Genomic DNA, 252,550 nt, shown 5'->3' on the forward strand with positions numbered 1-252,550 from the left:
GGTGTACCGGCTGTTGGGTGCCTGCGATATTGGGCCTTATGTTCACAGGTGTAGTGCGAGGCAATTTGATAAAGGTCTGAGCACCACCCGTTGTACTGGAAGGGATGATACCCAACACCTTCTGCTGCACAGCACCTGATATAGTGGGCATAAAAAAAAGACAGGATACGAAAGGTCAGAGGGTATGGAAATCAAAAGAGAGCAGAAAAGCACAGGAACTCTACAACAATACACTAAAAATACAAAACACACGTGTTTGTAAAGGTAAAGAACAATAAAGAGGATGGAAGAATTTTGCGATGCAGTGGCATTCAATTCAGCCTCAACAATTAATTATAACATAATTTTATATATATATATATATATATATATATATATATATATATATATACTGTTTCCTGTGTCCCATACAAATGTCAATTACAGGTGAGGAAGAACTACAGGTATTAGCAATAGCATTTACTAGCTCGGGCATCCATAGCCAATTACATTACTTTGCAACAATAAAACTCTTCATGTCTACATACCCTCAAGAAGTTATACTAGATGTTTGAGTAACAAAATTACCGATAGTTGCCAGTAAACCAGGCTTTGGTTGCAGTGCATAGCTAAGCATTTGTCTCATTCGCCACATCCCCCACCATATGCCCTTATGCTTGTAAACGGAATCAAACCAGGAACCTTTCAGTCCTCCGCTGCACTACTTGGGGGAAAAGGCCACACCCCATTTTCTGCTCCTCAGAACACATCCTATGACTAAGAAATGTTAAGTCTAAATAGTCTCAATACTATACAATACTGTGAAGCAGCGGCTGCATGCTACAAGTGAGCAGTTATTCAGAGGTGCATTGACATGGCTCAATACATTATTTGTGGGCTTCTCTCTTTGCAAGATGGTCAACTTTTGATCACACCAATGTTAAATATTAGTGGAGCAGGTAAACAAAATCTTCAAAGACTCGCTGAAAGCTTACTTGGGTTTCCCCCAACATGTCTGAGCCCCCTCATAAATTATTCACAACTTTTAAACTTTCGTTCGACAAAGGAAGCGTTTCATATTTTCTGTGCGAGCGCATGTGCAGCTGATGGCTCAAATATAAATCATACGAGTATCATTCCTTTTTATCCCCTCAGATCCTGCTGTTTTTTTTTTAACCACAACCAGGCAGGTAAGCCTTTACATCAAGAGTGTCCCTGTTCAAACAGGGACTTGAATCCCAGTTGTAAGACACGGGGAGTCTCTTCTCTGGTCACAAACATCAAACACAAATTTCTATGGACTGGCTGTTTAAGGAGCTCGATGAGTTGGAACTCCGAGGAGTGGAGACGTGGATTTGGAGTGGACTTTTATTCTAAAAGATGAAGGGGGAAAACAAGAAGACTGAAATCCCGCAACAGAGGGTTACCTGTCTGGGAAGTAGACCTCAGGGTAAACTTGTTTTCCTGCCTAACTTCCTTGAGACCTTCCAAAACAAACAGTGCGCCCTGCAGTCACGCTGGATAAATAGACATGTCCATTAAATGGTCACACTCACCTGAAATTGAGGTTTCTCCTTTATGGTTACCAGTACTTCAAAAACATGAGTAAAATGACCTTCATTTTCTTGTAGGAAAATTCAAACATTTTATCTACACAGGTTTCTACTATCATCATGAAGATGCATCTGTCATATACTGCCCTGCAGTTCCATTATTGGAGCCGGGATGGCGCTTTGTGTCCTCTCTCTCCCCCTTCCCCTGTCTGTTTTCAGCACCTGTCTTCAATCAGCCTCATAACCACCGGTGTGTGTATATAAGCCTGCCTGTTCCCGGAAATCCTCACGTATCCTCAAGTATTGCAGCCTCTCCTAGCGGTACAACAGCCCACCTTATGTCAAGTAAGCTATATTGTTCCTTGCTTCCCTTGTTAACTCTTGTGTCTCCACGTTCCATGTGCTCCCCTGTGTTCCTGACCCACCTAGCGGCTGTGTATCTACTGCGGTCAATCCGGTCACTTTATTTCCTCATGCCCCTCTGATCAAAAGACCAGGCTCACCGCAACCCAAGCGCGTCGTGGTGAGCCAAACCTCCATTCCCTCAAGCTCTACCTCTTGTATGACCGTTCCTGCTGGCATTATAGTTTCTGCTCAGAACACCCCCATTTCTGCCCTTATAGATTCCGGTGCCGATGACAACCTCATTCATGAAGCAATAACTCACCAGCTCCAAATCCCTCTCCAACCATTTCCGTCCCTGAAGAAAGTCACAGCCCTGGTTGGCCAAATCATCTTCCCCCCCCCATTACCCACCAAAGAGTGCCATTCACCTTGCTCATTTCGGGTAAGAACATCTCACTTTTTGTTATCCCTTCCCATTAGTCCTCGGAATTCCCTGGCTCAAAAAACACAACCCCACCATCGACTGGACAAACTTACCCATCATCGGATGGAGCCCTCACTGCCACTCACACTGCCTGCTCTCAGCTATACCACCCTCTTCCATGCCCGTTGACCTCTCCTGAGTCCCTGAAGAATACCATGATCTCTCTCCGGTGTTCAGCAAAGACCTGGCCATTTTTCTACCCCCCACCGCCCGTATGACTGCGCAATTAATCTGCTGCCGAACATCACCGTCATGTACGGCAAGTCCTCCAACGCCTGCCTGAAAACCGCCACCCCTCCCTCCAGTTCGTGGTCGAGGTTGACGCCTCGGACATGGGCGCAGGGGCTGTCCTCTCGCAGCGGGACCCCACAACCCAGAAACTTCACCCCTGTGCCTTTTTTTCCTGTCGTCTGTCCCCTGCCTAGAGGAACTACGACGTCGGCAACCGAGAGCTACTGGCCATTGTATGGGCCTTGGAAGAGTGGAGACACTGGTTGGAGGGGACTGAACTACCATTCATCATTTGGACAGACCACAAGAATCTCTCTTACCTCTGTTCCGCCAAATGCATTAACCCTCGACAAGCTCGGTGGGTTCTCTTCTTGAGCAGTTTTAATTTCAGTGTCTCCTTCCGTCCTGGCTCCAAAAACAGCAAACCAGATCCCCTGTCTCGACTTTACCCCCCCCCAGACGAACCGGAACCCATCCTTACTTCCTCGTGCTTCGTTGGAGCAGCCACTTGGCAGATCGAACAGGTGGTTCAAGAGGCCCAAAATACTCACCCGGATCCCAAGACCGGCCCTCCAAACCTGTTCATACCGGATTCCGCATGCTCTGACGTTCTTCAGTGGGCTCATAACTCCAAACTCACCAGTCATCCTGGCATCACCCACACCATTCAGTTCATCCAGCAACATTTCTGGTGGCCCAGCATTGTTCAAGAGACCCGGGAGTTCATCCAAGCCTGCTCCGTCTGTGCCCGAGGGAAGTTTCACACCTGCCCCCAGCTGGGCTGCTGCGTCCATTGCCTTTTCCTAGCCACCCTTGGTCCCATATCGCTCTGGGCTTTGTTACCGGTCTACCTCCTTCTGAAGGTAACTATCATTCTCACTATTGTTGATCGCTTTTCCAAATCCGTCCATTACGTACCCCTCCCCAAACTACCATCCACCTTTGATACTGCTAACCTCCTTGTCCAGCATGTCTTTAGACTCCACGGTATTCCCATCGATATTGTCTCTGACAGAGGTCCTTAGTTATCATCCCTGGTATGGATGGAATTCTGAAAAGCGAGCTGAACATCAACACCACCACCAGACTCTGCAGTGCGCAATTTACGATGGATAGTTTTGTAAACTTCCACCAGAGACAACATGGCTTCGTGGGTAACTTGATACTAGTGAATGGGGCAGTGCCGACTGTCTAACTACCTGGGTTTCCTCCTACCGTCCCACTGTCGTCAGGTGCTGTGTTCGGATGTGACATTATGTCACCAACAACGAGGGTAAGTTGACGTGCTTGTTTTTATGATTATAGTCCACAATAACTATTCAATTTTGAAGTTGAGCCTCCTAATGTGATTATACATCGTATAAGCTATCACCCACTCAGTATGTTTGATTCCTTTTGGCGAATCCATTCAACACGACCAGTATTCAAGATTTGAAACCTGATTTTATATACTTAGTGATTTTTTTTCTTCATTGAAATTTGGTAGGCTTGTGAACATTACTTTCGTCTGTGGTGTGTCAAATTTACACGCCATTTTTTGGGCCTGCTTACTGCCTCTTTAAGAAAAGCTAAATTCCAGTTAAAATTGAAAGGCCTAGACTAAACAAGTGTACCAAAATAGCTAACTTCCATTATATTACTATGCTGCTAGGGCCCATCCAGACATGATGATGACCCGTGCTAAAGTAAGCTGGTGACTCAAAGGGCGGGCGGAAACTAAGACAACACCACAATGGCGTTGGCGTGCACAACACAGTGAATCAGTGGCTACATTAGAAACCTTTGAATTGTGCCACCACTTACACTATATAAACATAACTTTTTACACCTTTGTCTGCCTCTTTGGTGTGAGTTAATGAAAGCCGGTGTACCTCCTTGTGAAGTTCCCATGTTGACTGTGATGAGCTTGCTGTTGGCTGGAAGAGGCAGCTTGGTGGTCACTACCTTGCCACCCACCGTGGTTCCTGTAATGTGAAATGTGTGTCCACCAGTCGTGGTCACCGTGGTCTCTGTGTAAGTAGACACAAAATTCAGCAAACATAATATTGTAATGACTACGCTCATGACTGCGATAGACTTGTAAAAAGCTACAATAATCACATTATAAACATCCATGATCATGATGACATAAATCACTGAAAATATGATTCAGTGGCCATTAACTTGCTAATAACTCGTACATTGTTGCAAATGTACTTGCATTTAGTAGCCCTCCGTCCATGATTTTAATAAACTATATATATTATGTGCAGGTTTATGGCCATATGTTTTATTTAATTTCTCAATCTAACAAGCAAAATATTTTATCACTTTCTACCAAATTCAAACATTTTCAAGACTTTCAATGCAGAACCTGGGGAGTTTTGACTTTGTTTGATCCACGTGGCAAACGACTGCTGAAAGTTCTTGGTCTGCTGATATTTGACAGGTGTGCCCATCTTTGAGGACAGCAACACCTTGGCACTCGGTGTACCCTGGCCTGACAGTGAAGCCACCATGACCTTAGGCGTCACGGCGGGTGTTCCTGTTGGAGTGACAGTGACCGAGCCTGGTTTCTGCTCCTGACGTTTCTGAAAACATAAAAATGTATATATGAGCTGAAGACAAAAACAGGCTAATAGGAATAAACTAGAAATGCATTCTCTAGTTCTTTATGATCACGTATTTGAAGCAAAAAGTTAAAAACATCTTGGTTCCTATAATAAAGTCAGCTCAAATGTTCCAACTAATCTCCTGGGTTTGTTTAGTGGGACAATAACGACAATATCAAACCTCTCACCTTGGCTTGTTCAGCTGCCTGAGCTTTCTCTTTCTCAACCCTAGGTAAGAGAAAGAACATTTTAAACAACCATTCGTGATTTTCTAATGAGTTTAACAGCATTTATTTCACCAGTGACACAATGTAATAAGTATCTTATTCTGACCTTTCAGAGAAAGCTCTGATCTCCCAGAGGTCAAGCTCCTCTTCAGCAACCCACGTCTCGATCACCACGGGGCCCGTCTGCTTGGGAGGTTCGGGTTTCTTGGGACGTAAGGCACTGGAGCGCAGCCCTTTCCTCTGTGGGGTGTGGGTTTCTGTAATGGTGAACACAAGTTGTTTAGGGTTTAACTGATGATTAATTAAGTAAAGAAATCATGTCTTTTTAAATATCGAACTACTCAATAAAGATTGTCTTGAATAAAAGAGCATATTTACCTTTGGGTGTCTCAGGATTTCCCAGTGGGCAGATAATTTTGCGGATGCAGTACTCCGAGCGTATGCCGTATGGTCCCACATCACGCCGTTTGATGATCTCTGTGGTGGTGATTTCTGTGTCTGACGTCTCTGTGGTAATGAGTGGGGATAGGGCTGGGTTGGTATGACGGTGAGGAGAGCCCGAAAAATGGAGGAAATGTTCTCCAACATAACACCTGTGTCAGCCACAGGAGACGGATGTTTGTATTTCATTCTGTGTGTTTCTTTGTTTCAACGTAGGAATGAAAGACATATCAAGAGTGCACAAGCACACACACAAACAAACCTTATTTCTGGTATCTGGAAATAGTAAAAATCTAGATGAAAATCTCAAAATATCATACAGTACCATCATCACTTAATTTTTGAGTGCTCCCAGAAAAAAAACTTATTTGGGGTGGGGGTGGAGGGTAGCTCTACCTGTTCGTGTCGTACCGACAGCCGCGGATGGCTTTACAGCCATGTCGTCCCATCTCAAACAGGCCCAGAGCAGTCTAAGCATCAGACTCACACCAGCCAAAGTGTTCACAGTCTGCAGGCGATACCTGCATACAAAATACAATTGTGCTTGTTTTTGAAAAGGGAGCAAACTCGTAGGACGAGAAGCTGGTTGTGTGGTTGTCGAAGGAGATGTATCTGGTATTCTTGTCTGTCTGGTGTCACATATTCCATCAGTGTGGCATAACAGCAGGATTGCCAGTGACTCACTCTGTGTTTGGGAATGCAAACAGCAGGATGATGTTTGGGTGATGCTTTTATACGCAACTATTTCCATTATGTAAACGGAACAACAAATATCCACTTAGTACAGTAATTAATTTCATAAGCTTGTTTAGAACTCAGGAAACGGATATTATCTTTGACCATGCAGGCTGTTGGCAGTTGGAACACACACCCGTATTAAATTACAAAACTAATCCAGTTTATAAATATTTAAACACTTGTCACCATTCGCATTCAATTTATTATTTTCTAAAATCATAGTGTGTGTATAATTTCTTTCCCACGTGTAAGCTTAGCAAGCAAAGAATACAGACTCAGCATTGTATTGGTGCGTGCAGAGAAGGGGAAGAGAGGTGAAGTAAGTCAAAATATGCAGAAATGACTCAAAAGGACCTCACTAAAATTGATGGAAGTTGTATGTTTAGCATTTTGTTATAGGTATTGTATTCTTTTAAGAAGTGCAATTGAAGTAAATTAAGAAATATGACATCCTGGTGACTATCATTCATACGAATGTGAATCAAAAATGTATGAAAATCTCACAACACTAAATACAACTTAAAGGTGTTAAAAATTAAGCATGTTACAAAACACCCAGATTGGGAACAAAAGCCAAGTTTATAGCTTCATACTGTTAAGAATATAAAACATTAACAGTGAATCCCAGCCTATATTCTTTATATATTTTATATTTTTTAATCAAGCAATTGAAAAGGCAACTTCTTGGAACTCTGTCAGTCTGTTGAAATATGCAATGTTTAAAAAATATACATCAGGGAAAATAATCTACTCTGTTTTTATTAGGGTTAGGTGGGATAATTTTTACAGAGAATGTTATACTTTTTTCCTGCTAATATGATTTTTACAATTTCTTTTGTGCTTTGTGTAAAGAGTAAAATGAAAAGTTCCCGAGTGGCTCAAAATGGAGAGACATAACTTACCTCCAGGTGATGCCAAATGTGGGCCTGGGGGAAGGATAAGGCCAAATATCCTGGGCCGGCTTGGCGTTATAGTTGAACACGGCCACCTCACGGAATCCTCCCCGCCTTGCTAGCACCTTCAAGTTGTCGTGCGGCAACACAAAAATGCTCTTGCGGCTGCTCTTGGTGACAAACTTGCGATAAGAAGGAAGTGCCGTGTCAGAGCGCACCTTCTTGGTGCGGGAGAATTTGCGGAGGCGTACTCGGCCCCTGGTTGTTGAGTCATCCTGGAATATTTCTACGCGTGATACGGACATTGTACTACTGGTGTCAGTTGTTGATCTACTGATGGAGGATGAAAGGGTGGTCTCCTGTTGTTGTGCCATTATGTCACTCTGGCTGTCTTCTGACGGACAAGAGGAAGAGATTTTGGTCACGGTCGTTCTGGTCATGGTAGTGAGGGTGGACACTGCGCTCTCTGTTGTCGACACAACTGGCATTGCAGATTCTACAGATGCGTTCAATGGCAGTGTCCTCGTCTCTGTGGAAACCACTGCAGTGGTGGTTGTGGAGGTGGTTGTTACCTCGGTGATCAACGTCTTCAATGGTGGTGTTGTTTCTCGCTCACTGTTCTCTGCAAACTCATCACTCAAACTGGACTCTTCTGCTGGAGGTATAGGCGAGGGCGCCATTCTGATGATCTTGACTGCTGGCGTGGCTTTAGTGTCTGATGAGCTGTTGTGCTGCAGAGAGCTCGGGGTATGAGCTTCAAGAACATCTATGTTGTTTTCCAGCTTTGATATCTTCAGAGGAGGTTTGTAATCCTGATCCAATGCCATTATGTTACTCTTAAATGTTTCTGTAGGGGTCGGCTCCTTTTCTGCAGCACGTATACTTTTGTTCATGAGAGCCAAATCTCCATTTACCAAAGGTTTTTGTTGTGTGCTGTTCTTTTGTAAAATGCCTTCGCCTTCTACTTGACGAATGCTGTTCACCTTGGTATTGTTAGTCAGCACGCCATTATTTGGACTTACCACAGAGTTACTCAACAGGACATCACCCCCTAAACCATCCTTACCATTTATCTGAGGAAAAGGAGAAATTGAAGCAGGAGAAGTGGGGCCCTCAGCATCTTGAATATTTTCCTGGTTTTCATCAGGCCCCGTGCCATTTATATCAGTGGCTAGATCCACTGAACTTAATGTCTCTGGACTTTGCTGCGTTGATTTAGGAAGAGATGTAATCTCGTTGTTTATTTGGTCAACAACTTTTTGTGTCCTTACTAAGTCCGTCTTTCTACCCGAGTCCACGTTAGGTACCTCAGACCCTATACATTCGATAACCCCATCATTGATAGCATCTAAATGAGCACTGGCTGTGTGTTGCTCTGAAGAGCAATCTTTTGGCCCCATAGTCCTTTCTTCTAAATCTACCTCAAATTTCTGGGACAATGTGATGGTTTGGTTTTGTGGTGAGGAAGAATCTCTTTCTGTATCTGAACTGCAACTCTCTTTGGGTGTTGAATCAGGAACAGAAGAAAGGTGAGCATCTAAGTCTTCTGTAGTTCTAGAGACTCCATCCTGACTGTCACCTTCAATTCCTTCACCCACTTTGAGCTGTGTCTGACCCAGAGCCTGGGGCCTAAGTGGTGACCGTACCCGGACTGGGGTGTCCAGTGGTGGTGTTGAGGAGGAAGGTGAACGAGGTTGAGTGGTCTTGGGTTTGGATGGCTTCGTCTTCTCTTCAATCGTGTGCTGCTTCGCTCGCCGCTCCAGCAGGCTATCAAGTTTGGAGGACTTGACCTTCTTCTTGTATGCAATGCGGGTGAGGAAGCCCTTACTGACATCCACCACATCGTAGTAAAAAGGACGAAGGGGGTCATCTGTAAGCTCCTCCTTTCCAGACTCTTCCTTAATATTGGACACTGGGGGAAAAGGACGTTGTTATCGAGGACCGACATTGAAATTTTCTCTATGACAATAGATGACCAATAAAAAAGTCTTCAAATACTTGAATTTTTATGTTCTTACTTAGCTCATCTTCTAATTTCAGGTTCGGGGAATCCAACTCCATCTTGGCTGGTGAGTTGTCAACAGGCAGTTCCTCAGATGTTTCCATTTCACACACAGCTTCTTTCTTTTCCTCTTCAATCTTTTTACTAGACTCCAAAACATCATCTCGCACCTGATTGTCTGGGGCAGGTTTGGAGGGTGTCGATGAGTCTTTATCTGCTATATAACTGTTCAAGCCAGAGACTCCCTGAGCTTCAGGCGCATGGGCAGTGGGTCGTCGACCCAAATCCAAAAGAGTGCAGTTCAGGCCAAGTTTAGCACCTTCGGAACAGAAAAAGACAAAATACATTCAAAGTAAAATAAAATTGTTGTCCACCGACATGACTATCACTGATTGCATCCCACATTTTAATACGATATGTATGCATATATTTATTTATGAACTCTCTTTAAAATAAAAGGATGAGCATAAACACAATCAGCCCCTAGCTTTGACATTTTCAAACAAGATGTTTGAGTAAGGTTTACTCTTGAAAGTGTACTATCCGAAAAGCAGAACATTTGCAAGAACCTAGAAATTTCAGTTACTGTATTAAGTGAGGCGGCACGGTAGATGACTGCTTAGCACATCTGCCTCACAGATGTGAGGATCCGAGTTTAAATCCTGTGTGGAGTTTGCATGTTCACCCCGTGCCTGCATGGGTTTTCTCCGGGTATTCCGGATTCCTCCCACATCCCAAAAAACTGCATGGTAGGTTAACTGAATACTCTAAATTGCCCATTGGTGTGAATGTGAGTGTGAATGATTGTTTGTCTATATATCCCCTGCAATTGGCTGGCGACCAGTTCAGGGTATACCCAGTTCCCGCCTCTTGCCCAGAGTCAGCTGGGATAGGCTCCAGCAAGCCCATAAACCTAGTGAGGATAAGCGGTATGGAAAATGGATGGGATGGATGGATGTATTTAGTGAGTTAACCTGGACTTAATGGCAGTGATTTGGGGGAAGAGGAGGGAGGAATTTTAGCAGGCCCTTTTGCAAAAAGAAACCCACTTTCCCACTGCACAGTACCAGCTCTATTAGCCTTTGGGACAGTTAGTTTTCCTTTTGAAATAAAACAGTGGTAAATTACAAATGGTGGAATGGGACATGTTAACAAACTTCAACAAAGGTGGGTCTCCTCTGTTTACTTCTTAGCAAGTGGCTGTGGACCAGAGTAAGGAGACATATATTATTCAAGAGGAGACCGAGTGCAGCAAAACAAACAAACAAAAACAGAGCGCTACAGGAAAGCAGAGATTGTGGAGTATAATACTGCAGTGTCCAGAGATACTGCACAGTAACTGGGTAAGGTAACGTTTGGATACGTGTTTATTTTTTCCATTTCTGCTGTGCATCCTTAAATGTTACAGTGTTACAGCACTGATGGATCAGCCTGACTTACTAGAACTACAAACTTGCAGTATTTGCTTTTGCCAGTGGAAAATCACCAATTGTGAATATAGCCTTGGTGAGCTGAGTAGGTACTGTGTAGCGGAAAAGGGGTACATGTAAGAGTGCGGCACCAAACAATCCTCAGTCCTAAAACCAAAACAATTTATCTCTACCAACCCTACCCCGACCCTCCACAAATATTTATTTATTTATTTTTCCAGACCTTCAAGATCTTGGCGGTAGTTGGCATTGGTGTTGCCAGGAAGTCTTGGGAGAAACCTCTGGACATAGGTTTTACTAATCCAACTCCAGCCGCCATAGCCGGTAACACGATACTCCTCACCTTTCTGTTTCCACACCTTCATGGAGGACAGAAAGAGAAGGAATGAGGAGGAGCATAAATTGTAGCGGAAGAGTCAACAGTGAGGTTATTTGGAAGAAAGAAAAAAAATGTGTGGCATGAAGGTGAAAAGACAGTGGGAGAGCGGGAAGAAGGATGTTTGGTTGCTGACCACCAACTGCTGAAGGCACAACCCCTATCAGAGCTCAATCATCAGTGACGGTCACACATAGATCACAAGTATGTACATACAGTGGGTACGGAAAGTATTCAGACCCACTTAAATTTTTCACTCTTTGTTATATTGCAGCCATTTGCTAAAATCATTTAAGTTAACTTTTTCCTCATTAATGGACACACATCACCTCATAGTGACAGAAAAAAACTGAATTTTTGAAATTTTTGCAGATTTATCAAAAAAGAAAAACTGAAATATCACACCGCCATAAGTATTCAGACCCTTTGCTCAGTATTTAGTAGAAGCACCCTTTTGAGCTAATATAGCCATGAGTCTTTTTGGGAATGATGCAACAAGTTTTTCCACACCTGGATTTGGGGATTCTCTGCCATTCGCAACCAGTCGTCCTGTCCCTGCAGCTGACAAACACCCCCACAGCATGATGCTGCCACCACCATGCTTCACTGTTGGGACTGTATTGGATAGGTGAGGAGGAGTGCCTGGTTTTCTCCACACATACCGCTTAGAATTAAGGCCGAAAAGTTCTATCTTGGGCTCATCAGACCAGAGAATCTTATTTCTCACCATCTTGGAGTCCTTCAGGTATTTTTTTGCCAACTCCATGCGGGCTGAAGAGAGGCTTCCGTCGGCCCACTCTCCCATAAAGCGCCGACTGGTGGAGGGCTGCAGGGATGGTTGACCTTCTAGAACTTTCTCCCAGCTCCCGACTGCACCGCTGGAGCTCAGCCACAACATCTTAGGGTTCTTCTTTACCTCTCTCACCAAGGCTCTTCTCCCCCGATTGCTCAGTTTGGCCGGACTGCCAGCTCTAGGGTTCTGGTCGTCGCAAACGTCTTCCATTTAAGGATTATGTAGGCCACTGTGCTCTTAGGAACCTTAAGTGCAGCAGAAATGTTTTTGTAACCTTGGCCAGATCTGTGCCTTGCCACAATTCTGTCTCTGAGATCTTCAGGCAGGTCCTTTGACCTCATGATTCTCCTTTTCTCTGACATGCACTGTGAGCTGTAAGGTCTTACATAGACAGGTGTGTGGCTTTCCTAATCAAGTCCAATCAGTATAATCAAACACAGATGGACTCCAATGAAGGTGCAGAACCATCTCAAGGATGATCAGAAGAAATGGATAGCACCCGAGTTAAATATATGAGTGTCACAGCAAAGGGTCTGAATACTTATGGCTGTGTGATATTTCAGTTTTTCGTTTTTAATGAATCTGCAAAAATTTCAACAATTCTGTTTTTTTTCTGTCAATATAGGGTGCTGTGTGTACATTAATGAGGGAAAACATTTACTTAAATTATTTTAGCAAATGGCTGCAATATAACAAACAGTGAAAATTTTAAGGGGGTCTGAATACTTTCCGTACCCACTGTACACCATTTAAAAGAGGGTTCAGTTGAAAAAAGTAATTATATTAGCAATAAGCATGGGAGTCAATTCCAGTGGATTATCTCAAAATATTAGCTCCACATCGGCAAATACAACACAATTGTACAAAATCCATGAAGGTTTCAGAAAATGTGACCAACCTGGTGTTTAATTGGAAAAGTGTATTTGACCCAGGTGGCCTGTTGCATCGTCTCCTCATCCTCCAGCTTCTTCTCCCTTTTCTTTACTTTCTCTTTCTCCTCACGCTCCATGGAAGTCATGCGGTTTAACCTGACAAATAATAAATTGTAAATGTAATTAATTGTTTCATAGCAAAATAAACATGCTTTGTATGATAACAAGTATATTGGTTGACAAACTCAGTTTTAACGGCGACTTGTATCTGCTTGAAACCTTTCTAATGCAGTGAAAACCTTGAGACAATTTACCGAAATTGAAAATATATATTCTGGACACACCTTAACAATGTAATGACATCCACTAAATAGGCTCTTTGCTCTGTTACTCCCTTAATCACTGCATGTGAAAAATCGTGTCTATGAACTGAGATAATTGTCACGACACATTTTTTTCTGATGGGAGAGGTAGGCATCTATTTGAGGGCGGTTTCTATTTTTCTCAAGTGGATGAGAGGCAACTATTTTTGGTTTAAATTACTCTATAAATAACGACAATACACAAAATATTTTAGTTTATTTTTTATTTTAAACTACCCGGGAAGAGCAGAATATTAGAAACACCTCTCAGTAGCTATGGTATGGCCTATCTCTCTTCTCTAATCATGGAATGCTCAGATGCTCATTTGCTGGTTCCAACTCTGAAATGTTGGCATTGTGTTGAAGCAGTGGTCACTGAGAGGCATAAGTGGGGAGTACTAGTAGTGGACCTGCAGTCTAAATATTATTCTTCGCGGCGAGGGTGGGCCTTTTGATCTGGTCAGGATCACCACTGCCTTCTGAAATGGCCCGACTGACTACACACTCCCTTTGTCCATTAACTGAATGCTTGGTTCAATATATCAGTGTTTGCAGCTACAGGAAGACATCAGTGTTTTCATTTCAAACTAAAATTGTGAAAGTGCTACAGTTTATATGAAAGGACACCATTATGTACATTTATTTTTGGTCCATTCATTACTTTCCCCTTAACATTTTGACCAAATCTGCTAATTGTGCCAACGACAGTAATTTTTTCAATTAGAATACTTATATTTTGCGCTACACATGCAAAAATAACAAACTGTTGATAGCCTAGTATGTGTACCTGGTGTGGCCAAGTGAGTCCTTCCAGACTGGCATGGTTGCCACAGGCTTGATGGCACACTCCATGATGGCCAGAGCAAGGGCAAACTCTCTGGCCTTACTGCACATCTGTACTGCTTTGATCCAGTTTGTCCTGTAAAACAAACCGTTTCTAAACACCTCTTTACTTTTGGACCAACAGTGTGTTTTTTTTGTACAACAAAGTCAGTAATCACTGAAAGACGGCACCAGCACCAAGAGAACACGCTCAAGATAGGCAACACGGGTAGGGTATAAGGTGCTACATGATCGCTACGTGATGCTCCGCTTGGATCCATACCTGTGTGAGGCCCAGTTATGGTGCATGAATGGAGATGGAACATTGTTCTCCAGCTGGATGATGGTGAGCCTTATTGTAGAGATGGTGATGAGCTTGGAACCGTGGATAGACCCATTCCACTTGAATTCCCCTGCTGGAGTCATGGAGAACTTGTGGGAGAGATGTCGCCTTTTGTCGTGATCCTGGTGAACGTGTGTTGAAATCATAAGAGAAGCTATGGGAAGGTCGAAGGTTGTGTTTTGTGAGTACAGAGTGTGACTTGCCTCTCTGTGCTGGTGCTTGTTGAGGGCCAGGGTGTTTGTGCTGTACTGGTTATGATACACACGATATTTGCCCTCCTGACCGAGCTTAAAGTATTGGCAAAGCGTCCCTTTCATCACCACCTCCTTGCTGCGTGTGCTTACACGGGTGACATCACCTTGTGCATTTACTACTAGAATCTATAGACAGTGAAAGAAATGTTTTGAGATTGATAAGTGTTTTTAATATAATAAAGTGCTTGACACAGCATGCTCAAAATCATGTACAATTGCTTCAGGCATTGTATTAATAATTAATACATTTCGAGTTTACATTGCTGTTCTAGTCTTTTTGTTACGTTGCCTTTAAAATGTTTGTGCATTTATCTGTATGATAAAATAAATGTGTTTCTTATTTGATGGAATGCAACTTTGATTGTTGGTCGCGTTTATACGCATTTTGCTTAGATTCCTCATCCATCCATCCATCCATTTTCTGAGCCGCTTCTCCTCACTAGGGTCGCGGGCGTGCTGGAGCCTATCCCAGCTATCATCGGACAGGAGGCGGGGTACACCCTGGAACTGGTTGCCAGCCAATCGCAGGGCACATATAAACAAACAACCATTCGCACTCACAGTCACACCTACGGGCAATTTAGAGTCTCCAATAAATGCATGTTTTTGGGATGTGGGAGAAAACCAGAGTGCCCGGAGAAAACCCACGCAGGCACGGGGAAAACATGCAAACTCCACACAGGCGGGGCCTGGGATTGAACCCCGGTCCTCTGAACTGTGAGGCTGACGCTCTTAACCAGTCGGTCACCGTGCCGCCTCATTCCTCTTATCGGTCCGTTTTATTTTCTTCAGTGTGTTTTTCCAGCAGAATGGCACTTTTCATTTAAATGCCACCTCATCCTTTTTAAGATAATTGGACCCATTGGTAATTTTGTGCTATTGCGGTTGAAAGACTTGAAATGTGTTTAAATTTAGTTTATGTTTTGAATTGAACTGAATTTTGGCCTATTTTGCATCACAATTCCTCTAATTTACCTAACAAATGGCTCCACACAGAGTTTCTCAGCACGACTTGGCAGCCTGACTTGGTGAAGATAAGTGATGGCTGGACACAGAATTTTGGAAGACTACCCAGTACACACCCAAGAAACAGTATAGTAAATTGAATGGAAAAGCTACTAGCTATTTGAATAAATTGGACCTGTTAGTAAATTCCTACAGTACATTTTTCCCCTCAACATATTTTGATACAAGTACTTCTGCTCCTGATTCAACACCCGAAGACAGTGTCATTTATGTTTTCTCACTTCTTTTCCCTCCTTGAAGCCCCTGTTGGCTTCATGAATGGCAGCAGCCACCTGTTGGCTCTTCATCTGGCTCAACTTGCTCTCTGGGTTCCTCAAGCGGGTCACCATACGAGTTGCAGATGACTTCTTACCACCAAGACACTCACCATTAGTGGAATCTTTACCATCTCCTGCAAACACAATGTGAGTTTTAGTTAAAGACAGAAAGAGCAAGTAATTTACATCGCGATGTCCAAACTTTTTAACCTCTCATACACAATTTAATTCTCCCGAGAGCATGTTGGTAGAGCACATTGTATTGAAATGTTATTGTTTCTTACCTGTGTCCTCGACGCTTGCCAGAGATGACTGGGAGGACTTGTCAGCCAGGTCCGGAGGTTCAGGGCCCCTGGGTGGGACCATGATGCCCATGCTGCTACTACTGTTCTCCTCAATCATCTGGTTGGGATGGCTCAGACTTGGGAGACTATCGCCAGTGACAGTAACACAGTCTGATGATGGGTGTTCTACTTTGCGGGGGGGGGGGGGGGGGGGAGACAAAAAACACTAGTTGTGATTTAATCACATTAACACTGCTAATTTTGAGTGAAGCAATATTAACATGCCAGCCTTGATTGCCATGAGTGTACTTTAAAAAGGTAAGTGGAGTCGGAGCTGCGATCAATATATGGGGACCTCTTGCTTGAGCAGCTCGACGGGACAACACTCTTTGAGTTAGGGCTATGGCCTCCTCTTGTGGCCACACTGAGTAGATGCAAGCACTGACTGACAGGTCAACCCAAAGGAACCAATCATTATCTATAAAATAACAACGAGATAGAGTGTAGGGAACAGAACCGAGATGAAATTCCAAAGTTGTGTGTAATCAGATGCTCAGCCTATATTCAAGGACAAGGAACATTTCAAAGTTCAAGCACAAATTTCAAATGGAGCATAGTATTTATGTATTGCGATTCCCCAAGCCAAATTAATACAGCATTTATTATTAATAGGGCTGGGACTTTAACATGTTAATTTTGAGAATTTCATAACAAAAATATGTTAAAGTAACACATTTATCGCACTTTTGTATTCCTGCACTCCAGGCGACACAGAACCTTTCTCAGTGTCCTAATTCCAGTTTTGTACAATGTGAAGTCCCCATTTATGAATGTTGCATGAAGACAACAAAAACATTAGTTTTATTATTATTTTATTTTACCATGGTGAAGATGGGAAGAGAAATGCAGTAGGGGTTATTTTAAAGGAAGAGTTAGCTCAGAATGCCTTGGAGGTGAAAAGAGAATCAGATTGAGAGATGAGGCTGAAACTTCCATCCATCCATCCATTCTCTACCGCTTAACCGGGTCGGATAGCTTCAGCAGGGACGCCCAGACTACCCTCTCCCCAGCCACTTCATCCAGTTCTTCCGGGGGGATCCCGAGGCGTTCCCAGGCCAGCCGAAGGATGTAGTCTCTCCAGCGCGTCCTGGGTCGTCCCCGGGGTCTCCTCCCGGTGGGACATGCCCGGAACACCTCACCAGGGAGGCGTCCGGGAGGCATCCGAATCAGATGCCCCAGCCACCTCATCTGGCTCCTCTCAATGCGGAGGAGTAGCGGCTCTACTCTGAGATCCTCCCGGATGACCGAGCTTCTCACCCTATCTCTAAGGGAGAGCCCAGACACCCTGCGGAGGAAACTCATTTCGGCCGCTTGTATCCGGGATCTTGTTCTTTCGGTCACGACCCACAGCTCATGACCATAGGTGAGGGTAGGAACGAAGATCGACCGGTAAATGGAGAGCTTCGCCTTTCGGCTTAGCTCTTTCTTTACCACAACGGACCGATACAAAGTCCGCATCACTGCAGACGCTGCACCGATCCGCCTGTCGATCTCCCGTTCCATTCTTCCCTCACTCGTGAACAAGACCCCAAGATACTTGAATTCCTCCACTTGGGGCAGGATCTCATCCCCGACCTGGAGATGGCATTCCACCCTTTCCCGAATGAGGACCATGGTCTCAGATTTGGAGGTGCTGATTCTCATCCCAGCCGCTTCACACTCGGCTGCGAACTGCTCCAATGAGAGTTGGAGGTCACGGCTTGATGAAGCCAACAGAACCACATCATCTGCAAAAAGCAGAGATGCAATACTGAGGCCACCAAACCGGACCCCCTCTACGCCTTGGCTGCGCCTAGAAATTCTGTCCATAAAAGTTATGAACAGAATCGGCGACAAAGGGCAGCCTTGGCGGAGTCCAACCCTCACCGGGAACGAGTCCGACTTACTGCCGGATATGCGGACCAAACTCTGACTCCGGTCGTACAGGGACCGAACAGCCCGTATCAGGGGGTTCGGTACCCCATACTCCCGAAGCACTCTCCACAGGACTCCCCGAGGGACACGGTCGAACGCCTTCTCCAAGTCCACAAAACACATGTAGACTGGTTGGGCGAACTCCCATGCACCCTCGAGGACCCTGCCGAGGGTGTAGAGCTGGTCCACTGTTCCACGGCCAGGACGAAAACCACACTGCTCCTCCTGAATCTGAGATTCGACTTCCTGAGTGACCCTCCTCTCCAGCACCCCTGAATAGACCTTACCAGGGAGGCTGAGCAGTGTGATCCCCCTGTAGTTGGAACACACCCTCCGGTCCCCCTTCTTAAAAAGGGGGACCTCCACCCCAGTCTGCCAATCCAGAGGCACTGTCCCCGATGTCCACGCGATGTTGCAGAGGCGTGTCAACCAGGACAGCCCCACAACATCCAGAGCCTTTAGGAACTCCGGGCGAATCTCATCCACCCCCGGGGCCCTGCCACCGAGGAGCTTTTTAACTACCTCGGTGACCTCGAACCCAGAGATAGGAGAGCCCGCCTCAGAGAACCCACACTCTGCTTCCCCATGGGAAGGCGTGTCGGTGGAATTGAGGAGGTCTTCGAAGTATTCTCCCCACCGACTCACAACGTCCCGAGTCGAGGTCAGCAGCGCCCCATCCCCACTATACACTGTGTTGGTGGTGCACTGCTTTCCTCTCCTGAGACGTCGGATGGTGGACCAGAATTTCCTCGAAGCCGTCCGGAAGTCTTTCTCCATGGCCTCACCGAACTCCTCCCATGCCCGGGTTTTTGCTTCAGCGACCACCAGAGCTGCATTCCGCTTGGCCAGCCGGTACCCATCAGCTGCCTCAGGAGTCCCACAGGCCAAAAAGGCCCGATAGGACTCCTTCTTCAGCTTGACGGCATCCCTCACCGTTGGTGTCCACCAACGTGTTCGGGGATTGCCGCCACGACAGGCACCGACCACCTTACGGCCACAGCTCCGGGCGGCCGCCTCAGCAATGGAGGCGCGGAACATGGTCCACTCGGACTCGATGTCCCCCGCCTCCCCCGGAACATGAGCAAAGTTCTGTCGGAGGTGGGAGTTGAAACTCCTTCTGACAGGGGATTCTGCCAGACGTTCCCAGCAGACCCTCACAATACGTTTGGGCCTGCCACGTCGGACCGGCATCTTCCCCCACCATCGGAGCCAACTCACCACCAGGTGGTGATCAGTTGACAGCTCCGCCCCTCTCTTCACCCGAGTGTCCAAGACATGCGGCCGCAAGTCCGATGACACGACCACAAAGTCGATCATCGAACTGCGACCTAGGGTGTCCTGGTGCCAAGTGCACGTGTGGACACCCTTATGCTTGAACATGGTGTTCGTTATGGACAATCCGTGACGAGCACAGAAGTCCAATAACAGAACACCGCTTGGGTTCTGATCGGGGGGGCCGTTCCTCCCAATCGCGCCCTTCCAGGTCTCACTGTCATTGCCCACGTGAGCATTGAAGTCCCCCAACAGAACAATGGAGTCCCCAGCGGGAGCGCTCTCCAGCACCCCCTCCAAGGGCTCCAAAAAGGGTGGGTACTCTGACCTGCTGTTTGGTGCATAGGCACAAACAACAGTCAGGACCCGTCCCCCCACCCGAAGGCGGAGGGAGGCTACCCTCTCGTCCAACGTACCGGCGCCGAGCCGGGGGGCAATAAGTATACCCACACCTGCTCGGCGCCTCTCACCATGGGCAACTCCAGAGTGGAAGAGAGTCCAACCCCTCTCGAGAGGACTGGTACCAGAGCCCCAGGTGTGTGTGGAGGAGAGTCCGACTATATCGAGTCGGAACTTCTCGACCTCACACACCAGCTCGGGCTCCTTCCCTGCCAGAGAGGTGACATTCCACGTCCCTAGAGCCAGCTTCTGTAGCCGGGGATCGGATCGCCAAGGTCCCCGCCTTCGGCCACCGCCCAGCTCACACTGCACCCGACCCCTATGGCCCCTCCCACAGGTGGTGAGCCCATGGGAAGGGGGACCCACGTTACCCTTTCGGGCTGTGCCCGGCCGGGCCCCATGGGTGCAGGCCTTCGAGCCCCACCACCAGGTTAAGTCAACGTGATTATTGTCATGCTTTTTTTCCAAAGCTCAGAAGAGAAAGAAGGCTGGCTCAGAACCAGTTTTATAGGTTATAAAATTATGCTTTAATGTTACTTTTATTTCACATGAAGCAATGTTTTTCACAGAACCCTGAGAAACACTCCATCAGGAATAATTACCTCCAGTTTTGACAACACCACTTTTCTCTTCCTCTACATCTTCACTTGTCTCCTTGTTCTCCTCCTTGGTGGTCTCGTCATTGCCGCTGACAACCTGTTGTCCTTCACCTTCAATCAGTTTTGCGTCTTCATTACCATCCTTCTCCACATCCACATCGTCCTTCTCCTGCTCCAGACGAGCTTTATGGGCCTCCTCAGCCACCTGCCTTTTCACCTCCTTTAGTTCTTCCTCCTTCTTGGCTCGGATACGCTCCAGGATCTCCTCTGGATGAACGTGTGGGAAGATAACAGTATTTGTATATCAGCTGAAAGCATCAATTCAATCAATTAGATTTTTTTTTATCACAATCGTCCTCAGGGATGTGGTTAATGACACCTGCAGGAAATTAGTTTTCCATGTCTAATAATCTTTAAATCAGCGGCACGACTGGTTAGCGCTACACCGATCTGATCAGCTTGATCTGTATCGGCCGACAAGTAGCATTTTATGCTGATCGGCTTTAACGTCATAATTTGCTGATGCGATCAATGACGTCGTTGATTGGCTCCGCAAAAGACATTTACTCTGCGTCCATAATGTACAGTATATTTGAATAGAAAAGCTAGTTTATTTTTAGCCTTGTCGCATGTCTTTTGATGTAGTACTGTAAATATCTGACGGCCAATAAAGTTATTTAAATAAACGTCTGCGGCGTGGGACAGACAACGCATAATGCCTGGTTCAGACTACAAGACAAATTTGGTCTTTCACGATTGCACTATTTCAGACTACTACAATAAAATCTTGTATTCCGGATACCACCGCATCCGTCTTTTACGATCACTGGGCTTTATCTTGATACATTCATTACCATGGCGACAACAACAACAATGGATCGCGCCGAGTGTATGATAAGAACAAAATGGGGAAAAACGTGTGGTGATGGTCCGGTGCTCGGGAGAGGACTTTCATTCAAGGATTGCTGGAGGTATGTTCACGTACTTTTAATATGATACGGCTCGCAAGCAGGCAAACAAAACGCTATGTAGCCTAGCAAACTAGTGCCAGCACTAACGGTTGTACGTAAACATGCTGGCGTTCTGTCGAATCATGCTCTAATGTTTCGGTGTGTGTGAAGTCATTTTATTACAATAAAGTAATTTAATTACAGTAAGTTAGCACCCATTACACTGGAAAACACCATTTTTGTTGAGTTACGTCTGACAGCTGTTTTTAACAAATCTTTGGATTTTTCTATCACGTCAAGTTTTTGAACAAAGTGAGAACAAAGGAAATATACACCTCTGGAAATAAAACACTAATATGGAATAGTTACAAGCTTTGAAAACTAAAAAAACCCCAGCATAAAACGAAATAGAATTTACAACGCTATGCCCATGGTTGAGAAAAGCATGCACAAATCCTCTTAATTCCTACTATGCTAGCTTTCTGTTTGCAGATATTGATAGTACTGACCTATTGGAAGCTGCACACACCTCTCACCCCACTGTCTCAATTGTGACTGTACAAACAAGTTGCCACGTAGCTGTCGATGAGTCCAATCGTAATGAGCGGGCAAGTCTTACTACAGCTAATCAGTGGAATTTTGCTAATCTGGCGGGTAAGATGTGGAGAAAGAAACGAAGTGCTCGTAAAAAACTGACTGCAATTTTGGAATCAGCATACCAATTTTAGTTTTAATCAGCATAAAAATCTAACTCAACAGATTTTTTTTTCAAATTGTTCCCGTTTTATTTCTGCCATGTTGTAATGTTGGTTTGACTGTTTAGAATACATGACCTGACTGGAGAATACTTTTGAAGATACTCAGTATGCAGTACACAAGTAGTTACAGTAAATGAACAAGTCATTTAAATAGACACATTGCTACGGATCGGTTATCGTTTTTTTTAAACTCGCTAATCGGTGATCGGCCTAAAAAAATCCTTATTGTGTAAAGCCTAGTTAGCACATCTGCCTCACAATTCTGAGGAACCGGGTTCAAATCCGGCCTCGCCTGTGTCGAGTTTGCATGTTCTCCCCATGCCTGCGTGGGTTTTCTTACATGGGAGTGCTGTCAAAGACAAAAGGTAAGCAGCGCTGCAATGTTAGCACAGCTTTTGAAGTGTTGAAGTGCTCCCTCCGCGAGTGAAAATGTTCTGTTTTCTTATATCTTTTTCTGCTCGCCTTTGTCTTCAGACTAGTCTATCCTGTTTGAGACCGAGTCATTGTCCTGTTTGAGACCAAGTCATCGGCCAAACCCTGGTCATAATGGTAGGGAAAGCCCATTAGCCTCCGTAGAAGAGAAGGTGGGTGAACAGCGGCTCATTTACATGAGACAGAATCAATCTCGATGTTAAGTGAACTTTAATTCTTAATCTTTTGTGTATTTTGACCAAAGAATGTCAGAGACCCTTTATTAAGACACACATGTGAATTGTTTCAAATTCTGAAAAAAATAAATTTCATATTATGTCTCCTTTAAAGAGAGAATAAAGACTGAGCTCATTACCATTTGCAACATTGAGGAAACACCTGTTGTTCCCACGAGCCTTGTTGGTTAGGTCCTCTGTGATATCCATGTGTGTGTGAACCTCATCCCGAATTTCTTCAAGGGCAGCATAGAGGTCTGCTTCCCAGTAATCCTTATCCAAGTGCTCTATGAGCTCAGCTAGCTGGACCTGGAACAAACAGAGGGAGAGACTCCATGTCAAAGCCAAGATACATCACTAAAGATTTTAAAAGCAGTAAGGCAGTAATTATACTGTAATAATATACAATAACTGAATAGCAGACATCTGCCGTGCGTAATGGATGACTTACCTTGGTGCTGTAGTACCAGATTGTTTTATCCTCCTGCTCCCCATCTTCTTCTCTGTAGGGGAGAAGGGGGAGGACACACAGCAGATTATTTTGACATGGGACGACATGGGACGATATGGCACAAATCATATCAATAATCAAATCAAATCAGGTCAAATCAATAATAAACTTGTGGTTGAGCCTACTTTTTGATGCCTGCGCATACTGAATCTTTACCCAGTATTGTAATAACCAAATCAAACTGTCATGAACCCCAATGGTTTACATATATAAAACAAAACAAATTTCCCCAAACACGCTCAATGTTTAAGTTTTAAATTCCTTTAAAAAGCAATACAGGCAATCATACTTATGACGGGATTCCTGATCCAACTTGATTTAACTTCATGACATCTACAACCCCAATTCCAATGAAGTCGGGACGTTGTATTAAACATAAATAAAAACAGAATACAATGATTTCCAAATCATGTTCAACCTATATTTAATTGAATACACTACAAAGACAAGATATTTAATGTTCAAACTGATAAACGTACTTGTTTTTAGCAAATAGTCATTAACTTAGAATTTTATGGCTGCAACACATTCCAAAAAAGGTGGGACAGGTGGCAAAAAAGACTGAAAAAGTTGAGAGTGCTCATCAAAGACCTGTTTGGAACATCCCACAGTTGAACAGGCTAATTGGGAACAGGTGATTGCCATGATTGGGTAGAAAAGGAGCTTCCCTGAATTGTTCAGTCATTCACAAGCAAAGATGGGGCGAGGTTCACCTCTTTGTGAACAAGTGCGTGAGAAAATAGTCGAACAGTTTAAGGACAATGTTCCTCAATGTACAATTGCAAGGAATTCAGGGATTTCATCATCTACGGTCCATAATATCATCAAAAGGTTCAGATAATCTGGAGAAATCACTGCATGTAAGCGGCAAGGCCGAAAACCAACATTGAATGCCCGTGATCTTTGATCCCTCAGGCGGCGCTGCATCAAAAAACGACATCAATATGTAAATGATGTCACCATATGGGCTCAGGAACACTTCAGAAAACCAATGTCAGTAAATACAGTTCAGCGCTACAGCCGTAAGTGTAACTTGAAACTCTACTATGCAAAGCAAAAGCCATTTATCAACAACACCCAGATACGCCGCCGGCTTCTCTGGGCCCGAGCTCAGCTAAGATGGACTGATGAAAAGTGGAAAAGTGTTCTGTGGTCCGACGAGTCGACATTTCAAATTGTTTTGGGAAATTGTGGACATCGTGTCCTCCGGGCCAAAGAGGAAAAGAACCATCCGGACTGTTATGGACGCAAAGTTCAAAAGGCAGCATCTGTGATGGTATGGGGCTGTGTTAGTGCCAATGGCATGGGTAACTTACACATTTGTGAAGGCACCATTAATGGTGAAAGGTACATACAGATTTTGGAGAAACATATGCTGCCATCTAAGCATCGTATTTTTCATGGATGCCCCTGCTTATTTCAGCAAGACAATGCCAAACCACATTCTGCACGTGTTACAACAGCGTGCCTTCGTCGTAAAAGAGTGCGGGTACTAGACTGGCCTGCCCGCAGTCCAGACCTGTCTCCCATTGAAAATGTGTGGCGCATTATGAAGCGTAAAATATGATAACGGAGACCCCGGACTGTTGAACAGCTAAAGCTGTACATCAAGCAAGAATGGGAAATAATTCCACCTAAAAAACTTCAACAATTAGTGTCATCAGTTCCCAGACATTTATTGACTGTTGTTAAAAGAAAAGGTGATGTAACACAGTAGTAAACATCAGAATCAGAATCAGACCTGTCCCTGTCCCCTGTAAACATGACCCTGTCCCAGCTTTTTTGGGACGTGTTGCAGCCATAAAATTCTAAGTTAATGACTATTTGCTAAAAACAAGTACGTTTATCAGTTTGAACATTAAATATATTGTCTTTGTAGTGTATTCAATTAAATATAGGTTGAACATGATGTGCAAATCATTGTATTCTGTTTTTATTTATGTTTCACTCAATGTCCCAACTTTAATGGAATTGGGGTTGTACTTGATTGATTTTGAAATGAGCAGCAGCATAACAGCTCCCCTTAAAATAGGTGTACTTGTGGGTCTCTAGATTTCCTAACTAGAGCTGAGATAAAGATTCTGCAATACCCATCTATATTTCAGAAATATAGATAACAGCAACCTTTTCCTTAGTATGGTCCATTCTCTTTAGTCGTATGTCCAACCATAATCTCTATTCTATACTCACACGCCTGCGCCAAAATTAACCAAACTTTCTTCTGTGCGTCTTATCTGCATTCGCACACAGCCCACAAGGGATGAAGAATAGTAACACGGCACCTGCTGGAGGATACTTTGCTGAGCAGCTCCAAGCACAGGAAGAGCATGAGGGAAGGGAAAGAAACAATGCTAAAATGTTGAGCCACTGGGCCTCTTAAATTTTGTATAGCTCAGGTGATCCATACCCAATGATTTATGAAGCGGGCCCTTGGCTGCTGCAGCACCAGCACACACTCACCATCTGTGTCTGTTTAATGTCAAGATGATAACCCGCTGGCTAAGTGGACAGATCAGATTGGGATCTACCTTTAAATCAGAACCATAGTGAATTGTATCAATGATAGGAACTTTATACTGTAAATACAGTATGTAGTCTGCAGTCAATTTGCATTGTATATCAACAAACAACTATGCAAGCCTCCTCCAGAAAAGCACACAAAAAGGAAACTAGAAATGGGTGATTGTAGAAAATAATGTATTTCAATGGACATGGCCATTCTATAATTGTTTATATTAGTGCATTGTGTTTTTATTAAGTTGCTCAACAACAATCTGGTTATGATAATAAGCTCAGCTCAAATGTTACTAACGTCATCGTTTGAATGACAATAATCTACAAGGGGGAAAAGACTAACAATTAAAATTTAAGAAAGCAATATCTGTCTATGTTGAAATCTCAAGTACTACACACACAAATTCAATGTGATACAAATAACACTTGACCTGTTTTCTGCACACAAAAAGATCTGAGGTTAATGAATCAATGTATCCTGCAGTGGGATACAACAATGTCATGCAATTGCAGCGCAAATAACGCAAACAGTCCCACAAAATTGGAAGATGTTCCACTGAAGATTTACAATCCACTAATTAGTACAACTAACCAAATTATTTACAACTAATGCAACTAATTGTCTTGACACACGAATAAACTCCAATAGCACTGTAAAGGAAAAATACATCAGCATCAAAATGTATCCATCACACCCATCTCCTTCATATGCACACATATTGTTATACAGAATCCATCCATCTTTTATCTTAAGCGCATGTCTTCATTAGGGTCAAGTTTGCGTCAATTTTGAACGTGTTGGGGGGGTGAGAAAAAAAAAAAAGGAACAAACAATAAGGATCCGGGTTTGCTTCGATTCAACTTTTGCCAATTACCATGTCTACACAGACAAAGAAAAAAATGATTTTTTTAGCAAGAACATTTGGTATTTTTTCATTGCGTTAGTGATAGTAAGATAAAATGACTTTGGGCGATTATGCTATTATACTGGCAATATAAAAAAGTCTACACACCCCAATTCAAATGCCTGACTTTCATGATATAAAAAAAAACCCAACTAAGATTAATCATTTCATAACTTTTCCCTCCATTAATGTGATCTATAACCTGTACAACTCAGTTAAAAAAAAAATTTGAGAGGGGAAATAAAAATAACCAACTGCGACAATGTGGTTGCAAAGTGTGCACACCACACCATCTTATAAATGGGGATGTGGCTGTGTTCAGAATTAATTCACTTTCAAGCTCATGTGGGTCTTGTCATGTGGGTGTCAGCTAGGCTTTACACGATCAGGAATTTTGGGGCCGATCAGCGAGTTTAAAAAACCGATAACCGATCACAAGATGGAGGAATGTGTCTATTTAAATTACCTGTTCATCTACTTTATAAACTTGTGTACTTAATTGCTCAAAAAATTATATTTACAATAAATAATGTATCTTTGTGCCTCTATCTATGCCAGTGAGGCATAGTGACAGACAGAACAAATGAATGGTCTTCTATTAGATGGCAGGAAGTAAATACAGTAATTAATGTATCCACTTTTTGTGACATTTTTGTTTGTTGGTGTGCCGTGAGATTTTTCAATTGTAAAATATGTTCCTTGGCTCCATAAAGGTTGAAAATCACTGGTCTTGTCAGATCGTGTATTCTAATCAGTCAGGTCAAACCAACATTACAACATGACAGAAATAATGGGTGCTAACTTACTGTAATTAAATTACTTTATTTTTAATTAAATGACTTCACCCACACCGAAACTTTAGAGCATGATTCGACAGAAAGGCGGCATGTTTACGTACAATCGTTAGTGCTAACAATAGCTTGCTAGGCTACATCACGTTTTTGTTGCCTGCTTGCGAGCTGTATCGTATTAAAAGTACGTGAACATACCTCAAGCAAGCCTTAAATGAACGTCCTCTCCTGTCCTGAGCACCGGTGACCACCAACACTCGTTTTTCCCCATTTTGTTTGTCTTGTCAGGTTGACAAGATGAAGCCCAATTATCGTAAAAAAGGTGATGCGGTGGTATCGGAATACAAGATTTTATGGCAGTAGTCTGATAGTGCAATCTTGAAAGAGCAAATTTCTCTTGTAGTCTGATCCGCCCAGGCATTACGTGTTGTCTGTCTCAGATGTGTTGTCTGTTCCACACCACCGACATGTTTTTTTGGGCTATTTTTTTAAATTAACCTTATTGGCCGTCCGATATTTACAGGACTACGCCAAAAGACACGCGACAAGGCTAAAAATAAACTAGCTTTTGGATTCAAATATACTGTGAACGATGGCGAAGCGGGGTAAATGTCTTTTGCGGAGCCGATCGATGAAGTCATTGATCGGATTGGCGAATTATGACATTATAGCCGATCAGCATAAAATTCTAATTATCGGCCGATACCTATAAGCCCGATAAAATCGGCGTAAGGTCATAGTCAGCACACACCTGTCACCATTTAAAGTACTTCTGATTAAACCCAAATAAAGTTCAGATGTTCTAGTATGCTTTTCCTATCATTTTTGTTGTCACATCATGCAGCACAAGCCATAGTATCGCTTTAAGAAAGTCATATGACCGCTGTATTGCTCGTACCTGTCACCACATGACGCCGCGCCAAACTGTTTATAAGGAACGCATCTGTCAACGCGATATGTCTCCGCCAAAAGAATCATGGATTTTTTTTCAGCATATTTCTTCCCTTCAATCCATTGTGATAGAGACCAAAAGGAAATTTTCTGCCGTGAGGGACCATTTTTGTCTCATAACCCCCAACAGTATTGGCAAATAAGGTATGTTTTGTCTTGTTTGTTTGTTTCATCCTGTTCCTCTCGTTTTCCGCTTGATCCATCAGAATTAAAATCCCTTTCAAAGTAACTATAGTTTAAATGATTCATTTTATTTTCTGAAGGTTAGATGACGCATTTGTGCGACTGAACTATCCAATAAGTAAATAAAAGCGCCTCCTCGCACAAAGTAATCGTGGCATGGAAGTCACAAAATAAAACTGCCAACCTATATAAATTCACTTCCAGAACAAATCATGTGAATTTCCATATTTTTTAAATTATGTCAAGAACATTACCATGGGACAGTTATTGAAGTATACTATGTAAAGGGATAAAATGATTCTATGATTATTACTTATTCTGGACACTGTTCAATTGCACAACATAATCATTACTCTATATATTGTTGTTTGAATGTATTTATTGCATCAACCTTGTAATGGCGGACCCAGTTGTGTCACAAATCCAAAAGTCATTCTTATCGTTGTGCACGTCTGATCTGCAACTACAGGAAATGTTTGGTTGAGGTTATTGCTGCCAAAGAAGGGTCAACAAGTTGTCAAATCCAAGGGTGGACTTAGTGTTTGCTCCCTGATCTGTGAATATTTACATTATGCACTATAAAAATGTGAAAATATATAATTGTTTGTGTGGTATTAGTTCAGGGAGACTCTGTTTGTTCATTCTTGTGATTTAGATGGTCAAACTATAATTTTCCAAAGGATTCATACTTTTTCTCCCACTGTATTGTGTTTTTAAAAAAACATTTTTTACATGTAACTGTGGCTAAAAAGCAAACTGTGGAGAGTCTTTCTGCTGCTGAAATGCTTGAGTGCTATCAATAAAGGGAATTATCATTGCCAACAGCCTCTCAAATATACTCAGTCTATCCTATGTTCTCGCCCGTGTGCCCTCTCTGTATTTTTTGCTGACAGTGAACTATTGTTACAGCAGCCATGACAATTGAGTTCTTCCTTGAAAATCATGTCGTGTTGTTTGTAGTGCAATTAAATAATACAGTGGCTCTCAAAAAGTTGTTTCCTGAAAAAATAAAACACCAAGGGTCATAGTTTTTTGTTGCACAGAGTAGGTACTGTGCAAGGTTCAGCAAGGCTCGAAATATTTTGTTTTACTTTGAGGAGCAGTTTTGCTAATTATTTTTATCATTTGAGGAGCAACTTTCTAATTTTGAGGAGCAATTTTTTGCAGGTTAAATGCAAAGGGACCTGCAGCAAGGGTTTTATTAATAAAAGTATGACAATATACGGGGGACCTTAAAGTAGGGCTCCAGCTCTCGAATATTTTAGCAATCAAGTGTATTTTTGCTTGGTAAAGAGGAATTATGAGGAGCAGTTTTGCTAATTATTTTTTTCCTTTGAGGAGCAACTTTCTAATTTTGAGGAGCAATTTTTTGCAGATTAAATACAAAGGGACCTGCAGCAAGGGTTTTATTAATAAAAGTATAACCAATATAACGGGGGACCTGAAAGTACATCGGTGACGTAAGCGCGTTGTGTCACATATGCCCCTGCGTGTGTCCATCTCCGTGGAGACTGTGATTCGTAGTTTTGCTTTTCAATGTGTTTTTTTGAGTCGAAAAATGCAAATTTTAACTCACAAACGGCGATGCGAGACCGCTTAATTCGAGCCTTGCTCAGTGACGACAATAATTTGTTCGCAATTGTCCAGTTCTTTCTAGTTCAGCCGCATTGCTCAGTGTGGTGGTTAGCAGGTGGACTTTGTAATGTGGGACGAAGCCAGATTCCCAGACAAAACCCACTCAAGCACAGGGAGAACATGCTAACGCCACATAAAAAGGCAAGACTCAAGATTCGAACCCCAAACCTTAGAACTGTGAGGCAGCCGTGCTCACCACAATCCACCGTGCAGTCTGTCATTACAATGAATAATCAAGAAAATATCAAAATAAATGTTAAAAAAATACCCTCTCTCTCTATGGTTAAATATTAAGAGTGTAAAATGAAATTCTGGAGTCTTCACAAAACTTTCCCAGATCGTCTAGACAGACTGAAATTGGTTTGTTGTGTGTGATCCTGCGAAGAAACAAATTTCGACGGTCAAGGTAAATATTGTGGACTTACACGACAATGCGGCGGGTCAGAAACCAGTATTTGCGACTGTGCCGGTCATATCCGACTGGCAGCTGGCGAAGGAAGGGTCTGGTCTTCTGTATTTCGGGGATGCAATCGGCCACACCGGGCACCTTGTGCGCCACACACACCTCGCACTGCCACTCGTCCTCCGGCACTTCCTGCAGTGGAGGCTTCACACACTCCAGATGGTAAACGGCTGCACATGTCTCGCAGCACAACAAGTCGCCGAGGCGGTGGCACACCCGGCAGTGGTCGTCGTAGGCTACTACGCCTTCTGACATGAGCTCTTCCCTGGCAATGTTGGTCGCCAGGAATTGGTCCACTAGAAACTGAAGAACTTTGATTTTACTCTCCAAGGGTTCAAACGGGTAATCCTCTCCTTCCTGGAACGGGAGAATGTGTCGGTATTCCGGGTCACTCTCACAGTATGCCCGCAAAACCTCTGGCCAGGTCATACCATCCACAAAATAAAGTGTGGAATTGACAGAATCCTTCACATCGGCAGGCCCAAAGGTGGTGTTGGAAGTGTCCTCCTCTCGGAGTATAGCCTTGAGCAGGGAGATGTGGGTCTCTGCCAGGAGCATACACTGCTCCTGGCTGGCAACCGCCGCGCAAAAATCCTCAAAACGGAAAGGGGAGAGCCGCAGCACCGTGCCGAAGTTGCGGAGAACCTCGTACACAGCAGACACGTTGAGGAGCTGTGAGCTAGGAACCAGGAGGTCCTCGGAGGACTTGGGAAGCTCCAAGAGGGGAATGTCTTGTGCCTCAAAGACAGGAGACTGTGGTTGCACCACCCGACTCCTTCGTCGACCTATCGGCGACAACAAAACACAGCCAGGAATGAGAGGAAGAAAGACATGGTTGCAGATGACCACAATGTATGAAATTAACAGTATTTCTCTAGATTGGGTTAGGGTCTCTCCTGTGATTTTTACATGTTCCTTGGTAACATGGTGATATTGAAAGGGCTTTGTGTGGAAGGATCAAATGTGGTCATCACACATGTTCCTGACAAGCCTTCAATGCACTCATGACCAAATGTTAAGCGTTTTTTTTTTGTTCTACATCTTCAAGGTCAGCATTTGTTTTTTTTTTTTGTCACTTTAAGTTATGTTTCAAATAAACACACTTTCTTTTCAAATTAGTTTTCATTTTGCATTGCAGCACTGAGTCTTCCACAAATAATGTGGAGAGGGATCAGCTTGCTATGAAACGGGTCAAACAGGGTTGACTTTGAGTTCATTATTCTGCACCACGACAGCGAATTTGTGCGCGATACGTGTGGTGTGAAAAGTGCCAAACTATACGGTATGCGGCATGCGCTATGAAGCCGTGACAGTGAATACTTATTCTGTGTCAATTCGTCTGTGACAATTCTTCATGTCTTCAGACAAAGTGGCATGGCCAATTTCAGATTCATTCCTCCAAAGGTGACATAACCCAAATTTGTAGGCTAAGTGGGAGTGCACCGTAGTCTATCACTGACCTACACTAATGCAGTAGTAAAGTCATAATTTCAGTAAATATAGTGTTACCTTGACTTTAATTTGTTCTGTGACTGAATTCGTAACTAAATTTACTCATATCTCAAATTGGGGGCGAGATGTGGGTTAACTGGGCGGATCTTGTGGCGTTTGCTGCTGCAATCTAGCGGCAGCCTATCTGAAACTTGCTCGTACCTCAAATTTTGGTGCAATTGAAAGTCAAGGTACCACTGTATATGTATGAAATCACTTGCAGGCCATAAGTATAAAACAGTCAAATAAAAAACAGGAAATACTGCGATAACTGAGGGTGTCTTCTTCTGCCGCATGAAATATTTTTGCATTGCTGCGCAAACAAGTTGACTACAGGCCATTTGTAACCTCAAAATTTGTGGACCGTGGTACAGTATCCCCCTTTTCCTTGTATAGGCTCACATTTATCCTAATATTTAGGTCATCTGCTAGTGTGACTGGGCTGTAGTTAAAAAGCACGACTGTGTGATAGCGTCACTTGCAAAAGGAAATAACAACAAGAGAAATAATTAGTTTTATAAAACAAACGTGGTCAGTTTTAAAATTGTAAAACCTTATTTGGGAATTTGAAGGTTCTGGTAAGAAGTTCAATCCATCTCTCAACTTTCTATATTGCTTATCTTAATTAGCCTGTCCCAACTGACACCTTAGCTGAGAAACGGCCGAAGAAGTTCAGTGAAGAACAAAATTTTTTTTGTTTTGAGTGATGGATATGTTTTGGTATGTTGTCGTAAATTGTCCCAAAATATTACAAACATGATCTAACACTGTGATGCACTAACAAATGAGTATTCCCCCCCCCCCCCCCCCCCCAGCAAAAACCTCCATAGATAGAAGTGGATCTGATATGTCTACCTGATTAATGCACGGGTGGTTGCTGTGGTAACGACATGTAACGAGTTGACGTTTGCAACAAGTGGCGAAAAAAAGGGCGCCTCGCTTCAAAACAAAGACTTGTCAAACTAATTCGGGAGCCTGCTGCAGGACACGCTGCTGAACCGTTTGCCCGCTTAAGAGTTCATAACTTTGAAACCGTTGTTATTATCATACATCTTTTGTAATGACGAGTAATACACGAGACAGCAATAGCTTAATAATAAGACAGCGCCGTTCTTATGTGTTTTTTACAAGTTGTATGAGAACTATAACTGGGTGAGGACTCTAAGTGCAGAAACGCAGTGACTAAAAAGTAACATTTCTAACTTCAATCCAGTTTGTTGTTGTTGTTTTTTTGCGCGTAAAACGCGCTGCGAAGTTAGGGTGGGGGGAAAAAAATCTGTTTAACGGAAGAAAATGTACGTCTTTTCTATACACTGACCGGTACAACGAGCGGATCGGACAAAAGTGTATTAACCACGCAAGTCGGCTGAAGCGTGGAGCATTACTTTGCAAAGCGGCGGCCAGCGGAGCGAGTGCACGGTAAACAAAGGCCCGTTTCTCCGTGGAAGCTCCATTTTGAATAATGCGCCTTGCTTTGGCTTTTGCTCTAAAAATAAAATGCACTCTTGAAGAGATGCAATTCCCACGCGGTGCATTTGCAAAGGGACGCACGCGTACCTGGGGGGCTCCCGAGCGTGCTGTGGCTCCTTGTACTACTCTCCGTGCAGTAGCTGGCATTATCCTCATCTTCATCTGCTCGTTCCTCCAGATAGTCCAAGTCGTTTGGCAGGGCCTCCTGCTCCTCCTCCTCCTCCTCCTCTTCTTCTTCTTCTTCTTCTTCTTCTTCAAGATCGGACGAAGGGTTGTCGTTCAGGAGTTCGTCTTCCTCCGATCGGTAGCTTAAATTGTCGTCCTCCTCGTCGCTGTTGTCGTCGTACACCACCTTGGTCGGAGGCCGCCTCCCTCCGCCTCTACTGCCGCGGCCGCCTCTCGATCCCCTGCCTCTCCCTCTGCCTCCTCTCCCCCGCGATGCCGCGCTCCCCTCAGAGTCGGCGGCGGCGGCTCCAACTTTCTTGCGGCCCCGGGACAAATGAAAGTTCTCTCGGCCCGAAATGTCCGTCTCCACCTCGGCGGCGGAGCCGGTGACACAACTGCCGTCGGTTAAGCCCCGACCACGACCCCGTCCCCTGGCACGTCCCCGTCCCCGCATCCCTCTGCCCCTTCCACTCCGGGAGCCGCGGGTTGGCCCGGGTGAGCCATCCCGCATCCCGGCCACCAGTTTGGGCGGCCTTCCTCTTCTGCCCCTCATTATTGGAGAGCGCCTCTTCTGTTCCGCTTCAATCTCGGAGCCGCGAGACGCCACGCGCAACGAAGAAAAACGAGGAAAGGAGACACAAACGGCTCATGCGAAAGTTCCCCAGAAGTTCCCACCAGCCCACGGTCTCAATTTTGGGGCGGAAAGCTTAAAGTGAATGGCCGGTGTCCCACTCTGGGTCGCCAACCGACGCCATTTTTCTTCTCGGCTCTCTCTCTGTTGAAAACACAGAAGGCCTCAAACCTGCGTCAAGCTAACTGTCGTTCACAGGGATTTCGCCGGAAGCACAGCTTCATGACCATCAAAGTAAAATAAAGACCGCATCGCGACGCGAATTACACACACTCACAGAACGTTACATGGACGCCATAAAATTCCAGAAGACATAACAATTTACTTAAATTCCACACAAACTGCACTCTTTACTCAATTATTATGCAGTCAAATCGACGAGTGCCTTTTAGGAAGCACTGTCTTTTTGAATCCTCACTAACTTGACACCACGAAACGCCAATGGTGTTTAATCACGTGACTCACTATTCGACAACAAACGCAATTTGCATGCTAGTTCACAAAACGAGATACACACGCAAACACTCTGTGCTGACAGTTCTTTATTGGAATTGTCTCATTGTGGTCTGGTGGACCTGATTTGCTCGGAAGCACAGTGAATGCAGTCGCTGCTCATTTGCTGATATGGCGCCATTGTGGTGAAGGCGAGCGAGGCAAGGAGATATCCGTTGTGCACAGCCACCTGAGCAAGTCGTCATAAAGTCAAAGCGACTTGGGAGCAAGGAAATTGTATGAACGTGTTCACGTTTTATCTAACCTGGATTTCGCCTTTCCTTGAGTAATACGGTAGTTTCAGTTAAAACATTTTTTTACTTAGGTATGACTATTATGATCTGTGGTCCTCGAAAGACGCAAGTTGTCGTGGCCGAGTGGTTAAGGCGATGGACTAGAAATCCATTGGGGTCTCCCCGCGCAGGTTCGAATCCTGCCGACAACGTCCTACTTTTGGCTTTCAACGTGACACTCAATCAGTCAACAAATCTGGGTTCGTTTGCACGTATCAAGAAAACTTGAAATCTGACGTTGTTTTCGTTTCAGTTCCAGTAGTTCAGAGAGCTCAGCCAATCTTAATTTATTTAAAAGGCTACTCAATGTTGTGCAAAAAAAAACTTAATTTAGGCCTATGCCAAAATATTGTTAATTTTATTCAACTATTTTATAATGCTCAAAATCTATAAACAGACTGTTGAAAAATATTGAAGTTTAAAATTTTGAAGTTGAATTTTGAATTGTTTCCAAGTTTAGGCCAAATTAAAAAGGTTTTATTGTCTTGCAAATGAAGTCAGCCCATGTGCCCTCCCTCTGAACAACTGTCGGTTGCTTTACTGTAAAAGCCTTCCTTTTCTTCAAAATCTTTAAAAGTCTCTCCATCCATTTTAAATAGATTATTGCCAGTAAAGAAATGCTTCCTTGTTCAGTCCTACTCCAAATGAATCTTTTGAGTCTTTTTAATGGCGATAATGATCTTTCCACATACAGTGTTGTAGCCGGCACAGTTAGCACAAGCTGGAATAACTGTCACCTCCGGTACAGTTTGGATCAAATGCTTTTCGGTAAAAAAAAGATGAGAAGCTGTCTGGGAGTTTTGCATTCATTGCCCACCATTTGTTAGCTTTGAAGTGCTGTTTATGCTTTTTGTTCTTTTGTGAAGGATTGTGCAAGTTGCAGTGAGTTTGCATGATTAAATCATGGACATTTATTACTTTTTTTTTGCTTTCTTTTTTACTCTTCACATGCAGGGTAGGCAATGCCTATAAGTAAATGAGGCATTAAACCCATAAAAACAGAATGGTCAAGGTTTCAACATCATAACATTAAAATTTAAATGCATTATACCTCTTTTTAATGCATTGAAACTTAATATATCTTGAGTTCTGGTGGCTAGCTTTTGGACATAGGATTAAATCCACTCCAGGTGAAAATGTAGAAGGAGATATGATGTTCAAAGTTTTATTTAAAAGCATTCCACAGAAACTTAAAAAAGTTCTATAACCTCAATAGAATACTGTCCCATATCTTGTTTTATCTTCATGTGTTGGAGCTCTTGAAGACTTCCCTCAACTTTTCCAAGTTCAGAAAATAGTCTCACCTGTGGATACACGAGGTCATAGTGTTATACACAATCCCATTTAAATTGTCACTTTGATACTCTTAATAAAGAGGAAAGTTGTTTTTTAAAAATAGTTTTTATGTTTGCAATCTCATGTTTTTTTTAATTAAAATATTTGATTCACACTTCTAAAACCATAATGCTTCAACTGATGGGGATAAGCAGGACGTACCTGAGACTTAATATAGGTGTGGAGGTTTAGCAGCAGGCCTTTGGCCTCTGGAGTCATGACTAGAACTGTAAAATGAGCATCCAACAACAAGCAAACCCAATCCATAATCTAAAAGGGAAGGGGTAAAAAAACATCCAATTGAATAATTTCATAACTAGAATGTCATAACCTACATTTGTTTACAGCTATTGTGGTATAAAAACAGTATTTGCACTCTTAAGATGCAACCGGTAACACTAGCAATGAATAAAACAAGTCAAATTAATGACTTTTTCATTTGCATGTGAAACAACACAATATATATTGCTCGTGTGTTGTCAGTTTATCACCATGACATTTGGTCGTTACATTTCAGCAACTGTTTTACATCATATTTCAATTAATTCACACAATTCATTCTAATTATTGTTACAGACCTGCGTCAGACTGGGTGATCGATAGCCATGGCTCTGAGGAAAAGTTTCTTGATTATATTTTAAGTAGAGGAAGTGCAGATACTGGAGGAAAAGCTTGATAGGATGAGAAGAAGATTCATTATTAACTGAAAAATACACCTGATGCAGCAATGCTCGATTTGCATATAATTACACAACACTATAATGTAAAACTGGCAGAATAGAATACAAAACCAGAGGACTAGGTTGGACCAACAGTGTGTGCACAATATAAAAATACATTCCTACAGTCCCAGAATGAGAAAATATAGCGCAACTAACAAACTTACAATAACGTGTTGGGATGAAAGGTCTTTCAAATGTGGGAGAAGAAGGTCATCGCTGTACGCCGTCTGCAGGATCTCATTCCTTCACAGTACCGGTCAAGATTCAAAACCATTTTTACACCATGTATAATTTCTTAAGACTATACACTGATATAATGTACTTTCATTGACATCACCACCTGAATAGTTCATGCGTGTACGTGCGCGCCAGGTAAAGGATACAGTAAAACAGCCTTTTGTAAGCCCACTGGACAGCTTTGTTCCGGTGGCGTTTTATTCTCTTCGTCTGCTTTTGTCATTGTAACGTCTGAGTGGTCCTCCGAAGAGGTGGAGTTAAAACCATTCTGCAAGCCAACCTGACCATGTTCCCTGGAGGTCAGAGTTTCCATAAAGGAGACGCTGTCAGGCTCCAGGTTCACTTTCTCTGCATCGTTGTCTGGCATACTGTGAGAGAATGTTTAATACATACATTTTATGTTACAGTATTTTAAAAGCAAAACATTTTTGCAAATGATAATTTTTTTTTCATTTTTAAATTTGCTTTCTGTGTCGGAATTCTACCTAATGAAGGCCTTCAGGCAGGTGCATGTGACAGCTTCAGGGATGTCAGGGAAGAACTGTAAGCACATCTGACACAGGAAGTAATCCTTCTTTTCCAGGGCCAGTTGCACAAGGTCAGGGCACACGCTGAAAAGGGATTCCAATCAATGTTGTTTGTTTGTCATGATTACACAAAAATTTTCTGTGGCGATGACAACAAAAGTAGATTTAGATTTTAATTAAATTAATGACTTAACGATGCCTGTAACAATGCTGAGTCAAAGAAATTGAACATATGTACGAAATCTAAATAATCCCGAACATTTAGTCCCAGATCAGATTACGTCAAAACTTTATTGAAGTGCAAATTTGATGTGCAAGAACAATAAAGAATACATCCAAAGTCCTTCCAAGAGAAAAACACCAACAAAAATCACAACCAGCTTCTACTAACCTGTGACAGAGAGACTGGGTATGTACTAGCTGTGCCAGCGTGGTTGGCGAATAGAAGGCGGTATCAGCCAAGCTGCGGGAAACCAGCGACGATGCCAGCTGTCCTACTGACTGATTCAGGTCCTCGGTATCTGCTCTGGAAAAGAGGCCTTCCACTTCTTTCTGTACTTCCTCTACTGATGCTGTCTAAAATACAAAAAATAAATGAGGTATTATTTCATCTCAGAATTGTACCATACAGCATGGTGGTAGGCAACCATAACATATGCCATTACCAAAGTATGAAATAAAAGTGTAGCTGATCTATTAAGTGGGGAAGTTGTAAACTATCCATCCATGCATTTTCTGTACTGCTTATCCTCACGAGCGTGTTGGAGTCTATCCCAGCTATATTCGGGCGAGAGGCGGGGTACATCCTGAACTGGTCGCCAGCCAATCGCAGGGCACATAGAAACAAACAACCATCCACACTCACATTCATACCTACAGGCAATTTAGAGTCTTCAATTAACCTACAGTTGTGGACTACATTACACTATAACATTTATCAACCTTTCAACCCTTTGCCAAAAACAGTACAGTTAGAAACCTGTTCCAAAAACAACTAAAACAAACAACTAAATATCCAAATCTATCTCAGTGGATTATAATAAAAACTATTACCTTAATGAGCTCCAGAACTTGCTCAACTGTTAAACTGGGGGACATCTGGCTCTTACGTGCACTTCTCTGGGAAGATAGAAGACTAATTCAGGATCACCTATGCATAATGAAGCCACAAAACTCTACAGGTGGCATACAAGACTAACGCGACAAAATTGTACACTCAGCCCGGTTCACAATATACCAGTCTGTCAGCCAATCTGTACCATCATTTTTTAAGGATTTGGGATTTCTAGCAAACTAACAGCCTGTCAATTGGAATTATCTTTAGAAAGTAATCATAATTTACAAACCAACTTCCTGGTCTCCATTGTTCTTGAGGGCTGAGTTTTCTCTTCATGTAAGATGTTGTTCCAAGAAGGCACTGACACTAGCGGTCTGGATTCTGTCAAATTTAAATGAAAACACATTTAACTGAGTGACCAATCAGTTCAGGGATTCCAGTCACCGGGGTGTCAAACTCATTTTTGGGGCAGGCCACATCGTAGTTATGGTTTCCCTCAGAGACCCTTCAAGACTGTGAACCCATATAAATGTATAATCGCCTCATATCATCACAAATACACAACAAATTGATGAATAACTAGTTTTGAAATCAGAAGCTAATGAAAACTATTCAACTATTTATTTTAAAAGGAGGACTGGTGACAAAAAAAAATACAAAATCTCAAACAATTTTGGTATTTTAGCAAGAAACAAAGTTGACACACAAGATTTGCTTTCGTGGACCACATTAAATGATGTGGCAACCCGGATCTGCCCCCGAGCCTCGAGTTTGACATGTATGTCATCCACTATTTTAATGCAATACTCAAAGAATACACACATTTAATCGGGTTAAGTTTACCCATGTCCCTTGAAAAGGCGCTATAAAAAATATATAATATAAAAGTTATGACACTGTGGATGTTTTTTTTTTCTTTTCTTTTGCTGCCACTGGAGCTTTATCCAAAGCAGAGGGAACTATACACAGTTCCAAATAACAGTCACATCGCACATGTAAGTTTTCCTCATTAAAAGTGAACAAAATCGTCTGTGGAGTATGTACATGTTTCATAAACAAAATGTGGAATCTACACACTTGGACATCAAGGTTGTTGTCATTTATCTTGTGCAGTTTAATGTTTTAGCTCACCTTCAGTCTTGGACTGCTTCAGCTTGCCCAAAGCGGAGGCGAGTGAAGATTTGGTGCATCCGTATGGAATAACAGACAGGGTTTTGCCATGTGGAATGAATAACTTGTTGGAATAACACCATAGCTAAAAGTACAAGAGAAAGGTAACTTAATGACAATAACAAGAATAATAAGCGGTATAATAACCACTTATAATAAGAATAATAAGCTTGCAAACTGCTACAAAGTTGTGAGGAGGGACTGCGATCCCTGTCACAGTGGAGAGCAGACGTGATGCTCTACCAAAGTCATACAGTCCTCCATCAGCACTCCGCAGCTGGAAGGACAGGGAACATTGGCCTATGGTCCAAATGCTGACTAACGAGGTCATTGCTGGCCAACTTCAAACTTTAACTAGCGCATCGACACCTCGGCCATGCAGCATGGTGCATGCTGCTACCTTTGCTAAACTTGGAAAGCCAAAGTCACCGCCCACCTTTTAATAAATAAATTAAACATTCAGCTCACCAAATAAAAAAATGCATGCGTTGTGTACCTACCTGTCCGAAGATTTTACCCGCAATTTCTTTCCCTGCCTGAAGTGTCTGGAAATTGATATTCCAGATGCAGAGAAAGTCTGAAAAAGCAAAGATAACATTGAACCCAACACAAGACACTTTACTCACAAATTCCTTAGTATGTTCAGAAGTAAAAATGATGCTAAATCAGGTTAGATCTGTCCAGTTCTCAATATACTATGGACAAAAGGGATTAAAATGGAAGAAAATATGCCTAATTTTACAGTTAGAAGAGCTTCCAAGGAAAACCTCTATTTGTTTTTGGTGCGTACTCTCCTATGTAAATTAAAATGAATGTATACTTTTTCTTCACCAAATTCATCCGACGTACAGTACTCAACAAAGCCGGAAAAAAAGTTGTCCAGAACGTTTGGTAAGAGTAATAATACCGGGCCCACTAAGGATTGCAGTATGGCCAGGGGCGGAGCCAGAGGGGAGGCCGGGGTAGCACTGAATCCCCCTGTAATCTGATTGTACCCCGCAGGTGCCCCCCCCCCAGATGATTGACATATCATGGCACCACACGTCTCGTCGAAAGGAGCTGTTTGCATTTTGAAATCAGAGACGCCTTTTGACTGCTAAGTCCATCCTGTACAGTAGTTGGCGCTATGTACCACAGAGAGTTGTAATCCACATTTATTAGGAAAAGAAGAAGAATCGCCACAGAAGAAGAGGATTTGCCCCAGAACCAGTCTACGTCACGACCTTATCCTAAAGTAAGTTTTACGGTGGTGTCCTAATGAGTCACTGTTTAAAATCACCTTTGTGTTCAGATAGGAGATCGTTTTGCTAGCAGCCACGGGTATCGAGCTAAAGTTAACATTAAGTTACATCTCATGGCGGTAAAAACGAAAACTTATCACCCAGCGCATGCAGTGTTTCAATAAGCAGTCAGTGGAGTGTGCCAGTCTCTCTCGCCCGCTGGCACACACAAACACGGGCACATGGACAAGTTATATCTCATGGCGTCTACACATGACCAGTGTCAGCTTCCAACAACCACCCCACATGAACGCGTTTAATTCGGGTTGTTGCATATATTTACGCGTTTCTCCAATGATTTTAGAGGAATGAAACTAGCAGACAATCGGCCAGCAAGCAGTTTCATGCTCTGTTGACTTAAATGAAATATAACGTGAAGGACGCTGGGGGATTATCCTTCAAGTTTTGCCCTTTGTTATCTCGAAACTGTTGGCATACTGATGTTTGTTTAAAACCTTTAAAACTGACACCGCTAGTGTCAAAAGTATTGCTGTTGCATTTTATCTCTTCTATGCAGCATCTTATTTCATGGATAATGTAATGCACAACAGGCTAGCTTAAAAAACTAGCTTAAGACAAACCAGTGGAGTGCTTTCAACAAAAACCACAGGAGTTGAGGGCATCACAAAAGTGCTGTTAATGAGCTTCACAAATGTAACTTGTTTAAAAAGCATAAATACTGTAATTCAAGTTAATTATGCCTTTGTATTTTGATTTCTGAAATTTTGCCACTAACACCAATCTATCTTGTTTAAAAAAGGTGTAGACTACCTGTAAATTCTGCCTTTTTATTTATTTTGTCTGTCTTATTTTATTATTTGATTCAAGAAGTCTGCCTTTTTCCAACTACAAAAAAGAAGTCTGCCTTTATATTTACTTCATAAGAAGTGTGCCTTTTTATTTCATATATATATATATATATATATATATATATATATAACTGTTTTCATGTTTGCAACACTGCATAAAGGCGTTTGTATTACTGAAGAAGTTGTGTCTGTGTGTACACTGTGTTGTAAACGTTAATAAACTTGAATTTATGCACACAAACCTCATCTTCTGTGTGTTTAGTATGTACATTTAAACATTTAGAGACTCGGATTGAAATTCATTGGTCGAGAAACAAACTAATTGTCATAGTCTGTGACCCCCTGAAATAGCCTTGGCCACCCCCTGGCCACCCCAAGGATAAAAGTCTAGCTCCGCCACTGAGTATGTCTAAGTAAATTTGTAACTTAGAACTTATTGCACAAGCGAACACCTTAACCAGCCACATGGCAGACATGCAAACCTGTCTGGCCTATATTGAGTACAAAACGGCACATTTCGCCAAAAGGCGACTGATTTCCATGTATGACATGGTCAGACTTGACTAAAGGCAAAAAATGGAGGAGACATTTTAATTATCTTCAGGGAGATAATGTTATGTACCTTTACCAGCTCCAGCTGAGGGGTGCGGAACGCCAACAACAGCAATATGGGCTTCATCTAGGAGGAGGGCAGAAGCTGCTTCCAGCTGGCCCTCGTCAACAGAAAGAGCCAATAGCAGGTTACGGGGCAGTAAAAGGGTTTGAGACCCCTCATCGGCACCCTGGCCCCACACAGAGATCACACTCTGGTACACATGTCCATTAGGGTCTGCATGACAGAGAAATGACAAGGTGTAGAGGAATTTAATCCACTGTCTTCTTCATACCTGGGCAATGTTTACCAACAACACACTAAGGCCTGGTACACAAGTTTTTTGGGGGAATTTTATTGCGATTTTTAAAATTTTCTCTGCGACAGACCCTATACATACAGATTAAATATATATTGCATGTGTTTTTCTCCGATAAATTCAACACTTAACACCAATCAAAAATATTGAATATTAAACTGTTCTGGAAACAAGTCATCCGAGGCATAAATCATGTGTGATCATACGTGATCTAATAAAGCCAAAGAAGAAGAAACACTTCCAGATATAAACCGATGTTTCCTGAGTGTTTCCAAAGGTCGTGGGAGGCATGACCTTTGTAAAATGGCAATGTCGTCAAACAAGGACTTGCTTTGGAAAATACTTCTTGTCATCTGGGGAACCCACTTTCATACACCAAAACCGGCACTTCTGAGTTTCTTCATCAGTCTAGGGTGCTTCTTTAATTGGCCACAATGCGTTCCACGTCACAGATCACAGATTCATGACTCAACAGTAGTCGGCTTTGCCCACACACGAAGAGTTTTGGTCGGAAATATCGAACGTTTAATTTTTAAGATAGTCGGCGCCGACCCATTTCGGGTCCTATTAGTTGGACAAATCCACTCCTAACACACCTCAGACCTAAGGATAATCTTATAAAACATAAAATGGTCTGATATTAGACATCCTTGGTCGGGAGGGGGCAAAATCGGGACAAAAACAGTCCCGATTGTTAGGCATGTACCGGGCTTTAGCAGTCTCTGCATTAATCCTCCTTTGTCTTGACTTACTGTTTTTTGTTTTTTTTATTATAAAGAGGATAAGCGATACAGAAAATGGAAGGATAATGTGAACTTAACATTAAAATCCATGAAACTAGATACTAAGAGAGAGATACTAAACAGAAAAATGGAGGCTTACAGAGGTGAAGCAGATGGATAAGTTTATCCCTGTAGGACGCAGACAAGCTGAGAGGGGAGAGTCCAGAATCTTCTCGCTCCAGCCGGTACCTCTGCAGTGTGTTTGGCTTCAGTTTCTGCAGGTAGAGGAAATGTTCCCCCTTCTAGAGAAAGGCACTAAACTTTAGTACAGCCTAATAAGGAAGTAAGGAATACCAGCAGCAATTACAAAATAAAAAGAAAGGTAACTACAGCAAAACCAATATACTTATTCAAAAATATGTGCTGGACTAGTACAGGTGCATCTTAATAAATTAGAACTAGAAAAGATAAAGACACCGTAAAATAAATCTGATACCTTCTCTGTTGTGAAGACGACAAACTGCTGGGTTTCTGCCACTATGTTGGTGCTCCACCTGAAAACAAAAATAATTAACTACAACAAAAGTCAATTGGATCTTAAAATATACTGTATATTTGAAGCAATATTTACTGTGTGGATCTGTTGTTAATTGTAGTATCATGATTAATAAAACTATAATTACATTTACCAGCTACAATATTTTATATACATGCACCCGATCTAATGAGCTGTATCAAAAATTGTCATATGAATTACATTAACATTCAGTTTTGACTAAATTTGTCAGAATTTACAATATGTTTAATATTGTGGTTGTAGTTTGCAGTTGTGCAGAACTCATTTTTGTTGAGGGCCATATTGTAGTTACGGTATCCCTCAGAGGGCCGTTATGACAGAGAAACCATAAAAATGTTTAATCGTCTCATCATATTATTACATATTTATATACAGCAAATTGATGGATAACTAGTTTTGATATCAAAAGTCAAGGATAATACAAACCCCATTTCCAATGAAGTTGGGACAATGCGTAAAATGTAAATAAAAACAGAATACCATAATTTCACGTGTATAATGCGCACCCATGTATAATACCCCCCCCCCCAAAGTTGACCTAAAAATTCTGGAAAACCCTTCTACCTTTGTAAAATACCTTTTTACAATACATGATTTTGCTTCTACTGCGAATGGCTGGCGACCAGTTCAGGGTGTACCCCGCTGCTCGCCTGAAGATAGCTGCGATAGGCTCCAGCACGCCCATGACGCTAGTAAGGATAAGTGGTACAGAAAATGGACGGATGGATTTTGCTTCTACCCATATGCTCAAAAGAAGAGGTATTACCTGTATTTTGTTCGTTTTTTCAAATAATTATTCTAAAGTTAAGCACTTTATTTGTACACGTAATACTTTTTTTATTTACTTGCTCTTCTTGTCAAATTCACAGCACTACTTTTATTTAGTAAATGAGAAAACAAACAGTTATGCTCATATGTTTGACTACCCAGGCAGAATTTGTAAGATGAGTACAATTCTTTAAAGAAAACATGAAGGATCAGGCAAAACACATTTAATTTGAATGAGATTCAAATTAAACTGTCAAGCATTTCAGAAAAGCATTCTCATTAAACAAAACATAACCATAAAGAAATTAATGATGGTTGTTGTTCAGTCATTCGTATTTAAAAAAAATATTTCACAAATTCTGCCAGGGTATGTAAACTTAGGAGCACAAGTGTACATGTATGCAGTCATACATACGCCTGTCATATTGGAATGAAAGTGTAGGCTACACCTTTTTCATAACCTCTAGGTGGCAGTGGCATATTAGAATGAAAGTGTACACCTTTCTCATAACCTCCCGTGTTTGCCTTTATACTCGACCGCAACCCACGAGCGCAATTTTGAAAATGTACTGCAGTTTACCTCCAAGTCGGGGGTGTCGCTACAGCTGGTATTGGCTAGGACACCACAGAGTGGAGTTTCCTCTGCATTTTATGGGCCATTTCCGGTAGCCGTTTTTAACTTTCCTTTCAGTAACAAGGACAAAGCAACAACAATGGCGACCGTGGAACAGTGTCTGCTCGAACAAATGGACCTAGATGACCAGATAATACGTTTAATTATGCTGCAAAATCGATTAAGAATGCGGCAGCGTAGATGGTATGTAAAACCAAGGGGCACGCTGAGTACGTCATCACAGCATGTGACTAAAACGGAGCAATCACGAGAAATGGTCTCCACGGCGTTCTACACGCAGCAAGAATTTTTGCCGTGTGCGGATCAAGCTACGCAGAGGGGCCTCGCTTGCCAATTCGTCGGTCATGTGATGCAATGCAGGTGTTGTTGGCCGCGCGGGAGTATAAAGAGGCCTTAAAAGTGTATCACGATCTTTGCAAAGGCAGATTATTTGATATGCAATGCCAAATTGGCATGGCACGTTACCTAATGGTCTCATCTGGAGCCAGGACTTCCTCGACAGTTTGCTGGGGAGCTGAGAGAAGAGAATCAAGAAGTCTCACAGCTCCTCTCTGAAACAAGACCACAGGATCTCCTCCAGCAACACAGTGGACCCTCGAAATGTCCGATGACACCTGCACAGTCAGAATACATTTAATGACTTAAAAACTGTAAATAAGTCAAGATATTTATATATCTATAAAAACTGACATTTTTTAGGAAAGCAAAGAGGCTAATATCACACTTACAGTCGCTTTGAATGTCTTATCTAAGAGAACATCATCTTCCTTCCAGATTCTGATCACCTGAAAAACATACGATGTTAAATATAATATTATGGTCTACCCTGTTTCTACATGCCCTCAAATACATTAAGTGTTGTGTGTATGTGTGAGAGCAACAATAAATGTGTTTACCTTGTTGTCTGTTACTGTCACATATTCTTTAGTGTGTATGTTGTAGACTGCTGGACAGGTCAAACAGTTGCCTTGTTTCATAGTCCAGCTTCCCAGTGGCTTCTGGTCTGACACCTGACACAAACACAAAAATATTCACACAAATGTCAGTGACAATGCCCTTTACAGATACAGTATGTACAACAGTACTGACTCTCTAAAAAAAATAATAAACTGCTGCTTTGTAAAAAATTTGTAAACTATTCTTTTAAAACCAGAAGTGCGTAGTAAAGCGCGACATTTACACTGTTACATTTACTCAAGTACCATTTTGGATAAATTGTACTTGTCAGGGTAGTTTTAATGAAGCATACGTTTTACTTATACTCGAATATTTATATTAGGAAGAAATTGTACTTTTATTCCGTCACAATAACCTACATGCCACTCAGTGCTACTTTCATTTATCAATAATTGCGTGCACGATCTATTTTTAGACTTTTATTTTCGACTTCAGCATTGGGCACCATTGCTCCAATCCACTCTAATTACCACAGTGATGTTTGACTCAAGTTCACCAAACAAACAAAACAAGACAGTCACATGTCCGGATACAAAGTCTTCTATTGGGCTTCTTGGGTCAATCAAAGTGAGTTGTGACAGCCCGCGCGACTCGTGTTTACCGTACAGATTACGAAAAACAACAGCTTTAACATGCAGCGTAGTCTTGTCACTGCCCAAATGTGGATATTTCAGCCCACTTGAGAAAACACCTTGCGGTAATTTGCAGATGTTTTTGCTGTTGTTTTGGCTGTGCATATGGCAACATTAACCCATATTTATGGTCAACATCCATTTACTGTACAACATGCATTTTCTGGGGTATGTGTTTTCTCTCTCACATACACACACACACACTTTATCAATAAGTCTGGACAGCAAACAGCTTCTTCATACAGTCATTTTAGTGGATAAAGCAAATAATATTTCTATAAGGCCCAATGCATGTGGTGGTGTTGTTTTTTTCACTTAAAAACTGAAATGGTGGCAGGTGTGTGTGGACTCCCACTGAACATGAGTTTGAATGTGATCTGTTACTTCTGAACACAGCCACATGCCAGTTGTAAGAGGGAGTGCATCCTTGTGTAACAAGATTTGTTTTTTATTCATTTTATTTAAACTTTATTTAACAAGGTAAAAGACCAGTTAAAACAGAACATCTCTCTTGCAATGGTGACCTGGCCAAGAAGGCAGCAAGTTAAACGTCAAGTCCAACTCAATCACATTCAAGTTTATTTCAGTTGTTTATTCTCACCTCCCCTCTCCAAAAGATACACAAATAAATAATTTGAGTTGTACAAATTCTACATCACATTAAAGGTGGAAAAGGTTTTTAAATATCCATAAATTTTTCTGTACCGCTTATCCTCACAAGGATGGCGGGGGTGCTGGAGCCTTTTCCAGCTATCTTCGGGCAAGATGCGGGGTACACCCTGAACTGGTCGCCAGTCCATCGCAGGGCACATATAAACAAACAACCATTCGCACTCACATTCACGCCTAGGGTCAATTTAGAGTCTTCAGTCAACCTATCGCGCAAGTTTTTGAGATGTGGGAGTAAACCGGAGTGCCCAGAGAAAACTCATGCAGGCATGGGGAGAGCATGCAAACGCCACACAGGCAGATTTTAACCCCGGTCCTGAGAACTGTGAGACTGATCGTCGTCCACTGTGACGTTTTAAAATAATTTATCTTAATCAAAATTCTTTTTCAACACAAACCCCGGCATTTGATTGATATCCACTGCAGCCTTGTTCCTGTACTGCCTACAGTATTGTGCAATTTAACAAGTAGAAATAAAATAGTATAAGATCATTTGTTGGATCTGAATTTGTCTTCATTTGTTATTTTACAAAGATTTTATATTATAAATATTTAGTTTATTGTTTTAGATTAACTGCTATTGTTCAGCAATATCTGAATTTGCACATTCATGTTTTATTTGACGTTCATGCTCTGATTTAAAAAATAAATCACGAGTTTATCAGTACTTTTTTTTCCACGGAGTATTTTCTTACGCTTAAGTAATTATTTGGAGGACTACTTTTTACTTGAGCCATATTATTGTAAAGTAACAATCCTCTTAATTTAGTACAATATTTGGCTAGTCTACTGTGCTGTTGTCTTGGAAAATGTTTTTAAATTTGAATGATGTTTTTTTTTAAGCAGGTTAAATAAAGGATATCAATGGTTCCACACTACAAGACCATCTGCTGTCGCACATAAAATAATTAACGCGGAATCTACTTGATGCATTTCGTTTACTGTAGTTGCTTGTCAATCGTGCAGAAAAGAACCACGGATGCCAACACGAGTAGTTTTAAGTCTCACTATCCGGCTAACTAGCTAGCACGACTTGCTAGATCCTCCACGAACAAGTTAAAAGTTACCTTGTAAAGAGTAACAGATCTGAATGAGTCTGTGACGATGACATGGTCGTTATCCCTCTCCACTTCGACGCCCTGAATGCTGGAATTTGTCAGATTCTGGGATGGAATGAGTCCACACAACGTGTATCCTTCATACAGCGCGGCCATGCTGAACCAAAGAGAGACGAGACTTTGGTCGATCTCGCGAGACGACGCGAAGACGCGCAATGGGGTTATTAGGATGGATACGACAACGCGCTGTAGCAGCCATGCTAACGCACTGTCTTGGTAGATATACGACAAGAGGTTTACTTTTTATCAATGCTCAAGCGTGCGCTATCAATACATAACATTTGTGAAAAAAACCACACACACAGAAAAATATCTATCCATCCATCCATATTTTTGTACCGCTTTATCCTCACAAGGGTTGCGGGCGTGCTGGATCCTATCCCAGCTATCTTCGGGCGAGAGGCGGGGTAAACCCTGAACTGGTCGCCAGCCCATCGCAGGGCACATATAAACAAACAACCATTTGCGGACACCTTCACACCTAAGGGCAAGTTAGAGTCTCCAATCAACCTACATGCATGTTTTGGGGACGTGGGAGGAAACCGAAGCGCCCGGAGAAAACCCACGCAAGCACTGGGAGAACATGCAAACTCGGCACAGGCGGAGCCGGGATTTGAACCCTGGTCCTCAGAACTGTGAGGCATATGTGCTAATCAGTCGTCCACCGTTCCACATATATATCCATCCATCCATTTTCTGAGCCGCTTCTCCTCACTAGGGTCGCGGGCGTGCTGGAGCCCATCCCAGCCTCCATCGGGCAGGAGGCGGGGCACACCCTGAACTGGTTGCCAGCCAATCGCAGGGCACATACAAACAAACATATATATATATATATATATATTTATATATTTATATATGTGGCATATATATGGCACGGTGACCGACTGGTTAGAGCGTCAGCCTCACAGTTATGAGGCCCGCGGTTCAATCCCTGCCCCGCCTGTGTGGAGTTTGCATGTTCTCCCCGTGCCTGCGTGGGTTTTCTCCGGGCACTCCGGTTTCCTCCCACATCCCAAAAACATGCATTAATTATATATATATATATATATATATATATATATATATATATATATATAAATATATATATATATATGTACTTACATTTGTATTGTTTTAATTTAAAATAGAGTTGAATATTAAAATCTTCTACAGAAGACATCACACACAGGTGGAACAAAACTTTATTGTTTTCGACCAGAACAATGCTGTGATATTGCTCTGGGTATTACAGTGATGTAATCATCATCTGAGAACGGATCTGCTCTCATCTCAGCACTCTTCTATTTCTGATGGAAGTGAACCAGAATGAAAGGTATACTCAAATCCGCTTGGCTCTAAAAGGAAGCACAAAGAATTGGTTGCAATATAGACTTGTTTGGAATTTAATTGAAAAAAGACACCAAGAAGGTTTTGGGAGCTGCTAAAGTTTTGTCGATTATTGTTTCTGAATTAAGTTTTTGTAGCATTTGAACAACTGTTAGTCTGGCCAATAAATATGTATATACATCATGCATCCAACATATGCACTACTACCTTCATAGCATTCAGGGATTTTTAGTTTTCCATCGATGCACTGAGTTGACACAGCATAGCCGCACTTCCTGACCTTGTCCAAGCAGTAGACTGATACAATGTCATTATGGAAGACTTTGTTTGGCTCGAGGTCTGCAATCCAGAGTTTTTTTTCTTTGTACAGTATTCTTCCTCTTTTTATGTCAACGCTACAAGGAGCTGCATGTCACAGAAACGGCACAACATGAAACATGATGATGAGGTAAACATAAATTAAGTTAAATAGCTTGGATTGTTATGCGTAAAAAATGCAAAAATGAAACTGTCAAAAGACCCTCATAAAACATACACTTGATAGACTATAACCTACTCTGTCCATTTTTGACTACTCATCCTCTTCAGGATCCCTTGTGGGCTGGAGCCTATCCCAGCTCTCTTCCAGCAAGAGAAAATAAATCACAGCACGTATAGACAACCATTTACACTTACATTCACGACTATAAGCTATTTAGTCTTCAGTTGACCTATTATGCATATTATTATTATTGTTGCCAAAGTACCCATAAAACCCATGCAAATATTGGAAGAACACACAACTACCACATAGAAAGGCTTGAGGCGTGCCACCCCTTAATGTATTGCATCAATATAAAATGATGGTTACACTGACCTACCTTTACAGGCTGGTTTTTCAGACCAATCTCCATTCTTCTGGCAAACAATTTGGAAGGTCCCTTCCAGCACATAGTCACCATTGCATCCATACTGCACTGTCTCCATGAATTCGTAATTTCGCTGGTCGTTGCTGGACATGTAACCATGGAAAATGTTCTCTGGTGGAGGGCACGTGACCACTGGAAAGATTTTGTATCACATAGATTAATATTGATGATGAAAGCATTCTTTTGAATCAGTGATCAAATTTAATAAATATACTCAAATTTCTTGCAAGAATTAACAGTCAGAAAACCCCAAAATGGTCAAATCCAACTATACAGTCAGCCCTCACCAGCACACTGAACCATATCAGAGTCTGCAATCTACATGTCATTTGGTTGTTTTTGACTTGGTTTTGGAATTACATAGGTCGCTCTCAATGCAAGGGATGGATGATATTGTGTATTATGTTTTTTATTTGGCATGTTTTCTTTTTACTCACTTTATGGAGAGCAGGAGACACATACTATTCCTAAAGAACATGAAAAAAGCCTGAAGGGAATAAAAAGCAGTCACTGATTGTGTAGTGGTACATTCCCCTAACTTTGGTGCAGGCAGCGTGGTTTCAGTTTCCCACTCAGCGACTGTGCGAATGTGAGTGTGAATGGTTGTCCGTGTATATATGTGCACTGCGACTGACTGGCGACCAGTTCAGGGTGTAGTCCGCCTTTCGCCCGACGTCTGCTGGGACAGGCTCCAGTCCCCCGTGACCCTGAACAGGATAAGTGGTATTGAGACTGGTTGGATGGATTGAAAAACAGCTTATCTTGGGAGACCTCACTTCCAAGCATTAAGGGACTTGCTCGACATCTGTGTTTTGCTTTTCTTTGGTTTGTTTTCAACATTTATTCCAAAAGTTGGACAATAATCGGCCCTTATCATTTGCCATTGGGTAAATGACGGATGTTGGTAGGCATATTTTAGAGTGGCTGAAGCCCTCCTAAAAACTTCTCAAGCCCCCCCTCCCAAAAAAAATTGTTATTGTATTAACGCTGTAGTTTTCTTGTCTGAGCCCATCTAAAACCGATTTTCAGCCCCCGTACTTTTTTTTTTTTCCCAAACCCCCCGTTGACGAAAAGTAAGAGTCACTGTATGAGTTGTTGTAGTTTCCTTGGGGAGTGTCAGTGGGTGGAGGCACCTGCGTCACACCTGCACCCCATCATAATCAGCAGGGCATTTTGATGCAGGACACACGGGAGGAAGATACTTAGTGATTGTTGCCAATGCCATAGTATTTTTGTATACTCTTGTGCTTGTTACCTAGTACCCCTTCTTCCTGCCTGTAGTACTTCTCGTCTTCCGTTCGCACCTTTAAGTAGAACCACTGTGGCTTTGTGTTAGTTTTGCTGTACGTTGTGTAGATAATTTTGGTTGGTTTGTTTCTTCCTCCCATGGCTCTTCAGCCACCTACTTTAGTCAGTTCGTGTTTTCCATTTTCTTGTCACTTTTTTTTTTTTTTATAAATTCACACTGGCATGCTCTTTATAGTCAATGAAGGCTATTTTTTATTTATTAAAAAAAAAATCGAATTTATCTGCTAATTGGCACTTACTATACCTTGACATTCGGGTGTCTTGGTCCAGTTGCCGCTGGCAGTGCACTCTGCATGAGCGTTTCCAAAGAGGACGTATGGAGGCAGGCACTTATATGTCCCATGGGTGCCAAAATAAGTGTTTTCGCTGACCTTCTTGTTGAAACTGATAAGACCAAACTTTGGGATTGGAGCAAGACCACAGGACACCGCTGCAAGACGAAAACATGGACAGTTCTGTACGACTATATTTGCCAATTAATTCTATGTACAAATACTGAAATGGTTTTGAATGTGGCACAGTGGACAACTGGTTAGCACATCTGGCTCACAGTTCTGAGGACCCGTTCAAATCCAGCCTCCTCTGTGTGGAGTTTGCATGTTCTCCCAGTGCCTGCGTGGGTTTTCTCCAGGCACTGCGGTTTCATCCCACATTCCAAAAACATGCACGGTAGGTTAATTGAAGACTATAAATTGTCCGTAAGTGTAAATGTGAGTGCTAATGGTTGTTTGCTTATATGTGCCCTGCGATTGGTTGGCATCCAGTTCAGGGTGTACCCCGCCTCTTGCCCAAAGATAGTTGGTATAGGCTCCAGCATGCCCGCAACTCTAGTGAGGATAAGCGGTACAGAAGATGAATGAATTGATGGAAGGAAATGGTGGACTACATACGTTTGCACTCTGGTACTGATGTGCTCCATCTTCCATTTGCTTGGCATTTAACAGTGTTGGGTCCAGACAGGGTGTACCTATAGAGAGCAAAGACATCATTTGTTGATAATTTTTTAGACAGCCAGATTTGTTTAATTGGATTTCAAGTATAGATAAACCAGGAGAATGATTAACTACCAGTCAAACTCAACAGGCTAGATACAATGTAATCTCCGAAGTTGAATGTCTCAAAAGGGAAAGGTGCAATGTATTGAGAAATGTAATCTCTACCGAAGGGTACCAGTGATGGCAGAGAACCCAAAATGACACAGAAAAGCGATTAACCTGTCATGACTGCTCAGAGCATTACAGTCACACATCTGCCATGCACACCAAAGTGAAGGCTACTTATTGAATGATTATAATCCTGTTTTGATGTACAGCAGTTAACCTATATTTACACTTGAGTCAACTCACCTCATGCATGATCAATTGGTTAGACATTTTAATTTATTTTCTATTTCGTTTTATTGTACAGTATCTGTTACAAGAGAATGTGGTCAACTTTGAAGGTTCCTCTGAATTCAATTGAGTAAAGTTTACTGAGGTTGCTTAGTACAGACCCTTTCCAAAAAAATTTAATATCATGGAAAAGTTTATTTCCATAATGCATTCAAAATGTTAAACCTTTTTAGATTCGGGGCCAACAATTTAAACAATTTTGAGTGTTTATTTTTACATAAATTGGGTTTACAGCTCGTAAAACCCACGAAATCAGGAATTCAAAAAATTTGAATACTGTGAAGAAATCTGCCCAAATTTTGCAGGTCATTAATGTTTTAAACTGAGTGTAAGACACTAATCATCTACTAAACTCAAAGCACCTGCACAGGTTTCCCCAGGTGTCATTAAATTGCTTCAGTTTGGTTCCATTGTCTCAGTTGGGTTCAATATGGGGAAGACTGCAGACTTGACAACTGGCCAGAAGACTACCATTGATACCCTCCATAGGATGGGTAAGCAAAAAAGGTCATGGCTAAGGAGGCTGGCTGTTCACAGAGTGCTGTGTCCAAGCATATCAATGAAAAGTCTAGTGGAAGGACAAAATGCGTCAGGAGAAGATGCACCAACAAAAGATGACCGTGGGCGTCAATGAATTATCAAACAGAGGAGATCCAGAAAGAGTGGAATGAGGCAGGAGTCACAGCTTCAAAAAACCCCACATTCAGACTCATCCGGGAGATGGGCTACAACAGTCTGGTTCCTCAGGTCAAGCCACGTCTGAGCCTGAGCCTACGTAGGAAGTGTCTCAACTCGGCCAAGGAGAAGGACTGGACTGTGCTCCAAGGTCCTCTTTTCCAATGAAAGTAAAGTGTCGTTTCATTTGGGAATCAAAGTCCAAGGGTTTGGAGGAAGACTAGTGAAGAACAGAACCAAAGCTGCTTGAAGTCCAATGTGAAATATCCACAGTCAGTCATGATTTGGGGTGCAATGTCCAGTGCAGTTGTTGGTAAACTCTGCTTTCTTAAATCCAAAGTCACCGCAACAGTCTACCAGAATGTTTTACAGGACTTCATGATTCCTTCTGCTGAGGATCTGTATGGAGATGCAGATTTCATCTTCCGGCAGGACCTGGCCCCTGCCCATACCGCCAGGAGCACCAAAACCTGGTTTGATGCCCATACCGTCACAGTGCTTGACTGGCCAACCAACTCACCGGACTGTTGAGAATCTATGGGGTATTATCAAGAGGAAAATGAGGGCCACCAGACTCAAAAACAACAAACTGGCAGCAAGTATCAAGGAAATCTGGGCTTCCATAACTCCCAGGCAATGCCACAGGCTGATTGCCTCAATGCCACGGCGCATCGAGGGAGTTATTAAAGCAAAGGGATTCCCAACCAAGTATTGAAGATTAACATATATTGATTGATTTTTAATGTGACCTTAATTTTTTTTTTACTTTCTCTAAAAAAACCTGAGGAGTAAATGATTTCTTCACAGTAATCAAATTTTTCAAGTTTTATGAGCTGGAAGTAAAATGGATGTAAAAATAAACAAATACTTGAAATTGGTTAGATTGTGGGCCCTGAATCTATCTATAATCTATGAAAGTTTCACTTTTTGAATGGAATTATGGAAATAAACTTTTTCATGATATTCCAATTTTTGGGAAAGGGTCTGTATAGTTAACAACTTTGTAAACAGGGTTGGGGCGGTAATTGTCTTCAACCTACCCTTTTAATGACTTGGCGTGCATAGCAACATTACCATTTACTAGCTTCCTTTCTTACATGTCCTTCAGTGGAATTCAACAAGAAGTTCTCACTTTACCCCTCATGACACGTATAGTTGATTATACTCTGGTACACCGTATCCTCATAGTGCAGTTCTCCATTGGACAGTGGGTCAGGATAAGGACAACGTTTTGCTACAAGATAGAATACAGTATTACTGTGTAATAGAGAGTCTGTATACTGATTTACTACATTTTCAATGACTAAAGAACAGTGGATCAGAATTAACCATCAAACTAAAATCAACATTGAACTTGATTTTAAACAATTTATTTTGGAAGTGTAGAACTAATTAGTCAGCTCAGAATAATTATGGCAAAAAGTGACAGTGATACATATTGTTGAATCTGTATGTACATGAATTGTGAAAAACAATATACAGTAATAATGGAAGTCAAAATTATATTAAACATAATTTATCTGACTGTGTCAATAAATATGAGCATTATTCTTTGCAAAGGCAGTTTTATTTTTATAGTGGACCTCATTTGTGTGCAAGGGTACTTAATAAAAAGTGTCTGATTCTCAACAAGTCTTTTCTTTCAGCTTGTCCCGTTAGGGGTCACCAAAGCGCTTAATCCTTTTCCATGTAAGCCCTTCTTCTGTATCCTCCTCTCTAACACCTACTGACCTCATGTCTTCTGTCACTACATTAATCAACCTTCTCTTAGGTCAACCCTGGAGGTCTCTTGCCTGGCAGTTCCATCCTCATATATTCTCACTATCTCTCCTCTGGATGTGTCCAAACCATTGAAGTTTGCGCTCTCTGTTTCCAAAACATCTAACCTTGGCTGTTATTAAGTTATTAATGTAAATGACAGGTCCAAGCAGGTCCAACCTGCTTGGACCTGTTTCTTCACCTCCTTACCACACTCACCATTGTGCTGGACTGTTGCCCCTAAGTATTTAAAGTCCTACTTTGTCACCATCTCTTCTCCATGTATACCCACTCTTCCTTCTCCACCCCTCTCATTCATGCACTTACAGTATATTGTCTTACTTTGACTAATCTTCATTCGTCTCCTTTCCAGCCCATGCCTCCACCTTTCTAAATGTTCCTCCACCTGCTCTGTGTTTTGACTGCAGATCAGTCATCTGATCCTTGATGCAGTCCCACCTCCACCTTAAATTCCTCTGTCACGCCTACAGCACACCTCACCACCGTTCTGCTGCCCTCATACATGTCCTGTACTATTCTAACATAATTCTCTGCTACTCCAGACTCATTCATGCACTACCACAGTTCCTTCTCTGTTCCCTGTCATAACCTTTCTCAAGATATCCAAAGACACAATGCAGCTCCCTCTGACATTCTCTGTACTTCTCCATCAGCACCCTCAAGGCCAATAATGCATCAGTGGTACTCTTTCTAGGCATGAAACCATACTGTTGCTCACAAATACTCACTTCTGTCCTGAGTCTAGCCTCCACTACTCTTTCCCGTAACTTCATTGTGTGGCTCATCAGCTTTATTAATCTATAGTTCCCACAGCTCTGCACATCACCCTTGTTCTTAAAAATGAGCATCAGCACACCTTTCCTCCATTCCTGTGCCAACTCCTCACCTGCTAGAATTCTGTTGAAGAACCTGCTTCAATAGCTCCACAGCTATGTCATCAGAACCAACTGCCTTTTTCTTCCTTTCTGACCCCCTGCCCCCACACCCTTACTCATCACTGCTACTTTCTGGTCTTCCACACTTGCCTCTACTCTTCCTTCTTTCATTTATCTCATTCATCAACTTCTCAAAGTATTCTTTCCATCTATTCAGCATACTACTGGCACCAATCAACACATTTTCATCTCTAGCCATCACTCTAACATGCTGCATATCCTTCCCATCTCGATACCTCTGTCTGGCCAACCTGTATATATTGTTTTCTCCTTATTTAGTGTTCAACATGTCATCATATGCCTCTTGTTTGACCTTTTCCACCTCTACCTTCGCCCTGTCGCATCTGTGTATTCTCCTCTCCTTGGTCCTCTGTGTCACTCTTCTTCCTAGCTAACCTTGTATGCTTTCCTGCACTTTGTTCCACCTCCAAGTCTCCTTCTCCCCTTTTGTACCAGATGATACACCAAGTACTCTCCTGGCTGTCTCTTTAATCTCCTTGGCTGTATTGGTCCAGTCTTCTGGAAGCTCCTCTTGTCCACCAAGAGCCTTTTTCGTCTCTTCTCGAAAAGCCGCGCAACACTATTCCTCTCAGCTTCCACTACATGGTTCTCTGCTCTGCCTTTTTCTTAATCTTCCTCCCCACCACCAGAGTCATCTTACAGACCACCATCCTATGCTGTGTAGCCACAATCTCCCCTACCACTACTTAACAGTCAGTAACCTTCTTCAGATTAGATCGTCTGCACAAGATGTAATCCACCTGTGTGCTTCTACCGCCGCTCTTGTAGGTCACCCTATGTTCCTGTCTCTTCTGGGGGGAAAAAAGTGTTCACTACAGCCATTTGCATCCTTTTTGCAAAGTCTACCACCATCTGTCCCTCCAAGTTCCTTTCTAATTGCATTAAACATAACACCCTCAATTTAAAATTTCAGTTGATATGACACTTTTTACCTCCAGGACATTCTTAACCAACACTTCCTTTAAAACAATTCCTACTACATTTCTCTTCCCATCTACAATAAGGTCAAATACTTTGAACCCTGCTTCTAACCTTACTGCTTTTCCACCTGCTCTCCTGGTCACACAATATGTCTACCTTTCTCCTAATAATCTTGCCAAACAACTTCCTCGCTTTTCCTGATATATTTCTAACATTCTAGGCTTTTGTTTATTTCTACCCAAGAACTGTCTTTTTGCCTCTCTTTCGTCAGTAGCTGAATTTCCACCGGTGCCCTGTAGGTTAACGACGCTGGTGGCAGACGTTGTTAATTCTATCCGGTACGGAATTCTTTGACTAACTAACTTTATGCAGTTTAAAAAATAACCACATTAATTACTTTCTTAAAAACACTACGAGCATATCAACTACAAACACTATCATTACTTATTAGTATCACTATTAATAAAAATAGTGCTGAAAGCCCTGTGTGGAGTGATCTAATTAAGACACCAACTATTCCCTGCCTAGAATTGTTTTGTTGGGGGGGGGGGGGGGGTGGAAATCAAGGAAATGTGTACATTTGCGGTCACATTAAATAACAATTAACTGAGACTCACCAATGCACATGAATTTGGTTCCAGTCCAATCTCCATTCTCAGTACATACAATTTTCCGAGGGCCCAACATGGACGTGTATCCCAGTTTACAAGTCAGTGCTAACTCTGCACCGGGGCCAAAGTACCTCTGCTGATTCACTGTTTCAATGTTGGCATCCAACTCAGGCATTAAACATACTGCAACGACAAACACACAATTAGTGATTGACTGACGAAAAACATACAGCAAGTGTTGATAACCATTTGGGTTATTACTCCAGTAATCCTGTTTGGCTTAGTGCTTGTCCTCATTTAGGGTCTCGGGGGAGCTGGAGCCTATTCCAGCTGACTTTGAGTGAGAGTCACAGTACACCCTGGACTGGTCACCCCTCGCCAGTCAATCGCAGGGAAAAACATTGACAAACGAGCAGTCATTCACATCCACACCAATAATTCAGTCTTCAGTTAACCAAACACGCATGTTTTGGAATCTTGGATTAAGGAGAAAACCAACACAATCACACGGAGAACATGCAAACTCCACACAGACAGCCTAAGCTGAGACTCAAGCCCAGAATCTTTCGACTATGAGGCAGCCATAATAACCACATTTACCACTATGTATAGCCATGCTATTGCTCAATGTTATATAGTAAATTGGTTGCTTAGTTAGTATTAGCGTTCATCTACAATCAGTCATTAGGTTAGCAAAAACAAAACGGGCATCATTAGTGACATGAAAATGTAAATACCGTTGCCTTCTTGTGCTGTCACAAGCGTAAAAAATGTGCCGAGAAGCAGCACATTGAAAATGTGTTCCATCCTGAGGAAGAAAGTGCAGGAATTCGTGGTGTCTTTCCTGTGGTGACCAGTACACTTTCTGGAATGCCTGTTGACTTTGTTACTGATGTTTGTGCTTCTCCAAAAGTAAACAGATAAGAGAAGTGCACGAGTTCCTAACGGAGGATCCTCTGGTTTTGAGGCCCCTGTCAGCAAGTCACTCACAAACATCTGTAATTCTTCATATTCACAAGACTGGTGATGTTTCCAACCTCGTAAGAACAGTTTGAGGAAAGCTTGGTCCATAAAGGGATGCTTAGGTGAGGTTTGGTGTAGAAGAACTTGACCCCCCCCCCAAATACATTTGGGATGAACTCAAACAGTGATTGTGAGTCACCTGATCCAGAAAAAATGCAGTGAAATTTGTGTTACTGGAAGCTCTGTGGACTTGCCCCTTTTTTGCAACACTGTTATGCAATGGGTACGGAAAGTATTCAGACCCCCTTAATTTTTTTACTCTTATATTGCAGCCACTTGCAAAAATCATTTTATTTCCCCTCAATGAACACACGGCACCCCTTATTGACATAAAAAAACAGAATTGTTAAAATCTTGTTAAATCGTGTTGCAGCCATAAAATTCTAAGTTAATGATTATTTGCTAAAAACAAAGTTCATCAGTTTGAACATTAGATGTCTTTGTCGTGTATTCAGTTAAATATAGGTTGAACATGGTTTGCAAATCTTTGTATTCTGTTTTTATTTGTTTAACACAACGTCCCAACTTCATTGAAATTTGGGTTGTACATTTAATGAGGGAAAAAAATTAACTTACCGGTAAATGATTTTAGCAAATGGCTGCAATATAACAAAGTGAAAAATTTAAGGGGGTCTGAGTACTTTCCGTACCCACTGTAAATACGTATGTTTGGATTGTTGATATCATTATAATGATTGAAGTATATGTTGTTGTTTTTGGTCCACAGTCCCACAAGATTCCAGGAGGGAAGGTGGTGAATGGTCACAATAACTGTTGCTGAAAAAACTAACTAATGATAACAAGAAAAAAACAATACAGTACGTTAATAACTTAATGACCCATCACCACACATTTTTCTTACAACACATATGCTGCTGTCAAATAACACTTGTGGAAATAAAATTGGACAATTGATACTGTTACACGATGGATGACTGCTTAGCACATCTGCCTCGCCGTTCTGAGGACCAGGGTTCAAATCCGGCCTCGCCCTTGTGGAGTTTGCATGTTCTCCCTGTGCCTGTGTGGGTTTTCTCCGGGTACTCTGGTTTCCTCCCACATGCCAAAAAAGGCATGGTAGGTTGATTGAAGACTCTAAATTGCCCGTAGTTGTGAATGTGAGTGTGAATGGTGGTTTGTTTATATGTGCCCTGCGATTGGCTGGCGACCAGTTAAGGGTGTACCCTGTCTCGCCCAAAGTTAGCTGGGATAGGCTCCAGCATACCTGCGAGCCTAGTGAGGATAAGCGGTGTAGAAAATGGATGGATGGATGGATGATACTGTTAATCCATCCATCCATTCATCCATCCGTTTCCGTTCGTGCTTACTGGTCAATAGCCAATCAGAGAGCACACACAATATAGACCAACAACCATTCAAACTCCCATTCATACCTAGAGTAAGGACAATTTAGTGTCTTAAGTCAACTTAACCTACATGTTTATGGAATGTGCGGGGGAGTCGACGTAGCCGTAAAAACGATGGAAGCTCAGGAAGAATATGCAAACTCCGCACAGAAATACCGGAGACAGGACACATACCTACATCTGTGAGTCTGATGCGCTAACCATTTGGCTACCATGCAGCCCTTTCTAAAATACTGTCAGGTATTTCCAGCCATCCATTCATGTTTTTTTTAATAGTGCTTATCCTTAATAGGGAGCCTGCCCCAGCTGACTTTGGGCGAGAGGCGGTGTACACCCTCGACTGGTCAATCTTAGGGCACTCCTATACTTTATGTCTCTACTGTAGATACAAACAACCATTTGCACTCACATTGACACCCATGAAAATGTTTGTATATTGTGCCACTAACAATGTAATTCTCAAATTTTCCACACGATGGCGACCTCATGCAACACTCCCAGGACAGGACCGTGGTCCGCGTCCCCACCCCAAGACTTGACAATAGGAAACTTGAGTAGGAACATAGCAGAATCAAGTGTTTATACCATTGACAAACATGTTTGTCTTCAAAATAAAAGTCTTGCACCATTCGACTCAATGTAACGAACGAAAGACTTTAGTACTCAAAACAATTTTTCAGGTATCTGTACTTGAGTATTTATTTTCTGATGACTTCTTACCTCAGTGGAGCTCTAAGCAAAATGTTATTTTCCATCCATCTTCTGTACTGCTTATCCTCACCAGGGTCACGGGCTGCTGGAGCCTATCCCAGCTATCTTCGGGCGAGAGGCGGGGTACACCCTGAACTGGTCGCCAGCCACTCGCAGGGTACATTGAAACAAACAACCATTCGCACTCACATTCACACCTACGGGCAATTTAGAGTCTTCAATTAACCTACCTTGCATGTTTTTGGAATGTGGGAGGAAACTGGAGTACCCAGAGAAAACGCACTCAGGCACAGGGAGAACATGCAAACTGCACACAGGCGAGGCCCGATTCGAACCTGGGTCCTCAGAATTGTGAGGCAGATGTGATAACCAGTCATTTACCGTGCCTTTAACCTTTAAAAAAAATAAATAAATACTGGTACCGAAATCCAAATATTATTTTTTTATGTTACTCTGTTCTTCCTCAGTACTCGGCCAGTCCAGAGTAAGAGGACAATTTATTTCATCCTTTTTAAAAAAAAACATTTTATACCTCTAAATTGAGTTGCAAGAAACCACTGCACCTGAGGAAAACAAACAATCAGAAACAGAAGGCATGACTTATGCGGTGTAAATCATTTGTCGTCCACTATTGCCTCACCCTGACCTGTTTCCTTGTTATCCCAGAAAAACCATTCCCATTATTCGTAATGGAATGTTACTATAACACTCAATGTTATTGGTTTTAAGTTGTATTTTTTTAGGTGTGCCTGCTCTGAGTGTGCCTGTGAGAACACAACAAATGATTGACACTTTGTAAGTCACTCCTTCTTTCTCTGATTGATTGTTTTTACTCTCGTACGGTGGTTTATTGCAAATCAAATTAGAGTCACAACCAGAGACGGTGATTTCATTTATTAAGGCAAAAAAAATAATTTCAATTACCTAGCTCTATGTGAGAAAGTAATTACCCCCTTGTTAAGTCATGAATAATTGTGGCTAATCAAAATGTTTTGGTTATTTTTAACTGATCACACCTAAGCCTGATTACCTCCAGACCTGTTCAATCAATAAATCACTGAAACAGCATCTGTCCCGACAAAATCAAGTCGGACAAAAGATCTAAAAAAGCTGCAACAAAATTTCACGATCCAAAAAAATTCCAGGACAGTCGAGAAATAAAGTAATTGACATCTATGAGTTTGGAAAGTGGCGGCACGGTGGACGACTGGTTAGAGCGTCAGCCTCACAGTTCTGAGGTGCGGGGTTCAATCCCCGTCCCCGCCTGTGTGGAGTTTGCATGTTCTCCCCGTGCCTGCGTGGGTTTTCTCCGGGCACTCCGGTTTCCTCCCACATCCCGAAAACATGCATTAATTGGAGACTCTAAATTGCCCGTAGGCATGACTGTGAGTGCGAATGGTTGTTTGTTTCTATGTGTCCTGCGATTGGCTGGCAACCAGTTCAGGGTGTACCCCGCCTCCTGCCTGATGACAGCTGGGCCATTTCTAAAGCTTCAGGATTCCAGCCAACCATAGGGAGAGCCATTATTCTAACATAAAGAAAACATTGAACAGTGGCGAACCTTCCCAGGAGTGACTGGCCTACAAAGATTACGCCAAGAGAACAGCAATGACTCCTCCAGGAGGCCACAAAGGAACTCAGGACAACTTCTAAAGAACTGCAGGCCTCCTTTGCCTCAGTTAAAGTCAGTGTTCACTTGGGTTCTGCAGCAGGATAACGATCTAAAACACACCAGCAAGTCAACTTCGGAATGACTTAAAAAAGCAAAATGAAGGTTTTGGAGTGGCCAAGTCAAAGTCAGTCACACAGGGCCAGGTAACTTTGAATAGTCCCCCCCCCCTTAATAAATAAAACCACCATTTAAAAACAGTATTTTAAGATCAGTTGGGTTATATTTGTCTGATATTTACATTTGTTTGGTGGTCTTAAATATTAAAGTTGGGAAACTATGCAAAAATCTAAGAATTTGAGAAGGGGGCCAATACTTTATCACGGCACTGTACCTTAGATTTACCTTTAGTCATCGCTTGATGGTGTCATTTCTGCTGAGTCTTGTCGCTCACTTATTTTCCTCCATCCTCTCAATGGCTAGTAGAGAGATTTTAGCAAGAAGTTCGCGAAAAGCCATCCTGCACCTTTGTGTTCTATACCCCCGCCCTGAGGATAGTGTCCCGTGCTATTGAAGTTGCAATGCGTGTGGTAGCTTCGTTATTGAGTTCGGGGGAGGCTGGGTATGGGCAGGCCAATGATCTTTGCAGCAGTGTTGGTTATGTGTATGAGTTAAATTAAGTTTTTAACAGACAATATGGTATAGAAACAGGTGGAGCATTACAGTAAAATAGGTTTGGTGATGCTGACAGTCTCTGGTGACACCGTTTTTAAATGTCCATAATGTGCTGGTCAAAGCCTTGTAGGCTGTGCTCCTCGGGCGCTGTGAGAGAAACTGAGATAGCTTTACTTTGAAGGTCACACCGGATATACTGTTTGTATTCCGCCATGGCTAACTTGACGGCGCTTGAACCTGACAGCGGAGCGACCACAGGCGGGGGAAAGCCTTCCCTCACTCACACTCACCGAGTGAAAGGCGTCTTGCTCTCTGCTGGCTCCCGACTGAGCCTCGCGCAAGACAAACAGACGCTCGGAACACCAGCGACACGGCGCTTGCTTGCGTTAAACATGGCTGATACAAGTTTGAACGAGTCGTCCACCGAGGACGTTGCTAATAGGTTTGCTCGCAAAGGCGCCCTGAGGCAGAAAAACGTCCACGAAGTGAAGAACCACAAGTTTACAGCCAGGTTCTTCAAGCAGCCGACTTTCTGCAGCCACTGCACGGACTTCATCTGGTAAGGCACCCCTCTCCGCCTCCGCGCATGCATGCATGCAGCCTGTTGCATATTACGTTGCAACTTTGCGCCCGGGTGCCTCCTCCATGATGTTACGCAACTACACTTCGCAACTTTTCCCCACCCGATCCTGCAAATCTCACCACCTTGTCGATTGAGCTGTCGAAAAGGAGACTTCCTCAGAGATATGGGAATATGGGCCGTGTTGTTTATTTTCCTCCTCAAAACACTATGTGTAAACGTTGCTTGAATGTGCAGTTTCCCTTGTAATTCAAAGTACTCATTTAGGATTAGACGACATTTGCTGCAATGTTTCCTGCTACTGATGAGTCACTTTTCTTTGCTGAGACATAATTGACGCATCCTTAAGTCAGTTTATTTTATTTTTTTTGGATTACGTGCACATTTGAGAGGAATTCTGAAGAAGACTCTTACATTGAACAGGGCCATGTAGAGTAGTTTGTGGGGACAAAATGAATGTGGAAAGTATGCGCTCTGTAAAAGTACAGAGACTGTCTTTGTCCACCCGACTAGATCAAACAAAGGTGACTATTTTCAATCATTTTAAAATGTTTTAGTGTGAGTTTCGTTTTGCCAAAGAGGAAAAGCGTGATGATATGATAACCACAGAACTGAAAGTTCAACTAATTGCATTTTAGGAAGTGTTGCAGTATGTGGGTTTCCGTTCCGCAGCTACTCAGTAGAATATGGCGAAAGTAGACGACAACAAGCGAATTATGGAATGTACAGAGGAAAGTTAGCTCTGTTATGCCAAGATCAGACCACAGGATTTTAGCCCCGATATTCGCCCAATTACCCATCGTGACCGATTTCCCAGATCGGGCCCGATCAATTATCAAAAATCAATTAAAGAAAAGAAAAAAAACTTCTAGGGCTAACCTACACCTCCAATGTGCATTTTAATACTAAAGAAATTCTGTATAAAAACTCAAATTGTATTCACCAACTATAACATATGCATGCTGCACTTTCTAACATAATTGTCATGAACATGGTTAGGGCGACGGCGAGGAACGCAAGGCAAGAACATGGTGGACCCAATTGCAGGGAAGCAAGGCAGGAGTGCAGGAATCTCAAAATAATAATATTTAATCACAATGATAAAACAACAGGCGACTGACAAAAACAACTGGCGACTATGACATGGCAAGACATGTGACAACGACAATGAACCGACAAGGACTGAAAGAACCCAGGGAACTAAATACAAACAAATTGACGAGACAACGAGGAACACCTGGACAAGACACGAGTGGCTGGAGAGAGCTGATTGGGCGACACAAAATAGACGAGAACAGGTGGACACAACAACCTAATGAGCACACGACAAACATGGAACACAGGAAAACATGGAACAAAACTAAACACAACCCAAACCCAAAACACAGACCATGACAGTACCCCCCCTCTAAAGGAACGGATCCCAGACGTTCCCCAAACAACAACCAAAAAGTCATCAACCCAGGGTGGGCGGAAGGGGGCCTGGAGGAGGGTACAGAGTCCACCCCTCAGGTCAGTCTGGTGGCCATCCAGGCCACCCGAGGTGAGGTGCTTGGCTGAGCGGTTCAGGAGGTCGTCCAGGACGCCAAGCACCAGGGTCTTTACAGGGCCATTCAGGCGGACGGCCACGGTGCCGAACCCAATGGTAATGCAGGGGCCAGGCAATAGGGTTGGGTGGCGGCCGCTGGACGAGCGCCGCCGGAGCGTGGTCGGGTGGCGGCCGCTGGACGAGCGCCGCCGGAGCGTGGTCGGGTGGCGGCCGCTGGACGAGCGCCGCCGGAGCGTGGTCGGGTGGCGGCCGAGCGCCGCCGGAGCGTGGTCGGGTGGCGGCCGCTGGACGAGCGCCGCCGGAGCAGGGTCGGGTGGCGGCCGCTGGACGAGCGCCGCCGGAGCAGGGTCGGGTGGCGGCCGCTGGACGAGCGCCGCCGGAGCAAGGACGGGTGGCGGCCGCTGGACGAGCGCCGTTGGAGCAGGGTCAGGTGGCGGCCGCTGGATGAGCGCCGCCGGAGCAAGGACGGGTGGCGGCCGCTGGACGAGCGCCGCCGGAGCAAGGACGGGTGGCGGCCGCTGGACGAGCGCCGCCGGAGCAAGGACGGGTGGCGGCCGCTGGATGAGCGCCGCCGGAGCAAGGATGGGTGGCGGCCGCTGGATGAGCGCCGCCGGTGCGGGAGCCTGGCGCAGCTGCCGAGGAGCCGGAACGGGAGCCTGGCGCAGCTGCCGATTAGCCGGAACGGGAGCTGCAGTCGCTTCCTCAGCCTGCCGCCATTGAGGTGTGGGAGTAGAGGGTACGGGAGTGGAAGAGTGCACAAGGTCTCGGGAAGGTGAACTAGGAAAAATGGCTGGTACTGAACATGGCTTGGGGGCAGGTTTGACTAGACGTGACTTAATTGGAGCCGTGGAACAACGTGTGGGAACAGGTGAAAAATCAAGTGATTTGTGAACAGGGGGGAAAAAAACAAGGGGGCAAAATTTGACCTTTACTTGGGCGCCTCCGTTGGCCACCACGCGGCGGTCCCGGGTAGATGGCCAAACGGGTGCCCAAGAAAAGGTCAGAGGGAAAGGATTTGGACTCACTGGGGTTGGAAACGTGACAAAAACTGACGAGGACGGGATAAACTAGGGAAGGAACCAGAAAAATCTAAATCTGTGTCAGAGTCAGAATCCGACAGGAGGTTAACTAAATCAGGGCCATCTTCACAATCAGAAAAATCTGAATCTAAAGAAACATGTGGATGTACAATAGTAGGGCATGGTGAATAACTAGGACAAGTGGGGGGACCCGAGGAAAAGGACAGAAAAGACTGAATGATAGGGCTTACTGGAGGAGGGTAGGTATGGATAGCAGGCTGAGGAGGGTGGGAGGCAGTCTGGTGGCGTCCAGGGTGACGCCATGTTCTTCCCGCTGGGTCCTGTTCTGGTCGGTTCATTCTGTCAAGAACATGGTTAGGGCGACGGCGAGGAACGCAAGGCAAGAACATGGTGGACCCAATTGCAGGGAAGCAGGGAGGCAAGGCAGGAGTGCGGGAATCTCAAAATAATAATATTTAATCACAATGATAAAACAACAGGCGACTATGACAAAAACAACTGGCGACTATGACAAAAACAACAGGCGACTATGACAAAAACAACTGGCGACTATGACAAAAACAACTGGCGACTATGACATTGCAAGACATGTGACAATGACAATGAACCGACAAGGACTGAAAGAACCCAGGGAACTAAATACAAACAAATTGACGAGACAACGAGGAACACCTGGACAAGACACGAGTGGCTGGAGAGAGCTGATTTGGCGACACAAAATAGACGAGAACAGGTGGACACAACAACCTAATGAGCACACGACAAACATGGAACACAGGAAAACATGGAACAAAACTAAACACAACCCAAACCCAAAACACAGACCATGACAATAATATGCTGACAAACAGCACCACAGCGCAAATGTGTAAATGGTTGTCCCTATATATGACTCTGTGGTATAGAAAATGGATGGATGGTGATTCAATTTTGACACGCATGACATTAGAATTGGGCCCTGTGATTGTCTGGCGACCACTCCATTGTGTCGTCTGCCTTTCGACCACCGGTCAGTAATAAGCTCCAGGTCCCCGAGTCACTGAACGCGAATGAGGGCTATCGAAAATGGATGGCGAGACGGATGTTTTAAGTAAGTGTTAATAAACAAACAAAGCACAGGTTTGTTCTGAAAAAGTGTCCCTTTTATTTTCTTAGCATAGGTTGATAAAATACTTTTATTCATTCTTTTTTTTAAATACTTTATTTAACTGGTTTTCAGACACACAGAACATCAATTAACGTAATCCCATACACCTCCCCATAAACCCTCCCTTGGTACCAAGAGCACAAAAAAAAAAAAAAATAAATAAAAATCATTCATTCTCATATGTTTGACTGCATTTCAATTTTTCATGTATTTTATTTAGTTTGTATTTAATTCAGTGATTCTTTCTTCTTAATTCAGTGCATACCACTCATGGTACCTGAAGCACCCATTTAGAATCACTGATTCACACAATAAATGTCAGCTAGACGAACACACATCGAAATGTTTGACTAAGTTGTGGCTGTGGGGGGCTATTTTTGTTTGGCGATATAATCGATATGGGCGCTTGCTTTTTAGGCGAGTGTGTTTATGGTTAAATTAGTTAGTGGTGGTGCCATTGATCCGCAGCCTTGATGCGGTGGGGTAAACTGCTCTGAAGGCAGTCTGAAAGTCTCTTGAAGTCGCCAATGACAGCACAAAAAAAAAATTGATAGATTTATTGCTTATCACTTAAAAAAAAAAAAAAAGTCACTAGAGACGTCTGAAAAGTCGCTCGGCATAGTGACAAAGTCAGTAACTTGGCAACACTGAGTAGCCGCTCACCTCAGCGCATGCCCAAGCTGAGTCCCCAGTCATCAGAATGAGTAGAGCTGTACTCATCATTTGCATTAGATGGAAGCGTCCCCCAAAACAGAGTAATTTAAACCGGATTTTGACAAGTGGATGTCAGGTGTACAGTCATTCTGTATCCTTTGTTTATTTTGAAAGAAGAATGTCAGAGCGCTTTTATTAAGACACGAGAACTCTTGCAACGTTACACGTGGCCGCCAACTTCATAGAATTTTCTAAGAAAACATGGAATGAGCACTTCAAACGCATCTAAAATCCTCCATAACAAATACATTCAGGAAAAAACAATTGGTTACTAAAGTACATGATCTAATCTACTGCCTACACTGATCACAGAAATAATGCTCCATTTGCGCTCTTGAAGTTGAGTTATTAGGGCAAGTGACGCCGTTTGATACGTCACGGTAACTTTGATGCGTCGACTTGGATAACGACCTTGGTTCGAGCGTATAGGTGGATATTTCTACTTGAAACTTGTCAGCCACTCAAAGAACGGGTTCCCCGAGTAGCAGATGAAATGAAGGGATTCAGCAGAGACGGATAATGAAGTTGTACTGTTTTACTCTAATTTGAAGGTATTTTCATTTATTTTTTTACCAGCATTTGTACAGACGATATCATACAAAAACGTTGCCCAAAAGGCCATTTTTTTTCTGATGTGTTTCTGAAGACATTTGCAAACATCGTATTCTTTGGAAAACAATTTTTTCAACACTTTGGCCTGTTTTGTGACGCGTTACGGACCAAACCGGTAACTGAATCATAATCAAATTATGTTTGTGCATTTTCTACACTGTCAATTTGAAATAATGTCCTGCTTTTGAATAAAGGGATGGCTATTTTAAAAAGTACCCAAAAAAAATGTGATTCATTAATTAATTGAAAAAAATAATCGACAGTTCAAAATAATTGTTCGTTGCAGCCCTCTTTGATTTAATGAGGATTTCGCAGTTTCACTGTACAGTTCAGTGTGCTTATTAGGGGTTGAACCGATTAGTCGATTATTCGGCATGTCGACTTTACCACCCCGCAATGACGGTTATAGCGTGACATTGATTAATAGCCAATCACGTCGTTTTGCAATTTGCATTAACAGCGTGGACGCCTGCAGGGCAGCAGGTAAGGAGGGGGAAGGGTCCTCGCAGCAAACGAGTAGCAGTGCCTCCATTTTGTGTTAGTATTTTACAAAAAATTAGACTGGTAGACACAGTCACTTGCAAGTCGACTCTCAAATATTACAATAGCACAGGCTTTATGTCTGGGGGTCGGGCCTCAGCAACTGGGGAGAGAAGGCAAACATTTGCACGGCCGCGAAGCCACCGACAACAAGTTGACAACTGAAACAATATCAATAAAAAGAATGACGTCATCAATAGAATCAATGTCGGCTCTACTATCACCACATTTGCGTTGACCATAAAAAAAACAAGGTTGTTCAAACCCTAGTGTAAAGTATGAAGTATCTCCACACGGCTGACATGACTCCTACCTGGAGGGTACATGTCAGGCTGGTTAAGTGGTATTGGTTTTGAAGTTGGGGAGAATTTATTTTTCAGTCACAGTTCAAATACAGATCAAATCCCTATTTATTTTTTTTTGGTAGCTTTATTATACTCATTGGTGTAGATCAAGGGGAAATTCAACTCACACGCTGATGTATATTTTTTGTTTTACACTACACAGGACCAGATCACACACGTGCAGGCATGCAAGGAGTGAAAGAGGTGTGCAAAGAGTGCTGCACCACTTGAGCTGGGGTGGTGGAGACGATGCCTTGCTCAAGGGCACCGTGTCAGTAGCCAGCAAGCAGACTAGTCTAGAATATTTCCAACAACTAGTTGGCATTAAGGCGGCACGGTGGCCGACTGGTTAGAGCGTCAGCCTCACAGTTCTGAGGACCCGGGTTCAATCCCCGGGCCCGCCTGTGTGGAGTTTGCATGTTCTCCCCGTGCCTGCGTGGGTTTTCTCCGGGCACTCCGGTTTCCTCCAACATCCCAAAAAGATGCATTAATTGGATACTCTAAATTGCCCATAGGTGTGAATGTGAGTGCGGATGGTTCTTTGTTTGTATGTGCCCTGCGATTGGCTGGCAACCAGTTCAGGGTGTACCCCGCCTCCTGCCCGATGACAGCTGGGATAGGCTCCAAGCACGCCCGCGACCCTAGTGAGGAGAAGCGGCTCAGAAAATGGATGGATGGATAGTTGGCATTATTTATTTTATTTTTTTTACATTTTAGTCAGTAGCGGCACTCAAACCTGTCCTCCGAATCCAAAGCTCGAGTTGTTTCTGACTTAATTTCTGGTGCCCCAATTATTTCCTGTTGGAAATAAAGTTTTTTTAAATTCTAAATTTAAAGAAATTGACCAGTGCTCCATAAGAGGTTGCGTTCAACGTCATAGGTTATAGATTACTACCCATGTTCACGGTCCTCCACTGTTGCAGGTGATAGTATGATCTCATGGCCTTTACTGCTAGCAGTTTATGACCTTGACAGTTTTACAGCATGGCATGTGTCGTGGCTAACGGCACTCCTTAGTCCGAAGTCGGTAAAAGTAAACATGTCCTGCGGTCACAGGCTACAACTTGTTACAATGCCCATTGAGAAACAGGGAGAGTCAATTTTGTATTATTTTTTTTCCGGGAGGGACTCACTATCACAACATCGTGCAGCTAAGCGGCCTTATTTGCGAGTCTGGCAGGAGTCACACTGCACCAGTTCTTTCCATGAAAACCATTCCAGCCTCACAGAATGCAGAACATGTGCACAGTGGAATGGTCTGTACTTTGTAGTCTAGTGGTGAGTGCTTGCTATATTATGTAAGCTTAGAGTAGCTTTAGTTTTAAAAGACTACTAGCAAATATTTGTTTTTGTGGTTCACATCATGCAAAGTTCTGCCCCTCAAATGATGACTATTGTTATAATTAAATAGCTTTCTGATTGTGTGAGTGGAAGTGGTCAGCTCATGTAATCCTGCTTTGTTTGCTTCCACAGGGGCTTTGGAAAGCAAGGATTCCAGTGCCAAGGTAAACTGAATTGACTTCGTGTCTGGCTTATTCAAAGATGATGCGTTTCTTTGTGTGGGTGTGCGTGCGTGCGTGCGTGTGTGCGCGTATGTGCAGCAAATGTGATGTGGCTCATGCCCTCTGTGGTCTTTGTGGTTAAACATGTGGTCATGTACAAAGTAGAAAGTAACCGAACAAACAGCCAATTTGCCATTACATTCAGAAAAAGTGTCGACAATATTTACACCCACCTCATATTTAGCTTGCTGTTCTGCAGGCATGGAACTATTGTCTGTCCACAACCTGGATAGTATTTATTGTTCCTGCAACCACAAAACATGTGGTCAGAAGGAGGTGAGCCTCAATCAACATTGTTTCCACCATGTTGTTTTATGGCAAGTGCTGAATTTGGCAGGAGGTGAAGCAGAAAACACACACGTGATTTAAGAAATAATGAGACAGACTCTCGTCTCAGACTCTCAAACAGCAGAATGGCGTTGTTTTCTACTTCTACATGTGTTGTCACCTCAAATAAGTCTTCCTCAGATGTAGAACATTTCTCAAAGTGATTGTAATTGGAGCTTGATGACGGCAGTTTTATTTAATTAATTAATTAATTTATTTATTTGAAGTGCTCTCAAGAACCAGTATTGCTTTCACTGGTGTTTCCATTTGGGGTAGGGATAAGCATTTGGCCACATGAAAAAAAATCATGGTCAGTTAATTTTTTTTAAACTGAAAAAAGTTCTTATGAATGTGATTTTCCACATATACACAAATATCTTTATTTCAGCAATTTTATACAAAATATTTTATAATATCAATCCATCTGTTTTCTTTACAACTTGTCCTCATTAAGGTCGTGGGTGAGCTGCAGCCTATCCCAGTGGACTTTGCGAGAGGCTGGGTACGCCCCGGACTGATCACCAGTCAGTCGCAGGGCACATACAGTGGAACCTCGATAGAATGGACAAATAGGAGCGGGGGCACATTTGGCATATGTTCCCATAGGCGAAACGCTTGCCCAAAAATTTTTTACTGTACCAAAAATAGCATGTTCCAGTCTCCAAAGACTTTTGCCATGCTTCTCTCTCTCTCTCTCTCTCTCTCTGCTTTATGTACAGTCGACAATAGATGTAACCATCATCACATGGCCGTCACATCAATGCGCAGCATTCAACATGGCTGCCCCGTTGGCACGTCTTTTGGAATTGGATCTCGTAATAATGTATACGTGTGACCCGGAAATACATCTGTCCCATTCTCTGTCTGCATTGTGCCATCAGTAAACAACAGCGGCCAATTCTGGAAATGACAGGCTTTGTCACCGGCGTTTTAAGTGATAAATGAAAACTATTTTTGGACACATTGTTCAGTCCCGACGGTATGTTTTATCTAAAATCCGTGATATCAGGGTCCAATTTATTAAGGTTCCACTGTATAGAAAAACAACCAGTCACATTCACACCTATATACAATTTAAAGTCTTCCATAAATCTAACATACATGTACTGTATTTGGAATGTGGGAGGAAGCTGGAGTCCCGGCAGAAAACCGAGACAAGTACATGTAGACCATGCAAATCCCACAACTTCAGAACTGTGAGGCAGATGTGCTAACCACTAGATCACTGTGCTGCCATGTTCTGTAATATGAATTTTATAAAGTGTAAAAGCCACAACAAAATAACATATGAAGCTACAACCCCAGTCTGCCAATCCAGAGGCACTGTCCCCGATGTCCACATGATTTTGCAGAGGCGTGTCAACTAGAACAGCCCCACAATATCCAGAGCCTTTAGGAACTCCGGGGAGCCTTTAGGAACTCATGGGAAGGCGTTTGCTTCAGCGACCACCAAAGCTGCATTCCGCTTGGCCAGCCGGTACCCATCAGCTGTCTCGGGAGTCCCACAGGCCAAAAAGGCCCGATAGGACTCCTTCTTCAGCTTGACGGCATCCCTCACCGTTTGTGTCCACCAACGGGTTCGGGGATTGCTGCCACAACAGGCACCAACCACCTCCATGTTGTTTGTTTTAAAAACAAACGAATAAAAAAAAAAAAAAAAAAAGAATCATGATGTCATTATGGCCTGTTGGTGTAGAGTTTTGAGGGGAAAAAATGAATTTAATTCATGGAATAAGGCTTTAACACAAAAAAATGAGGAAAATGTGAAGAGGTTTGAATACTTATGTGCATATGTGCTGTATGTCGCCTTTTAATGTAATCAGTACAGGGCAAAAAACAAAACAAAAAAACAATTGACCTATTCATTTATCGTTTTTCTGTTAGTTAATCAAGGAAATGTCAAATTTAACAATTATTGAATTTTTTTTGGGGGGGGATGTTTTGATTTCACGCAAAGTAGATCTTGTTCAATTGATTGGCTATTCATCCATCCATCCGTTTTCTAAAATGAATTTAATCCATTTTGGAATAAGGCTGTAAACATAAAATGTGGAAACAATGAAATGCTGTTAATACTTTCTGGAGGCTCTGTATGTTAAGCCCTTGTTACACCAAACATTACAGTTTACTGCTAAACTATTTTTTTTTTCATTTTCAAGTGCAGGAATTTTTACATACCACCTGTTACTGTGTTTACCTAAAGGGCGGTGCTAAATACACTGCATTGAGTTGATTAATCACAAATGGAATGCACACAAAAAAGTGGAACATTTTGTGAAGGTATACTAGTTTCAAGGCCATCCATGCATCATTTCTCAAATATGTAGTGTTGTAACTTAAAGTAACAGTCGGGCAAATCATCAGTAAAACTAGCTGTTTAAATGAAAAAAATATCAGTTGTATTGATATTTGACCACCCTTGTACCACACATACCTCACAATAGTTTGTTCTTGAAACCATGTACCAAGTAAATGGACTGATGCATAAGACACACATTTGCGTACACAAATCTCTCATTTACACGCTGCTAACACTGCATTCCAATCAGAGCTCCCACTCACCCCAGCATTGTCAACACCAGTGTTTGTTGTATTTTTGCACAGACTGTATCTTCCTCGATGCACGACAAGAGTGCCTGCTGTCGCAGTCCACATTTAGCAGGAGTGACCAGGTGCAAAGCACACAGGATTATTGGTGAACCGTTCCGACATGACCTCCATCTCTGTTGTAGACATAAAGATAAACACCCCGCCAGACATTTGACCTTAGTAATTGGGAGCTTTTCTTATGAGAGTGTCAGCGAGAGTGACACATTCAAAGGTCTTAGTTTAACACATCAGTGCAATAAACATACTGTAGAAGGAAGCTTCATGGACTCTTGCGTGTCTGTAGGAAGAAAGGGTTTTCTCTCAAAAGACTGCGTCAGTGTTCAAGGAGCCGTGAGTGCTTGCAACCCACTTGGTGATGGTCCTGGCACCACACGTTTTTGCATGTTGTAACATCAGCTAGTTTACTTTCATAGAAACATGTTATTTTCCTCCTACCTATTGGTAATGTCTCACCTCTTCATGTAAGAGATGACATGGATTGGGGCAGGGGTGCAAGATACGAAGCCAGAACCTCTTGACTGTGAGGCACACGTGCTAACCACTACTTCACTGTGCAGCCTTGACCGCTCGCGTTATAGGATGAAACTCAACTGTCCATGTCTTTTTACCTTTTCATAAATTCCCTTTCCAGACATGTTGAATAAATAATGACCCTCCCCCATCAAGAGGCGATCATTTCCACTGCAACTTTTAAACATAGGAAAGGTCCTCACTTTGTAAGGTCTGTTTAGCCATAAATTATTAAGGCTAAGGTGCTCTTATAAAATGGAGGTCAGGTCCTCCAGCAGAGCCAGGCGGTCTGTCAGTCACTGCTCGAAAATGACAAGGTGATAAACGGGAGGATGACATTTCTGTAACAGGGTTGACATTTCATTTTCATCCCCGTAAATGTCGTTTTGCTAAAAATAGGGATTACAGTGTCGTAAGCAGGACATTTTGATGAGTTGCCTTTTTTTTTTTTTTTTCACTAAATAAATCTCGGTTTTGAATAAGTTTTGTCTCAATAGTTTATCAGAGCTTCAGTTTATTCCTGGGCAAAGTCAAAATAAGGGATGAGAATTTGACTACATTTATTTTAGTTAAAAAAAAATAAAAAAATTTCAACAGTTGTTTTAACTATATGATGACACTCAACATCTCAAGAAAATAATTTTCTGTTTTTCATACAATAAACAGCTTTCGTTCATATCTAGAGTCAGTGTTTCAAGTGACCACTGGTCGAATAATGGTCATATTGAGTAAACTATGTATGTTTTTATCCCATGAACCCCTAAATGTAACTGGTATATCCATCCATCCATCCATTTTTTGAGCCGCTTATCCTCACAAGGGTCGCGGGAGTGCTGGAGCCTATCCCAGCTATCATCGGGCAGGAGGCGGGGTACATCCTGAACTGGTTGCCAGCGAATCGCAGGTAACTGGTATACTTCAAAGACATTTTACTAACATATTTTCAACAAAATGATTCAAGTTCTTAAATTTTTCTTACATGTCACAAATTGTGTACCACCTCAGTGGAATGACCCATTTGTTATCTATCAATTAATTATTTATTATAATGCAAATCCCTGAACCTCGGAATGTAAATTTTAATCTGAAAATGCCGATTTTAACTTTTGCTGTTCTTCTGGAACAGCTAGTCAATCACTTGCTCCATATATAACAATCATTATTATAAAAAGGACAGTGGTGATTTTGTGGTTAGCAACTTTGCCTCACAGTCAAGAGATTCTTGGCGTAAATCATGGCTCAAATGCTCCTGTGTGGACTTTGCATGTTCCTCTGTTTTAGGGGACAGTTTTATCACATCAAATGGCTTATACGTACAAGTTTTAACTTGACTTTCTGTTTTAAGCATGTAGCCCTTTATTTTGAAGGGTATGCAATGGAACTCAGCATTTTGGCACAAAAGGTAACTTCACACAACATGGGTGAAAACGAAAGCACAACGATCCGACATGAAAAAGAGTAATGAATGGAACCAAATGCTGTGTAAAACTTTGATTCCTTTACCTACCCACCAATGAGGCACAAGGTTAGTGTTTGTGGTACTGTGAGACGTTTATGTAAATTTTGTCCCAATTCATTGTGATGTAACGTTTCTAGTTTGACCTTTGGTGACGTTTTAGCTCAATGTTAAGCTTGTAATGCGACTGTTGCTACTTTATTTCCAGTATGGTAAAATAGTTTTATTTTTGTGTCTGTCATCAGCTCTGACGTTGGTGTGAAGACTAAAATAAACGCTTAAAACCGTCAGTGCAAGAATGCAACCACCATTTAACTTGTTAGCTGCCTCAATGTTGTATTGTTGTATGTTGACGAAGTTTGTTTCACACTCACCCAATTGACTTCACTGAAGTTCCGCGCAGTGTAGGCTGAGGCTTGGAGCAGGAAGGGGCAGGTCAGACTTGTACACATCGTAAAAGCCTCCTTTGCACAATATAATCTTATTCCAAGTGTTGCGCTGAGGCCACAGATAATTTATTTTAACCAAGTTAAAAAACACTTTTGTTTTGGCACAAGCATGTCTTTGTGCGCATTCTTCTTTGTTGGTTTTTGCCACTTCTTCGGGGTCGGCATAATGTAGTCATCGAAACTGGGAACTGAATTTTTTAAAGTGGAACGATTCCGGGAGAACCGGAATGTTAGTACCGGGTCCAATCGATTCTCAATGCCGAACCCTATCCATGGCTCTGAGCTGCTGAGTGTTTGAACAGTGGTCAGAATTTTTTCAACTATGGGCTGTTTGACAGTTGAAAGGTAAACTTCATGTGTGTTCATGTGCTTGGAACACACATTCGCTCTTTACCTGATACTGTTGCATTGGTAATTTGCTCAAACAGTAAATTGGTCTATGTCCTCTGCTTCATCCTGAAGCTACAATACAGCTTGTCAACAGAGGAAACAATTTAACCTGATAGTCTTTCTCACAAGCACATATTTACTTCAAAACACAAGTACAGGTACATGGACATCCCACCTCTGTTACATGAGTCTCACAACACACGAATGTGCTGTGGCGCAGTGGTTGGGAATCACTCATTAAACCTCTGAAGACACTGTTTTTCCAAAATTTCAAAGTGTTTAAGGCATATAAATGTAATAAATATAACTGCTTTAAATGAAACTATCAATTACGTTTTTATCATACAGAATAAGGTTTTTGTCAAGAAAATCGTGAGTTGTGGCACTAATTTCTTCTATCATAAGAAATGCAAAGATGTGCACGTTGAAATACTTTTCATATTAATAGTTTAATTATATTCCATTCAAGTGTCTGAATTTATAAACAGTACATTTCCATCCATCCATTTTCTGAGCCGCTTCTCCTCACTCGGGTCGCGGGCATGCTGGAGCCTATCCCAGCTGTCATTGGGCAGGAGACGGGGTATGCCCTGAACTGGTTGCCAGCCAATCGCAGGGCACATACAAACAAACAAACAACTATTCGCACTCACAGTCACACCTACGGGCAATTTAGAGTCTCCAATTAATGCATGTTTTTGGGATGTGGGAGGAAACCGGAGTGCCCGGAGAAAACCCACTCATGCACGGGGAGAACATGCAAACTCCACACAGGCGGGGCCGGGGATTGAACCCTGGTCCTCAGAACTGTGAGGCTGACGCTCTAACGAGTCGTCCACCGTGCCGCCACAGTACATTTCATATAGTAAAATATAGGTATTGCCTCTATTCAGCAGGTATTTGTAGCGTCTTAATGAATTTAATGATGCATCCATCCATCCATTTTCTGAGCTGCTTCTTCTCGCACTCGCATTCACATATTAAATAAAGAAATTACACCCTCACAAATGCGCAGCTTGAACACCCCACCACAGGTGCTGCCAACAAAATGTGAATAATTATTTGGCCTTTGGAATCCATGCTGCTTGTATTAACTGTGACATCCACAGTGAAAACTCTGTTGACAGTTCTAAACCCTGAGCATCACTTTGTGCATTTTCACTGACTGCCTATGGAGCTTTACTCACCCTCTTACATGTTAGTTGTCTTCATCACTTGCTCTTTCCACAGCGGAAATTAGCACTCATGGTCAATTCGGCACTCATAGCTTTGCTTTTTGGCAGTAACATTATATGACAGGGTTGCTGGAGTTCAAATCTTCCAACTTCTTGCTTGGCTCCGGCATAAAGATGCAACATTCACAAAGCAAAGCAGTGCAATGCAAATGTGTATTTCAGCATTGTGTGTGTTTCAAAGGGCGAGAGAGAAGGAGGCAGCGATCAACAGAGGCTATAATTAAAGTAGCTCCTCTGTCCCTCAATGAGGGACGCTGCTGTGCATAGTAGCGGCTCTGTTTACAGGGACACAGTTATTATTATTTTTTTTAGGTGACCATTGTGTTATTGTGTCGGAGCTTTGTCTTGCAACAAACATATTACTTAAACCCCACAACTTGGCTTTCAGGTTTGTTCCGTCCTTCAGTAACAGCTTCCTCAAAAGACCTAATATTCAATGTTGATACTTGGAAATTAAACTCATTTTACATGTTTTAACTGTGAAAGATGTTCCAAGCTGTGTCAGTGCTTCAAAACTCCCATGAGGTCACATTCTGATTCAGATTTTGCTAAAATTTAAAGTACAACAATTGGAAGTGAAAGGGTCAAAGGCCAAGGTGATTTTGTGAGGTGCCACTTTTGATATAAATACGTGGAGTACCAGTACTAAAAGTAATGTGCGCAATGTGAGTGTGAATGGTCGTATGTCCTGTGATTGGTTGGCAAACAGTCAATTATCTTCAATTAACCTTATACGCACATAAGTGGTCCGCACTGAAAATATTGCATGCACACTCAATTCCATTGTCACTCCGCAGTTGCGCACCAAGCATTTAAAAAAAAAAAAAAAATCAATATTTTTTTTAAACACTGCGGTGCACGAGGTTAAGTGAAGTGAGAGAAGAGGTGCGCTAGTTTATTTTCCAGCTGCTCCCGTTCCAAACAGTACAGTATCACAACACTGTGTCTCCCTCACCCCGCCCTCATAGAGCTGCACTGTAAAACACAGCTAGCGCTCCTGTGAGCGAGAACAAATTAACCAATGACAAGACATTATTTTGCCGAGGTGTGCTGGTGCTGTTTGCTGGGGAGCTTCCCGTGTGGCACAATCTCGCAGCTGAGCTAAACTGAACGGAGAAAGGACAAATGTTTATCAAGTGATTCCATTCTCTATGTTCTCGGCACGCAAACTGTTCGTTTGAACGAGTCGTTGTCAAACGACAAAACAGTCACACTCTGAGATTGGAAGGCAAATTCAAACATGCAGTCGGTTTAACACAAAAGAGTTACTGATGTTTTATCTAGTGCAGGGTTATCAAACTAATTTTAGTTCACTGGCCACATTCACCCCAATTTGATCTCAAGTGGGTCGGACCATTAAATCTGTGGCCTAATAAGCTATAAATAACGGTAGCTAAATTTTTTACTATTTTTATTTTTATTATTATTATTATTTTTTTTAGGTGCATATAATTACAACTACATTTGGGGAATATTCACATTTCTTGATTGATGTAAATCTTGGTTCAAAGCATATGAGAAATCTCAAATGTCATAAAAATGTGTGGAATTTCAACATTATGAATTCATTCATATGAATTTCATTTATAGTTGCAACCTCCACATCACCTTTTACTAATAATTTTAAATTCACATAAATTTCCACATCCATCTGGAAATGTTGAAAGGCTCAACTGACTCATCACACCAGACATACTAAAGTGGGAACTCTTCAGAACAAAAGTGCAATTATCCCCCTGCCTTGTAAATGTATACAGGAAGATTGAGAGTAATGCCTGGATCATACTACAAGACAAATTAGTTTTTTCACGATTGCACTGTCAGACTACTGCCATAAAATCTTGCCGTATCTTAGGCAGACAGTGGCAACACTACACGACATGTATTCCACTACCACTGCATCCCGTCTTTTATGATCACTGCCCTTTATCTTGTGTGCCAATGTAGTGTGTGTGTGTGTGTGTGTGTGTGTGTTGGGGGGAACAAAATGAGGAAAAACGTGTGGTAGTCGTCACTGGTGCTTTATTCAAGGATTGCTTGAGGTATGTTCACATACTTTTAATACGATATTGCTCACAAGCAGGAAACAAAATGTTATATAGCCTAGCAAGCCAGTGCTAGAACTAACGGTTGTACATAAACATGCCGGCGTTCTATTGAATCATGCTGTAAAGCGTCGGTAAACATTGGTTTGTGCGCATGAATAAATGTTGACAACGGCGTGCAAGTACGTTGACAACGGCAAGCACGGAAGGCGAAGAAGTGCCGGTCACAATACGCAATCCTATTGGTCGACGTCAAGGTGTGCTGTCGGAGAGTTGTCGTTGATGTCAAACTACACTGAAGATATCCCAAAAAATCAGACATGCTAGACTTTTCATTTTGGCGTCGTAATTGTTGGTCGTGGATTATGTCACACTCCAAGAAGTTTTGTCATTCCCGACAAAATATGATTTCCCGATCTGGGAAATCGGCCGCGATAGCTAATCGCCAATATCGGCGATTATATACATTATTATTATATACATGCAAATCTTTTGGTCGAAATTTGCCGTTTCAAATTCAAAACAGGCCGCTTACGTGAATCGTATACAGTAGATCTGATGATTTTTTTCCGTGGGGGGCGGGGGGGTTGGCGGGATTTCGCCATCGCTGTCGTCATAGGCTGTTTCGAACCCCTTGAACACTGGGAGCTCGATCCATTCCACACATTCACCATCCACACATGTAATTGTGAATATTAATCCATGGCGGACTAAGGTACTGAGGTGTACTGCCTGTGCACTCGGGACCTGCTTTGGATGAGTCACAATAGTTGACGAGACCAGAAAAATCACCTAGGCCGCTTCTGCTGTTAAGAAGTCACGGTACTTTACTTTTAATGAAATGATATAAATGTCGGTCGCTACTTTTATTTATCTATTATTGCTTATTTATCAAGTATTTCGTGTGAGAGACTACAACTTCGACTTCCGCATTGGGCGCTGTTTAGTCTAGTTCACCAATCAAACGACACAAGAAAGTCACGTGAACAAGTGCGTGAGAAATTAGTCCAACAGTTTAAGGGCAATGTTCCTCAACGTACAATTGCAAGGAATTTAGGGATTTCATCATCTACGGTCCATAAGATCATCAAAAGGTTCAGAGAATCTGGATAAATCACTGCATGTAAGCGGCAAGGCCGAAAACCAACATTGAATGACCGTGACCTTAGATCCTTCGACATCAATGTGTAAATGATATCACCACATGGGCTCAGGAACACTTCAGAAAACCAATGTCAGTAAATACATTGCCGCTATATCCGTGCAACTTAAAAGTCTACTATGCAAAGCAAAAGCCATTTATCAACAACACCCAGAAATGCCACCGGCTTCTCTGGGCCCAAGCTCATCTAAAATGGACCGATGCAATGTGGAAAAGTGTTCTGTGGTCCGAAGAGGCCACATTTCAAATTGTTTTTGGAAATTGTGGACGTCGTGTCCTCCGGGCCAAAGAGGAAAAGAACCATCCGGACTGTTATGGACGCAAAGTTCAAAAGCCAGCATCTGTGATGCTATGGCGCTGTGTTAGTGCCAATGGCATGGGTAACTTACACATCTGTGAAGGCACCATTAATGCCGAAAGGTACATACAGGGTTTGGAGAAACATATGCTGCCATCCAAGCAACGTCTTTTTCATGGACGCCCCTGCTTATTTCAGCAAGACAATGCCAAACCACATTCTGCACGTGTTACAACAGCGTAGCTACGTAGTGAAAGAGTGCGTGTACTTGTTTGGCCTGCCTGCAGTCCAGACCGGTCTCCCATTGAAAATGTGTGGTGCATTATTAAGCGTAAAATACGACAACGGAGACCCCGGACTGTTGAACGGCTGAAGCTGTACATCAAGCAAGAATGGGAAAGAATTCCACCTACAAAGCTTCAACAATTAGTGTCCTCAATTCCCAAATGTTTATTGAATGTTGTTAAAAGAAAAGGTGATGTAACACAATGGTAAACCTGACCCTGTCCCAGCTTTTTTGGAACGTGTTGTAGCCATAAAATTCTAAGTTAATGATTATTTGCTAAAAACAATGAAGTTTATTAGTTTGAACATTAAATATCTTGTCTTTGTCGTGTATTGAATTAAATATAGGTTGAACATGATTTGCAAATCATTGTATTTTGTTTTTATTTATGTTTAACACAACATCCCAACTTCATTGGAATTGGGGTTGTAATTGAAGCCCATACAGTACATTGTCTTCAAACTACATACACCATGATAATTTAATGTAAGACAATTAAGAGCGCTTTCAACTATTTCAACCAGTAGTGACCTTATCAAAATGGACGATCAGTTTGGATTTTCCCGAAAGCCTCTCACATCTCTTCCTGTTCCTCACTAATCAATTCAGACCACCCACATTAAGATGGGATTTATCCATCATGGCAGCTGCATTATTTATCATATCAATTCTCATTGTGCATTTGAGAGAAATACATATTGTTTGTACTATGAAAGAGTTGGCTGCCTATTGGGACTACTGTATGTGCTCACAGAGTGAGTATCTGGTGTGTCTAACTACACTTTTAAATGGCACAATGGTATTTGCTAGTGTGTAACTCTTCCTGATCGTGTATTTGATCACCTCCTGAGTTTTTTCGAAAACCTGGGCCACACATTGATAAACACCTGCTTGTCTTCAGGCTCAGACTGGTACGACTCTGTCATGTTGTCCGTTTCACGGTTTGATGAAAGGCTTTCAATGTAGGACACACCGCTGAATAAAAAGTCAAGTGAGGTTACGCTCATGTTCCTGCTGTCAAATGGATGCCCCATGGTCTGTTCGACAGTAAATTTTCAGAGACATGGCAGCCTGTCCACTGAAACTACCAAATGGTTCCACAAAAAAATGGCTAAATTTCACAATGTTACGCTAGATCCGGGCGTTTTCTTATCGCCATGAAACCAATTTATTCCCAAGATATGTAAGTTTTCTACTAATTATTAAACATTTTTTTTTGTATCCCAAAAATGTATAAAATATTACATACAAATGCCTAAAACCAATCTGAAGACCCTGACAACATACTGTATATCCCCACAGAGTCCTTTCAGGTGGCATAAGGTCAAGTCCAGTTACTTGATCTATCATGCTCTCTAATCTCTTTTTTCTTGTGAAAGCTTTTATGTGGTTTATGCAAAGACTTGTAAAAACCAATATTTTTCATCATGCAGCATACAAGTGTTATTGTGTATTAGAGTGATTGAGCCTTTTTCGAAGCGCCCCAAAAAAAAAAACAACCCCCAAAAAGTTAAAACCACCCCTTCATCCATTTTCTACACCGCTTATCCTCACTAGGGTCGCAGGTATGCTGGAGCCTATCCCAGCTATATTCAGGCGAGAGGCGGGGTACACCCTGAACTGGTCGCCTGCCAATCGCAGGACACATATAAACAAACAACCATTCACGCTCACATTCATACCTACGGCCAATTTAGAGTTTTCAATTAACCTACCATGCATGTTTTTGGGATGTGGGAGGAAACTGGAGCACCTGGAGAAAACCCACGCAGGCACGGGGAGAACATGCAAACTCCACACAGACGAGGCTGGATTTGAACCCGGGTCCTCAGAACTGTGAGGCAGATGTGCTAACCAGTCGTCCAGCGTGCCGCCATAAATAAAACAAGATGAACAAAAAAAATTAAATAGAGCACTTCTAATTCTTTATTAGATTTATTATCTCATTCAAAAAAGGCGTGATACACCATATGTAAAGAAAATCAAGACAAAGACGGGCAGAAACATAAAGGCAAGAATTTGAACAGAAAACTAATTTGTATTTCCGGTATATGCATCCCCTGGGTCAGGGGTGTCAAACTCATTTTTGTCACGGGCCACATCGTAGTTATGACTAGCCTCGGAGGGCCGCTACAACTGTGAACCCATAAAAATGAAAGATTACCTCATATAATGTAATTGCATACAGTATACACAACACATTGATGAATAACCAGTTTTGAAATCAGAAGCCTATAAAAACATGTTTTTCAACTATTACATGTCTTTTCAAAGTGGGATTGGTAACTAAAAAATGCTTGCAAATATGTCAATGGTATGGTCCACAATGAGCAATTTTGGTCGGCTTTCGCGGGCCACATAAAATGATGTGGCGGGCCGGATCTGGCCCCTGGGCTACCAGTTTGACACGTGCCCTAGGTCTTAACAACTGGGGGTCTGCATATCCCTACATAAAGTAGTTGTAGCCGCAAACACTTAGGGAGCACCAATTCTGGGTGCTACCAGTACTAAAGATTGGGTCGCAGTGGTAGCTGATTTATTTGGCTAAAATCATGCTGCCAACTCGGGCTGCACAATATTGGGAAAAAATTAGATTGAGATTTTTATTTTTATTTAGACTTGACCTTTTTTTTATTTTTTAAACCTGCGTTATATTTGTAATGTGAAATAATACAGCGTAGCACACTTGTGATGTAAAAAAAACGGCACACATTTTTCTTTTTCCCTCTCTGTTGTTTGTGCAGTTTATAGTACGTTTTAGTTTCAGTAGAAAAGAAATTATGCAAAAAAAAGTATACTGAGTCATTTATGTGACTAGCAGTATTTAAATGCAATGTGTATTGAGTAGGTAACACTGAAGGAAGACATAAAGTTGAAATAGTTTCTTTTCATGCAGAGTTATACCGCATTCCTAACACTATAATTTTTTTAAATAAATCTATTTTAAACACACGTTTTATTTTTGAGTGCATTAGTTTAAATGACACACGTACACCTGAAGTTTGTCTCTTCAGAGTAGCCATAGTGATTCATCCCTCCCTGTCCCCGCCCAAATGTAATCTGTTGCGATGAGCATTAGTTTCATTCTGAAGTGTGATAAGGAAACGCAACTGGTGTACTTTGTTTTCCGTGTCATTCAAGGAGATAAGTATATAACAGTCTGGGCTGCTCTGTGTGTTGCTTGAAGGGTTATTATCCACATTCTGGTCACCACCTATTCCAGTAGACATTATCGAACAATGCCAACTAAAACCAGCAGACATTCCAACAGCTTCTTACCTCTTGGCATTAAGCTCTTAAACAGTTGACTTCTTCTTCTTCTTAAAATTTCATTGTAACATGCTGCCAGTTTTGCACATCTCTCTGGGGACACTTCAACATGATTCCTGCACTCACTATTTTATCACGAGACACTAGAAGAATCTTTTATTGTCATGAACATGCATGCATGCACACGAAATTTGTTCTCTGCATTACCAATCACAGTGAACACACACACGTGTTGGTGGAATACACTGGAGCAGGGGGCAACTTAAGTGCCCGGGGAGCAGTTCGGGGTATCGGTGTCTTGCTCAAAGACACCACAGCCGTGAGTCCGGGAGATGTTGGTGGATGGTCTGGTCGGGGTCTTGAACCGAGGTCCCCACGATCGCAGGCAATGATCTTAACCATTGGGTGACTGCTGCCCAAAGACCACAACCCTTGTTTCCACATATTTGCATACTGTTGGTAGTTACCACTGGCCACTTATGTGTTTGAAAACCCGTGACTATACCAGATCATCGCACTATTAGTCATTTTAAATTGCTCTAAATTGCTTGGGGACTGCATCATTTGCACAATGCCATTATATCAGCATCATCACACTAGTAATACCTAAATGTATACTTTGTCATAGTGGCTGTTTGTTGTCATACTAGAGAGCCTCCAACTACCAGAGACAAATTCCTTGTGTGTCTTGTAACATACTTGGCCAATAAAGCTGATTCTGATATTTTACCGTAACGTCGGCACTAATCTTATTTGCATGTTCAAACAGGTCCGTCTGGTGGTCTTTTTTAATATTACAGTGCACTCTGCACTCTGCATATTACAAAGTACACCAACATTGCAGCAGACCCTGCGATGTGACTGTTGTGCACACGTACACCGCGATGACGATGCTCAAACAATATATCGTACAGTCCTACTGCCATCCTCTCGCCAGTGGAGCAAGGTGCTCGACCCATCCCACTCCCAAGCTGGACAAACTCCCAGGACACAGAAGTCAAGGAGATACTGAGACCGCCAACACTGAGAAACTGCCGGTAGCCCAGCAATCCCACCATCTCAGGCAGCCAAAGTGCTCAGGCATACAGAAAGGGCTCAAGCGCAAGTAGGCCCCAAGAAATCGCCACAATCCCAAACCTACCCCACTACGCCCCCAACTACACCACACATCCTGTTGGCCAGGTAGGGCCCTTGAGCCCAGCGGACCCAGGAGGCAACGAGAGGCTTGCGGTGCAGCCACGTCACCCAGGTGACAGGTGGGAGGGCCTCGTATGGGGGTGCAGAGATGGGACCACCAGGCATCCACCACAGACCCAGAGGATCACCTGGGCAACACCCAGTGCTACTTAACTCCTGAAGGACCCAAGGGCCATGAGACGGGAGCATCCCCAGGGCACAGCATCCGTGCCACCATTCCCAAGGAGGGCGAGGCCCCACAGGCACGCCAACCCTAGACCTGTCTGCTGCTCTTTAATCTTTCATGATAGTCAAACTGCTAAAAATACATTTAAATGAACACTGGTCTGTACTTTGGGTTTATTCACCCTTCAGTAGGTTGATGGTTTTGTTTTGAGGGTCAGAATGGCCACATTGGTACTTAATGGGGGCTTAACGGTAGCTTTTACCTGAATGAAGGACTCAGTGAGTCTGTTTTTCATGAGTGGGGCCATCTGTTTTGTCATTTGCCTGTCGCAACCGTGCCCGTTTACGGAGATTAACTTTTGAGCTGGATGCGGGCAGAAGAGAACAATCCTTGCCTGCACTCGTGAATGGATGCTGATACATCAACAGTTTGCAAATCCTTACAAAGTCGACCTCTGCCGGGGCTGCTCGGTCCCTCAACTGGATTGTCTGCATTGACATACAAGTATTACACTGACCTCGTGTTGCCCTATCAAATTAAACCCTAGGTTTTAACTGACTGCGTGGCGGTCTTTGGAAATCCCATAAGGTTACTGCTCTTCAGACCAGGTGTTGTCAGGATTTATTGATCAGCATCGGCCTTTCAAAGTTTAAGTCTACTGAATAGTATTCATCCTATCAGCTCGACAGCAGCAGCGAGAAAAAAGGAATCATCATAGTTAATGCCCTCTTTCTTCTGAAAAGTTCCTGCTACCTGAACCCGGGACAAATGTGGTAATGCCACTTGGTGAAGTTAAAGGTTTAAGCATTGCTGACTCTTCTAATACACTAATATCCTGTGCATATATTATATTGGTTTATTGACTAAATTAGACACAAAGGTTATTTGAGAATTGACTGACCTTTATTAACACCCACGTCATTATTGAATATTGACGCTTTGCTTTTCTGTTTTGTTTTCTTTATTGATTCTGAATTAAATCTCATTTTGACCATATCAAATACAAGGTGTCGTGGAGGTAATATTTTTTTAAGATATTATTTAGTGACCCCCTATAGGAAATTCAATTACCATTCTCATAAATTTTCTTTTAACATTTATTATTATTGTGTAATCCAATTTTGACACTCGTGCATAAACAAACTCACTGCACAGATAAATCAAATGAGAGATTAAAGTGAAGGAATGGGGGTTGCCCAAGCGTATTTTGGTAGTCCTCCCAAAAACTGTCTCAAATATACTGTATTTTGTTGCGAATGGACAGGCTGATTCTTACATTATGCGAATATGTGACCCCCCCCCCGCCGTCCATCCCCACCCAGAGATGTTTATATTATTACATAGCTACATTAAAAAGTAGAGAGATGTTTAGATTACGTATGTATTATGTGTCAAACCTATTTTGGTCTCGTCTTCTTTGAGTACTGGTAAAGGGCTTTGGGTTGTCTTGTCTTCCCCGCCATGACTCCATCTTGCTGCCAGTGTCAGATGTGTAGGTTTGATACCATGATTTTGCAAAAGCCCTACGGAACCAATTCTCCGTTTCCATCCCTGCTGAGGTTTGGCTGAATGAACAACATCTCATATTTTCCTCTAATGATGATGAGATTAAAAAAAGGAGGTTCATTCTCATCTTCCCATGCCTTTCGTGGCTCTGATATCTCATCCATCATGCTGGGGAGAAATGGAGTAAATTGGTTTTCCACAATCAGCACAATTTTGGAGTCAGTTTTTATGAGATGGGTTTTGTCGGCTTGCATGCTTGTATGTGTATTGTGGTTACTACATATTAAAAATGGTATAACGGTGTCTGTGCTGTCTGAAACGGCTGGAATTTTGATTATTCTATTCAAACATGTTAGTAGCCGGCCATGTGTCTGGAGTTGACTGGCAACCAGTCAAGGGTGTGCACCGCCTCTCGCCCTAAAGTCAGCTGAGATTCAGTAGGTACAAGCTCCCCCGTGACTTTAATGACAGACAAGTGCTATAGAAAATAGTTGGAGGTTTACATTATACTGTATGTGTCTGCAATGTTTCTGTGATTTGTGTCAGTGAATTGACCAGTGGATCTTTATTTTAAGTAACGGATATATACAGTGGCTCTAGAAAGTTTACACACCCCTGTTCAAATGGCAGGTCTTTGTGATATAAAACAACGAGACCAAGCTAATTCATTTCAAAACTTTTTCCACCATTAATGTGACCTATAACATGAACAACTCGGGGGGGGGGGGGGGGTTAATTGTCAAGAGAGAGGAAGTTTTTTGTCAAGAGAGGAAATAGAAATAAACAACTGAGATGTGTTTATTTGCCTCTTAAAACTGGCAATTTAGCTGTGTTCAGAATTACAATCACATTCAAACTCTTGTTAAATGGGTGTTTAGCATAAACCTTCCACCATTGAAAGTTTTTGTGCTACCACTGACTGGTATTTGGAACTGTTTATAACTCCATCCACTTTGACTAAGGCCCCAGTTTCAGGTGAAGAAAACCAACACCAAAGCATGATGCTGCCAACCTATGACATCAGTATTTCTGAATAAACAAACCACTGGGTGTTTGACTTACAGTACATTAAACTCTGATTGATGGGTGATAAGCGCCCTAAATCAGGTGGAATAGGCTGTAGCTTCCCCATGACCCAGCAGTAGTTAAGAAAATGCATGCATAAATGGACAGTACGGCATACTAAAGAAAAAGTACCATATTGCCGCCATCAGTTGTCCCCAGTCACCCTTGGATTACTATAACTATTAATGCTTAATATTCCAGATGATGCAAAGTTTCATCGGGCTCCATCGTCGTCAGCTAAGTCGATAAGCCTGTGTGCACAGTTTGTTGGCCATTCTGCTGTTACACATAAACAAATACACACATGCATTATACACATGCTTTCAGTGATGTCATTTCTGGAGAATGTCAAACATGTTGCCTTGTATGCAGTGGTGTACCGATAGAATTCTGCAGACAATGCAAAGTCAATTATCCCCGTTGTAATTAAACTGACAGCAGCATACAAAAGCACTCCTTCCATATCTTGGATAACGATACCCAAAAAAGTAATCAAAGATCTTAAAATGAGCCTTAATTGGATCATGAAGGGACCAGGATACACAATGTCTAATACCTTTGCAGTGGGGGAGAAAAAAAAATCATACTCTTTGTATTAATTTTAATATACAACATCTGCGTAGACAATTTATAGAAAGATTATTAGCAACATGTGCTGTGTTCATGTGCATTTATTAGTATGGATTTTCCCTGTTGTTTTGAAGGCTAAGGGGACCTAATGCAAAGGTGGTTTGTCAGAGGTCAGTGTTTGCAGGAGATGTTAGCAACCATAACAAACCTCTGTGGAAAAGATTTGACTTGGATTTGCATGTTTCTGTGAGGCTAAAGCACAAGGCAGAAAAATGCTACTTTGAACTCATGCACTAAACTGCACCTTGGAAAATTGTACCTTTTAGAGGGGCACCCCGCTTTTGGTTGGGATCAGATTGCTTAATCCCTGGGGAGGTCCAGCACCGAACATTACCAGGGATTAGTGCGGCATATTACTATCTGAATGCATTAGACGTGTATTAGATAGCTCCATGATGGAGCAAAGACTAATGTACCAGACTATGAATTACAGTGTAATCTACATTTAATTGCCCAGAGTTTAGATGTGATAATGGTATTATCTAATGCATGGGCTCTATGAAAAACAACAGACACGGGAAATGGAACCAGGCACTGTCAGACCTGTAGAGACAATTTAGACCTTCATTGCAACTGAAAGGTTGGCAACAGTAAAATGTCAAGCATGATGTAACAGAGCTTTCACAATTAAATTGTTTTGTTCCGCGTGAAGACTTTACTAACTCTATTAATAATACTGTATAGATATCACACATATCTGTATCAAGTTTACTTAATGGTTGCCTTCTTTTTACATCTGTGTGGCATCTGTGAGGCTACTCTCACATCTTACCTCTGAGATGCCTTTTTCTTTCAACCTTGGTAGTAGGGAGGAGATAAGTGCACTGCATGATTGCTTGATTGGAATAATGGCTGGATGACAAACGCAGGAGCCTATCCCAGCTGACTTCGGGCGAAAGGCGGACTACACCCTGAACTGGTCGCCAGTCTGTCGCAGGGCACATATAGACACAGACAACCATCCGCACTCACATTCACACCGTCACTGAGTGGGAACTGAACCCACGCTGCCTGCACCAAAGTCAGGCGAGTGTACCACTACACCATCAGTGACTAACTCTAGTATATACAGTATAAAAAGTATTAATTGAATGTGCAAATATCAAAGGTCAGGTGACGTGCAACATAGTCAAGGTCAGAGAACCAAAGCAAATAAGACATTTATAAATTAGATGACAAAACCCCCATGCTGCTAAAGTGGCTGGTCTAACCCTGAGTCTGGTGTGAGTGTGTGTGTGTGTGTGTGTGTGTGTGAGTGCATGCGTACGCGTGCGTGTTTGTGTGTGTGGATCTACATGTTTGCGGGGCGTCAGACTTCAGAGTTCAGGTGGGCAGATGACAGAAGAGGTAGAGGGGGCAGAGAGTTCATATTCCTGAAAGCCTGATGAATAAAACCTTTATTTATGGATGGATACAGTATACAGTACACAAGTATATACAATAAATGAACAAGTCATGTAAATGGACACATTGCTCCATCTTGTGATCCGATCGGTGATCCGTTTATCGTTTTTTTAAACTTGCTGATCGGTGATCGGCCCCAAAAATCCTGATCGTGTAAAGCCTACTAATTAGAATAACTACATTCTGCGTAATGTTGAGTTGTATATTTTATCATTGATTTTTTTATTTTTTATATTTGTTTCTATGCTGGTCCGTCAAAATATGTCTTTACGTGAAACCGGCCCGTGGTGCAAAAACGTTTAGGGATTGTTGATGTAAAGCATTAATATTCATCCATCCATTTTCCATACCGCTTCTCCTCACCAGGGTTGCGGGCGAGCTGGAGCCTATCCCAGCTATCTTCGGGTGAGAGGCGGGGTACACCCTGAACTGGTCGCCAGTCAATCGCAGGGCACATATAAACAAACAACCATTCACACTCACATTAACACCTACTGGCAATTTAGAGTCTTCAATCAACCTACTGTGCATGTTTTTGGGATGTCGGAGGAAACCGAAGTGCCTGGAGAAAACCCACGCAGGCACGGGGAGAACATGCAAACTCCACACAGCCGAGGCCAGATTTTAACCCGGGTCCTCAGAACTGTGAGGCATATGTGCTAACCAGTCGTCCACGGTGCCGCAGCATTAATATTACAGCGGTTAACTTATTTCTTTACACTTGTATGTTTGTTAAGATTGTTAAAGTCCCCACAAACATATGTCCTTGTTTTCTTTCTAAATACAATGAATATGTTTTAAGATAAGTACTGAAAACATGTGCAAAGACTGAGGACAATATAGTACTGAATTGATATTTGGGTAAAAACTCTTTTTCACCTTTTAAATTTTGGATCGTGATGCCCCTACTTAAAACTTTGCTTTTACAGTTAATAAAAGTTTTATGATGGTGACAATTGGACCCTGGAATTGATTAATTAAATTTCAAACAGACTGACCTTTAAAGGTTTGCGCTGTATTAGTATTGTACTGAAATGAACAGCAATTCATTTCTGGACGAATTCCCATTGTATCTGTGAAGTTTCGATAATCCTGTACTCCTAAATTTGAGGATGTGATCCTTTTAGAAGAAAGGTATGTATGTACTCCAGCTTGGTCTGTAAAGGTTGTTGTCACAGTTTGTCATTGATTTTGTTTTTGTCTCGCCTCGTTGTTAGAGATAAGACTGTAAATCTCATCATTTGCAGCCCTGATTGCCTTTTTGGCATTCGGAGTGCCTTGTACCCATCGACCCCTTTCTCATTTAATTGAATGCACCATGATCCAAGTTTTAATAGTTAAAGCTATCTGAATAAACCAGTAACATGAAATAGTCTTGACTAATCTTTTGTAATTGTAATCTTCTGTCATTTACGCCGAAGTATGTTGGCCAGAGAATGTCTGTCTGTCTGTGTCTCATTCCTTCGTTCTTTCAAGTAACCCTAGTCCCAACCCTGTTTATAGCATGCACATATAAAGATATGTACAAAGTTAAAAAGCCCAGACTCCATTAAAGAGGATTGCATACTAAAAAAACTGTCATTAAAATAAAGTGCAATAATGTCAGTTGTAATGATTTATCCATGTTCTGTTTGCGACTATGGTTTTTAATAGGTAAATTGGTAGGCATAAGAAGCACATCATTCAGTGTATGAAAATCATTCCTGTAAATGCACCCACGGTTGTGTAACGTTATCCTGGTTTTTACCACCACGGAGTTTACCATTGCAATCATGTTGGTCATCACCTGTTGCTGGAGATGTGTGAGCAGTAGAGTCAGCAGCAGGATCTTCCATCTTGTCAGTACCCCATGACTACCATATTTTTCGGACTATAAATCGTAGTTTTCTTCACAGTTTAGCCGGGGGTGTGACTCATATGTGAAATTATTGACACATTATTATATAATTTCACGTTATTTTCACACTGAGAACCGCAAGAGGGCGCTCTAGCACTGTGTATCTGTACTTGCAACTGACGATGAGTCTGAGGAAAGCAACGTAGAAGAGGAAAGCGGCGCATCATCTACCTCCGGAGTTGGCGGAGTTGTTTAGAAGTGACACCGAGGATGAAGATTTCATTTGATTTAGTGATTTGGAGTGACACTGATGGTTTGGTAAACTTGTTAGCATGTTCTTTATGCTATAGTTATCTGAATAACTGTTAATCTGTTGCGTTAACATACCAGGCACATTCTCAGTTCGTTGTTTATGCGTCATGTAATGTTAGCTGAATGTGTTACGTTAGCATACCGTACACCTATTCAGCCTGTTGTTCTCTATTCTATTTTTATTTTAAATTGCCTTTCAAGATGAAATGTCTGTTCTTGGTGTTGGATTTTATCAAATACATTTCCCTCCAAAAAATGTGACTTATACTCCAGTGTGACTTATATATGTTTTTTCCTTCTTTATAATGCATTTTTTGGCTGGTGCGACTTATACTCCGGAGCAACTTATAGTCCGGAAAATATGGTACTCTAAAAGTTCTGACGGGTAACGGTTCAGGCATTTCATCAACAAACTATTCCTTGTGATTTTATTTTGTAGTAAAACGTAACGAAGATAGTTAGGGCAAATCTTTCTGCGCAAAAGTAGACCGATTTAGGAACTGTAGTGGTTTTAAAGTGTGAGTTGACAGAAATATAATAATGAATTGAAGCACAGATACGTGAAAATTCAACTTAAGTACAGTAATGAAGTATTTTGCTCTGTTTCATTACATGAAACAAAACTGCGTATAATCACATTGGCAATACTAATTTAAAACAACAAAATACTTAACAACGATGTAAGTCAATTTATAATTAACTTGAAACGTGCCGTAGTCTATCACTAACTAAGTAATAACACTAATAACGATCAAAACGAAACTTTGAGGCCACAAGTTTTCATACTTAGTTGAGCTAAAAAATTCCAGTCATTTACTGCATAGTGTATTGGCTCAATGTAAGTGATGGTATGTGTCGTTGTACTTTGTTAGATGACATCTTGACTTGAGACTCCACTGTGCTTACTTTGGCTCACAAAGCTATATTATATTAATACTAACAAAACAAACAAACAAAAAAACTCCTAAAGCAATATCCGAGCACACTGTGACTCAGGACCAAAATGAAAGCTGTGTGGTATATTTGACAGTCGGCCTTTTTGGGGATGAGTCAGACAGTGTGAGGGGGAGAATAAAGGTGTTTATCCTCCAGTGAGCGATGTCGCAGCTCTCATTAGAGACTGTCTGTCTTGCGTGTGTGGGTTCATGACTGCATGCGTGTATGCTGCCCCGCACAAAGATAACAGTGCGTAACATCTCTTTTGTTTAAACACTGTATGACTGTGTAATCCCTGTATTTAATCCCCATTTGTGAGGATTAAAACAAAATGAGTGCGTTGTTGTGACCAGAAAAAAAAAAAGTTATTTAGATGGTGTACCAAATGCCAATATGCTAGTACACTAGTCTGTAGTGTAAATGACATTTAAAGAGTAAGTGTTGAAAACATGTACAAAGACTGAGTACACTCTAGTACTGAATTGTTGAGCTATAGCTGAAAACTGTTTTTCATCATCTTAGTCGTCCGGAATTTTTGGCTGGGGCTAAAACGGGGCGTGCTGACGCAAGCAGGGAACAGCATGAGTCGCCTCTCCCACTAACACCAAGCACCGTTATTCTAAAGTGCCTCTGCTGTCCGGCCCCACGTGCATTATGTGGACTGGATCCGCCGCCCTGGCAACCCCTTGCCAGCTCGCCAGTGGTTAGAGTAGCCGCTGGAGGTCCAGCGCAACGGCGTTAGGGTCGTCGGTCTCAGTTGCCGACTGGGATTTTGCGGGGGGAGGAGGAGGAGGAGGGTAAAAATCATCCAGGGGGACTGTGGTGCACACACTGCTGTGGCTGCTTATGGTGCACCCTTCAGCGGCCACAGCAGTGCGATACCTGCTGAATTTTTGCAGAGGCAAAGGAGGGGAAATTGTCCCAGCGGCGCGGCTGCCAGTCTTTACGCTGAGGCTCGGAGGCTACCTCTCTGCAGCCTGTGAGAGTTTGTGCAATGTGCGTTGCTGGGAATTCTCCTCTCCCCGCACAGGAGCCGGGAGAGAATCTGTGAAATATTACGTGTGCGCGAATGGTTGTTTGTTTCTATGTGCCCTGCGATTGGCTGGCGACCAGTTCAGGGTGTACCCCGCCTCTCGCCCGAAGATTGCTGGGATAGGCTCCAGCACGCCCGCGACCCTAGTGAGGATAAGCGGAACGGAAGATGAATGAATGAATGAATTAATATTATTATTATTTTTTTAAAAAATAAGACTGACAACCCTCATTAATATCTTTATGGTTATGTTTTGTTTAATGATAATGCTTTTCTGAAATGCTTGACAGTTTAATTTGAATCCCATTAAAATAAAAATAAATGCGTTGCGCCTGGTCCTTCATGCTTTCTTTAAAGAATTGTACACATCTTACAAATTCTGCCTGGGTAATCAAACAAATGACCACAACTATGTGTTTTCTCATTGACTAAATAAACGTTAGGGCTAAGAATTTAAAAATAAGAGCAAGTAAATTAAAAAAAGGATTACATGTTCAAATAAAGTGCTTAACTTCAGAATAATTATTTGAAAAAAAAAAAAAATTACAGATAATACTTCGTTTTAATCATATGGGTAGTCCTCATTCATCAAATCAGCGGGCATGATTCTATCACATGACTCTGTGGCAAGCAAAAAAAACTTCTCTCAAACTAGTGGGCCAAGAAACCATTTCAAGAGTTTAGCAGCTTAACAAGTGGGTGAATTGAAACAATGGACCTCAATGGAAAGCATGTATCGTTTTTTGTTGGCCAACAAGAAAATGACACAGGCGCCACCTACATGCTGGCTTCCCAAATGCAGCCAGTTTAAAAGCGAAACGAAGAGAATGGACGGCGCTGTTTTGATCGGATATTCACTGGAGGATTTATTCATTTTGGATAACATTTACAAAGAAAACTGCACTCTCATAGTCATTCCAACTGCTGGTGAGGCAAATGGAGGAGCTCGCGAGCATAGCCCTCCTCCTGCCGCAGCTGTTTGTAAGTAAATACTGTACTTCACTATCCCGTCACTGATCACCCACTGCTTTACTTATTTGAACCCTGTACTGTACCAATATCAGCAGCTAAATTTGTCACCGGGAATTAAAAAAAAAAAAAAAAAAAAAAGATAACACATCACTTTCAAAATTGTGTGCCTGTGTGCGTGTGCAAAGCTTGATTATTATTTTTTTTTTCCCACTTTAGTTTTCATAAGAAACAGAAACATGTAGTCATGTGGAAAGGTTTTAAAACTGTTATGAAGCTACTAAATCTAATTTCCCTCTTTGGATGAATTAAGTCTCCATCCATCCAGCCATCCATACATACATGACGTCCGCTAAAGAAAACATGAGAAAATCTGCAAAACGCACTCAGAAAACCCTCGCTGAGTCATTTAGCAAATATGTACTACTGTATATGACCAAAACAAGTACCGTAATTTATTGTGTATAATGCGCATAATGTATAATATGCACCCCCAGAGTTGACCTCAAAATTCTGGAAAACCCTTCTACCTATGTATAATGCATTTTTACAATGCATGTTGCTGGAAAATTCTGGAAAACCCTTCTACCTATGTATAATGCATTTTCACAATGCATGTTGCTTCTACCCATATGATCAAAAACTATGTATTATCTGTATTTTGTTAGTTTTTTTTTTCAAATAATTATTCTGAAGTTAAGCACTTTATTTAGACAAGTAATACTTTCTTTTTTTTCTTTTTTATTGACTTGACTCTTATTTTTAAATTCACAGCCCTACTTTTATTTAGAAAATTAGAAAACACACAGTTGTGCTCATATGTTTGATAACCCAGGCAGAATTTGTAAGACGGGTACAATTCTTTATAGAATACATGAAGGGCCAGGCGAAACATATTTAATTTTATTTTAATGGGATTCAAATTAAACAGTCAAGCATTCCAGAAAAGCAATATCATTAAACATAACATAACCAGAAAGAAATTATTGATGGTTGTTGTTCAATCATTAGTCGTATTTATATTAAAAAAAAAAAAAAAAAACTTTCACAAATTCTGCCAGGGTATGTAAATTTATGAGCACAACTGTACATATATGCAGTCATATGTAGCCCCTGTCATATTGGAATAAAAGTGTAGGCACACCTTTTTTATACCCACTAGGTGGCGGTGGCATTTTGGAATGAAAGTGTACAGCTTTTTCATAACCACTAGATGGCGACATACATTTATAAAATGTGAACGGTTTTTCCATTTGCCCCTATACCTATGTATAATGCGCACTATTGACTTTTTACAATTTTGGGGGGTAATAAATGCGCATTATACATGAGAAATTACGGTAAAGGATGGCAAAACATAAAGAACGCCATCAACTACATTTCTTTCTCCAGTGTTATAGGCAAATTTGTATGCCAGTGTGTGCTGTAGTGACAAATGCATCTATTTAATGAGGGTTTCATTTTGATGTCCTCCTAGTTTTTGGACATCTTTAAAAAAAAAAAGCTGAACTAAAATACTATTGTGCAAACCTGATTTGGGATATTCTCCTGTATCCAGCCTGGACGTATCTTGAACTTATTAATTGTTAAATATTACCAAACATTATTCTTGTGCAATGTCCTGGATAAATGTCCTGGGAAGCAAGTAGAGATTAAATCCGCTTTTTAAAAAATAGCATATCGTCAAATAATCGTTATCATGAAATAAAAATCCAGATATTTTTATTTGCCTATACCGTCCACCCCTAAACGCACGTATTTGATTGACAGCTGAAAGTTCTGGGGAGGTGCAGTTTTTAGAGTATTCAGCGACACGCCCACAGCGTCTCAATTCTTGACCATTTTGAAGCCTGATTTCACTTATTTGGTAATTTTTGTATTGCACTCTTCTCTGTGGTGTGTCAAATTTACAAGTAATTTTTGGTGACTTTTGGGGGACTAAGGTATGTCCTACTCACAAAAAGTGAGATATAACAATTTGCTGTTCTCTAACAAGGAGCTGAATGGCAAAATTCAAAACAGGTTTTGATCAATGAATTGGCCAATACTTTTCCAAGGACGTCCACTTCTGTGCCTTTCTGTGACTCTACCAGTCTCTTTTTTTTTTTTTTTTTTTTTTATAAATCTCTGTTACAATATGGTGATAATACTCCAAACTGTGACTATGTGGGGTTTCACTGGACTGTTCTGCATTTTCCCAGAAAATTTAGGTCAAACACAACAACACAACATTTTTGGCAAGATGTATTCCATTATGATGGTTCCACTTTATTTTTGAGGATAAGCAATATAGAAAATGGATGGAAGTGGATGGCTGTATTAATATAAGGCCTGGGTTATAAAAATAAAAAGCCCTTAATGATTTCTATCCCTTGATTTGGATCTGGCCCAAAATGTAATGGATACTTCCTTGATCCGTGGCCCACTTTTGAACTCTTGCGCTCTAAACTTTGCAGACACAAATCACTGACATCATAACCTCTTTTGGCAGCAGTAACAAACTGTTCAGTAAAATTTTACACTTCCTTAACTACATTGTAGCACGGAACAGATGCATACTGTAGGTGTTCTGTTATTTGCCATTGAGTCTTGTCAATGAGAAGTCTGACCCTTTACCAAAGCAAGCCAACAACTACCATAAAAAAGTAAATTTTTGTTTTTGTATTAGTGCATGTTCCATATTCTTGACAATTTCAGCCAATCATGATCCCAGCTAAACACACGCAATTATAGTATAAAGCAAGGGTGTCAAGCTAATTTTAGAGACAGAGTGAAACTAAAAAATGAAGACGTTATAACTGTATTAGCTGTCACAGTATTCACAGTAAGTGCAAAATAGAAACATAAATTAGCTGCTGAAATTATAGTCAACCAGAAGCTTGCCATAAAAAGTTGGCATATTTCAGCTAAAACACAAAAAAATGAATCTATATGAGGTAATCGTTAGTCTGCATAAACAATTAGCAGCCGTCTCCAAAGATTAGCATGCATCTTTGAAACTCGTCTTAAAACCCATTTTTATTCTTTGGATTTCAACTCGGCATGTTTTAGTGTTTTGTTGTTTTTAACGTTACTTTTAATCTATTGTTTTCATTTTCCTTATGTTTAATTGTTCTTACGTTTTTTGTATAGCATACAGCATTTTATGTGCAGCTGTGGTTGTTTTAAAGTCCTCTATGAATAAAGTTGAGTTGAGCATCAAATTACATTGTACTTCTCACTGAAGAAGTGACTTTCAACTTTTTCCTGTCAGTGGTTGCCACAGCGATTGAGTCGAATGATTTGTTTGGCAGTTTTTACAACGGATGCCTTCCTGACACAACCCCACAACATGGAAAATATAAATTTTGGAGGCTCATATACTCAAAAGACAAAAGTATTGGGCCACACCTCACGAGGAACTGTGAATGTTTGTAACCTTTTCAGACAGCAGATATAGCACAATTGCACCCAAGTTATCCTCCCGTTGCATCATCTGGCATGGCAATATGTGCACGTTTCTGGCACAAGTTTATTCGATATTTGCACATTCTAAAGGTCTTAACAGTGTTGCACATACTGAGCTGCACAATATCTTCCAACAGCACTCAGCTCTTAAGACTATTTTCATAAGTGTGACAGTAAACGATGCAATTTTATATTCTTTGTTGTCGAGGTTGTTGTTGTTTTATCCATCCATCCATCCATCCATTTTCTGAGCCGCTTCTCCTCACTAGGGTCGCGGGCGTGCTGGAGCCCATCCCAGCTATCATCGGGCAGGAGTCTGGGTACACCCTGAACTGGTTTCCAGCCAATTGCAGGGCACATACAAACCATTCACATTCACATGCGCACCTACGGGCAATTTAGCGTTGTCAATTAACCTACCATGCATGTTTTTGGGATGTGGGAGGAAAGGGGAGTGCCCGGAGAAAACCCACGCAGACACGGGGAGAACATGCAAACTCCACACAGGCGGGGCCGGGGATTGAACCCGGGTCCTCAGAACTGTAAGGCAGACGCTCTAACCAGTCGGCCACCTGCGGGAGCCATGCCTCTTAATCACTCACATAGCACACACTCACACCATCCACTGTATATATTTCTCAGGAATCACATCTGGGCACATACACATATCAAAGGGCTCCTGGGCTGGTATGGGATTGGGAGGGTGTGGGTGTCGGATTGGGTTTCAGTACGTCTGTGCTGTTTCCCGGTCTGTGCACCCTGCCCGTCCGCCCTGCTTCCCCCCCTGGATTTTAAATGCATCACACACACACACACTCCCCATGTATTAATGTACCACATACACCTATCTCTGGGGGGTGGTGGGTCGTGGGTGGGTGGGGTTTGGATGCTGCTAGTCGGGGACCTGGCAGTCATCGTAACGGGGGGGGGGAAGGTGGGTCTCACTTACTTGCATGGGGGTGCTTCCGAGGCCGGGCCCCCCGGGCTGGATGACTGCTTGGGGTTGGGGCTGACCTCTCATGGCCCGGGGCTGCTCCTTGGGTCCCCCCCCCCCCCTTGTCAGGTACCCCTATCTGCCCTCCCTTTCAACAAACAAGGGACACTCTTCCGCCCTCGGGCTGGGCGGGGACTGGCTGCATCGTGGGCCCTGCTGGTTGGAGGGGGTGGCGTCTGGCTCTCCTGGGGGTGGGGTGGTTGGCTGGGGGGGGTGGCATTGGGTCCCTGCGGCCCCCGCTGGGTGGCCGGTTGTCGGGGCGCCTCGGTGGGGTCGGCGGACCGCCCTGGGTCCCTCGGTGGGGGACGTGTCCAGTCCGCCGTGCTGCTCTCGGGGGGACCCCTGTGCCTAATCCCGCCCCTCGATTGATTGGGTGGTGTCCTTAGCCGCCGCGGTGCGGCCACAGCAATTACAGGACACTGTTGTCAGTCTTTATGGATGTAAAACGATATCAATTCACTTGCATGTACTGCAGGCACACACCCCTTACTGCAGCAAATAACAGGGTGTAGCACTATAGCTCCATGCAACACTCATATTTAACGTTTCATTGTTGCAGATAATGTAATGATTTACTTCACTCATCCCGTTTACAATTAGTGCTTTGTCTTTTGTCTTTGTTTCTCTCTCCCTTCTAGAAACTTTGTTCTGTTCGAATGATCAAGTCTGATTCTCAATAAACCTCAATTACAATACCACAGCGGAAGCTTAAAAACTCCACTGTGACACAGTAAAACTGTTTCGGCATAAAAGGGATACATATTTTCCATTCTGCTTGCCCTAACAGTGGAACAGGACAGAAAAATAAATAAATTAAAAATATATATTAATTTTGGTGGCTCATATACTCAAAAGACAAAAGTATTGGGCCACACCTCACGATGAACTGTGAATGTTTGTAACCTTTTCAGACAGCAGATATATCCGCACAATTGCACCCGAGTTATCCTCCCGTTGCCTCATCTGGCATGGCAATATGTGCACGTTTCTGGCACAAGTTTATTTGATATTTGCACATTCTAAAGGTCTTAACAGTGTTGCACATACTTGAGCTGCGCCATATCTTCCAACAGCACTCAGCTCTTAAGTACGTACGAGTTTGCTCTGATTCATTGTATTTCCTTTTTTAAATTCTGAGTTGTGGGATACTAGCAAGCAAAGTTGTGCTTGTGCAAAGTGCTGTAAAGGCATGCTTGGATGAATTTGGTGTTGAATATCCTTTGGAATGAACTAGAACATAGTGAGCCACCAGGTCCTCTCTGATATCCATCAATGATTTTGTTCAGAACGAAGACAAAAACATTCCAGCAGACACACTCTAAAATCTTATTTAAAAAAAGTCTTCCTGGAGGTGTGGAAGTTATCATACTTGATATGTGCTTGCATCTTCCATCTCCTGTAGTTATAATATAATTGTCTGCTGTTAATCCATGACAAGAAATGCCAAACAATATCAAAGTGTGGAGCAGTGTATAATTATTCAGTTGGTCAATACATTACATTCTTTTTTAATGTAATGGCCATAGGAAAACTTCCACAGAGCTTATTTGTCAAAACAAATATATCCTCTGCTGCTGAGCCTGCAGGCAACATCTTGGGCAGGAGCGCTTGTGAATGTTAACTTTGTTTTTGTCAACATGCAGATAAATTCAGATGATGCAGACATGTTCTTTCTCTTTATGTGCAGGTTCAACAAGTAACAAAGATGTGTGATTGGCTTCTATTTGAGTGTTGGAAACCAGTGCATGAATGAGAAAACAATAGAATGCACGGTGTAGATTTCGTGAGTGGCCAGAAAATATCTATTCAGGTTTCCGATATTAGACATGATGAAACTATATTGTGATGAATTCCTTCCCTCTAATCACCCTTTGGCTTTTCTCATCCATTCATTTCCATGCAGGGCTCGCTCTGTGTCTCAATGAGCTGCAGCGTCACATAAACCCGCGTTCACATGCCGATGCACCAAACAGCAGTTTAGAGTACCCACCCTTTTTGTAGTCCTCAGAGAGGGTGCTGGAGAGCGCTCCCGCTGGGGACTCCATCGTTCTGCTGGGGGACTTCACAGCTCACGTGGGCAATGACAGTGAGACCTGGAAGGGCGTGATTGGGAGGAACGCCCCCCCCCGATCAGAACCCGAGTGGTGTTCTGTTATTGGACTTCTGTGCTCATCACGGATTACCCATAACAAACACCATGTTCAAGCATAAGGGTGTCTACACGTGCACCTGGCACCAGGACACCCTGGGTCGCAGTTCGATGATCGACTTTGTGGTCGTTCATCGGACTTGCAGCCACATGTCTTGGGCCCTCGGGGGAAGAGAGGGGCGGCGCTGTCAACTGATCACCACCTGGTCGTGAGTTGGCGCCGATGTTGGGAGAAGATGCTGGTCCGAACGTATTGTGAGGGTCTGCTGGGAACGTCTGGCAGAATCCCCTGTCAGAAGGAGTTTCAACTCCCATTTCCAGCAGAACTTCACTCACGTCCCGGGGGTGGTGGGGGACATTGAGTACGAGTGGACCATGTTCCGCGCCTCCATTGCTGAGACGGCCAACCAGGCCTGTGGCCGTAAGGTGGTCGGTGCCTGTCGTGGCGGCAATCCCCTAACCCGTTGGTGGACACCTGTGGGGAGGGATGTCAAGCTGAAAGTACAAGATCCCGGATACTAGCCACCGAAATGAGTTTCCACCACAGGGTGTCCCGGCTCTCCCTTCGAGATAGGGTGAGAATCTCTGTCATCCTGGAGGGGCTCAGAGTAGAGCCACTGCTCCTCCACATTGAGAGGAGTCAGATGAGGTGGCTCGGGCATCTGATTAGGATGTCTCTTGGACGCCTCCCTGGTGAGATGTTCCGGGCACGTCCCACCGGGAGGAGACCCCGGGGACGACCCAGGACACATTGGAGAGACTATGTCTCCGGGTTGGCCCGGGAACGCCTCGGGATCCCCCCCGGAAGAGCTGGATGAAGTGGCTAGGGAGAGGGAAGTCTGGGCTTCCCTGCTAAAGATACTGGCCCCGCAACCCGACCTCGGATAAGCGGATGGATGGTTAACATGAGATTTGGTCTTTTTTTATATATCTACCTTTCGGGTGCGTGTGTGATTGGCAGTTAATAAAGGAAATAGCAGATAACTGGTAATTGCCTCTTTTCACCTGCGGGACTCTAAATAACCTTCTGGATTGTGTGTGTTGTAATCTCATTTAAGAGATGAACTTTGCTTAGGGTGGTGGTTAGATGACAGTGACGTGTAGTTTCTGTGTACTGTACTCCAATGTGGCTGCCAGTGATGTACTTATCCTATGATTACAAAGGAAAGATTATGATTTGTGAGAAACACAAAAAATATAATGACTCGCAACACATTAAATGGGTTCTTCCTTTAATTTCTGGTCCAAAATTTCACATTTTATTTTTCATTTCATGGCTTGTGGTTTGTACTATCCTGCCAAATAACTAAGGGCATATCCATATCTAAAAAAAAAATTACACCATTCAAGCTCAGTGGTAAAAAGATTTACGTTCTTACCCAAATGGGTTTAAAAATGGGTAAATAATCTTTTGGCTCTCAGTCGTTTTTATCGGCAATCAGAAACCTTAAAAAAACATCAGTAGAAATTGTGCACTGTTATTCCTCAATATAGTGAGGATGTCACAATCTGCCAAAATTCAGAACGGCTTGCTCAGAGACACAATTTGGGAAAATGCAGCTCACAAAAGATTTATTTGGTTGTTCCATCAATCCATTTTCTATTCAGATTGTCCCCATTACAGGCACAGGTGAGTCCCAAGTTGACCGTGGTTGAGAAGTGGGGTACGCACTGGACAGATCACCAGCTAATCGCAGGCCAGATATAGACAAACAACCAGTCACACTCACATTCACACCTTTGGACAAGTTAAGAGTCTTTATTGAACCTAACATGCATGTTTTTGCAATCTGGGAGACCACAGTACCCGAAGAAAACCAACACAAGCATAGGGAAAATATACAAATTCCACGCAGGGAGGACAGAGCCATTTGTAATATGGCTGCAGTATGTTTTGTTTCACCATCGTCATCGCAATGTATGTGTGCTCAATAGCCACATCGCTGAGTCTGCTGCGATGTTGGTGTTCTGTAATATACAGTGAATCAACTGTAATTTTGACCAGGTGACCAGGAGAGGGACATGTTTGGACATGCTAATAGAAAGAATGTACACGCTGCAATTCCTATTTCGCTCTTCAGAATGAAACTACTGTAGGCAGGCACTCGGCAGCTGTGTGAGTGTGCGAGTTGCGTTCAGGGACACTGTGTAAATGGGAGTGAATATGTTCTTTTGTAATACAGTACATAATTTTAAAAATTGATTACTAGGAAAAATATTATTTGTATCAGAATGCTTTAGTTAAAACACTGCATATCACACTGTGATAATATGGAATGTACTTATTTTTTTTAATATAAGAGTATTCATTCATTCATCTTCCGTTCCGCTCATCCTCACTAGGGTCGCGGCCGTGTTGTAGTCTATCCCAGCTCACTTCGGGCGAGAGGCGGGTTATACCCTGAACTGGTCGCCAGCCAATCGCAGGGCACATATAAACAAACAACCATTCGCACTCACATACACACCTATGGGCAATTTAGAGTCCCCAATCAACCTACTCTGCATGATTTTGGGATGTGGGAGGAAATTGGAGTGCCCGGAGAATACCCACCCAGGCACGGGGAGAACATGCAAACTCCACACAGGCGGGGCTGCTAACCAGTCGTCCACCGTGCCGCCATGTCAGAGTAGATACATTATTTTGATAGTGTAGTCTGCCAGAGCTGCGAGGAATGCAAAATATCAATGTCCTTTCCCAATTGTTGCTGTCATACTGTGTTGCGTGTTTTTGTTTGCACTTTAAGGACAAAAGTCCTGTTTTTTGTTTTTTTATTCCTCATTTTAAAAAACAGAATTTAAGCAAATTTCATGTTTTTGAGATTGCAGGGTGAAAGCTGCAGCTGGCTATTATTTAATTTTATATTTTATTTAAACTTTATAGAACCAGGTTTGTCTCATTGAGATTAAAAACCTCTTTTTACGAAGAGAGCAGGCCAAGAGAGGCAGCAGTAAAAAAACACAAAGAAGTTAGACAGACAAGGAAAGGCACAGTACAAATTAAGCAAACATTTTGGATTTAACTATCTATGAGTAATACCTATGAATCCATTGTTCAAGCAGTTGCGCTAAAACATTCCATAGAAACCGCTTCAATTTCATTCATCATGGATTTAAAAGCTTTTAAGGACACCAGTTCCTTGATCTTTCAGTCATTCTGCAACAAATTCCAAGCTGTAGGTGCAGAGTACGCAAAAGCCCTTCTCCCAATTTCAGTTCTAACTTTTGGAATAGAGAGGGCAAAGAGGTCCTGAGACTGCAACAAATACTGTCCAGTATTTTTCTGCCTGATAAAAACTGCAGATAGGGCGGAAATTGACCAAGAATTGCCTTATAAATAAAGGTGTACTAGTGAGTGAGCCTGCGAATCCCCAATCCAGGCCATACAAACCAGAGAGTACAACTTCACAACGGTGACCTTTACAATTTGTAATGAACCACAAAGATGAATGCTAGACAGTATCAACCAGATGGAGACACTGTGTAGAGGCATACATGTACAGCAAATCACCATAATCTAAAACGGGTAAAAATGTTGCGGCGACAAGCCGGTTTTTTACATTAAAAGAGAAAAAGTGTTTCTCAAATAAAAACCCAGTTTTAGCCTCAGTTTTTTCACAAGACACAATGCATGTGATTTAAAATTTATGGGGTCGTCAATCAGTATGCCCAGCAGTGTACACCCTTAATCTCCTTTCCATCGAGAGTAGAAAGCACAGGAATGTTTTGTCTGGTGTTTGATCCGGTAAAAAACATCTTATCTGCGTTCAAAACAAGTTTGAGCTCATGCAGTGTGTTTTGAATGATCACAAAGGTATTTTGCAAATTTTCAACAGCTTGTGCAAGAGATGCAGCACAACAGTACACAATGGCATCATCTACATAAAGATTTGACACGTTTTCCAAGATTATTCACATAAATGGCAAATCAATCAACCTACCATGCATGTTTTTGGGATGTGGGAGGAAACCGGAATACCCGGAGAAAACCCACGCAGGCACGATTTGAACACCGGTTCTCAGAACTATGAGGCAGATCTGCTAACCAGTTGATCACCGACTTCATTCTTTCATGTCCATTATTTCCCCACAGGAACATTAATTTGAATTAAGAATTAAAGGTACACCAGTGTCCCCAAATGGATGGTTTTCGAGGTTTTATTATACATACAGTACAATTTTTGATAGTTGGAAAACAAGTTGATAACATCATGTGCAGTTGCACGCTTCTCACTCACATAACCAAGTCTGAGGTATAAGAGGGCAGGTGAAATTAAGTATAGAAAAAACCCAAATCACATTAGCAAGAAGCAGCAGAGAGACGTGAGAGAAGAGTGGGTTCTGCCAGACGACCCCATTTCTGGCGAGGCGAGAGCCAGCATGAGGTCATCCGTCACCTTCTCACTGAGCTGTAATTTTAGCCACGTCACCCTCATCGATCTCCCTGTTCCACTCCTCCTCCTGCTGCCCCCTTTGACTACCATCTTAGCACTGAGCGCAGGCTGCCGTGTGCTTCACTTTTGTGCCACTTATGCCTTATAACAGGACAGATAGGATGTGTTCGGGTCTGTGTGTGTGCCTGTTACTGGTGACCTGATGATTGAAAGCCAACGCCATATTGTGCCTCTCGACTGTTTGCGTTTTTCACATTGTACTTCATTTTGTTGAACGTCTATTGTCATGTGCCTGTGTGTCAATTGTGTTTCATGGATAACTGTGAGAAACTGTTTTTCTTTCTTCAGGCTACTAACAGCAAGTTAAGGACAAATATTTGGAAACGTGATTGGTATCTCATCAGCGATACACTACAAGGAGAAAAATATGAGGGCACACCTCTGGCTTATTTTACCAATTTTATTTTGCCAATTCTCATTTTCTCCCTATATGTTTGTTTGTTTGTTTATTTATTTATTTGTTGCTTATTTACAATTTACATTTATTTCAATCATTTATGACATTTGTGTTTGCATTTGCTAAAAACCTGAACCACCCCCAAAATGCATATGTCAAAATGAAACAGCTTTACTATTCACCTACATTTAATCGCAGGTAGTACTCCACTGGCCGCTGCCAGCAATTGTTTTTCCTTTTTAATGATCTGTGCTCCTTTATTGTAACATCCATGACTCCAGTTTCATGCACAATTTAATGCTCTCAGCTCTGTGAAAGCCATTTAGTGAAGGCCGCTTTCTATTCCAAGCGCACAAAGCAAGGACCACAAAAGCATGCTTGGATGAGTTTGGTACCCAAAACCATGACTGCAACTCTATCCAAACACTTTTTTTGCAATGAACTATGATGATGTACATATAATCTACAAGTGGTCCACATATAGCACTGCAGTAAAACACAAATGAGGTCACCAATGTCAAAGGAATCAAGAAAGAAAATAGTTGCAAAACATTTGATCCTTATAATTTTTTTTTAACCATCTTTGCTACTGTCACTTTACCAGACCAACTTGACATTTCACTGTTATGCTTTTAATGTCAACCAACATCCCCCATTTCCTGATGTGTAATCAGCCAGCATGTCCTTAACAGCAATTTCCCTTTTCCTGTTCTCTCTGTATTGGTTATTTTCTGAGACAGGAAGTTGTTGGAAACTATTTTCATGGGTCTGATGATCCAGCTGTACTCTAAAGTGATGACATGAAAAAAACATGACATGCACACACACACACACACACACACACACACACACACACGTAGAGTGGGTCTTAAAACATGCGTCTACAGACACAGAAAGAATATGCTTCATGCTTCCCTGCTAACTTTTATGCGCTTCAGGCGCAAAACACACATCAAACGAGATCCCTAGATATCTATCGATCTATCTATCTAATCTATAAAAAAAGGATAATAGTGGTGTTGTCTTGTTTTTAAAGGTTAAACTTCTAAGTTCACCCCTTTTTCTCCGGGTCATTATTTTGAACAGGTAAAAAAAAAAAAAAAAAAAAAGTCAGTAATTATCAATATCGACTGATATGAAATACATATCGCCCAGCCCTAGGAGAACATATCTTGAACCTTTAGATTTCCATTCTCTTTTTTTTTTTTTTGGCTGATCTGGATGATTTTAACAGATCTCTCCAACTACTTTGGAGTGTCTCCCCTTTCATCTGTGGTTGAATGACATTTCCCAAAACCACAGAGCTCTGGCTGCACATTGGCATGTGTTGCTTGCTTGTTTGTGTGCCAGCCATCAAAATTGCTGTTGCTCAGTTGTGTTATTCAGAGTTTGTGACACCCTGCTACCAGAGTAGCAGAAGATTTGGGTAGAGAAACAAAACCAAATGAGGGAGTGCTGGAAGTGGTGGTGTAGTGATATCATGGAGAATACTGTATACACACACATGCAGGCACACACTTAACGCATGCACACACGTATGTACACACTTTAAACACAATAAGGACCAATCCCAATTCTACCCCTTAGCGCTTACCCTTCATCTTACTTTCTCAGTCTTTTTTACCCCCTTTCCCAGCTTTTTTTGAACGTGTTGCAGCCATAAAATTCTAAGTTAATGATTATTTGCTAAAAACACATCTGTGAATGCACCATTAATGCTGAAAGGTACATACAGATTTTGGAGAAACATATGCTGCCATCCAAGCAACGTCTTTTCATGGATGCCCCTGCTTATTTCAGCAAGACAATGCCAAACCACATTCTGCACGTGTTACAACAGCGTGGCTTCGTAGTAAAAGAGTGCGGGTACAAGACTGGCCTGCCTGCAGTCCAGACCTGTTTCCCATTGAAAATGTGTGGCGTTTTATGAAGCGTAAAATACGATAACGGAGACCCTGGACTGTTGAACAACTGAAGCTGTACATCAGGCAAGAATGGGAACGAATTTCCACCTACAAAGCTTCAACAATTAGTGTCCTCAGTTCCCAAACGTTTATTCTATGTTGTTAAAAGAAAAGGTCATGTAACACAGTGGTAAACATGACCCTGTCCCAGCTTTTTTGGAACGTGTTGCAGCCATAAAATTCTAAGTTAATGATTATTTTCTAAAAACAATAAAGTTTATCAATTTGAACATTAAATATCTTGTCTTTGTAGTGTATTTAATTAAATATAGGTCGAACATGATTTCCAAATCATTGTATTCTGTTTTTATTTGTTTAACACAACGTCGCAACTTCATTGGAATTGGGGTTGTGTGTGTGTGTGTGTGTGTATATATATATATATATATATATATATATATATAAAATTCTGAATTTGTGTGAACGATAGTAAACATAAATTGACCGCACACACACACACACACACACACACAGACCATGACTATATTAGGGCATGTTTTTGTATTTGTGTTCCATACTCTCATACTATGAAATGTAACCGCCCACCAAATGTCAATAAAAAGAACTGCGCAAGGACAGGCACCTCAGAGGAGTTGGGAGAGATAAGCACGGTGTTTGTTCTTGTAGCTGCTCTCACTTTGCAAAGTTACGACTCAAGTTGTGATTCTTGCTTTTGTCTCCTTCCTTAGTGTGAGCGTGTTGGTTTAAATAACCCTGACAATTTGATGACTGCAACATGTTTCCAAAACAGCTCGGATAGGGGCATGTTTACTCCTGTGTTTCATCACCTTTCCCTTAAAGAACACTCAAGCACAAGCGTTAGGGAACTAAGGATACTAATTGTTGATACTAATGACACTCACCTGTCTCTAATTCACCTGTTCACCTGTGGAATGTTCCAAACACTTTTTTGAGCATTCCTAAAGTTTCCTAGTCTCTTGTTGCCCCTGTCCCAGCTTCTTTTGGAACGTGTTGCACGTATCAAATTCAAAATTAGAGAATATTTGCAAAAAAACAAGAAGAATGCATTGCATCAGTTTGAACATTAAATATCTTGTCTTTGTAGTGTATTTAATTGAATACGGGTTGAAAAGGATTTGCCAATCATTGTATTCTGTTTTTATGTGTTACACAATATCCCAAATTAATTGGAATTGGAGTTTTTATTTTGCCTTTAATGTAAAATCATGGATGATTGATGTGATTCATTGATGCCATTTTGAGCACAACTGTGACACAGAAAGGTCAGCTGATAGAGATGTCCCTCAGTGACAGTCAATTATTGATGGGGATGAAAATTGATTCATTCATCAACTCACCACAAAAGAAGGATAATTAACAAAATGTTGTGCTGATGTCATTTGCTTGGAAGATTTCAGTTCTTTTTTCATACATCCACTGTTTAGTTTTGCAGCCTTTCCATTCAAGAGACAATAATAAAATCATAATAATTTATGGTTATTTGGATTGGGGAACAGAGGTAATTGGACTGGAAATAGTAGTTAGAATTGTTAAAATAGCAAGTAATAGCCATTGCTTAGTCAGTATGGTGTGGTCATTAACATTATTGCTAATCTGATGTTGAAGCACTGAGCCATAAATCCCAATTATTCATTGGGGTACAAATCGATTAATTCATCATCAACATTCATTTTGCCATTGACTGTCAACTACCGTAGATCCTTCTCTATACCAGTGATTCCGAAACAAGTGTGCCGCAGCACATTAGTGTGCCATGAGAAATCACTAGGTGTGCTGCGGTAAATTATCCAATTTGATGTAATGGTCTAAAAATTATTTTTCATTTACTACAAATGATATATTTTTTAAATCTGTCCATTGGAGCAATACTGTATATAGTGACAGGCAGAACAAATAAATGCTCCTCTACTGCCACCGCGCATCATCATATTTCGGTATGTACTGGATACTTCTTTTGGTTGTTGTCAGTAAATGTTGGGAAACACTTTTAAAGGACCATTGTGTGTTTGTCTGGGCCAGAAGAACATCCTGCTAGTGGTATGAGTAGTATTTTGGAAAGATCCAGGAACATGTGAGTGGTTCCAGGAAATACAATCTTGCAATCGTGCAAATGGGGCCTTGGGGTGGAAGGTGAACTCCACCCACCATAGTTGTCAGTCAGTCACTGGGTGATTGAGTGGGAATTGATTCCAGGCGCACTGGAAGAAATTTACTGCCAAACTATCAATATCAAGGCCAACACACAAATTCATGCATACAGTAGCTCTGATTAGTTCTGTAGTAAGGCCGCACATAAGTGCACACACACAAAAAAAGCCATTTGGAAGTACAGTACAGTAAATTACTGCACAGTTGTATACCAAACATTTTGCAGGACATAGTTTGAGCCAGTAGCCTGCTTTTAGCCAAGGAAATACAGCTCAGATTTCTTTGGATGAATTAATCTAGGGGTGAATTGAACAGCGCAGGACCTAGTAGATGCATTTGTGCAACTGTCTGATGCTTGTGGTTTAGCACAGTGGAAGACAAATTGGTGTATGCAGTGACGGAGCTGCTGTCAATGTAGGAGTTTGCGATGGGGTCATTCCCAAAGGTAAGTTCAGGGATTCACAACCACCGCGCCGCACAAAGACTGGACAACCCCACCCCCAAATGTATTTATTTATTTATTTATTTTGGTTTTACGCGGGAGCCTCGGGGCTCGAGTCGTGTTGTGTCGTTCGCCAATGACTCATTCAAACAAACAAATCTTCGCTCCTTTGAGAACCAGACCATATTTATGTGCACCCCTGGGCCCTGTCTATAGTTTTTATTTTTTACATACAAAAAAACTCAAGGTATTCATGTGTTCTAGTGATGTTAACAGGAGCTCACTAGATTTATTATATTTTTTTTTATTTCCTACATTTTGTTGTTCCTGTTTAGTGTCAGTGTCAAATGATTGATAACTACATAAAAACATAGCAAAGATGTCATTCCAAATAGAATGTGTGTGTGTGCGCTGTGATAAAGCTGTCCAAATAAAGGCCAGCCCTTGAAACAGGAAGCTGCGATCAGCCCACTCAGCCTGCTGAGCTATGAGAGTCCCTTTGAGAATTTTGTTTCTTGTTTCAGGTGGCGGCATTTCTTTCTACAAAATCATGTCAGTGGTAAAGTGGCTTGTAAGAAAAAGCACAACATTCACTTAGCTTGCCTGAATTACCTACCTTTGCAACGCTTTGACACTAACAAAGCATTAAACAAATACTGTAACTGGCGCCATTTCTGTAGCTGTCTTGTTACTTGACAAATACACATATTTACTGCAGTGGCTTAAAAATAAACTTAAAAAGTAAACACTGGCAAAAATAAGGGTCGACCGCACGGAAGGGCATCAGACCTAATTTCCTTAACGGACAGTGGGGAAAATTATCAATGTGTAAAAAAGCTAATTTGATTGAAGATATGGGAAATGAACCCAGGAAGATCTTTCTGGATCTGTAAATCACCATGAAAATAAAAGAAAACTTAGTGAAAATGTATTCCCTCACATTGTATTCCTTGCAGCGGTGCAGCATATCAGTTCAAATGGATGGAGAACATTCCAAATTAGTCTTCATTTCTTACAGAATTTGCCACCAAATGGTGTACTACTTCTCATCCTACAGGGGTGTCAAACTCAGTTTTGTTGGAGGCCACAGTTTAGTCATGGCTTCCCTCAAAGGCCGTGATGATTGAAACCATATAAAAGTATAATCATATTATTTGATAAACACAACAGATTGACAGATAATTAGTTTGTAAATTAAAAATAAAGGAACATTTATTTTTAAACGAGGGTAACAAAAAAATGCAATATCTCAATGTTATTAAAATTGAAGACAATTTGTCACTTTTGAAAAGATTTTTAGCAAGTCAAAGTTTAGTAGACGCACATGATTTGCTTTAGCGGGCCAGACAGAATGCTAAGGTGGGCCATATCTGGCCCCTGGGCCTTGAGTCTGACACCTGTGCCGTACAACTGCTCATGAAGCTGAATCTGTCCCGACTAGGCAAAAGCTGGGTTAAACCCCACCAGAAGTAAGTGTTAGTACACAGCATGTAACGCACTGGCCCCACGATTGACTGGCGACGAGTCCAGGATCCTGCCTCTTCCTCCCAGACAGCTAGGATAAACTCAAGCTCACCCCATAATCCGAATAAGGACAGGTGGTACAGTGAATACAGTGAAAGAAATATTGATTTCTTATTAATTTCTTTTGTGATCTTGACAGTTCTACTCTACTTTGAAATCATTGTTCTCGGTATGGCAATTGACTTTTTCATGATTTCCTACTAAATTCTCATGGGAACACGTTGACTGTAAACAGATAAGATGTCCGCTTTGAAATGTCCCATTAACTTTAGTATAGACATGGTCAAGCACTATTCTCTGGGAAAGTTGCCATCTTGGCTCTTATTCCTGTTTGGCTAGATGGACAGCGTCATTCTTGTTTCTCTTTGCACCTCCGGGCATGTCCGTCTCCTTTTAGTCTTATGGCCAATAACACTGACATGTCGTGTAGCTGTCACATAGTTGTCACAATTAAGTGCTTCCAAGCATTCTATTAAATTTAAACCACCTTAGTACTAAATCCTGGAAATATTGGTTGACGATAACAGCGTGGACGTGAAACACAAACGAAGCTTCCAGGCTCTTTGAGCAGCCCACATGGGACAACAAATGTTCACAACCGTGTTTTTTTTTTTCAACGACCATCATGGGCCTGTTAAAAGGACAAATTGACACTGACTGCTATTTTTTTGCACTGCTGGGTTAGGTGGTCCATAAAGTTGATGATCTACTTGCATCCAAACTGCACGGCTTTCAGTTCTTGAGATTGTAAATGCTCGTGTTGGATTGGTTTGAAAATGTCAACACTGATAATTAGTTAATAATTGCTATTTTCTTGTCCACAAATAACACACAATTGCCTTTTTGTAAGTAGTTCAAACATTAACCTAATACTTTGATGTTTAACAGACAATTTAGTGTCTGAGCAACTGGTTAAAAAGAAAATATTATATAAAACATCCACCCATCCATCACATTTTCTGTACCGCTTATCCTCACGAGGCTCGAGGGCGTGCTGGAACCCATCCCAGCTATCTTCGGGCGAGAGGCGGGGTACACCCTAAACTGGTCGCCAGCCAATCGCAGGGCACACAAAAACATTATACATATTACATAAAGTTATTTGTTTTTGTATGTACTGTATATCATACCTGTCGCAAAACGGGTTTGTACGACTTCAGACAATTAGGTCTAAAATGATTCATACCCAGGCATAATGTTGACTTTTTATATTCTAAATGGTTACTTACCAATTAAACAAATACAAATTCACTTTAACACAAAATTTGTGTATGAAGTATTTTAGGCTTATCGCTCATAATTTCATGATTTATTCACCTTTGGTAAAGTCCTCCACACATTGAATGTAATTGCACTCAAACCTTATTCTAATAGGCTCAGAGGAACCTGTGAAATATTTTCCTGTCACTTGATTGCGCAGCTCAGTCATATTGTAGTTTGCCCATTTGCCCCTCATTCTTTCTACAAATTTTATTATTTTAATTGCTGTATACAGAGTTGTCCGTGTGGCTCACATTTACATTGGTGTCAAGGTGCCGTAGTAGAATTGCAAAGACGTCATGCCCATCTCAAACATGCCACTTTACAGTAGTATGCAACATTTTGAGTTGCATTTGTGTTTGTGCTTCACTCTGATCTCAGCTGCTCATGCAATCGTGCACTTGGCACAACGATCACAAACCAAAGAAATGAATATTAATTTCGCACAGTGAAAACATTGCTACAGACTAACGGGTTTTAATACGGCAACAGTAAAGCTTCATCTGTGTTATGTGTTGCTATATCAATAAATCAATGGTTCTCAAATTTATTACACTCGAGTAAAACCTAAAAAAAATACTCTCCAAGTCCAACCATAATGACCTAAATTAAAATACTAGAGCATAGTAGACCTATGTGTTCATCAAAAATGAGGCAGAGGCATTATTCCTGTATTTAATATATTGTAAGTCTCTGTTATATAATGCAACATTTAAACAAGAAAACTATACTAAATTCATCCATCCATTTTCAACACCGCTTATCCTGGTTAGGGTCGCGGGGCGCTGGAGCCTATCCCAGCTGACTTCGGGCGAAAGGGGGACTTCACCCTGAACTGGTCGCCAGTCAGTCGCAGGGCAAAACTAGACAAAATTATTAAATTAAAATGTATTGCACATTAGTTAAATAAAAATTTTACCAAAATAAATGTGCGAAAACAACCATTTCGAAAGGTTAAATGTAATTGAATTGTATTTAAATATTAAATGAAGCCGCTGTAACGTGCACATTTTGAACATTTAATTTTGTTGTGCTACGCATACCACTAGAGGGAGCACACGTACCACTAGCGGTACTTGTACCACACTTAGAACCACTGTCATAAAACATTAATTGTTAATTGATTATCGTAAACAAACCTTAAGATACACGAAGGGGGGGAACACATTTACTACATACTGTACTGGAAATAGAATGCTGAATTAGACATAAGATTGCTTCAAGTTATCTTGAAAATTTCAACAAATGTTAAACCCGCATCATCCTCACAATACTAAGTAGAGATAAAAAAAAACAATGTTTAAAATTACTTCCATTTTTCTGGGCAACAGATACAATTATCTGCAACAGCAACCTTTTTTTTATAACCCTGCTCTTCCTATTCTCCCAGGGCATTGCAAAACATACATTAGACTAAATAACGTTACGACCTGACATAAAATATTACATCGTACTATATTAAACAATGGTGAGTTTTATTTAAAGAAAACAAATCAAATCTTTGGAAGAGACAAGTTCCTGTTCGTAAATCAATTCCGTGATGTTTTCTTGGACTGTTAAATGTGTGTTCATAGTGGTAATTGTGTAAAAGCAAGGCTTTACAAGCACTCACAATTAGGCTTTACACGATCAGGATTTTTGTGGACGATCACCGATCAGCAAGTTTAAAAAAACACTAACCGATCACCGATCCGATCACAAGATGGAGCAATGTGTCCATTTACATGACTTGTTCATTTATTGTATATACTTGTGAACTGTATACTGAGTACTGTATCCATCCATCCATCCATTTTCTGTACCGCTTATCCTCACTAGGGTCGCGGGCGTGCTGGAGCCCATCCCAGCTCAAAATTATTCTCTAGCATTTTAGACAAAAGTTAAAACATCAATGATTCAAGGATTGGCCACTGACATCAATTTAGGTCAGATCAACATTACAACATGACAGAAATAATGGGCGCCAACTTACTATAATTAAATTACTTTATTGCAATTAAATTACTTAAAGAAATACTGTTAATGACATGCTTACTCTAACTTTCTCACTGTCCCGGCTATATGGACGGGTGTTGTCCAGAGTTTGCGTCCGTTTGGCTTTTCCTTTTTTTTTTTTTTTTTTTCACGCTGCGTTGCTTGAATGCGGCATGTTCCTCGTGTACATTCTTCAGGTGCTCGATCAAATTTGTGTTGAAGCATTTAGATGACATTCCCCACAACGTACTTCAGTTGTGCACAGACTGCAAATAACTTACATGTTGTTTATCTGAGACACCGCAAAATAGTCCCACACCGATGACGTGTTTTCTAACCGACAAGATTGAAAAAACTTTATTGGCCGTCAGATAGTTACAGTACTGCGCTAAAAGGCTAAAACCAAACTAGCTTTTGGATTCATATGCAACGGCGACGCAGAGTTAAATGTCTTGTGCGGATCCGATCGATGACGTCATTGATCGCATCGGCGAATTATGACATGAGAGCCGATCAGCCGATCACCATTAAATGCTAATTATCGGCCGATACCGATCACAACGATCAGATCGGCGTAAAGCCTACTCACAATTGAAATGTTGTGTGATGGCAGCCTGCCTGAAAGAATTTAGTTTGATGAATTGGTCCGTTTTCATTCCTTAACCTATAAGAGAAAGCTCTTTGTAATTCTTAGATTCGGGCAATATTTAATTCCTGTTGCGCTGAGTGATAGTTTACATTAAATAGCAAGCCAGACAGATCTGTACAGTAAACATGGCCTGGAGCGTCGTATAATATCATTTTGTATGTTTTCAGAGTCACTGATGCTATGTTAATTCTGTCATTCCCAGACCAGTGACCATGGTTCAGTTCAATAACATGGCCTCGGGTTCATTGTAAGCCAGTCTCCTTGGTTTCTTACAATAACTTCATTATAGCTTGTTGCCGTGGAAACCACTCTTGCTATGTCCCATTTTGCCATTTTAGCATTTAGTGTGTCAAACATTGTTAAAGTTTGGTCCAAATAAACTGTGGGCTGTGTTATTCTTTCTTTAAACTGCCAAACTGTTCTCTTTGTTTGATCGAATCGCTTGTTTGTTCTCAAGGTTTAGTATTTCAGCAAAGAACATTACCACTTCACAAAGCCCGAAGGCCAAACTAAAACCTTCAACAGAAAACATGGCATGGTGTCTCTCTCTCTCTCTCACACACACAAACACATCTACACACACACACACAAACACACTTACACACACACACACAAAAAGAGACAACGGCAACAACACTTTCCGCATTAAATACAGTATTTCCAAAAATAGTTGTCTCCACTCCACCTCATACGGACGCTAGCAAGTTAACTGCCAAGCCTATTTGAATGATGCCGCTAACCAAAACAACAGCACCTACCGGGGCTGAAATTACATTGTGGTGTTGCTGCGAGCTGCTACTTGGATGTTGTAAACAAAATCAATGTGCTGTGCAGTATTGAAGATGATCTCAAGCAGCATTCCAGTCACATCGCTCCCCACTGTTGTTCGTATTAATTGGGTTCTGTCCAGTCTGTCTCCGTCTAGCCTGCTTAAGTTCTAACCTTTTATACATTTTATTTATGATAGTCATTTTTTTAAACACATACACTGACTGTATATATATATATATATATATATATAACAAACAGAACATTCAAAATCTGTTTGTTCTAGTACTTGATTTCTGAACATGGGCCAACAATGGTATCTTTTTTTCTTTTAACACTGATAAAGGTGGGGCTTTTTTTCCTGTTACATTCAATGTCATTTGAAAGACGGTTTCACTGTTATATTACCACAAAAAAAATTTTAAATCATAATGCAACTAACTTTTGCACTGGTGCAAAAGCACATGATTTGGTCGCACTCGTTTTTGGGGAGGTACAGCAGCACTATGTATGTTAATATATATATTAATGTGTATGAACTGAAGTTTAAACATTTACATAAATACAGAATAATGTAAACTACATGAAATTCACATTTCAAATAACAGTAGTAGTATTATTCGGATTTATCGATCGTGCATAGAGCATAAAAACGTTTTTATATTTGAAAAAAAAAAACCGCTGTAATTGCTTTTTGTTTCTTTTTTTGGGAACAGTACAACAGGCAGTGCTGGCAACATGTTTTTAAAGACCTTAGCCACTAGCCGCATGCTGTAAAAAATTAGGAGTTGGCTCAAAGAAAAAAAGAAAAGATGTAACTATTTCTACTGATATTTTGAAGGTATTTCAATTTAGCTAGTACATGTACATGGCACAAGACTCATCTAGCTAAGTAGAGATAAAATTACAAATATCTGAGTACAGTGTGTAAATTGTTACTTTGTTTTAAGTTGAGGAAACATGTTTTACATTGTGGGTAGTGAGACTCATGACTCGATGCGGTGACTGTGTGTCCAATTTCCACTGAGAGTCGGAATTTATAAAGCTCGCAACACGGAAGGCCAGAGTTGTGGGCTCCCAGCTCTTCTCAGCCTTACAAACATACAACAAAACATGTCACTATACAGGTAGTATTTTATGTGAGAAGCAGACAGCATGAGTTCAAAGTCGGGCTTGTAACATGCATCTCCCTTGCCGAGTTGGAGATCAGACTTCAGGAAGAGGGAGTGATTAAAAAAGTGGGGTGGACGGATCAATGTCATGTCATTATGAATCTGAGTGGGTACCAGTACTATCTGTGCCCTTTTCAGTGGCACCTCCTCTCCTGACGACGCAGGGGACTGCTCTGCCATGCGAGGCTCACTCTTGCCGTGGCGAGGGGTCGAAACGCGCTTGCGCGAATGACTGTTGGTGGTTCAGAATAACGAGAAGGCGCTCTTTCTTCAGAAAGGACAGCATGCAGGTGGAGGAGATTGACTAAAGCAGTGAAAAAGATGGCGTCTTATATAGTGAGACTGTGTTTTGGGAGCGTTAAAACATGGACTCGCGAAAATGCGACCACATGAATTATTTACTCGTGAAAGTGCGACCACATGAAATTTTTACTCGCACATCCTGAAAAAAGGGTCGCATTTAGGTAGAAGTCTCTATCCCTGCAATGTGCAGTTTAACTTTTATGATACATGTACAGGAGAATATCATAAACAGGGGTGAAGGAAACAGGGGTGATGAAGAAGTGATGGGTAAGTACGGCATCCAGGAAAGGAACTTGGAGGGACAGATGGTGGTAGACTTTGCAAAAAGGATGCATATGGCTCTAGTGAACACTTTTTTCCAGAAGAGGCATGAACATAGGGTGACCTACAAGAGCAGAGGTAGAAGCACGCAGGTGGATTACATCTTGTGCAGACGATGTAATCTGAAGGAGGTTATTGACTGTAAGGTAGTGGTAGGGGAGAGTAAGTTTAGGATGGTGGTGTGTAAAATGACTCTGGTGGTGGGGAGGAAGATTAGGAAGACAAAGGCAGAGCAGAGAACCATGTGGTGGAAGCTGAGACGGGACGAGTGTTGTGCAGCTTTTCGTGAAGAGGTGAGACATTTGTTGCAGGATGCAAACTTAACATCATTCTCACAAATCGCATAAAAGCTCCACACAGCAGACATGTTTGGGTTTGCTGCTGCCGTGCGCCTGCGCAGTCTGAAGGAAGGGGGAGGGGACACTGCACTACTCCGTTGTCGTATTTTACGCTTCATAATGCGCCACACATTTTCAATGGGTGACAGTTCTGGACTGCAGGCAGGCCAGTCTAGTACCCGCACTCTTTTACTACAAAGCCACGCTGTTGAAACACGTGCAGAATGTGGTTTGGCATTGTCTTGCTGAAATAAGCAGGGGCGTCCATGAAAAAGACGTTGCTTGGATGGCAGCATATGTTTCTCCAAACCCTGTATGTAACTTTCAGCATTAATGGTGCCTTCACAGATGTGTAAGTTACCCATGCCATTGGCACTAACACAGCCCCATACCATCACAGATGGCTTTTGAACTTTGCGTCCATAACAGTCCGGATGGTTCTTTTCCTCTTTGGCCTCGGAGGACACGACGTCCACAATTTTCCAAAAACAATTTGAAATGTTGACTCGTCGGACTACAGAACACTTTTCCACTTTGCATCATTCCATCTTAGATGAGCTCGGGCCCAGAGAAGCCGACGGCGTTTCTGGGTGTTGTTGATAAATGGCTTTTGCTTTGCATAGTAGTGTTTTAAGTTGCCCTTACGGATGTAGCGCCAAACTGTATTTACTGACATTGGTTTTCCCTAAATTCATTGCAATTGTACGTTGAGGAACATTGTCCTTAAACTGTTTGACTATTTTCTCACGCACTTGTTCACAAAGAGGTGAACCTCGCCCCATCTTTGCTTGTGAATGATTGAGCAATTCAGGGAAGCTCCTATTATACCCAGTCATGGCTCCCACCTGTTCCCAATTAGCCTGTTCACCCGTGGGATGTTCCAAACAGGTGTTTGATGAGCATGCCTCAACTTTCTCAGTCTTTTTTGGCAGCTGTCCGAGCTTTTGTTGCAGCCATAAAATTCCAAGTTAATGATTATTTGCTAAAAACAATAAAGTTTATCAGTTTGAACATTAAATATCTTGTCTTTGTAGTGTATTCAATTAAATATAGGTTGAACATGATTTGCAAATCATTGTATTTTGTTTTTATTTATGTTTAACACAACGTCCCCACTTCATTGGAATTGGGGTTGTACTATATATTAATATAGTCATTGATGATGTAGTGGTGCATTCGCTTCACTTCGGTGTAGGCAGTGTGGGTTTAGTTCCCACTCAGTGACAGTGTGAATGTGAGTGCGAGTGGTTGTCTGTGTCTATATGTCCCCTGCAACTGACTGGCGACCAGTTTGGGTGCAGTCCGCCTTTCGCCCAAGTTTGCTGGGATAGCCTCCAGCAATCCCGCGACCCTAGTGAGGATAAGCGGTATGGAAAATGGATGGATAGATCTGTACCAGCCCGTTGGAAATAATTTTGCTTGTCTGTGCTTCCTGCAACCCTGAACAGGATAAGCGGTATTGAGAATGGATGGATGGATGGATATATTAATATACTTTTGAACTTATAGGCTCTTCCTCCTTGAGCGTTCTGATCAATTTCCAGTTTTCTGATGTGCGTGCTATGTTTACTGTGTAGCTGTGCATTATTTTCTCTCTTATTACCTACTAATTTGCGATGCATAGTTGATTACTGTCTGCTATAACGCAATTCTAGCCAGACATCTACTACTACTGTACTACCAAAGCTTTGCACCTAAGCACTTCGGTGCACCACATTTCACGTTAGCTTAGCAGTTAGCAGGTCTTCTCCGTATTCTCCTGTTATGCCTGGATCAGACTACCAGACCAATTTGGTCTTTCACGATTGCACTATGTCAGACTACTGACATAAAACCTTGCCGTATCTCAAACAGACAGTGGCAACACTACACGTCTTTTATGATCACTGGGCTTTATCTTGTCAAAACAAACACTGTCGGAGAGGCAGAACCAGAAAACGTGTCACCGGTCAATGCGACCGGATAGATCCGTTACCATGGCGATGATAACAACAATGGATCATTCCAATGTATTGTATTGTGTTGGGGAAAAAAAGAACAAAAGAGGAAAAGCGTGGTATAGTCAACGGTGCTCGGGAGTCGGCTGTCCATTCAAGAAGAGCTTGAGGTATGTTGCCTAGCAAACTAATCCTAGCACTAACGTTTGTATGTAAACAAGCCGGTGTTCTGTCGAATCATGCTCCAAAGCTTCTGTAAACATTGGTTCGTGCTCGTTAATAAATGTTGACAACAGGAACCAAGTACGTTGACAACGGCAAGCCCGGTAGGCGAAGCGCCGGTCACAATACGCAATCCGATTGGTCGACATCGAGGTGCGCTGTCGGAGAGTTGTTGTTAATACATCACACTACACGGAAGATATTACAAAAAATCAAACATGCTAGACTTTTCATTTTGGCGTCATAGGGCTATCGTAGGCCCAAATCATTGGTCGTGGATTATGTCATAGTACAAGAGCTTATGTCGTTCCCGACAAAATATGTCAGACCAGATCTGGGGAATCGCCCGCCGTAGTTAATGGGCCAAATTCGGGGCTAAAAAGATGTGCCATGTCCACACAGACGTACATATAATAATGTCATCAACAAGCGTTGTCGCGATTAGTTGTTAGAATCCAAATTTATACCCTCTATCGGATATACTATATCAACCAAGCACTCCCCCCCCCCAGGTCAAACACAATAGCCAATAGCTCTGAGGAAGAACCAGAGGGTAGTCAAAGTTGTGGTGGTGTAATATGTCTGTGTGGAGGCTGCATTGCTTTCATGTCATTAATTTCAACCTTCACTTTCATTAGTGAGGACTGCCCTTTACGTAGGGGTAACGTAGTCAACAACGGCGCACAATTTTCTCTCTCTCAAAAAACTACTGATTGTTGCAATACGCTGACTTGTGAAGCTGTTAAAATTACTGAATGCCACTCGTGAAATTCTTCATGAAATATACACAGGGAAATAATTACAGCTCCAAATGGTAATTCTGTGCTAATGTTTAGCAAATGCAGAAGTGAAGATCAAGAAAAACTTGTCTGTAACTTACAGTCAGGGACTGTTGATGTCCTGCCAACTTCTCGTGTCAAATGTTCGGATTTATCTTTTGCAAGGCCATAGTGCATTCCAATTTTTTTGGGAAAAGGAATAAAAGTAAAAACCAGCCGTGTGAACTAGAAATATAAATAAGTCAAGTGCTGTGTGGGACACATTTCTCACCCACACAGCTCTACTGTGAAAGCATACTGTACCTTATGTACGCTGTATCATGCACACTGTGAAACATATGGGTGCATCTTCTGATATGCCTAAAATTGATGTTGAATGTGCAGTACATATTTGTCACAGAATGACAGCTGTGCAGCACCATGCCTAGACAGGTTTTAGTCTTGCTTTCCAGAGAGGGCTGTAATGGAATGAGAGGAAGGACAGGTAAGGCATTTTAAGTGTCCTAATGACACTTTTCCCCAACACTTTGCTCTATACATGAATAAGTTGCCCAAATGTGGCCCTAAAAAGCCGACAAGCTTCTTTCAAAAGGCATTGCAGCACGAATGGAAAACAAACCACTAATGCAGTCTACTCAGGCTTGCTCAATGCTAAGTGAAGACTGTAGAAACCACCAGTCCAATGGTTTTATGCTATGCAGCAAGTGTCGACCTTGCAAACATCAAGTGAGCGTTTAGGCGCTTGATAAACACTCTTACATTCACACTTAAGGACAATTTTGAATATTCGATTAACCTACCGTGCATGCTTTGGAAAGTGGGAGAAAGTCGGAGCACCCGGAGAAAACCCACACAAACATGAGGAGACAATGCAAACGTCATAGAAAAGAGAGCCCAAATTTGAACTCAGAACCTCAAGACTGTGAGCCAGAAGTATTAACAACTTGTCCACCATGCTGCCTCAACTGCACAAGCATTTCTAGAAAAATATTTTGGAGTGGTGTTGAAAAATCCATTCTGTTGTTGTAAAGATTTGGATAAAGGAGTGGATATAGAAACTGATTTTCACTGTTCAACATTTTGAGTCACTATGGGAAATCCACTTTGGGAGTCTGTCCTTCTGTGAACACAATATCGCTTTTGACAACAGTTAAACCTTGGCATAAGTCTATGGATTACTTAATACCATTCAATTTTATTTATTTTAAGCAGCAGATGTTTCCAAATGACTTAGGAGTGTCCTATTGCAGTTTTCTTATGTACAGTATACATTACATTACATCACATCGGATGTATTAGCTTTCTTGCTTATGTTTTTTTTAAATGTGTTTTTTTGCACTGAGCTTGTGCTGGCCCAGTGACACTTACGTTGCTTCACAGTTGTCCCGATGTGATGTCCAATTGAGAGGTTGCAACAGACCGACTTCAGTGATCTCATATTACTTTGACCACCAGACCAACCGTTTAAGCTCTGACAGTATGTGGGTGCGCATTGGCACCAAGCGTGAAACTTGTATCCATTTGTCCATGTATTTGGGTGCAATTTGGATCCTATTAAGTGTCTGCCCAAGCAGTGTCACCACACTCAGTGATAAGAGCAGTGGCAGAACCAGGCCATCTGGACACTCGATAACCAGTTGAGACCAGACTTCATTCGCTCCTTCAATAACTGTCACTGTGCTGTCAACATGGACAATGATACAATCTGTCTTAACTGTTGTATTACTTGGCCCCTTTATGTCGTTGTTCTGTCTCCATGTGTCAATGTACTTCATTTTACGACCAATCTCATGCCATTCTTGACTTCCTTTTTTTGCAGTTTGCTGTTTTGTGGTCCATAAGAGGTGCCATGAGTTTGTCACATTCTCCTGTCCAGGAGCTGATAAGGGGCCAGACACAGATGTAAGTAACTCAGTTTAATCTGTCATTTATATGGTTGTAGAAAAAAACATTTTCTCCTTAGGGGCTAATGGTATAATGAATACATATCAAATTGAGCTAAAGAAATTCACAGAATTTAAGTATTTTTGCTGGAAATGAGAAAAGAAGGTGGTGAAAGACTAAGAATTAGTTTTTTCCCCCCCATTTTTGAAAATCATTAATATTTCTAAGCAACTTTTGCAACTTTCTAACATGGCATAATGTAACGTGAGATCATCAGGTGTGCTCCATGAAATTATCAAATAACGCTTAATTGGTACATTTACATTTTCTACACCGCTTCTCCTCACGAGGGTCGCGGGCGTGCTGGAGCCCATCCCAGCTAACTACGGGTAGGAGGCGGGGTACACCCTGCACTGGTTGCCAGCCCATCGCAGGGCACATATAAACAACCAACCACTCACATTCATACTTACAGACAATTTAAAGTCTTCAGTTAACCTACCGTCCATGTTTTTGGGAAGTGGGAAGAAACTAGACTTTACGCCGATCTGATCGGTGTGATCGGTATCGGCCGATAATGAGCTGATTTTATGCTGTTTGGCTCTCATGTCATAATTTGCCGATCCGATCAATGACGTAATCGATCGGCTCCGCACAAGACATTTAACTCTGCGTCGCCGTTGCGTATGAATCCAAAAGCTAGTTTGTTTTTAGCCTTGTCACGTGTCTTGTGGCGCAGTACTGTATCAATCTGATGGCCAATAAAAAAAAATTATATCTTGTCGGTTAATAAACACGTCATCGGTGTGGGACTATTTTGCGGTGTCTCAGATAAACAACACGTAAGTTATTTCCAGTCTGTGCACAACTGAGGTACGTTGTGGGGAACGTCATCTAAATGCTTCAACACAAATTTGATCGGGCACCTGAAGAATGTACATGAGGACCCTGCCGCAACGCAGCGTGTATTTAAAAAAAAAAAAAAAAAAAAAGGAAAAGCCAAACGGACGCAAACTCTGGACAACACCCGTCCATATAGCCGGGACAGTGAGAAAGTTAGAGTAAGCATGTCATTAACAGTATTTCTTTAAGTAATTTAATTGCAATAAAGTAATTTAATTACAGTAAGTTAGCGCCCATTATTTCTGTCATGTTGTAATGTTGATCTGACCTAAATTGATGTCAGTGGCCAATCCTTGAATGCCCCCTAGAGGTCATTGCTGTTTTAACTTTTGTCTGAAATGCTAGAGAATAATTTTGAGCTGGGATGGGCTCCAGCACGCCCGCGACCCTAGTGAGGATAAGCCGTACAGAAAATGGATGGATACAGTACTCAGTATACAGTACACAAGTATATACAAGTAAATCATCAACAAGTCATGTAAATGGACACATTGCTCCATCTTCTGATCGGATCGGTGATCGGTTTTTGTTTTTTTTAAACTTGCTGATTGGTGATCGGCCCCAAAAATGCAAACTAGAACTAGTAGACATTCCAACAGCTTCTTCCCTCTTGCGATCAACTTCTTAAACACCTAACCTATAATTCCATTACAACAAGCTGGCAATTTTTTTTACTTGAGTTCGTTGTCACATTTCTGTGGGGCCAATTATGTATTACTCGTGCACTCACTGTAGTTGTCTCGCCATGCATGCTGCACTATTTGCATATACTGGCCACTCATGCCAGAGTTGCATCTGCTCCATTTGCACAAAGTTTGAGGAGTATCTGTAACATTTGTACAACCAACATTGTCCCAGATTATCGCACTACTCGTCACTTTAAACCGCATACACTCCTTGAAGTCTCAGCGCCCCTTGCACAATGGTCATTGCACCGGTCTATTGCAATATTAGTCATTCGAACTGCTCTAAGTGCTAGAGGACTCTGCATCTTTTTGCACAATTGTTTTTTGTCAATGTCTTTATGTTTCCAAAGTATTGTACTAGAGCGGCTCCAACTACCGGAGACAAATTCCTTGTGTGTTTTGGACATACTTGGCAAATAAAGATGATTCTGATATCCTGATCGTGTAAAGCCTAGAGGATACCGGAGTACCCAGCGAAAACCCACACGGGCACAGGGAGAACATGCAAACTTCACATAGGCGTGGCCGGATTTGATCCCGGGTCCTCAGAACTGTGAGGCGGATGTGCTAACCGGTCGGCCTGCGGCTACAATTTACTTAACCTAGTTGACATTTTTATTTGGTTGTGTGCTGTGAGATTTTTGAAATGTAAAATACTGTATGTGCCCTGCTCAAAGACAGTTGTGAAAAACTGATCTAGCCTTTTGTAATCAAGTCTACATTTCGACCATTGGTTATGCCTTTTAATGGAAAAAAGTTATAGATAATTTTAGATATGGAACTGTCAAAATTGAAAATAACATTTAAAAATATCTCAAAGGTAAAAGTTACAGAACAAATACAAATTAATATCAACAATATGGGTTATTCAGAAGAAAATTCCTATTGCATGTACAATATGGCCTTTGGATTTAGTCGAGCAGGTGTGGGAGTGACTCGCAGCAACAGCAGCAATAATAGCAGCAACAGCAGGAGCAGGTGGATAATTCAATTCATTTTATTATCAAAGTTCCACTGAGGTCCCTGGGTGCTGCCATTAGGAAATGGGATTGAAATATTCTACTTAGTGCGTCACTTCCTCCACACAACCCTGGAAGAGTAGATTATTCTCTCCTGATAATGCAGGTTGTGATTTCAAAACATGTTCAAAATCTCTTGAGCTTGCTCTCAGAACAGTGGTGGAGTTCAAGGTTTAACTCTAAATAATAAATCTAATCCAGTAGGCTTTAGGGGAAAAAAATGATTGGCAGATTAGGCTGCCATTAGCGGGGAAGAGGCTTGGAGAATACATTGGAAGCGGGAGGGGGGAGGTGGGGTGTAAACGGAATGCTGGCAAACCAGCATATTCACTTTACTGGGTCAAATGAAGACTTGGAACACAGGCAGCATACCTGCAACCTCTATTTGAGGACAGTCCAGTGTTATTTTGTTTCTGTTACATTGTTTTAAATATATAGGTTTATATATACATTTATATTTTTTTCCCATCAAAATAATTTGAGATGCAAAAAAAAAACAAAAAACGTCATTCAATGAGTTCTCATCTTCATTGGCTTTTACTTGCAGGCGTGTGCAATCAGCCACTGCTTGCCATGTGTGAAACTCCATGTACGTGTCTGCTTGGGGGCTGTGATGCGTATAACCTTTCAGCATTACAGAAACCTAACTTGGCCTCTGTAATCGGAGACAAGGCAGACTTGTGCCGTTCAAGATCATCGACCGGGACTCTTAAAATAGTGCGCTACAAAGATGACATCGAAGCCCTAGCAGCCAAAAATAGTTTGAGCTGGGACAGTTCATGATTCAAACAGTTAGTGGGGTTCAAAGGGGTAACTTGCTTTTGTCCCAATAAAATTGTTTTAATGCTTCTTCATAGTCAATTTACAAAGAGGTCTTGAATCTGAGTTAGTGTGGACTTTTTTGTGATTTTCTTTAACACGAAACATCCATCAATGTTTTTGGTCTACTACTGTATATCCAATTTTACTTCCCCTGCGTTCACTATCCTGAATGGGCATTACTTACATAAATTATGCCATTTTAAAACATGATCTTGATGGTGATCAAGAAATTACCTCACAACAAGTGGTCATAAATGGTTGTCTGTGCTGTTCTGAGTTGCAAGAAAGTTTTTTAAACCCTATGGAATTACCTGGATTTCTGTACAAATTAGTCATAAAATATGATGTGATCGACATCTAAGTCCCAACAATATACAACTACACTATAATAATATATATTACTAAAATTACACTAATACCACCCAAATTGTAAAGATCCACAGTGCAGGTTGGAAAAAGCATATGTAGCCCTGGGCTAATGACTTCTCCAACAGAATAATTATTAACTTGCATGAAGCTGGAAAGGGCCTCAAATGTATCTCTAAAAGCCGTGATGTTCATCACTCCACAGTAAGACAAAGTGAATATAAATGGAGAAAGTTTAGCACTGTTGCTTGTCTCTTTAGGAGTGGCTGTCGTGTAAAGATTACTGCTATTGAGTTCTTTGGAAGGAACACACAGTACAATGGGTTTAGAAGTAAATGCCCAACACCCAACCATCCAACCTTATCTCGACTATGAAGTATGGTGGTTGAGACAACATGGTTTTGAACTGCTTTGATCCTTCAGGGCCTGGACACATTGCTTTTATCGATGGAAAAATTAATTCCTAAGATTATAAAGACATTTTGTAGGAGAACTTAAGAGCATCTGTTTATCAATTGAAGTTTAATAAAGGATGGGTGATGTAGCATGACAACAACCCAAAGGACAGAAAAAAAATCAACAACAGAATGGCTTCAACAGAAGAAAATACGCCTTCTGGAGTGGCCCAGTCAGAATCCTGACCTCAACCTTATTGAGGTGGTGTGGCATAACCTCAAGAGAGCAATTCAAGAATATTGCTGAACTGAAACAAATTTGTAAAGAAATAGTTAAAAATTCCTTTGACCTCAGTGTCCGACATTTAGCCTCATGGTGGCCCTATGGGTAGCACCGAGGACTAGGACAGGGTATCACTTGCTCTAAAGAAGTTATCCATTATCTTTTTAATATACATTGATGTGCACTTTGTAGTGTTGTTGCCATGGGCAACCACACATATTAAATGGAAAGTTGCCTCCCAGGCAACCAGTCCAAGAAGAAACTCCGATGTCAAGTAAATAGCCTTAAGATCTGCAGTTTCTAGGCTACCTGCATTGAATGACTCACATTGATGTTTTATAACACTCCTGCTGGAAAAGAATGATCTTTCGTGGGGAGGCTAACATGAACCACATGATCTTTTTGGTTACTACTCATCTTGCACCGGTAGATGCGATCAGACTCAGCAAGATGACTGTGAGTGCCTTTAAAGCTGCAGTATTTTTAAGGACACTGTAAGCTGCACATTCCTTCCATCCATCCATTTTCCATAGGGCTTATCCTCACTAGGGTCACGGGTGTACTAGAGCCTATCCCAGCTAACTCTGTGCGAGAGGCAAGGTTAACCCTGAACTGGCCGCCAGCCAATCGCAGGACACATATAAACGAACAATCATTCAGCGTCACATTTACACCTACGGGCAATATTAGAGGCTTCAATAAACCTACCATGCATGTTTTTGGGATGTGGGAGGAAACCGGAGCACCCAGAGAAAACCCACGCAGGCACAGGGAGAATATGCAAACTCCACACAGGCGAGGCTGGACTTGAACCCGGGTCTTCAAAACTGTGTGGCAGATGCACTAACCAGTCGGCCACCTCAGTTATGTTGCTTATTTTGCTTATTTCTACTAACGTGTTTGTGTTCACTGTGATGGGTTAAATGCAGAGAACAAATTTCGTGTGCATGCATGCATGTTCATGACAATAAAAGATGATGATTCTTCTTCTTCTTCTTCTCATTAGAGTCAGGGGTGAGCTTTAGCGTCTTCCAGCTGACTTTGGGTGAGAGGCAGGCGGCTATTTATGAATTCACCCATTTATATTTTTTAATGCTTTAAGATGCGACAAGATGGCACCAATTCCCTGTCTAAATAGGAATTTGTCTGAAGTGGTGGTTTGTAGCACTAATATGGTAATTGCTCTGCTTGCTTGGATAACAACTGACCAGATTCTAAAAATAGTACGTCACACCTGGTCGTATGAGCCATGGCGAACCGAGTAGGTAGCACGGAGTTAATAGGGACAATCGTGATTGAACCCCTGTCAGGATCATACTCTGGTGAAGCTAACTGATCAGTATTGCTTCATGGAAACAAGGCTTAATGAGTACATCTGTCTTTTTCTGACTGTGACTAAAGTGGCATTACAACGGGTGGTTTAGGCTTGAATCTGCTACAGCAATTTATTTAACAAAATGTTCCTCTTGTTGACTGCCAGGTCTAATGCTAGCAGCAGCGCAAGCGAGTTCAGTGTTTTACAGGATAGAAGCATCAATAATGCAGAAGCTTCCCCTTTCACCACAGGGCTCAGCAGATGAAACTGAGAGCTTTGCTGTGCTTGTGCTTGTGTTTGTGCGGGTGCGTGGCTGCTGCATCATTGATGTCCACTTAACCAGCAGTCTACTGTATATGACCTGGGGCAATCCACACTGATTTGCCCTTTGCTCTCACTCGCTCTTACACACACGCAGACGCACGCACGCACGCGCACACACACACACACACGCACACACACACACACACACACACGCACACACACTCACACACATATCACTAGACGCATGGATGGTTAAATGAAAATATTCCATTATATTTGGAATTGGCTTGACAAGTGGAAGCAAGGCTCAGCTCGGGTAACATAATTAAAATGTTTGAGATGTGATCTCTAATGTTTAAAAGGGTAAAGCACACAGGAGGAGACAGTTTTGACGGAAGCGAGTTGGTCTGAGAAACAAACTTTGTGGTGAAAAAGCTCGGAGCACACATTCATCGTTACAAGGAGTCTCCTTGGGAATAGAAAACCAGATTAGGCGTGGGGCTAAATGACAACGTGCGCCACAGCATGGTTGCTTGTCACAGGCAATAGACCCTGTCATCTGTTGTGCGCTTCCTTCAAGCGAGGGGAGGGTGTTGGCCATCTTCTTAAAACAGACCATTGACACCCCACTGTGATGTTCACTATTTCACAAGGCACTTGGCAGTGCAAAACAGAAAGGACACAGACTATGATGTGATGTGTGTGCACTGGAACAAAAAATGCTGACTTACTACAAACAGATTGTTGACGTTTGCTATAGCAAAATAAAATATGCAAATACATCTAATATGGACAATTAAAACCACCATATTTAGTGGCAGACATTATTAACAAAACTGAATATTCTTGGGACAAACAGTGGTTCTCAACTGCTGTCACCCTGGGACCCTCATTTCTCTATTTTGGCAAAAGTAGAAAATAGAAGAATATACAAAATGTATTTTTTAAAATAGCCTCTGAAAACATGTATGTTGTATTTTTAAACATAACTCAATGCTTACGTTTCAAGGGCGATTTAGATAACATTTAGAAACGCGAGCATGAATATGGTAACTGCAGGTATAAAAATGAATGAATTAAGAATGACGTTTGTTATTATTATGTCATGCACAGAATTGCAAGCCCATCCAACCTAGGCTTATTAGACTTCAAATATTCAAATGATCTAGCACAAGATTTGTGTCAACAACAGGCTATCTTGTCTTCTTTTCCAAGGTTTAAAAATAACGTTTATAATTCTGAAAACATCAAAATTGAACTACCATTTTATATTTTCCTTATCTGACCAATGGAAGACATCAGAGTTATGATGGATAATATCATTAACAGATACTCTCTTCAATCAGCATTAATTGTACAATACAGAGGAACCTTGTTTTACGAACGACCCGGTTTATGAGTGATTCGGTTTTGAGACAATTTTTTAAAAGATAAATTACCTGGGGTTACACGCTATTTTCACTTTACTAACCATCTCGGCTTGGCCGCGCAAGGCTCAGAACTTTGTGAATCTTGTCAAAATAAGAGCAAGTATGACATGTTCAAATAAAGAGCGTAACTTCAGAATAATTATTTGCAAGAAACAAACAAAATACAGATAATACTTTGTTTTAATCATATGGTCAGAAGCAAAAGCACGTATTGTAAAAATGCAGTATACATAGAAGGGTTTTCCAGAATTTTTAGGTCAACTTTGGGGGTTCGTATTATACATGGGTGCACATTATACACAAGAAATTACGGTCATCTTTTCTTTCTAGGAAAGTGCAACATCAAGTTTGCCTTCTTTTTCTGAAATGAACCATGTATACAGGTGCAACGATAACTGTGATCAGTCTGAATGATTATGCCGTTTGTTATTTCTGTGGCTACATTGGAAAAATTTAAATGCCGCTGGAAGTTGTGTTTGTACCATGCTAGTTTTCTCTCTTGCTGTAGTGATATTCCTGTTCATGAGACGCAGTTTCAAATGATTGTGACGTACCGCCAAAAGCAAATTGCTAGCCATGATTTTCACTAGCCAGAGACTACAGTGTATTTGTTCACTCAGTAAACTAGTGGTTAGAGTGAAAGGCAGTTACACTTCCTGTCCCTTACCTATTTTTTTCCATGGCGGAGCGCTGTTCGCTTCTGTGCCGTCCTGAAAAATCAGAATACGAACACATGTACGACCACATGCACTGTTACACCCCCAGTAGTAGCATTTCTGATGCATGACTGTCAAAATAATGTTTTTTTTTTTCTTTTTTTAAAAAAGTCCGACCTCAGAGGTGCATTAAATATTTCACTGTACTATGGGTCCTCAGTTTACGACAGAGTTCAATTCTAACAACAATAATGTTACTTGAATTTATACAGTCCGCAACCCACCAAAATGGGTGTGTGACCCACCTTTGGTTGACAATCAATGCTTTGGAATGTCTTTATCCAATCTCAAGTAGCATTCACCCATTTGAATAGTTAAGTAACTTAAATGCAGAGAAACAAACACCAAATCAAAATCAATTGTAGAAGTATTCTTTGTTTGCATTCATTGGTCCATTTCCCACGGGAATATTTTGCCCATTGCCATAAGGCACAGGAATATTTACAACAAAGAAACGTGCCATTAGATTAAGATGCAAAGGTAAATATTTTATTCATAGGACATTTTCTATTGTTGCTGATACATTTTAAAGCAACAAGGTGTATTTCTTTCATTCCCATAGCGAACGCACACCACAGACAAAATTCTAATATAATGTATAAAATATAAATGAATAAAACATTATTTAAATTCATGATGTACTACAAACCATGGAACCATAGCGAACACACACATACAAAAATAAAATATAAATTATTATTTAAATTCATAATGTAATACAAACCAGGGAGCAATGTTTATTTAGAAAATGTTTTGATTACCTACAAATTTTAATCATATACCATGAAGCCCCTTATTCATACCTGGGCCAAATTTTTTAGTTAGTATTTTTTAAATCATCTTTTAGCTTGAAAATTACACAAGAAACAAGACCACATTCATTATGGTTTCATTTTGCCAAAAGGTTCCATAGCAAAAAATATTCATAGTCTTAAATAAATAGAGGAATATCCAATATTGTAAACGTACCCAATATATTGTTAAAATTATATTTATCCTTATTCAGTCTAACACCACTTTAATCTTTTGCCCCTTCCATGTGTATTTCCAGCCAGAAAATACCCAGTAAATATATAGACATACAAAATTAATATAAAAATTAACTTTCACTCTAAATTTAACCAGGTCATGAATCATTGTCTTTAACTGTACATTCTTTGGCTTAGCTCCGTTAGCTTCTAACAATGGTTGCAGCTTTAGATTTGAATTACCATCTTCATTTAAAAGTAATTCAGAAGAAGAAAATAAAACAGCTTTATTCCTCCCAGAAGGGCAATTCAATTTCACATTCTCTAGTTGTGTTGAAAGAGACACAAACATAAGAGCAAATTAAATTGAAGAGGAAGCCTTCATTAAAAAAACATGTTCCTTACATCAAAATGAACAATGGTTCTATTATAATTTCCTTTATATTGTTTACTAGTTTACTAGTGGAAGGCCTTTGTTCATGACATTCAAATAAGAGGAAGATCATTATTCTTGTTAACTCCTGAAAGAATAAATGCAATGTCATGACATAATCTAATAAAAACACACCGACAAGCATTCCCCAAACCTTCTTTATGCCTACACTCGACAACATATTGAGATATCGTCATATAAGAGATCACAATGTGCTCATAAAACTTCAAAAATGCAGTGGAAGTCAGCCCGCAGACTTTATAAAGATCATGTTTTGCGTTCCCTTGCCCTGGAAATGAAATTTTAAAAAAACAAGCAAGAGCAATTATTATTCTCTCTGTGATGTTTATGGAATGTGCTTAAGAGGTCGATGAACGTTCTTTTCCTGAAGAATGGACATGCATCCCAATGATCTGGTATATGCACTAAATAGGTTTAATGCAAGATGAAGCACATGACCAACTTTATAAATGAAAATGATGTATATTGATATTTGTCCAACAGTAAAGGTCTTATCAAGGCAAATATATACAAACTATACCAGGGCTATTCAATTAAATATTCGGTTGGGCCTGCTTTTCAGACTATGGACATGAGCTGGGCTGGACATTTTTAGCAGACAGTGAGCAAAGTTAGCCATTTAAAAGAAACACAAATACTGTAGATAAGATAACAAACACACTTAATTGTTAATGCCCTATTTCCACATTCAAAAAGTGTATAACAAAATCAAAGAGCAGTACTTACACTAAACCTCTGCTGAAATACTGCTTCTTAAAAGTTTACGTTTCAAACACATAAAAACTAAGTCCTGATTAGAAGCACCGTATTTTGTTTAGGTCACAGCTGAAAGTGCATACAAAAGTAACTCGCTGAATAGCAACTTTTCAGAACTCAAGGTAATTTTCTTTTGAAATAACAAAATAACAGTTTTCCTGTGTTCAATGTCCCTTTATGGTCCCACAAAGATAAACAGTGGGAGCAATAATTTACTTTGCCCCTTTGAAATAAAATACCGACCCTGCTGACATCCAAATGCATGATACAGCGCAATTAAGTGAACTAACAAAACACCTTTCTTAAATGTTTAACTTATAATGAATAAACACAAACACAAAGTCATTCACATTCATACTTGCTGCAACACACTGCTTTGATTCACTCAACATTAAGCATTCCATCTCAGCTCAGATAAATGTTTGTCAGTCCACTGAGGACTAAATGTATGATTTTCCTCACGGATTTTTCATTTCAGTGTTGTAAAAGACTGCTGTTTTCACAGCAGAGTGCTGTTTTTTTTCTAATGTCAACTTTTCAAACACGCCTCCTCCACAACAATTCATTATGGGTTAGTTGCTAGGTTATATGGTAAGTGTTGCATTCCATCTTTGTACATTTGTTGGAATTTTGGAAGAACGTGTCAATGTTGGTAAAAGATCATTTTCTTTTTTTCTCACCGGACCCAAGTCCAAATCACTCGCCATTTGCTTTTGGCCCACTCAAGTATCGCTGTCGGGCCACTAATCGAATAGGGCTGAGTGCCCCAATTTACAATGTTTTAGAGTTACGAGTAGAATAACCCAACAAACTAAGCAAACCTGACATCAGCCACTGTTGTCACTCACTAGGCCACACCCCTGAAAGGCACACATCCAAAACATGAATACTACAGTATGTACAGTAATTACAATTTCTTTAAACAGTATTTTTTTACACTTTAAACATTTTTATTTCTTATTTTTTTACATGTTTTGTACAACACAGTGCTGTTTTTTTATGATTAAAAAACACAAAATAATTACTTTTTTAGAGCTGGTTTGGATCAATGGCTGAAAATCTGATTTGATATAAACTGAGTTATGAGCTAGGTCATGAACAAATTCAATTTGCTAGCCAAGGTACCACTGTATATACAGTGTGTGTAAATTTTCCAGTTTAAGGTTCATTGATTGACAAAATGTTGTCCAATGAGGATGGAATTTCCAGTGACTTTTGGTCAATCTGGTTGGTCACTAGCGGTCCCTTCGGCTGCCTGCGAAGGGTATTCATAAACTGTAGGATCCTAATGAAGGGTAACAGTTGTGGAGTGTCTCTTGCTAATAGTCTGTGACATGCTGTCTAAAAGGAGGTTTGATCAAGGCTTGGCTGTAGGGAGACTCTCAAGCACATGCACTCAATGCTTGTGTGTGTGTGTGTGTGTGTGTGTGTGTGTGTGTGTGTGTGTGTGTGTGTGTGTGTGTGTGTGTGTGTGTGTGTGTGTGTGTGTGTGTGTGTGTGTGTGTGTGTGTGTGTGTGTGTGTGTGTGTGTGTGTGTGTGTGTGTGTGTGTGTGTGCGTGCGTGCGTGCGTGCGTGTGTGAGAGGATGGGTAGGCTAATCAGACACTGATGTACCATTTCCTGGTGAACGTTTCCCTTTAAAGGGCTATTAGAACTCGTTGTAAACCTGCAAGACATTGTCAACCTAACCTTTCAACACCGAGGCATTTCTTCAGAACAGAGGACCCTATTTGTAATCCCCACCCACCCCCTTTCACACATGATTAAAACACATCTGAAACAATCTGAGGTCGCTAATGAATTTTAAGTAATTTGCATTTGCTTAACAATGCCCTCATTGAAACGTAGGAGAAATTCAAGTTTCAGACTTTTTTATTTAGATGTTTTTTTTTTTCTTCTCCCAAAATCATAATTTCATTGAATCATATACCTTGTTTAATTAAATTTTGCATGTCTGCCTCACAGTCCAGAGGTTCTGGGATCGAATCTCGGCTCAGGCCCTCTGTTGTCTTCCTCCCAGTACATGCGTGTCAGGTCCTCTTTGTGCCCTTTAATTGGCTGGCAGCCTGATGAGGTCAATCACTTTTGAAAATTGATAAATGGGTAATACCTTTGAACATGAGGCTGTTGCAAAATCAAAAGCAACTCAGAGGTTGACCGGGGTTCCTGGAGGGACTGTAAAGCACATCTGAAGAACAAGAAATTATTAATAAAGCCGAAGTCACACTTGCTCATGCAGGAACGTCACATAATTGATGTGGTTGTTCTTCCCACCAGTTGTTATTTATATCTGATAGACTCCAGCTCACCCACGATAAGGATAATAAGGACAAGCACTATATAAAAAAGATGGATGGATGATTTCTTTTTAAAAATGTTTTATACTGATTATAATCCCTATAGCAGTGGCGTCAAACAAATTTTTGTCGCAAGCCACATCGTAGTGATGGTTTCCTTCCCATGGCTGTTAGGAATTTGAACTCATACAAATGTATGATCATCTCATGTTATTATATATGCACAACAAATTATTACTAATTATTACTATTATTCAATTTGTTTTAAAAGGGGGATTGATAACAAAATAATGCTTGCCATATGTCAATGTTATTAAAATTCAAGACAATTTGCAATATTGGTATTTAAGAAGGAAACATGATGTCGACACAAATGATTTGCTTTTGCTTGCCACATAAAATGATGTGGCAGGCTGGATCTGGCCCCGGGGCCTTGTGTTTGACACCTGTGCTATTGGGGAAATTCGATGTCCACCCTGCTGTATACATGTTGTGTTGTTAAGCAATATGTAATTATTATTTCATTCCCAATATTTTTATTGATACAGAAGATAGTTGTTGATTAGTGCCTGATTGTTTTTTTTCTTCATTACAATTTTCAAATCTCAGGCCTCCTCGCCACACAAATGTCTTAGTCAGAAGACAGACTAACCAAAAGAGCCACCGTTTTTCATTAAATGTTGCCAATTCTGGTCAGCATCATGGAACAAAGACCGTAAGGCTCCAAATGAAGATGGATATTCAAACAACAACTTTGTGTGCCATTGGAATCCCCACTTGTCAGGCGGCCTGATCCTCTCTTTCTGTTCTGCTTTACTTGAAAATGTAAAGCATCACGTCCCCCGTGTCAAAAAACCTGACAGTACTGCTTGACCTGTTCAGTGACAGACTGACTACATCGTGTTGGGACCTGCATATCGCTAACAGCCACACCGTACTCACATACACACCACAGCTTGCTTGTGGCACAATTAGGAATATGATCATAGGAAAAGCAAAGAAAAGCATTCTATTGAGTGAAGTGCACTTGTCCACCACTGCAAACCATGATCATAACAATAGACCTATACTGTAGTTCAATTAATACCTCAATGACGGTGTCAATCAAACTGAGCATTATTAGAATCTCAGTTTATTTATTATTTATCAGAAGAATTCATTTTAATCGCCTTTTTGGGGGCCGAAAAGACGGAAAACTCAACAATTTATGCAAGTGCATGTATCCCAGTGAAAATATAGGTACAGTAGTTGTGCAGTTTCGAACATGACCCCGGCAAAACCCATTCAGTATCACACCCTGGAAGGTTAAGCAATACAGTCCCCACAGGAAGTCAGCCATTTTGGATTAAAGAATCCATTTTAGACGAATTCCAGAATTCCTGTTTTGACAAACTCCTACTGGTAATTTGCCCAAATCCTATGTCCCATTTGAAACTCAGTATTCTAGACTTGTGTTTTCCCAACCTTTATTGCTATTTTTTTGTATGGATGGCAACAGGTTAATTGTACCTTCTGCGATCTAGTGGGAGAGCATGTCATTGTTTTGCTTTGCTGGAAATCATTGTGCTTCCTCCCACAGTCCAAAAACAATTTTAGGTTCAGCCATCTACTGTACTACTTCATTAGGGTCCCAGTTGATTTGCGGGGTGCACCCAAGTCAGCAGTCAATCGCAGGGAACATATAGACAAACAACTATTCACCCTCGTATTTACCTATGGACAGTTTCAGTCTTCGATGAATCTGACATGCATTTTTTAGGAAGCTGGAGTACCGGGAGAAAACCCACACAAGCGGGAACCCAGAACCTCTCGACTGTGAGGCAGACCATCCTCTACTGCACCATGCTGCCATCTTAGGTTCAGTAATACCATGTTAGGCTCAACGAATACTAGGGCTATTCAAGAATCGGTGGTGACTCGAATTGGCTGAAAAAAATGAAAGTCGACTAAGAATTTTTGGATTCGAATCACAATGAATCAAAGAATGACACACTACTTACTTTATTCTGACATGGACTTACTGAGCATAGTTTCTGTGCATGTGCAGTTGTAGTTATGGCCCTCCACCGAGATCTCTGTGGAAGGAGGCGTCCGATTGTCCGATATTCATGGCAGCGCCACAACTGAAGCCGAAAGGATAAATTGCCAAATTGCATTGCAACCACGGCAGAATGAATTAGCTAAAATTGAGCCAACACAGCGTGGCAAATGACGAGCGCTAGCTAGCTAACTAGCTAGAAAGGAGGCAGTTGGTCCAAGGCAGCGAGGACTTACGGCACCGACAGGTGCAGAACCAACCCGGGTTCTACCTTTGTCCATGGTACGATGAGGGATGCTGATTAAAGTAATCCATTTTGAACTAAAAGGAAAAGCTTTTTCGCAGGAAGAAGTGGCAGCCAAAACACATCAGTATACTCTCTTTAGGTTTCAATATATAGTTTCCAAATAATCAAATTGGAATTTTTTATTTGTTGGACCATGACATGTCTTTATTTCAGAATAGTACCAGGAGTAACCATTCGATTCAGATTCGTAAGTCCATTCGTTATTTTCAACACGACTAACTAATTGCGATTTCCGAACCCTAATGCATACTATGTAAGTGTCTTTCTGTGTGTACTGTATGTATTGACTGATTGAAGGGTAATCAGTCCGCAGTGACGTTGTCTCCCTCTTCTCCGTCACCCTGACTTAACAGGATGGGCGGTATTGAAATGGCTGGATAAGTGGGTTGGGTTGGGCCAAACTGTGGTTAAAATGTCACATATCACTTAGTGCATTGCTTGCAGATAAATGTTAACAGCTAGCACACAGGAAGGAAAACCCCCTGTGAGCTGCAGTTGCAACCTGCCCTCCCTCTCAGCACTCATCAGCTTAGTGAAAGGCCAAGAGGAATGAGGGTGGTGATTTATGCGCTAAAAATAGTAACCCTGTCTAGCTTAACACCTCCGGTCGAGATAGATGATAACTCCAGTTTGTTCTCGACAGACTAACCTTTTAAACTTTGGTTCCGCTTGTCTTAGTTCATGAAAGGAAACCTCATTAGCAACCAACCTGTAGTCGGTTTCTTCTTCCCAGGTGTAGGATAGATGTTCTTGCATCTTTTTCGTGCATGTGTCTCTATGAGTGAGTGGGACATTTGATTGAATTTGATTGTGACATGTAGTGTAATTGAAGTGTAACAATATTGCCAGAGCCGTGTGACAAAATGACACATACTTTATTGTCGTTATGTTATTAAGTGCCGCATGAATTAACGTACACAGTAACTGTCAGAAATTGTTTAACTAAGGCAGCTGTCTCCCTATTAGTCAAAAAGCTACGAGATACAGTATACTGTGAGAAAAGGAGAATTATTATACAGCTGCAGCCTATGTGGAAAGTGTGAAATTATTTTCAAAAGTACCTTAAACAGTATGGTACAGTAGCTTGCTGTGACTAAATTGAATCTTAGTGTTTTGTCCATTTATTTTCTATCGCGCTTGTCCTCAGTGTTGTAGGTAAGCTATAGCCTATCCCCGCTGACTTGAGGCGAGAAGTGAGGTACGCCCTGGACTGGTTGCCAGTGAATCACATGGCAAATTTGACTGAATTGGATTTATTTACCAACACTCCTGGTCATAATGTCAGTCATTCTAATTGTTGATTATGGTGACATAATGTTCAGGTCTGCCTCCAAATCCCTCCTTCATAAACTAGATGTCGTGTACTATAATGCCATATGTTTTTTTAACTTCAGTACTCACCACTGCCAGCTGTACTCCTTGGTAAACTGGTCCTCACTCCAGTCTTGCAGACCAACTCTGGTTTATGTTGATTTACAAAACTGTAATTGGGAAAACTCCTTATTTACAGTCATTGTTAACTATCCATCACAGTACTCCCAATCTACAATGCGATGTCGCAATCCCAAAAGTCCAAACTTCCTTTGGCCACTTCTCTCTTCAGTTTTCTGCTGCAAATGACTGGAATCATCTGCAGAAGAGCTTGAAGCTCAGTTCATTCGTCCCCCTTTCTGCTTTTTTAACAGCTTCTTAAAAACAGCTGTTCAAGAACACTGCACTTGCTTTGTGCCACTTATTATTAACATGCATCACTGGAATTGTTCTTGTATTTCCGTTGTTTTCTGTATGACATGATGTTGGATTGGTTGTTTTGTTTTTATCATTTTCATGTAATTGCCTCTTATGCTGCCTCTTGGCCAGTTCGTCATTGTCGATGAGAACTGGTTCTCAATTGACTTACCTAGTGCAATAAAGGTTAAACTAAATATAAATAAATAGACAACTATTCAACATTCACACTTATGGACAATTGAGATTCTTCAATTAACATTAGGGATATGGGAGGAAGCCGGAGTATTGGGAGAAAACCAAAGCAAACACGGGGAAAACGCAAACTCTACATAGAGATTCCAACCTGGCACCTCTTTGATTGTGAGGCAGATGAGCGAACCAGCCAGGTCACCGCTCATGCTGTATTAGGAGTAGAATTCTAATGTTTGCTAATGTCATTGTTCAGAGGTGTTTACAGTGCTTGTACAAACTTTGTTGTACCCTATCATTGTACAAATGCAAGTTTACTACTCTCGGTTAATCAGCATGACAATAGTTTGAAGTAAATTACACTTAAGGGGGAGCCATGTAGAATTCTACACCCATTTTAAAATCTGTGATTGGTGCAAGGAAGATCCTCCTGTCACCTCCCCTTCAAATGTCACCTCTTGGTGAGAGATGATGGTTAAAACAGGCAGTTCAAGTACCCTGGAAGAAAAAAAAAAAAAGGAAAATCAGATGAGAATTTGAGGCTCATACGGATCAAAAGCTATAAGGCAATCAAGAGACACGCAGGAGTGACAATTAGTGTGTTTCATGTCAATCACACACAGGCTGCAAATGTCACACTAGGTGGGTCTCTTTTGACTCTGTGTGATGCAGGCAGGTTGTATTAGCTACTCCACCTCTTTGATGATCATCCAGTTCTTTCTATGACTCCACACTGCACTTCATTAAATGAGTTTACTTTCTGCAGTAGACGAGTAAACTGAAAAAAAGCCTTTTTTAATAGCACTACTGTTCATGTTCAAGTTACAGTACAGTACTATGCAAAATAATGAAAATTTTAATGAAATTTCAAGCCCTTTTGAAACAGTGAATAGGACAGATAGCTGCCTTACCGATGATTTTCCTGGCTGCAGGAAACCTTTACATTCTCAGGCTGTGTCCACTGCAATTAATCATTATACCATTTTATTTACTCAGCACTTAAAGCTTACACCGAGTTCTTGATATAAAAATGACGATGAGAGATGAACTGAAGGACTGTATCATTAGATGGTATCTATTTACCATCCCCAGGTTCCTGCTGATGGATTGGGAGTTCTGAAAGAATGTTGCTTAAAGCTAAAAACAATTGTTTACTTGATATTTCTTATGGGGAAAATTGAAAAACAATGCCCCTATTAATGAGAATCCCTGGCTCAGCATCACTCTGTCAAGCTTTTCATTAATAAGGCTGCCTGATGTCCTGCATGCTTGCCAATGAAGCTTGATTGGTGAGTTTGGCTAATTAGCCAACATCAGTCGACTGAGCCCTGTATCCCCAATTCATCACCACTTTCTGGAAGTTTTGATGAGTGCTTTCCGTGACCTTTGGCTTTACCTACACATTTGCATGGCCTTAGCGCATTAACAAAAGCAGGATCAGTTAATACAAAATATTGTTGCCCTGCCTCAAGTATTTAAGAGTTATTGTTTGACTATTTTCTGTAGTTCAGATTGGACTCACTGAAAGATCACAATAATAATTTACAGGTTGCTTTTTAATTAACATCTATACCATCACCAGTTCATCAAGGTGTATCATTTTGACAACTGACAATATAATTTTTATACACAATTTCTACCATTACATGTCTTGTTGTTGTTGCCCATTTCAGGTACATTGTATCGACTTATACGTTCTGACATTTTACACCAAATTTTCACCTTTCTTATAAGAATAAATGCTTCAATTTAAAATGAATTGTGTAAGAGTTACGTTTTCCGCTTGAAAATGGCAAAATCATCTATCAATCATCAATTGTTATTTTAGAAGAAATGTGCTTTACAAGTAATGAAATGCATGTAAATTACATGCCGAGTAATCTACACTGGTGATAAAATGATATCATAAATTACTATATTAGAATGTTGAGCACACAATCTCATTATCAATACAGATCAATGGATATAAACTCCCTTGATTGCAGATATTCCAGTCAAACCCTATAACAACTCTTTAAACATAGCACAATTGACTGTGTAATTCTATTGTGATGAACAAACAGCAAGATGCAAAGCTGAAAGAGGATGTGGGCACATTTTAGCCCCAATGGCCTTCTACTAATGGCCCCACCGCTACTAAAGGTCAACCATCTTCCAGGCTACCGTGTAACACACCCTGGGCTGCTTTGCCGTAACATCCTTCTTATGTTGAGCCAAGTGATTAAGTTGCTCATTTCTCCCGGCACCGCTGCTGTGGCAGGCCATCGCTACCCAGTCACTCCTGAATTTCCCATTAAGCCCCGGTAAGGCTGTAATCAGGGAGAGATGCTGCAGGGGCTGAGACGCCCGTGTGGTCCCAGACAGAGAGGATGTGTTAATGGACAAATCTGCGTGCGCAGTGATGTGTAGTCACTTATGTTCATTTACGGGTTTCATTTCGTACAGATTACACCTTCCCACTAGTCAATCTTTAAATAGACGCGCGCAAATCATTCCAACGTTTCACACCTGCCACATCGCCTAATGTGAAATTCATTTTAGTAATTACCGTGAAAATGATTCATTTATGAGTATGTTTAATAATGAATTGCTAATTCAAATTTTACCATTTATCGGTCCTAAATTTTACAGTGTGGAGTGCGCCTAAAGTGGTATCAGTGGGAGTTTGTCTGGCAAATAGTCCCACAAAGTCCAACAATGCTTAGATAATGCAGGAAGCACAGAGGCAAATCAGTTTTTGTATTTTCTTTTTTTTTTTTTTTTTCTTTTTTCTTTTTTTTTTTTGGTGATGCCACCACAAATCGGTGCTAGTGATGGCAAAGAGAAAACGAGTGACACATAGAGGAACGGCTCAGTCTGCTCAGTACAATGTCCATCCATCCATTCATCCTTTCATCCAGTCATTCATTTTATGTACTACTTGTTCTCTTTATAGCAACTGACTCTGGGCGAGAGGGAGGGTACACTATGGGGTGGTCGCCAGCCAATTGAAGGGCACATATAGACAAACAATCATTCACACTGACATTCACTATTATGGACAATGTATAAATTTCAGTGAAGTCGACATGCCTGTTTTGGAAAGTGGGAGGATGCCGGCCTATACACAGAAAACCTAAACAAGCATGAGGAGAACATGCAGACTTCACACAGGAAGGCTTGGCACATTGATTCAAACACCAAACTCAGAGCTGTGATCCAGATGTGCCAACCACAAACCCACCGTGCTGCTTCAGAACTATATGTGAAGTGGAATTTAATGAAATGTCAGTTACATGCACAAAATGTTTTGACCAGATGCAAACATGTTTATACAGTCCATAACACAACAATGTACTGTATATATATGTAATTCACACTTTCCCAGTATATGTCAAGGGGTCGGTCACTACCCGAAAGCTTGTAGGTGTCACAGTATCAAAGCACTTTAGCAGACTGCATGGCAAATCTCCACCTGTATTTATTCTGTCTTGGAACATCCAAGACATGTTTGAATAATCAAAAGCTGTTGTGATTGTTAATTTAAAAAAAAAAAAAAAAAAAAAGTGTTCCATCTGCTGATCTGTCGCTATCACTTGTTTGCGCCTTTGTGGAAGGAGCAAAGCAGAGAGGGGGTGAGGTGACAAAAGGATAGTCCTTCAGGATCAGCTGTGTGAATGTGGACATGATTAAGTGCAGCTGGCATGTCCTCATTCCTCCCTTCTGCACTGTCTGTCAACCCCAGCTTGTCGTTGTCCGTGCACACTGTCGTCTGGCTGCTAACTGGAGAAAGTGCAATCTAACAGAATGCACAAAAGGTCCAGTGTCTTATTTTTTTAAAAACAACAACCCCGTGATTTGTGTGGTGTAAACAATTCACCACACCTTCACACTTTCATGCTCGGCGGAGGTAATCAATCATAGGCATGTACATATTGGAAGGGTTGGGCATATTATTCAATAATTTATCCTCAATAAGTTTCAGTTTTTTATTAAACTCAAGCGATGACTATATTGTTAATTCTCCCCTTAGTCAATCAGTAACATTTAGTCAGATGCCCAACCAGAGTCAGGGTTTGCACTGCCTGTTCACCACCTTGACAATGGCTAATTGAAACAGGATGTGGCGAAGCAATTATTGCCGATGTTCGCCACGCTGGTGAATCAACATTACCTGCGTCAAAATTCAAAAGCCCTTACTGGTAAAAGCTAAAGTGAGCGTGCTCATTCTGCTGTACGAACAGTGTTAATGGTTTAGTTTTTCCCTGGCCTCGTAAAATGCTTCAGTCCGCCGTTGAGGCGCTGCAAGCTAAGCAGTCAGGCTCACGGGCTTTCCCAGGTGCGGGGAGCAGCGTATCGGGGAAAACAAGACCTGATGCCGCTTGGCGTCGAATTGAAGCATGCATATTACCGCGACAGACGTTTGAAGTGTCAATGTGTCCAGCAATTCACATTAGTTCTTGCAGCTAGCTAGCTGCCTTCTTCATCAATGCACGAGCCGCTAATCCCACTTTGGTTGCCATGCCGAGCGTAACTAGCTAGTCATTTGGGGGCCCAAGGCAAATACCAAATTTTTGTGACCAAAATTGCGACCCTTTTTTCAGTGTGTGCGACTAAAAATTTCATGTGGTTGCACTTTCGCAAGTGCATATTTTAATGCTTCCCTACCACAGTCTTGCTATATAAGACATGTTGGGTAAAAGTCGCCTTCTTTACCAGTCCTCACTTACGGTAGTGACACTTGGACTACGAATGCCAACGTTATACAAAGGCTCTGTGTAACCCAAAGGAACATGGAACGCCAAATGTTGAAAATATTGCATTCGTGACAAGAAAAGATGCAGTTGGATAAAACAGCAGACGCGAGTTACCGACATCATTCAAAAAATAAAAAGCCTTAAATGGAAATGGGCTGGCCACGTTGCCCGAAGAGCTGACAAAAGGTGGACCGCAGAAACTATCACTTGGATACCACTGGGCACAAAGCGAACACGGCGAAGACCTAGAAATAGATGGATACATGAAATTATTATTATTATTATTATTATTATTATTATTATTATTGTGTGTGTGGCTATGGGTTTAGCAAAATGAACACACGTGATGGTGTGGCTAACTACACACGTGTGGCTAGAAGATTTTTATGTTGTTTGGCCACAATGTCTAAGTGGTTTCATGACCCAATCCCAACGCTGATAGTAACCAGTAACCATATTCACTATTCTGTTGAGTTCTTTGTGCCTCAAATTCATCAAAACTTCCCATTGAATCTAAATATTGTTGCTTATTTTCTTGGTTTCTAGTCCTTACATGGTAAAGTCACACATTAAACCTACAATTTGATTTGTGACTTTGTACTTGATGTAACCAGGTTAAAAAACATCAACAAATACAGTGCATCATATCAGCAAAAAACGGTGACTAGTCCATCACCACCTGCTCTCGTTACCATGGTATCTTTAGTAAATTTAGGCTAAGCACGTTACAAGCAGTTTTGCAGCATCTCTTTGATGTATTTTATTTTTATTTTTTTTCATTTCTGGTATGCATGCAAGTATTAAGATTTGAGGAGAATTGAAACCCTGCATTCTATGATAAAACTCCAACATTCGGATTTAAAAATTCAGGTTATGTCCACACAGACACGGGTATTTTTATACATCGTATATCCATTTTAGGTATCTGTATCTTTGTATTTTTCCGGAATAAATATTTGTAAAATCAACGCCGAAAGCTCATGGATGACATTAATTGACAAAGACGAAAACGAAGGACATTTTTTCTATAGTAATAGATAGTTTTAGTTTTCCAAACGTAAAATGTCATTTCATTTAGTTAACTTTTAAAAAAAAAAAAATCTTCATTTAATTTTTTTTTCATTCACAAAAAGTTTTTTTCAGTTTTAGTATTATTTATTTCGTCTGTTTTCGTTTACTCCAGTAACCTTGGTATTAAACCCGTTTTGTATTGAGCAGAATAACGCTGCTAGAAAAAGACTTAAAGACAAATCCAAACAATTCACAGAATTTTGTTTTTCCCATCCCTAATTTAAGGTGATACAGTTGTGTGTGTGTGTGTCTACAGGAAGTAAACCATTGCTAGTTTTTGGTTCGGATTCAGTCATGAAAAACATACTATAGAAATATTTATTTTCTTTGAAACACATTCAAAAGTAACATGAGCAGAGAGTGAGTGAGCTTTCTGTGCATCAGTCCATAGGCTAGTGTCGAACGCCCTGAGATGGCAAATCGATCACGGTGGTGCCCCACCATTTTATACTGCCAGCTCTGACAAAGATTAATAACACTTTTACATTTACTGATGTTTTTGAGCTATTGGTTGAAATATTTCTTCATCACTATTCTATTAGACACCAAAATTACCACGATTCAGAAGCAAATTAGAGCATCTTTCTGAGCACAGTGGCATTAAGCCTCTTTCTTTCTTGATGCATGGGATCGGTTTCCTGGATAACATTCTCAATATAATTCCACTTAGCAGTAGTTGAAATCATATTAGTAAAAAGCAGTTAAGTACTCAGACTTGTGGAGGCACAAGAGTTGATTTAGCACTGTTGTTCCAACATGCCCTGTGCGCTATACATGAATAAATGTAAAACACAAAGACATTGCCCGGTGTAAGATACACACTGAAGTGGTCTTGTGGTCATATTATCTTCGATACTGAACTACAGCTGAAGTTGCTTTCAGCCTTTACCTCAAGTTGCTTTATAACAGTCTTTTCCCAATATTGACTCAAGTTACATATTACATACATAGTTTCACAGCACCAAACAAAAATGTAACAAAAAGTATACATGCTGAAATAATGATGCTCACATCTTAATTTACTCACAGATTTACTTAGTCAGTGTGAAATGTAGGTCTGTTTAATTGAACACACAGCCTGATATACTTGCAAGAATTTATGAAAGCTGCATCATGAAAAAAATTTCAAAGGGTAAGTGAAACTGGATAATTTCCCATAGCACACCTGATGATGTCTCACGGTACATTAGTGCTTGGGAATCACTGCTTTATAAGTTCTGTATAGTGATTTGTTATTCTTCAATAATTCTTCTTCACTCCTTACAGAGAAACCAATTGTCAATTTGACAAACAAATACGCATACGATACTCCAGAAATGACATAATTAGATTTGTTGTTTTAGTAGTTTTAGTTTTGTTGTAATGGCCGTATATCATTATTTCGCAGTATCTTTTATTTGAATATCAAATAATACAAGCGGTACAGAAAATGGGTGGATGGATAATAATCATAAAAGGTATCTAGTTGGACTTCCCTTCACATACAGAGCTATACTTCAGGACTACCCCTAAGACATGACAAGGTCACATGATCTAATATAAAATAAAGAAAACATCACATTTATGATCATGAATTTATTTGTCACCTCACTGGCTACATTTTATGTCAAACCTAAGCAATAAATAGCAAATAGCAGTAGCATTCATTGTTATCACATGAATAATGATTTATTTACATTACTGTAATTGCTACTGACTGCTGAATTGAAAAATAAACCAATTGCATTTGTTCCAGTTTTTCTGCTTTGTCTTGTCTCAGTTGCCTCGAATGTCAGTAAAGAAATATTGTTCTGTATGTTAAATGTTACCAGTGCCCAAAACTTTAATGGCTCCGTGCGCAGTGAAGAACAATTTGGTTTACAAAATACATTTTTGAAGAAAAATGACCTTGGTTCAAGCACTATTTTCGGTTCACGAACAGTGTTGGCATGGCCCGAGAAGACTCAGTTACGCTTTTACTTGTGCCACGTAAACATCGTTGGTTCTTTGCGCCACTCATTTAGGTACCGTATCTTTATTTAATTTTTATTTTTTGCTTTAAATTAACCCTCATTATGGATCCACAGTGAAAGCATAGTGTTATTGCAAGTCATTGCGGCTTTTGAAGTGCCTCATTCTTGAGTTTGATCCTGACTATGCCACAGAGGAAAAAGAAGGAAGAGAGGAGGGTGGAAAAAGAAACTTTCACTCCAAGAAGGACACACCAGTCCCACCCAGCGAGTGTCAACTGCACCGTGAGAGTTGAAAGTTTGCCGGGGTTCCACCTTCAGCCACGATATGAGAACTTGCTCGTGTACGCTGTTTCCCTGTAACTCCCCCTCCCTTTGTTGCATTCAAACATGCCATCTTTCATTGCGCGACAACAGAGCCAGGTTCACGTTCACCATGGAAACCGCTATCTTAAAGCGGCCACTACAATGCAACGCGATTCTCAAAACATACACTACTGTATTCGAAAAGGCTAAGATGGTTATTTGGTAGCGAACATACTGTTATTTCTTCAGAATAAAGTGTGTTTTCACTTATTTAAATATTTTAAATAAGGTAAACATAACTTTGTTTTGGAGCTGTAACAGATGATTTGCATTTCAAGTCATTTTAATGGGAAACATTACCTTGGTTTGTGAACATTTCGCTTCACAAATGGAATATATAGTATGTATGTGTAAAAAATTCATTTTTGTCTTTTTCTCTGTTGTTTATTTCTTCAGGATCCCCGAACGAAACATCAATTTAAGATCCACACATTTGGGAGCCCGACCTTCTGTGACCACTGTGGCTCTCTGCTGTACGGCCTCATCCACCAGGGGATGAAGTGTGACAGTGAGTGCTTCGTATGCAGCACAACTTACATACTGTATTTTAACACAAAACAAAATGAAATTAGACACACCTAATACAGTATACATTCGCCGGGCACAGCAGTAGGTACACCCGAAAAACGTAATCTGAGTTCTTCCTTGAGAAAGATAATAATGCTTAGTTTTGCAGCACTGTAAGAGATGTATTCATGAAACAATTTATAAGTTTATTATTGTGTTTGTATTATGCAATGTGCTCATTTCCTTTCTACTAATATACGCAATAACCAGTGAATCGAATGTCGATGTATTTTGATACATGTATGAAACCTATTTAGCAAACCATCTCAAAATTATAGTGCAATACAAAAGCTAAAACAGAATTTTGGCTACTGTTGCTGTTGCCATGGTAACCTTCGGCAGTTTAGGCTAAGCATGTTAACACGCAGTTTTAAGTAGCTTTGCAGCAGCTCTTTGATGTTTTTTTTTTTTTTCTTTTCTGGGATGCATGCAAGTATGCAGATTTGGCAAAAAAATAATCTACTCTCCTGCTGTTCTGGATATATTCCCATTCACGTTAATTTAGTTTTTGCTGACTGAAAATGTACTTTTTGCTAAACTCCAAGCAGCAACCACTAAATGAATTAAACATGTTAAAATAACACATCTCAGGGCCACTTAAAACTCTCCTTATATTTATTATCTGTTTAAAGTCAGATGTCATAAGAAATGTATTTGAAATATTATTATTATAGAATTATTATTGCATTTGTTACCATGTACTATTTCAATAATATGATCAGAGCTATTTTGCTTTTGAATGTAACTGTATTTAAGTAAGTTTGCTCTGTTGTTTACATGATTATAAATGAGGGCTTGCCCTCAACGATCTCTGAAGATTAAAAGAATGGTTTGAAAGAATGAATGAATCGGAGATTGTTCGGGTGTACCTTATGTGGCTTGAGAACATATACAGTATGTACTGTAGAACATAAGTATTTTCATGATCAAGAGCTGTCTATAATGTACATATGCAAATCAAATTAGACTCAGCCATTAAATGCATAATATTGATGTCATGGTTGCAACTGGGTCATACAGTAGACAATGTGTGGTATGAGCTGGATGGTGTACTGCATGGGTGTGCAAACCTTTTAAAATTTTAAAAGTAGACAGATTGGCCAGCTCATAAAAACACTAGTTAAACTTAAAATGTGTATGGAAAATAGTTTTCATAATAATAATAATAATAATTCATTCTCATTTTTAAAAATAATATAATTATAATTGTTGAACCAGTTATTTCATAAAATACATTTACGCATACAAAATGCAAAATTATTGCAACAAATATGGTTGGCGGGCCGGATTAAAGCCTGGAGCGGGCCGTATGTGGCTCACAGGCCATACTTTGCCAAGCCCTGGTTTACAGCCATAATGCCACACAGACATCATGCATAGAAACGAATATACACCTACTCAAGACATAATTTACACTCTGACAGGGCATTGTCCAATAAATCAAAATCTTAGATATTTTTCAGTTTTGTAGCAGTTGAGCCATTATTTCCCCTTTTTTTTTTTTGTATTTTGAAGCATGATGACAACAGTTCCCAATCCATGACAGGGCAGCCCCACATGGATTGTAACCTTTTATTCATTTATCATTTCATATTGTCACACAGTACATGGAGTGAAATTAAAATAAGTGCCTATATACTGTAGATGCAGAAAATTCAAAAAGCATCCTTTAAGCGGCTTACTACCCTTGAACATTAGGCCAAAAGAGGTTGCACAAATTGCTTTTATAAGATAAAAGCGGAAAACTAATTTTGTAATAAACATTTCTATTCACTTTAAATCAGCACTCATCGCACGAGCGTGCATGTACAATAGTGTGTCAAAGTCTGAGGTCACCACCCGCCGCTTTGTTTGTTCATTCAAATCATTTTGACTGAAACAGTATTAAACATTTTAGAGGGTTGGCACATGGGCTAAGGAGAAATCCATTACATTTTGGTGAGAATCTGGGTAAAGGTAAAGATCCAGGAATGTATTTTCTTTGCTTTAGCACTTCTTATTGTCGTTACACTATACTGGATATGGTGATTATATGTGCTAAAACAATAAACCTAATGGCAGCCTAAGACTTTTGAATGGTACCGCTCCACATTTTATTACATTGAATCCCTATTAAGCGTTTTTCTTTCATTTTTATTTTGTCTCCAGAAAGTCCGCTAGCTTAATGTCAACATGTAGTGTGTAACACCATAAATGGGGTAATTGAAAGTAGCATAGGTGTTACGTAATTATAAACAGAATAGCAACACGTTCAGACATATTCCCTCTGCTATGTGGGAACAACAACTATGACTGGAGCTTAGGGTTGGGGACCTTCTCTGCCTCGTCTTCTTGCTTCTTGATGACAGTGCATCTCTTCGAGTGGACCTCTGTGCTGCCTGGCAAGTTGCGTCACAATGTGGTACTCCACTGAAGACGAGCAAATATAAATTCGGACTTGCCTGGACAGCAAAAACCGAAAAATAAAGAGCACTTACAAGTCTGCAATATTGCGGGGAGGAAACAATGAACCGTGGAAGAGCGGGGGAACACTCTACTCAATGTCAATGCATTATAACCTAACAGATGTGGATCAAGGACATAGGTAAATAGATTTTATCTTGTCCTCCAGCGTGCGATATGAACGTCCACAAGCAGTGCGTCATGAACGTGCCCAGCCTGTGTGGGACTGACTACACAGAAAGGAGGGGGCGGCTTTTCCTCAAGTGTGAGGTCACCGGAGAGAAGCTGCAGGTCACAGGTAGGTGAACTCGTAATTTCCTTAATGACTACACTGCCGCTTGAGTACACTTGTCTGGGCGAGCGCATCCCAGCGATTGGCCTGTTTCTGCTGTGACCTCGGATCAGATTTAACACAAAGGCCAACTCATTTCATATGGAAAGTCACCCTCAACCCTCTGATACCATTAACCTGAATTCAACCTCTATGGCCGTTTATTCTGCTCACTTATTATGCAGTCAATCTCACGGCTAACGACCCCACTGACTCCGCTGCTATCAGCTATCATTATGGCACAATCACAATTCCCCGTTTAGAACACAGATCAATAACCACCACCAACGCACTTGGAAAGGAAAGCCCAACGTGAATAGTCCAGAAGCAGTACGGCGCGCGGGTTACTCTTTTCAAACGGTCACAAACTTGCACTGCGCTAGCAAAAGATGCTGATGTAACTCAGTTAAATCTCAACTATTACTATAGCTAACCCAGTATTCCCCAATCAGATCTTTCCAGACAGATCTGCCACTCAGATTTTATAAAAATAATAATCGGAAGTTATTCACAAGTTACTCTTTACTTGAGTAGTTTTTTCATTGAGTACTTGCCATTCTCATTTTAGCACGCCGCACACTAGAGGGCCACGGGGTGAATGCTGGCTCAGTTGCCTGAGACAGGACAGCCCACTCGGAGTGGCTACTCTAACCAGTACGGTTTAGAGGGGGCTATTATGCTTGATCCTTGGGACATTTTGATTGGCGCATGTCACAGATACAGTATCTAGACTGTCATCCTTTAAGGGTTGATTTTATATGGTCAAAGTGACTACTACAGTGAATATAGTAATTCCTCAACCACTACCCTGCATTTTAGTAGACGCCATGCCTCAATGAATCGGCAGGTGTGTCGTGCGGATATATACATATATGGCAGTACGGTGAACGACTGGTTGGCACATCTGCCTCACAGTTCTGAGGACCCGGGTTCAAATCCGGCCTCGCCTGTGTGGCGTTTCCATGTTCTCCCCGTGCCTGTGTGGGTTTTCTCCGGGTACTCCGGTTTCCTCCCACATCCCAAAAACATGCATGGTAGGTTAATTCAAGACTCTAAATTGTCCGTAGGTAGGAATCCGAGTGCGAATGGTTGTTTGTTTATATGTGCCCTGCGATTGGCTGGCAACCAGTTCAGGGTATACCCCGCCTCCTGCCCACAGTTAGCTGGGATAGGCTCCAGCATACCTGCGACCCTAGTGAGGATAAGCGGTGTAGAAAATGGATGGATATACATTTATATTGGGACGGGCTTAAACCAAAGACCCCCTGTATTACTGTCATCGCAAATAAACCTTTTACCCATAATAGGCCTGGCCCTTGTTTCAGTTGAGAAACCCACCCCCAACGAATAACTGTTTATTGTATGCCAGATGCATTAGTCAAAAATAAATATTTTGAAAATACTTATCTGAAACTCGCTGGTAACTCAAATATTTGTCAAGGTCCAGGTGTAAATCCATCTGGACTGGCCGGTGCAACACCGTCAATCGCATGACTGCAGATTTGCGACTCTAATCATGTGATGCAAGGATAACGACATCAATCCTGTTCATTTGTTCATCTGTTCATGTCTTGTAGAGCACTGTTTGTCCGCAGATGCGCTAGCATCCAATCCGCTTGCTACGATTTCAACCCAATACTTTCACTATCTGGGGATTCCTATGATGTGCCCTGATGGATTTACCAAGGCTGTAATCCTCTATTTCTTGTTCTTTTTCATTCTGACTTCCAATTGCAAGTTGTAGTTTTAATTAATTGCTGGTTTCAAGAGATAATTGGTTTTGACTTGGTGACATTAAGAAAGGATGTATGGACTTCTAATTAAACTGGTAACAATTGATTGAACAAAACAATGAAGCACCATGTTGTTTGTCTCGTCAGCAACGAAAGAACTCCAGCATTTCAAATATATCAGGACTGTATCAGTATTTGTGTCTTACAGGCAGATACTGTACATGTGTGAAAAAGACTCTAGGTAAAGTAAAAGTTCTGATTGAATTGCTTTCCTTAAGTAATAGTAAAAAAGTACAGACTGAAATGTCTACTTAAGTACAAGAGTAAATGCAGATCCACTCCACTTCCTCAAGCACCACTGTGGTGGAGGAACCTTAAAACAGACAATTAATTTAATACAAGGATCTGATCGGTTTGATCGGTATCGGACGATAATTAGCATTTTATGCTGATCGGCGGCACGGTGGACGACTGTTTAGCACATTTGCCTCACAGTTCTGAGGACTGGGGTTCAAATCCCGGCCCCGCCTGTGTGAAGTTTGCATGTTCTCCCCATCCCTGTGTGGGTTTTCTCCGGCTACTCCGGTTTTCTCCCACATCCCAAAAACATGCATGGTAGGTTGATTGAAGACTCTAAATTGCACTTCGGTGTGAATGTGTGCGCGAATGGTTATGCGATTAGCTGGCGACCAGTTCAGGGGATGTACTCCGCCTCTCGCCCGAAGACAGCTGGGATAGGCTCCAGCATGCCCGCGACCCTTGTGAGGATAAGGCAGTACAGAAAATGGATGGATGGATGCTGATCGGATTTCATGTCGTAATTCGCCGATCCGATCAATGACCTCATCGATCGGCTCCGCACAGGACATTTAACTCCGTGCCTTTGTCGTGTATGAATGAAAAAGCTAGTTTATTTTTAGCCTTGTCACGTGTTTTGTGGCGCAGTACTGTAACTATCTGACGGCCAATAAAGTCTTTTTCAATATTGTCGGTGATAAAACACGCCGTCGGTGTGGGACTTTTTGGGGGTGTCTCAGACAAACAACGAGTTATCTGTGCACAACTGAAGTACGTCGTGGGGAACGTCATCTAAATGCTTCAACACAACTAATTTGATCGGGCACCTGAAGAATGTACATAAGGAGGAACATGCCGCGTTCAAGCAACGCAGCGTGGGGGGGAAAATAAACAACAAAACAGCAAAACTCAAATGTACACAAACTCTGGACAACACCCCGTCCATATAGCCGGGACAGTGAGAAAGTTAGAGTAAGCATGTCATTAACAGTTTTTGCTAAAGTAATTTTATTACAGTAAGTTGGCACCCATTATTTCTGTCATGTTGTAATGTTGATTTGACCTAAATTTATGTCAGTGGCCAATCCTTGAATGCTCCCTAAAGGTCATTGAGGTTTTAACTTTTGTCTAAAATGCGAGAGAATAATTTTAAAGGTACAGTACTCAGTATACAGTACACAAGTATATACAATAAATGAACAAGCCATGTAAAAAGACACATTGCTCCACCTTGTGATCGGATCGTATTTTTAAACTTGCTGATCGGTGATCGGCCCCAAAAATCCTGATCCTGTAAAGCCTAGATATTATACATTGTTTGGTTCCTACTCGGGCTGCATTGTACAATACAGTTCATAAGAGAGATGCTTGCGGTCATTTGGAAATCAAAGCAGAACATGTCCTAATTTAATGAATGAATTCTGAGGTAACATTTCTGAGGCCCTTTTAATCTGTTAAAATCCTCTTGCTGCAATTTGTTAATTTTGAGCTTCGCAGCCAAATGAAATATCCTGATTATGCTTGGTATGTTTAAACTGTCATTAAATAAATTGTTGTCACTGTAACACAAAAGCTTTGATAACACAATAAGGTACACTATATATATTTGTATTTGCAGTATCTTTCTTACTAAACCTTAACAAGCAGGCAACACGTTTTGTGTTTCATCATTAGAATGTAAGCAGTAGCAATTATAATAATGGAATGATCTGAGCAAGACACAGGAACTATTATGTTTAGAATCAATTACATGATGCACTCTGGCCCTAGTAAAATAATAATAATAAGTTATCCATTCTGTCCATCTTCGATAATCTTTGTTTATTTATATTCTATACTGTTCGGTTTGCGGGTCTGCTGAAGCCTACTGTATTTTATCTAAGTTCCTGCGAGAGGTGGATTACACACTCGATTGGTCACCAGCCAATTTTGATGATAATAATCCATCCATCCATCCATCCATTTTCTGAGCCGCTTCTCCTCACTAGGGTCGCGGGCGTGCTGGAGCCTATCCCAGCTGTCATCGGGCAGGAGGCGGGGTACACCCTGAACTGGTTGCCAGCCAATCGCAGGGCACATACAAACAAACAACCATTCACACTCACATTCACACCTACGGGCAATTTAGAGTCTCCAATTTATGCATGTTTTGGGATGTGGGAGGAAACCCACACAGGCAGGGGGAGAACATGCAAACTCCACACAGGCGGGGCCAGGGATTGAACCCCGGTCCTCAGAACTGTGAGGCTGACGCTCTAACCAGTCGTCCCCACCGTGCCGCCGATGATGATGATAATAATAATAATAATAAAAATAATAATAACAAAAAATATGTGATGGTCAAGGGCATGGTCAGTAGATAAAACAAACAAATGGGGCTTTGGGGCAGCAGCTAATATCTGTAAGGACTTGGACTTTGGAACTGGAGGGGTCACTGTTCAAGTCCCACTGCAGGTAAAAAAAAAAAGTCGAGAGTGTCCTGGCTGGTCCAGGATTATTATTGATGACTAAAGTAGGAGTGACATGGCAAAGACAAGCAAGAGTTCCATCAAAATTATTAATTGTAGATTTTTGTTTTGTTTTGTTTTGCTTTGGTTTTTTTTTGGTTTACATCAACTTGCTGCTTATTGTTGTTTTCAATGCTTTGGTTTTAGACCTGTATCTGAATTTGCACGTTAGTAACATAATTAAGCCTTAGATAAGCAATCATTTACTTCATAAATTGATGCTAATATGCAATGCTAAAAATAATGAACTGACTGCAGCTTGTATGCACGATGCACAACAGCCTGAATTGTGTAATGAGTCTGCTCTGTAAACAGCCCGACTGGTTAGAGCGTCAGCCTCACAGTTCTGAGGACCCGGGTTCAATCCCCGGCCCCGCCTGTGTGGAGTTTGCATGTTCAACTTGCCTGCGTGGGTTTTCTCCGGGCACTCCGGTTTCCTCCCACATCCCAAAAACATGCATTAATTGGAGACTCTAAATTGCCCGTAGGCATGACTGTGAGTCCGAATGGTTGTTTGTTCCTATGTGCCCTGCGATTGGCTGGCAACCAGTTCAGGGTGTACCCCACCTCCTGCCCGATGACAGCTGGGATAGGCTCCAGCACGCCCGCGACCCTAGTGAGGAGAAGTGGCTCAGAAAATGGATGGATGGATGTTCTAAGTCCTCGCTCTTTGATGACAGAGAATTAGCACATTGGCCACAACAACGATGACAGCAGGGGCGCCGACAGCGGGCTCATGTAATCATTCGATTAGCTGGCTCACTGAGGTCTCGCGTCGTGCGGCAATGAGCGTCAGTGACTCTCATTTATCACATGAACAGCAGGTTGAGGAACAGGGTAAACTATGGCTGGGAGGTGGCAAACGAAACAAATCAAACAGCTTCAGTGTTGACAATGTAGCCAATCAATAAAAATGATGGATTCAGAAGAGACCTTGCAAAGAGTAAAACAATACCCCCATGTTTGCTTGACACATACCCAACATTTTTACTTTTCAGTTAAAATATTTTTGGGAAAACACAAAGTATCTCAGGTTGCACACTGATAAAGGATATTTCTTTAACTCATTTCACAACCAGAATCAAAGGATGGAATGTCTATACATCCCCCACAAGAATAGAAAAAAAGTGCTCTACTAGCTTGTTCTTGACACATGATCAGGGCAGGACTTTTTTCTTGTGCGGGGCCCGAGAACTATTGAGTGATTGGTCAGAAATTGGAAGTGTTTGTGATTAATTTGACTGTCAAACAACACATGGTTTCAATGATCAACTGGCTGAGTCGGTGAGGAAGTACAAACATTTCTACAACTCGTGTAAGAAGTATAAAGACACATGGTGAATAATTAATTCATTGAAAGAGGTAGTGAGAATATTGTGCACGTATTGTGTGTCCTTTGCAAAAGACACATTATGCTGATGTGTGCTGTAGCTGGCCGGCCATACGAGTACTTCTTGTGACGTGTTCTTGTGAATACTGTATTGTCTGTGTAGATTTTCAGTCTTCTATGCCATAAAGGCTGAATCGAGGCAACTGGACTAGTTCTTGTTTGTTGAAGACATTTCACATTTAATCCAAAAGGCTTCTTCAGTTGTGTAATCCTAATATTTATCCCTTGGTGGGCATGTCCCCTGGGGGTGGTAAACAACAGGGTGTTGTTGATGCCCGACGAAGTTTGTGTAATGACCATAATGCATACCATTGGGTCGTCCACTTGTCTTGTTGCAAAACAGCTCGTTAGGGTCACTCTTCCAGTCATTGATAGAGCCAGATGATAGGTGATGCCTCTAACCTCCTGTTTAGAGGCTGCTTTTCTACTTTGACATAGATAGCTTCTTTCACACCTCTTTCAAAACAGCGGTCCATCCTATCCATAATTTGGACGTGGTTGTCATTAAAAGAATGTCCCTTCTTGAGATGCAAATGAATCGCTGACTGGACTCGGAAGAAGCTGCTTGCTGATCTTGCGCCTGTGCAATGGTTGCTTAGTCCCTCCATTATATATGTCATTGCATTCCTTACTGCACTGAACTGCACTCTATAAGCAACTTTGGATTTTATTCTTGGGCTGAAACTGCTTTTGTCTGAGGCTTTTAATTGGTTTGAAGTGCATCCATATGTCATGCTTGGGGAAAATCCTTCTGACAAAACAGCCACGCAGGAGGACCATCACCTTCTGCCTCCTGTTTCTGTCCTCAGGCCAGGTGTAATGGCTCCTATCTTCTGCCGGATTTGACAAAGGCCCAGTTTTGATACCACTGGTATCAGGGCCTTCTTGATGTGTGTCTGCTCCTAGAGTCATGCGTTCTTGAAGTATAAAATGTCGTGGCCAGAACAAACTTTGTTCTTGCCACTGTGTGAAAAAAAGACTTTTCTTGCAGACCTTTGTGTGTGTTTTGTCTTTCTTTGGCTTATTTTGTCTTTTCAAAAATGACAATGGTGGTAAAAGAAGAATATGGGCAGGACATAACCATGACAGAAACATGGTCACAGTCAGGAGAGCCTGGTTAGAATCAATCAATGCTTGTGTCAATGTGCTTGCGTGGCGTTTCTCCTGGTACTCGGACTTCTTTCTACATTTCAAAGACATGCATGTTAGGTTAATTGAAGCCATAGGTGTGAATGTGAATGGTTGTTAGTCTATATGCACTGAGATTGGCCGACAACTAGTGTTGTAACCCAACCGTAAGTCAGCTGGGATACGTTGCAGTCCACCTGTAACCCCAATGAGGACAAGTTCTATAGAAAATGGATGGATGGATGGATGGATTGTGTGCGCGTGTGTGCATGTGTGTGTGTGTGTGTGTGTGTGTGTGTGTGTACAGAACTGATGTACGAACCACACAGCCCACTCAGGCCAACTTGCATTACAGATTACATTAGCTGTTGTTGACGCCAAGCAGGCAGCCTTCCAAACAGATTTGAGTTGCACAGTTTAAATAGCATGCTGGATTGTGGCACGGGAGAATCTTTACATCATGTTTACATGTACAGCACCGCTCTCAAAATAAACAGAATCCTGATCGGGGCCCTCGAACATCGAGTTTCATGTTAGCACAAACAACTTCTCTCACGTCATTTGAAAAACAAACTTCTCCTGACTGTATGTATACATTTTGATCGACTGAAAATCAGACCTTGCTTAGGCACTAATATCGTACATTCTGGCAAACACTTGCAGTGTCTACTCACCACGTAAATCAACTTGTCTCTGGGAGTGGTCTCTCTCTGGGCGCGTCTCAGGAAGCACGGAGACAGGTTTCGTTGAAGAAGAAAAAGATGGAGACAAATAGCTGATGCCGGAGCCGGATCTCCATCCCCAAGGCCCGCGGTTACCGAGCCGTGTGCCTGAACAAAGAAAGGGCAGGGGTGGCCGAGGCCAGCCCGTGGTTGGCTAGATGCCACCCAGAACACGAAGAGAGGAAAAACAAACGAGAAAAAAAACAAGAGCCTCCAGAAGGCGGGAGTCAAGAGTTAAATACCCCGGAGGTGTGCCGGAGAGGACGAGACAAGACCACACCCAACCGCCTGAGTCTGGTCTACAATTTTGACTCATAAAATGGGTTTAAAATCATACATTAATATAAAATAACCTCAACTTTGTACTCTTTCCTCACACGTCAAGCACATAGAATGTCTGTTTATACTTCAGTTTTGGCAAATCAACTGCTTATGGTTCAAATACCATTTCATGGTGCTTGGAGTCAAATCAAGACGAACAATTCTCAAAATCTCGCAATTGCGCTTGTAAAGTTGGCACACTGACACAGACATCAAGGCATACTTTGAAATATTTCTGCAGAGATCGTGAAATATCAAACAGACATTTATCCTTGTTTAAACATCAAATAGAGGAGTCTCACAGCAGGGCGGCTCCGAAGAATGCAGTTTATCAAGCCGTGGGGAGTGACTGTGTCACCTCAGTTTGCGGGGAGCATGTCCGCTACACAATTTAGATTCTTCACTTAACCTACTGTAACATTGTTTTTTGGGTGTGGGAGGAAGCCGAAGTACATGGAGAAAACCCACAAAAGCGCACACGGATGTGTTTCGGGGATTTCCTGACTGTCAGGCAGACTTGCGGACCACTTACTCAACGTGCCAACCGCTCTGCCACCATAATGCCCCAATGCTGGCTTGCTTTCTTTATGAATTTAGTGTCAATAGAGAGCTATAGTTGGAATTGTGCAAAAATGAATACGCTTTTTTTAACAGACCATGGCATATAAGTGTCATATGCACACCGTTGTTTTTTTAACCGACCTGCAAATTCTTATTTATTTATTTATTTTTTGTGTGCAATAAGTGCCCTTTTTACACACACTTTGCTTGACTTAAGTGAGCTCTACTGGTGTGTCTATCCATCATGTTCCCGTGCCCAGAGCCAAGAAGTGGCTGGCATTCTTTCAAACACACATTAAGACCAGCAGATAATAAGCCTTCTGGCAAAAACTTGCAAAATGATCGAATTTGTCACTGTTGCAGTTTCAGTACAGAGACATAGTGAAAATGGTTTGTTGTGGGGAAACAGGGCTGGCAGGAAGGCGCTGAAGGAGACACAAGAGGTTTTGTTTGTGTGGTGAAGGATAGCCATGGTGCTTCAGTGCCGTCCTCCGCCTAGCCATCACGCAGGAACACTGCTCCGTTGTATCGGTCACCACTTGGTCTCAGCAACTCTTTTGTTACCTTGCTGTGTGCAAGTATTCACTGTATCGCCTGCTCAAAAGCATCTTTGTGCATGTTATTGACTCCCTTGTAGTTCACTGTTAGTGCCTGTTACACAACTCTGCCACCTGTAGGTAGTGTGGAGAAGACCAGCGCTAAATTGCACACCTTTGTGGACTTCCACTGGCATGTTTCTCTGATTAAGACTAAAAATTAAGGAAAATGTTGAATAACAGCAGTGAAAAAAAATCTTAGCTCCCCACGTTTATCCAAAATTACACCAACATGGAATGAATTTTTCCTGCTGCTCATTGTAGTAGGTTTACTTTTATCTATCCATTATCTACAGCGCTTGTCCTCATTAGGTGAGGACTGGTGAGCTGCGGCCTGTCCCATCTGACTTCCAGTTGCTAAAATCCGTGGGTGACCAAATCAAAGACCAATGTGTAAAAACAATTTAATATTCACTAGGATCCTTACTCATTTTCTATAATATCCTGAAATAATAATAATGACATCATTTTAAGCATTTAATTGTTCTTGTGGCTGGATTTACAATGCAGGTCTAAGTAAACTCATTTCGATTTTATGCATATATCCACCTAAAACAACTCTAGGTACACAACTACACACACAGTCAAACACACACACACATGTTAAAATAAGCAACAATAAATAATAAATGGCATGGCACATGTTGGATTAGTGGTTAGGACTGCAAGATGTTCTGGGTATGAATCGGCAAGTTCTCTCTATGTTTACGCAGGTTTTCTACAGGTACTCCGACTTTCTGCCACATCCCAAAAGACATGTTTCTTAGTTTAATTAAAGACGCAACATTTTTCAGAGACGTACATGTGTGGGAACAGTTGTTTGTCTGTACAAATGTGTCTTGCGATTGACTGGCGACCAGTCCATGGTGTACAGGTAAATCACCTCTCGCCCAAAGTCAGATAGGATAGGTTCCAGCTCCCCCGCAACCCAAATGAGGACATTTGCTATAGAACATTAGTTGTCAAATTCCTCCAAAAATAAATAGCTCTCCAAATACCACCATGATAACCAACATTAAAATATAGTAATGTAGTAGGGCCAAGTATTCATCAAAAACAAGGTAGAAGTTTTATTTCTAAAATATATTTATTTTATATTTAATCAAATATACACATTATGCACACTTTGAACATAAAAATAGAAAAAGAAAAAACTTTTAATGATTCAATTAAAATGTTTTGCACATGAACGTTAAAACATTATACATATACATCAAAAAAAAAAAACGCTCTTAAAGTTAAATACAACTGAACTGTACTTAAAATATCAAGTCTTTTTGAAAAGTAAAAAATGTACTGAACATGAAAAGTAAAAATGTACTGGATTTTAAAAATACTGTCGACTGGTTGGCACATCTGTCTCACAGGTCTGAGGACCCAGGTTCAAATCAGTTCCGTTTGCATGTTCTCCCCGTGCCTGCGTGGGTTTTCTCTGGGTACTCCGGTTTCCTCCCACATCCCAAAAACATGCATGGTAGGTTAATTGAAGACTCTAAATTGCCCTTAGGTGTAAATGTGAATGATGGTTTCTATGTGCCCTGCGATTGGCTGGCCACCGGTTCAGGGTGTACACCGCCTCTCGCCCGCAGTTAGCTGGCATAGGCACCAGCATATCCCGAATGAGGATAAGCGGTGTCAAAAATGGAGAGATATTGCATGTTTTAAATGTTGCAAATGATTGATTCTTTTGCATACTACAAGAGGAAGCCCGGGTACCAGTGGTACTCTTACCACGCTGAGAATCACTGCCATAGCAAATGGATGGGTGTCGAGTGTCACAATTAATCGACAACTAATCGATCATCAAATTAATCAAGTATTCTGATAATTGATTAATTATTTGAGCCATTATTTAACTTAAAATTGTCCAAATCCTGTGATTTCAGCCTCTCAACAGTAAATGTTCTCTGATTTCTGTCGTCCTCCATGTAAGCAGACTGATCAGCGTTTGTGTTAAATCAAAATAAGAGATTTGCAAACATCTGCTTTTACTCTGGAAAACATTGATCAACATTTCCCCGTTTTCTGATGCTGATGTTAGGGACCAAACCTGATGTCATGGGTGTACGTGTGTTCCGGTTTACGTTTTGCCCCTGTCTCGTACACACCTGCTACTGAGAGCATCTTCACCACCTGTGCCTCGTTCACCCTAATTACCCCTTGCATTTAACCTCGTGTCTCATACTTTCTAGTCGCCAGTTCGTTGTACCTTGTGGTCGCGTTCCAGCATTCCTTGTTACCACGTCACAGACTCACAGTAAGACCCAAACCTGTTTCGATGATCGACCTCGCCTTTTTGCCTCACGTTTTTTTGGATACTGTTGCCTTTTTTTGGATCGCCTGCCTGTGTACCGACCTCAGCCCGTATATTAAACCTCTCTTTTTGAAACTGTCCATTTGTTTTGGAGTCATGCATTTCTGGGTCCTATCCTCTGTTCCATTCATGACACCTGAATCATATTATTAATTTATGGAAATACAATAATAGTAAGTTTAATCCATGGTAAAAATCATCGTTATTAGTCTGAATAACCTGTAATTGACATGTTCTTGAACCTGAATCAGTATATCAAAGTATATCGAACTACGTATAATTATGTCAAACTAGTAGCACTTGGTATTGATCATTACCCAAGAAGTAGCTCTAGGTTTCGAAAAGGTTGGTGACGACAACATACCTCTGGTGGGATATTGCTTTATTGTTGTTTAATTGTTTTTGTTTCGTCATCAGGAAAATATATTTTGCAATGAACTTTAATGCAAAATCAATTTGTATTTGATTAATCGATGGAATGATCGATAGAATAATCAATTCTAAAAATATTTGATAGTGGCATGCCTTGCTTGATGGATGAATTGGATAATAAACATTTTTACATCTTTCAGTTGGCCTTGACTGCCTCGTTTCATTTCATTGCAGGTGACCTCCGTATTACACCACTTGCCGCCATCTGTGGATAAATGTCTTATCTAATGGTCAATACACCTCTTTTGTACCATATTTAATGGTCTGTGCTTTTGCTGTACTTTAAATTATGGCTGGTGTGTTTTTTTAATATGTTTTAATCTGTGTTTGTCTTTGCCACATTGATAGGATAGTTCGGCTCTATTCACACTGAACTCATATTGGCAGGTATCGGATGCATATCTAATTTTTATTGACTTTTGGAAGATGCCTGATTCCTTGCTCTGTTACCGTTTCCTCTCAGTTCTCATCTTTCATCTCTACTATTGACCCGCTGCTCCATGTGTGTCTGTTAATTGTTAACCCATCTGACGTGTGTGCAGTTTGTGTTGCACTATGCTTCATATGATGGTGACTTGTAGGTGTTCACAAGTCACAGGCGTTAGTGTTCAGGGCGGATTTACTGTGGATGTGGGTGGATCAGCGCTATTCCATTTTGTATTTAACCTTTTTTTCCTTGAGGTTTGTTTTTCCTTTACTGTCAAAGCAGAATCTATCCTGAACTTCTGCTTACTGTGCATGACTGAGCGTGCACCACAAGCCTAAAGTAGAACATATCATGCAACATATTTTTGTATGTGTGGAATAGTTCACTGAACACTAAATCGTCTATCCATCCATCCATTTTCTGTACCACTTATCCACACTACGGTCGCGGGTGTGCTGCAGCCTATCCCAGCTATCTTCAGGCGAGAGACGCTGTACACCCTGAACTGGTCGCCAGCCAATCGCAGAACACTAAATCAATTTCATGTTATAACCTGTTAGTACTGAAGTCAAACATCCAAACAAAGGCTTATCATCTTGGTTTTTGGTGCAACACTTTATCTGCTTGTACATTTTCACTCCCTCTACCTTCCTCTTTCTTTTTATTGTTTCTTTTCAAGTTTTTTCAGGCTATTTTGGGATGCTGGCAGTAAGCAGAGTACAGTGTCAGGTGTCTGCTTCCATTGCTTAATAGTGAACATACATGACAAAACAACAGTCGGCGTTCAGTTTCAGATAAACACATTGGGATTTGGTTTGCTTGGCAAATGGGAGACTGCTGGCAATAGCGGAAAACCGTAAGTCAATTTGCTGATATTAATACAAAGCCAATTCCAATGAAGTTGGGACGTTGTGTTAAACAAATAAAAACAGAATACAATGATTTGCAAATCATGTTCAACGTATATTTAATTGAATACAAAACAAAGACAAGATATTTAATGTTCAAACTGATAAACGTACTTGTTTTTAGCAAATAATCGTTAACGTAGAATTTTATGGCTGCAACACGTTCCAAAAAAGCTGGGACAGGTGGCAAAAAAGACTGAGAAAGTTGAGGAATGCTCATCAAACACCTGTTTGGAACATCCCACAGGTGAGCAGGCTAATTGGGAACAGGTGGGTGCCATGATTGGGTATAAAAGGTGTTTCCCTGAATTGTTCAGTCATTCACAAGCAAAGATGGGGCGAGGTTCACCTCTTTGTGAACAAGTGTGTGAGAAAATAGTCGATCAGTTTAAGGACAATGTTCCTCAATGTAAAATTGCAAAGAATTTAGGGATTTCATCATCTACGGTCCATAATATCATCAAAAGCTTCAGAGAATCTGGAGAAATCACTGGATATAAGCGGCAAGGCCGAAAACTAACATTGAATGCCCGAAAACCGACATCAATGTGTAAAGGATATCACCACATGGGCTCAGGAACACTTCAGAAAACCAATGTCAGTAAATACAGTTCGGCGTTACATCCGTAAGTGCAACTTAATTCTCTACTATGCAAAGCAAAAGACATTTATCAACAACACCTTTTACTTTTTTCATTTTGTTCTTACTTTTTGGGGGCAGAGCCAACACTGAAAGAAAATAATTTTGTTGTTGTTTTTATTCCAATGCAATGATAATGGGCCTCAATTATCTGCGGATTTTCGCTGTTCGTGGTCCAGCCGGGTCCCTATCCCCCGCGAACAGCAGGGTTCCACTGTAGTCTTTTTAAATCCATGGTGAGTCCCTCCCTCTTGCCACACTGGTCTGTTGTTTTTCTTGGACCCATATTGAGCTAGCAAAATGCAAAAGACACCGAAAAGACACACAAAGACGCACTAAGCGAAGAAGTGACCAGCTGTAGCAGCTGAGAGTGATCCGGCTCCCCACAATGGACGCACCGGCACAAAATGGATGAATGAAACATTTGCACACTGCGATACGTTTCGACCATTGAGCAACCTTTTTATTCAGTCTGTGGTTCATAAATAGAATAGTTCGAAGATTGAGGTGTTCATAAATCGGGGTTTCACTGTAAGAGCCAATACAAGAACTGTTTCAAAAGTTCTCCAGTTACAAAACAATTGACCTCACTTTTGATTTACAGAGTGAAATTACTTTAACAATGTTTTTGATTGTGGTTGCAGTTTGCAGTGGTGTGGAACTACACTGCTTCATGCTGCGATTGTATCATTTACGTTTACCAAATGAGGAATCCATGCATGTGTATGATTCACTCTCCATCAGTAATGTTTTATTTTGTTATCTATCTTGTAAACCCTTAATTCTTCATCATTGCCATTTTCCACTGCATATACAGTATATTGTCAAAATGCATTAGGCCTCCACATGTGGCTTCTCGTTCGGCCCGCTAATCATCTAGACAACAACAACAAAAATCACATTTTCCTCCCATTAGTGTCTCTGCAAAGAAAGAAAGCTTGCTGGAAGGTAGAGTTGGGCTTGGTTCAACAGTCTTTCTGGGCTTTGCACGCAGCCTGGCAGTGGACGGCAGCATGCATGCAATGACTTGGGCCCTGAGCTTTTTCCACTTTGAAGCCTTCTCTCTGCCATTTCCTTCTTCGTAGAATAGCTGAATCACTGGCACCGCACACACATGCCAAGAGGTTCTTGCCAAGAGGAAATCAACTTCAAAATCTTGCTTTTACTGTGAATCAGTGACAAGATGCGGCAGCTGAAAAGGCTTCATGTTGTAGCCCTGCCAACTAGTCTTCAGCTGTGACACTTTTAATAGCAAAACTATCGGTGAAAAATGAGACATATCTTGTAATTCTGTAGAACCTCTGAGTTTTAACACAATTCATTCAGGGACATAGGTCCACATTTTCCCATAGGAAATAATGGATATGGAAATAACTAGTTCCAGGAGGATGTATGATGTTGTCATCATGAAACCTTTATTAACATGGCGAACATGCAAACTCTACACAGGAAGGCCTGAGCCAAGATTCAAACCCAGAAGCGCTAAACTGTCAGGCAGACGTGCTAATCACTACACCATGCTGCCCGCCACTTAATTGACAAAGGCGCAATGTGAATATATTTGTCGTAGATCCGCCTCACTCGTCGCAAAACAATTTTGAAGTGTCACACAAGTATAAAAATAAGTTCACCACTGAAAAACAATGCTTTTACTCCATGCAGCGATTTTAGTCTGCTCGAAGTAACTTCCACTGTATAGTCTTCTTCTCTTCACAGGCTAAGGCTAAATCTTTATTTGGGGGAAAAAAGTGGTGCAAAAATCCTGCATAAAAGCCAAGGAGAAAGCACCCGGTGCCATGTGTCTTACCAGTTCTAGCTCGTAACATGCATCTGATTTTGAAAAAAAAATACACCTTTTTGGTTACGTTGGGTCAACCAACTGAGCAGGCCTAAAAACGTACCATTTGCACACTTATGATACTTAATGGTCTCTTCGCTTCTATTTTAAATAAACATTGTCAACTATTTTTCCAACAGAGTTCAGAGTTACATTTAGGTAAGGGTGTGTGTGTGTGGGGTGGGGGGACTATAAACTTTACTCGCCTTGTTTGCCAAAGGAGACAGAGAGCAAACATGGCTGACCTCATTTTTTGAGACGTCGACTGGTGTCAATTTAAGACAAGGCCCGGCGTGTGTGTGTGTGTGTGTGTGTGTGTGTTTCCATATCAGGCAAATATGTGAATGTCAAGACGGAGAGTTCATTGGTTGTTATCACTGTCATGAGTGCATTGAAGGTAACCACTGGACATTGAACCATAACATCCTCTACACATACACTTCCTCTGCTCTCTTTTTGGCAACAATAGCATACGTGTGCGTGTTTGTATATGTACTGTATCTGTGTATGTCTACAGTGTGTACGCATATGCTCATACATTCACTTTTACAGTGGAAGAACTTAATATACCCACATACACAGCATGTTAAGGTGTGATGATCAAAACAATTCTAGACATTTGCATCACTTTAACTGTATTCCAATTTGGTATAAAAATCAGGACTGCCTTTCATAAGGTTTCATACGGCCACAAGGGCCCCTCAACTACATTAGAATGGCGTTTTCGCCCTCTACCGGTTCAGACTGGAAGTATAGTTTACAAGAATCATGACTTTTGACACATTTTGATAACGAAATGATATCTTATCAGCAGTTCATGTTAGTCCATCATTGATAAGGTTTGGAAGTAAAGTCCTACTCAAAAACTGATTCATAAGTGGATCTTTTTTGCGTTTTACAATGCTTGTGTTGAAAAAAATGTTTAAGGACGCTGAAGTTGGTATAAATGATCCTAAATCTCCAGTTATAGAATATTTAACCGCTGTTCTTGATCCCACTTCATTCTTCATCTCTTCACTCTTTGCTTCCGTTTAGTTGTAGCCATGTAGCCTGCAGCCACATTACCATTATTTAGTACATTCATGACTAAGTAAAAGGTCTGTTAGTCTCTTCTTTAGTTCCCCTCCCATTGTAAAGTTATTTACTTGTATGCAGTGATTTCACCACTGGTTTTAGTTTCATTCGAACATTGCGTGCGTCAATAAAATGTTTTGTAAATGCATCTTCGTGTACATACATTTGTGTGTCTCATGTAGTTTAATCCTGGTTAATGGAGTGCTCATGTTTTCAGTGTGTCCTTTTTGTTTACTGTCCATTTCACTAGGGGAGGATAAAAGAGCCTTCCCCCACTTCCTGCTTTTGCTCCATCTAAAACTCAGTGTCACCACAGACAGACAGACCGACTGACAAACACACACATGAACACACACACATGCTGCGTGTGAATTGTGTTTGATCTTAAACACCTGCAGTGTGTTCCACTGATGTTCTCCTGCTGTTCAAAAGACTGCATCTGTTTTTGTTGTTGTTTTTGTTTTGTTTTTCCTGACCAAAAGGATTTACAGTATACAGATGAAACGAAACTGGATATTCATTGAGACTTCAGCGCAGATAAAGTACAGTGTTCCCCTTTGAAATATCAGCGATGCTTTTAAGAAAGAAAAAGTATAGCAGGTCATGGTTGTCATTGAACGCTCAAATTCAGGATCATTTTAAATTTAGAATGGACCACTATGTATCCCAATGGGCATCCTCAGACTCTTTATGATTCCGTATGCACCATAAATGTTGTTCAGCAAAATAATGCAGTTGTTACTTTTCTTTTGAATAACATGAAAAAAATTCACAGTTTAATCCAACTTTTAGATAGAGAATACATTTTTGTCCCATGTTGAAATCTCAAGGACTGTTATAAATATAACACCTTTTTTTTTCAATTCAATTTTGTGTCTTGTGTACAAAAAACAGAAATGAATGGGTGACTACTGATGAGAACTTGCGCATTCCCTCAGTGGTCTACAATTACGATCCCACTTTTTCTTGTTTCTTTTTAGTTGGTGAAGGCAGGAATCTGATACCCATGGACCCCAATGGCCTGTCTGATCCATATGTCAAACTCAAGCTCATACCTGATCCCAAAAATGAGACCAAGCAGAAGACCAAAACCATCCGCTCCAACCTCAACCCCAAATGGGGCGAGACCTTTACCTTGTAAGTAATTGCCTCTTTGTATTTGATTGTTTTGGATATTGTGTAATTCATTGGCCCATTCTGTAATTATCTGCATGTTCTAGCAAACTGAAACCCACAGACAAGGACCGCAGGCTGTCTGTGGAAGTGTGGGATTGGGATCGGACAACCAGGAATGATTTCATGGGCGCCCTTTCTTTTGGTGTGTCGGAGCTCATGAAGGCTCCGGCGTGTGGCTGGTAATGACGAATTTCTTTACGTTCACACGCCCATCTTTAAAATCACTGATTGCCCACTCCTTCACTGACATTATATCATGGGTTGTCAGGTATAAGTTGCTGTGCCAGGAGGAGGGGGAGTATTACAATGTTCCCATCTCAGAGGAGGATGATGGGAATGAAGAACTGAGATTGAAATTTGAGGTGAGGATTGTCCTCTGCAGTTTTTGATGACTGTTTTATCTCAACAACTGATCATGTTTTCTGGCAGCTAGGAGTTACAAATATGCATGTTAGAGAATATCTGACCTTTTCAGGGACAAAATGAATCTCAAAAAGTCAGTACAGTGGAACCTCGATTCAACAGATCCCACTTTAACAGACGTCGGATTTAACAGACTAAAAGTAGTGTTCAATTGGAACTCAAAATCCCCCCCTCCCAGGCACCCATGAGGTAAGTTTTGGTAAACGTTAAAAATGTTCAAACATTTTAAAGCTTTTTCATATTTATTTAAAATACTTTTGTACTGTACGGGGTGTTTTTAGGCCACAAAAAAGGGATGAAACAATCAAGAAAAAAAGTGCTTCCATTTAAAGGACAATCGGATTTAACGACGAACCCCCCCCCTCCATTAAATCAAGGTTCTTCTGTTTTTCGAATGATTTTACGATAATACCTATTATTTCTTTGTCTGTTACCTAAGACCAGATAGATTGTTTAGCCACATGAAATAATTCTGTTTTAAAGATGTTTAAAAAAAATAAAAAATTTAAAAAAAGTGTTGGCAAAAATAAGTCTACTGGAACTACTTTCAAATTCAAAAGTATTGTAATACATGGCAATACTTTTTAGCTGTGCAAACGCTTTCTTTCAACATTGTTCAGTATGTAATTGTAACATTTTCATTTGTAATACCGAGAACCATCAGTGTAAGGTGTAACTCATAGTGAGATGTGCATTTTGACTTAACTTTAAGTAAAAATCAACGTATAATACAATACAAAAGAATTTATAATGAAATATATATGTACAGTACTACAAAAATCCTCCTTGCCCTATAAATGGCTACAACCAACAAGCCAAATATGCAAAATAGGCATGATTAAAGGATTCCATAAGGACGATATGCAAGGACAAGGCAAATTTATTTATATATTTCCAGTATATCGTGCATTTCATACACAAGGTAAAATGCTCTAATAGCCCTGTTTTTGTTCCCCTCGAACTATCTGTTGGCATTAAAATAAGAATATGGCAATTACTGTATTTGGTCAGGGTTGATGCAGCCTTCCTATACATTAAAAATACGTACAGATGTTGAGGCAAAAGTGACTTGTCGCTTTCAAAGACCTCTTTTGTCTACTTTGCGCTAGTTGCACCCATCAGAATCCCCTTATGCAAGAATATATTATATATATATTATATATTATAGATGTTGTTCCATCAAATTGGATTGTATTTGCTTCTAATTTGTGTACTGTCTTTGGGGTAGAAAAGGGTGTTTTCATGCTAGTAATTTAGATATTAATCATTCTGATCTATTTTTCATTCATATCTCGGAACTTCAACCTGATAATTTTACTGGTGCATCCATGTTGGTGAATAGTATCGCTGCTAATAGCAATTACTTCCAAACGTTCACCTCTTAGGTGCTTATTATAGTTATATTTTGGTTCTTCAGGGACCTATTGTCATGATTCTGTTCATTGCTGGTATTTTAAACTGATTTTTGGATTTTCTTTCAGTATTATTTGTGATTAAATGATTGCAATCGCAGAGCTTTGCCAATCATTCTAAGAAAAATGGTTTTTAGAACAGAATGGTAGGATCTGATTGAGAAATGCTCACCCCGTAGATGCATGCGCTCACACACTTTTCCTGTGTCTGAGTTGATGTATTCTTTCATCAATTCTGCAAAGTGAAATGGTTTTCTGTGCTCGTCCTGATTGCCTGTGCTGTTGCTCAGAGGGAGCATGCGTCCTCAGACAGAACTCTAAGCTTTTTTGCAGAGCATTCATGCCACAGATATTTGTAGAAATTAACATGAAAAAGAGAGAAATATAAAAGCAGTCCTTTCCTTGTTCTGTTTTACCATATCTTCGTGCTCTTCTTGTGACCACTAGATGTCAGTAGCTAACAAAATAATGTAGAGACTATTGGCCAGTTCTCCCAAATTATAGAGCCAAGCCACAGACAGTATTACATGAGAAAAATCCAAAGGTACACCACAAAACAAAGATACAAAGATTCCCCAAAAACATCTACATTGAAATAATTATGATGCATGGTGGTAGTGGAAGAGCACTTATCTGTTACGGCTGTTACTGTACGTCGCAGGTATAGGTAGATTAACAAAGATACATTATTTATAGCATATAAATGATACTTTTCAGACCAAATTAGTTAAACAATTTCCCATGGAACACCTGAGCTCATGACACACTGTGTGGTGGGACTCAACGGTTTTAGAAAAACATGGACCATAGCAGCTCCACACAAAATATAGTTTGGAAATATGGGTACTATATTTGTAGAAGTTTTGAATTTTGTACCTGGGGTGATGGCCCCCTTTTTTAAGAAAGCCATCCAGAGGGTGCTCAGCCTCATTATTGCTCAATTACATTAATCAAGCTTCTGATGCTGTTATGCCAAAATATTGTACGGTATGCTAAAGCCGATGCCGGAGCATTAGGAACAGCTCTCACGATGACTTTGTGTAATCTACACCCAAAAAAATGCTGAATGTTAATGGCTATTGTGTGTAACTATAATGACATATTGTCTCTCTGACTTTTGCTTGTTCCACAACTGTCTAAGCATGAAAGTGTCCCATTGAGTTGTTCCAAGTGAGTCAGGCCCTTTGGTTGCTTCTCCTTATGGTTCCAGGACCAAACACTTTTGGAAGACTCTGATCAGGTGCGTCTGACAGGAAGGAAGTAAGGCTGCTCGCTCGGCTCAGACAGGCTCTTGTCTTTGGCTAAAGCTTCAAGGTGTGCTGTGGTTTGGTGCAGTCTGCTGCGCTTTGCACATTAGATGTAGACTCTACGTCATGCAATTAACCAAACTCAAGCTGCTCATACTTTGTCTCAAGCTTGTTTCAAATGAATGTTTCCTGACCTGGAAAGAGGAGCATGTCATCGGAATACTTGAGGTCTGTCAGTGTACGCTTGCCGACTTGTACAGTCAAACTAATGTTTGTTGTAGGGCAATGTTTATTATTCACATAGGTTAAGGCGACATTTTTGGAGAAAGTGTGTGAAGTGTTTGCTTGGCTTTTAATGCATTTGTGATGGCTATTGTTGGTCAAATTTAAGTTTCTCTTGATTTTGATTCTAGCCACGACACCAAGTTCAGCATGAGTTTGGATTCGTGTTTATCCTGGCTGAGTGTGAACTTTGGACATGACATGTAGTTGAGGATTTTTTTGCATAGTGAGTAGGAATGGGCATTTTTCCATTCCCCCCCCCCCCCCCCAAAAAAAAAAGTAATGATCACTTCACGGAAGAATCTCTCTCAGAATGTTCTGAAGTCCTGTTTCATGTCAACATTGTATTTGAGAAGAATAAACCTGCCTGGAGGACTTGTGCCACATCCGTGAATGTTGCTCATCTTCTCACAGTTGATGTCATCTTGTTCTTCTTTCGACCATAAACGAGTTGAGAATGAATCAGCAGCAAGTCTGCTGGCTGCACCTAAGCAATCCATGCCATGATTAAGCAACAATCGATCCCACAGTCAGCAAAATTCCTGTTGATCAATCTTATGCCAATCCCTGGTATAAAAATATGCAAAGTAACACATTTTTCGGTTGTTGATAGAGGTGAAGCATGGATTTGGGATGAATGCGCTTCATGGTAAATGTGTTATGTTTTGTAGTTAGTGTTGACATGCACGTAGGCGTAGATTGTGCCTCTCTATTAGAAAAATCATGCAACCACGCCAGTGTGAAAGCTTGTCAAGATTTTTCATGTCTTTGTTTGTCATCCAGACCAACATTGACAGGGTCCTCTGGAATGAAGGAATATAATCAATTAACAATGTTGAAATGTTTGTGTGCATTTCAAAGTTATTACCTCAAGTACAAATGAGCAACAAGTGTTTAAGTGCATAAATGGATCACTGGAGAAGGTTGTGTAATTCATGTGTGATAATGTCAAGTTTTAGTAAGTGTGAAAAAATGTCACCGATCAACGGACTCTTAACTATAATTTCTTTTAAATATGTGTTGTAGGCTACATTCCACAAACCTGGAAACTGTGAAAATGTGCTTAAGAATGTGGCTCGTGTTCCCACTCAGGAAGTCGGGGGGACCTTGAGAAGATGCAGAAATTTACTCTCACACAACATTTTTCAACTTTGTAAACAATGCTAAATATATTGTAAAATTAAGTGTCAATCAAAGGAGATAATTATCTTTCTAAAAGGAGCATTTGGATTTGGATATCAATCGAATGTTGTGGCCAGTGAGTGCATTTGCGTGCTCCTTGGAGTGCATGTTGACGCACCTCGTCCTGTTATGTGAGCGCAGAAAGCCAAGCTGGGCCCTGCAAAGAAGGCTACAACCGAGACAGATGGCAGTCCATCCAGCCAGCTCCCAATCAACAGCTTGGACCAGGTCAAACTCAGTGACTTCACCTTCTTGGCTGTACTTGGGAAAGGAAGCTTTGGCAAGGTAAACTGGAATGTTTATTTCCTTTGCTCGTGGCACAACATATGTTAAAAGTCATCTTCTGCAAGAAAATAAGCTGCTCTATCACTTGTGAAAATGACATTTTTTTCTTTTTTTTGTGCGACTGAAGGTCATGCTGGCAGAGATGAAGGCCACGGAAGAGCTGTACGCAATAAAGATCCTGAAAAAGGACGTAGTGATTCAGGATGACGATGTTGAATGTACCATGGTGGAGAAGAGAGTACTGGCCCAGGAGGAGAAACCGCCCTTCCTCACGCAGCTACACTCGTGCTTCCAGACTGTGGTGGGTACAATGCTCTGACGTCAAGGTCAGGTCAAAGAACGTTCCCCTGAGCTAAACAGACGACATGCATGAAAAGAACAATTACAACACAATAGGTAGAAAGGTTACACAGGCAAAGCACGTACAGTACCTGCACATTTAAGTCCTGAGGAAAAACAGACTACACAACCTGAGAGCACAAAGTGACACATGCAGCGTACTATGCTGTATTTACTGTGTCCCCCAGATGCACACGCACACACGCTCGACCCTTAGAGGCCAAACACAGCTATGCACTCAAGGCCTAATAGTAACAATGAACAGTTCTGTGGCATTATAATTGATAAAATACACTTGGCGACTAACCACGCATGCAATGTACTAAAGCAGCGTTCAACAATAACAAACTGTTTACGTGATTCATTATGAAACTGCAACAGAATTGCTCAGATTCACTTGTGTGGTTACCTGCCGCTGGGCAGAATTCATATTGTGCCCCCAAGCACAATAATAATAAAACCAAGTTTCCTTAACAAATTGGGGCTGAGTTCTCTGCTAGGTGACACAACAAATGATGGATTGGGAATTGGCAGGAACATAGTCAGACAAGGGAAATTACTCCCGAAAAAAACGCTATAGACAACAAGTAATTGATTAATCTAGTAATTAAGTAATCAATTGTCAAATTAATCAACAACTATTATGATAATCAATTAGATCTTAGAGCCATTGTTTATCTATAAAATCTAAATCCTTTGATTGCAGCCTCTCAACTGTAAATATTCCGATTTTCTGTAGTCCTCCATGAAAGCAGACGGATTATATGTGTGTTTAATCCAAATAAGAAATTTGCAAACATATGGTGGGGAGGAGGGGGGGAAGATGATTCACATTTGGGCCTATTTTTTGACATATTATGGACCAAACCAGTAACTTAAACACAACAACCACAAACTTAAACTATTTATGTTTGTGCATTTTTCTGCACTGTCAATTTGAAAGAATGTCCTGTTATTTAATAAAGGGATATTCATCAATTAATCAAAAAAATAATCGACAGATTAATCGGTTATTTAAAAAATCATTAGTTGCAGCCCTAAAAGCATTGTAACAATAATTATTACACAAGTTTAAATGCAGAACCTTTGTGATTCAGTTACTACTCTATATTTAAACATAAAATCCATATTGGCAGAACAAGTTTTAAACTTTTAAAAGTCCCATATTTTACCAAACCAACTTTTTCTAGTATTTGGGACGTTATATTATCTCTATGGTGCCTCAGTAAACATGTGAAATATGAATTGAAATCCTGGAAGCCGTCACCTTATCGTGGTGGAGGGGTTTGTGTGTCCCAATGATCCAAGGAGCTAAATTGTCTGGGGCTTCACGCCCCTGGTAGGCTCACCCATGGCAAACAGGTCCTAAGTGAGGGACCAGACAAAGCACGGCTCCAAAAAACCCTATGAAGAAATAAACTAATGGATCTAGGTTTCCCTTCCCCGGACGCGGGTCACCGGGGCCCCCCTCTGGAACGAGGCCTGGAGGTGGGGCTCGAAGGCGATCGCCTGGTGGCCGGGCCTGCACCCATGGGGCCCTGCCGAGCACAGCCTGAAAGGGTAATGTGGGTCCCCCTTCACCATGGGCTCACCACCTGTGGGAGGGGCCATAGGGGTCGGGTGCAGCGCGAGCTTGGCGGTGGTCGAAGGCGGGAACCTTGGCGATCCGATCCGATCCTACAGAAGGTGGCTCTAGGGACGTCGAATGTCACCTCTTTGGCAGGGAAGGAGTCCGAGCTGGTGTGTGAGGTCGAGAAGTTCCGACGAGATATAGTCGGACTCGCCTCCACACACAGCTTGGGCTCTGGTACCAGTCCTCTCGAGAGGAGTTGGACTCTCTTCCACTCTGGAGTTGCCCACTGTGAGAGGCACCGAGCAGGTGTGGGTATAGTTATTGCCCGCTTGGCGCCTGTACTTTGGGGTTCACTCCGGTGGACGAAATGGTAGCTTCCCTCTGCCTTCGGGTGGGAGGACGGGTCCTGACTGTTGTTTCTGCCTATGCACCAAACAGCAGTTCAGAGTACCCACCCTTTTTGGAGTCCTTGGAGGGGGTGCTGAAGAGCGCTCCCGCTGGGGACTCCATCGTTCTGCTGGGGGACTTCAATGCTCATGTGGGCAATGACAGTGAGACCTGGAAGGGCGTGATTGGGAGGTACGGCCCCCCTCGATCACAACCCGAGCGGTGTTCTGTTATTGGACTTCTGTGCTCATCGCGGATTGTCCATAACGAACACCATGTTCCAGGATAAGGGTGTCCACACATGCACTTTGCACCAGGACACCCTAAGTCGCAGTTCGATGATCGACTTTGTGGTCGTGTCATCGGAATTTCGACCACGTGTCTTGGACACTCGGGTGAAGAGAGGGGCGGAGCTGTCAACTGATCACCACCTGGTGGTGAGTTGGCTCCGATGGTAGGGAAGATGCCGGTCCGACGTGGCAGGCCCAAACATACTGTTAGGGTCTGCTGGGAACGTCTGGCAGAATCTGTCAGAACGCGTTTCAACTCCCACCTCTGACTGAACTTTGCTCATGTTCCGGGGGAGGTGGGGGACATCGAGTCCATTGCTGAAGCGGCCGACCGGAGCTGTGGCCCTAAGGTGGTCGGTGCCTGTCGTGGCGGCAACCCCCGAACCCGTTGGTAGATACCAACGGTGAGGGATGCCGTCAAGCTGAAGAAGAATTCCTATCGGGCCTTTTTGGCCTGTGGGACTCCTGAGGCAGCTGATGGGTACCGGCTGCCCAAGCGGAATGCACCTTTGGTGGTCGCTGAAACAAAAACTCTGGTATGGGAGGAGTTCAGTGAGGCCATTGAGAAAGACTTTCGGACGGCTTTGAGGAAATTCTGGTCCACCATCCGGCGTCTCAGGAGGGGGAAGCAGCGCACCATCAACACTGTGTATAGTGGGGATGGGGCGGTGCTGACCTCGACTCGGGACGTTGTGAGCTGGTGGGGAGAATACTTCGAAGACCTCCTGAATTCCACCGACACGCCTTCCCATGAGGAAGCAGAGTCTGGGATTTCTGAGGTGGGCTCTCTTATCTCTCTCTCTCTCGCATGGACATCGGGGGCAGTGCCTTTGGATTGGCAGACTGGGGTGGTGTGTTCCAACTACGGAGGGTGTGTTCCAACTACAGGGGGATCACACTCCTCAGCCTCCCTGGTAAGGTCTATTCAGGGATGCTGGAGAGGAGGGTCCGTCGGGAAGTCGAATCTCAGATTCAGGAGGAGCAGTGTGGTTTTCGTCCTGGCCGTGGAACAGTGGACCAGCTCTACACCCTCGGCAGGGTCCTCGAGGGTGGATGGGAGTTCGCCCAACCAGTCTACATGTGTTTTGTGGACTTGGAGAAGGCGTTCGACCGTGTCCCTCGGGGGTCCTGTGGGGGGTGCTTAAGGAGTATGGGGTACCGAACCCCCTGATATGGGCTGTTCGGTCCCGGTACGACCAGAGTCAGAGTTTGTTCCGCATATCCGGCAGTAAGTCGGACTCGTTTCGGTGAGGGTTGGACTCGCCAAGGCTGCCCTTTGTGACCGATTCTGTTCATAATGTTTATGGACAGAATTTCAAGGCGCAGCCGAGGCGTAGAGGGGGTCCGGTTTGGTGGCCTCAGTATTGCATTTCTGCTTTTTGCAGATGATGTGGTTCCGTTGGCTTCATCAAGCCGTGATCGCCAACTCTCACTGGAGCAGTTCGCAGCCGAGTGGGAAGCGGCTGTGATGAGAATCAGCACCTCCGAATCTGACACCATGGTCCTCAGTCGGAAAAGGGTGGCCTGCCCTCTCCAAGTCGGGGATGAGATCCTGCCCCAAGTGGAGGAGTTCAAGTATCTTGGGGTCTTGTTCACGACTGAGGGAAGAATGGAACGGGAGCTCGACAGGCGGATCGGTGCAGTGTCTGCAGTGATGCGGACTTTGTACCGGTCAGTTGTGGTAAAGAAGGAGCTAAGCCGAAAGGCGAAGCTCTCAATATACCGGTCGATCTATGTTCTTACCCTCACCTATGGTCATGGGCTGTGGGTCGTGACCGAAAGAACAAGATCCCGGATACAAGCGGCCGAATTGGGTTTATCCGGGAGGATCTCAGAGTAGCCGCTGCTCCTCCACATCGAGAGGAGCCAGATGAGGTGGCTGGGGCATCTGATTCGGATGCCTCCCGGACGCCTCCCTGGTGAGGTGTTGCGGGCACGTCCCACTGGGAGGAGACCCCGGGGACGACCCAGGACACGCTGGAGAGACTACGTCTTTCGGCTGGCCTGGGAATGGCTCGGGATCACCCCGGAAGAGCTGGATGAAGTGGCTGTGGAGAGCGAAGTCTGGGAGTCCCTGCTAAAGCTACTGCCGCCGTGACCCGACCTCGGATAAGCGGTAGAAACTGGATGGATGGAATTGAAATTGTCCACGCATTTCTGAGCTCCAGACGTTTTTCTGCCGAGAGTCCTGAAATGAGGTCATTCGAATTTCTCAAGTTTATCTACATCACTAGAGAATATCTCTGCTCCGAGCCAGCGCTGTCAACATAACAAACACAGAAGTAGCTGTAAAAGGGGCCTTTTCTGGACACTCGTATGACAAACCCAAGGTGTTTTTGGAAATAAAATTGACACTTTTATACTCGATCCATATTAGAGAGTCACTTTACAGAGGTCGAAATACCCTAAATATGAGACCTTTAATAGCACAGTTCCCCTTGGTGGACTGCACGACTGCAGGCATCTAGGGTCGCTAACATTATACGATTCAGTTTTGGCTATTTTTATTCCAATATTTTCATCTAAAGTCATAAAAATATTTTATGGTTTTGTGTTAATGACATGGACTTTGTGAAAAATGTAGTTGGTTGATGGCAGAAGGCAGATGAGCATCTCTTTGCAGTTTGACGGTGATAGGCTAAGATGACAGAGCTGGAACATCAGCAGGCAGATTAAGAAAATGAAGAGCGATGCAGCTTGGAAGTTAGCAATAGATGTTCTTTCTTTCTACCACATACAAAAACAAACATTCCCCCCTTTCATTGGCTTTCGATATACAGTATGCATATACTGTATGCATATACTTACAGTATACACACATCCATTTCTACGCTTGAATGACACTCAGGGTGCATCCCGTCGCTGAAGCCAAACTACTGTATGCCATAACGATCTCTGCTTTTTCACTGAATTATTACGTGAAAGGCAAGAAAATGTACAAAATGCTAACAAAAGTGATTTTTAAAAAATTTAGATACTAAAATATAACCTGGTCTTCTGAGCTCAAAACCCCACCCCACCCTTCCATTAGGTTTTATGAAAATCAATCAAGTAGTTTTTATATAATCCCGCTCATAAACAGTGGAAATAGAATGCTCTAGTAGAGGTAATCATTTATCAAAATAATACTTCCACCTTTTGGTGCAGAAAGACAATCAAGATAATACTTCAGAACATCTGGCAAGGGGATTCAGAAGTCATCACCTTCCTACTTAGGAACTATATTTAATGAAAAAAGAGGTAACGTTTTGCTTTTTAAATGCACATTTTTTTCATCTTGTTTGTGCACAGGATCGTCTTTACTTTGTCATGGAGTATGTGAATGGAGGAGACCTCATGTATCACATCCAACAAGTGGGCAAGTTCAAGGAACCGCAGGCAGTGTAAGAAAAGCAGCCTTTCTATCAATTTTTTTTTAGGATTGCTGGAGTTCTTCAAATGGCGGCCCTGAGTCCGGATCTGGACCGTGTCAAGGTCTCGTGGACCCCACGGTCATCAATTGCCATTAAATAAAGATGATGTGCGCCGTCACACGGCGTTTTTTTCTCCCACGGGCTAAATTCATGAACTGTGTACGAGTAAAAAGTGAGTTTAAACAAATGGATTGATTTGATTTTGAATCAAATCTTTTGCGATTTGCCGGAGAAGATGCGGGCGGCATGGCCTCTTTCAAAGTTCACAAAGTTGACTTACAAAAGAGAATTTTTAAGAATGACAAGTACTTCTTCTATTCAGGTCCAAAAACCTGAATGGTAGGTTAACGAAAACCCAAAATTGTCCGTAGGTGTGGATGTGAGTGTAATGCTTGTTTGTTTACAACCCCAATACCAATGAAGTCGGGACGTTGTCCATCCATCCATCCATCCATCCATTTTCCGAGCCGCTTCTCCTCACGAGGGTCGCGGGCGTGCTGGAGCCTATCCCAGCTATCATTGGGCAGGAGGCGGTGTACACCCTGAACTGGTTGCCAGCCAATCGCATGTTCAACCTATCTTTAATTGAATACACCACAAATACAATATGTTTAATGTTCAAACTGATAAACCTTTTTGTTTTTAGCAAATAATCATTAACTTAGAATTTTATGGCTGCAACACGTTCCAAAAAAGCTGGGACAGGTGGCAAAAAAGACTGAGAAAGTTGAGGAATGCTCATCAAACACTGTTTGGAACATCCCACAGGTGAGCAGGCTAATTGGGAAAAGGTGGGTGCCATGATTGGGTATAAAAGGAGCTTCCCTGACTTGCTCAGTCATTCACAAGCAAAGATGGGGTGAGGTTCACCTCTTTGTGAACAAGTGCGTGAGAAATAGTCGAACAGTTTAAAGACAATGTTCCTCGACGTACAATTGAAAGGAATTTAGGGATTTCATCATCTACAGTCCATAATATCAGCAAAAGGTTCAGAGAATCTGGAGAAATCACTGCATGTAAGCGGCAAGGCCGAAAACCAACATTGAATGCCTGTGACATTCGATCCATCAGGCAGCACTGCATCAAAAACCGACATCAATGTGTAAAGGATATCACCACATGGGCTCAGGAACACTTCAGAAAACCAATGTCAGTAAATACAGTTCGCCACTACATCCGTAGGTGCAACTTGAAACGCTACTATGCAAAGCAAAAGCCATTAATCAACAACACCCAGAAACGCCGCCGGCTTCTCTGGGGCCGAGCACATCTAAGATGGACTGATGCAAAGTGGAAAAGTGTTCTGTGGTCCGACGAGTCCACATTTTAAATTGTTTTTGGAAATTGTGGCCGTCGTGTCCTCCGGGACAAAGTGGAAAAGAACCATCCGGGTTGTTATGGACGCAAAATTCAAAAGCCGGCATCTGTGATGGTATGGGGCTATGTTAGTGCCAATGGCATGGGTAACTTACACATCTATGACTGCACCATTAATGCTGAAAGTTACATACAGGTTTTGGAGAAACATATGCTGCCATCCAAGCAACATCTTTTTCGCCCCTGCTTATTTCAGCAAGACAATGCCAAACCACATTCTGCACGTGTTACAACAACGTGGCTTTGTAGTAAAAGAGTGCGGGTACTAGACTTGCCTGCCTGCAGTCCAGACCTGTCTCCCATTGAAAATGTGTGGCGCATTATGAAGCGTAAAATACGACAACGGAGACCCCGGACTGTTGAACAGCTGAAGCTGTACCTCAAGCAAGAATGGGAACGAATTCTACCTACAAAGCTTCAACAATTAGTGTCCTCAGTTCCCAAACGTTTAGTGAATGTTAAAAGAAAAGGTCATGTAACACAATGGTAAACATGACCCATTCATCCACCATCCATTTTCTGAGCCGCTTATCCTCACAAGGGTCGCGGCTATCATCGGGCCTGACTCAGCTTTTTTGGAACATGTTGCAGCCATAAAATTATGTTAATGATTATTTTCTAAAAACAATAAAGTTTATCAGTTTGAACATTAACTATCTTGTCTCAGTAGTGTATTCAATTAAATATAGGTTGAACATGATTTGCAAATCATTGTATTCTGTTTTTATTTATGTTTAACACAACGTCCCAACTTCATTGGAATTGGGGCTGTATATGTGCCTTGCGACTGGCTGGGGAACAGTTCACCCAAAGTCAGCTGGGATGGGCTCCACCACACTCCCTTGTGAAAATAAACGGTACAAAAAATGGATGGATGGTTGGGTCGACGATGCAAATTTAAACATTGAGGTCCGGACTTGCCCTGAGAAATCTTTTGCAACCGTGTACAGTTTGCATGTTCTCCCCATGCTTGCGTTGGTTTTCTCCAGGTACTCCAGCTTCTTTCCACATTCCAAAACATTCACATTAGGTAATTAATACACATTAGTAAGTAAATTGACCCTAATGAGGACAAGTCCTATAGATTATGGATGGATTTTTGTGTGCCTTCCTAAATATGTTGTTGTAATTGCAGGTTCTATGCAGCAGAGATCGCTGTTGGTCTCCTCTTCCTTCACAATAAAGGAGTCCTCTATAGGTAAGCGTTTCTGCGAGCAATTATAGTTCAGGCTATTTTCCAGATGGAATAACTCTACAGGGAAATGCATTTTTGAATGAGCATTCGTTTGAATAAAATTAGTTAGCCATGACTGATATTGTAATCTATGTTTTTAAAGGTAATTTAATAACGAAGGTTAACACTTTCAGGGACTTTTTCCTATATGCTATATGCTTTTAATCATGTAAAGCACATTGAGTCTCCCTTGTGTATGAAATGTGCTATATAAATAAATTTGCTTTGCTTTGCTTATATTTTATTTGTCTGCTTATTCAGAGACCTTAAGTTGGACAACGTGATGCTTGACAGTGAGGGACACATTAAGATTGCTGACTTTGGCATGTGTAAAGAGAACATGTCAGATGGAGTGACCACTCGCACCTTCTGTGGTACTCCAGACTACATCGCCCCTGAGGTAAGGTTTGATCTTGGAAGATGTGTGTGTGTGTGTGTGTGTGTGTGTGTGTGTGTGTGTGTGTGCGTGTGTTTGGCCTGGTGCAAGAGGTCACTTCTAGTCAGAGGTTTTAGTCTGTGTCACCCTCACGAACCAGATTAAGGCCACCGCCTCAAGACACGCACGCACGCACGCATGTACATGCAGACACACGCGCACACACACAGCATGTGCTTTCTAATGATGTAAGCACTGTAGTCACGAAGACACCCAGTGTGTCTGCTGTTAAGCGCAGTGTGGGGTGTCTGCTTGTCCTCAACAAACCGCTGATGCCCGAATGCCCGTGCACAACCATCATCATCAAATAATCACTGACATATAGCTTGTTTTTTACCTTAAAGGCCTCTTTATATTCCCGCACCCGCACTCGCATTGCCTCAAGTGACCGACGCATTGGGACGGGCGGTTCCTATCCGTCATTTGATGCGTACAAATTGTCGCCGTGCGCAGAATGCCGCGGAGATCATCTCTCGTGATTGGTCCGTTTTTAATCACATGCTGTGATGACATACTTAGCTTTCCCCTTGGTTCCTCAATACCTCCATCTTTTAAATACAAAACACCTAGGCTGCCGCCTTCTTGATCGATTTTGCAATATAATTAAACGCATCATCTGGTCATCTAGGCCCATTTGTTCTAGCAGGCACTGTTCCACGGTCGCCATTGTTGTTGCTTTGTTCCTTGTTCCGGAGAGTAAAAACGGCTACCGGAATTGGACATAAAATGTTACCACCCTGTGGTGTCCTAGCCAACACCAGCCGTAGCGACACCCCCGACTTGGAAGAGAACTACAGCACATTTTCAAAACAGGTGGCCTGGTTAAGGTAGCTACATGAGTGGAAATACGGTCTTTAATGCAAAGGCACTCGTGCATTATACAAACCCCAAAACGTGTTGCAGGCATCAAATCCAAAATGAGAGAAAGTTGAAATTTAGGAATGTGAGAATGGCCCTCTGAACGTTTTCAGCCTGTTTCCAAGCCAGTGTCTCACTAATTAGAATAGCGCTACCCAGAATTGGCCATAGTTGAGCTCTGTATGGCTGCAAACCTGAACTCGTTAAATGCGGGACGTCACATGACCAAACCCGGAAAACAGTTTTGCAGACTTCCTGTGTCTACCGTGATAACAAGCATAACAACGAGTTGATGACAAGTTTGAAGCCAAACTTGCTAAACTTTTTTTTTTTTTTTCTCTGTGGCTGGTGTCTTTGGACAAAAGTTCAATACATGTATACCATTTATTTATACACGCCTAATTTGATACTATATGTAAACAGGAACAAATGCAGCCCTATGGGGGGCACAAGTCAGTGCAAACTGTAGGCCGGTCCCAAGCCCGGATAAATGCAGAGGGTTGCGTCAGGAAGGGCATCCGGCTTAAAACCTTGCCAAACAAATATGAGCGTTCATCCAAAGAATTCCATACCGGATCGGTCGTGGCCCGGGTTAACAACGTCCGCCACCGGCGCCGTCAACCTGCAGGGCGCTGTTGGAAATTCAGCTACTGTGGGTCGAAATCGAAGTCAAAGAAGAAGAAGAAGAGGTGGAAAGCGGGTTCTTCGGCAGAAAGAGAAGAGGAAAACACAGAGCCTAGAACTGAATGTGGGGACTTTGAATGTTGGGACTATGACAGGAAAATCTCGGGAGTTGGTTGACATGATGATTAGGAGAAAGGTTGATATATTGTGTGTCCAGGAGACCAGGTGGAAAGGCAGTAAGGCGAGAAGTTTAGGGGGAGGGTTTAAATTATTTTACCATGGTGTAGATGGGAAGAGAAATGGAGTCGGGGTTATTTTAAAAGAAGAGTTGGCTAAGAATGTCTTGGAGGTGAAAAGAGTATCAGATCGAGTGATGAGGCTGAAATTTGAAATTGAGGGTGTTATGTGTAATGTGATTAGTGGCTATGCCCCACAGGTAGGATGTGACCTAGAGGTGAAAGAGAAATTCTGGAAGGAGCTAGATGATGTAGTTCTGAGCATCCCAGACAGAGAGAGAGTCGTAATTGGTGCAGATTGTAATGGACATGTTGGTGAAGGTAATAAGGGTGATGAAGAAGTGATGGGTAAGTACGGTATCCAGGAAAGGAACTTGGAGGGACAGATGGTGGTAGACTTTGCAACAAGGATGCAAATGGCTGTAGTGAACACTTTTTTCCAGAAGAGGCACGAACATAGGGTGACCTACAAGAGCGGAGGTAGAAGCACACAGGTGGATTACATCTTGTGCAGACGATGTAATCTGAAGGAGGTTACCAACTGTAAGGTAGTGGTAGGGGAGAGTGTGGCTAGACAGCATAGGATGGTGGTGTGTAAGATGACTCTGGTGGTGGGGAGGAAAATTAGGAAGACAAAGGCAGAGAAGAGAACCATGTGGTGGAAGCTGAGACAGGACAAGTGTTGTGCAGCTTTTCGGGAAGAGGTGATACAGGCTCTCGGTGGACGGGAAGAGCTTCCAGAAGACTGGACCACTGCAGCCAAGGTGATCAGAGAAGCAGGCAGGAGAGTACTTGGTGTATCTTCTGGCAGGAAAGGAGAGAAGGAGACTTGGTGGTGGAACCTCACAGTACAGGAAATCATACAAGGAAAACGGTTAGCTAAGAAGAAGTGGGACACTGAGAGGACCGAGGAGAGGCGAAAGGAATACATTGAGATGCGACACAGGGCAAAGGTAGAGGTGGCAAAGGCAAAACAAGAGGCATATGATGACATGTATAGCAGGTTGGACACTAAAGAAGGAGAAAAGGATCTATACAGGCTGGCCAGACAGAGGGATAGAGATGGGAAGGATGTGCAGCAGGTTAGGGTGATTAAGGATAGAGATGGAAATATGTTGACTGGTGCCAGCAGTGTGCTAGGTAGATGGAAAGAATACTTCGAGGAGTTGATGAATGAGGAAAATGATAGAGAAGGGAGAGTAGAAGAGGCACGTGTGGTGGACCAGGAAGTGGCAATGATTAGTAAGGGGGAAGTTAGAAAGGCATTAAAGAGAATGAAAAATGGAAAGGCAGTTGGTCCTGATGACATTCCTGTGGAGGTATGGAAGCATCTAGGAGAGGTGGCTGTGGAGTTTTTGACCAGCTTGTTCAATAGAATTCTAGTGCGTGAGAAGATGCCTGAGGAATGGAGGAAAAGTGTACTGGTGCCCATTTTTAAGAACAAAGGTGATGTGCAGAGCTGTGGCAACTATAGAGGAATAAAGTTGATGAGCCACACAATGAAGTTATGGGAAAGAGTAGTGGAGGCTAGACTCAGGACAGAAGTGAGTATTTGCGAGCAACAGTATGGTTTCATGCCTAGAAAGAGTACCACAGATGCATTATTTGCCTTGAGGATGTTGATGGAAAAGTACAGAGAAGGTCAGAAGGAGCTACATTGTGTCTTTGTAGATCTAGAGAAAGCCTATGACAGAGTACCCAGAGAGGAACTGTGGTACTGCATGCGGAAGTCTGGAGTGGCAGAGAAGTATGTTAGAATAATACAGGACATGTACGAGGGCAGCAGAACAGCGGTGAGGTGTGCTGTCGGTGTGACAGAAGAATTTAAGGTGGACGTGGGACTGCATCAGGGATCAGCCCTGAGCCCCTTCCTTTTTGCAGTGGTGATGGATAGGCTGACAGATGAGGTTAGACTGGAATCCCCGTGGACCATGATGTTTGCAGATGACATTGTGATCTGCAGTGAAAGCAGGGAGCAGCTGGAGGAACAGTTAGAAAGATGGAGGCATGCACTGGAAAGAAGAGGAATGAAGATTAGCCGAAGTAAAACAGAATATATGTGCATGAATGAGAGGGGTGGTGGGGGAAGAATGAGGCTACAGGGAGAAGAGATGGCAAAGGTAGAGGACTTTAAATACTTGGGGTCAACCGTCCAGAGCAATGGTGAGTGTGGTCAGGAAGTGAAGAAACGGGTCCAAGCAGGTTGGAACGGGTGGAGGAAGGTGTCAGGTGTGTTATGTGACAGAAGAGTCTCTGCTAGGATGAAGGGCAAAGTTTATAAAACAGTGGTGAGGCCAGCCATGATGTATGGATTAGAGACAGTGGCACTGAAGAAAAAACAGGAAGCAGAGCTGGAGGTGGCGGAAATGAAGATGTTGAGGTTCGCTCTCGGAGTGACCAGGTTGGATAAAATTAGAAATGAGCTCATCAGAGGGACAGCCAAGGTTCGATGTTTTGGAGACAAAGTTAGAGAGAGCAGACTTCAATGGTTTGGACACGTCCAGAGGAGAGAGAGTGAGTATATTGGTAGAAGGATGATGAGGATGGAGCTGCCAGGCAAGAGAGCTAGAGGAAGACCAAAGAGAAGGTTGATGGATGTCGTGAGGGAAGACATGATGGCAGTTGGTGTTCGAGAGGAGGATGCAGGAGATAGGCTCTCATGGAAAAGGATGACGCGCTGTGGCGACCCCTAACGGGACAAGCCGAAAGGAAAAGAAGAAGAAGATGTAAACAGGAACATCATCTTTGATAGCACTTGAAGACATCTTGTGTCAAACAAAAGACATGGTAGACGATTAAAGTTCCTACGGGTGTTTTGTGCCAAATTCCTGCTATAGGGCTTTGCCATTTACCCAAGCCAGAAGGAAGTGCTTCGTTGCCGAATACGGAAGTTGGTTGCGCATATAGCCTACGAGTCAACAACACCTCTCCTGCTTGTAGCCAAGTTGTGCACGCTTTTGCCTGAATTACTTTAAAGAGGACTTTTATCTGCCTACTGTAATTCTGAAAAGGTGTATGAGCAAGCTGTTCTGCAAATTTGCCACACTGTTTAAGGGTGAGTGGTGGTAATGTCCATGTCATGGATGACCAAAGATCTAGAGCCACTTTCAAGTGATGGCCAGAGTCCGTCACTTTCTGGAACATTATCATGCAGAAACACTCAGATTCCCCACAGGTTCCCTGCTGTTATGTCAAAGCCAAAAGGTAAGCATAGCTGCAACGAGTTTTGTTAAATTCACAGATTAGCTTTAGCTAACAGTGTTAGCGTCTGATAAGCGGCACATACTTGATAGCCCAGTGAAATTGCTGATGCTGTGATGAAGTATTTGTGTTTGGTGATGGGTCCATGCGCAACTTAAACACAGTTTAGTGTATAAAGTGCTGCCTCCACTCTTTATAGGCGCTTTCTTTTTTCCACTCTGGGATCTCCTCTCACAAGTAGAAGCCATTGTAGTCCTTGCTCCGCCCCCGGTTTTCATGGTAATGAAAGCCAGACTCGCCATTGGCCCAGCAGTATATGAGGTGGGGTATACAGTCACTCACTTGGAACAAACACAGCTTGCCTAAAACCGGGATAATTTCAGCAAGAGAAGAATTAGGGTGTGTGCAGTGTCCAATAGTTCACGATCCTTTTTTTTTTTTTTTTTATGGTTATTTTGATGAAAGCATGTCAGAGACCTTGGAAATGTCTCCTTCAAGAGATAAGTCAAAAATCTATTCTACACAATCGATAGTTGGTTATTCCTCTTGTGGGGGAACCAAGGGTCTTAGCTGGTCAATGGCTGACCAATTGATTAAGGAAGCCTGTCTCCATACTTATCTATTTTTGTGTTTTCAGTATAGTGGCTAAAGGAGGCAGCTGCAATTATTTCACTATGCTATAATATACTGTATAATAAGTTTATCTAACTTTTTGACCCTCAGTTTGTTACCACATTTCTACTCGGGAGTTGTATTATAGATTTTCTTCCCCGTCAGAATGAGATGTTGTCTACATGGAGCCTGGGACAACATGCTGTGAGTGCTCACAGTCAGACTGACACTAATGCTCCAGCCACTGATGGCACAGCAGGGATGGGAACTGCTGCTGCCTCCACCATGCTGCGAGCGAGTGGACACATGCAGTACCACACACTTGGTAGATTTGTGCATACATTGTTGGAAGTATTACATACTTCCTAACGTATTAATAATTTTGAGAGACAAAGAACCTCAAGTGTGTCACAACATATTTTCAGTCTACTTGACCGATTCAAACTCAACCAATTTATCGTTGGTTTCAGCAGGAGACACCAGGGTGTATTTCAAGGGAATTAGCCTTTTAACAGGGTTTCCAAACTGGGTTGTAATAGCTTTGGCTTTTCCATGATAGTTCGTTTTTTATTTTGTCTTGACTTTTTTTTCCCACATTTAGTTAGTTTGAATTAATTTTTGGAGCGGGCTTGTTAATTTTTCCGAGGTTTTAGTTTTGATTAGCTCCAGTATAATTTTTTATACTGGATATTTGTCGAGTGTGAGATTGAGAAAAAAAAAAAAGATCACAATCAGTATTGTGTAATTAAAAACTACCATTAATTCCTCGGATCGGCGATTTATGACATGAACGCCGATCAGCAAATGCTAATTATCGGCCGATACCGATAACACCGATCAGATCGGCGTAAAGTCTAATATTCAACCACCTTTTTTTTTTTGTGTGGCCCTGTGCACCCATATTACTGTACAGTACAAAATGAGTTTGTACTTTTTTTTCATGGCCTAAAATGCCCAGTACAGTACAAAGTTATTGTAAATAAATATAAAAAAGGTTGAAAGCTTGAGTGTGTCATATTCCTCTTTAAAGTTAACATTGTCGCCATGTACACTCTCTCTGCGCAGACCTCTAAGCCACAATAGATAGTACTTCTGGCAACATGGCCACCACCTCTGTACATGTCCTGGAACTCTTGCTACATTCAACATGGCGGCAACGTCAATGCATAGCCTTTGATGGGAACGTCAACACATTCAACTTGGCTGCGATCTGTGACCTGGAAATACGTGTATCCCAGTCACTGTCTACACCACAGTGCCAGTAAACAACAGCATTGAAAATGTGTGGCGCAATATGAAGTGTAAAATACGACAAGATAGACCCCGGACTGTTGAACAGCTGAAGCTGTACATCAAGCAAGAATAGCAAATAATTCCACCTACAAAGCTTCAACAATTAGTGTCCTCAGTTCCCAAACGTTTATTGAATGTTGTTAAAAGAAAAGGTGATGTAACACAGTGGTAAACATGACCCTGTCCCAGCTTTTTTGGAACGTGTTGCAGCCATAAAATTCTAAGTTAATGATTATTTGGTAAAAACAATAATGTCTATCAGTTTTAATATCAAATATATTGTCTTTGTCGTGTATTGAATTAAATATAGATTGAACATGAGTGGCAAATCATCGTAATCTGTTTTTATTTATGTTTAACACAACGACCAAACTTCATTGGAATTGGGGTTGTATACTAAAATACTTGATGGGGGTGGTGGCCACCGAAAAAAACCCACCCACACATCGACAACTTAGCAAACATTATTGTACAATTTTTTTAGAAGCTAATGCTAGTAACTCTATTGGCTAATACTAATTTGTGGTAACACTCCACTCTACTTAGCTTTTGGCTTGGACTAGATAGCGCTTCCACGGCATCAAAGTAGTTATTTCACTCAAGGACTTTGTCCAGCCGAGCTGCCTATCTGTCATTGGCTGAGAAACTTGGTGTGGGGTTGGTTACTAAAACAATTAAAGGGCAAGTGTTAGAACTGACACTTCACTAACACCCCCCCCCCCCCCCCCCCCCCCTCGAGTCTCTGATCAAAGTCATGCCCCTCACTAATGTCATTACATTACATGTCATGCGATTATGCAAGTACGTAGTCACGATAGCCACGATATCCAGCTTCATCAAAATAGCAGTGCTAGCACTACTCGGGTACCATTAGCCAAAGGTAGCCACTGCTGCTATGTTGGTAGCATAACTTATTCGTCATGGAGTGTTACTTTAATAGTAGTTATTATTATTTTTGGTATTGGTTTGAGTCAGAGTTTGGTCCACATATCCGGTAGTAAGTTGGACCCGTTTCCGGTGAGGGTTGGACTCGGCCAAGGCTGCCCTTTGTCACCGATTCTGTTCATTACTTTTATGGACAGGTTTCTTTGCGCAGCCGAGGCGTCGAGGTGGTCCGGTTTTGTAGCCTCAGTATTGCATCTCTGCTTTTTGCAGATGATGTGGTTCTGTTGGCTTCATCAAGCCGTGATCTCTAAATCTCACTGGAGCGGTTCACAGCCGTGCATGAAGTGGCTGGGATGAGAATTAGCACCTCCAAATCTGAGACCATGGTCCTCAGTCGGAAAAGGGTGGCGTGCCTTCTCCAGGTCGGGGATGAGATCCTGCCCCAAGTGGAGGAGTTCAAGTATCTTGGGGTCTTGTTCACGAGTGAGGAAAGAATGGAACGGGAGATCGACAGGCGGATCGGTGCAGCGTCTGCAGTGATGCGGACTTTGTATCGATCCGTTGTGGTAAAGAAGGAGCTCAGCTGGAAGGCGAAGCTCTCGATTTACTGGTCGATCTACGTTCCTACCCTCACCTATGGTCACGAGCTGTGGGTCGTGACTGAAAGAACAAGATCCCGGATACAAGCGGCCGAAATGAGTTCCCTCCGCAGGGTGTCCGGGCTCTCCCTTAGAGAGAGGGTGAGAAACTCGGTCATCCGGGAGGATCTCAGAGTAGAGCCGCTGCTCCTCCACATCGAGAGGAGCCAGATGAGGTGGCTGGAGCATCTGATTCGGATGCCTCCCGGACGCCTCCCTGGTGAGGTGTTCCGGGCACGTCCCACTGGGAGGAGACCCTGGGGACGACCCAGGACACGCTGGAGAGACTACATCCTTCGGCTGGCCTGGGAATGCCTCGGGATCCCCCCGGAAGAGCTGGATGTAGTGGCTGGGGAGAGGGAAGTCTGGGTGCCCCTGCTAAAGCTACTGCCCCCGCGACCCGACCTCGGATAAGCGGAAGAAAATGGATGGATGGTATTGGTTTGAAGTTTTATTTTTTTCGATTGTACAATCAAAAATCAAAAAGAGGTGATAAATTTACCTGTTGAGCAGAAATGTTGCTAATTCCGCATTGCTTCTGAATCTTCTCAGCTGCCTGACGTTCTTTCGCTCTGCTACTATTTGCTAGTCTTATGCCCAGTATTTGGCAAATGAGGGATGGGCATTTTTTTTTTTACCTTCTGCAGCTGGATATTCTGCCATAGTTTTCAGCAATACCCCTGAAGCCTAAGGTAACTGGTCAGCGCAAGGCCCCGGAGGTGTGCCTGCTATGAATGTGCCTGTGAGTCCACGGCAAATGATTGACACCTCATCACTCACACATTTGGTCTTAGATTGGTTGTTTTGTGTTGTTGGCACGGTAGTTTTTTGTAAAGCAAATTAAAGGCACAAGATGGGGCAGAGAGGATTGATTGTCTTTTTATTTTTTTTAAACAGACCATTTTACTCCTGCACTACTGTCATCTCATACTTACTGGTTTAACAAATATAAGAAAAGTGCTTTTTTGGGGGAAAATTGCAAACTCTTCTTTAATTGCAGAAGAGCTCACTTGCACTTTCAGATAAAGGACGATAACAACAGTTAATTGCAAAACTTAAAAACTAAAACATGGAGTGAACCCTTGTGAAAAGTAATGCACACTCACAGACGCAAAGACACGCACACACACACACACACTCAAAAGTAAAAAAAAGAAAAATACCCCACAAACATTTCAAACAAAGTTTTTTTTTTTTTCTTTTCTAGGGCAGGTCCAACTGTAAATGTCGAAACTGGGTTCTCAATATGCCAATGATTTTCTATGAAACAGTATTTATGACGCAGTCAATACAGCTCTCCAACGTAAATCAACATGTCAACATGATGGAATAATTTTGTTTGCCTCACAGTTGAGAGGTTCCAGTTTCGACTCTTGGCTTAGGACCTCCAGTGTGGAATTTGCATGTTTTCTCTGTGCTTGTGTGGGTTTTCACCGGGTACTCCGGCTCACTCCCAAATTCTAAACACATGCATGTTAGGTTAATTGACTCAATGAAAATGACTTATCCATAGGTGTAAATGTGAGTGTGAATGGCTGTTTGTACCCTGCCATTGGCTTGCGACCTGTCCAAGGTATACCCTGCCTCTCGCCCAATGTCAGCTGGACGAGAAGCACCTCAATGGTGACCATATTGAAGACAAGCGCTCTAGAAAACGGATTGATGGATATTATTGGGAAAGTGATAGCAGAGCTCAGTGAAGGCAATATAGTACCTCTGCAGAATGACTGCTGCTCAATTGATTTATTCCATTCTGATTGGTTCATAACTGAGGCCAACAGAGATGTTCACCTCCTCACACAACTGTTGGTTCAGCGCTGAAACTAGAAATCAAACTAGAAATTTAGCCTTCGGGCAATTTAGTGTCTTCGATCAACCTACCACGCATGTTTTTGGGATGTGGGAGGAAACCGGAATGCCCGGGCACCCGGGAGAACATGCAAACTCCACACAGACGGGCCGGGATTCGAACCCCAGTCCCCAGAACTGTGAGGCAGATGTGCGAACCAGTCGCACACCATGCCGGCCAGCGGGATACCAGTGATGGCAAAATAAAGTTGCAATGATAACGTTAAAACCAGAATGATAGCTTGCATGGTGAAGCAGTACACGCGTCTCTATACTGGCTGCTCAGTACAGGAATGATATCCATCCATTGACTGTAGCCCTTGTCTACATTAGGGTCAAAGGTGAGCTGGATCCCATCCCAGCTGACTTATTTCTACACCCCGGGTTTCCAGCCAATCACAGGACCACAGTAATGCTAAAGCAACGATAAGCTGACAATTATAATGGAAGAATAACAAAATATACACTAGAAAAGTATGCTTTTGACTGTCTGAAACACAAAGCACAAAGAGATTGAATCACTTGTCATTTACCTCCACCAAGGATCATGAGTTTCCCTCATCATTCTTTTAGATGCTTGTTTTATCATGCACAAACTTTGTGAAGGTCAAGGAGGAACCTATTTAATTTGGTGCAGCTCTGGATGAAGCTGGTGTTCACATTTTTGGGGAGGTGCAAAAATTTGCTTATTATACAGTATAACTGAAAAATGCATGCGTGAAACAAAAAACATGCAGTGTTCCGAAGACGGTTTTCTGAAGGTATGCTTTGAGGTGCTTCACATCTTTTGACCGTCGTAGCGGTCCGTGCTCTATCAAGTGCCATTGTAGTGTTAAAATCAATTTGTTTAAATGTAAGTTCAAGTTGTGACCTGAGAAATATTCCCACAGACCTTTTCTTGTCAGCTGAAGAGTTGCACTGTTCCCCCGGTTGTCAGTGTACACGTGACAGAATCCAGCCAAAGTACACACACACACACACACACACACACACATATACACAGAGTTATCCCTTTGTTTAGCCTGACCTATATAATTAACCAGTTATTGGGAGCTCCTGTCTGGGAGGAATGATCACACTAATGTACATTTACACCTCAGTGACTTTGATGCAAAGAAAAAGTGATGGAGAGCAAGAGCCTGTCGCACAAACAAAGAGATGAAAAAGCTATTAACTGTAAGTAAAAGAGGAGAAGAAGCAGCTGGAGAATGAAGGCAGAAATGAAGGAGAAAGAGCAGTCTCTTGATGACACCAGTGACATTTCACAAGAGCATTTGAGATTATTGAGCTGTTTGATGCGGCCCATTTCCCTCTGTGGCCTTGTTGACCCAAGCACACAGCTTCATCTTGGGGATGAAAAAAACACTGTGCTGTGAAGATGATGAAGTAAAAATTTAACCTGTTAACAAGCCCTCTTTTCCTTTATTCAAGTTTTACTCTATTTGATGGGCACTTCTTTAGGTACATCCGCATAATCTAATAACATCCAACAGTGCAGCTTGGTGGAAAGTGCCACGTCTGCCTCACAGTTCTGAGGTTCGGTTTCGTTGTTTATATGTACCCTGGGATTTGCTGGAAACCAGTTCTCGCGTCTTGCTCAAAATCAGATGGGATTGGTTCCAGATCACCTGGGAGCCTATAGAGGATAAGTGACATATACAACATGGATGGAGGGAAGAGAGCGATATCAAAAAATCTGACATTTTTGCACCTCTAACCAAAGTATTAGAAACAGCTTGTTCATGTACAGTATTTAGCTAACTACACAAAGAACATTTTGATAGGTTCTTGCATTGGGTAGTGTTTGTCTCATTGTTGAAATTCCAAGATTTAACCACAGAAAATCGCTGAAGTACAGTCTTTTGAAAAGTTGATATTTTTCCGAATAAATCACTATGATGACGTAATTAAGAAAGTGTTGTTTCGCTCTACTGTTCTTGAACTCAAACATTTTGAAAGCAGACGTCCCTATATTGCTAGCCATTTTAGAGCATTTTGACTGAACTTTCAAAACACAGAATATGTTATGTTCTGTGATGATATAAGAACCAAACCTGCCAAAAGAAAGAATAGACGCTCTTCTTTCACCATAAAAAAAACATTTGTTTCTACCTTCTTCTGTTCTTTAGTAATTAGCAGTAGAACATTGTTTTGTTTCACTAAAACCAGCGCTGAAAACAACCTTTTTATGAAAAGAAACGTCAAGCAGAACAGTGACTTTGACACTAATAATGTTTGCTTTTCTGAGACCTCAAACTATAAAATAACAAAAACAAGACAGAGGAAGGCTTTTGATGGCAAAATAATTTAATTGCGGATATACAACTATGAAACGTACCAAGACATTGACTCACTACATCTTGAGTTGAACATCAGTGGCTTTTTTACATGAAAGGGTCATCATTACTCACGATCTTGACACACACTTTCTACTCATGACAGCAACATATATTTTGTTTATCCCATACATATACCATACATACTCTACATGTTGGCATTTCTCTCCCTCATAATTGACATTACAAGCTGAGATTCACGTCGTAATATTTATCTTCTACTCAAAAGCTGTTTTGCCACCATCACAGTGATCTGTTAGTCATTACAGTGGTTTACAAACCTGAATTATACAGACGAGCTGGGCAAGGCACTCTCCAATGTCTGCCCGTTGAAAAGCGTACTTGACGTACAGTATATGTATGTCGGTGGCAGTAAACGGTTAGATTCCACTTGATGAATATAAACCTCTATGGCAGTAAATGAGTTAAGAATGATGTGCATGTAAAACCCTACGGCTTCTCATTGTATTATCAGCGAAGGAAACCAGCCACATCAAGAATTGAGAGTCCATTTCTAGAGCATGGAAGCATGCCTGATGCATTCTGCATTTGCTCCACAGCACAAAGCATCCTCAAAGGGAACCTTAACATCAGCATGGCATTCACCACAATTCCAAATTGTTTTCATATGGAGCACAGTCGTGGTCTGGGCTGCTGTGTGTGCCTGTGTGTAAGCGTGTGTGTCTTTGAGTATGTGTCTGTGAGTGTCTGTTGCAAAGAGAGTAGCCCGCAATAGCTAGCAGTCTGATCCAAAACTGTCATGTAGTATTAGGCCTAATGGGAGAGCGATGTCTACAGCAACACGCACGCGCGCTCACACCCGCCCGCACACATGCACTCCAACATATGCACAGAAAGAAGAACAGGTACACAAATAACCCCAGACAGAAATTCATTTAGAATAGCATAGAATATTGTCAAAAAAATTTGTGAAGCAATAATTATACATGAAAAGATTATACAAAGAGACTTCTTGGTATACACACAAAAAGGCCTGCACACAGCAATGTGTGTGCTTCCAAACACATACACACACAGACACTCAAATGCTGCAGTGAATCAGCAGTGCCGGCCAGAGGCTTTTATACAATAAAGTAAAGAAGAAAAAAAATGTCAGGCACGGGTCACATTTGTCTCTTCTCATCGCTATCTCTTCTCACAACCTGGCTGATAGAGAGAACACTTGACTTATTCATTACTATCCTCCAACTCAATGCAAAACTGAAAACATCCAGGGAGGCATTACATAAAGGTCACCAGGACTGAATTGTTTTACATGTCTGCTGGTGGTGTTGTAGACAAGACAGGGTGGGAATGGGCAGCAAGTCACAGCTTCTTCACATTAGCACTTTCAAGGGGACCCGTAATTCATCCATTCGGGCATTTTTTTCTGACCACTAAACAGATGAAACATGTTTGTATTTCTCATTAGCATGTTGAAATAAAAAAATATTGATTCACAATATTAGAAATAGTGTCAAAGATTTCCTTTTCATATTCATGTCAGATTGCATTACGTAATGTGTAATTTGGTGGTTTGGTTCAGCTTCTGCGAGAGGATATTGCGTCACAATTCAATGTGACTTTTTTTTTTTTTTTTTTTTTTTTTTTTAGATCAGGGGCTAAAGTGCAGCACCCCTTAGCTTTGCTCGTAGTTGTCATGGAAATGAAGTCCGTACTCGCTATTGGCCCAGCAGTATGTAGGGTGAGATGAGGGCTGGCTCACTTGCATGAGACTGGAGTGCGCTCTCATATGGGCTGATTTCGGACAAAAAAATGGGCTAAAATATGCTATAATTCTTGGAGTATTTTGATACCCCAACATGCTAATAAGACACTTGGCGCTTAAATTGTTGTTTTAAAAAAAAAAAAAAACATAATAAGTTTTCTTTAAAACATCACCTGTAGAGTTTATAAAGCTATTATTCTGGTGAAAGTTAGAGGCTGTAACAAATGAATTTACATTACATTTCTAGTCTGGTCTAGTACTACTTCGCACTCGCATTATTCCCTCACCTAGTTCCATTTTTATCTCTCCAACTGCACGTCCCTGAGCAAGATGTCTTTTCTTGATCCAAAACAGTGATGTCATACACAGGGCCACTGTTTTGACTCTCCTGACCTGATGCGTCCTAAAGTGTCCTGAAGTTAAATTCCTTAATGTGTACAGTTTTTGGAAGAGACCGTAGGGGTCAATTCACAGAGACAGAGTTCAATGCATGTGACATATTTCTCTGGGTTCTCAATGACACACTGTCTAGCTTTGGCTTAGTTCCGCCTGTCATACTGTCCGCTTGCAGCAGATCACAACAGGGTTAAATAACCTTTCTCTCCTTATTAATCATGCGATATAACGAAGTCTATTGTGAGGGTCTAATTGTCAATATCAGTATCATCAATGTTTTTGGGGGGAGTTATAAATATAAAATACTTTTACTATTAAGAGTGGTTTGCTTTATGTTTAGAGGGATACTGTTTCTTTCTTCCTGAAAGTATTATAACAGTGGCACAATCCGAAGACCAGCACTCTTCTGGAAGGAAACAGGATTAAACAGGCATGTTCAGGCATTTCATCATCAGGATTTCGCTAGCTAATTAAAAGCATTTCACTAGCTAATTAAAAGCATGGAGGAGAGAGAAAGACAGTGTACCTCCCTTCTTCATCCTTCTCATTGTTCACTAAAGAGATCAAAATCAAGGATTAAGTTCAAAAACGTTCTCTCCAGGCCAACCCTTTCAATGCAGAATATCTACTAAAGCACTAGAATGCACTGACATTTCCTCCAAGGAGTACAGTCCAGTTCAGCTCAGCAAAGTACCGTTTGGTTAGGTGTGGAACCACAGATGGTTAGACAGTCTAGATATTTGACTACAAGTAACATTAAAAAGACATATCGCGTTCTTATTTGTGGATGGGGGGGACACCCGGTGAGGACATGCAACAACTAACCAATAGGAAAAGATGAGAGAGGACAGAAAAGGGACAGAACGTAGCAGATGAGCAAGGCAGTGCTACTGATGAATGGTGTGGTGGACTGATTCTAAACACCGATAAAAACCTGTCAGTTGGTATCTTAATACAACCTGTGTTATTGTTAGTTGTCCCAGCACAAGCAATTCAAACCTCTACCGTCTCTATGGTACTTATTAGTGAATAAACACCATATCACTTGCATGTTAGTTAACTGGTGTACGGGGTTGCTGTGCCGGCACTCCGAGGAAGGACCCCCTCCACCTGCAAAGCGGGGGGCTGAACCAGCACGCCCATCCCGTGGAGGAATCAGTCAGGGGGACACCACCCAATCCCCAGGGTGGTCCCCTAGCCCAACCAAAGTGCCTCGACCAGCCTCCAAGGGAGGGGGCAAGGTGACCGGACCACCAACCCCCATGCCCAATCACCCCTACCCAGTGCACCCCACCGCCGCCGCCCAATGCAGGACCCAGCTACCACCCGAGAAGGCAACAGCCCGCCAACTGTGAGACAATGTCAAGCGCCAGCCGTGAGAAATGACGGGCGAGGGTGCCAGGAAAAGGGAGAGATAGGTGTGGACCCAAGGGGCGGTGGGGTTGGAGGGACTCCTTCTCCCCGTGGCCTGACAACCGAAAGGTGGGGGGGAGTCAAGCCAAGAGGCGTGAACACCCACCTCCCACCCTATTACTATGGTTACCAGGTCCCCGACTGGCAACCATTGTCCCTGTACCGTGATCATGTATGGTGGGGTGCCGTGCATTAAAACCATTAAAATTGGGGAGACTGGCGGGGGTGCGGCGTGACGGTCACGGGGGAATTATGACCCGCAACCCCACGGAGGCCAGCCAGCTAACCAAAGGATGTGCAAATGTAAGTGTTGCATTAAAAATCAGCGGGGGAAAGGCATGGGTGGCCAGAGAGCAACCCAGAGTGTCCTCCCCGGCCCGATACTGCCCTCCCCCCACTGACGGATGTATGATGCATTAAAACTGGAGGACTGGCCGGGCAGAGAAGGGGAGTGACTGGACCGGACACCAGGATGGATTTGCCAGGACCCGGCCTGATTTCTGAATCATGTCTCGTGCCAGCCCCCCAGGAGACCTTGAATGACATGTGAATATGCCCAGTGTACTAAATATGTACAGTGTGAGTAATAAAAAATTTAAAGAGTGCATGAAGTAAGAGGCCACACTCCTGGGGACCTGGCCCGACCAGCCCCTCCCTCCTACAGCTAACTCGCTAGCTTTCCAGTTTAACAATATTGGGGGTTTTTAGCGATTGCTAAAATTACAAGCAACAGTTGAGCAAGTTTATTTGGGAGGTCTATACTTTTTAGATCACCCATTAGACAAAGATTAGGAGACATTGGGATCCTACAGTTCAAAGCTGAGGAGAGTTTCTGTATAATTAGTGACCAGAAGTGTTGTACGGATGTACAAAGCCAAAGAGCATCAAAGTGTCTGGAGTGTCTTTAGTTCAATGAGGGAAAATGTTTGATTTTGAATAGCCCATTTTATACATATGTAGTATATTGCGTACTGTGTGCTCTATGGAGTACTTTAAACTGGATTAGCTGCAAATTACTGTTTTTGTCATTGAGAATGTATTTCTGCAGATTTGTAGACACTGAGAGGTCTTTTACCATTTTGCGATTGGTAAGTATATTATGTTAGTACTTGGCATTAATTTGTATACTTTTGAAAGGAGTTTTTTTGTTTTGTGGGAGTAACTGCAGTATTTTATTAACAAAAATGAGTGGTTGTAGAGTATTTACATGTGCTGGGACTCTTTTTAAGATTGTTGTTCTGACTTTATAGTATTGAAGGATGTTACCACCTCTAATTTGAAATTCTTGGAATAAGCTTTCACGTGACATGTTTATTTTTTAATAAGTGATGTAGGTCGTCAATTCCACTTTGTACCCATGTACTGAAGTAAAGGGGTAATCTGTTAGTTTCAAAATTGGGATTATGCCAGACTGGGGAGAAATGATATGGTGCTGACTGAGATTGTGTGGTTTCTAGACTTTTCCACCAAGCTGATAAAGTGGCTGCAATAATCGGATTCTTAAAACAATTTTGGCGTTTGAGACTTGTGCTGATATAAGGGAGGTCTGAAGGTTTGGTGCTATTGTAGTCTGTTCTAGAGCCAGCCAAGATTGTTAATGTACTTAATGAGGTACTGTGTCATGTTCAGGTTTTCAAGGCGCTGGAGGCAAGGAAGTGGAGGACCCGAGTGCAAGGAGGCAGGGAGGCAAGGCAGGAGTCTCAAAAATATTTATGGTAATTCCAAAAACAAAGGCAAAAAGTATCATGGAAAAATCGAAATACTAAATTAACAAAGTCCAAAATCTAAACACAAAGTAACAAAGAAACACTAGGGCACAAAGAAGAGAGGACCATGACGGGACGAAGGAAACTAGATGAAAATAGACCTACGACAGTCGACAATGAACCCACGAGCACTGCAAGAAACCGGGGAACTAAATACAAACAAATTGACGAGACAACGAGGAACACCTGGACAAGACACGAGTGGCTGGAAGGACCTGATTGGTTGACATAAGGTAGAAGGTTGACGAGAACAGGTGGACACAATAACTAAATGAGCACACAAGACATGAAAAACATGCGACACAGGAAAACATGAAACAAAACCAAACACAGTCCAAACCAAAACACAGACCGTGACATACTGTTTGGCCAGCTAAATAATAATGTTTGAAGTTGGGCTCATCATGTCCCCTTTCTGGATTACTTTTCTGAAGGGTGGATCGACTAATTCTATTTCTCCTTTTTTTAGGGTAAACATTTAAAATGGCACAGTCTAGCATTTGGAGCCACTTTAAAGTGGAGTTGAATGGGATCACTGAAAATAAATAGTTAATTTGAGGTAACGTTATAATTTTTACAGTAGCTATTTGCCCTAGAAGTCAGATACGTAAGATGTTCCAATCTTTTAAGTCGTCACAGATTTTTTCCAGGAGAGGAACATGATTGAAATTATCTAACGCTCGAAGTTTTGCGGTATTAATGACGAGATATTTGATGTTCCCTGTAGGAATTGGATAATTTGGGTTTTGGTTGGTAGGATTCCATGAGTTAGCTGTTATATTGTTGATTTTGACCAATTGATAGCATAGTCTGATAATGGCGAAAATGTCTTGAGGTTAAAAACTGTTTGAAATGAGGACTTGGGTTCTCGTAAATAAAGAAGGATATCAGCGTATACATTGATTTTGTGTTCTGACATAGGTACCTTTAATATGTGTGTTCTGCGATATCGCTATTGCCAGTGGTTCGATAAAATAGTGTGAATAGCAGGTGTGAGAGTGGGTATCCTTGTCTAGTTCCTCTTTGTAAACTGAATCTTTGTGATGTGACCCCATTTGTGGGGACAGTTGCTTTGGGTGAGTTGTATAACGTTGCGATCTAGTCAACAAATGAGTCACCGAAACCAAATTTGTGAAGTATTGCAAAAAGAAAAGACCAGTTAACTTTGTTAAAAGCTTTTTCTGTGTCTAGAGACAAGACAATTACTTTTAGATTATCAGTGACCGATATATGAGGTTAATAACTCGCCTGACATTAAAATAAAATAAAAGAGAAAAATGTGTGTATCTTAGCTGTTGCAGTAGTAACTCTGTTCTTTTTGATATGCAATCAAGTTGTTGTTATGCATTATAAAGTTGGTTCCTAAGTAGGTCGGATTTATTGCATATTCTTCTGTAATTTGTCTGATTTTCATCTCCAATTTGCTTTCTGATTTTTGTTCCTGTTTTTTTCTTGTAGGATGAGTATGAAATGATTTTTCCTCTAAATACCGCTTTCCCTGCTTCCCAAAGTCAGGATGGAAATATAGTTGTGGAATCATTCAAATCTAGAAAACCTTTCCATTCTTTCTTTACAAATGTATCGAACTCTGGATCTTTCAGTGGAGAAGTATTAAAGTGCTAGGTTGGAGAAGGTATTATGTTTGATTTAAATTTGAGGCAGAGAGAAATTGGGGCGTAACCGCTGGTTATAATTTGATGTATTTTGGAACTAATGTTTTGAGCAGCAGTTATTTGTAAGAAAGTAGTCAATTCTAGAGAAGGACTGGTGTACTGAATAAAAGAAAGTGTGTTCCCTTTTTGTACAATTTTTTTCGTCTCCATAGCAGAATCAGAATCAGAATCATCTTTATTTGCCAAGTATGTCCAAAACACACAAGGAATTTGTCTCCGGTAGTTGGAGCCGCTCTAGTACAACAGACAGTCAATTTACAGAACACTTTGGAGACATAAAGACATTGACAAAAAACAATTGTGCAAAAAGATGCAGAGTCCTCTAGCACTTAGAACAGTTCGAATGACTAATATTGCAATAGTCCGGTGCAATGACCATTGTGCAAAGGGGCGCTGAGACTTCAAGGAGTGTATGCGGTTTAAAGTTTAAATCTGGGACAATGTTGGTTGTGCAAATGTTACAGATACTCCTCAATCAGTGTGCAAATGGTGCAGATGCTACTCTGGCATGAGTGGCCAGTATATGCAAATAGTGCAGCATGGCGAGACAACTACATGTCAGCAAGTCCAAAATCATGCATCTATTCATCTAATATTCAGGAAGATTGTGATTGTTTGGTGTTTTTTACATTTTTGAGTTGGATTATGTGCTGCTTTATTTTAAGGTCGCCACCTATAATCATTGTTGAATTAGCTGACAAATTGTTCAAATGGGAAAAAGTGCGTGAATAAAGGCCTCTCCCGCGGTCGCACGGCTGACAACACCCGCATTGCATCACGTGACCGACGAATTGCCCCGCGCGGCCCCTCTGCGTAGCTTGACGCGCACGCAGCAAAAATAGTTGCTGCACGTCGAACGGCGCGAGATCATCTCTCGTGATTGGTTCGTTTTAGTCACATGCTGTGATGACGTACCCAGCATGCCCCTTGGTTCTACATACCATCTACGCCGCCGTCTACTCGATTTTGCAGCATAATTAAACATATTAACATTTTCAGGATTTGACATTGGCATCAGGAACTGCAGGCCGTGTGACCTTTTTAAGTATTTTTTCCCCCATAGGAATAGTGGAAAATAGTAGACTTTACACCAATCTGATTTAATGTCATAATTCGCCAATCTGATCGGCTCTGCAAAAGACATTTACTCCACGTCATTGTTGTGTACCGATTCAAAAGCTAGTTTATTTTTAGCCTTGTCACGTGTCTTGTGATGTAGTACTGTAACTATCTGACGGCCAATAAAGTTGTAATTCAATCTTGTTGGTGAAAACACATTTGGCAGTGTGGGACTTTTTTGCGGTGCCTCAGACATACAACACGTAATGCCTGGTTCAGACTACAAGACAAATTTGGTCTTTCACGATTGCACCAAGTCAGACTACTGCAATCAAATCTTGTATTCTGATGCCACTGCATCCCATCTTTTACCAACACTGGGCTTTATCTTGTCAAATCAAACGCCACAGGATACACTCGTTACCATGATGACAACAACAATAGATCGTGCAAATTTATTGTGTGTGTGTGTGTGGGTGAGGGCGGGATAATAAAATATGGAAAAACGTGTGGTGGTCATCACCGATGCTCGGGAGAGGACGTTCATTCACGGATTGCTTGAGGTATATTGACGTACTTTTAATATGATGCGGTCGCAAGCAGGCTACAAAAGTGCTAGCACTAACAGTTTTACGTAAAGATGCTGCCGTTCTGTTGAATCATGCTCTAAAGTTTCGGTGTGTGCGAAGTAATTCAATTACAATAAAGTAATTTAATTACACTAAGTTAGCACCCATTATTTCTGTCATGTTGTAATGTTGGTTTGACCTAACTGAAAACTTAAACTTATGTCAGTGGCCAATCCTTGAATGCCCCCTAGAGGTCAATAATGTTTTACCTTTTATCTAAAATGCTAGAGAATACTTTTGAAGATACTCAGTATACAATACACAGGTATATACAGTAAATGAAAAAGTCATTCAAATAGACACATTGCTACATCTTGTGATCGGATCGGTGATCGGTTATCGTTTTTTTAAAACTCGCCAATCGGGCCCAAAAATCCTGATCGTGTAAAGCCTCAAAAATAGAGTTACTCCTCAAAAACGTGTCTGTCTCTGAACTGGATGGTGTTTATCTTTGATTCCTGGTGGATACTGATCCCCTTGGTTGCTTCCAATGCTACGTTATGGATGTCAATGATCTCGTCTGGACTTTCCCCCGCGACTGACTTCAAAACATGAAGAGCAGACATTATCTTTCCAATGACATTTGAATATCAATGAAAATCCAGCAACAGCAAACACTCCAACTGCCTTCTGCCTACAGCCTTTACTTTCAGAAATGACACTCTCTTCTCTTTTTTTGTATTGCACTGAATTTCTTAGTTGATGCAAAAATAACCCCCTCTGAGTAGGTCTCAGTAGGTCCTGAGTAGGTGTGATAGCACGGAGTCTCTGTTCCACAACTTTGGCATTTCGACAGGAAGAATTTGAGCGTGATGAGTTACAAAAACCTAATTTTCATGGTCTGCAGAGCGCAGACATTTTGGTCAAGAGTTATGCAAGATTGTTTACTTGTAAAAGAAACTTACTGTCCAGGATCATCTGTGTTCTTTTGCAGAGTTTATGAGTGGTAGTAAGAGATACTGTATAATTAGATGCGGTGTGCATGTTTTTTTTTCTACTCTTTTTCTACAAGGGGACGGTGACCTTCAGATATTGTAGTCTGTGTGCATGCATGAATGTGCATGCGCTTGCCTTTGTGTGAGGTTGTGTTAACACATGGAAGTCATGCAACCCTCGGGATTACAGAATTGGATGTGCATTTGGCAACCTGTATGTGTGTCCGAGCGTGCGTGCGTGCTTGTGTGTGTTTTGGACTCCCTTGGGCAAGGAAGAGGTCAGGTGGATCGGGACCCACACTTAAAAGTTGTAGCATTAGCACGGATGTATTTATATATTGTGAATCCATGAGTGTGTGTGTACGCATGACCAGAAGGAATGTCCTTTAACTGTAAAGGTCAGATGGAACTCTGCAAGGATGTATGAGAGATCCTCAAAAAAGATTGCATGTGTGTGTTTTGGGGGCTTGGGGGTGGGGAGAAATGTCGCCATTGAGATTTTGACGTTTGTTTGTCTGTTTTGGTGGACTTCAGGATACTCAGTACAGGAAATGGATGGATGGATGGCTGGATGAAAGAATGAATGAATAGATCGTTGTTTGTTTGAGTGTGAATGGTTATTTGTGCCATGCGATCGACTGGCGACCATTCCAGGGTGTACCCCACCGCTTAACTGCGATAGGCTCCAGTTTAGCCACGACCTTAATGAGGACAAGCGGTCTAGAAAATGGATTGAAAATGTGATGAATTAATTGTATTTTTGTAATGAGTTCCATCCTATGCACCACATAAGAAAGAAAGAGACTACCATAACCTGGATGACAGAGAATCGACATAGACAAACATTTAACCACTTCTTTTAATCTTTTCCTTAGTGTGTCTGACAGCTCGTGTCGTTTCTCAATGTCCTTTTCCTTCTGTGTGGGGCAGTGGAGTAGTAAATGAATGTACATTTAATGTAACATTCAGGGAATACAAAGACCAATCATGTGCATTTTCAACTCCTCCCACCTGACACGAGTCAGCCAATCACCACTTAGAGTAGCTACGTATGCACGCGCGTGCGTCCGTGTGTGCGTGCGTGTGAGGCATGTGTTATGCTTTTATTTTTCCATTTTAGAGTACTTCAGGATGCAGTGTTTAAAAGCTAATTATTTTTAAACACTAACTTCAAATAGATTAAGAATTGTATTTATAACCTTTCCAGTCCAGATTGAGAATCAGCAAAACAAATGCAACTCGTTTGAGCAACTGCTCTCAGTCCAGAAGGAAACTCGAACTTTGAAAAACTTGTTTACCTCTTACTCGGACACTTTGCGATTAGACTTTGTACCTCCCAGTTTTCTTGAATGTAGCATAAGCATGACCATATTTTTAGTATGTAGCCCAGTATGTAGTCTGACCAAAAAGTAATTGTTGCCCCTCCATCGTTTTTCTCCACTGTGGTTTACATGACTGTTTTTCTAATGCAAGTAAAATGATGAAAAACAGTGGTTGAATTAATTACATTATTTAAGTCACATTATCTTCTTTTCTCCACAGATTATTGCATATCAGCCATATGGACGCTCTGTGGACTGGTGGGCTTATGGAGTGCTTCTATATGAAATGTTAGCTGGACAGGTGAGTGCCCCCCCCCCCCCACACACACACACACAACACACACTTCCTTAAACTTTCCACATAAATGGAAATGCCATTAATTGGTCCCAGCCCCACAAAACACCTACAAAAATTGTTAATGATGTTTTTTAATAGTTTGTGCATCACAATTTCATGCTTTAGGGTGGCATGTTGGATGACTGGTTAGCAAATCTGCCTCAAAGGCATGCATAGCAGGTTAATTGAGGTCTCTAAATTTCCCATAGATGTGCATGTTAGTGTGAATGATTTTTTTTTTGCCTATATGTGCGCTGCGATTGGCTGGCGACCAGTTCAGGGTGTACCCCGCCTCTCGCCCAGAGTCAGCTGAAATAGGCACCAGCACACCTGCGACCCTAGTGAGGATAAGTGGTACGGAAAAGGGATGGATGGGTGGATTTCATGCTTCAATGCCCGTTAACGTTGCGCTTTTTCCGGTGTGTGCACCTTGGCCACCAGGAGGCAGTATTATATCGCTACAGTCCTTCGCTATATTGCAGATCCCTTGTTGTGGGTTCAGTGCAACACAGATTTTTAATTTAACAGTATGCAGTAGAAGCCTACAGGCTCCGGAAAAGTGATTACCTTTAACTTATTGAAGTGTGGTGCTTATCAGTCGCACAAGGACAACTAAGGCTCTTTTTGCCATGCCAAAGTGGAAACTTTATTGAGCAACAGCCACTTATACAGTAGGTATGCCACTATGTAACTTGGCAATGGAGCAAACATGACCAGTAGGGCACAGTTAATCACACAATCCACAGTGAGGAAACAAAATGCACACATACCAACCTAGCCCAACATATACTGTAGCTAAGACAGACACTCATAACAATACAGGAAGGAACAAATGTAAGTGTAAAGAAAAATGTCCAGACAAGAATTTACAAAGAGCGCCGCAAAGCATGTTGGGAAGTTGTAGGACCTCTGCCGGTGCTACTTCCCTGCATGCTTTTGTGGCGCCCACCATCGGTTGTTTGAACGAATTATAATCCATAACAAGTGCTACAGATAGAACGGCGCTACCTTCGTTAGCCCGCCTATGGCATTTTTCAATGTGCATTAGCATTAAACTATCAGACTTTTGTAAGTTATAGCTTGGTTCAATACACAACTTGTAATTCTCTGTGTTTTATTTTTAATCTTCAACTGGGAATGGCAGTAAACAGCTGGAAGCAAGCATTTGGCGTCTTTCTTTGAAAAATTGTCCACTATTGCTGGTTGTTCTGATTTTCACCTCCACCATTTAGCGCTTGTAAAATTTTTGCTTGCAACTTAAGACAAAAGAATCATCCAAGCAACAGCATGTTTCTTGATCACTCGTAATTTGAGGTACGACTGTATTATATTTTCCACACATATGACACATGCTAATATTTGTTTTATTCAATGAACATAACTTATTACCAGAGATGTTCCTATCCTCGAAGTGTTTGTAAAACTGGGTAAAGAGGGCATAACGCAGAAAGGCTATCTCTAGCTGGCCTAGTGGAGTGCAAATGACATAATTCATTTCCTGAACTGTCGAGACATCCACATTAGAGTTATTGATGATAACCACCCACCGAGGAAGGCTCAACGCTGTCTCATCCACTACGTTTACCCAGAAAGTTCTTCTGCGGGAAACCTATTTCCAACAATATTTCCTACGATTGTAAATCAATTTGGATTTTTGACCTTTACTCTCGAGCTATTAAAAACTTTCAAACCATGCATATTCCCCTTGATCAACCATGGGGAATACTAACAATTGATTCATTGTAATTTTTCCCCAAAGAATTCCATAACGGCTCGGTCGTGGCCCGGGTTAATAATGTCCGCCACCGGCGCTGTTAACCTACAGGGCGTCGGTAACCTACAGGGCCCCGGTGGAGATTCAGCTACTGTGGGTCGAAGACGAAGAAGAGGTAGAAAGCGGGTTCTTTGGCAGAAAAAGAAGAGGAAAACAGAGCCTAGAATTGAACGTGGGGACTTTGAATGCTGGGACGATGACAGGAAAAGCTCGGCAGTTGGTTGACATGATTAGGAGAAAGGTTGATGTCTTGTGTGTGTATTATTTCAACGTCAGTTTACATCAACAGGCTAAACGTAGCTCCTGCCCGACATACATATAAGTATTCTCTCAGTCAAGATGTATCACTTACAGTAAGTGATAAATCAGATCATGAAGTGATACATGAAGGAGGTATTGTACTTCCTTCACACCAATTATTCCTTTCCTGTTAGACAGGGATTTTTCACCGTTCTTGTCTATTGCTGGGGTGGTCTGGAATATAGGGTGCTACAGAAAGAGCACAAAAACAGGAATAGGTTGGCCAGAGATTGGTTCCACAGGGGGGAAAAAATGCAAATAAGTGAATTTGTAAATAGTGAACCATGAATAATTGGTTCAAGATTAGGCGGAACAGTAATAGTGGCAAGTACTTATGCCTTACAATTGAGGGGTCGCGTGTTTAAATCTTGCCTCACGCTTTCCTGTGTAGAGTTTGCATATTCTCCCTGTGCTTGTGTGGGTTTTTGCGGCTACTGCAGTGTCATCCCACATTCCAGAAACCTGCGTGTTAGGTTAATTGAAGACTCTCAATTGTCCATACTGTAGTTGTGAACGGTTCTTTCAGTACCCTGTGATTGGCGGGCGACCTATTCAGTGTGTACACCACCTCTTGACCAAAGTCAGCTAGGATAAGTTTCTGTCCACCCGTGACCTGATTGAGGACCAGCACGATGGAAATTAGATAGTGAAGTGCGTCTGTTGCCTTCGGTCACCGCCCAGCTCACAATGCCCCTGACCCCTATGGCCCCTCCCACAGGTGGTGGACCAATGGGAAGGGGGACCCATGTTACCCTTTCGGGCTGTGGCCGGCCGGGAGTATGGGGTGACGAACCCGCTAATACGAGCTGTTCGGCCCCTGTACGACCAGTGTCAGAGTTTTGTCCCCATTGCGGCAGTAAGTCCGACTCGTTTCCGGTGAGGGTTGGACTCCGCCAAGGCTGCCCTTTCTCACCGATTCTGTTTATAACTTTTATGGTCAGAATTTCTAGGCGCATCCGAGGCATAGAGGGGATCTGGTTTGGTGGCCTCAGTATTGCATCTCTGCTTTTTGATGTTGGCTTCATCAAGCCGTGACCTCCAACTCTCACAGCAATTCGCAGCTGAGTGTGAAGCGGCTGGGATGAGAATCAGCACCTCCAAATCTGAGACCATGGTCCTCAGTCGGAAAAGGGTGGAGTGCCCTCTCCGGGTCGGGGATGAGAAAGTGGAGGAGTTCAAATATCTTGGGGTCTTGTTCACGAGTGAGGGAAGAATGGAACCGGAGATCGAAAGGCGGCTCGGTGCAGCGTCTGCAGTGATGCGGACTTTGTATCGGTCCTTTGTGGTAAAGAAGGAGCTCTGTCATCTGGGAGGGGCTCAGAGTAGAGCCGCTGCTCCTCCGCATTGACAGGAGGCAGAGGAGGTGGCTCGGGCATCTGATTAGGATGCCTCTCCGACGACTCCCTGGTGAGGTGTTCCGCGCACGTCTCACCGGGAGGAGACCCCGGGGATGACCCAGGACACGCTGGAGAGACTATGTCTCTCGGCTGGACTGGCAACACCTCGGGATCCCCTCGGAAGAGCTGGAGGAAGTGGCTGGGGAGAGGGAAGTCTGGGCCTCCCTGCTGGGGCTGCTGCCCCCGCAACCCGACCTCGGATAAGCGGAGGAAAATGGATGGATGGAAGGGCCTCTGTTGGTTGCAGAGAAATATAGCACTCAGTTTATAAATGAACAATCTATTCCACACAATGACCATATTCTTGAAGGTACATCAAATGATCATTCATCTATTTTTACCATTCCTACTCCAGAGCATTTAAAAATTTGGTTATATTGTATTTGTATGTCTGGGGAAAAAAAGATGACAATCCTTAATCCTGCCACTATTGGATCCCTTTCATGCTACATGGTGCCACTTAACAAAAAGTTGTTTGTGGTCTCTGTGGAACTGCAACCACCTTTTCATCCATTGTGTGATAATGGATGAAACGTAAACTCTCACCAACATCACGGTCCTTCTGTCCGCAGCCTCCTTTTGATGGAGAGGATGAAGACGAGTTGTTCCAGTCCATTATGGAGCACAACGTGTCCTACCCAAAGTCCTTGTCCAAAGAGGCCGTTTCTATCTGCAAAGGGGTGAGTGAAAGGTTCAATACCATCAATGGCATGTTTCTGTTTTTGCACTTTGTGTGGTTAAGCAAGCGATGAATCCAGCTGCTTTACATGAAAGGTTAATGTGAGGCAGCTTCGTGCGTCACTTCAACACGAACCATCAGTCGCTATGTTCCAACATTGTGTGGTTTCAAACAACCACACAATGTTTTCCTCCCCAAAAAAGCTCATGCAAATCAGCAATTTAAGTGCGGTTTGTGGTACTCGTCACAGAAGCCGACATAATCTAAATTCATGTACCAGAAAGTCCACTTGTTCTACATTTATCATCTTTTAGTCCTGCCTAGTTCAATTTGAGTGTGAATAAGAATATTGTAGATGTTCTTTAAATCTAGTTTGGGCACCTCTCACCAATATTTTTTGGGCATATACATTATTAAAACACTGCAAGAAACTTATTACTTTTTCCATTATACCCCTGAAACATAACTGCAGTTGTAAAACACTGAAGGTGTGTACAATTAATAATATTATTATCATTACTTTTCCAAATAATAAACTATCAATTCATTTAATTAAGTTTAGTTTTTTGTCCACTTTGTGGTCCAAAAAGAATAGTTTTTCTTCCAATCATAATTAGGGTTGGGCATCATTTGAATTTAAGCGATTCCAGTCCAGATTCCAGCTCAGTATCAGTATCAGTATCAAAACTATGAACTAAACGGCAATGTGTGTGGAACTAACCCAATTAACTTAATATTCATTAATTAATGCTTCAGGGAAAAGTTAAATATAGCATTATAAAAATAGTTTTTTGGGACTGTTTTGTCATGTTAAATGGTTTATATGTGCAAGTTTTAACTTGACTTTCTGTTTTATGCATGTAGCCTTTTATTTTGAAGGGTACACACCGGAACTCGGCATTTTGTAACTTCACACAACACCGGTGAATTTTGAAAACAAAAGTCAACCTAGACTGCAAGAAAAGAGTAATGAATGGAACCAAATGCTGTGTAAAACATTGATTCCTTTACCTACCCACCAATGAAGCACAAGGTTAGTGTTTGTGATACTGTGAAACAACGTTTATATAAATTTTGTCCCAATTCATAGTGATGTAAAGTTGCTAGTTTGAGCTTTGATGAAGTTTTAACTCAACGTTAAGCTTTTTTTTTTCTGTCATCGGCTCTTACGTTGGTTCGAAGACTCAAATAAATGCTAAAAACCATCAGTGCGGGAGTGTTAAACAAACACTTACGGAATAACTTATCCGTCCATTTTCTGTACCGCTCATCCTCACAAGGGTTGCGGGCGTGCTGGAGCCTATCCCAGCTATCTTCGTGCGAGAGGGGGGGTAGACCCTGAACTGGTCGCCAGCCAATCCCATGGCACATGGAAACAAACAACCATTCACACTTGCATTCACACCTACATGCAATTTAGAGTCTTCAATCAACCTACCATGTATGTTTTTGGGATATGGGAGGAAATCGGAGTACCCGGAAAAAACTCACGCAGGCACGGGGAGAACATGCAAACTCCACACAGGCGGGGCCGGGATTTGAACACAGTTCCTCAGAATTGTGAGACAGATGTGCTAGGCAGATTTGCTAACCAGTTGTCCACCGTGCCGTCCCGAATAACTTATTGTCAATAAAGATATTTCAATAAAAAATACAATTGTTTAGATGAATAAATACAAAGTAATGCATATAAAAAGTAAAATCAAACACAGGGCTCTACACTAACTTCCATTCCACACATAGAGTCAATCTACAGTCCCAGCCTCACCTATGGTCATATGAGTCATTGGCCGTGAACAAAAGAACAAGATCATTGATACAAACAGCTGAAGTGAGTTTCTTCTGCAGGGTGTCTGGGTTCTCCCTTAGAGGCAGGGGGCTAAATAAATGTAATAAAAACCGAATTTTTATATAGTTGTTTGATAGTTCACAACTTGGTGGAAATGACGTAACATATAAACAATGCAAATATGAATCTTAACTGACCTCATAACATCTTTGTCCTCTGACCTTTAATTTGTGAGTTTACAGTATGAGTCCCAGTATGAAGAATGAAGTGAAATGGGACCCTGACACTGTCTTATGTTAATGGTGGAAATGAGATTTAACAGTCGCATATTCAGTATATCTTCCTTTGTTTCACAAAGATCATTGACACAACTTTAAAACTGTATAATTGTGGACAAAGGTGCGAACGGAGTTAGGTTAGGCATGGGGGGTGGGGACTCACCGTGTTATATATCTTGACATATAGCCATATTACATTTATGTATTATTTGTGCAGGGTGAATAATAATATATATTTTTTTTCATTTAATTGTATGGTGCAGTTATACATTTTGTCCCCCTGGGGACACAAATGGCCCATAAAAGCTTTATCGTACAATTATGGGGGATTCCTCTGTTTGCGCAGATTAATGGTAAACAATCAATTTACATAGTTATAGTGTGTGTGTCTTCAATGTGAACTAATGCAACCAAGTGGGCATCGAGCTTGCTTGTCACAAAATAATTCACACTCGTTAAACTTCGATTTGAAGTTAAAGTCGTTTGAATGTGTCACAATTGCTAACCTGTCTGACGTTCTCTCGACTCATTGACGACGTCGTTCAGCGAGGCAACTTTGCAGACTGCTGAGTATTTTAGAAGGACAGTACCTTTCAGCTTGCTCTCCAGGTGGGCCGTCTGTGTCGTGTCTCCTCATACCAAACGAGCTTGGTGCAACGGGCCAATAGAATCAAGCCAGACTGTGTGTCACACATACACATTCACACACTGGAGTCTGCATCTCTTTCACATACTAAAAAAAGAAATAATCCCTGAAAGGTTACATTGTATAATATCAAATGAAGCTATTACTGGTCCATTTGGCAAGGTCTTTGTACCTTTGGATTATTTTGTCACTTTGTGAGATTTAAAATGTCAGCAAATGAATGAAACTGATGTTTTTCACCCAATCTTAATCAGATGATAATCACATTATTGAATCGGGACATCCCGAGTCACAATCATATTTGAACTCTTTGTGCCCAAAGCTAAAGTAGGAAGGACCATTGGTCCCCATATATAGGTATGATTCAACATTACAAATTATTTTGCAGCGGCCCAAGTTACGGCTTGTGTACCCAGAGGGGTGGCTAGGCCCCAGTTTAAGAATCACTGATTTAAACATAAGAATTTAACCACTGTAAATTGTGAAAAGAACAAAAAATTGTGACTCTGTGAGCAAGAGACATACTGCATGCTGCACAAAAGTATTGGTGTCCTTACCAATTCAACTGCACTTTAAGTACTTTTTGTCTCAGTCTTTGACAATCATATTGAAATGTCAAACTAAAAAAAAAAAACATCTAGTATCAATTAGAATTTTAAGTATAAATGTGCTTCATTGCTTCAGCTTATTAAACGTTTCATGAATATGAATATTATAGAAACGGTTTTGCTTAGAGAGAGACAAGTCAAAATGTGTATGCTATTGTTAAACGTATTGTTAAAGTCCTTTCCACTTCCAGTTGTTCTGATTTTTATTCTAGATGATTTCATTTTGATACATATGTGCTAGCCGGCCAAGCATAATTTAACAAGGACCATTTGCACATATTCATATGGGTACTTTTTAATTTGTTTATTTTTCAGCAAATGAAAACTGTGTCCTCGTGTCATCTGCAGTGTTATTAAAAGTGGCAGCAGTTCTCTAAAAGGAAAACAAGCAGAGAGAGGGGGGTGGGGAATCACAATTATATCACTTATTTTTCTAGCCCTTCTGTGTAGTTGTCATTTACTGACCTAGAAAAGCAGTGGAATCACATTCAGGAACACATAAGTGAAATAGTACTGGAGAGGGAGTAAATAATAATTAAAAAAAAAAAGCATTGCTCTTTTTGAGTAGAATTGTGATGTGAGATTGCCGGTGTGATTCACTTCTTTTGACTCATTGTATTATTCTGTGCATCAAACAGCTAATGACCAAGCATCCGTCCAAGCGTTTGGGCTGCGGCCTTGAAGGAGAGCGGGATGTCAGGGAACATGCCTTCTTCAGACGTATTGACTGGGAACGCCTTGAGAACAAGGAGATACAACCGCCCTTCAAGCCCAAACTGGTAAGTCCGACACACATAAATAGTTGAATAGTAGGTAAAAAGTTATTCAATCAGTGGTGGCCAGATCTTATTACATAATGGATGGATGGATGGATGAATGTGTTGGAGGTATAAAAAAAGAGAGAGAGAACAAAGAAAAGTTGCAGCCCAGGTTTAGCCTGCCGACCGTGCAAACCTCTACTACCCGGTTCTTTTGTTCTGGTCGAGGTGATTCTTCAATGATTAGGCCGGATGAACAGTTTTACAATTGAGTCAAACAATAAGGTTGGTAAAGGTTCAGCGCTGGTTTCTTCCACACATAGCTCAGAACAACGTACGTACCAAAGAGACCATGCAAGCTTTCGTCTTAGTCTTTTATAGCCCAAAAGACGTGACGTCGTGCAGTCTCGGACCAATCCTAGCTTCGCCTCAGTGTCTGGGTACGTTTGGAAATCCAGTCCGACGCTCTCTTACCGCGCTGAGATTGCGGTACTCAGAGACAGAGCGCGCTCCATTTTCTATAACTTTACTCATGAACCTGTTGGCTCTTGGCAGATACGTCAGTACATCTACCATATTGAATGAGTCAGTTCTGCTTGTATCGAACAGCACACTCCAACAAGGCTCCGAGTTTCTAAAGGTTCTGGGGTGCAGAGAGCGCGCACGGACTGAATTTCCCAGTGTACTTTCTGTTGATATTTTGTGCATTTGTTGTGTCGGTGCAACTAAGTGTAATGCTCCATGTTTATAAGGAGCTCTGGGTGTCAAACAAAAAGTGTATGCAGTGTTGCGTAAGCATGCTGCCAGTAATTTCTATCAGATGGATGGATGTGGATGTACTTATGGGTCAGCGGTTCAAAATATGAATATTTTGATTGGTATGTGGAAAGATACAGTACTGTACATGTATTGGTGGGTAGTTGTGATGTACTGGTTATTGGTTGTTTACTGTAGATGATTGGTGGGTGAGTAGATGGATGGAAGAATGGTTGGGTGGATTGGTTCACAGACAGATGGATGTCTTTGTCGGTTGTTATAAGGACTAATGGATGGGTGGCTTGACACATGGATAATTGATTGCTGAATGGATAAATGGATGGATGAATGTACTGGTGGGTATATGGTTGGTTCGATGATGGATGAATTGATAGATGGATTAATGGATTGTTTGGGGATTAGATGAATGGATGGATGGAGTTTTGGGGGATTAGAAGAATGGAAGCAAGAGGTTATAGTAATGTTAGCCTACTGTAGTTTAGTAGAGGCTAGTGAGATATTTACCAGTCCTAAAGGCTCCCAATGTTGTGGGGCTGTCTTGTTTGGGATGCCTCTGCTACATCATGTGGACATCAGGCTCAGTGCCTCTGGATCAGCAGGCCAGGTTCTTCCCCCTTTTTGTAAAGAAGCAATTTTTATATATGCCTGAGGGTGTACAGGCTACAGGGGAATCACACCCCTCACCCTCCCTGCTGAGGTTTATTCAGGGGTTCTGGAGTAGAGGGCACACTGAGAAGTCAAATCACAGATTCAGGAGGTGCAGTGTGATTTTTGCCCTGGGCCATGGAACAGTGGAACAGCTTTACACCCTCAACCTGGGGTCACCCCGGGTCCTGCATGGTGCATGGGAATTTGCCGAACGAGCCAACGTGTGCTTTGTAGAGTTTGTGAAGGCCTTCAATTGTGCCCTTTACAGAGTCTTGTGGAGTTTGCTCCGGGAGTATGGGGTACCGGACCCCCTGATACGAATTGTTCAGTCTCTTTACAACCAGTGTCTGTTTGGTTCTTATTGCCAGCAGTAAGTCGAAGTTGTAGGCGGAGCCGAGTCGTTGTGCATCTCTGCTTTTTGTAGATGATGTGGTTCTGTTGGCTTCATCATGCCACAATCTTTAACTCGCTGGTGTGGTTCCTAGCCAAGGGTGAAGAGGTTAAGATGAGAATCAGCACCCCCAAACCTGAGTACATGGTCCTCATTTGGAAAAGAGTGGAGTTCTCTCTCTAGGTTGGGGATGAGATCATGCCTTAAGTGGAAGAGTTCAAGTGTCTTGGGTTCTTGTTCACAAGTGAGGGAAGAATGGAGCGGAAAATCGGTAGGCGGATTCGTACAGTCTACAGTGATGCAGACTTTGCAACCGTTTCTGCGGTGAAGAAGGAGTTGAACTGAAAGATGCAGCTCTCAATTCTCTGGTCGAGCTACAGTCCCAGCCTCATCTATGGTCATGAGTCATTGGCCGTGACCAAAAGAACAAGATCATTGATACAAACAGCCGAAGTGAGTTTCTTCTGCAGGGTGTCTGGGTTCTCCCTTAGAGGCAGGGGGCTAAGCCTGGTAAAAGTAGAGCTGCTACTCAGATACCTGGTTAGGATGCTTTCCTGGACGCCTCCCTCAAAGGGTTGTGGGCACGGCCCAAGGGATGACCCAGGACAAGCTGGAGAGACTACTGTATGTCTACTAGCTGGCCAGGGAACGCCTCAGTATCCCTCCGGAACTGCTGGATGAAGTGAACTCAGGGCTTCCCTGCTGCCCCGAGGCTTGATCCCGGATAAGCGGAAGAAAATGGAGGAATTGATGGACAGTCTGATGTATTGGTGTGTCATGAAATGCATCACAACCAAAGCAGAGAGGAAACTGTCGACTGCCTAAAGCTAGTTTTCCTTTTCCTAAAAATATTTCACTGCTCACAAACACATGGCAACACATTGTGACATGCTTCAGCTTTATTGCATTTGCTGTTGCCATGTTAAATGTCTAAAATTGTATTGTTTACTTTGTTTTATTTGCATGTTTCATCTCAATTTACCTTTCAACGTTTTAGTGTCATAATCTGTCGTTTACACTCTTAAACATGGTTTTGATACATTAAGAGGTTTCCCATTGGTTGTACAAACTTTGTATGTTCAAGTGTCATAGATTATTGCTATTCTTATTAATTCCTAAAAGTCAATGTTGGTAATAAGTTACTGCTATTAAATTGTCGACTATAATGAATGCAGCAAAGAGCCACTAATGTTTTAATTGTCACAAAGACATTGATTGCACAATTTTCAGTTTAATAAGCCAATGAAAGCACAAAAATAATTCCATGCTGGTCACAATTACTCTTCCACATGGATGATGACAATGATATTTATGCACACACATCGCAATCATTTTTCTTAATTCTGAGACAGAAAGAAGACTTAGATTTGTTTTTATTGCAAGGTCAATATAAACAACACCTTTCAACACTCTTGATTATATTTCATGGAATATGTATACAAAATGCAAAGGAAACATTTCCATTCATTCACATTTCCATTTTCAACTCAAATAACCCTTTCTAAACACAGTTCTTAATAAGACTGATATCTTATCGGGTTATTATGATTATTACACACTATTTGCTAAAAACATTATTGTAATTTTTCCTGCAAGTTATCCATCTATGGTCTCTGTCTGCTTTCCCTGTGCTAGGTCGTCGGGGAATGGAGCCATTTAGCTAGCTCATGAATACTAAACAGAACAGTCCATCAAGGGGCTACAACACTGAACAGCTTCATTGCTACTGTAGATGTATGGCACTTAGCAGCCAGTGAACTACTGGCATTATTGGCACTCCAGTGTGTGGAACATTATTATCATATTGTTTTTAGTAAATACCTCATACTTAGTCTGTGGTAAATACGAGAGTCTTGCGAGTCATATCAAGCCAATGGCAATCGAACAAACACAACAAGTAGAAAAGCAGTCACAGTACTAAACATGGCTTAAACATGATCATCATCCACATGGCTACATGCGAGGCAAGTTTTCTTTTTTCTTGTCCTACCACTGCTGACCTTTCAGGAAAAGGTGTCACAAAAAGCCAACAGAATAGGCAGATTACACGCAGCGTTAACCCTTTGATATTGGCTGAAATGAAATCTACTGAGGTGTTTAACGGTTTGCTTGATACGTAGGCTGACGTCAGGAAATATGACTCCTAAAATTGTTCGAACTTTGCTGCATATTTTCACCACTATTTGGGTCAAAGTCAAAATTTTACAACTTGTGGGGCATTTGTACTTCAAGGTAACTGGGGATGTCCCGATCACATTTTATACCGGTATTAAAAATACCCCCGAAAAGTTACATTGTTTAATATGAAACAAAGCTATTACTGTTCCATTTGGCAATATCTTCGTACTTATTGATTATTTTGTCAGTTTATGACATTCAAAATGTCAGAAAATGAATAAAACTGATCTTTTTCACTCAATCTCGATCAGCTGAAAATAAAAAATCCGATCACGTGATCGAAAATTTGGGTTGATCACGTGATCAGATTGGGACATCCCTAAAGATAACTGTTTAAGATGTCAATTGATTAAAGTTTTCAACATTGTTGTGTTGTGAGACAACGTCAAAGCAGATCTGCAAGGACAGGCTATACTGTATATTGTATGTGACATACAGTATGGTCCATAAATAATTACATATCTTCTTATCCCAATTTATAATTAATTTATCGTCAATTACTTATGAAGGATATGATGAGGCAAGTCTTTTCAACCCAAACATACAAACACATATAAGGAGGACAGGCAGAACTAGTCATATGTAGACATTTGTTTGTGTCTTAAATATAGTATTTCTTTTCTTCTTTCAACTCTCAAGGGCTCCCGTTCCTCTAATAAGGTGAATCCCGGCCTCAGTGTCCCTGTAGCCTCCTGCTCCTCAGCAGATGCACTTTGTGTGATGCAAATGTTGTGCGTTTGTGAGTGTGTGTGTGTATGTGCGTGTGTGCACACCCGCGTGACTGTTATTTAAGAGATTATGTCAGAAGAATGTAAAGGCTGTGAAAATGGAGACAAGCTGGGGATGCATGTCCCGTATTTATTAATGCTTGATACTGTATGTTTTTGTGGCACATGAGAGCAACTTTGCAAGAAAAAAAGAAAAGAAATGGAAGCTTATGGCCTTTGTGCTTGCCACCTTTGTATTGTTCCAATTCTAAATTGAAGGGAAGCCAATGCATGCATGGTGGCGTTGCCATAGCACAGTGAATGATTGCATGGCTATACTGTAGATGTGGAAAAAGATAAGAAATGGTTCTGCTAGCTAGGCTAAATGTCATGATCAGATATACAGTATAATGATCTATCATGTCCATCTCACCCAGCTATGTAATACAACATTGTGGAGTCCATTTCCAGCAAATAGTTGTTCTTACACAACCTTCACACTCAACTACAGTACATCCAACCCACAACACATTCTGTCTCCTCTTCCCTCTTTTTTTGTTGTCCTGTTCGGCTGTTAGATGAAGCAGAATGGAAAATCTGTATCCCTTTTATGTCGAAAGAGTTTTGTTTGATCAGTCGAACAGAACAAGGTTTCTAGAAGGGAGAAAGAAACAAAGACAAAAGGCAACGCACTAATTGTAAACAGGATGAGTGAAGTAAATCATTACATTATCTGCAACAATGAAACGTTAAATATGAGTGTTGCATGAGGCTGAGGCTATAGTGCTACACCCTTTGAGGGAAGGACAGGACAAGATAGAACAGGCAGGACAAGGACAGGAGAAGAAGCATGCAGGACCAGGGTCATGAACCCGGCTGTAAAACTGAAGTGTGGTGGGATTGACTATGTAAATTATAAAAGTCTATAGGACGAGAGTATGAGTGAGGGGATACCCAAGCAATTTGCATATTCATGAGTTATTTGTTGCAGTAAGGGGTGTGTGCCTGCGGATACATGCAAGTGAATTGATACAATTTTACATGCACAAAGACTGACAGAAGTGTCCTGTAATTGCTGTGGCCACACCGCGGCGGCTGAGTACCCCACCCAATCAATCAAGGGACGAGGCGACCGCAGCGGGATGCAAGGAATGGAGAGAAGAGGAGGAACCAGGCCCGAGGAGCGACAGTGGGGGCCCCACCAGTAGCCAGAGCTACCCTCTTTTTATGCACATCCATCATTGCTCAATCTCACTTCGTCCACCCTTGACAGCTGCGCAATTGCAATCAATCCCCTTGCTACACCAAGCTGAGAGATTCAAACCTGTGGACCAAAACTGTGTCAGAATGAGCGTCATTAAGTGTTCATCCATCCTGGGATGTCGTTACTGTGGCAACACCAACAACATCCATTGAGCACTGTTAGCAAGAAACGCCCACTTATGGATGGCCGACATGCTTTATGGCTTTAAGGAGGATGCGGAAAGTAGGTCAAGTGTAGAAGCTGTTGATTGATAGTTATGTGAGCAGGGAATGAATAGAGGATGAGAAAGGAAGAGTGGGAGGTCTGTGTCATTGCACAGTCATCCTGGAACAGTGGCCATGGACGGACTCACATGAAATAGATGCATGCAGTCGTGACTCACTGCAGCTGTAAGACAGTGAAGGGTACACACTTTTGGAAGGTGACATTGACACATTGTCTATTTTGGCCTGCATTTAATGGACTGAAGAGGATTTATCTAATTTGACATGACTAGGTCTGTATTTACATCCACCCCACACCTGGGAAAATCTTGCTCATGCAAGAAACCCATCCTTTTTTAAGTGTCATTCACCACAAGATGATCCAGGGAACTTAAGGTCAAATTAGTACATGGGTAATAAATCCTTCCGACTTGGATTTTGTGTCACAGCAAGCATCCTGTCGATTTTGAAAGGATGCCTGACCAAAGACCTAACTGTGCTCTTACTGCACGTTTCTTGTTCGTGCTTTGAATTTTCAACAGATCTTTTTCAATCATCAGGAAATATTTACGCTATTTAAATTGTGTTTTTTTTTTTATTTGGTTTTGAATGACATCTGACTAAAGACGACCATGGTGACTCAATTTAAAATTCTTGTCACTGCTCTGTTGGACACAATTTTACAATTTAAACTTAAGTCGAATAGCGCACTATACGCCTGCGTTTAAGGCAGTAGATCCATAAATAAACAATATAATGATTCAAAACACTGGGAAAGCTACTAAAGTAAACAAAGCATTTTCTAGAGTTAAAATTCAGCATGTCCTAGTACTTTGACCAGTACCTCTAAAGGCTTAATCTTTCGGTTAAATTGTGCTATGCCAAAGAAGGACCCTAACTTATTTTCAATGTAAGCTCTCAGGTCGAATGAAACCTGTTCCGTGGCACTTGTTGAGCTTTCAAAACAATTTTTGTCATAGGAATTCATGAAAATTTAAATGTTCTGCTCGAGGGTTAAAGTGATGCTGTTATAAAACATTTAACTGGTAAAATAAAAGAACAAAAAACACTCAGGTTTAACTTTAACAACAAATAACGAAGGTGTAATATGCAGTGTAATAAGTGAGGCATCATCTTCCTTTTTAACATTATTAATTATCACACAAATGTAATAAGAAGTTAACCATTATCAATACTAAAATATAAAAACAATATCTTCACTTACGTTTGATGACAAGTGATCGTGATTTTGATGACAGTGATTTTAAAACTGTTTTGAAGCTGCTCCCTTTTTGTTTGCTCTTGTGAGGTACAGTCCCCTCCAAGTATTGGAGGGGACGGTATTGACTAAGTATTGTTTTTGTTTTATACTGAAGACATTTGAGTTTAGGATCAAAAGATGAATGTGAGACTAGACTTTACACCGATCTGATCGGCTTGATCAGTATCAGCCGATAATTAGCATTTTATGCTGATCGGCTTTGTCAAAATTCGCCGATCCGATCAATGACGTCATTGATTGGTTGCGAAAAAGACATTTACTCCACGTCGCCATTGTGTACTGTATATTTAAATCCAAAAGCTATTTTATTTTTAGCCTTGTCGCGTGTGTTTTGACGCAGTACTGTAAATGTCTGACCGCCAATAAAGTTATTTAAAAAAAAAAAAAAACATGTCGGCGGTGTGGGACAGACAACATGTCTGAGACAGACAACACGTAAAGCCTGGATCAGACGACAAGACAAATTTGGTCTTTCACGATTGCACTATGTCAGACGACTGCAATAAAATCTTGTATTCCGATACCACCACATCCTGTCTTTTATGATCACTGGGCTTTATCTTGTCAACTCAAACGCAACTGGATACACTCGTTACCATGGCGACGACAACACCAATGGATCGCGCCGTGTGTATTATAAGCACAAAATGGGGAAAAATGTGTGCTGGTGGTCAACAGTGCTCAGGAGAGGACTTTAATTCAAGGATTGCTTGAGGTATGTTCACATACTTTTTATAAAATATGGCTCGCAAGCAGGCAACAAGACGTTATGCAGCCTAGCAAGCTAGTGCTAGCACTAACGGTTGTACATAAACATGCCGGCGTTATGTTGAATCATGCTGTAAAGTTTCGGTGTGTGTGAAGTAATTTAATTACAATAAAGTAATTTAATTACAGTAAGGTAGCAGCCATTATTTCTGTCATGTTGTAATGTTGGTTTGCCCTGACTGATAAGAATACATGATCTGAATAGAGAATACTTTTGAAGATACTCAGTATACAGTACAAAACTATAAACAATGAACAAGTCTTTTCAATAGACACATTGCTCCATTCCATCTTGTGATCGCATCAGTAATCTGTTATCGTCTTTTTAAACTCGCTGATCGGTGATCGGCCCCACAAATCCTGATAGTGTAAAGCCTATATGAGACAAAAGTTCAGAATTCCAGCTTTTATGTCATGGTATTTACATCTAGATCAGTTAAACAACTCAGGACAGAGCAGCTTTTGTTTGAACCCACCCTCTTTTCAAGTGAGCAAAAGTATTGGAACAGACATGATTAAATTAACTTAAAGTGAATAAAGTGTTATATTTGTTGGCATAACTCTTACTTGCAATAACTGCATCAAGCCTGTGACCCACTGACTTCACCAGACGGTTGCATTCTTCATTTGAAATGCTTTTCCAGGCCTTTACTGCAGCCTCTTTCAGTTCTTATTTCTGGGGATTTCTCCCTTCAGTCTCCTCTTCAGGAGGTAAAATGCATGCTCTATTGGGTTAAGGTCCGGTGATTGATGTGGCCTGTCTAAGACCTTCCACTTTTTCCCCCTGATTAAATCCTTTGCTGTGTTGGCAGTGTGTTTTGGGTCATTGTCTTGTTGCATGAAGCTTCTGCCGATTAGTTTAGATGCATTTTTCTCTAAATTGCCTGCACTGATCGGCCTGTCGATCTCCCGCTCCATTCTTCCCTCACTCGTGAACAAGACCCCGAGATACTGGAACTCCTCCACTTGGGGCAGGATTTGTTCCTTGACCCAGACAGGGCACTTCACCCTTTTCCGACTGAGAGCTATGGCATCAGATTTGGAGTTGCTGATTTTCATCCCAGCCCCTTCACACTCAGTTGCCAAGCGCTCCAGGGAGAGTTGAAGATCACAGATTGATGAAGCCATCAGAAGTACATCATCTGCAAAAACCAGAGACATAATACTGATGCACGAAACCGGACCCCCTCAACGCCTTGGCTGTGCCTAAAAATTCCATGTCCCTTATAGCCGGCAATGCGGGCCAACGTCTGACACCGGTCATAGAAGGCCCGAACAGCCCTTAGCAGGGGATCCGCTACCCCATACTCCCGGAGCATCTTCCACAGAACTCCCCAAGGGACACAGTCGCACGCCATTTCCAAGTCCACAAAACACATGTAGACTGATTGCGAAAACTCCCATGCACCCTCCAGAACCCTGCTGAGGGTGTAGAGCTGGTCCACTGTTCCACGGTGAGGACGAAAACCACACTGCTCCTCCTGAATCTGAGATTCGAGCTCCTTGTGAGAGAGCAAAATGTTTTGCAAAAAGTACTGAAACATTGAGCAGTTGAAGATATGCATTCATAAATTTAGATAAGCTGCGATTGGCTTGCAACCGGTTCAGGGTGTACCCCGCCTCCTGCCAGAAGTTAGCTGGGATGGGCTCCTGCACTCCCGCGGCCCTTGTGAAATTTGATGGATGGAAGTTTATAACGCATTATAGGATCATTCTGAAATTCTGAAGTTTCACCTCAAAGATAAATGTCCCGGGTATTTTGATTAGTATTTGTATTTTCACACATTCATAATGGAAAAGTCGGAGTGAGAAGGAAAACGAAAATCACTATTTTCAGTCCTTGGAGACCTCATAGCTTACTGCGAGTGAATTGACTCTTAAACAGGTAGTGGAGGGGATGCAAAGGAGGCGTTTCTTTGAAGGTAGTGGTTGTCAAACCTTTTATACCAAGTACCACGTAAAAAAAATCCTGGCTCTCCAAGTATCACCATAATGACCAACATTAAAATACAGTAACGTAGTAAGCATACATGTTCATTAAAAGTGAGGCAGAAATTTGTAACTTATATTACATATTATTGCAACCCACTGTAATGCACTGTGCTTAAATATGAAATAAAAAAAACTGCACTTGGACAATCATTCAGTTAAAATGTCTTGCACATAAAAGTTAAATAAAAATTATACCTGAATAAATGTGTGTAAACAAATCTATTGAACGACAAGTTAAAAAGACAACTGAACTGTACTTAACAAATTTACTGTACCGGATAACCTACATAACATATAACATTGTGCACAGTTTGAACATTTATTTCAGTGATTCTCGCTAAGTGTCACTAGTGGTACTTGAGAATCACAGTTTCAAGGCATACATTGCTACGCTTAATGCTGTTTTTCCGCAACTTAAATTACTATTACTACTGTAGTGTATACTGTATATGTGTTCCTCTTTTCAAATTGTAGACTGCAGGAATCTCTTGTTGCACCTTCTCTGTTGATTGTTATGTCCTACTTTACACAAGCTAGCTATGGCAGCTGATTGGTCACAGCTTTTCCACCAAGTACTGTCATATCAGCAGTCCAGGCGTTTGGAATATGTAGCTGGTTAAAGGTCAAGCATGTCTTTCCGAAGCACTCAACATGATGTAGGGATTGATTTTTCTCACTGCTCATCAGTGAAGGCTTCACAAGGAAGTCATACTGTTAGTAAATTAGGATCAATACATTTCCATTGTTCATTTCTTAATGGGACGTTAATATCTGAGTTTCTGTATACAGCGTTCCAATCCTTTATGGTAGAATAGAAGTACATCCAAAACATTTAAGTAGTACATTAATCACACCTATAAGATAAAAATAATTTATTGTACAAAAGGAAGATCCTAAAATCCAATAGTTTACTTTCCTCCTAATAAATTGCTTATCGTGGTGAAACATATGCGGAGTTCACGTCGTCACTGCTAAAAAACAATTCAGTTTTCCGGTGAGATGAGGTTGTGACTGGAGAGAGAGCGAGGTAGATACAGCACGTGAGAACGAGTGTGTTGGCACAACTTTTAATGGAGGCGAGCCGACAGTTATCATCCCAAGTAGCTGTCTTTATTTTAATACGCTTGAGTGCAGTGGCGTGCATGGCTGTGAACATATGGAGAGATAGATAAATGGAGAGAGGCGAAGAGATTAAAGATGAGAGAAAATAGGTCAAAATCCCATACAGGACATTTTGTCACTGACAATGTATCAAGCGCTTGGGTCATCAACCCGTAAGATTTGGCAGAATCACACCATGACAAAAGATGGCATGAATGCCATGTTCTAGAGAGATAGATTTCTAATAAACATGTTGCAAAGGCGTCCTGATAAACATGTTGCAAAGGCGTCCATGTCCCCATCATGACAAGCTCTGTCAACTCTTCATCTCCTTTTGTTCAAGTTGAGCTTGTCTTTTGAGCTTCAAATCAATAAAATCAGACCACACATACACATGCTCCAGCAAAATAGATTTAGCATTCTCAAATCATGATCTTTAGCATACTCCCAGCCAGTGCCCCTATTCTCAGCCATTTGTGGGACCCCCCCCCCCCCAAAAAACTAAAGGTGGGTTGCGTGAGGAAGGGTGCACGTGATTGCCTCTGGCTAGCAAACTGAGTACAGTGCAGTGTGAGGACTAAGCCCTGCCATGAACGTTGAAAATTTGTGAGTAATGGACACCCCCTAAAAATATACAATTTTTGTTTTTGATTATAATTGCCTATAGATGTCACAAAATGGCCACAAAGCACTGCATCAAAATGGCCACAAAGCACTGCATCAAGCTCCTCAACTCACGTCAACATAGTTTCTTGGCACCAAGATGCCAAAAGATGACCCTAAGGCATTACTTTTGCTATTAAACAAGGCTTTGACCTGAGCACCAAAACGACAGGTGATTTTTCAGCGAATAACGGACGATAGGTTCCAAAAATAGGTGCATTCGCAAACACTGTACTTCCAAAATAACAACAACAAAACATCCTGTGAAAATGTTCCCTTTGCAACTCAGGTTATTTTATCCTGAGTTGTTTGCTAGTCAAAACCACCATTTCAAATATGCATATTTATTGCTGTCAATTTTGGAGTTACCACAGTGCTGTTGGCAAAATATATCAAAATAATAAAAGGTCAAAGAACAATTGCAAACGTGTTTAAAAAATCTTCTACAGCATCCTGCGGAACAAGCAGGTGCTGTTGAAGATGTCAATCATGAGTTTAAAAAGAAAATGCGAAGCTGATCATTAGAGGTCAACGTGAGAAATGTACTGCCTCTCGTGTGAAGGGTAGTCAGTGATGGATTGAAGACGACAGTTGAAGGAATAGGACTAGGCATTAGCCATAAGGTATCTGCTGTGCATGACTCACGCACGTACACACACACCAACACCAATGTTTGTCCTTGTCCTCCTATTGCTTAGAGTGGCTTGGCGGGAATGTCACCTGTCAGTAAAAATATAATGAAAATACATTTGAACAAGGCTGACACACAAACACATGTATGTGCTTCTTTGTATGGATGTCTTTTTTTTTTGTGTTAAATAAAAAAAAATGACAGGAAAACAATGTGTTGCTGCATGCCAAAACCATTTCTGCGAACATAAACAAATATGTAGTGAAGGAATGTAGGTCAGTTAGTGGAGGCCAGTTAGTCACTAGCAAGTCATGACTTTGGAAAATGCTTACAGATGCCAGTCCAACCATTGGAAGTGAGTGACCATGACAAAGAGATGTCTCATCTGCATACATAGTCATTCTTCTGTTCATGCCTAATCTTTTAGCAGCTAGAGAGGCACACAGCAGAATGTAGCGCTCCGCCAATGCTCAAATAGTATTGCCAGATTATAAATTTTCAAGTTGATTCAGCCTTGGGGGAACAAAATATCACTATCATGGTAAGAATTGATACGCCAGCATCCATCCATTTTTTTTAATTTTTTATATTATATAATGTATGTTTGTTGTCCCATGATATTTTTTAATAGTATTCTACTATAAGAAAAATAAGTATTTCATTGAAAAATCAAAAACAATGTTTTCCTCCAGTCCTATGGTGGTCCTATGGGTGGTGGTACTGCTGAATAAAAACTGAGTTTGAAAATAATATAAAAGAAAAATAATGTAAAGTCACACACAACTGAAAAAAAATACCTCCTTGGCAGAGGTACCCAAGGTTCTGGTCATGTGTTAGTTTCTATCTCTGGAACTCAGATGGTGTAGTCGTTCACTCTATTCTATACACTTCAAATGGCTAGAGTGTGTGCAGTTGCTGGAGTTGGTTCTTTTGTGGAAGCCTTTTTCACTTGACAGATGCTTAATGTGACAAGATGGTGGTGGCAGTTGAATGAGAAGTCATGAGCGGCCAAGAGGCTTCTGCTCCTAGCAGTGAGAGTTCAGGCCAAAACATGGCAGAACAAAGTTAGAAGTAGCCCTACACGGCCAAACGCACATGCTGAATCTCTCTTGACCCAAATAAGCAACTCTGTCTGAACAAGACTCAGATCTTAATTAATCAGAAAAGAAGTAGAAACACTGTTAGACACGTAAGGGCAGCCAGGGACTTTCCACAACCAAGTAGAACTCATTTAGGAGAAAATTAAGACCACCAAGTAGGTCAGGAGACACCAACTCATCCTCATGTATTGTTTTCTACATAGTTGTTCAGAATTGTCTAGTTCTGGTAGCTTTACTTTTGGTCTGTTTTTAGCAACCTTTTTTTTAGATCAGTGCACTCGCATCTTGAGGTCAAAGACAATATGAAATAGTCAAAACATATTATTTTGTCAATTTTTTTTATTGATGTTCATGCTGTGGTTAAAAAAAATCAGAAGTTACTCACTATTTAATCAGTACATGAGTAATTATTTCACTGTGTACTTTTTACTCAAGTAATTTTTTGCTGGACTACTTTTTACTTGAGTCACATTATTGTCAAGTAAGAGTACTCTTACATGAGTACAATGTTTGGCTACTCTACCCACCTCTGGAGCGGACATCCTCCATTTCTACTCTTAACGTTTTATCAACAGTTTTGCTCATCAGATCAGCCAGTGTTTGGAATGTGAGAGAAAGCCGGAGTACCTGCAGAAAATCCATGCAAGCGCAGAGGAAAACATGACAAGTCCACAGTTTAAAAAAAAAATTCTATTCATACGAATAGATGGGGTTCTTTTTCTATATCTGAATATGAATATATATATATATATGAATTTAATAACCAATAATCCATAATTATTCAAGAAATCATGTGTGTAATTCTTTTGCATTATATTAATTATAGGTGTTGGTCTCTTGTGCATTGTTAATACAAAGCTAAAGCTCACATTGAATGAATGCTGAACCTTGCTTGTTTGGAAGCGTTCTGCAGCTGTGCCAACGCTGATTTGGTCATGTGAACGCGCCACTGATATTGAGGTGAATGAGCTCTGGAGCATGTAATCTGATGTTAATAGTCAAGTGTGTTATTTTCCATTTTCACGTGTCACTGGACGCAGAACATTCAGATGAAAGGTTTGCCTGAACTCAATTCAGTTTGGTACATTTTCTGCCAGTTAGAGTGGGAAATGGGTTCATGCTTCTTGGAATGTGCGCACTGTCTCGTTCAACGTATACTCAGGACAGTTTTGTAGGATATCGTACAAATACTTTCTAGTATGACAGTATTTCAAAGCAGTTTGGGTTAGATCGTCTTTTTTTTTCTTTTTTAGATTAGATTAGATTTAGATTACATGACTTTTTTCACGTAACTTCCTAGATACTATTGACAGCCCATGTGATTTTTTTTCTTTTTTCCAATAAAATACATACATGTACAGTATTTGTCTGTCTATCTATCTAGCTATCTAGCTATCTATCTAGCTATCTATCTAATAGACACTTGCCTAAATTAATCGCTGGGTGTGTAAGTAAATGCCTACTTTTTCCCCCTCAGGAAAAAGTAAGAGACAGTTTAGACCCTGTCCACAAAGAAACAAGTTTAAATGAATCCGAAAAGGTTTTAATCATCTGCCGTTTTGCTTACTTCCGTACAACACATACACATCTTTCTTGAGATGATGACGCGGTCGTCCCAGTTCTCTTGTGAACGAGTTTTAATGTCACAAACAACAATAATAACAAAGAGGTTCACTGTGTTGGCTGTTCTTTACCTTGGCTGCGATCTTGGCTTTCGATCCGAAGCAGAAGTTCTTCCTCATGGTCAGTCAGCACAAATGTCTCTTTTCTTGACATCGTACGGACTCCTTTTTCTGTTTTTACTGTGGCAAGGTTACAGTGCCATTTCAGGCCTGGCACATATACTCCAGCATTTCAGTAAGGGGTGTCCTGTTCCGATCGTTGAGATAGAAAATCGGTCCGATGTCAGCAAAAAAAAAAATAAACGTCTTTACACGATCAGGATATTTGGGGCCAATCAGCGAGTTTAAAAAAAACGATAACCGATCACCGATCCGATCACAAGATGGAGAAATGTGTCTATTTAAAGGACTTGTTCATTTGCTGTATATACTTGTGTACTGTTTTCTGCGTATCTTAAAAAATATCTTGTCAGGTCATGTATTCTAATCAGTCAGGTCAAACCAACATGACAGAAATAATGGGCGCTAACTTACTGTAATTAAATTACTTTATTGTAATTAAATTTCTTCACACACACCGAAACTTTTGAGCATGATTCGACAGAACGGCTGTACAACTGTTAGTGCTAGCACTAGCTTGCTAGGCTACATTACGTTTTGTTGCCTGCTTGCAAGCTGTATCGTATTAAAAGTATGTGAACATATCTCAAGCAATCCTTGAATTAAAGTCCTCTCCTGAGCACCGGTGACCACCAGCACACGTTTTCCCCCATTTTGTTCTTATAATACAGTCGACGCGCTCGATTGTTGTTGTCGTGGCCGTGGTTACGCGTGTATCCGGTCGCGTTTGAGTTGACAAGATAAAGCCCAGTTATTGTAAAAGACGGGATGCGGTGGTATCAGAATACAAAATTTTATTGCAGTAGTCTGACAATCGCGAAAGACCAAATTTGTCTTGTCGTCTGATCCGGGCATTACGTGTTGTCTGTCCCACACCGCTGACAGGTTTTTGTTTAATAACTTTATTAGCTGTCAGATATTTACAGCACTACGTCAAAAGACACGCGGCAGAGCTAAAAATAAACCCGGTTTTGGATTCAAATATACTGTACATGATGGCTACGCAGAGTAAATGTCTTTAGCGGAGACGATCAATGACGTCGTTGATCGGATCGGCGAATTAAGACTTTAAAGCTGATCAGCATAAAATGCTAATTATTGACCGATACCGATCAGGCCGATCTGATCGGTATAAAGTCTAAAAAAAACGAGCATCGGCTCGGACTGGATCTAAAATCTCCCATTTTACAACTCTTATACAAGCAGCCCATTCCATACTCCTCTCCAGCACTTGTTTCCCGGAGCACGCGGGCAGCATACAGATTCCACGTGATTGCATCAGCAGGTTGCTAAGGTATTAACATTCTAGCAAGGAGTAAGAGTAGGGATGTCCCTATCCAACGTTCTCATTTCCGATCCGGTACCGATATTGCAGTCTTGAGTTTTGGCTGATACCGATATCGGTCCTATCCGAGATCAGCAATAATCATATATACTGTACTTATTTTATTTTATTTTACATATTTATTTATAGTACATACTTTGCTTATTTTGTAATGATCCAATGATATTACTCAAACAGATAACAATAATCAGCAACAGTAGGTATGAGAAAAAGTGACCCATTTAAACTAACGTTAAAAATAAGAATGTATTACAGTTGAATAAAATAAATGCAAATTATATCAGTAAAGCTTGAAAAATAACCTCAATAACCACAATAATAACTATTTTGAATTGGAACACAACCACTGCTGAACTTAAACATAAGCATATTCTACATGTCCATAGATATATTTATTAAAAATATCCGATCATAACTTCTTCTACTTTTTTTGTTACTGCAAGTGTGTGTGTCATTACGTGCACCTTACTGCCCCTCAGAGGTTAAGACATGCACAGAAGGACCAGCGAATAAAACTATACGCATTGCCACCATACGTGGAGAAACCAAATGCTGTTCCCACCATATACTGACAGTAAAAAAAAATAACTGAATTGAGCTTCAACTGTTATTGTGCACTTTAAAAGTATAATATGTATTTAATATTTGAGATTATATTTTATGGTTTTCTCATTTATTTTTAATTTAATTATTTTAAGATGTTCCACATGCGTTTATTTCATTAGCTTTACTTTGTCAGCAGTAGTTTTCTTTGCTCTTTTTATTTTGCCGAAAATAATCCAAGTTTGCAACTGTCTTCTCAATGATCTACCGTTTTAAGTGTATCTCTTCTATGTGTGTGTTTGTGTTCTCAATCCAGAGTGGCAAAGGAGCCGAGAACTTTGACAAGTTCTTCACACGCACGCAGCCTCAGCTCACACCTCCCGACGAGCTGGTGATCGCCAACATCGACCAGGCCGAGTTCGCAGGCTTCTCCTTCATAAACCCGCAGTTTGTACACCCATCGCTCAACAACAGCGAATGAGCGGGATGGCCAAACGCCTCACCCCCTCCGTGCCCGAACGTGAAAGATCTCTACTCACTGCCATTCACTAAAAAAAAAGCAACAGCCTAACATATGACCACCACTTGACATTACAAAACTTGATGCAGGATTGTAGGGCATGCTTATTTATTTTCTGCGGTATATTTTGCAGTCTAGATTACGTTTGATTTAGACTCTGCCGCCACAAGAAGTCATTTCTTTTAGTTTAATCATGAGCATGTATTGTGTACAATGATGTCCTTTTTATTGAAAGTTTACTCCAAAACTGGACGCACTGAGACAAAATAGTGTTTATCAATGCCAGTATATGATGTAAGTAAAGTATTACATTAATTTGTGGCTATATATTATCGAAGCAAGACCATTTGAAAGGAGCGTTCAAAGCATGGGTTCATTCTGTAGAAGATGCATGTACTGTATGACTTATTTAAGAAGTATTCTCATCCACACATACGTCTAGTTGTTGGCTCATAGTTTGTTTTTTCATGAAGATTTATGAATAGCCTGAAGGTACCTCCTGCCCGGGGGAACAAAGCTATCATAGCCAAATATGAAGGAGAGATGGTGCAAACATTGAAAAAGCACCTTGTGATTCAATGTTCCTTTATCATGTTTACAGCTTTCTGCCTGTTTAATTTATTTGTCTGTAAGATTTTAGTATCATTTGATTGTCTCAATTGCCAGTGGTGGCAAAAATGAGGTCATATTTTAATACAAGATGCATCAGAGCCTGAAAAAGAGCCATTATTTTTTGCCACAACTAGCTCCAAATTACAAAACCCTACTAAACTTCAAATCACTTCATTTCTCTGCAGAACATACAATCGCTTAATAATTCTTTGTACACATTTATGAACCCTTATGACTCTTAACTCACCGGACGCAATTACATTTTGTTTATGCCTTTAAAAATAATGACTAAAAGTTTACACTGTGACTCCAACTGTCTCTAAAAATTACTCAGAAGTACAAATCCTGCTAACAGTAAAAAAAATAAAAATAATAATAATAATAACTTGCTGTTTTTAGAAATGATCATCCTTGTCATCAAAATATACAGAATTTAATAATATAATATACAGGATGGTTTCTTGGATACAGTAGTTACTGGATAATTAGGATGCAATGTTTCCGATGTTGTCCGTAAGAAAACAAATATTTATTAGATTTATTTCAAAAGTAGAATAGGGTATCTTTTTTTTTGTTGTTTCTTGTTTTTGGTTTCAGAGCTATAAATGTTTGTATCACCCCTATCTTTTTTGTAATTAGAAATTTGAATTTATCTAAATCACTGTATAACTCATTTTGTAAATAATAATTATGGGTTATTTAAAAAGAGTCTAGCAAATTTTTATACTAGCATCTAAATCTGATTTTCTTACATTGTTAAGAGGATCCACAGATAAAGTGCAGTTCAACAGAGTAACATCTTCAAACGAAAGTGGACAAAATATTGCAATTTCCTCCTTTAGAATGATTGAACACTTTTTATTTTCATTTGATGTGTTGGACGAGCATGCACGTGTTAGCGTCGCACATGAACGTGAATCATTAAATGCAGCATGCCACCAAAATGTAATACTCAATTAAACCATAAAGTGAAACTCTCCTCCAAGGGCACAGATTGTACTGGGGACTATATATATATATATATATATATATATATATATATATATATATATATATATGAATGATTGGTCGTCGTCGTCGTCCCCCACCACTGTTCCAAAATCCTATCTGCGTCCTTGCTCCCCCCAAAATTTCAACAGTTTTAAAGACTTGCACCAGTTTCAATCAAATAGAAACTTCGCATGTTACTTTATGTTTGGTATTTCTAATATGTGTATATGATTTGATAAGGTTTTTGATAAGGGGGGGGTGGTGAGTGTGACTTTTAGCACACAGCCCCACTGGCCCGGAGTTCTTCACTTAGACCAGCACAATGTGTTATCATGAGAATTTAGTAGCATTTCATGAATTAAAAGCACTGAAATAATAATTAATTTAAAAAGGTTCACTGACAATGAACCTGATCATAGTCAATTATAGCATTTTTGTGGAAAGTATCAATAAAAAAAGGCATATTTATTAACATTTTGTTGTTGAATCGTTCCACCGATTTGTATTTCGTTAGGTAAATGTAACATGGTTTATGTTAGCTAACATGAATTTAATATTGTTCTTTTAACCAACAGAATACAATTGTGTGGAAACAGATGACCATCAGAATGTTTTGAGTAAAAACATAGATTTGTACAGTGTTTACTTTTATTTGTAATATTCTGAGTGCAAGATCTGCCTCTTTGTGGAGCTTCGCAAATATTCAGAGCTCGTGCGTGTTCTCAATTTGTCCAACTTGCTACTAAATGTTTATGACAACACCAGCGACCCCCTTTTAGGTCACAAACTCGTGATTTTGTGGCTTTATTTTTTTTAAACAAATGCGCCTACTAGATTTGGTACTGTTAAACACTTAAACATTGTGATTCTTAGCGCTCCTTTAGCACTGCTTGTTATGTCACTATAAAAACTAGTGGGACCACTCGCTAATGTCTCATTAATGGGGTTCATAATCTTAAATGTTGTTTGTTATTTTGTCAGTTTTGCTTTTGTGGCCATTGTCAGTTATCTCTCCTGCTTCTTCAGGCAATGCAAGAATGTTTGGAAAAAATATGTGACATATCTGATATACAGTGTATAGAAAATCATCTTGCATGTGCCAAACAAATGTGCTAGCCTTTTGGTGCACTAGTTGTAGTTTTTGTGTCAACCTCTCCGGTCGTGAACCACACCTGGTGCTGGCCACATAACAACACACAAGCACTGTTACCTGACTAGCTTGTCACATTCACGCACCAGACAAACAACATAAAGTACACGGTGCTTCCATTTGCCTCCTGACTAGCCTCAAAGCCTCAGGCTGACTTTGGTCTGAACACATTTCAACTCGTGAAACATATGATTGATTTGACATCCACGTGGAATATAAGTGAGGCAAAGTATACCTTGTGGAGCACAACAACTTCATGCTTTTTCTGAGTTGGCTCTATTCAGTAACAAAACACAAGTCCATCCTTGTAGTCGAACCCCATGCCTTGCTTCCCAATATGCTTTCGTCACAGAAAAGTCAAACTAGTTGAAATGACAGTAAGTGTGAACATGGAGCAAACAATTCAAGCTCTCCCTGCATGTGTGCCTTTCCCAACTTCTTTCCTTTCCTGTGGTTATATGCAACTTTCTTCAGTTTGAATTCTAACATCATCACATGGTGTTCCATGCCACGTGCGAGATGAGCGGCCGTGTTGGCCACTAAATACTAAGCTTTTGAGTTGACCAATATAAAATTTGGTTTGCTGCTTTAGAGCATTTTTAATGAATATTTTGATATCAGATCCTGAAAAGTAATAACCATTTTCCCAACTTTTACTGGACAATAAATAACATTGCAGATGTTGGTCCTCAGCTTTCCCATAACCTTTTCAATACTATTCTGGCTCATTAGAACAATATGGACACAAAACTGAACAAATACTCAAAACTGAAGCAGCAAACTTGAGTCATTGTATAATTTGTGTGCTTCTCCTACATTCACCTGCATTCCATCACTACAATGAAAACATATTTCTCTGCGTTGTCGTTTTATAACAAAGAAAACGTGATTTTTATCAGATCTGAAAATGGAACCACTAAATGTGGATATAAATGCTTTTTGTTGGACAGTGATGATATGCATGTGAATGGCTGGCAGGGGAATTAATAAACTAGTGTAAAAATATGCAAGAACATGTTCAATAGCTCATTTTAGGGACATAGAAAAGGAAGCCGCTGATACGTGTGAAAAGAAAACCGAAAGTGGCAAGTGTGTTAAATTGTTTTGTTTTTTTAATTTTTGCCTAGTTTAATCTTCTTTGAAGGATCCTTCTCGTTCTTCACATTCAACTCACCTCCCAACAACTTCTTATGCTCCATCCTCATTGCCTGTGTCTCGTTAATCCATCCCCCTATCAACAGTTTCCACACATATAGCACCTGTTTAGGGGTCTTTTGATTTCCTTAATTTACACATGCATGCACCCACACACAGCATGTAAATTGTCAACTTTTTCCTTTGTTGTTCTAAATCCCCGAACTAGATTTTAACAGCCATGGACATCTTGGTGTTTTACATTGTTTACATTTGAGTCTTTTTTTTTTTCTTAATTTAATTATGGCCAGATACTAATGAAGTCATCTTAATTGTAAAGTGTGAGTGAGTGATCTATTTTCTTTCTTACACGACTGCTCCTTTACTGTTAGTGCGTGATAAGGCTTTAGCTAAATCCTGTGGTCCTTTCAAAGAAATTAGTTAATGCGAGTTAAGAGAGGTGAAGGACGTGTCATCTTTTTGAATGGGGACAGGAATGCCTTTTTGCCGAACTCATTACACAATCTCTAACTGTCATTTTTCATAAACATCTTCCAGTAAATGCCTATGTAGACAGTAAAGGAAGGATTACTCTGTATTGTGCAAATGTTTGGTCTTTTTCCTTGTCAGCCTGAAACCTTTAAAATGACTGAGCAACCTACCTTGTAACTCTGATTGTGTCATTTGTACCTAATGTATGATAATGCAAATAAAAGTAAGGAAACTGAAGTTCATACTTTGGCAGAGACGTTTTTATTTGACTTGTTTTCACACTGTCTGTACTTTAAAAATCGTCAGCGTCACTAAGACATTAAGAAAAGTAATGCGTGGGATATATTTGATGTTAGCTGGCTGTAATAATAATAATAACAACAATCTCTGAAATAACTGAACATCATATCATAATATAGTCATTCTCCCAAATGTAAGCATTTGTATATTATGTAAATAAGTGTCTTTTGGTAATTGTGTGTTTATCTGTCTACTTCTTTGTTTACTGCAATGCTGCAAATTGGGAGATGCCTAACAATTTTCCTTGTTCCTGTGAGAGTGACAATAAAGCTCTATTCTATTCTATTCTAATCATCCACCCATCTATTTTGTGTGAACTGGAACCTAACCCATCTGACTATGAGTGAGAGACGGGGTAAACCCTGGACTGGCTGCCAGGGTACATAAAGACAAACAACTATTCATGTTCACATTCACATCTTTGGGTAATTCAGAGTCTTCAATGAACCTAACCTAATGCTTTTCTGACTGAACTCCCCCAAAAGGGCATTAAACAGCTGCGGCTCGGGTTCTGACCAGAACAAGGTGCTCAGAACATATTACTCCAATTCTTAAGTCTCTACACTGGCTCCCAGTCAGCTACAAAATAGACTTTAAAGTTCTGCTACTGGTCCATAAGTTACTAAATAGTGTACCTGTAGCCCCTGAATACATGAAAGAAATGCTCATGGAATAGAATTCCAGTAGGGCTCTGCGATCTACAGACTTGGGTCAAATAGTGAAGCACAGAGTCCAAAGCAAACATGGTGAAGCAGCATTTAACTGTCATGCTACACACAAATGGAATAAGTTGCTAACAGAAGGGACGTCAGCCCCAAGTGTGAATGTTTTTTAAAACTTTTTTTTTTTTTTTCTCATGCGTATGATGGAGCGTTTTAGAGCCTTTCGATTTCTTGAATGAGCTCTCTTGGACTGTACAGTATGTTTTTTTTTTTTTTTAATTATATTAGTAAGATGTCTTTAAATTTTTTGTGCTTTGTTTTTAAATTTATTTTATGCTCTTTGCTTTTAAATGCTTTTAATCATGTAAACCACATTGAGTTACCTTTTGTATGAAACGTGCTATACAAATAATATTGCCTTTCCTAAGGTATGTTTTTGGAATGTGGAAGCCGGAATACTGGGAGAAAACCCCTGCAAAAATGGGGACTACATGCAAACGCCACACAGGAAGGCCTGAACCAAGACTCGGACCCCCAAACCTCAGAACTGTGAGGCAGGTGCGCTGGCTTACTAATCAATCATAATATTGTGTATGAATCCTGACATATCCGGTATCTGAAAAATGCTGAAGACAGAAAAGGACCAGCATACTGATGAATACATCACAGTATAGCATAGAAAACCCTAAATGCAGCCCCATGGGGGGCACAAGCCAGTGCAAATTGTAGGATGGTCCCAAGCCCAGATAAGTGCAGAAGGCTGTGTCAGGAAAGACACCCGGCTTAAAGCTTTGCCCAAAAAATATGAACGTTCATCCACATAATTCCATACCAAATCGGTCATGGCCCACGTTAACAACGTCCTTTTCAAATTCAGCTACTGTGGGTCAAAGATGAAGGAGAGTTGGAAAGCGGGTTCTTAGACAGAAAGAGAACAGGAACAGCCTAGAACTGAATGTGGGGACTTTGAATGTTGGGACTATGACAGGAAAATCTCGGGAGTTGGTTGACATGATGATCAGGAGAAAGGTTGATATATTGTGTGTCCAGGAGACCAGGTGGAAAGGCAGTAAGGCTAGAAGTTTAGGGGCAGGATTTAAATTATTTTACCATGGTGTAGATGGGAAGAGAAATGGAGTAGTGTTATGTTTAATGTAATTAATGGCTATGCCCCACAGGTAGGATGTGACCTAGAGGTGAAAGAGAAATTCTGGAAGGAAGGAGCTAGACGAAGTAGTTCAGAGCATCCCAGGCATAGAGAGAGTCATGATTGGTGCAGATTGTATTAGAAATGTTGATGATGGATGTGATGGGTAAGTTTGTCATCCAGGAAAGGAACTTGGAGGGACAGATGGTGGTAGACTTTGCAATAAGGATGAAAATGGCTGGCGTGAACACTTTCTTCCAAAAGAGGCAGCAACACAGGTGACCTACAAGAGTGGAGGTAGAAGCACGCAGGTGGATTACATTTTGTGCAGATGATGTAATGTGAAGGTTACTGACTGTGAAGTAGGGGTAGGCGACACGGGTGATGAGCGAGTCTGTTAGAAAGTTTGTGCAGTCTGTAACGTTAAGGCTAACTAGCGCTATGCTGGACTCTAACAGCACACATGGTCCTGTAGATTGTTAAATAGATTAGAGCGAAATACCCACTCATGCATTGTAGACTGTTATGCTTTCTATTGCGGTAGTACTGTGTAATGAGTTTAAGCACTCTTCCCCGGTTCGTTCTACCGATGACAAGTCGAGAAATAACTACCAGATTCCTGCAGTATTAATCTCTCGCCGCGCCCGCAGCAAGTCCAAATATATAGATGGCGCCTACCAGTGTGGTCGCCTCGGTAACGCGCTCTCTAGTATTGTCTTTGTTTTTGTGTTTTTCGTCCGTCTTTGGAGACCTTACACGACTCACTTACACAAGGGGAGACCTGCTAACCATCAAGGAGGCTACTCCGGACTTTCTGTCACCAACTTTCGAATATCCGCTCAGTTTTTTCCCCGAGTTACTCACCGGAGCGGCGTCTGCGGTTTTCGCCGCATGGAGACGGAAGCGGCGCCACAGATGGAAACGGGCCGGCATTCAGGTGAAACTCCGCATGAGAGGACACAGATTGGCGTTCCCGTCGATCCACCTCGCGAATGTACGCTCCCTACCCAACAAAATGGACGAGCTTCATCTTCTGTTAAAGACCAGTAAAGACTTCGGACGTTCCGCGGCCATGTGCTTCACGGAGACCTGGCTTTGCGACGCTGTACCCGATGTCGCCGTCATGCTTCCCGGCTTCCACATTCATCGAGCGGACCGCGACATGGAATCATCGGGGAAAACAAAGGGCGGCGGGATATGCCTCTATATCAACGAAAAATGGTGTACGGACGTCACGGTGCTCAGCACACACTGCAGCCCGCATTTGGAGTCGCTATTCTTAAACTGTAAACCATTCTACTCGCCACGTGAGTTCGCATCATTCATACTGGCTGGAGTCTACATAACGCCTCAAGCTAACACGAACGCTGCATTGCTAACGCTCGCCGAACAAGTCAACGAAATTGAAAAAAAACACCCGGACTCACCCCTCATTATTCTCGGGGACTTTAACAAAGCTAAACTCAACCACGAACTCCCTAAATAGAAGCAGCACATCGACTATCCTACCAGAGAAAATAATACTTTAGACCACTGCTACACTAAGGTAAAAAACGCATACCGTGCTATACCTCGTGCAGCCCTGGGCTCGTCTGATCGCTCTGATCGCTGTAACGTTTTTGCTCCTTAACCTTCAGAAAACTGAGCTGTTGATTACTGGCCCTGCTAAACATAGCCACTTGTTTAAGGACACCACAATGAGTTTTGACAAAAGCACCATTACCCAAAGTGAGTCAGAAAAAATATTGGTGTTATATTTGACTCAGCTCTCTCCTTTCAAAAACACATTAACAATATTACCAAAACTGCGTTTTTTTTTTTCATCTTCGTAATGTCGCTAAGCTCCGGCCCATCTTATCCGCTAGTGACGCAGAGATCATAGTCCACGCATTTGTTACGTCTCACCTCGACTACTGCAACGTGGTGCTTTCTGGTCTTCCCGTGTCTAGTATTAAAAGCCTGCAGTTAGTACAAATCGCTGCAGTAAGACTTTTGAAGAGGACGAGAAAGTTTGACCATATCACCCCCATTCTGGCCAACTTGCATTGGCTTTCGGTCTACTTGAGATGCCATTTTAAGGTCCTGTTACTTACGCATAAAATATTACAGTGGTTAAGCACATTCGTATCTCACTGACTTAGTTGTACCGTATGTTCCGTCCCGAAATTTATACTCGCAAAACGCTGGTCTTTTGGTGACCCTGAGAGCCAGAAAGAAGTCCGCAGGCTCTCGAGCATTTTCTATTCGGGCTCCAGTACTCCGGAATATCCTACCCGCAGATATTAGAGCTGCGACCTCATTAGAAATGTTTAAATCCCGCTTTAAAGACTTATTTCTACTCTTTGACATTTAGTTAAAGTACATGTAGGCCTGTTTTACTGCCGCTTGTCCTGTCTCCACCCCCTTCGTCTCCTGCTCGGAGAGAAGGCTAAGTGACATTGACCGAATCTGAGGCTTTTGCTGTTTGGGTTCCGCATCGACCAACTGAGACAAGATCTGAGGTGGACCACTTCCCCCTGAGTCATTGCCATGGAGGATTCTGCTCTGACCGACCGGGCCAGGTCCTTAGGCAGAACCACCAAAGGCCTCTACAGTGCTGCGCCTTTTCTCTTTAAATGGACTCTTATGCCATCTTAATGAACATTGTACAGCATCTTGCCATCCTATCGAACATTGTACAGAACCAGACTATGTGATAAAGGTTGCCCACTTGACATCCATTGCAGACTGGCCATCCTGGAAGGAGGAACCTCTCACGATCTGTGCCCTGAAGTTCCCTTTTTGGAGCTTGGCTGGCGCTTTGTGCCTCGCCTCTCTCTCTCTCCAGCAATCAGCACCACCTCGGCGCACCTGTTATCAATCTACACTCATCACTGCCCGCGCACCTGTTCCCAATCAGCACTCATCACTGCCTGCATATAAGCCTGCCAGATCCAGGAATCTAGCGCCAGAGTATTAACGCTTGTTCGTGGTACACAGGCCTTCTCTCATGACTCCTTCTCGTGCATTCAAATTGATTCCTTGGCTACCCGCAATTGTATTAATACTCTTGTGTCCTCCTCCGTCCCCAGTGTCTCCCGCTTCGCTGCTCACTCCAGCCACACCGTCAAACTCTTCCACCTGCCCACTTCACTCGAATAATTAATTTCGATAGCTATTAGACTGGACAATCACTTACGATAAAGACCACAAGCGAGAGAGAGGTGCGAGCTCACAGGTTAGCACCCTCCACGGGCACAGCGCAGCTAGCTATTCTGCCACATCTTGAACCCCCGGCCGCATCCTTATCACCCCCCACTGCATTAGAGGAGCCAATGCAACTCGGCAAAACCAGATTAGACCCTCAGGAATGCTAGATTAGGGGATGTCGTCAATCATTGCCTCCTGTGGGCCTGTGAAGCCCTTTGAGATTATTTTGTGATTAACTATGTAAATAAACTTGGCCTGACTCGAGAGTGTGACTAGAAAGCATAGGATGGTGGTGTGTAAGATGACTCTGGTGGTGGTGAGGAAGATTACAAAGACAAAGGCAGAGCAAAGAACCATGTGGTGGAAGCTGAGAAACGAAGAGGGTTTTGTAGCTTTTCGAGAAGAGGTGAGACAGGCTCTCAGTGGGTAGGAGGAGCTTCCAGAAGACTGGACCACTACTGCCAAGGTGATCAGAGAGACAGGCAGGAGAGTACTTGGTGTATCTTCTCAGTTTGAAAGAGGAAAAGGAGACTTGGTGGTGGAACCTTAAAGTGCAGGAAAGCATATAAGGAAAGAGGTTAGCTAAGAAGGAGGGGGACACTGAGAGGACTGAAGAGAGAAGACTAGAATACATGGAGCTGCGACGGTAGATGTGGCAAAGTGCCAAACAATGACGTATGCCAGTTTGGTCAGTAAAGGAGCGAAAGATCTATACAGGTTGGCCAGACGGGAAGATAGTGATGGAAATGTGTTGACTGGTGCCAGTAGTGTGCTGGATAAATGGAAAAAATACTTTGAGGAGTTAATGAATGATCAAAATGAGAGAGAAGGAAGAGTAGAAGAGGCAAGTGTGGTGGACCAGGAAGTTGCAGTGATAAGTAAGGTAGAAGTTAGAAAGGGACTAAAGAGGATGAAAAATGGAAAGGCAGTTGTTCATGATGACATACCTGTGGAGGTATTGAAGCGTCTCGGAGCGGTGACTGTGGATTTTTGACCAGGTTGTTCAACAAAAACCCTAGAGGATGAGAAGATGCCACAGGAATGGAGGAAAGGTGCACAGTTGTGGGAACTATGAATAAAGTTGATGAGCCACACAGCAAAGTTATAGGAAAGAGTAGTGAAGGCTAAACTCAGGACAGAAGTGAGTATTTGTGAGCAACAGTATAAGTTCATGTCTAGGAAGAGGACCACAGATGCATTATTTGCCCAGAGGGTGTTTATGGAGAAGTACAGACAACGTCAGAAGGAGCTACATTGTGTCTTTGTAGACCGAGAGAAAGCCTATGACAGAGTACAGACAGAGAGGAACTGTGGTACTGCATGCGGTAGTCTGGAGTGGCAGAGAAGTATGTTTAAATAATACAGGACATGTATGAGGGCAGCAGAACAGCAGTGAGGCGTGCTGTATGTGTGACAAAAGAGTTTAGGTGGAGGTGGGACTGCATCACGGATCAGCCATGAGCACCTTCCTTTTTGCAGTGGTGATGAATAGGCTTACAGATGAGGTCTGAGACTGGAATCCCTGTGGACCGTGATGTTTGCAGATGACATTGGAAAGGAGAGTAATGAAGGGTGAGCTGCAGTGAAAGCAGGGAGCAGGTGGAGGAACAGTTAAAAAAAGGGGTGGCATGCACTAGAAAGGAGTGTAATGAAGATTAGCCAAAGACAGAAGACTATATGTGCATGAATGAGAGAGGTGGAGGGGGAAAAGCGAGGGTACAGGGAGAAGCGATAATGAGGGTGGAGGACTTTAAATAATTATGGTCAACAGTCCAGAGCAATGGTGAGTGTGGTAAGGAAGTGAAGAAACAAATCCAAGCAGGTTGGAAGAGGTGGAGGAAGGTGTCAGGTGTGTTAGGTGAAAGACAAGACAAGTGGTAATTGCCAGCCAATCGCAGGGCACATATAAACAAAAACTCACATGCACACCTTATTTTGTTTGTATTATTATTGTTATTATTATTATTATTATTATTATTCCACCACATACGCTAAAATTGATCGCAAAAAGGAGGAATGTGATTATGTGCATGTTCATTACTGTGTTTGTTTATCATCATCAACATTACAGGTGAGTAAAAAAAATTACAATGACATTTTACGTAAAGGTTAGCCTGTGCCGTTAAGAATGTTTCGTAATGCAACACATTGACCTTGCAACAGATTATTTTAGTTTCCGTTGGTGTTAAAAGAGCTGTCAGTGTGATCCAGTACACTTCTGAACCACTGTAAACTACAACCACAATGATAAACACATTTATCCATTTGAAAAATGGAAATGTGTTAAATAATTTTAGATGATTTTTACAGATGATTATGTGACAATGGTTCAGTGTTTAACTTTTAACAAATAGATATGTGACTATGGCTGCCGAGGGTATGCTGAAAAAGTTCATATTTCATGTTCATTTCTGCGTGTGGGAATCCAGATGGCGTTGCTGACTTTAATATTTGGATGTCAGAGAAGAGGGCCAAATTAAAGATGAAATAAAATGGAGTGCTACAAAATGGTAAGTGTGTGAGTCGTCAGTGTGAGGGCACTGAGGGTTCATCTGAGCGATAACAGCCTCTTCATGCATCCATCTTTCATCTTGTCACTGAATAAAATGATGTGTTAGTCATACTGCATCTCCAGATGCTCTTCAAAGAAGGCCCATATGTTCTGAGGCACTGTGTTCTGAATAAGTGTCACATAGGCACAGGTTATATTTGATTTCACGTGGCAACATGCTGCAATGTAATTATGCTTGCAAATAATTAGCTAGCCTTGATGTAGATCTGTGCTGCGTTATTTAATCCCCCTTGACTATCGTGGATATTTACAGTAGTAGGCCACAGTAATTTGGGTTAACCCAGCAGTGGGCAAACTCCGGCCCACGGGCCACATCCGGCCCGCCAAAGATTGGTCCAGAATCGCCCAAATCATATCAAAATCATGACTACATTCATCTGACCTTGTCCTGTCTTGCCCAGTGGTTCCACCAGGTAGCGCAGTAGGTACAGTGATACATTGACTTGACTTTGGCTCTTCTGTTTTTCCTCTGCTACTGCTCTGAATTCTTCTTCAACCATGAGTGGGCCAAAGAAAAGAAAAGTCGACAGTCAGTGCTGTCTGTTTAATATAGAATGGACTACTAAATACTTTTTCACTGAAGTCCGGTCAAAGGTTGTATGTCTAATTTGTTAAGAAACCATTGCGGTTTTAGAGGAATATAACATCAGCCGTCACTTTTCTACCAAGCATGCTGATTATGCCAACAGCCAATCAACGCAGGAACTGATGACTACGGCTCAGCAGTTAAAATCAAGCTTGCAGGCTCAGCAAAACACCTTTATCTGACAAACTGCCATCCAAGATTCAGTCACACGAGATCCTGAAACAGCGCCACGGGAGCTGCAGATAGAACTGATTGATCTCCAATGTGATATGGTCTTAAAAGAGAAGTTCAACTCTCAAACTGGATTAGTTTTATGCTTCATTAAGCGCAGACAAATTTCCAAAAATCCAGAAGATGGCGTAGAGGATGCTGGTGGTGTTTGGCGCTACATATGTGTGTGAACAGACTTTTAGTGTGATGAACACCAACAAAACATCCTACAGATCCCAGCTGAGTGAAGAACACCTCAGATGTGTTCTGAGAATTGCCACAACAAACTTAACATCACACTTTGATGGACTGGCAAAAAAAAAAAAGGTGATCAGCAAAACAACACTGTTCCCATTAAAAGTACATCTAAGTATTAACACTACAATGCCTTTATTTTTTTATTTTTTATTTATTTTTATTTTTTTATATGCAAGCATCTGGTTCTGGGTTGGCCTGCCTGTCAAATTTGAGCAAATGTGTATCTATTACATGAGAAAAGTAGTGATGCCAGTTTGTCCCAGTCCCATCAAGCATCATAAAACTACATTTCACATTATTAGCTAACATTAGTTAAACTAATAAACTAGTTAAGACAGAACAATATATGCTTTCTGTTTTCTTTTAAGCCATCCCTTTTCTAGGCTGCTGAGAGGCAGAGTGAATTGCAGGGGCACATCAAGACAAACAACCAATCACACTTACATATATTGTGTGTGTGTGTGTGTGCGTGCGTGCGTGCGTGCATGCGGGTGTGTGTGTGTGTCGACACGGCGGGCGACTGGTTACCTGCGTGTGTTTTCTCCGGGCGCTCCGGTTTCCTCCCACATCCCAAAAACATGCAGGGGAGGTTGATTGAAGACTCTAAATTGCCCGTAGGTGTGAATGTGAGTACGAATGGTTGTTTGTTTCTATGTGCCCTGCGATTGGCTGGCGACCGGTTCAGGGTGTACCCCGCCTGTCGCCCGAAGATAGTTGGCATAGGCTCCAGCACTCCCGTGACCCTAGTGAGGAGAAGCAGTCCAGAAAATATATATACAGAGGTGGGTAGAGTAGGCAAATATTGTACTCAAGTAAGAGTACTGTTACTTTAGAATAATATGACTCAAGTAAAAGTAGAAAGTAATCATTCAAATATTTACTTGAGTAAGAAAGTACTCAATGTCAAAACTAATCAAGTAAAGAGTAAATTGTGAGTAACTTAAATTTTTTTGTTTTTTTTTAAATCAGAACGTGAACGTCAAATAACATAAATAAATAATAATATATGGGAGTCAACACACACCTGCCACAATTAAAATTTTTAACTGCCCAAAAAACAGCAACACACACATTGGGGCCTACAGAAACATTATTTGCTTTATTCGCTTGAATGACTTCATGAAGAACACATCCTCCGGTCCCCCTTCTTAAAAAGGGGGACCACCACCCCAGTCTGCCAATCCAGAGGCACGCGATGTTGCAGGGGCGTGTCAACCAGGACAGCCCTACAACATCCAGAGCCTTGAGGAACTCCGGGCGAATCTCATCTACCCCCGGGGCCCTGCCACCGAGGAGCTTTTTAACCACCTCAGTGACCTCAACCCCAGAGATAGGAGAGCCCACCTCAGAGAACCCAGACTCTGCTCCCTCATGGGAAGGCGTGTCGGTGGAATTGAGGAGGTCTTCGAAGTATTTTCCCCACCGGCTCACAACGTCCCGAGTCGAGGTCAGCAGTCCCCACTATACACAGTGTTGATGGTGCACTGCTTTCCCCTCCTAGGTCGAACTGCGACCTAGGGTGTCCTGGTGCCAAGTGCACGTGTGGACACCCTTATGCTTGAACATGGTGTTCGTTATGGACAATCCGTGACGAGCACAGAAGTGGGGACCCACGTTACCCTTTCGGGCTGTGCCTAGCCGGACCCCATGGGTGCAGGCCCGGCCACCAGGCGCTTGCCTTCGAGCCCCACCTCCAGGCCTGGCTCCAGAGGGAGGCCCCGGTGACCCGCGTCCGGGCAAGGGAAAACTTAATCCAATCATTTTTCTCATCATAGGGGTCTTTGGAGCCGTGCTTTGTCTGGTCTCTCACCTAGGACCTGTTTGCCATGGGTGACCCTGCCAGGGGCGTGAAGCCCCAGACAACTTAGCTCCTAGGATTATTGGGACACACAAACCCCTCCACCACGATAAGGTGACAGCTCAAGGAGGGTGTGTTCCAACTACAGGGGGATCACCCTC

General features: G+C 41.6%; 4 protein-coding genes and 1 non-coding gene across 10 annotated transcripts in view; 2 read left to right on the forward strand and 3 right to left on the reverse strand.

Moving 5' to 3' along the window:
- The window catches only part of LOC133477526 (nucleosome-remodeling factor subunit BPTF-like), a 60,664-nt gene extending 25,865 nt beyond the window's left edge, over window positions 1-34,799 (reverse strand). For 2 of the 4 annotated variants that reach the window (XM_061772363.1, XM_061772365.1), the window contains exons 1-21: window positions 33,904-34,798; window positions 30,818-31,640; window positions 23,354-23,405; window positions 23,043-23,211; window positions 20,551-20,814; window positions 16,304-16,492; window positions 15,984-16,153; window positions 14,686-14,862; window positions 14,423-14,604; window positions 14,105-14,236; window positions 12,982-13,111; window positions 11,138-11,273; window positions 9,501-9,803; window positions 7,492-9,394; window positions 6,248-6,372; window positions 5,789-5,917; window positions 5,517-5,667; window positions 5,372-5,411; window positions 4,946-5,162; window positions 4,464-4,601; window positions 8-135 (exon numbers count right to left, since the gene is read on the reverse strand). In XM_061772363.1, the coding sequence (XP_061628347.1) occupies window positions 8-135; window positions 4,464-4,601; window positions 4,946-5,162; window positions 5,372-5,411; window positions 5,517-5,667; window positions 5,789-5,917; window positions 6,248-6,372; window positions 7,492-9,394; window positions 9,501-9,803; window positions 11,138-11,273; window positions 12,982-13,111; window positions 14,105-14,236; window positions 14,423-14,604; window positions 14,686-14,862; window positions 15,984-16,153; window positions 16,304-16,492; window positions 20,551-20,814; window positions 23,043-23,211; window positions 23,354-23,405; window positions 30,818-31,640; window positions 33,904-34,534 (6,189 nt within the window). In that variant the 5' untranslated portion in view covers window positions 34,535-34,798. Of the gene's footprint in view, window positions 1-7; window positions 136-4,463; window positions 4,602-4,945; window positions 5,163-5,371; window positions 5,412-5,516; window positions 5,668-5,788; window positions 5,918-6,247; window positions 6,373-7,491; window positions 9,395-9,500; window positions 9,804-11,137; window positions 11,274-12,981; window positions 13,112-14,104; window positions 14,237-14,422; window positions 14,605-14,685; window positions 14,863-15,983; window positions 16,154-16,303; window positions 16,493-20,550; window positions 20,815-23,042; window positions 23,212-23,353; window positions 23,406-30,817; window positions 31,641-33,903 lie in introns of all 4 variants that reach the window. The other 2 variants (XM_061772366.1, XM_061772364.1) reach the window with 2 other exon arrangements.
- A 668-nt stretch (window positions 34,800-35,467) lies between these two features.
- On the forward strand, window positions 35,468-35,549 carry trnas-aga (transfer RNA serine (anticodon AGA)). The gene has a single exon. It is a non-coding gene; the product is annotated as a tRNA-Ser (tRNA).
- Window positions 35,550-36,548: 999 nt separating this feature from the next.
- On the reverse strand, window positions 36,549-49,666 carry nol11 (nucleolar protein 11). 2 transcript variants are annotated; one of them, XM_061772367.1, is made up of 18 exons: window positions 49,472-49,665; window positions 47,043-47,156; window positions 46,875-46,931; window positions 46,612-46,760; window positions 44,664-44,721; window positions 44,328-44,469; window positions 43,157-43,363; window positions 40,946-41,022; window positions 40,407-40,530; window positions 39,565-39,656; window positions 39,272-39,337; window positions 38,610-38,794; window positions 38,177-38,302; window positions 37,838-38,059; window positions 37,619-37,697; window positions 37,311-37,403; window positions 36,895-37,002; window positions 36,549-36,701 (listed from the first exon to the last, which is right to left on the reverse strand). In XM_061772367.1, the coding sequence occupies exons 1-18, from the start codon at window positions 49,616-49,618 to the stop codon at window positions 36,588-36,590; spliced, it is 2,160 nt and encodes a 719-aa protein (XP_061628351.1). In that variant the 5' UTR covers window positions 49,619-49,665; the 3' UTR covers window positions 36,549-36,587. The 2 variants fall into 2 exon arrangements, with proteins under 2 accessions (XP_061628351.1, XP_061628352.1); XM_061772368.1 differs by lacking the exon at window positions 39,272-39,337 and having other exon boundaries at window positions 49,472-49,666.
- Window positions 49,667-50,685: 1,019 nt separating this feature from the next.
- LOC133477528 (beta-2-glycoprotein 1-like) lies at window positions 50,686-60,440 on the reverse strand. The gene is made up of 8 exons (XM_061772370.1): window positions 60,135-60,440; window positions 59,404-59,580; window positions 56,268-56,364; window positions 53,955-54,031; window positions 53,309-53,494; window positions 51,709-51,888; window positions 51,056-51,253; window positions 50,686-50,856 (listed from the first exon to the last, which is right to left on the reverse strand). Exons 1-8 carry the CDS (start codon window positions 60,391-60,393, stop codon window positions 50,792-50,794), a joined length of 1,239 nt encoding a protein of 412 aa, XP_061628354.1. The 5' UTR covers window positions 60,394-60,440; the 3' UTR covers window positions 50,686-50,791.
- A 4,539-nt stretch (window positions 60,441-64,979) lies between these two features.
- LOC133477529 (protein kinase C alpha type-like) lies at window positions 64,980-241,909 on the forward strand. 2 transcript variants are annotated; one of them, XM_061772371.1, is made up of 18 exons: window positions 64,980-65,341; window positions 72,782-72,813; window positions 127,007-127,089; window positions 152,529-152,640; window positions 155,311-155,439; window positions 173,340-173,496; window positions 173,580-173,714; window positions 173,804-173,897; window positions 176,581-176,610; window positions 178,223-178,366; window positions 178,494-178,667; window positions 184,247-184,338; window positions 186,881-186,943; window positions 187,241-187,379; window positions 211,089-211,169; window positions 215,249-215,356; window positions 219,315-219,455; window positions 237,086-241,909. In XM_061772371.1, exons 1-18 carry the CDS (start codon window positions 64,995-64,997, stop codon window positions 237,248-237,250), a joined length of 2,226 nt encoding a protein of 741 aa, XP_061628355.1. In that variant the 5' UTR covers window positions 64,980-64,994; the 3' UTR covers window positions 237,251-241,909. The 2 variants fall into 2 exon arrangements, with proteins under 2 accessions (XP_061628355.1, XP_061628356.1); XM_061772372.1 differs by lacking the exon at window positions 176,581-176,610.
- Window positions 241,910-252,550: the final 10,641 nt, after the last annotated feature.

Source organism: Phyllopteryx taeniolatus, chromosome 4, assembly GCF_024500385.1.
Source record: "Phyllopteryx taeniolatus isolate TA_2022b chromosome 4, UOR_Ptae_1.2, whole genome shotgun sequence".
NCBI classification, from domain to species: domain Eukaryota; kingdom Metazoa; phylum Chordata; class Actinopteri; order Syngnathiformes; family Syngnathidae; genus Phyllopteryx; species Phyllopteryx taeniolatus.

Bases quoted from the DNA above. Each gene is read 5' to 3' on its own strand.
- LOC133477529 (XM_061772371.1), top strand. From the start codon at position 64,995: ATGGCTAACTTGACGGCGCTTGAACCTGACAGCGGAGCGACCACAGGC. The intron at 65,342-72,781 runs GTAAGGCACCCC...TTGCTTCCACAG, and splicing joins CACTGCACGGACTTCATCTG to GGGCTTTGGAAAGCAAGGAT. The intron at 173,715-173,803 runs GTAATGACGAAT...ATGGGTTGTCAG, and splicing joins AAGGCTCCGGCGTGTGGCTG to GTATAAGTTGCTGTGCCAGG.
- LOC133477528 (XM_061772370.1), bottom strand. From the start codon at position 60,393: ATGTTTGTGAGTGACTTGCTGACAGGGGCCTCAAAACCAGAGGATCCT. The intron at 59,581-60,134 runs GTATTTACATTT...TTGTCGTTGCAG, and splicing joins GACAGCACAAGAAGGCAACG to TATGTTTAATGCCTGAGTTG. The intron at 54,032-56,267 runs GTAAAGTGAGAA...TGCTCTCTATAG, and splicing joins AACTATACGTGTCATGAGGG to GTACACCCTGTCTGGACCCA.
- nol11 (XM_061772367.1), bottom strand. From the start codon at position 49,618: ATGGCCGCGCTGTATGAAGGATACACGTTGTGTGGACTCATTCCATCC. The intron at 44,722-46,611 runs GTAACGTGCCAT...TTTTGTTTTCAG, and splicing joins GCTCCAGATGAGACCATTAG to GTGGAGCACCAACATAGTGG. The intron at 37,404-37,618 runs GTAAGTTTGTTA...CATCCTATCAAG, and splicing joins TTTCATCCCAACACGTTATT to CTTTTCCTCCAGTATCTGCA.